This window comes from Pantherophis guttatus, chromosome 10 (assembly GCF_059756535.1).
Source record: "Pantherophis guttatus breed Tessera chromosome 10, ASM5975653v1, whole genome shotgun sequence".
Classification (NCBI taxonomy): domain Eukaryota; kingdom Metazoa; phylum Chordata; class Lepidosauria; order Squamata; family Colubridae; genus Pantherophis; species Pantherophis guttatus.
This window is the reverse complement of record NC_142072.1, coordinates 10,280,027-10,565,751: the sequence shown is the minus strand read 5'-3', so window position 1 is coordinate 10,565,751 and position 285,725 is coordinate 10,280,027. Positions and strand designations below refer to the sequence as shown.

The window sequence follows — 285,725 nt, the reverse complement described above, 5'->3', positions numbered from 1 at the left end:
CACCAGTCGGGGCACAAAGACCATATATGATCCAGGTACTGAAGTAAGAGAGAACCAAGAGAGAGGGATGCCTTTTCTGTCATAGTTGGAGCAGCATGGCAGCAGTCTGAATTCTGTTAGCTCTATAGCAGGGCTCCCCAACCCCCGGCCCGTGGACCGGCACTGGGCTGTGGCATGCCAGAAACTGGGCCGTGTGAACAAGCGAAGCCCCATCCATGGGATGCAGGTAGCACGTGAAATCACACCCCCTCTGTTCCACGGAAAAGCTCTCCATGGAACCGGTTCCTGGTGCCCAAAAGGTTGGGGACCACTGCTCTATAGCACGACAGGAGCAAATTCACTATCCTAAGTGACTTCCGTGATGTTTACATATTTATTTTCAAAAAGGAAAAACTTGTTTTTTTTAAAAAAATGAACAGACAGCTTAAAAGGAAGCTGAACAAAGTCAGGAAATCAAAAGAGAAACTTGGGATATAATCTGTACTTCAAAATAGGGAAGTTTGAAAAGATACCAAGTGTGATGAATAAGCTCATCAAGGAAGCAATAAAACTTCAGAAAACTTCCTTCAGAAAACAACAGTATTACTCAAATTGAGGGCATAGGAGGGAATAATCTGGTGCAAGAAATGTAATTTGGTGGCTAGGGAAATGGGGAAAAATCTCTGGGGAATACTGCCAGCATAAAGACTTAACAGGAAGTTGTGGTTCGAATCCTGGACTGAGCCAACCGTGGCTTGCTTTACTCTGGGTTAAAGGGTTTTGTGAACACACCTAGTGTCTTATGTTTTAAGTGCTCTTAAAAAATACAGCCAGAGACCCTTTCGGACTCCTAAATGGCAAGTTAGATAGACAGTTGAGAAACAAATTTCCTCAACTCTCTTCACTCTTCACCATTTCTTATCAGACCTTTTCAGGATGGAGTTTGGAAAAAAATGGTGGTGAATAAAGGGTGGAGATGTGTTAATATGTACTGATCTTTAACAAAACATTCAGCCCAAATATCCATGCTGCTTCTATCGGTTATTGTTTATTGCAGATGGAAATTGGAAAGTAACCAATGGTTACCAACGATCCCTTAAAAAAAGAAACGGCATGTTAAAATTAACACAGCAAGTTTTGCTAAAGAATGATAGTTGCTTCTGCAAAGACAACTTCTACCTTGCTCTTCTTTGCTTTTAAATGTTTTGACCGTATAAAATAAGCATGTGGTTCAGAAGATTGAAAGCTCCTGTGGAAATGCTGCTTGCTCATGGGACAACATGATTAAACCACCTAAGGTGCTTACAAGCAGCAGGCAGAAATAAACATAGGAAAGGGAAACCTGCAAATGTCACTATTAAGGTAACACGTTCTAATCTAAGCAAGTTTGAAATTGGAGGGATGAGGTAGCCATGCCAATTAAAAACTCCTGCCCTGCTATCTTTTCATACCAATGCATCGTTCCCAATACGTTATGTACAGGTAATCCTCAATTTACAACCATTCATTTAGTAACAGTTCAAAGTTACAACATTACTGAAAAAGGGGATTTAGGATTGGTCCTTGCACTTACAACCATCACAGCATCTCGTCATGTGACCAAAATTCAGTCACTTGGCAACCAGCATGTGTTTACGATGCTTGTAGCTTCCCGGGGGTGTGTGTCATGTGATCATTTGGGACCTTCCTAGCCAGCTTTTAACAAAGCAAAATCAATGCTGGAAGCCAGATTAGCTTAATGACCACGATTCACTTAATGTCTGCAGTCATTTTTTTCCCCTTCACTGTGGCAAAAATGGTTGTAAAATCAGGCATGCCTCACTTAATCACTTAGCCAACAGAAATTCAGGTCCCAACTGTAGCTGTAAGTCAACAACTACTTGCACACTGACTTGCAAGTTCACTTGTTGATTGTAACCCAAGATCTCTGCATTGTTGTGGGCATTTCAAATAAAAATGTCTTATTGATTGGGGAAGAAACTGAAAAAACTGCCAGAAATGACACACACATTTAAAGAATAAGTTAACGCCCCACAAAGTTCTGGTAGGCTGCTTTGTGTCTATACAAATCGGGTATCCCCGTTAGGAGGAGCAATGTTTTCATTCATGCCCTCCCAAGAAAAAACATCTCCCAATCCCAAACAAGCTAAATCCACACTACTATCACCAGAATAGGGGAAGGGGAAGAAATTAATTGGAAAAGAATTCTCCACCACTCCCCTGTTCGAAATGCATGGAAGTTAACAGAACCGTTAATTTGGTAGCAGGGGTTGATTGCTGCTAAAAACAGACCTGGGGAAGGAAAGTCAGATTTCCCCCACCAAGCAATGTGCATTGGCTTTCCCTCTGACTTGCAGAAGAAACTGGGTGATGATGGAATGTCCACTGGGAGGACAGCTTTCCAAACTGGCCTAGCTATGGCTAGGCTGTATTGAGCTCGATAAATTAATAGCTATTATTAGGCTGTGTTGAGACTATTACTCCAATTAGCTCAGTATTATCTAGGCAGATATTTTTCTGTGCTCTTTTAATAATGTATATAATCCATTTTTTCAACTCCCCAAATGCACTGGTGCAAAATATTATCAAAGATTACCGCATTTGAGCTGATTTGGCCCAGGAAGCAAGTTGTAGATTTCATGGCTTAGCTAAATAAACTTACTTAAAGGGAGGGAAAGGTGATAGAGGAATAAATACCCACATCTCAGGGTGTGAGCCTAAAAGGATACATGGCAGTTGTTCTTACGGCTCTATTGTCAAGACATTAGATTGAAGTAGAAAAAAGTAGCACACATTATATCATCCTAGGCTGTGTATTGCGCAGAAATTATTAACTGGAAGAGAACCTGGCGCTGTCAAAAACACGGGGATCAGAATTTTGTGTGTGTGTGTGAAGTTTCTGATTTTTTTTCCCATGAAAAACCTGCTTGTGATTAAACTAATCACATTTTCATGTAATATCCTCAGAATGAAAAGAACATTATATTAGCGACCACAGCAATACATCAAGAGTAACGATAGCGGAGTCCAACATGTGGAATTCTGTATTTTCACTGTATATAATCAGACAAGACTAGAAGTTGGAAAGAGAAAATCAAGCTAACCCAATCAAAACAGTAATTATCTCAAACACACACCCTGAAACACCGGGGATGTCACCCATTAGTCAAAATGGTGAATTAAAAATGAAGGGACTTGAGCAGATTAGACATTAATATCCTCAGCAACCCTATATATAGGCTATGATTTGTACAAGCTAGGCAAATTGCAAATTTCCATTTTCTTCCCTATTTGTCACTTTGAGGTACAAGATGGTAAAATAGCTCTCCTCAAGAACCAAAAATACGCTATTATTTTTGTTACCTATTCACCAAAGCAAAATACAGGTCTCATGGCATAAACCCAGTGGGGATCTACAGTGAAAGACTGACAAGGTAGATGGTGTGTGACTGGTTAACCCAACATGCTACCCTTAATCCAAATCTAAACAAATCATATTATGACTTAGTACAATGTATGAACCTCTTCTATGCTTTTAGCAATTCCTTGCCTTTAACCATATCAGCCCAGGGGAAGTAACAGCCCTATTATCACTTTTTAAATCCAAATGGTTTTTAAAAACCCGTGTCAAGTTTATGCTACAAGTCGTCCTGCTTACCTGAATTAACTTTATAGTGTTAGGGATTGTATTTACAGCAGCTTTTATCCCCCACCACTCTAATTTGATCTTGCTTAAAACCAATCTCCATTGTCATTTTTAAAATCCCCCAATTAAAAATCGGGCATGAACCCTCGGGCCTAATCCAGGTAATTTGCAATTAAACCACTGAAACAGGAAAGTCCACATTTCCTTTGGTTTCCATTACTTTTTCTTAGATTTATATCTAACTGGAATGAACAGACTTTTTTTTTGCAATGACAACCTTTCCTTGGGTGGGGTAAGTTAAAATTCAAGAAAATTAAAAATCTACAGAACCGAGAAATCGTTTCCTTCCGTTGTGCACCTGCACGCACTACATACTGTTGCGGTTCCTCGTTTCAGCTTGTGAAATATTTGTTAAAACACAGCACAAGAACTGTATTTGCAGTTACAGCTACCCTGTGGCAACTAGCATTTCAGGTAATCGGTACCAAGATAATCACATAAGAGGCAAGTTGCAGAAGATGAAAACTACTTCCTTCCTTTGTAAATTGTGTGCATCTCGAAGAATATAGATGGATGGATGACAAAGGTGTGAAAATGTGAACTCCATGGTGGGGAGGGAGAGACAACAGGTAGGCAAGCAAGAACACAGAATCCTTTGATGCTCATTTCTAAACATTTATCATTTAAGGAGGGCTTGCTAGCTAACAATACATTCCCAAGTTTAGCTTAAATTCTAACTAACGTCAGCTCAGAATCAGCATCCAAAACTGCAGGGGGTGTGCAACTTTTGTGATGCTTGTTGCTGAGTGGCAGTGCCTGAGGGTTCCGTTTCCAGCAGAAAGTTCTTCGCACAAGTATCAATGAACGCCAATTTAATATATTTTTTTAATCCACTGTGAAATTGTTCTCGAGTACGGCTGTGACTTTTCTTCCCAGTTAAGACTTGCCTATAGCTATCGATGTCTCCATAGCCCTCCTCCCTAACTGGCTATCTATGCCACTCCACCTCTGCAGTAATACGTCTTTCCAATTTCTTTTAAGTAGCAGCAACCTGTGCAAGGTTATGTACCTTGTTGTAAATAACACAACAAAGCCTTGCAGCCTTGAGAAAACTGAAATACCGTAAACCTGTGTTGATGGCGAAGTATGCTTTGTTCCAGCTTTCTCTAGGTGGCAATGGACACTTGCAGGAAACACTGCAGCGCCCTTGCTCCAACCGATCCGAAACCTAATGAGCTGCCTCCTTACTTCAACCAGGCCTGTTTGCACTTTTAAAGCTAGCCTTTATGGCAGATTTTCAGGAAACTGGATCCTAATATCAAATGTCAAGCTACAACGTACCTGTGTGTTATGTGTAATGACAGCTAAGCGCAAGGCTAATATAAACACAGAGTGTGAAACCTGTAGCTCTCCGGATATTGCTAAATTAGAACTGTCATTAATCTCTGGACATAATGGCTGAAAGCCCATGGGATGGGAACGTCACAAGTTTCTTAACCCTGATCCACTGGAATGAGTTTCTAGACTAAAAAAGGCTGTGCGCCATAGACAAAAGCCACATTCAACCACTTGGTATTTCCACTGAGGCATCACCTTTGGTCTGACTTTAGCCAGGCCTGGAACTATGTGTCCTGCACTAGAGAACAAAGAGGCGAACACCTCGTTCCAGAGCAATCTGCTGGTGCTACAATACTAACACAAAACATCTCTAACTCTGGTCAGACACTAGCACTTTTCTTGACTGCATAGTATGATAGCACTAAGCACCTGGTGAGTAACAAGAAGCAAGTGGAAAGTGGAGATCTGTTCTCCAGGAGACCTTTGGCCTTGGTGCATCGGTTTCTTGCCTATCCAACAGGGAAAGGGAGGGAATGGGAGGGGGAGGGGGAGGGGGGAATACCCATATGAAGTTAATATATTGGTGCATGCTTGGGTGCTAAGGTTAAGGACCAATCTCAAGTGACAATGAATAGTGATATCGGGTCACATCCCTCATTCTCTGCACAGCTTCCAAACTTCCTATTCAAGAAAGCAGAATCAGACGACTGTGCAAAGATGCAAGAGCTCAAGTAAGGCAGAGTTAACAGTTCACAGCCATGGTCCAGCTCAGGTCCCACTTTGCCACCTTTCCTAAGGTAGCCTGGCACGTGTGGTTCCACCCAAGGATGTCAGAGCACAGACCTAGGCACTATCCCCTGGCATACACATAACAAGAGGCAGGTCCAAGATGGCTGCGCATGAGTCAGCATAAACATTCGCTGGTTGGGGCAACCCTTTATTTCCAAGCAGGGAGGGAGTTTTAGCAGCAATTCCCACGGGACCACACAGGCCACCAAGCCCATCAGTCCATGTAGTGCACAGGAGTCTGTCTGTCCGTCCAAGCACAGGATGTTGAAATCTCTCGCACCAGGGAAGGGAATGGCTGGCAGGCCACATGTCGCTGAGTGAATCAAGAGGGGCTGTGGCCAGGAAGGACCGCATGTCAGAGAAAGCACTGACTGAAAAGGGGAAGGCAGCATCCAGTTTGCAAGGGCGGCAGGATGCTGGCTCCACATGCTTCCCCCTCTCAAATCCCCCCTCCCTCCCGCGTTCCCACCCCATAATGCTTACCACTGGCAGCAGGGTCCTGGGTAGTAGCAGGACCTGGTCTCCAGACTGGCCATAGCCAGGCAACCTGACCCATCCCACCCCAAGTCCTGGCCCACTCAGATTCTCGCATGTGGAGAAGCGCTCTATGGGCACTAGTTCCCTGCCCTACAGTTAGTCCCGGCCCGTCCAGGCTCTGGTGCAACAAAGGAGTGCTCTCGCTGGGCACCGGCTCCTAGCCTGCCGGGCCAGTCCATCATCAGGAGCTGGCAGCTGTGCCCTGGGGCACACAGACGCCCATCAGTGCAGTCTCGTCAGTGTCTCGGTGCCCACGGCCACGAAGTGGATAGTTGAGGCCAAGTCCCTCAGGGCGTGAGCCGCCAGCAGTCCTAGTCCGGAAGGCCGAGGCGCCCAAGTGCAAGCCGGAGGAGCCCAGCCCAGTGGGGTTGCAGTCCAGATGGCGAGGGCCCAGAGACACCTCCATGGCCTCCGGGAGTGGAGGAGATAGCGGGAGTGGAGGGCGCTGGTACGGAGGGTGCCCGCTCGGGGGGAAACATGGCATGGCCTGACTAGGTGTGGGCTTATGAGGTAAGATGTGAGGAATACCCTCGTTGTCACCGCTGGCCCAGAGACGCATCTGCTGCTGAGGAAGCGCCTACAGGAAAACAAGAGAAAAGAGGGATCATTACAGAATGGTTGGACACAGGAAGGGGGTAGCGTTGTTACTTTTAGGACTAGGGTTTCAGAGAAGACCTGCAGCCTTAAATGGCTGGGGCTTGGCATCCAACATACCTGGGGACTCTGCATCTCACAGTCAGCATGCACTGTGCCCATGTTGCTGTAGTAACGATTGCTGTAGCGGTAACCACGGTTGTCATTGGAAGAACCACTGGAACCACCTGTGCGAAAACAGGACAATGGAGAACGGAATACTCACCAGATGGGCTAGTATGAACTCCCCGAGCTGAAGATGGAAAGGAGTGCTGGGGACATAAGGGGAGGAGGAGAGCTAGAAAGAAGGGGAGGGGAGGGGAAGGGAATGAGAGATACATACCCGAACTGGACACAGAACTGGTGGTGCTGGTGGAGTGGCTATGCTCTGTTCCCAGGCTTGGAGAGGTGCTGGCACTCGTATTGGTGCCCTCATCAGCAGTTTTCTTGAAAAAGTTATGCTGCAGGGCATAGAAGGGAGTGATGCGGCTACGGGGTTCATAGTCCAGCATGCGCAGCACTAAATCCTTGAACTTCAGGTAATCAGAAGGCGAATGGCCCTGCTCTCCTGAACGGCGTCCGCCTGGGCCCCCACTCTCTACCCCTAATACTTCATGCAGCCGCCGTGTCCCTGGAACCTTGTAGTCCTAAAAGAGATCAAGCAGCAGGAAAATTAATGGAAAGTTGGAGAGAATATGCAATATTCATTACTGTACAGAATCAAAATGTTTTCTTTTAACCTAAGTTCCAACAGAAATAATGTCCTTGTCTCCTTCAAGCAAAAGGCTTAACATGACCCTAAAAGCCAACCCAAAGAACAGCATGATGGCTATTCCTCAGCTTAGCATTTCTGAAGTTGTTTCCCATACCCCCTTTTGCATGCAAGAAGTCCGAAGGAAAAAAAGACTAGAATGTGAGCAGAAAGAGAGCAGAGAAAAGATTTAATCAGCACAGTCCGTGTATTTTCTTCCCCTTACTTTAGATAGTGCTCTACAGGAAACCCATTTCTTCAGTGTTCACCTTTAATAAGGTATATTAGAGCGGACTTACAAATATTATTATCATCCTCACTTGAGGTGCACTGATCTAATATAGCAGGTAGACCTTTACTGCAGTTGTCTACATTTTCTTGAAAGGCAGCAGAACCCCCCCCAAGACCCAAGAGTTGCGCAGAGTTATTACCTTCCTGCCATCTTTGCCCCGCCGGAGGACCCAGCCCCCCTCGGGCAGCTTCTCAAAGTATTTCCGAGCCTTGGGAGCCTGCTCCAACATGTGAGGTGGTGGCAGTCCCAGCACCTCCACAATCCGGCTCATTTGATCCGCCTGCAAGAGAAAAGGGATCACAGGATCAGGGGCAGCAGGTGACAGCCACAACTTAACATTTTAACAGTAACAGAGTTGGAAGGGACCTTGAAGGTCATCTAGTCCAATCTCCCTGCTCACCCAGGAGACCTGAACTACGGATTCGAACCGCCAACCTTTCTGATCGACAAGCTCAGTGTCTTAGCCCCCGATATGAATTTCTGATCTCCTTATTTCTTCAATGACCTCTGGGATCCACCTATAGGCTTACTGACTTAGAAAACTGGTCATGGTGCTCAGACACATCCAGTATTTTCAACTCAAAATAACAGAGATTTTCGCTAAGCTCCCTGACGAGGGACTGGTGGCCCTCCCAACACAGTTCCAATTCCAGTTGCTGTTGAGTTGTTTTTTTGATCTGTCAAGACCACTTTACCTCATTGGCACCACTAAAGAGGGGCTCTCCTGTATGCATCTCCACCAGAATACAGCCTAAGGACCACATGTCGATTGCCAGGTCATAAGGCATGCCTAGCAGCACTTCGGGCGAGCGGTAAAATCGGCTCTGGATATACTGATAGATCTGCAAGGTCAAAGATAAAGAGATGATCAAACATCTGTACTGAGAGTATTGAAAAGTCAAAGCAGATGCAATTCTTCTCTGTGGTTCTCTTGTCAAATGGTTACCGAATCAAACGAACTCCCAACTAGGCAAGGTCAAAATGCTGAAGATCTGAGAATGAGGAGACCTCTTCAAGCTCAAAATGTGCCAAGGTGAGCCAACGGAAAGGCGTGGGATCAAGCCCCGGGAGACAGTTTCATGGGGCAGGTTAGAGCTAGAGCAGGGGTCACCAGCCTTTCGGACCTCAGGGACCCCTAAATTCATAATTTTAAATCCCACAGACCACTAATATGATCTGCCTAATGACCAGCTGGGTAGGTGTGGCTAGGTGGTAATGTGACTGGGTGGGTGTAGCCAACTTGATGTCACTCAGGTCGAGGGGCACCTCGCCAGCCTCTACTCACCCCTCCCCTCTCAGCCACTCCTCGCCTCCCTGCCCAGGCTCCTTAGGGCCCCAACAGGAAGCAGTTGTTGGAGCTAAGCAGCCACCACGAGAAAGGGTTGGCAAAACAGTTCAGTTCAAATTGGATCTGACCAAGAAGGAGGCTCAGTAGAAGAACCTCACCGAGGACTACGAGCATAGGCTTTCCAAGCAGAGGGAAGATCTGTGGGAGTGCAAGGCCAGGTACTGGTGCCTGGAGGCTCAGTGGACTGAGATAGTCAGCCAGTTCCAGGCTTCCAGCTTCTTGCCACCAGCGGCACTTCCCTCCAGCCTTCGCCCAAAGCCCGGCACCAGGAGGCCAAAGCAGACCCCAAGTTGGAATTTCTGTCCTCCTCCTACCCACACAAAAAGACCCCGAAAGGGGAGACTCTCTACAGCAACACAAACGTTCATCACACGTATCTGTCTCAGGGGCCGTAGTTTGAGTACCCCTGATTTAGTGCAATATAAAAATTGCATATAATTTTTCTGCAGACCACCAAAATTTTCTCGCGGACTACCAGTTGTCCACAGACCACCAGTTAGTAACTGCTGAGCTAGAGAGTCACTTACACGCTGGCCCAACTGGCAGGAGCTGCCGAAGTCCACGATTTTAATGGCACTGCGTTTGGGGTTGCAGAGCAGGATGTTTTCAGGCTTGAGATCACAGTGGATGATGCTGAGTTCAGGTGTTGCCAGGAAGAGCAGCGCAGTGCACAGCTGCTGAGCAAACTTGCGAGTGAGATTGAGAGAGACGCCACGGAAGTTGGTGTTACGAAGCAGGTCATAGAGGTTGTAGGACAGCAACTCAAACACCAGGCACAAATGGCTCCGGAACATGAAATGACGCTTCAAGTGCACTGAGGACGTAAAGAGAGCAAAGTGGTATGACAATACTGGTCAGCCTGCTACAACTCTGTTATTGTTTTGACAGTATCCCACTGAAAGAACCTGGTTTATAAAGTACTTGTGTTCAGTACATAAATAAATACCATCTCACTGACAAATTTGTCTCTAGAGTATGAGGTCCCCAAATCCCAGAACACACACTGGTACTTGTCCGTGGCCTGTTAGGAACCAGGTCACACAGATGGAGGTGAACGGTAGGCGAGCAGACAAAGCTTCATCTGTATTTGCAGCTGCTTCCCAGCGCTACCATCACAGCCTCAGCTCTATCTCATAGGAGTGCGAACCATACTGTAAATTGTGCATGCAAGGGATCTAAGTTGCACGCTCCTCCTCCCTCCACCCCCATCAGTGGAAAAATTATCTTTCACGAAACCAGTCCACAGTGGCAAAAGATTGGGCACTGCTGCTCTAGAGTATCATGCCAGTGAAATCCTGTTTTATCAAAAAGTATGCTGTTGGCCACTTCTCTCCATCCTGTCTTTAATTAACTCCTCCAATGCATGAAAACTTCTCATCAATCTCCAGTCCCGGCTACATCTTATTTAATGTTTCTCAACCAATTCCAGAATCTCTCCCTCCTGTTAAGAGAGTCCACTCCCACAAACTCTCACCAATGTAGTATTTCATCTCAGTGTCATGCTGGTTCATGAGCTCCAGCAGCCGCAGTTCAATCTGAGCCTGACTCAGAAATGCTTTCTTGTTCTTGATAATCTTGATGGCTACCCATTCCTGAGCCTGTTGATCGTAGGCCTTCACTACCTACAGGGGCAGAAAAAACATAATAAAATTACCTTGTATTCAGCAGCTTATTATTTATTACTTTGGTATATGCCACCATTTCTGAAGACCCCAAGTACAGCATAAAATTAAAGCACAATCAGTCAGTATCAGAACGAAAAAGGCCTTGGTGTGTCACCATTTGGACAGCAGAATCTTCAGGGATCCCCCAAAGCGACTCCTAGAGCAGTATTTCTCAACCTCAGCAACTTTAATAGGGGGGGACTTCAACTCCCAGAATTCTCCAACCAGCATGAGTGCACATGCTGTTAATCTTCCTAGGATTCAATGGCACAAACCTAACTCATATAACTCATATAACTGTGCAAAATGAGGCCTTATCAACTCAGATGATCCTGCCTAGATTGTATCTAACTGAGTGAAGTAGGCTGATTTGATCCTTTAGATGCTACATGAAGCCCAACAGACAATCCAGCTTGGTTTTCCCTAATAGGGTGCCAAAGAATTGAGGTCTTTGGTGGTGGAGAAGACTCCTGCGAGTCCCTTGGACTGCAAGGCAATCAAAACGGTCAGTCCTAAAGGAGATCAACCCTGACTGCTCTTTAGAAGGCCAGATCCTGAAGGTGAAACTCAAATACTTTGGCCACCTAATGAGAAGGAAGGACTCCCTGGAGAAGAGCCTAATTCTGGGAACGATGGAGGGCAAAAGAAGAAGGGGACGGCAGAGAATAAGTGGCTGGATGGAGTCACTGAAGCAGTCGGCGTGAGCTTAAATGGACTTCAGAGGATGGTAGAGGACAGGAAGGCCTGGAGGAACATTGTCCATGGGGTTGCAATCGGTTGGACACAACTTTGCAACTAACAACAACAAATAGGGCTACTGCTGGATAGTTGTCCACAGATTCAGTAACAGTGGAGAATATCTTTCACTGCTTTTACGGTCCCAACGTAGGCACGAACTTGAGGCTTTCCCTATGTTCAGTCACATATATTTTTTTTCCCACACCACAGTTGCTCTACTTGACTCTTAAATCATATAATCTCCCAGAGCTTCTCAGAGTTCTAATATGCTCTCTTAAGCTGAGGGCCAGAGATGGGTCACTCAGAAGCAATTCTGTCAACCCCGTTTTCCCCCGAGTTTAGCAAATACTCAGTAATACTGTCCATTGGAAACCAACAAGAATCATTAGGCACTTGAGGTGGACCAATCAAACAAGTCCTTCCTCAAATAGGTGCGGGGAGCCAATCAATTCCACAGTAACCAGAGAGTGATCCTACCCCTAAGACTGTGTCTTAGTGCTCCAAAACAAAAGCCAAATAAAAAAAGTTGAACATGTAGACACCCATTTGTATTGGGGCCACAATCCTGAACAAGTCCATGAATGTCATGGTGGTCATGAATTCAGAAGCTGTATCCCCATCTCCCAATTAAAGGAAAACTGAAATTCCAGTACCAACAAGCTTAGGTGGGAATAAAGCTGCTGATAAGGAGTCCAAGACAGTGTCAATATCCCTAGTTTGTCACTAAGGTCTAAAACCACAATTCCACCATGGTACAAGTGGTAACAAGTGGAAGTAATTGCTCAATAGAGGAAAACAGTCAAATTTGCCAACAACAGTACTCTTTGAGAATTGGAAAAGGAAACTTAGCTTAGAATGAGGTGGAAATACAATTCCTAGTTACTTACAGGAGACAGGATTTACAGCCTTACAGGGACAAATGACCAGTCCACATAATATAGTACTGTTTCCTGACAGGCGAAAAGTCTGTGGGATTTCAAGCAGAACGCTCATACACCCTCCTTTGGAATGCAAAATGGCTTTATGTAGCCTTCAAATCATGTGCTCTACCACTGGCCAGTGACTCATTCTTTCTGAAGATTGAAGATAATTTGCTGCTATGTCTACACTGTCTTCCATCTGATGAAAGACACTATCTGCAGCAAAGGAGGGTTTCCAGCCCATATTCACAATGGAAATGAGTACAGCCCCAAATATGGTTACAGATCAGATACAAAATTATTTTCTTTGCTGCCCCCCATCCTCTGACCTGTCCAAAGGATCCTTTGCCAATGAGGGAGTCTATCTCATAACGTTCTAGCCAGCGCTCGCCATTGCGGACAATGTAATCATAGTTGTCATCATCATAGCCTTCGTTGTGCACTTTCCGTTCCTTTTTGGTACTTGTGTCCTCAGGTGCCACCTGCAAAGCTCGGCGTTTCTTCTTAGCATAATAGACCTGTCAATTATAGCAAAGATCAGGGTGTAACTAAAAGCCAACCAACCACCCAAGCAAAAAGAAAATTCTGTGCTCCTTTAAAAAATGAAAGTTACTTTTTTTCAGGGCAACAACTAAAGTCTCAGATTGACTACTGCGAGAACATGGAATGGTACTATCAACATATAAAATGAAGGAAAAATGAGGCTGGCATTTATGACGTTACTCTCCTCCTCCTTTCATATTTTAATCAAAGCTGCCCTCAAAAGAACTTACCTCATTGATATGCTTGTATGTTTTGATGAGGTCCACAGAGAGCTTGCGCAGTGGGGCTGTAGCAGAGTCCCGAAATGTAAGTGGGATCCTTCTCTGCAGAATGGCCAGGTCTGGCATGATCTATGGAAGAGGAATAACGAAAACACAACAATTAGATATACTGTAGGCATAATTCCCATGGAACTAGGGGAAAAAAGATTCACAAAGAAAAGAGCGTGCAGTAGTGATGTTAAGATGACTGTATTTTGATTTTGGAATATAGAGCCTGTCACCAAATTTGAGCTTCCTTTAGGGGCTTGACCAATAGTTTGCTATCACTTGGAGGTTGTGGCCGATACTATAGAAGCCATTTACCTCCTCTGAAATTTCTATCCATGTTCCATGGTTAACAGACTGAACCTAAAGTCTGGATTCTAATAGCAGGTGCTAAAAACGAGGGCTTCAAAACTGCAAGATATGCATGCAGATTTTGGGTGGAATAGCTACCTTTGAAAGCGGGAAAACAGCTTAACAGTTTAACTGCATAGTTTTTGAAGATGAGCTGAATGGGAGATCTCTAAGGAAGGCAGAGTCAGGATTTTCCAGGGAACTACCTGCTGATGCTCAGCCATGGTCTGGATGCTGGAGAAGGGAGCATGGCTGTGCTGGCTCGACATGATTGTCTCAGTAGGAAGAGAGCGGCCCAGAGAGGCAACCTGGCTGCAGGGAGGCAGCTGGCATTGTGGGGTGCTGCTGCCACCTAGAGGACAAAAAAAGAGCCTAGATGAAAAATATTGCAAAACATGGTTGTACTGCCCCAAAATAACATTATATGCCTTGACCGCAAAATGAACTCCAGTTTAAGAACAGTCTCAGGTATCTCCATTGCAATTTAGAGTGAAGATGTGGCCCAGAAATTTGGTTCTATTCCTAGCTTGTCTGTAGGAAAGTAGGAGAGCTGACAATGGATTTAATTTCCTAAAATAGCCCAGAATGACAACAGAAGTACATCAAATTGTTGTCTGTATTTCCCTCTTAAGTATATTTCTTTAGTAATACCGTAAACCACAAAGTGAGGGTCAAACAAATACAATTCACTATTTTAATGCTCATATTTCCTAGCATTTACTTTATTTACCTAGACTTCTCTTTATATTTGCCAAATAAGAAGTCCACTGAATTTATTTGTGCAGCTACAAGGTATTGCATTAAGAAATAAATGGCATGCATTTCATAATATTTTTCAGACTTAGTGCTTGTGGAAGTATCTACTGAACAACACCAAATGGAAAACTGAGGGTCAAATACGAGATGAATGAAATGTTGGCACTGAGATTTAAAACCACAGAAAAAGGAAAAGAGAAAGAAAACTATGGGCACCTCCCAAAACACTTTTAGTCCCTCATTCAGTACATGTAAACTCTCAAGGGTGGCTTTCAACTGTCGAGCAATGCAGCACGGCAGGTCTGGTGTTAAGACGCTTGTCCACTAAGATTTGGGTTCAAACTCCATGCTAGTCCTGAAGGTTATTGGGTGACCTTCAGAACAATAACTATCATTCAGTTAATCCACCTAGAGCAGAATGGGGAACTATGGCCCCTTTATGACTTGTGGACTTCAACTCCCAGAATTCCTGAGCCAGCCATGCTGGCTTTAAGTTAAAGTCCACAAGTCATAAAAGGGCCATCGTTCCCCTGCCCTGTCCCAGAGGTTTGTTAAGAAGATCAAACAAAGCCCTCTGCTTCTTAGAGGACGGACACGATAGAAATGTAATCAATTCTAGGTCGGGAAAATTAGTTTCTCTTTACCTTTTAGAACCAAGGATGCATTCCTGAGCATGTCCTATCACTACTCTAATGGGATTTTGGAAAGGGAGGATGAGAGCATCATAGGTGCAGGCAAGAGAAGCAAGAGGAGAAACAAAGGTGGGGCCAAGCTTGAAAGCCATAAAGGAGGGGCAACAAGTAGAAAACGAGAAGAAGGCGTTTGCATTAATTTTTGGTGAATACCTCTCCTTGGATACATTTTCTGGTAGGCTGGGACCACAAGGATTGAAACAGATGATTAGGTGGGGCCTAGGCAAGAAGCAAAATTTTGTCATGCAGCCAAACCAAATTGCTTAGGGCTGTGCAAAATGTTGAAGTGGTGACTTATTCCAAATGAGATTCAATTGAATACCCTTTCAAATCAAGCCTATGATTTGAGGTATCTTCAAATAGCTTTGGAGTGAACTGATGGCGAGTCAAAGATTCCTTGTAGCTTCTGGCTTTCGGAGTTTTAAATGTTATTATAATTTTCCTTCCATAAAATGACAAAGCTGAGGAGCAAAGTAGTAGAAAGGGACTGAATTCCCTGATGGTGACATGAACAGCTGGACAATGAACTAGGCCAAGACACGTCCCAGCAAAAACAGGTGGTCTGACAGTGGTGAACCCATTGATCTTTAATAATAACATGTTTAAAAACAGGTTTTTGATGTTTTTATTTCTAAATTGATTCAGGCAAATTCTTTATAGTCTGTTTTTTCATCCCTTCTAGCCTGCTTTAAAAGAAGTGAAGGGGGAATAGTTCAAAAATATATTGCAATTAAATCCTCTAGGATAGCCAGACAAAATTTTGCAGGGTTGGTGTCTTCTAAAACAGGGGTCTCCAACCTGTTTTAGACCAAAGTTTTTCTCCAACCAAAGCTGGCTGAGGAATTCTGGGAGTTGAAGTCCACAAGTCTTAAAATTGCCAAGGTTGGAGACCCCTGCTCTAAAAGTTCTATCACCACAGCTATTTACATCCCACTCTGCAAATAAAGTAGTTGAAAAGTTTTAATTCCTCTCCATTAGAGCCCTTCCCTTTTTTAAGAAAAAAAAAGCACCTATCAAAACTTTGAATAGGTTCAAATCTAATCTTGTTGCTTCTAAATCCTGAATCTTACATGAAAATCAAATCCTGCCATCTTCAAATACTAAATCTTGAGTTTGTATTATATTTTGGTTGTTTTATGCATCCCTACACATTTTAACATCAGTTTTATTTATTAAAACAATGAAATACAAAAGAAGAATCAGCACTGTGTAGTGATTACACAGTGAACAAAAAAGTAAATAAAATATTTAAAATGATCTATATGTAACCATAAATAATAACAGAAAGATCCGTAAAGTATAAATACCTATATAAAATTAATAGACATTAAGCTTATCATTAAATCTAAACTATATAGCAATATAACCCTTACAAATAAGATAACTTTTTGAACATGGTTAGGTAAAAGAGTTCCCAAGAGTATATGGGGTAATCAATTTTTTAACTGTTCCTGGCACTGCCTTGAGATTCCAAACTATCATTTATTGTTCTTCTCCCACAAGAAATAACTTTTTACTGTCAGTGCAAGAACTTATCAATGTAAATGTGTGGATTTCACTTTTCCCAACGCACAATTATTACAAAGAACTCCAGACAAGGTCCTGATAAGACACCATGGTGAGCTAGAATTTTACTATAAGTTTTATTAGAAAAGTAATGAACAAGAATTCACAGAATAATCTGGAAATTGACCATTTGTTTTCTCTAAATCAGTCAGAAAGATCTGAACATCTTCACATGGTTCAAGCCTCAAAGGCAATAAGGTGCAAAATCATTGTATGTTACAACTAACACTAAGAATTTATACAATGTTTGGACTAAAAATACAGCACAGCTATAGGCAAATATTTTGTTCTGAACTAGCTACCTGCTCCACATGACATTGTAGATGATTTCACTCAACTAGTTCTTGGTCAGCCCATGTGATCCAGCAAGAATTCTAGCACCTGCATGTTTGACTGAGGAAGGCCAGCTCTGATTTCTTTTCCAGCAATTGTAATTTTGCACTGGAGACTTGAGCAGCACTCTTCTTAAACCCTGAAGGTATCATCAGATCGTCACTTTTATTCTACTACTTTCCAGGATATGCATTTCTATTTTTGTGGACTCTTTTGCTGAGATTCACGTGTCTTATCACAGCACTTTTTTCAAAGTATTCAAACAACCCCAAAACTTGAAATAACCTAAATGTTGCTCAAATAACTTATTCACTTGCATGTTATATTAATAAGGAAGTAATGTTTTTTCTAATTATCTGTAAGTATACATAAATTGTCTTCGATAAAAACTTCTGCAGAACCAGACCAGATTACTATGGCATTACCATTTTTTTTTCAAAGAAGAAAAGTCCTACAGGATACTTTTTTTCCTCCCAGCATTACTAATTATGAAAAAAAATAAACATGAAATATTTACTAATGTAAGATATTAATCTAATTATATGCCAAGAGAAGAATTTTGTTTGTGCATACACGTTCTCTCTCACACACAAATTCTCTGCTAGTCATGAGAAGTGGTAGTGCAGGTCACAGAGTTCTAGTTTTATATGTACTGGAAATCTGATTTTGACTTCATTTTCTTCATGTTATTTCCTTCGTTACAATGGAGATATATATATAATAGTTGGTAAAAATAGTTTTATCTGTCATATTTACCGTTTATATTATCAGATTTCAAAAATTCCCAAAAATATAACCTAACATGACCTTAGGAGGTATTACAGTATACTAGTTCTCCTTTATAATAAGACCTGACCACTTCACAAGAAACATTTCTAGACTAAAACTGTAAATCTAGGTTCAAATTTTATTCTTAATGATTCATGGTATATTCCAAAGGGCCATTGGAAGAAGACGTGGGACATAGCTGAGAGGGAAATTAGCTCAAGCAGGGACATATCAGGGGCAGGAAGCAATTTAGCTACCATGTGAACAATGTTTCTTTGGAAGCTGAGCTAGATTTGTAACACTTTTAAGCCAACATTGTCTACACTGACTCAATGGCAATTCTCTTAGGCTTTCAGGAGATGTTTTCTTCAGACCTATCACCAAAGACCTTATAATGGCAATGCTGGGGACTGAACTCAGGACACTCTGCAAATGATATATAGTGTTAAAAAATAATGGCTGTGGTTAATTTCTGCTACTTTGAAGTGAGGATAAAACTAGCCCAAGAATGGGTTCCACAGAACAATGCTGCACAAGGATCTCAATGAACATTTTTAGACTCTCTGTCAAGTACCATCCTTCCAATGCCTTGATGTCACATAAGGTATGAAGGATTTTTAACCTATTACATATATTTGGCCCGGTGGTCTCCCATCCATGGATTTGAGCCGATACCAACTTGACCTCAACATGAAAAATGTGCAGCTAGACCATCTGCTGCATTGCAAGGAGGCAAGGCTGTTTGTTTACTTTAAAATGCAGCCTTGCCTTAAGAGTTATTTGCTCACAAATAACAAAAGCCAGTGACATGTCATATTAGTCAGTAGTCAAAACAGTGGGCTTGGAGCTGGCTACATCTGCACAGCATGTAAGTTCTACATTGTGGGGGAATTAATTATAACGCAATTAATTACATTGCATTTAAATGTATAGTTGTTTAAATAAATTGGACAAGGATTTGAATCAAATGCTCCCATGTCTCTCAAGATGCCATATTAACATAAATGGTTGATACCAAGGGAACAGCAGAACCCACTCAGCACTAAACTAATATTGAGATTTGGGGAGCCTTCAAAATTGGCACTGAAGTTATAGGCTATTTCTTAGTTATGTTTGTGATTTCTCTCCATTGAAGAAATTCTGCTTTCCCTCAAAACAGAGATACTTCAGGTCTACATCACTGTTCACTTTTGCACATAAAGTACAATTTTATATGGTTCGATCTTGCGATGGCTCTGTTACTGGTCAAATCTCTTGTGTGTGCTATTCTAAAAACTTTTAAAACACGACTGTGTTTGTCGTGTTTATTGTTTTATACTTTTTTGCTGTTCGGCACCCAGAATCACTCCTTGTAAGATCAGTGGCCATATAAATTTGATAAATAAATAATAAACAGAATTTATTATTACTAAGGATGGTGCCCCAGCAACACTCGAAGTACTAAGTGCTATTCTTAGATGTGCAAGGGATGTTTTAAGAGTGGCTGGAAAGGGATACAGTAGCGAACATGTTAGAGAGCTAGCCGTTTCTATTCCTAGCTCTGCTCCACTGAAGCACAAAATCCAGTACTGTCTTGGCAAGTTCAGCCCAGCTACATGCAATTCTTAGCAGACCAGCATCTCTATAATGTTGTGCTAGCTATAGCTGCATACTTAGCAGCAGGGCTGTGGTGCTGTGCTTTTGCGCTGTGCAGACAACTTGAGCTCACAATTCTGGTCAGGCAGAGCAAGCCGCATCAATTCTAACTCAGAAGAGTTTGCTTAACTAAGACAGCCAACTTCTTTTCTCAACTAAAAGTACAGGTAAGTATGTGACCACAGTCTTTCCTAAGCATAATGCAGAAACGATCTATAATTCAGTCCAATCCTAGGGTTAATTGCATATCTTTCTCAAAAATAAGCTAAAACTTAAACCATCTTTTGATCCTCCAGGATGAATATATCTTAATAAAGTCATTTCTTTATTAGTCGCTATAAATGGTCCATCCATGACTATCCCTGATTGACTTTATTATGTACTATGAAATATGGCATTGCAAACAGTACAGATTCTATGACTTAAATAACTGATGATCAAAACCTTTAAAGCTATGGAGGCATTGTCTCTCCACCGGTCATGAGATGCACCACCCCCGTGGATTGTACTCCCCAATGATACCTCATTCCCTTCATCTTTCACACTTTAATTTTACTTAATTTTTTTTAAAAAAAGGATACACACAAATAAATTCTCAGAAACACAATTCTGGATGCACCAGTACTGTTTATTAAGACTTTTCTATCTAGCAAACCAGGGGTTGGACATGAAATTAATAAATGTAAGAATAATTTAGACCTGGAGGTATTTTATTGTTAGGTCCAGCTCAACCAATGTTCTGCTATTAAATGCAACTGCAAGTGGTTTCTTGAGTTTCATATTCAACATGCGTCGTCTTGCATTTTGAAGCCCATGCCTTATAGCCCTATAACGGTTTAAGGGCTTTTTGTGTTGGTAAAATAAAAGTTACTCAAGGCGTTTCCCTTCTTTTCCTTTAGTAAAACAAGTATCTTTCCATATCTTGAAAGGAGGATGCAAGCTCATGCATTTAAACAAAGATTTTGTTTCTTTACAGCACTTTTCTTCTCACAAGAAATGATTTATACAATAGCATTTTAAAGATAACACTGCAACCACCTTAACTCAGCAGATCACCTTAACTAAGCAGATCGAAAAGTGTTTCCATCAGATAAGTGACAAAGATAACCAGCAATATGCAACTCCCACAAAATTCACTGCTCATTCAGTCTAAATAAAATTCTGTAACCATGATAAGATTCAAAAACTTCCATATATGGAATGCTCCTCTGTTATAGCAGTAATTATAAGCATGGTCTTTATGATGCATCAGTATACAATTCATCATGTTGAGTCTTAGAAATTCATTCAAACTCAGCCATGTTACTTTTAACTCAGGCATGTAACTTATTAAACCCTAAAGATGTACTGCTGTGGTTTCATTCTCATTACACTGAAGACAATCTATTCCTTGCATTTCAAGAAACTAGGTCACTTCATCTTCAAGAATAAAAAGGCACCCTAACCTAGATTTTAACTGTTAAATAATTTTTAATATCAATTTTACTGTTAATTTTAATCTATGTATTTACCTTCCTCTCTCTATTTTTAACTTTTCTCAACTATCTCGAGTACTTGTCAGAGTAGAATGGCAGGATATAAACCAAATAAATAAATAAACTAACACTTCAGCTAGACTTTCTTCCTCAGAATGCTTCCAGTTTCTGACACTGCTCTTTTATATGGCTTGAAAAATATTCTCACATTACAACTTCCTTTCCCATCTACTACAAATGTAAAACAAAATGCCTTTTCCTTCTCTAAATAATCCAATGTCCTTTTGCCCGATGTTCATAGACATCGGGCAAAAGGACAATTGTATACTTCATCCGCCATCTCCATATTGACCGCTTAGGAGGAGGAGATTATTAAATGGCTTTGCAGAATCCTTCTGCTAACCACAAACTGATCTTACCTGTGACCATTTTTCTGTTATAGCAAGTGGAAGGCAGAAAACAGGAAGGCTCTTGCCGGGCCCAATGGGTCTGCAATGTCAGCAGCATTGTACAAGATAGGTCTTGGCGATGGAGAAGATCACCATAGGTGAAAGACCACCCCTATTCAACCAATACAATCCACAGAGTTGACAGCCAGGCTTCTTGGACGGTACTCTCCCAGGTTGTGCCTGAGTGAGTCTTAAAGCCACAGTGAGCTAACCCAGAAAGCAGTGCTACACAGCTGTCATTGCAAAGGCTATGGAAGGTCAGTGGGCTTGGAATGCTCTTTTGCCTGGATCAAAGCAAACAGCTGGTTGCATGCCATGGCCAAGTGGAAACTGATCAGAGGAACAGCTGACAAAAGATTTCTAAATGCAGCCCAGAGAAGCCACTAAGGAAAGGGCTGAAATGTGCCAATTCTCAACTCCACTAACAAATGTTTCCTCTAGGCTACCGCTTGCCTCCGTGAGTTTTCCCAATGGTATTCATTTGTTGGTAAAGGCCTGGGCCACAAGCCTTTAGAAGATGTATATAAATATGATCACCCACTTTTTTCTGCCAAAATACAGCATGCTGTTTCCATGTATTTTGACAATGTATTGAGCAAGTTTAGCTTATGTTTTACTCAACAAACCATGGTTAAGCAAGACAAACCATAGTTTGGAATTGTATAAATGAACATTTGCGGCACTCATTTTTGCAGTATTAATTTACAGCAAACTGCTGCATCCAAATGCACAAACCTTGCAACTTTGAATAAAGCCCAAAAAGTTTTCCAGCAACTTCGAATTTAATCTGATTGGTAGCATCAGATCTTTTGCCTCCCGGGAAAACAGGGTTGGTAGTTTTACTATCCATGAAAAGACAAATGCTGCTCTTAAGCAACTGTTCTACTTCTCCAGTTCTAAATTTAATGATTGATTTGTCAGTAAAAACATTATTCAAACAATTAGTGTAAAATGTCTGGAGAGACTTAAGGCCTTAAGATATATCTTTTGGTATAGACATACTATTATTACCAATTTATGTATATCCTAACTTCTGAAGAATAGTCTGGCACATAGAAATGACTGAGGCTGTGTCTTGAAATTTTCCAAAATGAAGTTTGCTGGCCACAGCATTGATGAAACAATGGGAGATAAAACTGTAAAAAAAAACCTTTGTAAATAAGCAAAAAGAAAAAAGTGGATAGGCCAAATTATACTTTCTTCCTGGAACTGTCTCATCTCTCTTTTTTCTACTCTTCAATAAATTGGCCCCATCCTGTTTTTGGCCCAACACTGTCACCATTCCCAAGAAATAAGACATACAAGAAAGACCAAGCTCCTGGGAATTCTCCAGGACAGAGCTGATTGGGAGAAGGCAAATGTGCCCTTATCTTTATATTTTGGTATCACAAGGGAGGCACATCTTAGAATGTGAAATTTAGTTCAGATCTAACACTGATGATAATAAAACATTCAATTCTAAACTTGCAAGGGATAATAAAATTATATCATTATTAAATGGCTATTAAAGATGGGATGATGTTGATGTTGTTTTAACCCTGTGAAACCAAATACAATGTATTTTCTATTCAACCATCAGTGCACGGGGTAAATTGTTTCCCCCACCACCACCTTCCTGGCATCTGCATATTGAGAGAAGTTCCTGCAGCCTTTCCTTCCCCAATGACACCTGATTATCCCTCATATCACTAGTCTTTCTATTCTCTTATTAATTCCTTCTAGTATATTAACACATTATTTTTAAAAATCTAGCATGCAGAATCTTAAATAAGATTTTACCAATGCTAAGCAAATTACAGTATATGTTGATATATTCTCTGAAGAAACAAAAGAAAAATGAAATAATTTCTGTAGTTAATACTCAATGTTACTCTAAGTATCTCAAGCACCTTCGCCTATTGGGAAAAGAGCAGTCTAGAGAACGTCCAATGAAAAAAGTCTGAGTTACATTCCTGGAAGGCATGAAGACATTTTGGTTCTGTTTTTTTTCTGTGGGGGGAGGGGAGGTTTGCAGTATTTTTTCCTTAACTTCTGGGTCCCTTAAACCACTTCTGTAAGTCTTGAGGTGCTGTGTTGTTACTAACAGCTTTCAAAATTGTGTCGTCCATACTTTTGCTGTGCCCAAGTACTTGCCACTTCTTCTGCTAGTGACTGGAGGAAGCAACTACTATCTGGAATCACTGAGATAATATATATACTGCACTGTAAAAGCTCCACCTGAATAGTAAGGAATAGCTTTTAGGAAAGATACTGATACAGAACCTCATGTTTATTTGACATTAACATTATTTTGCCATCTTAATGGTGTCAGAGATGCTTTCAAGATCAAACTTGCATGTTATACAATTTGAGCTGGCAATAAGATGAAATCAACTAAGAACTTGAAGTTGAATGAAAAGACCACACAATTTATCCAGCTGCCTATTGAATTCCAAACACATAATCAAAATGAGTAAGGTTGTCATTTCTGGAGGTCTCTATTTGCTTTCTACCAGCTTATATGTCGATCTCTACCAAGTTTTGAAGCATTGGGGACAAAAACTTGGAGAGCCAATCATACAACTTGTACAAGTAGTTCAAAGCTTGAGAAAAACATGAAATCTAGTAGAGGACACATGTTGGCTTGATCCTACAGTTTTGAGTTACATTTTAATTGATTTTAAATTGGGTTGTTTTAAATTACGGCCAAAAAATATTTAATCATTTAAAACTGCTTTTAAATTTTGTATGTTCTGTTTTTATTTCGGCTGTTCACCGCCCTGAGTCCTATTGGAGAAGGGCGGTATATAAATGGAAACAAATAAATAAATAAATAAATGTTCATCAAAAAATATATTTTTAAATTTTTCTTATTTTTGTATATTTTCTCAATGTAATCTGGTTAATTACTGGGACAAGAAAAAAATGGAAAAGAAACCCCCTTCTTTTAAGCTGGAAGATAACATAACTTTTCTTGCAAAAAGTACGGTTACTACATCACAGCTACATCCAAATGATTACTGGATAGCAGCAGAAGAATGATACAGAAAAGCCTCTGTTGCCATCTAATGGTCATTTGGATTTTTGCCCAGATAATATAAGGTACCGTCAGCTGCAAACAGAAACACAAAATTTTCCATCTTTCTTCTTCAGTCCTCTATTTTCTATAAGCTGCTTATCATTTGAGTTCCTTGTACATGAATCTATGCAGTACCTGAAGCTATGCAGTTTATCAGAGCAATTCTATTGAGGATCCTGACTCCTAAGACTTGTTCTATAACCCAACACTAACTAGTGGTAATTAAAAATTACACCTATGCTAGGGCCACCATATAATCCCAGAAGGAAGTGGATGCAAGCAATCTGATATTTAGCAAATTAGATTTACGAAAGGGGACTCTTCTGATGCAATTTTGGAATGTGTTCTATTTGTCAATAAACAAAGATACACTAATGTAAAAAAGTGATTGGTTTAAAAACAGCTGCATTAAACAGATCACATCTAAAGAGATAAGAATTTGATGCCAGCACAAGCTGAAAAATTGTACTGCATACCAGTAAAAATTCAAAATTTCAGACTTTCATGGCTGCCGGTGAGTTCTATACATATCAACATTGCCAGCTCTGCTGCTGCAATGGCTTCTGATGGAACTGTGTAGCTAGCACAAGCCCCTACACAAGGAGAATGCACAACAAGCTTTTTGAGGCTGCATATGTCTCTTGTCAGAACACTCTTGCTGTTCAGAGTAGATGGGGAGGGGGGAGAGAGAGAGGGAGGGAGGGAGGGAGAGGGAGAGGAAGCTTACACGAAAAGGAGACAGAGGAGGGGTAGGGAAAGAGAAGCATGTTACAGGCACTTTGCAGCAGAGGAAATATTAGCCAAGGAGCCGTACTGCCATGTATGCAGGGTTACCTAGGGGAGTTTCAGTCTGTCAGCCCACCCTGGCATTGTACGTCACTGGCACTGGGCCAAGCCTGCACTCTGCTTCCAGGCCACAGGCTACGCATTAACCCTCTGCCTGGTCCCTATTCTGCCCTGCAGATTTCCACCAGGCAGCAAATTCAATCCCCGCCTCTTCATTTGCTTCTGTGCAATGGTATCTCTGCCATGGCAACAAGCTTCTCATTGGAGAATGAGCACTGCTGAGGAGCCAATGAGAAGCCAGGCGGTGTTGCTAGGTTCTCCGGGATGCAATGGGCTGATTATGCCCAAACAAAGCAAGAAAGAGAAGGCGAGAGTCTCCAAAAATACCTCGGTGAAGAACTGGCTCTCCTTCCAGGAACAGGGGCTAGAAATAACCTGCAAAGGGAGACCCAGCAACAACAGGGTTCACAGTGCTGGCAGAATGCCATAGCCACTCACTGCAGCCGTGATCTCTCTTGCGTGGTGACTCTTACAGCCAGCTGGGTCAAAAGCCCTCCCCCCCCCCAAATCCCAAGTGGTGCTTGAATCACATTTCCTATCTTTCTCCATCTTCAGTGTAACAAGCAACTCTATCATAAAGGGCTTCTTGGTTTGGCCACAATGCCCTAGCAGGTCCTGCGTTCTTTTGTGCCAACCACAAGGCATCCAGTATCTTTCTCAGAAGAGGCTCAGTGCCAGATCAGAAGCTTACGAGAGTTTCATATAGTTAAGGAAAATACGTGGTCAAAATGAATGGCCCTACGAACAGGAAACAGCTGTGCTATAAAACTGGGCAGTTAAAAGCATTACTATATATTCTACAGGCTTGAGACTGTAGCCAAAGGCCACTGGAATAAACTGTGAACCTTTCCTTTAGATAAATCAAGGTCTGGATCAAGCCAAGTCTTTCTACTCTAGGATTGCCCTAATTAGCCAGAAAGAGCAGTTTTTCCCCCCTGACATACTGTAGTTATTTCCTGGCAAGAGAATTGTGCACCTGGGAACCTACTGCAACCCACTGGAGGTGAGGAAAAGCCCCCAAAGGTCATGCAATTGCAGTCCTAAATGTGCCTCTCAGAAACACCTTGAAAAATTGAAACAAGCAAAATCCTTGCAGAACACTTTAAGGGCGTATGATCTCATGAGGAAGGATGCCAAACAGTCTTCTGGGTTTTTTTTTTAAAGTTATGGATTATAATGTATGTCATAAAAACTACATAGACTATTCCCAGCTTGAAAGCTTTCAAATACTGTATCTTTTACTTTAAACAATAAATGATTTCAAATATATTACAACCTGTCAATAATAGGTAGAATATAAATAGTTTGCATTATATAATATAGTTTGTAAACTGCTTTGAGATGCTTTTATACAGGAACCTGTATAAAAATTCATTAAAAGTATATGTAATTATTACTTTACAATATGTAAACCAAGTTTATATGTCACAGTATTTTTTTGTAAGCTCATCTTCTAAATTTCTCATCTTCAATTAAATCAACAACAATAAAGCACACATATCTGCCTCATTTACAAATTATTGGGGGAAATCAAAATTAATCGCACGATTATTAAATTACATGGCACCCACATATAAGAAAATCATTCCTAAACCCTCTCTCATCAGAAACTCAAAAACAGTATCATAAAACATAAAACAAAATAGGAAAGAGTAGGTAGAAGAAAATGGTTTTTTAAAAAAAGATGTTTCTAAATCTAAGTTCACCTCTTGGATTTTAACAGAAGTTACTTCCAAATGTATTTAAGAGAGCAGCCTGTTTTGAAACACTAAGCACACTTACTGGGAAGTCTTATGAGCCACACTTCTGAGTAAAAGGTAGACTGTACAGAGATGACTCAGGGCACTGTGACACACATCAGAAGCTTCAAGATCTACAGAAGCCCCCAAAAATATTTTCAATGCATCACAAAAAAAGGTATGAAGATATCATACAGCAGAAAACAAACTACAAATGAAAATTCAGTACCTAGAATTTCTGCCAGCTTTCCTACTGAATAAGGTACATGGAAAACTCAAATAACAAGTGAATGGAGTTTAGTTATAGCAGGAAAAGTGTGTGCAGCAGACTTGGCAGTAACATAGATGACATGATTAACCTACAAGCCATGTTTGGGTGTGAAAGATCCTGCCTGGGCGCAGAAACCTTGAGCAGACAAGCCATTCTGGGATAAACTGAAGGTTTATCAGCCAAGTAACTCATTGCCAACAGTAATTACATTTGAGTGTTAACAAGACAACATTCAGATGGCATAATAAATCACAAGCCAGCTTCATTATCTCAAATGTTGAAGATGAATTGTTTAAATTGAATCATAGTTAAAATTAAGTAGTATATTGAGTTCTGACAAAACTCAACCTCTAATGTTCTAAAATGGAATAAAAACACTTCTGATAACTTCATAGGAAGGAGGGAGGATATGTATATTGGAGATACACATAAGTTGGACTTAGTGTGCTAAAGATAATACACACTGATGATGGGCAAAAGTAGCCAAAATATTTTAATAGCTCAAGATGCTAGAAGAACAGACCCTTTCTTACTGTTACACTTCCATACATTTATAGATGAAACTTTTAAAATCATCTTTGCATTTCATGTAACTGAATTCAGTGGATCAAAACTGAACTTTCCTGAAAGTTTTATCTTGTGAATGAACAAAATTCATTCCAAATTTGCCTTTTTAATCAAGTTGTTAGTACTTTCAGAGGATTCTAACATTTTTAGTACATTGAAATGGATAAAACTGATCACATTTTTAGATGTAAGTGAGCCAAGATTTTCACAGCAAAATATGTGGATACATACATGAGTCATGTTCAAGTCTATTTTTAGGGATTCTTTTCTACCTAAGCTTAAAGTTGAAAACTTTATTTTCCCTCATCCATCTGATATAGGATGTCTCAAGGTGACATTTATAGGAATGACTTTCAGGATCTTCCTAACTATATTCCGAATAACTAAAGCCAAGCACCTGAATTTACCTGCTCCTTTCAGAATACCAGAAATTACCTGCTCTTGGAATCTTAATTGTAAAATAAATCATAATGTACTTGGAGTTAAAGTCATACATACTTCTTACTTCTATTCTACATCTGAAATATTACAAAATTAATCTTAAATTACAAGAATTTCAATAATTACTATATAATAAAAGTTCTTTTGGGCTCATAAGACTTAAAAAATCTACATTTTAAATCCTTTTTTTCATTAAAAAAAAATCTGTTTTTCCTATCTAATGAAACTGCAAGTTTTGTTCACAATGTTGATAGATGCTGGAGTAGCCAGAAGTTAAGTCCAAAAAGATAATTGCCAAGTTTTAGTCTAATCCTCCTCTTGAACCAAAACAAGTTTCCCACATTAAATGTACTATTATTAATAAACTGTAAAAGACATCAAATATAAAAAAAATATCAGCAAATAGACATTAGAAGGCATCAGAAAAGCAGGTAGAAAATCTGAATCTATGTCACCGATTTGGAGCTAACGACACCTCCAAAACATCCATATGCAGAAATTGTCATGAAGGTGATGTAGGCTAGGAACCAGTTTTAGTAGTTTAAATTGCTGGAGAAATTATTCAGAATAGAATTTAGCCAAATAATAACGAAACACAAATGACCTATTCGACTGAATCTGAAATGTCTAAGATTGTAAATGACCAATGTTTATTGGAGTTATATGTGTTACTAACTCCTTATTCTCATGTTGCTCTATGTACCCTGTAAATTGTTGGTTCAGAAGAACCTGTATAGTGTTTCCAAGTTATATACTTTTTCTAAGTTTAATAGGATTGTAGTTTTTCTCTATCAAAGACAAAGATTGATCCTAATATATGCAATGTTATACTATGGCTAGTAAAATAAGATTTATCATACTATCCAACCTCTTGCCTGAAATATGAATAAAGAATAGGTTATCAACAATTATATGCAAACCTTATACATTTTCCCAATTCTGAAACTCCTATAATTCCTTATTAAATTAACATACAATGTTGAGCCAAGTCTTAAAACTATACAGTATTAGAATAATCAAGCAGTTAAGAGTTTTGTGTTTTCATAGTATCCAGGAAAATTAAAGCAGCCTGCCACTGAAACTGAAACTACTTTTTGAAAGTCATGGATTCAATTATAACAGTTCTGACTTCAGATTATAACATTCTTGCCCATGCTTACATTTAATAGAAAATAATAATTTCTCAAGAAGATAAAAGTATAGCTTAATATTAGTTTGTATGTTACATGTCCTATGGCATTTTAGTTTCTCTTTAGAAATGAAAACAGTTGGCTAATACTGTGTTTCCCCAAAAATAAGACCCTGTCTTATATTTTTTTGAAATATAAGCGCTTGTTTGCCTTATTGCCATGCGCTCAAAAGCCCGATTGGGCTTATTATCAGGGGATGTCTTATTTTGGGGGAAACAGGGCATGACTCCATGTTCCATCCAAGTTTAAGACCTCATCCAAGCTATTTCTACATAACACAGAGATACTCTAGATTAGTCATACAGGTGACTGCAATTCAGCCACACTCCATAAATGTCATTGCAAGACACTTGTATTTTAGTGTCTACAGCAATTTACCCTGGTTGCTTATGGGAAATTATAGTTTGGCCTCCTCCATGAACTGGTTTCTAGACAACCAGTGCAAAAGTGATCACACTTTGGGGGGAAAACATCTAGTGAATTAGATTCTCGAATGTGAACCATGGCACAAAATATTTCACTTTAAAGGAAAATGTAATCATTATGAATTTGCAGTATATATCTTGACTTATTAAATTACCAAATTAGATGTTCTTATAGGACCTTTTAAATTCTTGGTTTATGGTACACTGTGGATTCAAGGATTAACTTTAAATTGACATGTGAATTAACCCTTTCTAACAGAGTAATTAAGTTTTCTGTTGTTTCTTCAGCTCAGTGATTGTCAAAAATGATGTCTCCTATACACTAGAGATATTTTTCATTAATAACATGTAAAAGTATTAACTTTTCCATCTTATCCATACCCACTGAAAAATCCAAATTACTTTTTTTTGGGCAATGAAACAATGGCTTGGTATTCATAATCATTTATGGGTATGTTGGGCTAGAGAGTCTCAAGTATGTTACCTTTCATTATATACAGAGTTTATGAAATCATTCAACTCTGTCAAAGAAATAACTGTAACTTATCTTTATTATGCTTATCAACATATCAGCAAATGTCATAGTATCAGTTTGCAACAACAGGAAATGCCTCTAATGTGGTAACCTTTACATGCTCCCTGGGGCAATTTCATTTCTTTCAGTGCAAAAAGTACCCTGAACTTTTACCCAAATATGAAAGGTTCCAGAACTACAAAAAATAAGTAAAGCATACCTGAACAGCACAGTAAGCTAGAGAAATTGTCTACTTGGTTTTTCAAGATGAAGTATCCGGCCCATTTTCAGAAGTAACTTCCAAGGCTGTTTTTCTCTCCTAACAAATTTCAACTCCCTATTCTACCTGCTAGAGTTCATGGACTGGGTAACGTATCATCCCATGGTCCTTTGCCAATGATTTCCATTGCCTCACATCAATTAACTTGTTCTAAGTTTTCCTGGTTTACATTCACTTTTGCATAACAGAATTCACTTATCAGTGATGCTTTTTTTGTTGCCTCTGAGCAGATAATTATATTACTTGTTTCCACTACCCAATACCACTACTATAATTATATAGGGTATTATGATTTTAGAAATTTAATTCACAAGAAATTTAAAATTGGGATGGATACACACACACACACACACACACCACTCAAGGTTGATTCTTTGTGACCAAAAGCTCCTCCAATTTTTTTGGGATGAGCTTTTGGTCACAAAGGCTTCCAGGTTTTCAATGATCCAGGCCAAAATGTGATCAAGAATAGGGTTCTACAAAAATCAAACTAAATCTTCACAAATAAACCACACAAGTTAGACTAAACAAGAAGCACAACAACAATTTAGTCTGAAACCATAATTATTTATGCTTTTCAAAGAGTTTCATGATATGTTATTGCACAAATTGGATACTAGCAGAGAATTGTGAAGGCTGTATATAACACCACATAAGCCAATCCCAACCTCAATGAATAACATCAGATTCAACCCAGGAACAGCTGAGAATTCCAGGAATCCAATTTACCATCAACATCCACAATATTTCCAAACAAACAAAATCACTCAGTGCTACTACAGTTCGACAAACCAATACAGCATTTTTTTGCACTCAGCAGCCGAATTACTTGCTAAACATTTTTTTTATAATAGTCAAAAACCATATTGATTGACACACTACTTTTTAGTAACATTTTTGTCATAAAAGCAGGGTTTATATATGCTAGTACCTATCCAGATTAGAGAATTAAGTAAATTCTATTACTTACTGCTGTCAGATATGTAGTGAAATTTATTTCCCTAGCATTATTGTGAATTATCTACATTGCATAATTTTATTAATGTTTAGTCAAAAGTAAGTCCCACTGTATTTTTTATTATTTATATCAGGCAAAAATGGATTGCAGCTTTGCATTGCCTAACCAAACATAATGGCATTTATTTCTGAGAAGCACTAATAGATTCACCATGAATTTCTCCTCAAAGTTATTGGCATCAAGGAGCTTTTCCATTCTCTGCTCTTACAATTCATAACTATTCTGAATTATATCATTACAGCTGCTAGCATTATTTATGGTGGCATTTATATTTAACATAAGAAACTCAGACAAAAGATAAGAAACAGGTCACACTAGAATTAGTAATACTGAGGCAAAGATGGCAATTATGAGTTTTTTAAAAATTTCGTTTGGTTGGGGGCAATGGAGAAAATATAATATATATTAGGACAAGGAAAGCATTTGAAGATCATATATTTCAAGAAGGGACGGAAACAGAAACAAATGTACTTACATGCCACAATATTTAAATGATTATGTGGGGGAAACGTAATTTTGCTTCCCTGAAGATAAATCCTAAAGGAATCAATTCACCCCATTAAGATCAATAATGACACTTTAAGGTTCAGGCTTGTCCAATTTAAATCTTCAACCAGCAGTCTCCTAAAAATAATGGGGCACACTGAGGCACAATTTACAGTTTTGGAAAAACAAGGGCCTTTGGATCCTAACTTGTCCAAAGTTAGGAGAGCTAACTATCTTCTTCATGTATCCTGAATACCAAACATTGAAATAATGGTTGAAGGATTGCAAATGGATTTTATTGGTGATACAGGATTATCAAATGCACACATACCAGAGACACAACCTGTGCTAGTGTTTTTTAAGTACAGTACAGAGCAAAAGTCAGCTCACCCAGAGATATTTTTTTTACCCATCACAAATTCTGGAAGAAGAAGAAGAAGAAGAAGAAGAAAAAAAGGGGGGGTAGGGAAGCACTACCAAATCCAGTGATATCTTAAAAGGCCACCGAATTGCCTGGAACCTCAATTTTACTAGTACATCGCTGATCTTGAGCAGCAATGACTTCTCTACCAACTGTAACAGCATCAGCAATCATAATGGCATTTAACAAAAAAAAAAAAAAAAAAAAAGCAAGCAAGCAAGCTCCGAAAGAGAAATAAATGGACGAATGCCAGAACGGATCTCATTCCTTTTGGAAAAGGTACTAAAAGGGAGAGGGGGGGGGAAGGGGGGGAGAGGGGGGGTCGCGAGAAGGGAAGGGAGGAAAGGGGGAAAAAAAAAAAAAGAAAAAAGAGAGACCCGGTGGAAACTGACTATCACGAAGGCAAGGAAAAGAGGGAGAAGAGAGATGGGCCGTCCATGCACCACCAGCAGCAGCAGCAGCGCGCAAAGGGAAGGAAGGGAGAGGAAAAAAAAAAAAAAAAAGGAGGCGGCGGCGGCGGCGAATCCGATCCAGCGGACCGGGCCTATTCTGAAGCCAGCAGCCGGGAGAGGTTGCGGCGGGCAGAAGTTTGGGGCTCCGAAACGGGGAGAAAAAAAAAAGGGCGACGGCGGTGGGGGGGGGATCAGGGTGGGGTCGGGCGGCGGGGAGGGGACGAGGGCGGGGCGGGACGGACGGGAGGCCGAGCGGGGTTCCGCCCGAGGCGAAGCCGGAGAGCCGGACAGGGGCGGGGCCTGACGAGGCAACCCGGCTCGTTGGGCGAAGCTGCCCGCCGCAGCCCCCCGGCTGTTGAGGTTGAAGGGAAAAGCGGGCGGGAAGAGGCTGAGGCAGCCCCGGAGGCTCTCCCGCCTGCCCCGCTCCCGCTCCCTTCTTCGCGCTGGGAAGGGCCCTAAGGTGAACGGGAGGGCGGGAGGCGAGGGAGAGACAGCCGGGCGGGTCTCTTACCTGAGGAGGCGGCTGCGGCCCGCGGCGTGTTTCAAAGCTGGGGCTGAGGAGAAGCGCGCTGGGGGCGGGGCGCGGCAGGCGGGCGTCTTGCGCCCCCACCCCCAGCGCAAGGGGCGTTCTCCGGCGGCTGCTCCGGCGCCGGGATTTCCCAGTAATGCAACAAAAAATGGCGACCACAACAAACCGCCTCCGCTGTCGCCGCTAAGCGCATGCGCCCCGCCGGCGTAGCCACGTGAGGCAGCGGGCCGGGAGAAGCAAGAGAAACGACGGGGGGATGGGGAGAGAAAGGATGGGGTGGAGGGGGGGGGGAAAGAGAGGAAAAAAAAAAAAGGAAAAGAAATGGACGCCCGCCCGCTATGAAGGTGCGTGTTCCCTGCCGAGGGTGCGCATGCGCCGGAGTCTGCAGCCCGTGCAGCTGGGCGTATATGCATCTCTGCACCCCCCCGCCCCATTTGCAGAATGGCATCGACGAAGCCTAGAACATTTTCTACGTGACATAGAAGGAAAGGGTAGCAGGATGGGCTGCACCATTGAAGAGCGGGAGGGGGGGGAGGAGAGAGAGAGAAAAAAAGAAAAACTCCCTTTAGGTTTTTTTTTTTTCCAATGGTCTTCCAGGTGTGGGTGGAAATACGGAAAAAGCGATCTATTGCCGCGTTGGGAAGGGGGGGGGGAAAGAAAAGATTTTCCTTGAGCTAATTTTTCAAGGTTTGGTGGGGAGGAGGAAGGGGGGGGCTGGAATTAACAACGCGCTCTGCAATGCCCTAACGGTATTGGCAAATCGATGGGGTAGGATTAGCACATTTCAGTTTTCGCAGGCACCGGATCCCTCTCCTTGGTATCACCCCTGAAAAGGAGCAGCGCAGGGGAGTCTTTTTCCCACCCCCACCCCCCCAACTCCCACCCCCATCAGTTTGCTGCCGAAAATTAAGCCGTTTTTTTAAAAAAAAAAAAATAGTAAAAAAAAAAAAAAACCCCTTACACGTCCGGGTTTCGTAACACGAACATGAAATAATGCACAGGATCCCAACCCTTTCTGGACAACATTTAATAAAAGCATTTCTTTAAAAAAAAGAAAAAAAAAACCCTTCAATATCCCTACTGCTGAACAACTTTGAGGAATTGAATGCTATGAGAAAGCTAAGAGAACACCTAGCCTGAAATCTTGGGATTGACATTACCTTAATGGCATAAAGATGCTGTAGCATGGAAGCTGGTGGCGTTACCTATGGATGGTGCCATTGCAACATGCAGTGGTTGTGTGTCAGGGAAGCTTTTGGAAATAACTAGTGCATCTGGACCAGAGGACTTATATATATATATATATTTAAAAAAGGCAAAAAAAAAAAAAGCTATTCTTTTTTTACAATTCTTTGGCTACTTACAAAACTGGGGATGCTACTTCTGAGGTTTTGTTCACTTTGCTAGTTTATTACAGAAACCCTAGAATTTACAGCTCTCCCTCTTCACACTGTTCTTCATTCCTGAAATTAAACTGCATGTCCAGGTTTCTTTCCTCTTTTAAGATAGTAAATGTTTTGAATTATAAATGGTCAAGCAGCTATCACATGCAGTACAGTATCGACCTCATCAACTCTGAAAATCTGTTAAGGGTTAACAATAATCAGCAAGGACCAACAGATATGATTTGTAATTCCCATAAATCTGGGATTTGTTTTCCAGAAAAATTCTATATGTCACTTTTTTTAAAAAAGGAGCTACTTTTTGTAAGGCTTTTATAGTATTAACAGTTCCTCCTACATTCCAATTTGGCTTTCTTCCCCACCTTATTATCAATTTGAATGTTAATCTGAACTGTTCCTGAATCCAAGGCACTGGGATTTTATTTTTATTTTTTTTGGCAAGGCTTTAATTGGAGATGAGAGTCAGCTTGGCGTTTAAAGGCATCTATCTAGAAACCAAGAGATCATGAATTCTTCTGCCTCAGACATGAAGCAGCTCGGGTGATTTTGGGCCAGTCAGTCTTCTCTCTGCCTCAGAAAGAAGACAATGGCAAGCCATTTCTAAACAACGTTGCCAAGAACACTGCAGAGATCTGCCCATGTAGCTGCCAAGAAAAATAAACAAATCTGAAAATGGTCAACCAAAAATCAAAATGGAAATAAATCACCTTAACATCTAATGGGCAACACTTGTATACACATTTCACTAATCTACTTTAACATCATTTTATGATGGGAGGTGTTTTAATACTTCACATACACAGTATTTTAAAATGGTGGATGCAGATACTGGGCAGGATGTAAGCATAGTTAATGAAAGAGTAGGGCTAGAGTTCCTTGAATCAGTCTGATTTGTTAATTTTTGCAAGTGAGTCTTGCCTCACCCTCAAAACTACAAACAATCTAGCAGGTCTCTATATTACTGATTTTAATAAAAAATGTACACATTTCAGAATGCCACGGAACATAGATGCAGTACAGCATCTTAAGACTGTTGAGTCCCAGGCAGTAGCAAGAATCCTGACATAAAAAGAAGTAAGAAAAGTCCTTTTGCCCCTATAGCAACAGGCATCAATTATTTATGTGTTTTGCTTCTTCGGTTTAGGTGGTGGCCTGTAAGAGAAGGAAGATTAGATTAATTTTTTTTAACGTTTATTAGCAAAATAGAAAGGAGAGCATGTTACCTGAATTGGAAATATACAGGGACACCTCAATCCTTTGTATGTGGCAAAACTATCCAATGTACAATTCAATATTTTCAGGCTTTGCCTACAGAACTTTTAATAAAAGTCTTCATTCATAAAAGTCTATTTGAATTCCAAAGTTTTATACAGATTCAGAGGTAATCTTTGAACAACTATCCCAGCATCAGACTTTGCTGTAGCTGCAAAGAAAGACTCGGAGATATGACAGTAATAGTAGACCAGGAGGCAGGAGATAGTCCAACAGGGAGCCAGAAAAAAAAATGCCCAAGCTTATCTCAACTTTGAATGAATAAATGGCCTTAGGCCAGGACATGCCTTTGATTCACCCAATGTCGCATTGTCAAGAATAACAGCATGCACTATATGCCAAGTCTCAGATTATGCCTTTCTTGACATCATTCAATGAAAGGGATTAACAAAAAAGGCACTTGGAGAGATATTTCTCTTCAATCCATACAATACTAGATTAGATGGAGAAGAAATGCTATTATTCGGAACAAGGTTGACATAGGGATTACAGGTTTGAAGGTTAGATGAGTTAATGGATATTCTGAATGTCTATGGAGATTCTCAATCATCCAGGTCATGGTTGTCCCAAAGGCAATTTTTCAAGAGGCAACTGGACTTTCTGGTTTTTCTTTGAAGACGTTTTGCTTCTCATCCAAAAAGCTTCTTCAGCTCTTTTGGATGAAAAGCAAAATGTCTTCAAAGAAAAACTAAAAAGTCCAGTTGCCTCTTGAAAAAGCACCCTTGGGACGATACTTTGAATGATTCTGGGTAAGCAAGGGCATTGTAGCTGCTGTTGTTGGAGGGTGGGTAAGATGGACGAACAGATCATATTTTACTGGCAATCTAAATACTACCTTCCCAAGTCCCGGGAAGCAATCAGAATTCCACCAGAGGCCTCTGGTTTCCCCATACCTGTATATGCCAACCACCACCGCATGATCTCGCTCATATGGCTCCAAAGTCAGTTGTTCCTGGGGTTTCATGTTTTCCTGCTGCATTTTCTTTACTTCTGATGCAAAAACTGCTTCAGGGGCTGCTGTTGAATCAATACAGTTGGCCTGGAAGACAGGGGAACGGATAAGCACACCAAATCCTCAACTAGATTAGGGGACACCTTACCATTCCCATCAAATATAGGAATACAAAGCAGGGATCACTATCAACGATCATACCGTAAGATGTTTCCCTATTGGCCCAAGATTCTACAGCCAGAAAAAATAAAACTTAAATCACGATTAAAGCCTTACTTTGATGGAGATAACAAAATGACCACCGTTCTTCAAAAAGTTGTGTGCATTTAAGGCAACAATACGTGACTGATCAGGCTGAGCCACATCTGCGAAAATAACATCCACCATGCCTGCAAAGAGAACATGTATATCAGAATATCTACAGGCTATATGCAAAGCCTTTAATGTATAACTTATGTTACAATTAATATGTAATCATATACCTTATTATTACTCTTAGTATTTCTCAACCGTGGCAACTTTACAATGGGTGAACTTCAACTGTCAGAATTCAGTTCTGGTATGGTACCAGAACTGAATTCAAATTTGAATTTCAAATTCAAAGCAGAATGGTACTGAGGATTAGAAGAACTGACTTTATTACAACACCCACCCAGATTGAGGAAGTTGTAGGTCAACCTTGAAAAGTGTAGGCAGTTAAGCTAAGTGGATGCCAACAATGAAGATACAAAATTTTACGTATCCGCAAAACACAGCTTAGGCACTGAACATCCTGGAACATTTTGTTCTGAGAAAAACAGGTCTTGAAGATTCCTACTGCTTTCTTATATTCTTAAAATTCTGCTATTCCTTTGGTTTAAGGCGTAGGATAGAGCACAGGTGGGCAACTAAGGCAATTTTATGACCTGTGGACTTCAACTCCCAGAATGATGGCTCAGGAATTCTGGGAGTTGAAATCCACAGGTCATAGAGTTTCCATAGTTGCTCCACCCCTATCTCCACCCCAAAACCCGGAATAGAAGGAGAAAGTAATACAGGGATTCCCCTCCAAGAAACTCTTAAATTAGCACAAATTGGGCAGGAATCATAATTTTACATCTCTTACCAATCAGCATGCGATATTTGTGTGGGTGTCGTGCATCCTCAATGACAGGAATGATGTTGGTCCGTTTTTTTGCTACATTGATGAGGTCACGACCTGAGCGATGGGAGAACTCCACAGCATACACAAGCCCTTCCTGTTTAACCAGAAACAGGAAGGAAGGAGAATCGGTGCCTTGCTTGGCTACATATATACATATATAGAGGCTAGCAGACAAAGAAAGTATTCATATGTTTGGGAGTGCTATTAAATGAAACTATTTAAAAGTTAATTATTTGGAAGAGTAATGATCAATCCTGTGCAAGTAAGTCTTCTCTGTGTGGCTTCCCTTGATCTTTTTCTTTAGCTAAGTATTATTTTAATAGAGATGTATGCCTCATCCTCACTATTATATTTATTTGATTCAGTATTACGGTAGATTTTTATCCCACCTTTACAGCATTATTTTATAAGTAACTCAAGGCAGAAAACTTACCTAATACTCCCCCTCTATTATTCCCCACAACAACCCTGTGAGGTGAATTGGACTGAGAGAGGAGGGACTGGCCCAGTCACCCAGCCGGCTTTTATGGTTTCCAGATCAGTACATTAAGCACTACACCAACCTGGCCCTCCATGGTGGATCCCCAACTGGGAACCATTTCTCCTCATCCCACATCTCGCTTCTGATATACAATTGAGGAAGAGATTGTCTCCACTCATGCCAAAAATCTAAAAATGAGGTCCAGTGCAATTTTTTGACTGAGGCCAGTCATTTCTATTTCAACATTTCTATTCCAACAAGCTGGTCTGGCCTAACTCTCCCTTTTTAATTGGCTTTTAAACTGGCTTTTAAATTGGGTTTTAAACCTCTTTACATAAATTTGGATGTTTTTAATCTTTGAGCCTAAATTACTTAATCTGTTTCTTAATAGTTTTTAACTTCTATATGTATTTGTATTTATTATGGCTGTTCACCGCCCTGAGTCCTTTGGGAGTAGGGCGGTATACAAATATGAAAAATAAAATAAAATAAATAAAATAAAATCCATGGAAATGCATTAAGGCTTAGGAAAATTGTTTTGCCTAACGATTCAATAGGAATTAACTGCGATACAATTGCAGAAGCAGCAGCAGCAGCCTATGATAAGGATAAGGCACATTTAACTCAAGTTATAGTCACTATTTTGGCTTCTGAGCAGTTTCTTACCGATCCCACTATGTCAGAGACGTGAGACACCGTTGTTCCTGATGCTGCTCCCAAGTATAAAACTTTTGCTCCTGGTTTGATATGAATCTGATCAATGCCTCCAAGGATGGCAGCAGCCAACTTAGAACGAAAGGGGTTCCAGGCACGGTATTCCACTTTTGTTTCACCCTCCTGGAGTTGAAAAGCAAAGCATCCTGGATTTAGAAAGCCTTTATAAAATGAAAGAATCCTTTGGGAAATGCTTGTAACTTGACTATTGGTAGTTGTCAACTTATGGACGCAACCGAGACCGGCATTTCCATTACTAGGCAAGGTGACTAAGGAGTTGTGCCTGATTTTACGTCCTTTTTTGCCAGTTAACCAAATCACTACAGTTGTTGAGTGAATTGTGCAGCTGTTAAACAAATCCAGCTTCCATCATTGATTTTGCTTCTTGGGAGCTGGCTGGGAAGGTCACAAATGGTGATCACATGACCACTGAGATGCTGCAACTGTCGTGTGAAAATTGGTTGTAAATCACTTTTTTTCAGTGCCACTATAACTTATAACTGTCTCTAAACAAATGGTTGTAAGTCGAGGACTACTGTATTCCCAACGGCACTTACAATCCTATGGTTAATCTAGTGAAAAGAAGGACTAGGGGAGACATGATAGCAGAATTTCAATATTTGAGGGGCTGCCACAAAGAAGAGGGGGTCAACCTATTCTCTAAAGCACCAGAAGGCAAGGAAAAAAATGGATGGAAACCCAACAAGGAGAGAAGCAACCTACAACTAAGGAGAAAATTCGTTAACAGTGAAAACTACCATTTCCCCCAAAATAAGACATCCTCTGATAATAAGACCAATCGAGCTTTTGAGCGCATGTGTTAAAATAAACCTCCCACTGAAAATAAGCCCTCCCCAAAAATATTTAAACGCAGAGCTGGAAATCAGGTCAAGAGGAGCCCCGTCTTGCTCAATGCATTCCAAAATAGTAAGATGTCCCCGAAAATAAGGCCAAGTGCTTATTTTGGGGTTCAAAAAAATATAAGACAAGGTCTTATTTTCGGAAAAACACGGTACCAATGGAGCAGTTTGCCTTCAGAAATAGTGTGCTCCATATCTCTGGAGGCTTTTAAGGAGACAGAACAGCCACTTGTTTGGTAAGGTTTAGGGTCTCCTACTTGAGCAGTGGGTTGGACTGGGACAGGAGTCCCGGCCCACTATCAGGCTTGGCCTATTTGCAAGTGGGGCTGCGGACTCGTGTGCACACGTGCGACTCGACACAGTAGGCCAGCAGGCACACATGCACAGTTCCGCTTGCAGTCAAGCTGCGTATGCGTGTCTGCCCACCACTCACGAGAGTTGAGCTGCACGCATATGGCCTGATTCCCCGGTTGAGGACCGGTGGTGTAGAAGACCTCCAAGGACCCTTCCAACATTCTTATTCTATGTTTCCTCTTTGTAGGTGTTCCATTGTCTCGTAATTTTCCAAAGCATTCCCTGATACTCACCTCTACAGATATCCTCTTCTCTCCATACACAGATTCTCCAGGTACCAGATTTAGTGTGACTAATGCATCTTCTTTTCCTCTGCAGATGAAGATGCCTAAGTATACAAAAGATTAATTAATATAGTAGTGATAGAGATTTAAAGATTTAAATGCCTTGGATTCTAGTCAACATTCTAAGAGCAGAGTTTATAGAATATGACACAGAGGGAGGAAATATCGTTGCTGTTTCCCCATCCTTCAGTTATTCCCAGGCAATCGCGGATCCACAATTTAGACCCCATGGCTGGCTATTTAAAAACAACCTTATGTTGTTCAACTAGGTTTATTCTCAGAAAAGCAAGCACAAGACTACAGTCATCATCTCAGACAACAGCAAGGGGACCTTGTGCCTATTTTGTCCTGCTGCTGCTACTTTCTAAGTTTGTTAAGAAGCCAAATGGAAATTTCAAATAACATAATAGGAAAAACAACCATCTCTTTAAAACATGTCTATGTCAACAGCTCGTGAACTCTCTTTCCAAGAATTTGTAATATACATACTATACAGCTTGTGTTTATTTGTATTCCGAGTAACACATTAAGCTTATTATAGCTCGGAATTTAAACACTCATGCAGTAGCCATTGGTAACAAGGGATTACAGAGAGACACATGCATGGAATTTTATACAGGCAAACGAGCCGGCTGGCAGAGGCGAAATGGGGGAGCTTTCTCCCTCTCCCCTCAAAACTTGGCATGAAAATTAAACTGGATGAAACCCTGCCTCTCGTGCTCAACACTGAGAGGGACAGAGCAAATAACTTTAAAGGGCTTATTTACAACAGTGACAACTAGAATATTTCCAGATTTAGCAGCTTCTTTTCAAGATCTTGTTAGATATATTGCTTTCCAGTGGGGAAAGAAAGGCATTATATTTCTTTTACACTATTAAAATGAACATTCCAAGTTCTGCACTTGCTTGGCTTAACAATGGCTTCCTATGATATTACTACCTGTCTTTGAAATTTAAAGAAACACCTCTCTTTTTTTTATTAAAACACCACTATGAAGACAATATTAGAGACAGATTGGGCTATATCTGGGCAGAAATATGTAAGTGATTTATTTTCAGACAAATAGTCCAATCCAGTTGGAGCAGTTTCAAGCAATCAATGCACGATGAGATGCTAGAATTAGGCCTTAGCATTTGAAAAACACATTTAACACATATGTTAAATATAATCCTCGATTTACAACAGTTCACTTAGTCACCATTCAAATTACACCAGCACTGAAAAAAGTGACGTATTGACGGTTTTTCACTTATGATTGTTACAAGCATCCCCATGGTCATGTGATCAAAAGTCAGACGCTTGGCAACGGACTCATGTTTATGATGTTTATGTCCTGGGATCATGTGTCACCTTTCACAACTTTCTGACAAGCAAAGTCAACGGGGAAGCCAGATTCACTTAAGTGTTAATAATTTAAACAACTGCAGTGATTCACTTAACAACTGTGGCAAGAAAGTTTGCTAAACGGGACAAAATCCACTTAACAAATGGCTCAGTTAGAAACAGAAATTTTGGGCTCAATTATGGTCATAGGTCAAGGACTTACCTGTACAATAAAAATCCAGTACTTTCTAGTACTCTACAAAATCATGTACTTGTGAAGATTCTAAGCATTTATTAGGGAAAGAACGAGATTAAGGCTTTTCCCTCCTTGGAAACAAATTACTGTTCAGAAGATGGTCTTAAAAAAAATGGGTCAAAGGTCAGAGGTATAGTGGAGGCAGCCTTGCTCACCATCAGCATATTCTTAGCAAGCTATTGTGAGGAAATGGCCTTTGGGTTCAAAACAAAACAGCTTTCCCTAAACCAATATTCTACAATGAACAGAGCCTTGCAGGGTGGATTTGATTTAAATCGAGTTGATTTAAATCACAATTTAAATCATGATTTAAATCACTAGTAAAAAGGCTTGATTTAAATCAACTTGATTTAAATCATAATTTTTAAAGAGCAACTGTCATCTCTGCTACTCCTTTGACCCGCTGTTGACCCACCGATAGTCCCAGTGTTGCAGAATATACAGCCTTGTGCTACATAACTAAGCTCCATTTCATGCTGAATAAACTAAATTATTTATGTATCTTAAATAGAAAACTATCTTACGATAGATTTTTACCCCAAAAGTTTTTTATTAAAATAAATTCAATAAAAATCAAAAAAATCCAATTTAAATCAAAAAAATCTGATTTTTTTTTATTTTTTTTAAAAAATCATTGATTTTTATCCACCCTGGAGCCTTGTTAATCCTCAACTAGATAAGCCTCTATTCCGTCCATAATTTTGGTCCCACCTAACAAGATATTATTGGAGAAGAGCCATGTTAAAGTCTATGGCGACCAAAAAAAAAAAAAAATTCCAGAATCTGAATCTGGTATAGTAGTGCCTTTTCTGATTAACACATTTTATCCAAAGATACAGGTAGTCCTCGACTTACAAAAGTTCATTTAGTGACCGTTCAAAGTTACAACAGCACTGAAAAATGTGAGTTATGACTGTTTTTCAAAGTTACGACCTTTGTAGTATCCCCGTGTTCATGTGATCAAAATTGACCTCTTGTCCCAGGGTCATGTGATGCCCTTTTGTGACCTCCACACAAGCAAAGCCAATGGGGAAGCCAGATTCATTTAACAACCAGGTTACTAACTTATCAACTGCAACGATTCACTTAACAACTGTGGCAAGAAAGGTTATAATATGGGGCAAAGGTCACTTAACTAATGTCTCACTTAACAGAAACTTTGGGCTTAATTGTAGTTGTAAGTCGAGGACTACCTGTATAAGCTTTCATGAGCTGCAGCTCATTTCATCAGATGCAGAGTTCTCTATTAAGAGGTATAATCTAACATGAGTATTTTTATTTATTTTGGGGAAGCTTTGAGTTGGTCTTGACACCTGGTGACTGCCTAGACAATTCCCTGCAGCTTTCTTGGCAAGATATTTCAGAAATGTTTTGCCATTGCCTCCTTCTTAGGGTTAAAAGTTGAGTGCCTGGCTCAAGGTCACCCAGCTGCCTAAGGTTACACCCAACTGGCTTTCCATTGGGAATATAAGGCAGTATAATTTGCTGTGTGTGTGTGTGTGTGTGTGTGTGTGTGTGTGTGTTCAAAAATGTATGTTGCCCTTTAAAACAGGGCTAAAGAGTGGTTTATAGTACTTTTAAAACTACGAATGTGAATATTTTGGACATAACACTGTTACTATGTCCTGAATGAGAGTAATAGAAAATTACTCAAACACAGGCAATATTTTGATGGTTAAGGGCACATCTAATGTTATTTGAGGTAGTAGAGTTTTAAAGAAAAGAATGATGCAAAATGGTGGTACCAGAATTTTTGAAGGAAATAATTCGTAGATTTGAGGAAGGAAATTTCTTTCTTTTAAAAACACTACTAAGTCTAGTTTACGATTTATTTAGGTTTTTTCCTACTTGTATACTGCCAAATCAATACAGACCTGCGGTGGTTTACAAAATAGTCAATAGAAAACATCCATAAACTGTTAAAATGTCCACAGTAAGTGCCAAATTAAAAATAACCAATTACTAATCAAGTTTGCAATAAATACAATAATAATGAAAAGTAATCAAAATTAACAGAACCAAGTATTAAAATGAAATAGCAAACCATTTGATCACTATAAATGCAATCAAAGAAAAGGAAATATAAATTATACATGTTTTTCAGCAGAGTTCCATCATATGTAACTCCCACTCTGTTAGAAAGAATGTGGAGGAATTCTAAGGGAAGTGTATTACATAAACTATAATGCCAATCTGACTAAAATAGATTTTAATCAACTATTTTGGAAGCTTGGAGGTGCCACTGAGCAATAGTACCTTCTGGCTATCATTTCCCTTATTTTGAGAAAGTTAAATTTAACACTAGCCTTCTTCCAGGAAAATCAGGGCCAATTCAAATGGAAGAGACGGTCCTGCAGATAGATTCCAAGCCACAAAGTGTTTTAGGTCAAAACCAAACTTCAAATTGCCCATAGAAACCTATTGGTAACTCATGTAGAGCTCAAGTAATAATGTAATATGATCTTGGCTGCTAACATCTGTTAACACCAATCTTTTTTTGCACCAATCTTTTTTTCCCCTGATGATCTGCAAAGGCAGTCTTATGAAACTACATTGCAATACTCTGTAATCAAGAAGCATCAAGGATATAAAGCCAACATTGTGAAAATTTACAGGCGAGTTTTAGGCTTGCCTCACTTGTATCAAGAATTTTCAACAGGTATTGGAGCTGCAAAAAAAAGAGCTTCTGGGATTGCATTGTGTGTGGAGCTCCAGGCTTCCTGTGCCTTTTCTAGACCAATGGCATTATTCCTCCATCAACCTTTTAGCAGAGAAAGCTAAAAAATAAAATTATATCCTTACAACTGAGCCAATATATGACATACTGGGCAAGTCTTACCTTCATGCCTGTGGGGTTCTATAGTCACCCTTTTGCCTCCTTTGAAGCCACCCCGTCCTCCTCGTCCACCTCCTCCTCGTCCACCTCCTCCTCGTCCACCTCGGAAGCCGCCACCACCACCTCCTCTTCCACCTCGGAAACCTCCTCCTCCACCACCTCCTCGGAAACCTCCAGGAGATTTAAATCCACCTCCTATGAACAATGGGGGAAACAGATGGGATAGACAGCACCTGATCAGTATTAAACGACATCCCAAAAATTGACCTCGATAAAACTTGTGCAGCCAAAGCTTGAGACTGATATTAGCTCAACGCTTATGCCCAATGTGTTGCTCTCAAAACACAAGTTCTGTGAAAAGGAGACAACCTTTTTAACATTGTACTTCCAACCTAGCTTCTCTCCTTAAAAAAAAAAATCAAGATTACATGACCGACAAATTCTTATCACTTCTCTTGAAAACAAACCCATGAGAACAGAAAAGATTCAAACCTAGTATAACCGAGTAAGTTATACTAGGTTTGGACCTTTATTTGTTTCACTGACAAATACACATTTGAACCTGGGCCTGCAGGACCAAAGATTTAAAAAAAAAGACATTTCCAGAGAAATATCTTTTAAGTTTTGCTGTTTTCTTGCAGATGTTTCATTGGCCAACCAGGTAACATCAGAAGTAAACTAATCTGGAAGCAAATAAACAAGCTCAGAGAGCACCAAGAACAGTTCAACCCCAAGCCACAGATACTCTTTTCTATTAATGCCTTTAAAGCAAATTTAAGTAAGAACCATAAATCTATACTCATTTTGACAAGCAACAGAATAGGTAAAAGAAAAAGCGTACAGGTAATCCTCACTTAATGCCCTGTTTAGCAACTATTTGAAGTTACAATAGTGCTGAAAACATAACTTTACAAACTGGTCCTTGCATTTACGCCCTTTGCAGTGTCCTATTGTTATATGACCATCATTTGTACGTTTCACAGCTGTCTTCTGACAAGTAGATCCAGTGGAGAAACTCGCAGTAAAATCTCAAGTCTTAGTTACACAATGTTTCACATAACCGTACTGCTTAGCAATGGAGTTGCTGGTCCCAATTATGATTGTTAAGCAAGGACTATCTGTATACAATTATTGTTACAACTATGTACTTGCAAAAGATAATCAGTAATCAGTGTCATTAAATAACCCATTAGTTCTTCAGCAAATTGCTCCATTACTGCCAACTAGAGTTTAGAAAGCAACATTAGATTCAAATATATAGAGCAGACAAAGCATGCTCTAAGCAACAGAAATTCCTACCATAATTATATTTGTTGATGTGGTAATGGCATCACAACATCATCTCACGGTTGTGCTTCAGTTACCACACTAGCAAGGCCCATGTAATCTCAGGGGAAAATGTTAACACATCAGATGTACACCAGTTGCATACTGACCAAACTATTAACGGAAAATGCAATTAAGCGTAACTTTCAGATAAACAATGATTTTGACTCCAGCTCACCAAAATGATAATGAGGAAACCATGAAGTGGTTGCACTGAATGTGAGATTTTGGCAGGTTCTTCTACGAACTTACTTATATTTTATTAACTGTTTCGAGGGTCGTTTTCGATTCATTCTAATTGTTCGCTTTATTGAGACTCTTACTAACAGAGTCATGTTAGTAAGTTGGAGGGGTGGGTTTATATACTCTTGATAAATAAAATCTACCAGTACCTTTTGGTCTCACCTACTTTAATGATTATGTGGGAATAGCTTTGGGAGACAGGAGAGATCTGCAGCCTAGACAGAGGAAACTTGAGGCCGAAAGAGGAGGAATGGAGGAAGCACCCTAGAAAAGACCTTCCCTTAGTTTGCAAGAAGAGTAAAATGAGGGGTACTTTCAAACTTGCAAGAATGACGTTAGCTTTGCGCGATAGTCCACACTAGAAGCACAAGCAGAATTTTAGATGTTCTTACTGGAAACTTCCATTAACAAAACCTTGTTATATATATAAAACAAGGTTTTGTTAATGGAAGTTTCCAGTAAGAACATCTAAAATTCTGGGGGGTGGGTGGGGGGTGGTGGAAATGTTCCGAAGCAAAAAGAAACCTATATATATATTATACCATGGTGTATATATATATATATATATATATATACACACCATATACCCAACCCACTCCCTCAACCGGTACCGGTGGAATAGCAGGCCGCCATTCCAAGCCCCTATCGAGATGCGGAGAAAGAGAGAGAGGAAAAGAGAAGAAACTCGTAAGAGTAACAGACCTCGTCCTCCTCGGAAGCCTCCGCGTCCTCCACGGTCCCCGCGTCCTCCGCGAGGGGTAAAACCTGCAGGCGAGAGAAGGCAGAGAAATCCCCGTCAGAAACGGTCACAGCAAGCCCTGTGGCCGAATCCCTCCGTTCCCAAACCAGCTGGGCCGTGTTAGTCGCCACACGCGGCCGCCGGAAATCAACTCGGTCGCGCCGAAGAGGTTTCCTCACACGCGCCTTACCGGGCCGCATGTTTGGAGAGAGAGAGAGCACGCCGGGCACCTCCTACCCCACGCGCCTAAAATTCCAGGACAGGAAACGGCAAGCGCGCAGGTCTTCCTACGTCACATGCCGCGGGTCGCACAGGAACTACGCAAGGCTCGGCGCGCATGCGCGACCGCACGCCCCCGGGCTTTCTGGGGAATGCAGTTTGCTGCAGTGATTTTGACACCCCCCCTTTTTTTTTTGGCTTCTTCTTTCCTTTCACGTTCAAAACGATTCACTCCCCCCTTGTTGTCCCGTCCCCCCCCCCCCAACAGCGGAGGCTGGATTAGGAGAGGACTCCCTGATCCCTGTGGATCTACTTTAGATGCCGCTGAAAGGCATTTTGTTGCGGGAGGAGGAATAGCAAATGGCGACCTTTTTAAGTACCTGGCGCATGAAACCCAGGGCTGGCTAGGAAAAGCCTCCTCCTCCTCTCCGTTGAAATGCAGAACGAGACAACACAAAATATAATTTATGGCCTTTCCAGGCACGTGAGATCACCGTTAGGATTTTTCACCCGATTCAATAAAATTTTAGTCGATCGTTTCGGATCTTAAAACCAAGAATTTGTGTAAGATTTTTTTTTGGGGGGGGAGGGTGTGGGGGGGTGGAAAAAAGGGTTCTATGTTGCCGCAGGGTTTGCTTTTAGAGATGGATTTTTCTTTCCGTAGCACGGAATGAATGGGGGATTGTCAACTGCGGTTTGTAATAATCTTTTGCTTTAAACTAAGGGAGCTGTTACAGAGTGCTTCTCAATTCAACCAGAAACATTTTTAGCAATCAAAATGTCCTACATGTAATCTGTGTATACCTGTATATATGTGTGTATACACACACATATACACACATATATAAATACATATACATATACACAAACTAAACATACACACACACATATGGTGGCACAGTGGCTAAAATGCTGAGATTGTCAATCGAAAGGTTGGCAGTGGTTCGAATCCCTAGCACCGCATAACGGGGTGAGCTCCCGTTACTTGTCCCAGCTTCTGCCAACCTAGCAGTTCGAAAGCACGTAAAAAATGCAAGTAGAAAAATAGGGACCACCTTTGGTGGGAAGGGAACAACGTTCCGTGCTCTTTTGGCGTTTGGTCATGTTGGCCACATGACCACGGAGACATCTTTGGACAGCACTGGCTCTTTGGCTTTGAAACGGAGATGAGCACTGCCCCCTAGAGTCAGGAACGACTAGCACATAGAAGCTTTACCTTTATCTTTTTATATACCTGCAAATTTAATACAGTATTTATTGTTCTTAAAAATGTAATTCTAGGTTACAAATGTTTGCATGGTTACCTAGAAATAATCTTTAACATTTGTAATGGAATAAAGATGAACAGACTATCAATTCAATATTATGGTTATGGTATGGTACGCTGGCTTGACAGCCGCTGACAGAAAGGCATTACAGAGGGTGATGAGCACAGCACAAAAAATCATGGGCTGCCCCCTGACCTCACTGGACGAAATCGCCAGGACCCTCTGCCTTAGCAGAGTGAGGAAAATCCTCAGGGATGATTCACACCCTGATCAGCACTTCTTTACTCTCCTACCATCGGGCAGGAGATATAGAAGCATAGCCAGCCAAACGAATAGGCTGAAAAATAGCTTTTATCTGTGGGCCATGAGACTTCTGAACGCAACGTAACACCACTATTAGGTTTAATATGATAAGACTTGTAGGGCCAGTGCAACATGTTCATACCGGTGTAACATAATATAATGTTATATACATATATGTATATGGGAATGTGTGCCAGTTATTACTTATTTGGGTTTAGGGGTTTTCTTGTTTTATTTATTGAGTTATTGAGATGTATTCTGTGTTGGGGGGGTGTCTGCACCACTCAATCTCATTGTACACATGTTGTGCATTGACAATAAAGATTTGATTTGATTTGATGTCTGAAACATTTTATCCTTGAGCAAAATGCCTTTGCTTCATTACGGAATAAACACACGTAGCTTCATTCCTTCCTCTAGCTCTCCTTTGAATATACCTGCATTTCTGCAATTTTGGATGTGAATTGTACATGTTTGAGGTCTACGCATGTAAAATAATTAGAGATTCGCCTTAGTGAGCTTCACTGAATTATTATTTTTTTTCACACCAGGAAGGAAAAAATTATTAGGAAGAATTTTAACAACTGAATCAAAGATTTTCCAGAAAGTATTTTTGATCATTAGCACTGAGGCTTTTAACAGAAAATAACTCTTTTGAGTATTGAGATATTGAAGTTTTCTGATTTCAGACATATAAAGGTGTGACAATACCACTTCAGTTTTTGTGTATTTCCTTTTATTTAATTCAGCAAGACTCTCTTCCTGGTAATGGAATTAAAGCCAACATTATAAAGTTAGTCCTCAACTTATGACCATTTGTTTAATTACCATTTGAAGCTACAGCAGTACTAAAAAGCAGGGATGAAATGCTCCCGGTTCGGACCACTTCAGCTGAACTGGTAGCGATGGCGGCCAGTGGTTCGGAGAACCGGTAGCAGTGGTCGCGTGAAGCTCTCTCTACCCGCCCAGTTGTTACTTCCTGGTTTTAACCCTCTGCACATGCGCAGAAGGGCTTGCGCATGCACAGAGGGTCTGCGCGCGAATGAAGTGAGCACGTGGGCGTGGCGCGTATACTTCTGAACCGGTTGGGAAGGTAAATAGATTTCATCCCTGATAAAAAGTCAGCACACAACCACTGCACCATCCCTGTGGTCACATGATCAAAATTTGGGCACATATTTATGAAAATTGTAGCATCCCAGAATAATGTGATTGCCATTTGTTACCTTCCTAGCCATTTCCAACAAGTCAAGTCAATGGGGAAAGTCAGATTTCCCCATTAATGACTGCATTAAAAAAAAGACAAACTTGAATGCAGCTTGTTTAACTACTGCCTTGTTTAGTGACAGAAGTGCCAACTGATTATAAGCTGAGGACTATCTATGCATTGTTTTTGCCTATCTATGCATCCTTTTTATCTGAAACAGATATACTGAATTATACAGAATTACAGTATAAAGAAGGAACAATTCTGTCAAATTTATGTTACCATTACACAAGTTGCCATAAATCCATTGTAAATAACAAATGATTACTTATGTATTATTTTGTATATATTTAAATCAGGTCTAACGTTCAAATCATGAATCATAAATCACATTCTGATTCTGTTCTATTATTGCATACCATTGGTATTGAAGCAGGCAATGTTCACAGCAATTCTAACATTTTCATTTTCTTAAACGACAGATTTAACTGCCTTAAGGTTGAAAGAAAAATCTGATTGATGGGAAAAAAAGATCAGCTACAATTTCTAACTGTCCCCCTTCAACCTTCCATGAAACTACTGTTAACAGGTTGCCTTTGATTTTTAATAGATGAAGATTGTTGTTTAATAGCTGTATGACAGACCAAGATTTTCCTGGTGCAGTTTTTTCCTGCCTGCAGAATCGGTGGCACAAAATGCTGGGCTGATTAAGATTCTGCCTTTTGTGCACTTGTTAAAGGTACAGGCAGACATATAAGGGAAAAATTTACCAAATCGAAAAGGATCTTGGACATCACTATACAATCTAGAGTTTGCTCTTTTGCTAGAGTTGTTGAATATTATGCATAATATTCTTAGCACCTCATGCTAAGGCATAAGCTTCCTATAAGTCACAACTCCTGGATTTTCATAATGCAATAAACTGAAAACTAAACAAATCACATCATGGCTTAGTGTGAAATGTGAATCAAGCCACTCAACTTATGTGAATTTGCCAGAGGTTGGTTCCCCTCCCAGCCCCATAGTCATAATTTTACATTATCGGATATCTTCCCATACATTTGTTTTCAGCCATAGCAAATCTTAGGAATGATCAGGCTGTAAATACAGATACACAGCGAGATATGTTGCTGTTGTATGGCTGATATAAGAAATATACAAAGGTTTACACCCATCTTAAACCTCCAAGTATGTGAACTGAACTTAAAATTCACAGCTACAGCCACAAAGTAAATAAAAGCTCAGCTCCGTATTTTAACTACGCGTTTAAGCATTTCAGTGCTTGCATGTTAAAAAGCACAAGAAAAAAAAAAATCATTTAAAATCTCACCCGGGAATAGAAAGCATCCAAACTTTGAATTCCAGTTCTGCAGTAAGCATTTCAGCTTGTGGAAAACAGCCATGTTTTGCTCAGATTTGGCAGTTGGAAATAAGACAGCTATCTAGGACCCTCGGAAAGGAGAAAAAAAAAAAAATACTCCAAAATACAGCCGGCAAGCCAGCTATGAGTTAATGAATTTTGTACTTGATTCTAGAATTCGCATGAAAAAGAGGACCTTATCTGATTTGCAGTCATGTGGAATGACAGTATATAGTCAGAGTAGGCCATAAAGTCTAGGAATCAGTGGTGGGTTGCCCCCGGTTCAGACCAGTTCGCAAGAACTGGTAGTAAAACCGGCAGAAGGCTCCGCCCACTGACCTGGACATCATCAAAGTAGATCTGCGCAGAAGAGCACGGGCAGGATGCGAACCAGTAGTAAAGGTAAGTAGGACCCACCCCTGCTAGGAATGGTTATGATTGAGCCTTTCTTTGAACAATTGATTGAATGATCCACTAAATCTCAACCCAAATTTCTGAGTTTCTGGTTCTCACTGATTGTCTTTCCGTAATAGTGGAAATATAGTGGCATCTAGATCACCATTGCTTTCTGAAGACATGAGAGCCTTCACAAAAGGGTTGTAATAAATAATCCTCAAAAAGAGCCATTTCATGCAACTTGCTTTCTTTTAGAGGAATATACTGTACAACTAAGACAGAATACCTCCTGGTATTTTTCTCTGTTCCTCCTGGCTTGCAAGCATGAATTAGAAAACAGACTTGGACTTGTACCTCTTTCCAATATTACCTTTCTAAGGAACCAGAGGAATGGGATTGGCTCAAGATCCTTACATCCCAATTAAACAGACGGTCATTCAGTAAGTGGCTGTAAAGATGGTCTGTTTGCAACCCACAACCTGTCTACACTTCTCTGTCAAGTTAAGGATGAAGAAATCCAGGTTGCTGGAACCTCTCCCTGATATCAATATGTATTTTGGTTCCCATCTTTGTGCAATTGGTCCTTCTCAGTAGAAACCTTGTGATGTGCCTGAAGAGGGGTCAAGAAGGAGAGCAAGACTGCTAATCTCAGTTTGCTGTTAGTGTCTTTAAGGTGATATTAAAGAGTTTCATGGATCCAAAAATGAAGCAAAATCTCTTCGGAAGGCAACACTTGCACTGATTCATCACACTTCTCAATCTCTTCTCCCTTCTCCTTTAGTATCTTAGCAGGTGATGCTGTTAGCTTCTAGAAGGGAAAAAAAAGGTAAGCTAAGTAGAGAATACCCAGAAACATCCTTTCTACTGCAGAAATCAATTCACCCACAGAGATGATGGACCTAACATTCTAATACAAATACTGTAAGAAGTTAGCACCCATCCCTCTCCTAGAAAAATGAAATATTTTAGAAAATATTAAAAGGGCAGAATATTTCCCCTAAAAGAGAAGTAGAAACTCAGCCCCCCACCTTTATCAATGGACCATTAAGGCCTAAGCCAGTCCATTCTACATAACAAAGATAGGATTAGCCCTCTACCCATCTAGCAACAGGACTCACCACATGGCACCTGGGAGACAGACAACCTACAAAGTTAGCTAAGACCCCCGCCCCCTAGGAGTCTAACAGCCAATGGGATACATTTCTTGTACAGGAACAGGAAACTCTAAGGTGGGGCCCAACAGAGGGCATGAAACTAGGGCGCTCCCAGCATCTCTGTCCTTTTTCTTCTTCACCCAACATCATCAAGGCATGTGATCCTGCCCACCAATAAAACCATCTTTTCAAGCAGCCACCATGTTTCCAGTGTCTTTTTCCCTACTTGGAACTGAACCCAGAAGGATATTTCTTCCAACAATAAAATGCAACCTCTAAGCATCAACAGCCTGGACTGGACTGATACCACAGCTTTTCCCAAGATGTCGTCCTTGAGATATATCGCATTATGTTTTCCAGAATTCTTAGCTCAGAAGCTGAGAATTCTGTCAATCTTTGTCCAAAGGATTTGGAGAAAGCCAATTTGGGTAAAACTAAATAAATATGAAACTATACAAGTTCTGTCCCAAGTGTCTTTTGTTATTTTGCACTCTAAATTTCTGTAACTTATCTTCTGATGCTTAGCATCAAATGCTCTGTTAATCTAACCACTCAGTTTATACCAATCTAAATCCTGCGTTGGCCAAACTAGGTTACAAACTGATCTAAAGAGATCCCTCAATACTTAATCATCTTGGGAATCCTTTCAGAAGGTGAAACCTCTGAGCATCAACAGCCTGGATTGGAATGATACAAGTTTGGGTGCCCGTTAAATGAGATTTCAGATACATTCTCAGGAAAACAGGACAATACAAAATCTTCGTAGAAAAATAGTGGTCTATAAATGCTAATTAAAAACTTGGTTGTTTTCTTGCAGACATTTCATTACTCAAATTAGGTAACATCATCAGGACTGGGTAATGAAATATCTGCAAGAAAACAACCAAGCTCAGAGAACCAAGGATCCCTCAAACTCCTATTACACAGAAGAACCTACACTGATAAAAATGTGCCTTCTCCAGCATAACACTATTAAGTACATAGCCAGTTTAACAAGTCTTCCTCCAGTCTGTGAGATGACATAATTTGCCCTTTCTTGCCAGCTGACTTCTATTACACCTCCTTAAAAAGGTGGCAAGTAATGCTGTCCTGACAATTTTAATGCGGAGATAAGTTGAAGGAAATCGTTGGTGGAATTCCTGCTTGCAGGAAAGATCTCACTCATTGCTCTTCCTAATGAGGGGTGAGGCTGGGCTCAGAACTTAATTGATGGGGGTGGGGGATTTCCTGCTTTACTGGGAAACCCCCACTCACCACACAGATCAAGCAATGCTGTCCCCACTCAACCCATGAATGATTCATAGATTACCTCTTTATTCAACATTGGTGCCTGATCACACCTGCTGCTCAAGATAAAATGGATAATCAGAGAAGTTGCCAAAGGGGATTAGAAGAGAGGGCGGAAGAGATGGAGAGAGGGGCGGAAGAGAGGGAGGGAGGGAAAAAGAGAGAGAGAGGGAGGGAATACACATATCACAGGAGCCAAAAGCAAGAAAGAGGAACTGGTCATATTCCATCAACCGGTTGCTACTGAACTGCTGCCAATCATGCATCCTGCATAGCAAGGTCTGAGTTGGGGGATAGATGACTACATTTCAATACTGAATGGGAGACATATGAAATGGAACCGTCTCCGCTTTGTGCTGGGAAGCAGATGTCTTAAAGCCATGTCCTTAAAGAATAACAGCAAAGTATCTTGGACCTCAGGTAGATGGGCTCAGAACCACAAATGAAAACACCGAGCAGAGCTTCTTACCAAAGTATCTGGAAGGACCTCGTCTGGGCAGAAGGAATACTGGCAGATCCGACAGGTTTTCCAAGCAAGAAAAGAAAGGACCAGAACAGCCACAAAAAAAATAATCAGGAAGAGTGGGGCAAAGGTCAACAGTATGACTTTGGCATCTGGAGGCAGAAGGAGACATCAATATCTCAGTGAAGGCTTTGCATTGAAAATTTTTAGGTACAAGAGAGGTGGGCAGCATAAAAATTTAATATAAATAAACAAATGGAATAAGTGCATTTTGCAATCAGCGTTCTCAATAGCTTTTAAGCATTCTCCAAATTGCTTTTCACCTGAGCAAGTTCCTTCTGCAGGTATCTCTTGGACATGTATTATTAGCAAACCTTTCCCAGATCAATTTATCCAAAAAGGAATTTCTATTCACTCCAGAAATAGTCTGGGGCAGAGGGTCTCCAACCTTGGCAACTTTAAGACTTGTGGACTTCAACTCCCAGAATTCTTCAGCCAGCTTTGCTGGGAGTTGAAGTCCACAAGTCTTAAAGTTGCCAAGGTTGGAGACCCCTCGTCTGGAGAACCTCAGAGAAAATTTTTTTAGATCACACAAGAAATAACAAAATCAGTCACTGGGTTAGCAGGGTTATTATAGAAGTCTTCAGGCAGGAGCTGGACAACTGTTTGCTGAATGGACTCCTTAAGGTCTTATGGGGCTTAATACTACAATAATAATTTTACCCCTTTGAATCCCACCCCCCTTCCAATCCTCCCGCAGTAGTTTAGATCATTTGGATTTGCTCCCTCTGGGGCAGCGTTTCTTAGCCTTGGCAACTTTAAGAAGTGTGGACTTCAACTCCCAGAATTCCCTAGCACACATCTTAAAGTTGCCACGGTTGAGAAACACTGCTCTAGAGCAGGGGTGTCAAACTCGATTTCATTGAGGGCTGCATCAGGGTTGTGTTTAACCTCAGAGCCAGGCTGGGCGTGGCCAGTTCAACATCACTCATGTCAGGGGCGCCTGTGGTGGCCCAAGTGCTCTGCCAGCAAAAACAGGCTCCTGCGCTCCATTTTTGCTGGCAGAGGCACCACAGACTGGTCCTTTGCTGTTTCCAGGGTGGTCCCGCAAGCCAGATCTAAGCGCCCCATGGGCCGGATCCGGCCCCCGGGCCTTGAGTTTCACACCCCTGCTCTACAGAGTCCATGCAGTCAACAGCTTCGTCAAATCTGTAAGCCCATCCCACTCCTTTTATCCCCCTTGTTCTCACCTTCTGATTTCACGCACTGCACCTCGCTGAAATTGCTGCTCCTGTTGATCGCTTGCACATAGGTCTGAGCTTTGACACAGTATTCAGCTCCAGCTTCCATCGTTTCCAGGTGCACAGTGGTGGAGCTTTCCCTCACCATTTTGCGGTAAACCTAGGCGTGTAAAACACGGAATGAAAAACAAATATAGGCTGAAGGAAATTTCCACGTGTTAGGTGAAATAGTCTCCTTAACTAGACTGGTTTGCCCTTCCCCGGACCCCTGTTGCTAAACAGGAAAAACAATCGCAGTGGGGTTTTTTTTTTTTTTTTTTGCAGGATGCCTCCAAAATCCAAAGGAAAGCAAATGGTTTTGAATTTCGGGTTTTAACCAGTGGTGAAATGTAAAATTTGTTACTACCGGTTCTGTGGGCGTGGCTTGGTGGTGGTGGGGTAATGTGACTGGATGGCCTGGCCAACTTTTTTTTTTTTATTTTTAAAACCATATTTTCTACAGCCTCTTCAGCTGAAGAGGTTATAGAAAAAATGCTTTTAAAAATAAAAAAAAAAGCCTCTGATGATTGCACAGCTGAGCAATCGGTTCTCTGAACCACCCACTGCCATCGCTACCGGATTGGGCGATCTGGTCAGAACTGGGAGCATTTCACCCCTGGTTTTTACACATTGAAATGTTGTTATACACAAGTGGTCCTCAAGTTATAACCATGCATTTAGTGACTGGTCCAACTTACAATGGCATTGATAAAAGTGATTGCTGACCGTTTTTCACACTTACGACCATTGCAGCATCCCCATGGTCACATGATCAAAATTTGGATGCTTGGCATGTATTTATGATGGCTGCAGTGTCCCAGAGTCATGTGATCATTATTTTTTTTTGCAACCTTCTGTCCAGCAAAGTCAATGGGGGAAGCCAGATTCACTTAACAACTATATTACTGACTTAACAACTGCAGTGATTCGCTTAACAACTGTGGCTAGAAAGGTCTAAAACGGGGCAAAACTCACTTAACAAACTGTCTTGCTTAGCCACAGAAATTTTGGGCTCAATTATGGTCCTAAGTCAAGGATTACCTGTATTTTGAGTATGAGATTCAACCTCAAGGTTTAGAACAGTAAGAAGGAGTGAGGAAAAGTACACACTGGAATGTTTGTAGGCAAATTCAGGTTATCCAATTGCTACATGTATCTTGGGTCTGATAGCCATTTAAGCAGCTCCGGGAAGTTAAATCATTCCGTACTGCAATATACTGCTTTATTGATTAGCAATTTGCAATCAGTAAACCAGTTAAAAGAAAGAACGGGTGTAGAGGAAAACCCGAGCATCACAAAGGAACGACAAAAACACAAAAAGAACAAGAACAAGGAGCCTGGTGGCGCAGCAGACTAAAGCACTGTTATTAACATCAAGCTGTCTGCAATTACTGTAAGTTCAAATCTCACCAGGCTCAAGGTTGACTCAGCCTTCCATCCTTTCTAAGGTACGTAAAATGAGGACCCAGATTGTGGGGGCAATAAGCTGACTTTGTATAAATATACAAAAGTATGAAGGCTATTGCTTAATGCATTGTAAGCCACCTTGAGTCTCCGGAGAATCAAATTCAAATTTCAATCAAATTTAAAAAAAAAAAAAAACAAGCCTGAACCATGCACGAAAAATGCGGCCTATCAAAAAATGTTTTAGCACCACACTAAAATATCAACAAAGATGGGATCCAACTGGGTTTCCTAAATTACAACTTGGGTGTTTGGCAAGGACCCCCGCCTGTAATTTTGATGACTCTCCCGCCCATCAAACCATTTCTTCCAACATTACAAGCAGCACCAAGTAAGCTGGTTCTAGTATCTCTCCAAATCTCTTAAATTTCTCAAGACTTAGGATTCTTTGGGGCATTGTGAGACATTAAAATCACAACCGGACCTTCTCCTGAGAACTTCATGGCAAATATGGTCACCTGGCCCCAATGGGAAGAAAGCTATGCATCAGAGGCTTTGACCAGGCACCCAGGTGACTTTGGGCTCTCCAAGTATAGAATAGAATAGAATAGAATAGAATAGAATAGAATAGAATAGAATAGAATAGAATAGAATAGAATAGAATAGAATAACAGAGTTGGAAGGGACTTTGGAGGTCTTCTAGTCCAACCCCCTTCCCAGGCAGGAAACCCTACACCACTTCAGACAAATGGTTATCCAACATCTTCTTAAAAACTTCCAGTGTCAGAGCATTCACAACTTCTGGAGGGAAGTTGTTCCACTGATTAATTGTTCTCACTGTCAGGAAATTTCTCCTTAGTTCTAGGTTGCTTCTCTCCTTGATTAGTTTCCACCCATCGCTTCTTGTCCTGCCCTCAGGTGCTTTGGAGAAGAGCTTGACTCCCTCTTCTTTGGGGCAGCCCCTGAGATATTGGAAGACTGCTATCATGTCTCCCCTAGTCCTTCTTTTCATTAAACTAGACATACCCAGTTCCTGCAACCGTTCTTCATGTTTTAGCCTCCAGTCCCCTAATCATCTTTGTTGCTCTTCTCTGCACTCTTTCTAGAGTCTCAACATCTTTTTTACTTCGTGACGACCAAAACTGAATGCAGGTAAAAAAAGCCTTTTCTTGCATTTCAACTAATAACAACTCCTATTACATAACGTGTTTCCCCGAAAATAAGACACTGCTTTATATTTTTTTGTACCCTGAAATAAGCACTTGGCCTTATTGCCAATGCTCAAAAGCCCGATTCGGCTTATTATCAGGGGATGTCTTATTTTGGGAAAAACAGGGTAGTATTATTTACATTTATCCATTGTTGTTTTTGTTTGATGGTTCAGTGGCTTCTAACTCCTTGTGACCTGATGGAAGTCAGTTTGTCAGGATGGTGTATCTGTGCCTGTTTCTCAGAGTTCCTATAACCTCCTATTTGTATCATTGGTGCTATTATCTAATTTTCTATTGTCTATTTTTATTGCCTTTGATTTTTCCAAACATCAAGCTTTTTGCTAATGACTCTTGCCTTTGCATCTTACGTCCCAAATATTTTACATTCAACTTCCTTCTTAATGCTTCCCAGGAGCTGCAATGGTTTCACTTTATCTGATGATTAATTATTTGTTCTTCTCGTAGTTCTAAGATACTCGTAACAATTTTCTTCAGTCCCAAATTCAAAGGTGTACATTTTTCTTCAGCCTTTTTGACGATCCAGTTTTCAGAGCTATTATGTTACAACTGGGAAAACCATGGTTGACTGTCGGGGTGAGTTTGCTTATTATTATTTTTATTCCCATATACAATAAATGGGGAAAAAAATAATAGCAATAGCACTTAGCCTTGTATACCGCTTCACAATGCTTTTACAGCCCTGTCTAAGCAATTTACAAGAGTCAGCCTATAGCCCCCAACAATCTGCGTCCTCAGTTTACCAACCTCGGAAGGATGGAAGACTGAGTCAACCTTGAGCTGGTCAAGATCGAACTGCTGGCAGTCAGCCGTCAGCAGAATTAGCCTGCAATACTGCATTCTCACCACTGCGCCACCACGGCTCTCTAATGGCAGCAGTGGGATTCAAAAGCAAGTTTTGATAATGGTTGCAGAGAGGTGTAATGATATGGGCGAATAACCTTGGGAGACGGGGGTCAGGGGAGAGATCCTGTCTAGGGAATGGTCAAATAAGAGAGCACATAACCTGCAGCTGTGTACAGGCAGTAGTCCTTGACTTACGACCGCAATTGAGCCCAAAATTTATGTTGCTGAGACATTTGTTAGTGAGCTTTGCCCCATTTCACGACATTTCTTGCCACATTTGTTAAGTGAATCATTGCAGTTGTTAAATCAGTAACCTGGTCGTTAAGTGAATCTGACTTCCCCATTGACTTTGCTTGTCAGAAGGTCGCAAAAGATAATCACATGATCCTGGGATACTGCAACCATCATAATATATATCACAAATATGAACCAGTTGCCAAGCATCTGAATTTTGATCACATGACCATGGGGATGCTGCAACGGTCGTTAAGTGTGAAAAATAGTTTTAAGTAATATTTTTCAGTATTGTTGTAAGTTTAAACAGTCACTAAATGACCTGTCGTAAGTTGAGGACTACCTACCATATAATGGGCAGAGAAAGAAGCTCAAAAGAGATTTCCTTCACCAACACTGCTGTAAAGGAGATGGTGAGAAATTCAAACTTTCAAGCTTCTGTTAATGTAGCCTTACAATGAAATCGAATTAATTCACCTGGTTGTTTTTCCTGTCTGGTCTACCTAGGAAGGCTGGCAATAGGTGAATGCGCTCATATTCCCAAACAAGATAGCTGAATTGCCACATGCAGGAACCAAAATGATCCCATGTCTGTGCAGGCAGCATTATATGACAGGAAATTTCAAAGAAAGGCAGATGAGTCACAGCAGTGCATTCAGAGTTTCAGTCAAAGCTCAGGGTGACTTAATGATTCAACCTTGCCCAGTAAAGAAACATTCCTGCCTTTCAATCCATCTAAATCAGGGGTTTCAAACTCATATCGTCATGGCGGTGTCATGTAACATATCAGGACTTTTTCCCCCTTCACTAAACTGGGCGTGCCCAGCACGTGACACATCTGGCCCGTGGGCCGGGAGTTTGACAGTCCCGATCTAAACAAACAATTGCAGATCAGAAGTAAGATCAGAACTTACTTTAGATTCTGGGCCTTTCTTCCAGTAAAATATCCAGAATTCAAAGGCAGGTCCCAGGTGTTCCAATTCTACTAGCAAGTGATATCCATCAGTGGTGACGGTCAATGTTGGTGGAATGAGGGATGCTATAAAAGAAAGAAAGAAAAGGGATTCACATATTCAGTAGGTGGAAAAAGGGAAGGTTGGAGGCGGGACAAGAACCGCTCAGAACTGTTGGGTCCAAGAATGGATTCTTGAGGAAGGGCTGTACCACTGTCTCCTTCAAGGGAGGCGTGACTTTGCCACCACGTGGACCTGACCATGTGGCTGTGACCAACCAGGAAGGACCTAAATAGGTGGTTGGGTCTTATGTTCATACACTTTATAGCAGGTATCATCAACTCAACATTGTGACTATCAGGGCATCCCCTGGTTTCAGAAAAGATACCCTATTGAATGAATATTTAGAAATGCTTCAAAATTACGGACATCTTGCAAGTTGTCCAAATCTAATGAGGTGGTTTTATCTGGGAAGTTATTTAGGATTTATTTTTATTTTTTTTTTATACGAGGCTATTGGACATCTGATGAGATGTATGACCCCCAAAAAAGTCATCACCCTGTCTTAAAATAAGAAAGGAAGGAAGGAAGGAAGGAAGGAAGGAAGGAAGGAAGGAAGGAAGGAAGGAAGGAAGGAAGGAAGGAAGGAAGGAAGGAAAGAAAGAAGGATAGAAGGAAGCCAAAGACAAGAATCTATCAGGAGTAAATCCAGCCCTTCATCAGAGGACACCTCCCAATTTAATGACAGTGTGCTGAATTTTTTAAAGCAAGATCCCCTAATTATATTCCTGAGACAAGCATCTTTTGTTTATCCTCTATTTCTCCTGACCTATTCCTGATTTTTTTGTTAGAAAACCCTTAGGGCTAAAGTGGGGGTAGAAGCTGAGTTCTATCATTAAAGCCAGCAATCTTGCTCGGACTTGAAATGTTTCCTGGGTTGTTTGAATGTCGTATTTGCCCCCAGGTGCCTTCTGTAGTAATAAATACGTAATCTGTTACTTGTGCTCTGGTTCTAACTAGACAAGATAACTGCAATGGCACTTTATGCTGAATGGATGTAGCAACCTGTTGCAGCCCAATTCCTTCCCATATGGTCAATATTAGTCTTTTCCTCTTTCCATTGAGTAAATGGACTCTTAAAACGCATTATTTCAGCTGCCTTTTCTTTAAAATGGAGTCCTTACTCTGTTTATGCTGACTTAACTTCTCTGATTGATTGCTCCCAAGCACTCTCCTGAATGTGAATGGTGGCTTAAAAAGCTTACTTACTTACTTATTTATTTACTTATTTATTTACTTACTTATTTACTTACTTACTTACTTACTTACTTACTTACTTACTTACTTACTTAACTTATTTATTTATTTATTTATTTATTTATTCATTCATTCCCACTGAGGAAGGCTGAATCACAATCTCAGTAGAAGTTTAAGGCCCCATTTCCAGTCAGAAAAAGCTGTCACAAAATCCTGCCCCACCCAACGCAGCTGCTTTAAATAGTTGCTAGGCCCGATATCAACAAAACAAGGTTCAAGACTGGGCTCATTCAGACAGGTGCTGGGGTTGTGAGATTTCCTAACAGGGGACACAGACTTACTTGTGACACGATTGAAGAAGCCGTTGAGTGTGGCCCAGAGGGAGGCCTGTGTCCCCGTAGATGCTCTAACACGTAGATTATATGGCACAGTAGCTGATATGTCTTCGGTGATATCACACTGAGTAAGACTAACACCTGTGCATTCTGCAATGGGAATCCAGCTGTCGTTGGCATAGTCTCTCTCATATTCCCTAGATATAGTTAGGAAGAAAACAAAAACAATGCCAGCTTCTATACAGAGAACATCAGACCTTCCTCACATTGCCTCAGGAAAAAAAAGAAAAGAACCTGAGTCATTTGAATTCAATGACATACAAATATAATAAATAAAATAGCAAGGGCCAGCTCATAAGCAATATGATTTCCTTGGTACCCTATTTGTAACTGTAATTGCAGCTCTGAGATTAGGTATCCCTGGATGTATGTACATAAGTTCAAAAATGGACAGATCGACTAATGAGTGGCTCATGTGCAGCCAACCAATGAGATCTGATTCCAAATCGTTAACCTTTTAACAATCTTTAGGCCGTTAGGATATCTAATCCCTAGTAGACAAAGATAGCTCAGAGTATGTTGGAAGTAAGTATAGTAACTCGTTTCCTGAGCCTAAGGATAGAGCAGATGTCTCAAACTCAAGGCCTGTGGGCTGGATTGGGACTGAGGGGTGCTTAGATCTGGCCTGCAGGGCTACCCTGGAAACAGCAAAGGACTGGCCTGTGGTGCCTCTGCCAGCTATAATTGAGCTCAGGAAACCTGCATAAGGCCCCCTGAACTCTGTTTTTGCTGGCAGGGGGCTAGCAAAACAAACTAAAAACAAAACAAAAGGAGAAATGTTTCCCCTTTTACATGTGAGCATGCAAGAAGGGATAGGAAAGGAGAAAGGGAAAGAGGAAAGACAAAGAAAAAGAAAAAGAAAGGAAGATGGGAAGGGAGCAAGGAAGGAAAAATAAGAGGGGAAGGAAGGGGGAAGGAAAAAGAAGGGAAGGAAGGAAGGAAGGAAGGAAGGAAGGAAGGAAGGAAGGAAGGAAGGAAGGAAGGAAGGAAGGTTATGAGAGTGAGGGAGGGCCTGAGGGAAGTCCTGCCTTAGCACTTGGCCACCACAGGTGCCCCCGACATGAGTAATGTCAAGCTGGCCATGCCCACCCTGGCTACCCCACTCTCCGAGGTAAAACACAACCCTGATGCGGCCCTCAATGAAATTGAGTTTGACACCCCTTGGATAGAGCTTTCAGCCTCTCTCTCGTAACTGGCTCCCGTTGGTGGATCTAATGGAAGAAAAAGGAAGTTGTGGCTTTCCAGATGTTAGTTTTTTAAAATACGTTTTTACTTGTGAACCACCCATAGTTGTTGAGTCAGGCAGCGCACAAATTTAACAAATGAATAAATTTAGCTGAATTACAATTCCAAATTTCTCACTATTGGTTAATACTGCCTAGAGCTATTGGAAACACTCATTTTATACATCTGGAAGACCACAAGGTTTGTACCCTTCAGCTAAAAGTTATTTTATTACTATTTCTGTTGTTATTGTTTTATAAAAATGCCTAAAGTTTAATTCATAGATATATTATTTATTATTATTTTATTAGTTTGATTTATATGCTGCCCTTCTCCGGAGACTCAGGGCGGCTTACAATGCTTTTAAGCAATAGCCTTCATACTTTTGTATATACCTGCATAGTAGGGCTTTCGGGGGGCCCCTAAGCGTTCTATTTTATACAAAGTCAGCTTATTGCCCCCACAAACTGGGTCCTCATTTTACCTACCTTGGAAGGATGGAAGGCTGAGTCAACCTTGAGCCTGGTGAGATTTGAACTCGCAGTAATTGCAGGGAGCTGGCAGCTAAATACTACTTTAACAGTAGTTTAGTCCACTGCACCACCAGGCTCTGTGACCATACTCAAGTCTACCCAAGTTCTAAGTCATAGATCATGGTTTATAATTTTCAAAACCCAGATTCTCACACAGTTTAGTCTTGTGGTTAAGGTACCAGGTGAGAAAGTGGGAGACTCTGAGTTCTAGTCCTGCCTTAGCCATCAAAGCCAGCTGAGTGACTTTGGGCCAATCACTCTCAGCCAACTCACCTCGCAGAGTTATTGTTGTAGGAAAAATAGGAGGAAGGTGTGTTGGATATGTTCACCACCCTGAGTTACTTGTAAAAATTAACAGCGGGATATAGATGAATAAATAGATGAAGTATCATTTTAGCATAATGTGTGTTTATACATAACAATGTGTGTTCATACCACATTGAATGAACACACATTGTTCATTCAATGTGTGAATTGAATGAATTTACACATTAAATTTGCCTCTTTTTCCAAATTTGCTTCTCATCCTCTTCCTTCTGTCCTTCAATGTATTTTCCCATGTTTCTGGCTGAGATTTATTTATTTATTTGTAAAATTTACCGGCGGCCCTTCTTACCACTGAGTACCTCTGGGCAGCTTAAAAAGATAAAAACTATACAAAACCTAAAAGGCATAAATAAAATACCTGAGGCCCAAATTAAAAGACAGGGAGGGACTGAGTAGGAGGTGGGATCCATTAATCTATCAAAACAGCTCCAATGTGAAATATTTCCATTAGAGTCCCAAGCTAACTGGGAGAGCCAGATCTTTAGCCTCTTATGGAAGATCAGGAGGGTTACAGCTGACCTGGGGGATGGGGAGAGGTTCCAAAGGGCAGGTGCAACAGCAGAGAAGGTTCTTCTCCTGGATCCTGCCAGCTGGAATACTTTGACTGATGGGGCCCGCGGCATGCCTCCTCTGCCAACACAGGTGGGATGGGCCAATCCAATGGGATGAGATAGTCCCTCAAGTAATTTGGACCCATGCCATGAAGGGCTTAGATGCCTGAGACGTTAAATTCAAAGAGAATTCATTTTGCCCTAAAGATATTATTGACAAAAATCTCATCCATCCACCCTCCTTGCCCTGGAGCAAAGAAGGGCTGTTTACTGTTGAGGACATAGCAACAAGCCTTCAAGAATGAGAAGAAAGCACATTGCTGTGGATGGCCCAAAGTACCTCCTGGAGATGATGATCTACCTGTGCTTTCACCTGCCCCTTGGTCGCTGTGCTTGTTCATGTCACAGAGAAAGGAGAACGTAAAGATTGTAACTGAATCTCCCTTCTGGATAAAAGCATTTCTTCCACCCCGACTGCAACCGCACATCTGCATTACAATGTGATGAAGCCCAAAGGCATGTAAGCCTGGCAGGGGATACCAATCCAACCACACATGGGTGTTAATTTGTTGCAATACTATTGCATGCCTAGCTTGCCTATACATGCAACAGAATGCCATGGCAAAGTTTTAAGGCGGGAAAAGAGATTTCGTCACTCCCAACAGCAGATAGAACATTCGAAATGCTATTCTTAAATTCCTTGGGAGTAGAAAACAAGGTTAGTAGACGGGGATTGGGTTTAGAATTTTCTCCCAATATGGATGGAAACTAATCAAGGAGTGAAGCAACCTAGAACCAAGGAAAAATTTCTGGGCAAGTGAGAACAATTAATCAGTGGAACGATTTGTGGGAAGTTGTGGGTGCTCCATTACTGGAAGCTTTTAAGAAGACAGGACAACCATTTGTCTGAAATGGTATAGGGTTTCCTGCTTGAGCAGGGGGTTGGACTAGAAGACCTCCAAGATCCCTTCCAACTCTTGTTATTCTGTAGAATTTTCTCCCAATGTTTTTCTAATTGCAGTTTGGTTTCTTAAGGAGAGTAGAGTAGAGTAGAGTAGAGTAGAGTAGGGTAGGGTAGGGTAGGGTAGGGTAGGGTAGGGAAGGATAGGATAGGATAGGATAGAATAGGATAGAATAGAATAACAGAGTTTATTTATTTATTTATTTATTATTTATTGGTTTGATTTATATGCCACCCTTCTCCGGAGACTCAGGAGTCTCCGGAGTTGGAAGGGACCTTAGAGGTCTTCTAGTCCAACCCCCTGCTCAAGCAGGAAATCTATACCATTTCAGACAAATGGTTATCCAATCTCTTCTTAAAAGCTTCCAACGTTGGAGAATTTACAACTTCTGGAGACAAGTTGTTCCACTGATTAATTGTTCTAAAAGAAAGGAAAAGAAAAAGATATCACTCTCTAATAGTCTAAAGTGATACAGTCTACTGTTTTGGGAGATCTGTCCATCTTATATTCCTGCATTTGTATCCCGATTAGGAGGAATTTTGGAGCTCAACTTTTGGAACAAGTAAACCCATCCTCCACGCACACACTAAGATGCTTCGAATCTTATCTAAAATTGGTCTTGCAGTTTCTAAGAAGCTTTTTTTTTCTACCTAATTGTCGGAGTGCTTGAGAATTTCTTTTAGATTTCCCTCAATGGACTTTTCTGAGCTTACCGCATGGGTGGAAGTGACAAAGGATGCGACTGCTGATTTTGTAGTGTTGTGTTAACACATTTTCCCATCTTTCCTAGCTGCCTATCCTTCCTCCACCATAAATGCTTAACAGACAAAGTTGTCTCACCCCGGCAGCCTTTCTAGTAACAGGACGTGCTGAATCAGATGAAAGGCTTAACCAGTCAACTTTTTTTCCCCAAACAATGGTCAGTTCAATAACTATGGGAAAGTAAATGTGGTACATAAAAACTAAGACTTCTTAAAAATACAGATAGAAGACAAAATTAAAGTCAGCATTATGTGATCAAGGGGCAAAATGGGATTAGCAAATCATTTGGATACTGTAACTGTCAACCAAGAAAGGGCCTTAGTCTATCTTCCTTTTTTTTTAAAAAAAAAAATGGTGGCCCTCAACCATATTTCAGGGAACCAAATTTCATTGATCAACTTGGCACCATGTGAGGCATTTCTTTTTATTTCTTTTGAATGCCCTACTAGGCAACCATCTGCTATGAGTACAAGACAAAATGGAGAACAATTCACCCTGTTCATGTTCTTCATAGCATAAATAACTTCATAAACCTCTGTGGTGCCTCCTCATTATTAGTTAACTATTGTATTGAGTATAGCAGAAAATTGTAGCTTTCCTTCCTCTTGTAATCTCGATTTGTGGGACTGTAACTTCTACTACTTGCAGCTGGTATGATCAGGTGTATCTTAGTCCAACATATTTGGTTGGTATAAGTTGCAGTTGTCTAGGAGCACATATTTAGTTATCAGTCATGCTGAGTTGTCTTTAGGCTACTCAAGATGAAAGAAGAACTTACCCTTGAAATTCGACCGAGTATTTTACAATCTCGCCAGGCACAATCTCCGCAACTGGGCTCCAAATGAGAAAGTGCTTCATATTCGTGGACAGAATTGTAATATTCTGAGGGGGTGCTAGTAACGCAGCTTTATGTAGGGATCATCAAAATGACATATAAAGAGAGAAAAACAACAATTACCTCACAAATTAGAGACACTGAAGTTGTTATTAGGAAATCACATCAGATTTAATAGTTTATTGTCATTGTATGTAAATACACAGTATACCCATATTACGAAATTCACATAACACCCAGAAACCAAGCCCAACACACATGACAATCCCGACACACCCCCACCCACCAAAAATTCCCCACCCCTCAACCACCCAAGCATCCACACAGCAGACCAAGTAATACTGTCCAACAGCTCACTGATGGTGGCCCTTTAGATCCTTTATTACTGAATAATCAATTACCAGATGTAGGTGTACGGGTAGTCCTTGACTTACGATCACAATTGAGCCCAAAATCTATGTTGCTAAGTAAAACAGTTAAGTGAATTTTGCCGTTTTACAACTTTCCTTGCCACAGTTCAATCACTGCAGTTGTTAATCCCATGGTTTTTAAGTGAATCTGGCTTCCCCATTAACTTTGCTCATCAGAAGGTCGCAAAAGCATGACCCTTGGACATTGCAATCGTTGTAAATATGAATCAGTTGCCAAGCATCTGGATTTTGATCCTGTCACCATTGGGATGCTCCAATGGTCGTAAGTGTAAAAAAATGGTCGTCGGTCATTTTTTTCAGTGCCATTGTAAACTTAAACAGTCACTAACTGCTCTGAAGAGCTTAGTTAAGCTTAAAGACTATGTTGACTTAGCTAGAGGTAAGGACCATGGGACTCAGTGGAATTTACTTAACAGAGATGCCCCAAATTGTGCTTTTAATAGAACTCAAACTAAATAGTATGCAATTTAGTATTTGTTTTACAAGATACAAGTTAGAAAAAAAAGAGTTTTATCAGACATTTAGTATTTGTTTTACAAGATGCAAGTTAGAAAAAGTGTCTTATCAGATCTTGTACATTACTTAAGAATGAGGAAGACTTTGCGTCAGTTCATTTTTGTTTAAACTTATAAATATCTGTTTGCCGATAGTTCAAATATTTTCCTTCAAGTTGTATTCCTGCTGTGAGAATTTTACATTTTCTCAGCACACATTTTATGTGCTCCTGTCTTTAGAGATGCATCCCTTTTATATTCACTTAAGATCAGTGGTGGGTTTCTACTGGTTCGCCCCGGGTCAAGTGGCGGGGGCGGGAGGCTCTGCCCACCTGCCTGGTCATCATCACGGATGCTCTGTGCATGCGCAGAAGTGCCACACGCTCGCTTCGCTTGTGCGCGTGCAAGTCTCAAACCAGTAACGAAGGTAAGTGAAAACCACTATGCTTAAGATGGCAGTTCTGTAGTGTATGAGTGTATTATTCTGAAGACAATAATATTCTAGCTATATTCAAAAGGAGGGAAACAGTTCTCACTTCCAATGGTAGAGTGTTCCACAGAAATGGGGCCATAACGAATGCTGCAACCATTGTAAATACATACCAGTTGCCAAGCACTCAAATTCTGATCATGTGACTGTGGGGATGCCACAATAGCCAGTAGTGCAAGGACTAGTTGTAAGTTGTAATTTTTCTCAAGGTTTTTGTAACTTTGAACAGACGATTCTAAATCAGGTACCCAGAGTTGCATGACAATGAGATGAGCAGCATATAAATGTAATAAATAAAATAAGTCAAAAACGAGCTACCTTTCCTATCCCATTTACTGGAATAACATGGCTGGAATTGCATATTAGGAAAAGCAGTCTTGTTTATTATTTATTTATTAACTAAGGTCACCTAGCTCTAAAATAACTCTGGATAGCCTTTGCCTGATACTTCCGGACTGAATTGAACATCAAACACTACACACAAACTGAAAGATAATTTTCCCTAATCCCATTGCATCCTCTGTTTCCTGCCTCAAAATTACGATCGACCCATCGTTCTAAGGTATTCCATTTCTTCCCACAACAGATATTATAGGAAATGACATTACAATACAAACATTATTCTTAGTCACCGTTACGGTATACCTGAAGGATACCCCATTTCCCCCAAAATAAGACATCAGCTGATAATAAGCCCAATCGGGCTTTTGAGTGCATGGCAATAAGGCCAAGCGCTTATTTCAGGGTTCAAAAAAATATAAGACAGTGTCTTATTTTCAGGGAAACACGGTAGGTCTTATGATTTTCTCCTTAGCTGTTGGCAGCGTAGTCTAAATTTAAACATAACACCTAGCATAAATCTGCTGAAATTAATACAGTGCGTATTCATCACTCTATCAATTTATCAGATTATTCTGTTCTTTTTTTTTAACCAATGTCCAACTGTCAATTCTATTTAAGTGACGTTCTAGAAATACCTGTTTTTAAATATTACAGAAATTCACAGTTTTACACATTAACGTTGTCCAAGAGTTTCATATTACAAACAAAACAATTTTCCTCTTTCCTAAATCCAGTGGCTGGGAAAAAACACATTTTATTAAGGAAGCTGGATCGACATTGTCTGTTCTTTATATCCGGTTGAGCTATAAAGGATCTGTTGAACTTTTGCAACTCTGGTCAAAAATAACTCTACCTTCTTTGGCTCTAAATCCATAGAAATATTACTTTATTTTTTCACTTTGCTTTAAAGGCCTGCCTGAATTGTGGGTATCACCACCTACCTGAAACGACAAATGGCATCCAAATAAAGCAGATCATCAAGAGGAAGCATATGGCCATTTCCCTGCGGTTTAGGAACCTTGCCAAGGTATAAGCAGATCCGGCATTTTCCGCTCCTGCCTCAGGAGCAACTCCATACTCAAAATACACGGCACCCTTTGTCGACCCCACGGGGTATCAACTGCTACTGTCGGTGTCTAGGCAGTGTCGGCAGCGTCTCCTTTTCCATGTTCATCTGCATTGCTTGGAAAGGTGTGGCTAGAGCTAATTTGGGTTCAATAATAGGTTTGGGCAACTCCATTCTGGTATTTTCCTACAGGTTATGCAACTGACCTCGTGAGAAGAGAGGGAGGGAAGAGAAGACTTGGCAGTTGAGGCCTGTTGATGGTGCAATCGACAACCTGGGGGGGAAACTGACTTTAAGAGTGACTTGAGTTTCTCCAGATTCTGGAGTCGAAGTTTTATTTCCAAGGGTGTTGGGAAACGCCATCCCTGTCATATGTTTTTGTTCCGCTTCACCCACCGACAATCTCAGTCACGTCTATGGCAAGTGCCCAACACGTGGCCAACGCCCTTTCCTGAATTTTACACACATTTCTGCCAAATTTCATAATCTTTCCCCAGGCACCCTAATGGCAGGTTTAGGGGCTGAATTGCAAACAGGAGGCCAGAGTTACCACCTATGGATCTGTTCACCCCATCTATGGCGGCCATTTATGAATTTGATTTTTACCCTGACTTTATTTATTTATTTTACTTTATTACTTAAGGCTAAGACACTGAGCTCAGCGGCTAAGACACCGATCTTGTCGACCAGAAAGGTCAGCGGTTCGAATCCCGAGTACAGGTCTCCTGCGTGAGCAAGGGGGCTGGACTAGATGACCTCCAAGGTCCCTTCCAACTCTGTTACTGCCATTTTATAAGTAACTCAGGACAGCAAACGTACATCCTGTTTTCCCCACAACAACCCTTGTGAGGCGGATTGGATTGGGCTTTTGAGAGAAAGAGAGAGAGGAGCCAAGCCACCTCCTAAAACCAGCTTTCATTTCTAAAATGGGACTAGAATTTTAAGTGTCTCCTAGTTTCTACTAAGCCTTCACCACTAACACCAAACTGGCTCGCCTATAACAACATGCACATCGTTAGGAAAAGGAAAGGCGCCCTAAAAAAAAAAATGCTATTCAAAGTTCGGGGCTTGTTTCTAAAAGCGAATTTTCCACGGGTTAGACGGGACGGGACGGCGGCAGCGACTTTAGGGAGTTTCCGCTGCGCGCTGCTCTCGTGTATCTTTCGTTTCAAGGCCATTTTTGCAGAAGAAGCCATCCGAAAAAAAAATAAGTTCTGAGGCAGGAAGGAGGAAAGCAAAAGGGGGGAAAAAAAGAAAAGGAGCCTCCCTCCCGCTCTAAAAAACAGCCCCTCGCCCGTTTGCAAGGCAGCCAAGCCGCGCAACCCCGGCTCGCCTTCCGCGGGCGCATGAGCAACAATGCCCAAGAAGCGGCGGTTGGTTCCGGCCTCGTCCCCGAAAGCGAAGGCGGGCGCCTGCGTGAGAGAAAGAGAGAGGCCGGCCCGACGAAAGCGCGCATGTCCCGTCCGGGAAGATGAAGGTGGCGGTGGCCGGTTGCTGTCATGGCGCGCTGGAGAAGCTGTACGAGACTCTGCAGCTGCTGGAGCAGCGCCACGGCGACGCCAGGCCGGATTTGTTGCTCTGCGCCGGGGATTTCCAAGCCGTGCGCAACGCGGCCGACCTGCGCTGCATGGCGGTGCCGTCCAAGTACCGCCAGTTGGGAGGCTTTGCCAAGTGAGTGGGGGGCACCGGAATGGGGGGGACCGGAGTGTGTGTGTGTGTGTAGGGGGGGAGTAAGATCCGTTGCAGGCGGAGAGCCGAGAGCAGCGTGGTGAGTTTTGGGTCACCACGATTGTAAAAAATAAAATTAAAAAATAACAGACGTGGAGACTCTAGAAAGAGTGCAGAGAAGAGCAACCAAGATGATTTGGGGACTGGAGGCTAAAACATACGAAGAACGGAACTGACTTCCTTCAGGTCACAAGGAGTTAGAAGCCACTGAACCATCAAACAAAAACAACAATGCATAAATGTAAATACTACTACCCTGTTTTCCCCAAAATAAGACATCCCCTGATAATAAGCCCAATCGGGCTTTTGAGCATCGGCAATAAGACCAAGCGCTTATTTCACGGTACAAAAAAATATAAAACAGTGTTTTAGTTTCGGGGAAACACGTTATGTAATAGGAGTTGTTATTAGTTGAAATGCAAGAAAAGGCTTTTTTTTACCTGCATTCAGTTTTGGTCGCCACGAAGTAAAAAAGATGTTGAGACTCTAAAAAGAGTGCAGAGAAGAGCAACAAAGATGATTAGGGGACTGGAGGCTAAAACATATGAAGGACGGTTGCAGGAACTGGGTATGGATAGTTCAATGAAAAGAAGGACCGGGGAGACATGAGAGCAGTCTTCCAATATCTCAATGGTTGCCACAAAGAGAGAGTCAAACTATTTTCCAAAGCACCTGAGGGCAGGACAAGAAGCAATGGGTGGAAACTAATCAAGGAGAGAAGCAGCTTAGAACTAAGGAGAAATTTCCTGACAGTGAGAACAATTAATCCGTGGAACAATTTGCCTCCAGAAGTTGTGAATGCTCCAACACTGGAAGTTTTTAAGAAGAGAGTGGACAATCATTTGTCTGAAATGGCATAGGACAGTGTTGGCGAACCTTTTCGGCACTGAGTGCCAAGATGGGAGCGTGTGTGTGCAGGGAAACGGCAGTAACCGGAAGAGTAGCTCCCCAGCACGCACATGTGGGAGCGCCAGAAACCGGAAGAGCAGTTCCCTGGTGTGCATGCATGAACCGGGAAGCTGAGCTTCTGGTTTCCGGCGAGCTGCTCTTCCAGGTTTCCGGCGCTCCCGCATGCGTGCAGACCAGCTGGCTGGTGCGCATGTGCGCGCCGGAACCCGGAAGAGCAACGGGCGACAGCTGGTGTGCCCAGAGAGATGGCTCTGTGTGCCACTTCCGGCACTCGTGCCATAGGTTTGCCACACGGGCATAAGGTTTCCTTGCCTGAGCTGAGGGTTGGAGTAGAAGACCACCAAGGTCCCTCCCCTCTCTGTTATTCTAGTCTATGAGAGCGGGCTCAGCAGCTCAGCGGGCCCGCAGAGCTGCTGAGCCTGGCCAGCACTCTAGGGATGTGCCGTCTGGTGGGGAAGGGGCTGGATGGGGAAGGGAAGAGTCCGCTTTAATCCCCCATTTACCATGGGGTTTTCCTGAGTGGCAATTAAGGGCATCTGTTTTGGGACAGAAATGTTGGGCCAACGTAAACATACATACCCATCGATCGCCTGGAGATAAATGGTTGTGTGAGGGATGCTTGGTGCTCTCTGAGCTTGGTTGTTTTCTTGCAGACATTTCATTCCCCATAGTAGGTAACATCATCAGTGGTTGTCTTGTGTGCTTTTGATTTGACTCCTGGCAACTGCCTGGGCTAGTATTCCCCGCCGTTTTCTTGGCAGGGTTTTGCCAGAGGTGGTTTGCCATTGCCTCCTTGCTAGGGCTGAGAGAAAGTGACTGGCCCAAGGCCAACTAGTTGCTTGTGCCCAAGAACCAGTGTCCTAGCCCTGTGTTTTAATCACTTCACCAAACTGACTCTACGCCTCTGAGTCAGTTTTTGGCTTCTGGCAACTGTCTGGACAGGACTGTGGTTTTCTTGGCAACATTTTGGGAGTGATTTGCCACTGCCGCCTTCTTAGGGCAAAGAGGGAGGGACTGACCCAAGGTCTCCCATCTAGAACTCATGGTCTCCTGCTTTCTAGCGTGGTGTCTTAAACCACTACATCAAGGGTGGGCAATTAATTTTCCCAACGTGAGAAACTGGGACTGTTATGGAAGGCCAAAGCAATAGGCCTGTGAAGGTGCGTAGGCATGGAGGCATGTGCATATGTAAATTAAAATATATATATAGCCGTCACCTTCAAAATAAAAGGAATCCATGCAAGCCACACAGAGACAGCCAAAGGACCGGATGGGGCCCGGGGGCCATAAAATACCCAGATCTGCATTACCCCAAACTGGCTGTACAATATGGGAAAAGGAACTTCTCATTTCCTTTATTTTATTTTATTTTATTTATTAAATTTATATGGCCACCCATCTCATTTGCATGTGATTCTGGTGGTGTGCACAGTTAAAACACAACTACAACTAATCTCAGCCTTCCACAGCCTTTCATTTTTAAAAATTGCAACTGACGACCAATTAATGGTTTAAAAAAACAAAGAAATGTACCATGTTTTATTTGACTAGCACAGCTATAATTTTATACCTACCAGTCATACCTTCTTGGCAAATCCCTTCCATTCAGTTCCTATTGAAAGGGTTAATTAATGGTGTTCCTGTGACTTCTCCTAAGTAGAGGATATCGAAATAGAAAAACCTGGACCTTTAACAGCTCAAACTTCCAACTGTCTTTTTTCCTAGATATTATTCTGGAGAGAAGAAAGCGCCTATCCTGACTATCTTCATTGGTGGCAACCACGAGGCCTCAAACCACTTGCAAGAGTTACCATACGGTGGATGGGTGGCCCCCAACATCTATTATCTTGGTATTGTTCTTTTTGCTTTCTAGCTTGATAGTATCACATGCTTGATGTAGAAAGGGAGAAGGGGTGGAAACCTACATGGATGAGACAATGTGGTCCTTCTATCAGTATTTTATTTATTTATCCATCATATTTATACAGCTGCCCATTTCGCAGAACATCATAAAAACACATCATTTTAACTGCAGCAACTTTGCTTCCGGATGTTGAAGCAGGTGGTTTTTCCCTCCAGCGTTTTATATCTTTATTTTTTTTTTCCATGCTACATTTTTTAATTGTTGTGCAACTTTTTAAGATGTTTTGGGCCTTGAGAATTAGGGAGGAACCTTCCTGAAAAGTGTTCAATTGTTATCTGGACGTTCTGGATTTAAAATTGTTGCCTTTTGCCTAGGTAATGTTTCCTGCATCTCTTTTGTCAAGGTTATTTTCTTATTCTCTACAGGTTTTGCTGGAGTTGTCAGGTACCGAGGGCTGAGAATTGGTGGCCTTTCTGGTATTTTCAAAGGCCATGATTACAGAAAAGGTATGTGTGAGTCATTCTTCAAGCTCTTGTTTTAAGCAAATGGGCCGTTGAAATGTGTGTGGCTTGGTTCTATGCTTTTTACTGCTTTTATTGTTAGGTAAAGTTAAAGGTTCCCCTCACACATATGTGCTAGTTGTTCCCGACTGTAGGGGGTGTTGCTCATCTCCGTTTCAAAGCCAAAGAGCCAGCGCTGTCCGAAGACGTCTCCATGTCATATGGCCGGCATGACTAAATGCCTAAGGCGCACGGAACGCTGTTACCTTCCCACCGAAGTGGTCCCTATTTTTTCTACTTTTCTACTTTTTTATGTGCTTTCGAATTGCTAGTTTGGCAGAAGCTGGGACAAGTAACAGGAGCTCACCCCGTTATGCCGCACTAGGGATTCGAACAGCTGAACTGCCGTGCCGACCTTTCGATCGACAAGCTCAGCATCTTAGCCACTGAGCCACCGCATCCCTTTTTGCTTTTATTGTTATTGATATATAAATTTAGGATTGATTAACTGTAATGGGAAGCTGTAATGTAAGCCGCCTGGGAAAGCCAAGGGAAATCATCAAAACCATAAAAAAGCGAAAGTTAGAATATTTTGGACACGTGATGTGACAGCCAGAAAAATACGACATACTTCACTTAATCCTCCAAGGAAAGATTGAAGGCAAACGAGGTCCAGGCAGAAGAAGAACATCACGGCTTCAAAACCTAAGGGACCGGTTTGGACAAAACTCAGCAGCACTTTTTCATATGGCTGTTGATAAAAATAGGATCATCAACATGCTCGCCAACGTCCAATGATGGATATGGCACAAGGGAAGCTGGGTTGTCAAAATAGGATCTGAAATTATAGTTTGATCTTGGGTTATTTGACTAACACATTCTCAAAAATCCCTCTCCAGGCTACTGCTGAAGTTAGATTGGAACTAATAAAACAAACACCACAAGAATGGAATGATTTCTGATCAGGTAGAAAAGCTAAGGAGACATTATGAAAGAATTCTAGTGATTGCCATGAATCAAAGGCCAGTTCCCTGGATGAGTGGCCCTGTTGTATGTGTCCCATATTTTGGTAACAGTCAAATCTGCTATCAGGTGGTTTTCCTTTGACTGCACAGGAGCCAACTCTCACCCTCTTTTCAATTTTCGTTGAAACCAGAGGGATAAGTCCAAGCGTAGCATGATTTTCGGTCTAGCAGCTCTTTCTGTTAAATTCGTGTCTCCTTTGACTTTGAACTCAAGTTTATCAAACTTAGATTAATCTATGCAATTTGTTTGGCCTGATATGGAGGGGGCTTACCATTATCGCTTTCTGGGATATTTTATTTTTAAGTTGATACTTTAGCCTACAGTCCTGGACTTCCCGGGGCCTGTCTTTCAAAGTGAACTCAAGACATTTCCTGATGTTTCAAGCTGATGTTTCTCAACTTGTTTCAGGTCACTTTGAATATCCTCCTTACAACCAGGAAACAGTACGAAGCATCTATCATGTAAGAAATATTGAAGTTTTCAAGCTGAAGCAGGTAAATCTAAATGTCATCTTGTCATATATTGGGCTCTTCTTTATACAGGTAGTCCTTGAGTTACAACCACAATTGAGCCCAAAATTTGTGTTGCTAAATGAAACATTTGTTACGTGGGTTTTGCCCCAGTTTACGACTTTTCTTGCCACCGTGGTTAAATGAATCATTGCATTTGTTAAGTTAGTAACACGGTTGTTAAGTGAATCTGGCTTCCCCATTGACTTTGCTTGTCAGAAGGTCGCAAAAGCGGATCACATGATCCCAGGACACTGCAACGTCCATAAATATGAACCGCTTGCCAAGCATCTGAATTTTGATCATGTGACCATGGGGATGCTGCAAAGGTCGTAACTCTGAAAAACAGTCGTAAGTCACTTTTTTCAGTGCCGTTGTAACTTTGAACGGTCGTTAAATGAACCGTTGTAAGTCGAGGACTACCTGTATTCATTCCCACCATCTAAAATGATGCAGGAGGTGCTATAAAGGAGGGCCATTGCCCAGAACAATTATGGAGCGGAAAGGGACCCCAAGGATCATTTAGTCCAACCCCTGTAGGAGTGGTGGTTGTCCGACCTCTTTGTAAAAATCTCCAGAGATGAATAACCCACAACCTCCAGAGATAGATTGTTCTTGTGGTCGTGGAAAATAGATCATGACTATTGTCTCTAGGTTCCTTTTATACAGCCGACAATGGTGACCATGTCTTCCCTAAGTCTTCTTTTCTCTATAGCAGGGGTGCTTAGATCTGGCCTGCAGGGCCACCCTGGAAACAGCGAAGGACCGGCCCACGATGCGTCTGCCAGTGAAAACGGAGCTTGGGGACGCCTGCGCCTGGCACTAGGCCGCGGCATGTTAGAAAACGAGTTGCACAAACAAGCAAAGCCCCACCTGCAGGATGTAGGCAGCACACAAAACCACGCCCCTTCTGGTCCACGGAAAAAATCCTTCCACGGACCGGTCCCTGGTGCCCAAACAGTTGGGGGCCACTGCTCTAGATAATGCACCCATAAAACTTTGTTAGGATTCAGTCTGGTGAAATAAAACTGTCTTTAAAAATCTAAACACCACAAGGGAGGGAGATTTATGAACGGATCTTTCACTTCACTTCTGTTGTTGGTTTCAGCTCAAGCAGCCCATGGACGTATTTTTGTCCCACGATTGGCCCAGAAGCATCTACCACTACGGAAACAAGAAGTTGCTGCTTAAGAAGAAATCCTTCTTCCGCTCAGAAGTGGAGAACAACACTTTAGGGAGCCCGGCGGCATCAGAACTCCTGCAGCACTTGAAACCCAGTTACTGGTTTTCAGCTCATTTGCATGTCAAGTTTGCAGCAATAATGCAGCATCAGGTAAAACACAGGTCTCCAATCATGGCAACTTTTAAGACTTGTGGACTTCAACTCCCAGTATTCTGGGAGATGGAGTCCACAAGTTTTAAATTCGAAATGTATTTGAATATAAGTAGCTTGGGTTGGCAGTTGGGCTGTTGGGCCGAGCTCGGCAATTTGGTTGCAAACATTTCGTCACCATTCAAGGAGACATCGTCAGTGCGCGAGCACAATTCAGAGCGCACTGACAATGTCTCCTCGAATGGTGACGAAACGTTTGCAACCAAATTGCCGAGCTTGGAACACAGGCCAACAGCCCAGTTTTAAATTTGCCAAGGTTGGAGACCCCCAGAGATAAGAAATGTACAGAATGGGGGTGGGGTGGGGGGATTGCTTTCTGTAAACTGAGTACATTGTAATGAAAACTGGAGAACTTTTAACGGTGGACATAATCTCCCAATTTTGTAAAATGTTTCACAGGAATAATGTTAGTACTCAAAGACAGTCTGTTTCAAATTATAATAGTTAAGATTCCAGCTTCTTAAAGGAATACCAAGATTGTTACTTACTTATTCATTTAGTACTTCATTGCTTAAGGTTACCCACTCGCCATTGACTTGGGACAGGTTTGTTGTTGTTAGTTGCGAAGTCGTGTCCGACCCATCGCGACCCTATGGACAACGTTCCTCCAGGCCTTCCTGAGCTCTATCATCCTCTGGAGTCCATTTAAGCTCACGCCTACTGCTTCAATGACTCCATCCAGCCATCTCATTCTCTGCCATCCCATTCTTCTTTTGCCCTCAATCTTTCCCAGCATTAGGCTCTTCTCCAGACAGGTTACAGTAGATTAAAACAAGTTATAAAATCAATAGAGCCTTGGTAGTACAGTATAGAGCCTTGGTAGTACAGTGGTCTAAAGCACCCTGTTATTAAGACCAGCTGCCTGCAATTACTGCAGGTTCGAATCTCGCCAGGCTCAAGGTTGACTCAGCCTTCCATCCTTTCTAAGGTAGGTAAATTGAGGACCCAGTTGTGGGGGCAGTAAGCTGACTTTGTATAAATATACAAAAAGGTTGAAGGCTATTGCTTAGCACATTGTAAACCGCCCTGAGTCTCCGGAGAAGGGCGGCATATAAATCAAATTTAAAAAAAAATAAAAATTAAAACAACAGTAAAAACGGCCAAATTGTGGGGAAAGGGAAATCCACAATAGTAAAATAATATCAACTCAAATGATGAGATTCATACCACTTCCTGGCCTGTTGTCTCAAAAGGACAAGATCTGGGAATTAAAGTCCACATATCTTAAACGCGCCAAGGTTGAGGAAAACACTATAGAATACAAATGACACTGAGTACAGTGGTATTTAGGCAATAGAAGCTAAAAATCATATAATGTTATCATGAACTTTAAAAATTGAACCTTAAAAAAGGTGGCACGGGGAGGCCTTTCACAATATGATTGTCCCTGTTCTTGCTTTTTAGGCTGATAATAGCGAAGAGCAACCCAAAACTACCAAGTTTCTGGCTCTGGATAAATGCCTGCCCCACAGGGATTTCCTTCAGGTAAAAAAAACTTCAGTTTTTCTGCTTGGACGCATTAGGATATATCAGTAAGATACAACAAACTTCAGAGTCTTCTGTGGGAGGAGAGCAAAATGATTAGCTAACCGCTTTGTGGATGTGCTTTCAATTTTTTTATTTTTTTTATTTTTAACCTCATCCGAATTTGCATTTACATCTGATCTTAATCTCATCAGTCAACGGTTGAAGGCTGCCCTTCACTTGATTGACCCAGTCTGGGAGAAGGATTTTAACTGTAAGCATGACATACTTGCAGAACTTTTACCTCATCAATTTACATATGAGACTCTTACTCAATAGACAGTAACAAGAGCAAAGGGGATTTCCACTCGTAGGTCTTCCCTCCCCAATTTATGCCTTTCCAGCTTTACACTTTAACACAAATCTGGGAGAAGCGAATAGTATCAATAACCTGGAGTGAAACCCTTTAGGTTCACAGGTCCAGATTGAAACCCACTAAAGTCCTTTTTGACCCCTAGGTAAAGATTCTGCATACCTGCTTTATAGTTAGGCTTCTGATGTTGCAGGTAATCCTCGACATATGACCACAACTGAGCCCAAAATTTCTGGTGCTAAGGTGAGACAGTTGTTTAGCAAATGTTGCCCCATTTTATGACCTTTCTTGACATCATTGTTAAGTGAGTCACTGCAGCTGTTAAATGAGTAACATGACTGTTCAGTTAATAGCATGGTTGTTAAGTGAATCTGGCTTCCCCACCGACTTTGCTTGTCAAGAAGGTCACAAAAAGACATCACACGACCCCGGCACACTGCAACCCTCGTCAATGTGAGTCAGTTGCCGAGCGTCTCAGTTTTGATCACATGACCATGGGGAGGCTGCCACGGTCGTTAAGTGTGAGAAACGGACGCAAGTCACTTTTTTCAATGCCGTTGTAACTTTGAACGGCTGCTAAATGAACTGTTGAAAGCCGAGGACTTGTATTGTTTAGGTACCCCCACCTGAAGTTTGTGACTGTCTTTTCTCTGTGGTGAGAGCCAAGGGGCCTCTCTGGATTTCTCATTCTTCTCTTAAGATTGTAGAGATCGAACACAATCCCACGGCATCCGACCGTCTGGAATATGACCCCGAATGGATTGCTGTTCTGAAGGCTACTAATGATCTCGTTAATGTCTCTCCTTGCTACTGGAACATGCCTGAAAATAATGGACTGCATGAAAAGTAGGTGTACCGTACGTAATCTTGTGGGCTGGTAAATTCAGTCTGAAGTTCTAGAGCAGGGGTCTGCAACCTTAAACACTCAAAGAGCCATTTGGACCCGTTTCCCACAGAAAAGAAAACATCGGGAGCCACAAAACCTGGGTGGGCGTGGCCAACTCGATGTCACTCCCTCCCACCCAGTCACATGACACACACACACCCAGCCATGCCTACCCATGTTTTGTGGCTTCCAGTGTTTTCTGTGGGAAACGGGTATCTCTCTGTGTGTGTCTCTGCCTGTGTGGCTGATGGTCGGATTCCGAAAGATCTCCTGTATGGAGAACTAGTGCAGGGAAAGCACCTCAGAGGGAGACCACAGCTGCGATATAAGGATATCTGCAAGAGGGACCTAAAGGCCCTGGGAATGGACATTAACAACTGGGAAACCTTGACCTCCGATCGTTCAGCTTGGAGGCTAAAGACGCAGCATGGCCTTCTCCAATTCGAAGAGACACTTGTTCGGCAGGCTGAGGCAAAGAGGCAGTCCCGGAACCAGCAAAATCTGGGGGCTGGGCAGGGGACAGAATGTATCTGCCCTCAGTGTGGAAGGGATTGCCACTCTCGGATTGGCCTTTTTAGTCACACTAGATGCTGTTTTAGGACCTCTTTCCAGAGCACGATACCATAGTCTCTGTCTCTCTCTCTGTCTCTCATCTCTCTCAGGCCAGGCGAGGAGTGACTGGAAGGGGAGGGCAAGGGGTGGGGCCAGCCAGTGGAGGATTCAGCCGATAGGGAGCCACAGCAGGGGGACGAAAGAGCCGCATGAGGCTCCAGAGCCGCAGGTTGCAGACACACGTTCTAGAGGAAGGGTCCCCAACCTGTGGCCACCGGGCCGCATGACTGGCTAGCCAGCCGGCACATTCGTGCTAGCGTTGCCACAAGTGCTGTGTTGGAATAAAAAGGAAAAATATAGTTCAGCACCAAATGCAGTTGCTTTTACAAGAAGATTCAACCATGTAAGCTGTTGGGTAGTTAGAAAGATTCTTCATGCCCAGACATTAAAAATAAGAGCTGAAGTTCTAAGCCACGATAGAAAAAAATGCTAAGAAACTTTATGAACTTTATTACAACTTTAGGTACCTGTAGGAAGTATGGCCAGTAGTAAGGGATGCAACCGAACGGAGTTCCATAATTTCCTTGCTCCTGATTAAAACATGTAGAGGGTTTCAGAAGAAGAAGGGCTCATTTCACTGAAACTCTGAGCTTTTCCCTTTTTGCAGATGGGACTACAGTGTTACGGAAGAAGATATCAAGAAGGTTTTGGAAGAGATCAACAGTGACCTTGCCATTCCCCAGAACTTCAGCATTACAGAGGCTTGTTACAATTCAAACAAGACTCAGCAAAAGACTGACTTGATTCATAGAATCAGCCCCCAGACTACCGAGTTCTGTGCCCGGTTCGGCCTTGTGGACATCAATGCTAAAATTCAACAGCGGAAGGAAGAACACAGAGGTGATGTGCCTCAGGGTGAAGAGGAGGAGGAAGAGGAGGAGGAGGAAAAGGAAGAAGAAGAAATAGACACTACCGGATCGATGATGGAGTCTAGTACCGATGTCTCTAGTTTAATTTCTTTGAACCCTGATGAAATATTACTGGACGATGATAGCTGCGATGATGACTTGGAGACTTCAGAAGGACCATCCTCTGATCTTTCCTGCAATACTTCAGAAATCTTTTCTGATATCAGAATCCTGCCTGATTCTATGGCAGTGTCCCCCAATGACACTCTGGATGTTATAGAAGATGAACTGGAGAAATCCAGCAATGGAAATCAGGCCGAGGAACAAAGCCCCGATGGGAAGCCTTTGAAGCGCCTAAGTGATGAGAACAAAGAAGGGACAGTTGGCCCCAAGAAAATCAAAAGGCGGAACCAGGCTATCTATGCTTCCAAAGATGAAGATGAGACAGGAGATGACAATCCGTTTTCTTGATTGAACTGAGTGATGGGATCATAATTCCTGGCGTACCTGCGGCAGCTTCAGAAGTTATGGAGCTCTGTATACTTTTGATATTGCAGTTGTAATAAAAGCCTTATTTTTAAAATAGTACTTTTTTATAGTAGATCAAATATTTTATTGACATCTGCAGATTGATTAGGAAGAAAGAAATTATAGGCTTTTGACAACCAAAAGCTAATGTAAAACTTTAGAATTTTTGCTACGGATTTCCCTACAATTTGGATTTGTTTTAATGAATCAAAAAAAAAGAAATATTGTTTACATCTAATTGAATCGATTCAAAGTCTTTTAATTTTTATTAAAACATGTTTTTGTCTTTTATCATTCAATTTACTTTTATGTCCATCCATATTGGGTGTATTTTGCAGCAATAACAAGTGGTTTCTCTCCTTTGTTCAAGTCAGTTATCTTTATAATGGGTCTGAGACCAGATAAGTCCCAGAATTGAAACAAGGATAGATAGTCTGGTATCCTTCAGATGTTTTGGACTTCATAAGTATTCATAAGGCCTTATGAACAAATGTTGAGCATTGTGGAAGATCCGTGTGTCTACTTCTGGAATAATCTGTGATATTGTTATCTCTAGGATAACAGGCAAAATAATAATTTGTGAAATTGGAAAAGCAGAATTGTGCATTGGGCCAGAAGTGAAAGTTTATTCTCCTTAATATCATAACATTCTAGGCTCGTATGTGTGTATAAATGTTGTTTTATAAAACAACAACACTTGTTTCCGACACTGTTTTCCAGTTTGTGAAAGGAAGATCCATCTGTATTTCTGTTTTTGTCCCAGCGTGTCTTTATTCTTCTTTATTCTTTATTCTTCTGGATTGGAGTTCGTGCCAAGGCATAATTTAAGACGACAAGGATGAACTTCAGCACTTATTTGTAAAAAAAAGTTTCTCCTCCAAATCGTTATGCTAACTATGGGCTGGCTGAATAAAGGGATCTTTGAACCATGGGTTACAAAACTCTTTATTTTTACAAAACCTAGTTAATATTGGCTGCAGTTTAGGATTGGATTACACCTTGAAATGCAGCTGGTGCAATTCAGAGGATGAAGTGGTCTACGCAAACTAAATCTAGGTTACTTACTCTGTCTGTTTGCAACCCCAGCTACTACTTCACCCCATAAAGGTTGAACTGTTGCAAACTCAGTATTTTAATTATAAAAAAGTAATTTGGATCAATTCTGGCAATGCAGATTATACCATTTTATTGATGTTGCACAGCAGTTAATACTAAAAAATTATTTTCTCCCTATATACACCAATTGGAATTGCCTTCTCAGGATACTTATATTTTTATTTTTTATTATTTATTTAGCATTATACAGAAGCAGCAATATCTTTTGCCATAGTAAGGAACGCCTGACTTTGTTTCATGTTTTGTGGGCACATGTATACAACACGTTAATGTGCCCATGTACATCTATCTCTCTTAAGTTCACTGTTCCACTTGCATCTGTGAAGTCCCTTTTTCTGAAGGACAAGAAAAAAGCATATTGACAAGATGCAATGAGTGAAAGGGCGAGGAAAGATTTCTTACTTGTGGAAATAATGCTTAGTCCTTGAAATAACAACCAGTCAATAAATGACCCATTCAAAGTTATGATGAACTTTCCCAGAGCTCTTTACGACCCGTTTTCAGAGTTATGATGGTCACACGCCCTCTTGCAAATCATGTGATTGCATTTTGGACAACTAGCTCATCTTTACAACTATTTACAGGATCCCACAGTCACATAACCATGGTTTGCAATTTTTTTTAATTTTTTTTTTGGTATTCCAGTTTCCAGCAAAAAATACTCATTGGGGAAAATGGATTTGCTTAACAACCGGGACATTCACTTAATGACTGCTAATGAAGTAACTTCACATCCTGTCATGGGATGTCTCGAGTTAAAACTGAAATTCTGGGCTCAATTGTGGTCATACTTCGAGAACAAGCTGTATAAAACCCAGCTTGGAGAGCAATTCAACTGAAACGCTGCTGCTGGGGAGACCAGGTGCCAGAAGAGGGCATCCTGTACCCAGCAATGCAACCACTAGCTAATTCTAGTTCTGCCAATTAAATGGTCTCTTGACTTTCACGTGGCAGCCGTGCCCATTTGTGGAGTCAAAAATCCTAAGTGATGCCACAGTATTCATGGGGTGAAATTGACTTTTTGACCATATCCTGCATTCATCCCTATAAAAATCTTTTTTGGAAACAACTCAGTGTCTTGCCCACTGCTGTGAGCGCAGGGTGAGATCATAAAACAATGGAGGCTTTTTTAAAAATATGGTTTGGTAATATACGTGCTTTTTGAATATAAAAGGAAGCGATTTATTATTTCCAAATTTTCAGTTATAAGGTTATAGTAGTATACAATGCTGCTACTTTCACCACCAAATTTTGGAGGATGTGTAAATGCATAGAAAAAGGGACGTAATGAAAGCTGGCGAAATGCACAGGGAGAAAGCTAATATTTAATTTCCTAGAGCATTTATTCTGACATCGGGATCCCTCCCAATACAGTGAAGTCTTCCTTATTGTGCTAGCGGGAGTACGCAGCTTGGTTGCCTGAATTTCTCTGCATGGTTCCGCGAATCCACTTGGCGAATTGACAGACGTTCGTATAAACTCCAGGCTTCCCAGGTTGGGCACAGATTTGCGTCCCCCAGGAGATGACCCCTTGGAGTCTGTTGTTGCAAACTAGGGGTCCCCCGGAATCGCCCTGCAGGGCAAAGAACAGAACTATTCATTTGTTGCAATAAAATTATTTCTATCCCAATTTCACACCTCTGCAGAAACCCGGCCAAAACATGGAACAATAAAATACTGGTAGGTGTACCATTCAAATACATGCAGCATGGAGGTCTTGCAAGAAAGTTCCGGGAAATAAAACAATGGTAGAAAATCAATAAGCAAAAAGCTGTTAGAAGGAAGCTGATTAAGAAAGGAATTCAGAAATCCCCTTTGAAAAGGCCCTCTGTTATTATGCAGCAGCTTAATCAGGCTAATAATTAAATACTGTAGTGAACTATTTACTAATAGTTAAATTGTAATTAAAGACTGCAAGAGTTCTGAAGCTCTGAATTCTGTGAAGCTTACTCTCAATTATGCATAGAATTATAATCATGTCCTACATAGGCGATCTGTTTGTTTTAGATGTCTTCATTTTATGATTGGCAAAAAGAGCCTTGGTAACGTCGGAGAAATCCAGGTTTTTCATCGGAACGGTGTGACATGCTAAAATGACACACAGTGCAGGGATTGTGCTAACATCCCATCTCAAAATCTTTGCCAGATTAAAAAAAAAATTAAAAACGTGCATAAGAATTTGCAAACAAAAATGGAAATTATTATTTATAATAATTATACTACTATATATTTATACAGTAATTATTAAATTCCCAAATTATTAGGGAAAAATAAAAAAGTGCAATACTTGATATATGCACACAAACACACACCCAAACCCCTCATGATCCTGTTATCCCTTGTTTCAGGGTGGGTTTGGGGCAACTGAATGGCACTGAGTGTTTACTGGGCAGATGCCCTTCCTGATGCCTATGCAAAGTTCACAGCAAATATTTTCTCTTTGTGCCCTGATGGAGAAACATCTGTCACTGCCTAGGATTGAACGCTCAGCCTTTTGAGTGGGAGGTGAGCAACTTCATCTCTAGGCCACTGCAACATTATATAAAAGATATACTAGTTGGGTATGGACCCAATTTTCATGGAGAAAATCTATGTGGTCACAAAGTCAACACTGATGTCTTGGCACATAATATAAGTATGTGAACAAAGACACACTGAAAAGCATTGACATCTTGCATATAGAATAGGATAGAATAACAGAGTAGGAAGGGACCTTCTAGTCCAACCCCCTGCTTAGGCAGGAAACTCTACACCACTTCAGACAAATGGTTATCCAACATCTTAAGAACATCCAGTTTTGGAGCATTCACAACTTCTGGAGGCAAATTGTTCCATTGATTAATTGTTCTAACATCTACTGATGATAGATCATCTTTACATTACTTATTGGTATAATAGAAAAAAAACAGCCTGGGGAGATGTTTATGGATTTTTTTCTCCAGAGGAACCTTCCAAATTTACCAATATTGGTGGACATAAAAATACCACAGGAGAATCACACCAACCAACAGAATTGTACTTTTAAAAAGCAGCAGATCTGGTGGTCTGGACCATTAATAATAATAATAATAACCTTTATTGTCACTGCACAACATAGGTACAATGAGATTGGTGGAGCTCCCTCAGTGTGGGAGTGGCTAATGGCAGCCTCAGGCTACACCTCAAGACCACACCCGATCTTTAGGAGGCTGAAGGCCACAGGTGGTGGGTCCATACAGATAGCCATCCATGTGGAAGGAGAGTTGAGGTTACACCCCCCATGCCCTGTTTTGGGCCTAGTAAGCCTCCCTGCAGCCTCCTGGGAAAAAAAACAAGCCACGGGGGGGGGGGGGGCGCACCGTACCCCACCGCACCCTGTTTTGGGCCTAGTAGGCCTCCCTGCGCTTATCTGGGAGCCAAAATAGGGCGTGTGGGGACTCTGGAAGGAGAGGGGCGGGGAGGGCCTGGACCAGCCACCAATTTAACAACCGGTTTGTCTGAACCGGCCCGAACCGGCTGAATCCCACCACTGCCTGGGAGGGTGGAGGGAAAAAAAGGGAGGGCGGGAGAGAGAGAGACAGAGAGACAGAGAGATTGCACCTTCTATTGTGACAAATGTTGGGCTTTGCAAATCCCCTCACCTGACAAGAGTCCACGCCTCCTCCTCTCACACCAGCACATAGCATGTTTTCCGTGATAGAGCTTGAGTATGCCTGTTTGCAGTCTTCATGGGATATTGTGTAGACCTGTGCACACTGTAGGAGGTCAGGGTATTCAACTACCAACAACAACAAAAAACCCAACAGTTTTTGATATTATAATCCAGTAAGAGAAATTTATTGGGACTTAGATCTGCTCAAGGACTCTTTGATGTTTTAGTAATGTCTTTCTTCACCCACCTCCTGTTTATGTGAAATGTAGGCCTTCCTCACCCCCCCAAAGATTGATTTATGAGAAGATTTCAAGAATCCTGCGAGTTGAACTCCACATCACTTAAAAGTTGCCCGAATTGAGAAATTACGCAATCTGACAACTGTACCTTGTGGTGACTTGATGGTGCCCCAGCCTGATACCTCACAATGAGTGTTAGGCTGAGCGCATTCGGTAGCCAGTTCAATGGGTCAGACGTACTGGTTGATAATAGCAGAATTGCGCAACTTTAGCAGCATGAGGTCACTGTTGTGTGTGGTGGGATTGAAGGCTGGATGTCGGAATTTCTGCTCAGAGGTGATGCATTGCTCAGAGCCCTCGTTGTCTCGAAGGCTCTGATCACCCATCCGGGTATGAATATCCCTGCATGGTTAGAAGAAAAAGAATTGCTGTCAGGAAGTCTCCTCAAAAGAACCCTGTTGGGCCAATCTATTGAATCCTCCACTTCACTTCCCACATTGGCCACCAGCAGTGAGTGACTTCCCAAACTTGCATTTCAGGTCCATGATTTGCAACCTTTGATGCCACCTCTACCTTACACTGCTTTTAGGCTAGTTTAATTCTCATACTCCATCCCAAAGAATCCTGGGAATTGTAGTTTAGTGAGGATATTGATACAGTAATTCCTCAACACAGTATTGTCAAGCATCTTCATACCAACATTCAGAGTTATTAGGCTATTGAATTGTCTTGGCTTATTAAAGCTATACTGCTATTTATTTTTACCTTGATAGTCTCACTGAACTCAGGAGGACTTACCTGTGAATAATCAGTCAGATATTCCAATTCCATTTCCCTCCTTGACATTACTAGCTGCTGAAGAGTCTATCTATCCTTCTGCATTTGTTTATGTTAACCTCTTCTGCTTCAAGGTAAACATTGTTATTTCTTTGGGGTATGGCTATCTCTGAAAAACACAATTGTCTTCTATCTCAGTGTTTCAGAATGAATACCATTCTGTTCAAGGGCAGCCTAAAAGAGCATCGTATTAAACATTCCTATGATACAACTGGGATGTATTCCGAAATTAACCCTGGGTATTCAAAATATGCTAAAACTATTTCAGAGTGAGTGATTTTCATAGCCCATTGATTCTCTTGCTGGAAATCTAGAAATTGGTGATTCAGAGACAACACTTCTGGACTTTCCTTCCTTGCCGCAACTCGAGGTTTTCTTACCCCTGCTGGTCACAATGAGCTGCAGTAAGTACCCAATCTTTGTCTATCAAGACACCACCGCACTGGACATCGGGTTCATTTTTCTTCCTGTTGGAGAGGATGACCTGGAAAGGTTGAGCGTGCTTGGGACACTCTTGACCTCCAATGATCCGAGACTCATCCTGGGCTGTCCCTGGAAAGAAAGATCCCTCAGCAATTAGCAAAGTCCTACTGCTAAATCAGCAAAGAGACAGGGCCAACATCAACTTCACCTTTCCTGATCTAAATGTCTTCTAAATACTTTGGGATGTATTCCTTTCATAGATCTGGAGAACATCAGACTAAGTACGAGCCCGCAAACTCAGTTTCCCACAAATAGTAGCATTAAAATATTAAAATAATGACATGCGCACAATGACATTGTCATGCAAAAATCACTATTACATATTTGCATCATGGAAATATATAAATTGTGCTATTTGCCTGATGACATTATCATGAAGTTGTTGTTTTAATCTAGTCTATTTTAGCATAAAGGGATGTGGTGGCTCAATGGCTAAGATGCTGAGCTTGTCCATCGAAAGGTCGGCAGTTCAGCGGTTCGAATCTCCTTAGTGCTGCGTAACAGAGTGAGCTCCTGTTACTTGTCCCAGCTTCTGCCAAGCTAGCAGTTCGAAAGCACGCAAAAAATGCAAGTAGAAAAATAGGGACCACTTTGGTAGGAAGGTAACAGCGTTCCATGGGCCTTTGGCGTTTAGTCATGCTGGCCACATGACCACGGAGATGACTTCGGACAGTCCTGGCTCTTCGGCTTTGAAACGGAGATGAGCACTGCCCCCTAGAGTCGGGAACAGCTAGCACATATGTGCAAGGGGCACCTTTACCTTATTTTAGCAGACTGTGAAGATTCAGCCATTCAATTTTTTAATGTCTCATTCATAATTCAGACCAAAATTCCGAACCACACTTCCAGATCTAACATAGCAATGTTATTGCTATGTTGCTTGCAGGAGTCATCATTTTCCTGCTTGCATCTACTCACAACATTGCTCTTGTTCCAAAGGCAATGGCATGTCGGTAGATGCTCTGAGTGGGTCAGCATGTACCTAACACACTGTGTTATCCCAACATAGTTAAGCAAATTAGCCAAAATCTAGCAGCTGCATTTCCAGACAGTATTAAACTTGGTGGGTCTATCTCTTGATTCTCTTTTGTGGTTTTGGACACAAGTCTCAACTACCTGGTTAATTTGTAGTACATTGTTGAATGCGAATCCCAAAAGCAGGTTTAATTCAGTAATCCAGGTTAAAAACATGGCATGAATACAACTCTTGTTTCCTGACAAATCTTGAAAAAAAGAGGTGTGGGTTTATTTCAGCACATATTGAGCTATTTACAATATTGACTCAGACATGGATAGATAGATAGATGATAGATTTATTGAACAATTTGTGTAACTGCCCATCTATCAAAAGAAACTCTGGACTGATTACTGTAGATAGTGCCACCCGGCTACATAATTCGGTGAAAATAAATTGACATGACCAACAGTTGAATCTGGCTACCTGAGGATCATGAGGAGCCAATGGTCTTCCAATATTGTGGCCCCATCTCCAACCTGGGATTCACTGGCATGACAGCTGCTTCTGTTGGATTAATGGTAGGACCAGATTTCTAACAAATCTCACAGTGTAATTCAGAAGACCAAGACCAAGATGGAAGAAGAGGGAGGAGGAGGAGGAGGAGGAGGAGGAGGAGGAGGAGGAGGAGGAGGAGGAGAAGAAGAAGAAGAAGAAGAAGAAGAAGAAGAAGAAGAAGAAGAAGAAGAAGAAGAACCCTACTTGTCCATGCTTCATATTCTGCTTCCTGATGTTAAAATGTAAAAAAACTATCTTAGACATCAGATTACAAATAAACATAGATATTATAGAAGCATATAGATGCTGACCTGTTCCTGTTTCCATCGTTCATTTCATTATTATTCCCAGGTTTCCTTTCCTTACCTGTAAGTATCAGTAGAAGTAGAAATAACTTGAAAAGCTGCACATCCTTGCAGGGAATAGGTGTCATCTGGCTGAGTTTTCCTGGTTGCTGGTGGTGCTATTAGATGAAGAGGAATTTATTTCCACAGAGTTTACCACCCTTAAATCTCCACTGGCCCCACCTTCCTTGCCTTTGTCTAGAAACAGAAGGATCCAGTTATGGGACTCCTCTTTTCTCCCTCCCACACAGCCGGTATCCTATCAATCAATCTATCCCTTGAGGCACACGTGGCCATACAAAAGAAAATGAAGCAAATCCTGTAGAGAGGACTTGATCTCACCCTTTGGCAGAAGAACCTTCAGCAGAGATCGAGAATAAAGCAATAGCCTTGTTTGCTTTGAGAGAACCTCTTGAGCAGCTTCTGAAGAAAAATAAGGATCAGGGGTGGGCTTCAAAAATTTTAGCAAGGGGTTCTCTGCCCGGTTGCTGGGTGGGCGTGGCCATGGTGGGCGTGGGCTAGTCGGCCTCCTGCACCACGGCAGGGGGATCTGCCCTCCCTGGGCTCCGGAGGCTTTTCTTGAGCCTCCAGGAGGGCGAAAACAGCTTCCCCAGGCTCTGGAGGCCCTCCCGAACTTCTGGTAGGCCCGTTTTTCACCCTCCCCGAGTCTCCATGGGCACCCTGCCCTTACCTTCATCCAAAAAGGGCCATGTGGGGACTCCTGGGAGGGGTGGGAGAGATGGGGCCAGCCAGGAGTGGGATTTGGGGGTTCTCTGAACTGCACAGAATCTTAGCTAGAGGTTCTCCTGAGCCGCTGGGAACCCCCAGCAGCCCACCCCTGATAAAGATGGATAGGACAATTCAGAGAGTCTCAGTCACTCAGGTCATGGTTGTCCCAAAGGTGCTTTTTCCTTTGAAAAGTTTCTCTTCTCATCCAAGAAGCATCTTCAGTTCTTAGTAGAATTTAAGAAGCTTCTTTGATGAGAAGCGAGATATTTTGAAAGAAAGAAAAAAAACCCAAGGAAGTCCAGTTGACTTTTGGAAAAAGCACCTTTGGGACTTAGATGAAGTTCACCTTGTTATCTTCACAACAATGACAGTGTGAGGTAGGCTTAGCTGAGTGAAGGAAGTTGGACCAAAGTTGTCTAATGAATTCCATGACTGTGAGTGGACTTGAACCTGGGGTTCCTGTTACCTCTGTGGAGTTTCAGAAGCAAGCTTGCCCTCACTAGCTTGAAGTGGCAAGCTAGTGCCAGAGGGCGGGTGTGGGGGCACCCGCCCTCTGGAATGAGCTACCCCAGGGATACGACTGATCCCGGACCTCCGAACCTTTCGCCGGGCTCTGAAAACGTTCCTATTTCGGCAAGCCGGGCTGGCTTAAATTTTTTTATTGGTGAATTTTATGGGTAAGGGGTTTTAAATTGGGTAAAGCCATTATGGATTTAATTTTGTTTTAAATGTATTTTAATGTTTATATTGTATGTTTTTTAATCTTGGAAGTTCACCGCCCCGAGTCCTTCGGGAGAGGGGGCGGTATAAAAATTTAATAAATAAATAAATAAATAAATAAATAAATAAATAAATAAATAAATAAATGTCAAAAAGGAGAAATGCAACTGAGTGGTGTATATGTGATGTTTAAAATATAATTACATTCTTTTATAGAGAATGAATTAAATATATTTCCTGCATGTAAAAATCAGCAGGACTTCAATCACATACCTGTCACTACCATTTGATTTTCTTGATCCTTACCCCCATGCCACAAATACCTCTCTTCCCTGTTTTTTGGCCATGCCAGTGGGACTTTTGAATGCATCATATTTATTTTATTTATTTATTTTATTCAATTTGTATACCGCCCTTCTCTTAGTGGACTCAGGGCGGTGCACAACCAGAACTAAAACACATACCAATACAAAATTTAAATTTTTTAAAAGAATTACATGACTTTGGCCCAAAATTTAAAACATTCAAACTAAAACCCATTGACAATTTAAAAAGCTAAAAAAAGGGGGGGGGGTTCACGCCAGCCCTGCTTGATGGAAAAGAAAAGTTTTTAGGGCACGGCAAAAGGCCCAGAGATCCGATATCCTTCGTATCTCCGGGGGCAAATCGTTCCAGAGGGCAGGAGCTGCCACAGAGAAGGCCCTCCCCCTGGGGGTCGCCAGCCAACATTGCCTGGCTGACGGCACCCTAAGGAATCCCTCTCTGTGGGAGCGTACTGGTCGGTGGGAGGCTATCGGCGGCAGAAGGCAGTCCCGCAAATACCGCAAATATTTATTCCTTCCAGGTTGGTTTTATGGAACCCCATGACCAGGGTTTCTAACCCTTGGCCTTTTTAAAATAGGTAGACTTCAATTGCCAGAATTCCACAGCTGTCTGCTGAATTCTGGCAATTGAAGTCCACCTATCTTAAAGGTTGCCATGGTTAAGAAATCTTGCCCATAACAATTGAATGGGACACGTCAAATTCTGGGGTGTGTGCAGCTGATAGGTGGATGATAGTCTTTGTTCCTCCTCATTCTGTTTTTTAGGAATCCAAATGAAGGTTAGTAACCATGGTAGAAGTGTTATGGTGTGTCAATCACACTTCATTCCAATGGGATGCTTGATTCAGCGCAGAGGTGGCTCTTGAAGTTTATTATGACACTGATTTATTGCATCCTGATCAGGTCATTGAATCCACTCCAGTTTATGCATTGTTCTGGTTTTGAGTCACTTAGAGGAACTTCTAATGGGCAGGGTGGATATGAAAGAATATGTACCCCTTCCTGATGGCATAATCCTTGACTATTGTGGATAAGGGTGGCGCTGAAGGGTACATTCACAGACAAGAACCTCCTCCAGATGCAGAAATCAGGGTTCATAGCTGATGAGTGGATGCAATGTTGCAAGTCAGCCACATGTTGAAAGGCTTGCTTTGAGATTCTGTAATGATAGGGTATAGGGACACGGTGGCTCACTGTCTAAGAGGCTGAGCTTGTCAATCGAAAGGTCAGCAGTTCAGCGGTTCGAATCCCTAGCGTTGCGTAACGGAGTGAGCTCCTGTTACTTGTCCCAGCTTCTGCCAACCTAGCAGTTCGAAAGCACATAAACCCGTTGCTAAAATTTTTGAAGCTCACCCTTGCCTCTCAGATATACTGTAATGGTATGTGGGAGTAACCTTGGGAGGGAGGAGGATGAGCTGCAGACTAGGCAACTGCCATGCAAAAGGTATCTCAGTCCCGAGAAGTAGAAGAAACATGGGAAGCACTTCAGAAGGAACCTCACTAGTTTTCTGGGCAGTACAAGGAAATTAGGTTTGGGACACTTTCAGAATAGCAAGATTCTTTTAAAATAACTATAGGAGATGAGTCAAACACATCATCAGTCTCGAATCCCTTCACACCCACAAGAGATCTAAGTTCAGCCCACCTTGAATTCCTTTGATTCTCACCTACCATCAATTTGCTTTGACCGTTAGTAGTTCAGATTCTTGTAGAGAGCTTACACTTGCAGTACATCTTTATATTCATTTGAACTGCCTGGATTTCCTGATTTCCCTGGGGCCTGACATTAGCCTTACAATAAAAATAGAACTGGTGCTCATTATTGTGCTTTTCTCTGGACTACCTCAAAGGGCTAACATCTGATAGAGTAGCAATAAATGTGGGAGATTTCAGAGAAAACGTATCACTAGTATTTGAAGAAAGATTCCATGTACAAACCAAGGAGAAGTAACAAGATCACCCATCTGTTGCCCTCTGATTTATTACCAGTTTTAATCAATATATATAAATGAAGGTTTGAGATTGTAATTCAAGAATACCAATAAAAAGAATTTTTTGTTGCAGCTGTTCCATGTCATTTTCTTGATTTCTCTTCTGTATTTCCATCTTGGTAACCTCTTTATTGTTATCTTCCATGCTTCAAACTCTATGTTAGGTGAAAGTTTTCAATTTTTTTTCTCGTCATCTTTTAAAAGTTTATCCATTAAAATCTGATCCTTTATGAGATATTACTTATTAATATTTTAGGTCATGTAAAAAAAACTTTAAGATGAGAAAAAGTTATTGCTGGGTTGGCCATTTTAACTCTTTTCTGCTTGATCTTTTGATTTCCACTGGCATCCATTGGCAACCTTCATTTTTAAAATTAAATTTATATGCCACTCATCTCACAATCAAATGACTCTGGACAGCTTTATCAACTTTTATTAAAACTCAGTTCCAAATATGGTTTTCATTTCAGTCATTTCCCACAAATACATTATTTCATTACATACTTGCCTTTCAAATCTTACAGAAAAAATAATAACCAATATTACAAATCTCCCTGGTTTCCCAATCCATTTTTCCCTGTTTTTTGTCAATTGTATATTATTGTAAATTTTCAAGACACTAATTAAAATATCTTAAATCCAAAGAAGTTAAAACTCTCCAGGTGTCCAATTGAGTTTTCTGTTTCGAAAGTCTCTAATATCCATAAACTAGTTAAATTGAACCTTTCCAAAAGTAATTAGAAAGTGAGTTCAGTTGTCTTAATGGCCTTATGAAAAGCCATGCCCCTACTGAGAACAAAGACATCAACTTGGCTCCTGGTGCTCAAACCCCTGGGAGATGGTTGTTTTATGCTCTCCTCATGAGAAGCTGAAATTCAGAGCACCTCTGGGTGACTTCCCAATCTCTCCTTCTTTGGAGAAATGCGAAGGATTCATCAGTCTTTTGCACGGTGGTCATTGTCTCCACTTCTTCACAGAGGCATTCTTAGTGAGCCATGACTCACACCGGAAGCCAGGGGTGAAAGCTATCACTGAGGATCTCCATTTTAATGTAATCCATGAATCTGAAGCTTGGCCCAACCGTGCCATGCTTTAAGAGGTGCCCATAGAATAAAAAGAAAAGTCAAGATGGCAGCCATGATGGTACAATTGAATTGCAGCCCAGGCAAACCTAAATTTTTGACCACACCCTACAGACCTCCCTGCACACTTAGCATGCTGCAAGAGCCAGATTTCAGAGTTTACTGAAATCTAGATAATCACAAACTGCTCTGACCAGTGGTGGTATTCAGCCAATTCAGACCGGTTCAGGTGAACCGGTAGTGGCAACCTGCGGGTGGACCTGCCCACCTGCCCCGGCACTATGCCGTCCTATTTAGCCACGTTTTCTAAGCCACGTGCATGTGCGCAAGCCACGTGCGTGAGCAAAGCACATGCGTGAAAGGTGCAAACCGCGCGCTCGCTCACATTTTCAAAGCGCGGTGGTAAAATTATGTGAAACCCACCTCTGGCTCTGACATTGAAACGGGAACCATACAGCCCAATGTGTTTCTTCTGGCCAACCATTATAATAAACCAGGGGTGTCAAACTCCATTTCATTGAGAGCCGCATCAGGGTTGTGTTTGACCTCAGGAAGGCCGGGGGGGGCGTGGCCAGCTCAACGTCACTTGTGTCGTGGGTGCCTGTGGTGGCCTGAGTGTTCTGCCAGCGAAAATGGACTCCCGGGCTCCGTTTTCAACTGCGACGGCGTCCTGCAACGCGCAAAAATGAAGCTCGGGAGGGGGCTGCCTGCGGCCCCCCTGAACTCCATTTTTGCTAGCAGAGGAATCATGGGCCGGTCATTCGCTGTTTCCAGGGCAACCCCATGGGCCAGATCTAAGCACCCCATGGCCAGATCTGGCCTGTGGGCCTTGAGTTTGACACCCCTGTAATAGACCCTCCTGCTCCAATGCCCAAACAGAGAGAAGAGATGAGCAAGTGGTAGATGCAATGTGGTTATTGGTCTTACCAAGTGGGAAATGAAGCCTGAAAATGGGGTACTGATAAAAAAAGAAGATATTTCTGAGTTAAATTGTTGAGGAGCCTTCAAAACCTGGTTTTGATATTGGAACCAGGGCATTATTACTTTTTTTCCTTCCCGTTCTCTTTTCCCCCACTCCTTTGCTCTTTCAATCCCTCAGAATAAGACAGCCAAGAATGAAGATGTCTGTGGCCCTAATCACCTGCCCCCACCAATTTCTCATACAACGGTTCAGTGCTCCCCCATCACTTGTTTATACATTGACTTACCACCACAATTTCTCTTGTTAAGCAAGACAGTTGTTAAGCGAACTTTGCCCCATTTTACAATTTTTCTTGCCACAGTTCTTAAGTGAATTGTTCATTAAGTTAATAATATGGTTGTTAAGTGAATCTGGCTGTCCCATTGACTTTGTTCGTCAGTAGGTCACAAAAAGCGATCACATGACCCCAGGACACTGCACCTGTCAAAAATATCAGCCAGTTGCCACATGTCTGAATTTTGATCACATGATCATAGGGATGCTACAACTGTTGAATGAAACACGGTCATAAGTTAATTCTTCAAGTGCTGTTGTAACTTTGAATGGTCACTAAACGAATGATTGCAAGCTGAGGGCTACCTGTACAAGACACGATTGTTCTCATCGCTTTTCACAATACAGAATGATAGGGTGGGGGGGGGGCAAGAAAGGAATGGATAGCATAACAAATTTGCATTAAATCAACCAAATAACTTGACCCAGCTATACAGAGCCCTTGGCCAGATACCATAATACGTAAAACGTCCCTCATAGTTGCAGATTCTAACCCTAAACCCATCCAGGAAATGTGGGGAGATAAAATGATATGCCAGGGAGCCAATTCATTCCCAACGTCTTCTCAGAAATGACTGTCTTCCTTCTATTCAAATCCTTCATAGAGAGAGCGTATCCACTTCTTAATTGTGTTCTGAATCCATGGCACAACACAGCACACTTTGGCATAGACTCCTGGGTTCCCTCTTGAAGCACACACAAACTTCCCCCAGGAAACCACACCTTCAAGTAGCCCGTTGCAGACGAGTGGGCCCCCAGAGTCACCCTACAAGAAAAAAAAAAAAACGGCAGAAATTGTCACTTAACACTCCCATATTGATCTTATCCTAGTTTAACTTCAAGAAAAAAATCTAATTCATTTTGATCTTATTATGCCAGCCCAACCACGAACTGCAGACCCCAGCATCAGCGCATTTGCCCACCCTTGGCAGAGTGAAATGCATGCCACCAGCCAGTATGGAACCGTATATAGGTAGTCCTTGACTTACAACCATTCATTTAGTGACTTTTCAAAGTTACAACTGCACTGAAAAAGGTGACTTACTACCAGCACTTACAATGACCAAAATTGGAGTGCTTGGCAGGGGTGGGCTGCTGGGGGTTTGCAGAGGTTCGGGAGAACCTCTAGCTAAGATTCTGTGCAGTTCGGAGAACCCCCAAATCCCACTCCTGGCTGGCCCCGCCTGCCCCGCCCTGCCCCTCCCAGGAGTCCCCACGTGGCCTGTTTCAGATGCAGGTAAGTGCAGGGTGTGCACGGAGGCTCGGGGAGGGCGAAAAATGGGCCTACTGGAAGTTCATAAAGGCTGGAAATGGGCCTGTTTCCGGCCTTCAGAGGGCCTCCAGAGCCTGGGGAGGCTGTTTTCGCCCTCCTGGAGGTTCGAATAAAGCCTCCGGAGCCTGGGGAGGGCAACTCCCCCGCCGTGGCGCAGGAGGCTGACTAGGCCACACCCACCATGGCCACGCCCACCCAGCAACTGGGCAGAGAACCTCTTGCTAAATTTTTTGAAGCCCACCCCTGGTGCTTGGCAATCGGCATGTATTTATGATAGTTGCAGCATTCTGGAGTTACCATTGTGATTATCGTTTGTGACCTTCCCATCTGGCTTTCAACAAGCAAAGACAATGGATGAAGCCAGATTTGCATTAAGAATTGCACAATTCACTTAACAACTAGAACGATTTGCTTAAAACCGTGGCACAAAAGGCACGACTGACTTAACTGCCTTGCTTAGCAATGGAAATTCTAATCCCAATTATGGTCATAAATCAAGGACTATCTGTACATGCCTCTAGTCATTATGTAACCACTATAACTCTCACATAAAGTGTTTTTTTTATCTGGGCAACCTGGTCTACCCAAATGTGGAATGGAGCATACTGCTTCCACTTTCGGCTTTCAGTCCCAATCTAGGAGCCTGTTGCTTTGGAACAAATTACTTTTGTGTTGACTTTTTTTAAAAAATTTTTTTATTAATTTTACAACAACACAACATACAAAACACAAACACACAATATGTGTTTCTTTTTACGTATCCAGTTTCGTTACTTACTTTCTATTTTCTACATTTCCCATTTTTCTCATCCTTTATTATCTTTATCTTTATCGTCCCTTTGTTTCCAGTTTTATTCATTTACAGTATTTTACATATTTGTCACATCATTTATTCACTTTTACTTTCCCCAATCTCGAGCCAATCGTACCACTTAGTCCATACTTGATAATATTCTGTGTCTTCCTTTTCTTTTATTACTTTTGTGTTGACTTTTTATTTTACCCTTTATTTATTTGTCAATAAAATAAAAAGATAACTCTCACATGTTCTTAAAAACCTGTACATCACAGGCTGAAACCGGCATCAGATCTCATCTTACCTGGCAAGAGTCAATGCCTCCTTGAGGTACTCCAGCACACAACATGTGTGAAGTGATCTTACCATTATACGCTTTATTGCATTGACTAGATGGAACAATGTTGACATTTGCACACTGCATCTTGGCCGGAAGTTTGTCTGCAAGACATACCAATTGGACAATAGTAACAAAAACCAAAAGCAAGTTAGTGATGCATGAACATAAGGCATATCTGTGGCTTTTTAGATGTTCCTGGGAGAGACGTTCATTCAAAGTTCACCTTTGGTCCTTCTAATTGGAACAGATTGCCAGATTTCACCCAACAAACAGAACTTGAGCCAATTATGGTATGTTATAAGAAACCAAGAATGTCTGAACAGACATCAGAAATCAGAAATTTGGGAGGCTCTGGAGAACATGAATTTGGGGAATGTTGACTGAATTGTCTAATGGTTTGGTTGAGCCAGTTCTTAGGTTTCCATTCATATATAACAGGGGTGAAATCCAGCAGGTTCTGACAGGTTCTGGAGAACCGGTAGCGGAAATTTTGAGTAGTTCGGAGAACCAGCAAATACCACCTCTGGCTGGCCTCAGAGCAGGGTGGGAATGGAGATTTTGCAATATCCTTCCCCCAGGAGTGGGGAGGAAATGGGGAGTTTGCAGTATCCTTCCCCTGGAGTGGAGTGGGAATGGAGATTTTGCAGTATCCTTTCCCTGCCACGCCCACCAAGCCACACCACACCCACAGAACCGGTAGTAAAAAAAATGTGTATTTCACCACTGATATACAAAGCTGGAAACTAAAAGTTGAGATTCCAAGCTTAATTTATATGCGTTCTTACATATGGCTCCAATGTTACACTTCTACTTCAAGTTACACCAGACCCCTTGAGTGTTTCTAGTTTTTATGAATTGAAGGGCCTTCTAAGACCAATCCAAACCTCAACCCTAACCCTAGCCCTAGCCTTAACTTCAAGCCCCAAGCCCCAAGCCCATCCCTAACTCTAGGTTTCTCATTTCTTTTAAGCTCATCTTTTTTAGAAGTACACAGGCCATTTCACAAATGTCTGTCTCAGCGCTTATCGTACAATAAGACAAACTGAATTTAGGAGTGGGAGATTAAACAGCAATAGCAATAGCACTTAGACTTATATACCGCTTCACAATGCTTTGCAACCCTCTCTAAGCGGTTTACAGAGTCAGCCTATTGCCCCCAACAATCTGGGTCCTCATTTTACCCACTTCGGAAGGGTGGAAGGCTGAGTCAAGCTTGAGCCTAGTGAGATTTGAACTGCCAAATTTCAGGCAGCCGGCAGTCAGCAGAAGTAGCCTGCAGTACTGCACTCTAACCACTGCGCTACCGCGGTAAGAAATTGCCATGGTCATATTTGCATGAATGATGACATGAGGAAAACAACATTTGCCCATCTCTTTTTGTCCCCTTACTTTGAGGTGATTTGATCGTGCCCCAGCCTGAAACAGTACATCGTTTCCCATCATTTGGGCAACTGGTAGGCAGTCGTGTGACATTAACTGCTTTGGTTATTTTGGCACAGGGTTTAAGCCGAATAAGCATGTAGTCCTTGTCCATTTTCTTTTTATTGTAACCTGGGTGTGGGACAGCTTCAGCGATATCCATGCACTGCTCTGTTGACTCAACCTTTTTCAGATTGTATTTTCCTAAACACACCTTCACTCTATACGAAATGAAACAAAATAGAACGAGTCATGAACAAGGCTGAGAAACACCACCCTATAGAAACTAGAAATTATTACATTAGATTTTTATCCTATCTTTATTACTTTATGGGTAATTTAAGATAGTGAGCATACATAATACTCCTTCCTCGTATCTATTTTCCCCACAGCAACTATTTTGGATCTGAGTTGGGCTGAAAAAGAGTGATTGGCCTGAATTCATCCAGTTTGCTTTCAGGCCTAAGGTGGAACCTGAACGCCTCATCTTCTATTTCTAGTTTATGGGTCCTCATTTTACCGACCTCAGAAGGATGGAAGACTGAGTCAATCCGGAGCCTGGTCAGGATCGAACTGCCAAATTGCAGTCAACGGGCAGTCGGCAGAAGTAGCCTGCAGTACTGCATTCTAACCACTGCGCCACTATGGCTCTTGTTATACTGATATTTTAGGTTGAATAGATCATAACAGACAGTAGAAATGCTTATACTCTGCCAGGTAGCAGAGTCAATCTGTTTTTGCACTGGTTCACACAACAAAACCATCCATGGATTATATGATGAGAGGTGTTTTTGTTTTTCAGTCAGTGTCAAGCATGAACAATGTGAAGTGTTTAATTAGCTACTTCATTGCCCAATGCCTATTTCACAGGAATCTTCCCAGACTGGCAGTTTGCACCTGGGCCAGACTAGACAAGGTCCAATGGCATTCAAAGAGGCTAGGCCTCTTATTCCTAAGGATTACAGACTAATTTCCCACTTGACTCCTCCCTCAGCTCAGCCAGTCTCTCTCCTATAGTCACGTTGATGCTGATTTGGACTGAGAAAGCAGGACTGTCTGTCTCATAATTTCCCTCTGGCTTCCATGCCTAAGGGAAAATGTCACCCCCTGGTTCTCCCCATTCTTAGCACCTTAACCACTATATCAGCTTGCTCTCAAGGCAAGGCTCTTATCCTATGATAAATATCCTTACCATTCTCCCTGCTGCTTCATGCTAATTTCTTCTTTGACTTACTTTTGTCTGGCTCTACAATGGGCTGCTGTCAGCACCCAACACCGGTGCACCAAGCTTCCTCCACAATAAATCCTCCAGTTGCCTTTAGTTCCAGTTACAATGGCTGCCTGGAAGGGACGGGAATTTGGTTTGCAGTCATATCCGCCTATGATTCGTTCACCAGTACTTTCCTGTGCCAAGACTTGAGATAAAAGCACACCAAAGAAAAAAATGGTCATCAGAGCATCATTTGCTAAAACCTAGCCCACTGCTTGGACATCTCCACTTGATATTTTCTAAAACCAACCTGAGCATGAAGTCCATTTATATTCCACTGCATTGTTTGCTATTGTTCTTCTAAGAGGACTTAGAAGGACTTTCTCCAGCAAAACTGTTTCTTTGCTCCAAAATGAGACCAGATAATTTCAAATAGAATGGAATGGAATGGAATGGAATGGAATGGAAACCCTACAGCATTTCAGACAAATTATCCAATTTCTTCTTAAAAACTTCCAGTGTTGGAGCATTTACAACTTCTGGAAGCAAGTTGTTCCACTGATTTATTGTTCTAACTGTCAGGAAATTTCTCCTTAGTCCTAGGTTGCTTCTCTCCTTGATTAGTTTCTACCCATTGCTTCTTGTTTCTACCCTCCCCAGCTTCCTCACTGTCCGACTCTGCTGCCAGCTCCGCAGGCTGCTGGTGGACCACAACACTTGTCCTGACTTCAGATGCTTTGGAGAATGGATCTGTCAGTCCCATCTTCTTTGTGGCAGCCCCTGAGATATTGGAAGACTGCTGTCATGTCTCCCCTAGTCCTTCTTTTCATTAAACTAGACATACCCAGTTCCAGCAACCGTTCTTTATATGCTTTAGCCTCAAGTCCCCTCATCATCTTTGTTGTTCTTCTCTGCACTTTTTCTAGAGTCTCCACATCTTTTTTACATTGCTTTCTTTCTTTTTTTACTTTCTCTCTGGAGAGCTACAAGAGCAGGATTGTTTGCATTGGAAAGGTGAGACCAGTCTGGAGAGAGCAAACCATAAGAAGAAGAATGGGAGAAGCTTCAAACTTACCTCCTTTCAGTTAGCACCTGGAGAGCAGAGCAGGCTAAGAATGTAAACGGCTCTTCCATACTCTGATGACAGCAAATCTATTGGCATTATTATAATGGCCATTTCTAAATTACCATAGTATGTATCTATACAAACCAGAATGTACACACTTGATAGAAATGTGTGCTTTTTGTCTTCTTTCTTAAGAGGGGAGGAGCAAGGTCTACTCTGATGGAAGAGAATATTTGTAGCTCAGGTTTGAACTGTGGCAAAATAAAACCTCGAAATACGCTGGTGGAATTAGGCTATGAGTTAGATTGGTGGACATACAATCAGATCCAATCCAGGACACCTCAGGACAAAAACAAGGGAGGAATCTATAATTCCCTACAAGAACTTGACAAGATCTTGTTGGGGAAAGATGAGAAGATATTATCCAAACTGTATCAATTCCTCTTAATAGATGGGATTGGAGAGGAGGTTATCAAGGATTCAATGATTGCCTGGGGGAGAAACTTGGGATATTCGATTGAGCTTGAAAAATGGGAAGAAATTTGGGGGAAAACCCTAAAACTAACAATGTCAGTTTCCTATAAGGAAAATACATATAAAATGCTCTATAGATGGCACCTTCCTCCGGCTAGATTATCAAAAATGTTCCCAGGAACCTCCCCGGTCTGTTGGAAATGCAACGCCGCTATGGGAACTTATTTTCATATCTGGTGGACCTGTCCCTGAGCAAGAGAGTATTGGGCCAGAATTCAAAAATGGATTTTAGAAATCATAGGATGTAGGATAAAATTGAATCCGGAAATGTTTTTACTAGGCATGAAACCAGAGAACTTAAACAAATCTAATTGGTATCTCGCTCTCCACATCATCATTGCCGCCAGGATCTCGTTTGCGCAAGAATGGAAATCCAAAAATACCCCATCGGAGGCTACATTAACTGCAAAGATCATGGACTGTGCAGAGGCAGACAAGTTTACAGGACTCTTGTGAGATAGACAAGAATCGGGGCTATATATGAGTTGGGATCGGTGGTATGCTTGGCTGCAAAAAAGAAATCTTAAGAAGAATGTAAAATAATAATCTTAGTGTGACTGTGGATAAATATTTATAGGAATATTGCATGGCAGTTGAGAATCCCTCCTTCTGGATAATCTTTTTTTTTTTTTGATGATTTGGTTTAATGGAGAACATGAATTTGGGGAATGTTGACTGAATTGTTTAATGGTTTGATTGAGCCAGTTCTTAGGTTTCCATTCATATATAACAGGGATGAAATTCAGCAGGTTCTGACAGGTTCTGGAGAACCGGTAAACAGAAATTTTGAGTAGTTCGAAGAACCGGCAAATACCACCTCTGGCTGACCCCAGAGTGGGGTGGGAATGGAGATTTTGCAGTATCCTTCCCCTGCGATGCCCACCAAGCCACATCACACTCACCAAGCCACACCCACAGAACCGTTAGTAAAAAAATTTGAATTCCACCACTGTTGCCATCCTCTTTTTTTCCTGTCATGTCCCTATAATGCTGCCTTCATCAGAATCCGAGCTCACAGGACAGACAGGCTTAAATTATTCTTTGCTCTCTCCATTTTAAAGAATGGCGAAATCTCAGTTTAACTGCCTATTCAGGAGAGGCAGTTATCCTGAATGTTGTTACATTGCAAATCTCTCTCTCTCTTTTTTTTTTTTGCAGCAGTTCATGACATCATGGTGTCATGATGCAAATGATATAAATTGGTGTGAATTAAATAATTTGTGTCATAACAAATGTCACAAATTACTGCTAAAAAAAGGTAAAGGCTCCCCCACACATGCGTGCTAGTCATTCCCAACTCTAGGGGGCGGTGCTCATCTCTGTTTCAAAGCTGAAGAGCCAGCGCTGTCCGAAGATGTCACCGTGGTTATGTGGCAGGCATGACTAAATGTCAAAGGTGCACGGAGCGTTCTTACCTTCCCACCAAAGTGGTCCCTATTTTTCTACTTGCATTTTTTACGTGCTTTCAAACTGCTAGGTTGGCAGAAGCTGAGACAAGTAACGGGAGTTCACCCTGTTACGTGGCACTAGGGATTCGAACCACTGAACTGCCAACCATCTGATCAACAAGCTCAGAGTCTTAGCCACTGAGCCACCGTGTCCCACTTAAATTAAAGTATAATTAAAGTAAAAACAACAAATGTAATTGTCCGGTCTAGAATATTTCAGGCACAAAGCACTTGTCTGCTATTTCCAGAAGAAATTCGGGCTGTTACATCCAGAGTCTGCTAAATAGGGTCATTTAATTGAGGTTTCTCTTTAGGATTGGAAGATCAAGTATATAGCTGTTTGACCTTTAAATCTTTCTATTTCATTTATTCCATCTGTCAGCCTCCATTTTTATATTGCTTGCTTGCTACGGCTGCCATTGAAACGGGAGGAGGGGGGAGCTGTCTTCTGGATAGTTGGGAGGGGGGAAGTGAGCTGGTGGAGTAAATTGGAGAAAGTTTTCCTCAGCGTTTCTCTGCAGCTGGGAGGCGCGCTGATAACCAGTCAAAGTCAACTGTCCTGGCATACCAGAAGGATGGAGCCATCGGAAGCTGCACCCCACATGACATCTTGGGGGGGGATGTGGATTGGATAATCCTGACTGCACTCTTGGGGGGAGGGTTTTAGGGATGTTTTCTATATGTGATTTTTGCACCCATTGCCTCAGACCTTGCTTTTCTTTGGTTGCATTCAGTTCATACTCAGTAAAAGTACCTTTCTCTATGAAAATGGAGTCGGTGTTTTTCTTTCTTGAGTACCGAAAGGAGGCATACCTGACACCATCATACATTTATAACTCTCATTTTGTTTGTCACTACATATCACATAGGTCTTTATTACTGTCCAGAATAGGAAATGAGAGATTATACTTCAAATTTACAAGGAGTTCCATTTTAGGTTTCCAGATTTATACACAACATTCTTGCTTCACACTGGGTCAGCCTGATTATTTATTTATTTATGAAATATATCGGCTGCCTATCTTACTGTAGAGTAACTCTGTGACAATTGTGCATCCATGAATGAGAAGGAGGGGGGGAAATGATAAATTTGTACATCTGAATGTGCAATATTGCATTATGTCGCCTCCTCCTCTATTTACCTCCTGGTATTGATAGCAAAGATCCTAATAAAGCTTACAAATAAGAAAAGGTTGATTACCTGGAGTTAATTTCCTTACCTGTTGAGCTCACCAGAAGTAACCCCCAAAATAATTGTTTCATCCTTGGTTTTGTGAGGTCAATTGGAACCCAAAAGTCTTGGGACAATTGGCTGCAGGGCAAGAGATCTGCAAAGAACAAATGCATGGATATCTACAAGATTAAATCACAGTTACTGGCCTTCTCTGTGGCAGTAATGAGGCCAAGCAGCATTAACACCGCTAACTGTGTATGTAAACAGTTCTCCTATAATTATTATTCATAATGCATTATTATTAATGCATTTTGTTCTGCTGTGAAATATTGGTAAACACTTCCTGTGGGTGAGACATAGATGGGTTTAATCAGGCAAGGAAGTTTGGAAATTTTACTCAGATTATTTATTTATTTATTTATTTATTTAAATTATTTATATGGCCACCTCTCTCATAGCACTGACAGTGAATTTTCATTGTCTGTGGTCATAATAAAATAATAGAAATGAGGAGAAAATGGAGGAGGAGGAGGAGGAGGAGGAGGAGGAGGAGGAGGCTTATATTTTGATTCTTAGTCACTTTTGATCATGAGGTATATAAAAGAAAGCATAACAATAGTACAACATTTAACATTCAAAGCATTGAAAGACAGACACATCATGGGATTGGTACTAGAACAATATTCCATAATTTGGAAGGGAAAAAAAAGTAGTTAGTCTACCACTGTGTTTTAGCTGTTTCTCTTCCCAACTTTTCTTTTGAGACACATTATTACTGGAGAACCAAATAATGTGAGATGAGCGGGGATATAAATTGATGAAATAAATAGGTATGTGAAAATCTGTGTACTAACTAAAACAAATTTCACTTCCAACAAAATATAAATATTTTTTTCCTGTTGGAAGAGAAAACCCTATTGAAAGATGCATAATTATTTTTTTTTAACATTTCAGTATTTGATATGTTGAAGTTTGTATTCTTGCACAGTGCAATACTTCTCTGATATATATTTAGTTAATATAGGGGGAAGGAAAAAGAAGAACCCACACAACTGAATGTTTGGCTATCGTATCTATTAATCTCAACACTGCCGCACATTTTTTGACTCTGAACGAATTATACAAATACACACACACACACAAATATGTTTGTGCAGTTTCTCACTCACCTCTACCTCCAACTTTTAGATGCAATCTGGTAGGAAGTATATTTGAGAGAAGATTCCTGTAGCAAAGTAAAAAAAGTCCTTAAACGTATAAGTTCTCTTATAATTATTATCCATAATGCATAATGCACGGTTGATAAGAAACCCTGTTCCAATAAGAATCAGAGAGAGAGAGAGAGAGAGAGAGAGAGAGAGAGAGAGAGAGAGAGAGAGAGAGAGAGAGAGAGAGACAGTTTTCAAGACATGAGTGTTTTGCACATAAAGAATTCAATAACCAGTCATAAATAATCCCAATAAAAATTCTAGGAAGTCCCTTTATTGCTGGTCTGAGCAAAGGATTAGACTCAATTACCTAAATAACTCTTTCCAGTAATAGGATTCCACACTGCCTTCTTCTTCTTTAGACAATGGATTTATAGCTTCCTTTTCAGCCACTTAAGTAAGACATACATTTCAGCTGGTGTTTGTACACCCAGTTAAAATATATCTTTGTAATCTAGTCTGCATGTTATCGAGAGCCAGAAATATAGTACATTGGATGATGCCCAAATCTCAAAGATACTTTTTTTTTCATTTTGTGTTCCATATCATTTATGTTTCATGAGATGATTAAAATCTGGCATGATCTAAAAAGGTAGGGGGAGAAGGGAAAAAGGGGTGGCTCTCACATGTTTATCCAAAGGGCACCAAAGTTTTGAAATCATGTTATAACTTCTCTTCCTCTTTCTTCTGCGTGCTTCCGATCCATGATCCGGCCATAGATCCCAGAAATGTAAAAAAAAAACCCTCCAAAAAAAACCTTTTACAAAAACAATTTAGTTTAAATCTCTAGCACTTTTGACCAAAAAGCTTCTTTAGCAACCTTTCTTTTCTCCCATGAAGACAATTTATCAGGAAAGGAAGTTACAAATTTTACACCATTCTTTAAAAAAAAATAAAAAAATTGATAAACTTTCCACGAAGGGGTACCATATCCCTATGCATTGTAATGCCATCCAAATTTGCCCATTCCAAAAGATTAAATACAGCAGCATAGACTCTTGTCCAAAATTAAGACTTATAGTCAAATATCCGAAATTGTGAATTAAATCTCACTCACCTGCGGTTCTTGACAAAGCTTCAGAGGGAAGACACTCCTGAGACTGTTGTCTAAAAGTGAGTAACTAATGGAGAAGTTAACATTTAAATGCTGGAGAAGAAGGATGTCCTGGATGTGAGTCCTTACATGATGCATCACAGGTTTGGAGCATGCGCTGTGACTCAAAGTAGTGGTTGCATATCATCCAATCTCTTTTCTAGCAAGAAACCCACATTAAAATCTGAATGGGCCAGCCTACCAGCTCCTGGGTCCACCCTCCGCCTCTTCATATTATGTCTCTTGAAGAAACATCAGGATCTTCCTAGAATATAATGGAGAAAATGTAATAAGTTTCCCCCCACCCCCCATCGCAGAGTGTACTTTTCTCTGATAATGTAAACTTGCGGTTTGAATATCGGTGGTAGAGAAATGGGGAAACTAGATGGCCAATATTTGAATTTAAAGAAAGTGCAGCTCCTGGCTTTGCATATACTAACCGCAACTAGAGTTGTATTTGCACAGCAATGGAAAAATGATGAGATTCCATAAGAGGGGAATGTAATTAAGAAACTACTAGAACGCGCAGAAATGGATAGATGAACGCTCACTATAAAGGATAAGGAAGAAACTGAATATTTTTTGATATGGGATGCATTTTATCAATGGCTAGACAATAGGAACAGAAGTTAGAAAGGAGGAGATATATAAAAAGAGGAAATGTTAATGTGGAAAAGAAGATGATGTTATGTATTATTATTATTATATTATTAATATTATTGTGATGAATACTACAACAAATATGTGGATTATGACTGCTTAAAAATACCTGTGCCCAGATCACACACTGTTTAATGGAAATTGAATGTTATATAAATAAAACAAATAAAACATGAAAAAAAGAAAAGAAAAGAAAAGAAAAGAAAGCACAACTCCTGGAGAACCTGAAAAGCCAGCTGTTAAGCTCCAAGGATAAACAAAGGTTTATTCCTTATCAGAAAGCAAGATCCAAAGCCTCTATTTCATGTTGGACACAAGTATCATTCTTTACTTGTCTTGATTCAGGGACTAAATTCAAAACACAAGTAGAATTATTAGCTTTGAATGGGAGTCTATACTCTCTTTATACTGGCCTTTTAAACAGCAATATGTTCAAATTGACGGGGAATAGGACTTAGCTCCATGTATGACAAGCATTGCAAGCTTTGCATTGTTGCAATAGAGGTGGATTCTTTTTTTAAAAAAACAAGCAATTTTGTTTTATGCTATTTCTAGACCACAGAAGAATGCCACTCTCTGAGCATAGTGAGCATGGCTCGTGCCTGAAGTTGGAATATAAGAACATCTGGATGATGATGGCTTTTCTTCCCCGTACAAAGAGTAAAAGATTACTAGTGGAGATGTATTCTTCAAGGATCTTATAATTCATAATATTGACTAATTCATATCATATATCATAATATATGATTGACTAATCTAAGAAATTAGCAGCATTAGGACAGAGGTGTCAAACTCAAGGCCCAGGGGCCAGATTTGGACCACAAGGTGCTTAGAACTGGCCCACGGGGTGGCCCTGGAAACAGTGAAGGACTGGCCTGTAATGCCTCTGCCAGCGAAAAATGGAGTTTGGGAGGCCTCCCAAGCTCCATTTTCGCTGATTGAGGGTGGCAGGAGGCTTTTGCAGCCGAAAACGGAGCTTGGGAACCTGTTATCGCTGGCAGAGCACTGGGGCTACCACAGGCTCCCCGACACGAGTGATGTTGAGCTGGCCATGCCTACCCTGGCCACGCCCACCCAACCCCCTGAGGTCAAACACAACCCTGATGCGGCCCTCAATGAAATCGAGTTTGACACCCCTACATTAGGAAATATGAGAATGTGAATTTATAGAATAGAATAGAATAGAATAGAATAGAATAGAATAGAATAGAATAGAATAGAATAGAATAGAATAGAATAGAATTCTTGATTGGCCAAGTGTGATTGGACACATAAGGAATTTGACTTTGGTGCATATGCGCTCAGTGTACATAAAGAAAACATAAAATATATTCATCAAGGATCATAAGACATAACACTTAGTGATAGTCATAGGATACTAATAAGCAATTAAATCATTCTAGGAAACAATAAAACAATATAAATTGTAAAGATACAAGCAACATGGTTATAGCCATAAGTGAGAAGAGATAGATACTAGGAAGGATGAGAATAATAATAATAGTCATACAGTAAATTATTTGACAGTATTGTGGGAATTAGTTGTTTAGCAGAGTGATGGCATTCGGGAAAAAACTGTCCTTGTGTCTAGTTGTTCTGATGTGCAGAGCCCTATAGCGTCATTTTGAGGTTAGGAATTGAAACAATTTATGTCCCGGATGTGAGGGGCCTGTAGATATTTTCACAGCCCTTTTTTTGACTCATGCAGTATTTCTGCAAATAATAGGACCGGGAAGGAAAAATGAACAGTTGGAGCTGTTGGGTATGGCTAGCCTGGAGGGAAGGAAATTATTCCTACCCAGGTTGTCTAATTATCCATTGTTTAAAAACCTCCAACACTGAGCTTTTCATTTCATTTTCTTACAATGAAATCTGTGCCTTTTATGGAGAAATAAACTCCATGAAATTCAATGGGATTTAGGTGGCAATTTTGCCTACTTTTCTTTCATTGTACTTCTGAGTAGCACAAGTAACGCAAAATAGGAAATAATTTCCTGCCCTAAAACCATTATAGTGACTCATTACCTGTTAACAGATAACAGCCTTGGTGGTGCAGCAGACTAAAGTGCTGTTAAATAGCACCAGCTGCCTGCAATTACTGCAAGTTCAAATCTCACCAGGCTCAAGGTTGACTCAGCCTTCCATCCTTCCGAGGTAGGTAAAATGAGGACTCGGATTGTGGGGGCAATAAGATGACTTTGTATAAAAAAGACAACCGCTTGGGGGCCCCGAAAGCCCTGCTAAGCAGGTATATACAAAAGTATGAAGGCTATTGCTTAACGCATTGTAAGCCGCCCTGAGTCTCTAGAGAAGGGCGGCATACAAATTGAACCAATAAATAAACATTAGCCAAGATGGTTTCATAGGAAAATCATTAGGAGTATCCCATAACACATCTGTGCATGCACTTGTGTGCCTATGCTAACCATATATAAATATATGCTGTAGACTACATAGGAAGCACACGTATTCCACTTCGCACATTTAGATAAGATTTATGCAAGTGTTAAATAACTCTAATATATAAGTGTGCTCCTTTACCATTCATCAGTACAGTATGTGCTACAGAACTGAATGCAACATGTGATAATATTTTGCCAATCATTTCCAAGACTGTTGCCAAAAAAAAAGGCACTACAGCCCAGAACATAACAGTATAATCTTCATCTGGGTTAGGTGCTAGATTACATATTTTATTTTAGGAGGTTTTGAAATCCTCTGTCACTTGGTTGGGACTCAAATATGTTTTTTCAAAAGGCCATCGGACTGGTTTTGTTTCGGTTTGTTTTGTTTTGAGGAAGAAGTCAGTTGTGATTGAATGGTGGGTGGGATGGAAGGATTGTATTTCTTTGCAGCCATCTGGTCATTAGTACTCTCTCTGAGAGCCGTTGAGGCCACTTGAGGGTTTATCTGTGCCCATTCCCCCCACCCACCACCACCATCTGGTTGTTGGAAGAAATATCCATCTGGTTCAGTTCCAAGCTGGGAAAAAGACACTGGAAACATGGAGGCTGATTGGAAAGATGGTTTAATGATGAAGCAGAACGACATGGATTCTGGTGAAGCTGACCACATGGAGTGAGAGTGGGATGGTGGTTTATACCTTTTCTTGGCCTTTGCACTTGAGCTCCCTGTTCCTGTGCAAGAACATCTATCCTATTGGTTGTTGTAGGGGTTATATAGGGGTCATAGATTGTCTGAGCTAAGTTTGGTTGAAGTTTGGTCTGCTCTGAGATGATGTAATGAAGGAGCTTGTGTTCTGAAAAGGTGTTGAGCAATTCCTATTATGGCTTAACGGCTTTGTCCTGGTTTGGATCTTGAGTGAGGGCTAATCCTATCACTCTGCCTTTGTTCAGACTTTGCTGCAGGGAGTAATGGATTACCAAATCTGCATTTCTAAAAGCTGCCCCAGCTCAGTATCTGCTTCACTAGGGAGCTGGGGCTCTGAGTTTCTGTCTCCCTTAAAAAAAATTTATTTCTCTTTTAAGGGAAATATTTTATCTTACCTTTATAAAATTATTCTTCAAAATATTTCATTCTTCTGGGGGGGGGTGGCTTCCCACACGATCATAACTGTCAGAAACTATCCTTCCACCCACCCACCCAATCGCTACCAATGAAGATTCTTGGCTGAGAAGCTAAAAGTCTTCTTCTTCCTCCAAGAAAAAAACAGTCCAGTTGCCTTTTGAAGAAGTACCTTTGAGACAATTATGACCTGGATGACCGAGACTCTCCATAGACACTTGGTTGGGACTTTTAATTTTTTGTAATCCTTCATGGAAATGAAAATGCCATCCTAAACTTGGCTCAGAATGGTCAAACTTTCTCAAATCTGGAGTTCTGGAGAGGAGTGGTGTAAAACAGTTGGAAAAGAACACATACATCCCACTTTTGTTTTGGTTTTTTGGCTTTTTATTATAACACAATATGACAAACACAAAACACACACACACATATATATATTCTCTTTTTACAGCTATCGGGCCAAGGTGGCACAGTGGTTAGGGTGCAGTACTGCAGCTACTTCAGCTGACTGCTAGTTCAACAGACCAGAGGATCAAATCGCACTGGCTCAAGGTTGACTCAGCCTTCCATCCTTCCGAGGTGGGTAAAATGAGGACCCAGATTGTTAGGGGGCAATATGCTATTTAGTATACTTTCTTTGGTGGAAGCCGCCCAGAGTCCTCGGAGAGTGGGCGGCATAGAAATATGACTAATAAAATAATAATAAAATAAATAAATAATCTTCTAATATTTACATTCTCCCCTGATTCCCTTTATACTGTTTCATTTTTTTCTTGTCCCTTTCTCTTTTAGTTACCTTGTACTTCTTAACAATCATATTGATTTTATACATTCTATACATTATCATATTCATTCTTTCCATTTTCAAATTCACCCCTATTTTTATTATCCATTATTTCTAGTCTCTAGCCACTTATGCCATTTGTTCCAGATTATATAATATTCTGTATCTTCCTTTTCTTTGAGCTCTGTTGTTAATTTGTCCATCTTGGCACATTCTAGGATTTTTTTAAATCAATTCTTCTTCTGTTGGTATGTTTCCCCTTTACCAATTTTGTGCATATGATATGCATGTTATAATATGTAAAATCAAATATTTTATTTCTTTGGTGTATTTTTCTGTAAATATTTTCAGAAAAATACACACATCCCATTTGGATTCCCCACGGATGCATATTTATATTTACATTTCAACTTTGCCCTTGCTTTTTCCCTCCAAAATCCTCATGTCTTGATTTCCAAACTCTGTTGTGCCCACCCCCAGCCACCCCCAGAAACTATGTAGTTGTACTCACATCATCTCAATCAAGCACTTGCAATATTTATTACTTTTCTCTCTGCTCAGCTCATGTGAGAATACGTCTGCAAGATGACAGTGTTGCAATGGCATCTTTTTCCTATATCATCTGACTTTTCAGACTGGTATAAAGCATCTCCATCTCTCTTCTCCATTCTTGAATTATTCTTGAACTCTGGCTCGCCTTCCTCCTCCCTCCCTTCCGAGTCTTTATTATATAATACATCAAAAAGGCCAATTTTGTTGATCTTGAACAAAAACTAAACAGTTTTTGTTATTGTTATTGTTATTTTTGGATGGAACATCACCAGGAATTTCTGTGGCCCTAGGCTAGACTAAGAAGTTGAAAAAATGTAATCCTAGAAGAAAACAACAAACTATATCCACAATGTTGCTAAGAAAAGTATAGGCACTCATATCAGCTTGGTTGTTTTTTTGCAGACATTTCATTACCCAACTAGATAACATTATCAGTGCTACACTCATTAAATTCAATTTAAGAATTGGAAAATCTTTATAAAATGTTCTACCGATGGCATTTGCCATCAGCGAGATTGGCCAGGATGTTCTTGAATAGGTCTCTGAATTGTTGGAGGTGTGGACACAAACGAGGGACATTCTACCACATGTGGTGGACCTGTCCTAAGATTAGGAAATTTTGGGGCAAGATTAAAAAATGAAATAACAGGGCAGAAGATATTAAGAAAGCCGGAATTGTTTCTCCTGGGTATTCTGGAAGGGAAAATGCAGAAAAGTATACAATATATCATATTACACATACTAACGGCAAGTAGAATTGTGATAGCACAAAATTGGAAACAATCAGACACCCCTCCAGATCAAATCATAATAAAAACAAACAAACGAATGTGCAGAGATGGACAAATTATCTATGGAAATGAAGGAGTGGGAGGACACCGAGTACTATTTAATATGGAATAAATGGTATTCCTGGGTGGAGAGTAAACATAAAACTTAAGGGATGTTTTTGTTATGAGATCGAATTGTAAATAGAAGTCAAGATAAATTAAATAAAGATATAAGTTTAAGATACAGATATTTAGAAATAGAATTTGTGTAAAGAGGTTAAATAGGCTAGAGATACCAATGAAGAAAAGTTGTTATTAGTATTAAAATTTTGATATGTTTGTTTTTGGTTGTTTATATTTTTTGTATTTTTGTGTATGTGGGGGGGTGTTTTTCTTGCTTTTTTTGTGTATTATGTTTCTTTTTGTACTGTGTATTTTAATCTTTGGAAATTTAATAATTAAAAAAAAAGAATTGGCTGTCGTATCAACTGAGGGCTTTCATTGTAGAAAACATGTTTTTAAAATCTATTTCTTCATTTAATTGATCACTAATTTTCACAACCCTGGAGGTGCTTCTCATTTCAGTGCTGCTTGATAGAGTGTTGAACCTAAAGCAAGCAATCTTTTTCTGCATTGTTCTCCAGAAGTTGAGCATGGGTCCCAGTTAGGTCAAAAGTTTTGTGTGGCATTTAGGATTGCAAACTGGGGCATTGTTGACAAGAGATCAGCAATGTGTAGGTGTGTAACATTCCCTTGTTACTAGTATTATTGTGGTTCCACTTCCTTCCTCCAACTAAGATTGAATAGATCAGGAGTATAAAAGAGGCAAAATGAAATGGCAGCAGAAGACTGTTGTTGATGATGGAACGGCATCATTTCTAGTAGGCAACTGCTATCCTATTGCTTGATTTCACAAAATCCCTATTGATAACAGACTATTACCAACACATGCTTGGGTGGGGGGTTGGACTAGATGACCTACAAGGTCCCTTCCAACTCTGTTAATCTGTAATAGCATTACTATAGTACACAAATGAATTTAAGCCCTCTAAAACCATCTTAAGTAAACAAAAATACCCAGTAGTTTAAGAAGAAACAATAGGAGTCATCTACAACATTACAATAGTATAAGGACTGTAACAATCACTGTGTAGGACAGATAAGCAGAAGGCTAGCAGAACACATCCATGAGCACCAACCATCAGTCAGAAAACACTATGAAAATTCTTAATTTCTCACCACACAGACAGACTTAACCATGGTTTCAACAGGGAAACTGTGAACATCTTAGACCAAGCTAAATCCAAGAACACTGGGAAATTCCTGGAAGTTTGACACTCAGACAACTCAGCCATCAATTGGCACATAGAAATAAATCATGTTTACACAATTCAGAAGAGGTTATAAAAAAGCCAAGAGAACACATCCTTTCATCCAGCAGTCAACACCCAGATAAATAGGAATTAACATCAGGCAAACAATCAAGCAGAAAACAATACCCTGATTGAAGAACTACCAAGGAGAAAACCAAACACCCCACCAACGCTGGCAGGGCAAGCTATTGTATATAAACAGGGAGCAAACACCATATCACTAGCACTGATGATGTTACCCAGTTGGGTAATGAAATGCTTAACCAAACAACCAAGCTTAGAGAGACCCAAGGCATCCACAAAAGAGATTTGCTTTTAGTCCTTGATTTTGAATGAGCAGAAGAAATAGAATACTATTCTTTATAAATAGGGTTGCATTACTAGAATTCTTTCATAATAGCTTCATAGCTTTGCTCCAGTTAATCTGCTTAATTGGAGTCTTTGTGTCCTGGGGAATATATTTAACAATATTTTGCCTTATTTGCTGAGAAAGACCAGTTTCACTGAGGGGTTGTAGAAGTAATCCAAGGTTGATTTGCTACATGTATACACAGGACAAACAAGGATACTCCGTTAAATAGGCAAAATCTAACTTATTTGTAAGGACGCCAATTCAGAAATAATGGCAGCTAACTGCAGTTGGCCTCTGCTGTTCTGCCTCCTTAGGTTTTGCTATTTTCAGACTAGATTTAACTTAATTGAAAACACCTTCAAACTGGGAAATCCTTAAAAGCTTGAAATAGAGGACTCCTATCTGAAAAGTACAATTTATGGCAACAATACCTACATCATCATCATCATCATTCAGTGGTGTTACTGCCACTAAGGTAAGAAATCGTTTTACTCAGTTGGGAACTTTTGCATCCAGCTCTATGTATGTAGCATTGAATAAGACCCTGGTTAGTATCTTGCAGTGTTTCTCAACCTTAGCAACTTGAAGATGCGTGGATTTCAACTTCCAAAATTTCGCAGATAGGTATGCTGGCTGGGGAATTGTGGTAGCTGAAGCCCACATATCTTCAGGTTGCCAAAGCTGAAAAACACTTGTATATCGTAACTTCATCACTCCATGCAAGGGAACTGACACTACATATCATGTCTAGGGGTGACATGATAGCAGTGTTCCAATATCTCAAAGGCTGCCACAAAGAAGAGGGAGTCAAACCCTTCTCCAAAGCACCTGAGTGTAGGACAAGAAGCAATGGATGGAAACTGATCAAGGAGAGAAACAACTTAGAACTAAGGAGAAATTTCCTGACAGTTAGAACAATTAACCAGTGGAACAACTTGCCTCCAGAAGTTGTGAATGTTCCAACACTGGAAGTTTTTAAGAAGAGTTTGGATAACCATTTGTCTGAAATGGTATAGGGCTGGGATGGTGAACCTATGGCATGCGTGCCAGAGGTGGCACACAGAGCCCTCTCTGTGGACATGCACGCCGTCGTCCCAGCTCAGCCAGCTGGTTGTCAGGTTTCCAACATGCGCATGTGTGCCAGCCAGCTGGTTGTTGAGGTGCACATGTGTGCGCCTTCCAGTTTGGACACTCTGTACCTAAAAGATTCACCATCAGTGGTATATGGTTCCTGCCTGAGCAGGGGTTGGACTAGAAGAGTCCCCCCAAGGTCACTTCATCCTGTCCTGTCCTGTCCTGTCCTGTCCTGTCCTGTCCTGTCCTATCCAAACATAGGAATCAAAGCATGTGCAGGCCTATGCATACATTGCAAAATAATACAACACAATATCAATTAGAATAATGCAAATAACTCTGTTTCTTTGCAGAAGCTGGAAGTCCAGGTGTTGTGTAACAATGCATAGGTGTAGTATTCACTCGAATTCCCCTGTGCCTTCACCTGAAATGGCTCCATCAATTTTGCATGCATGCCTACGCTTTATAGTTGAACGGCATGTGCCAAAGTGGCTGAAATTAATTCTGATGCCATCTTGCCCATGCATATGCTAAATACAATTAATCTACCCATCCTCTGCTGTTTTGAAGCACTGAATCATTCAGGTGTCCTCTGAGATTGATACAAAAGATTTCTGTCTGTCCACAAATCTCTGATACCATCATTTAAATGCTAAAATGGATTCCTTTGATCCTTAAACAATGGAAACTTCTGGAGATACACAAGCTGATGGCGTTATTATCATCATCAGGGTGTGTGAATACGGGAGAGATAAATAAAATTATTTGATTGGGTGTTTCAGAAAACACACACATATATATCTAAGCTAGCAATTTCAGGCTGAGCTTGTCATTGTGATCCTACTTATGTAGATTTTTATCAGAGTTTTTTTATAACAGGCTTGTGTGTCATGAACACCATAGAAAATGGGAGGACTCTCCACCAAACACTTCAGCTTTATTACTTTTAATGTTATAAGATGCCCAGAGTTGTCTTTAAGCGAGATGGGCGACAAATAAATATAATACACAAACAAACAAACAAACAAATACACCACTTGATAGATAACTCTCTATCTTAATGTCTAGAATTATCTGCTAGGAATGGTGGGACCTTGAAGCAGCCATTTTAAATTTCCCACAGTGCTCGTCACTACATATCAAGGAAATTGAGGGAAATTTAAAACAAGCACTTTAAGGAGTCTGTCACTGGCACAAGGCTATAAAAAATATCTACCCTGGGAATAGATCTAAGAGCAAAACAGTTTTTGCTATGGCCTGGGCTGCAGGACTAAGTAAAGTTTTCTAAATTATCTCTCCAGTTAAAATGTATGCAGGTAGACCTTGAGTAACAACTACAATTGAACCCAAAATTTCTGTTGTTCAGAGATACATTTGTTAAGTGAGTTTTGCCCCATTTTGCCATTTTTCTTGCCAGAGTTGTTAAGTGAATCCCTGCAGTTGTTAGGTTTGCAACAAGATTGTTAAGTGAATTTGGCTTCCCCCATTGGCTTGGCTTGCCAGACGTTCACACGAGGCGATTGATTACATAATCGATTACATTCAAATTTTGATCATATGACCATGGAGATGCTGCAATGGTCACACATAAGTCTGAAAAATGATCAAGTCATTTTTTTCAGTGCCGTTCAGAGATGGTATTCAGCCGGTTCGTGCCAGTTTGGGCAAACTGGTAGCAGTGATTGTAGGTGGGCCCGCCCCCCCGCCCTGGCTCCAAGTCATGCTATTTAGGCATGTTTTTGAGGCTGGGCGCATGCATGGAAGGCTCATGAGCAAGCAAAATGCATGCGTGGAACGCCGGGCGCATGCACGGACAATGGGTGCACAAGGCGAATTGGTGATAAAGATAAGTGAAACTCACCCTGGTATTGTAATTTTGAACAGTCACTAAACAAACTGTTGTAAGTCAAGAACTACCTGTGTGAAACATTTAAATGGTGAGGGGAGGGGGGGAAGTAAGAAGATATCTAAGTAAGAGAAGTGAAAAGCTCCTGGTGAAAAACGTGGCACCATAGGAAATCAAACATCTATTTGACTAATGTGGACACAGGTAACCTGTGCACTGGATCCAAGAGTGTGTAGCTAACATGATATCATTCCTGTCTGTAGATTGCTTTAATTGCAATCCTCAGCTTTTCAATTCATTTAAAATGCTTCAGGCTATGTTCTCCAATAGTCATATAGATGCTGAAAACAAGGAGAAAAAATATACCATGTTTCCCCGAAAATAAGACCCTGTTTTATATTTTTTTGAACCCCAAAATACGCATTTGGCCTTATTTTGGGGGAGGTTTTATTATTTTGGGGTGCATGGAGGAAGATGGGGTTCCTCTTGCCATCTTACCTAATTTCTAGCTCTGCGTTTAAATATTTTTAGGGAGGGCTTATTTTCGGGGGAGGGGGTGAAGGCTTATTTTAGCACATGCGCTCAAAAGCCCGATTGGGTTTATTATCAGGGGATGTCTTATTTTCAGGGAAACAGGGTATATAAAGGAGTTAAATAAGGGGTATCTATCCTGGACTGCCATTGACTAGTCAGTCACAAGATGGCAGCAAAGAATCAGAGGAAACTCCACTGCCACTTAGTGGTGAGTCAGAGTTTAGCAGCCCATGTCTGGTAACTATTAAGCACACTCAGTGATGTAGTCATAAATCTTGATTAACTTTACAATCTTCTCCAAGTGTCACAGCCATAACACCCAAACAAAATTTACAGATATGCCAAGAGGAATTTAAAGCCAAAATTCATCCCCCCAAGCAGAAATTTCCATTACCAGATCTCCTCAAAAAGAATCCTTAGACATACACCTTAAAAGGAAACACATAAGTTGCCCCAACATATTTTCACACGAAATTCTGTTGACTTCAGCTAATAGCCATATTCTCCCAAAGTTTTCTTTGAGAAGATTTATTGAAGGAAATGGAATAAATTTCAGAAATCTCAGCAGCCAAATTGCTTACATTTTGAGATTCAATTTCTCTGTTTATTGAGGCAGATTTTTTTTTAATTAACTGCCTCTTTGTGAACCAACTAATTGCCTACTGGTTTTTCAGATAACCAAGTTATTACTAGTAGCCTATGTTCTCCCAGTCAGTTTCCGAACCCTCTCAGGTTCTGAATATACTATGACTTAGCTGTCATATTGTTGTTTATCTGCAACACTGTTTACCTTTTGGTTTAGGGCTTAATTAAGAAACAGAAATACATATGCCACCCTCTTATACAAAAAGTACTCATAAAAACTTCTAATTAAATTTATGGGGCATGATTGCCATCCCATAATTATTTCAAATACTTCCTTCTGATGGCAGAGGTTCAGCTTCAAAAAATGCATGGAGGTTCAACAAAAGATTGTAACTGATGTAACCGGTGGCTTTTAATTAGAATTGTGTAGGAGAAGAGCAGGAAGACTTGGAGGGCAGAGTAAAACATGTCATCAATTTAGAATCCTTTCGTTGCCACAAGAGATCCAGGCCAGGCCCCCTTGAATTTGGTTGGCCCTTATCTAATGCCTATTTAGTGCTGACTGTTAGTTGACCAGGGTCTTGTCTATAGATTTCAATAAATCAATTTATGCTGCAACTTACACGAAGGGTCTTGATTCTTTCCGCCTGACAAAATGCTATTTATCTTGCCAGGAAATATTATAAGTAAACAGTAGATTGAAGTAAGGAACCCCAGGAAAAAAAAAAGTAGAGACATATTCAAAGTTTTGCTTAATTATTTCTCAGATTTTCACACTTCCTGTAATCTGATCTGTTGCAAAGAATAGTCAAACTTGAAAGCCTTGTTCTTATCTCATTTGGGTGTCAACAGTAGGCCAAGAAAGACATCCCTAGAGTTTCAGATGGGGAAAGATTACTCTACACTTCAATCAGGGTGAAATCCAGCAGGTTCTGACCAGTTCTGGAGAACCGGTAGCGGACATTTTGAGTAGTTCGGAGAACCAGTAAATACCACCTCTGGCTGGCCCCAAAGTGGGGTGGGAATGGGGATTTTGCAATATCTTTCCCCCAGGAGTGGGGAGGGGGGGAATGGAGATTTTGCAGTATCCTTCCCCTGCCATGCCCACCAAGCCATACCATGCCCATCAAACCACACCCACAAGAACCAGTAGTAAAAAAATGTGGATTCCACCACTGACTTCAATGTGCTCATGGAAAACATGCGACACTTCTTACATAGCCGCCTTCTCTGAGTTTACTAGTGATCGTAAATTTCAGACAGATGCCTTGGTTGAATCTCTCTGATTTGGCTTAATTCTCTTGAATCCTTGTGATAATTCCTTTGGAAGAGGCCTCACGTTTATCCTAAGTAGATACTGTTTCTGCAGTCTAGAGATGCACTTACTAACCTGTGTAGCACTGGGGCAGCAGTGGTCAGCCATTCTCCATGGAGGAGAGTCTCTTCGTACAGTTTTCTTCAATGACCTGTGCCTCTACGTGATGTGTCAAAAATATTTAAATGTTAGCTTCATTATGGTGCTACCATGAACAGGAGTAAATCTGGTCTTCATCCAATATTGAATGATATTCAATTTTTTAAAAAAAAACCAGGATTTTTTTTAAAAATTCAGGTTTCTTAACCATTTTCTCCAGCATCACAATTCAGAAGCTCAATTCTTTTCACTCAGTCTTTCTGATGGTCCAGCTTTTGTATGTTGTAACTGGGAAAACCATAGATATAGAATAGAATAGAATAGAATAGAATAGAATAGAATAGAATAGAATAGAATAGAAGAACAGAGTTGGAAGGGACCTTGGAGGTCTTCTAGTCCAACCTCCTGCTTAGGCAGGAAATCCTACACCACATCAGAGAAATGGTTATCCAACATCTTCTTAAAATCTTCCCGTGTTGGAGCATTCACAACTTCTGGAAGCAAGTTGTTCCACTGATCAATTGTTCCAACTGTCAGGAAATTTCTCCTTAGTTCTAAATTGCTTCTTTCCTTGATTAGTTTCCACCCATTGCTTCTTGTCCTGCCTTCAGGTGCTTTGGAGAAGAGCTTGACTCCCTCTTCTTTATGGCAGCCCCTGAGATATTGGAAGACTGCTCTCATGTCTCCCCTAGCCCTTCTTTTCATCAAACTAGACCTACCCAATTCGACAATACATGCCATTATCACATATTGGCATTGTGATATCATTGCACTTCAATGCTTTGTCTAGATGCATCATGGCCCTTCTGCCAAGTAACAGAAACATTTAGTCTTTCCCAGTTCTCCCTAACCAACATCTCAGTTTTGGCTGGCGTTCATGCCAACAGTTGAAAGGCAAGCAGTTGGAGAAGGCCAATCTAATCTGATGTTGACAACCATGGAAAGCACCTATCTGTGCTGGATTTATCCTGAAGCTTGTTAAACCAACACGGGTGCTAAAGTTCACATCCCCTGGTGCTGGAACATTGGATACGATCTCTGTGTGCCTGTTGAAGCCCCATGAGTCACACCTTGTTCCTTCATAGCAAAGTGGGGAGTTGTTAGTCACCTACAACAATAGATTATCTTGTCCACAGAAGCTATAATTTGGAGTGTTGACACTTAACAGTATGGCAGGAGGTTATTAATGCATATATTTAATGATTTAATATTCTAGGCAAAGAGCTCAACTGCATGAGATTCCCCAGGATTTAAGTCAAAAGTATTGTGAGAAGTTTAGCAGGACTTTTTGCTCCTGCAAGAAGTGAGAGATGACAAGGAAGAGACTTATACAAAAAATATTTCCTTTAAAGCAAGGTCTTCAAACTTGGCAGCTTTAAGACTTGTGGACCTCAACTCCCAGCATAGCTGGCTGGAGAATTCTGGGAGTTGAAGTCCATAAGTCTTAAAGCTGCCAAGTTTGAAGACCTCTGCTTTAAAGCCTTAGAGAAGGTGCTTGAGAGACCAGCTCTTCCCATTTGTCCCTTTAAAGGGACATTGCTTCAAGTGGACCTTTGCCTAATCAAATGGGAACTGTGGACAATGGACCTTTTGGTTGGGATTCTTACAGAATAGTTTAGCTTATGTCATTGGGAGAGCAACTCTTCATCCGATAGCATTAAGTGGCGCAGTGGTTAGAATGCAGTACTGCAGGCTACTTCTGCTGCCAGCTGGCTGCCTGCAATTTGGCAGTTCGAATCCCACCAGGCTCAAGGTTGACTCAGCCTTCCATCCTTCCGAGGTGGTTTAAATGAGGATCCAGATTGTTGGGGGCAATAGGCTGACTCTAAACCGCTTAGAGAGGGCTGCAAAGCACTGTAAAGCAGTATATAAGTCTAAGTGCTATTGCCATTGCTATTCCTGGCTCCTGTTCTTGTTCTCCAACTGATGTGAGTTGCATCCCCCTGGGTTAAATCATAGTATGAATGTAACCATTGTGATTACAATAGCAAAGGATGATGAAAGTTGTGTGCCAACTACCTATAGAAAGGTGCACAAGAGGGCAACCAAAGAAGTCTGCTTCATTTTTGACATGACTGAATCATATAATTATCAGATGGAAAGGGGCACTGATTTTACCAGAAACACAAAAGAGAATTGCAATATTTGGTTATGAATGTGTTAACAGCAGCTAGAATTGTATTTGCTAAAAATTGGAAAAAGGAGGAAATACCTACGGAAGATGAAGTTATTAAGAAAATTATGGAATGTGCTGAAATGAGTAAACTGACATTTGAAATTAGAGAACAGGAAGATAAACAATATTACATGATATGGCATTTATTTTATCAATGGTTAGATAATAAAGCATGGAAATAATATATGAAATATGAAATAAATGTAATATATATGAAAAGGTTTTTTTTAAGATGGGATGAAAATGTTATTGTTAAATAAATAAGAAATGAGAAATGAGAATAATAATATAAAGAGACATAACAAATTGATAAATATAATATACTAGATAATTTGTGAATTATGAATATGGGATTAAGCACAAAAGATTTGTAACCGATCGACACACTTTCTGTAATTGTAATAGTTGATTTGTTTAATAAAAATTAAAAAAAATTCAAACAAATATATATATATATATATATATATATATATATATATATATATATATATATATATATATATAAAACACAATGCCAATTTAACCAAAAAGAGAAGCAAAGTTCCTTCTCCCTTTGGCGTTTGTTCAGAATTGTCCTGTGATCCTCAGTTATTTTGGATAGTCTCCTGGATCCAGTCAGTATATCTGCAGACGTTAACATAAACTCCTGGCTTATTTGGCTGTGCACATATGTAGGGGCCCCAGGATACAATGCCTTGCAGCTTCCCATTGCAGACCAAGGGTCCACCTGAATCACCCTGTCCAGAAAAGAAAACAAAATATAACATGAGTCCTTCCTTCTCCCCACCCCAGGAATACAAGGCAGCATGGGTGACTTTTGCTTCTCCTTTATGTTTTCACAGCAACTCTTAAGGTGTATGAGGCTACAAGAAAGTCAAACCTATCCAGTAAGCTTCATGGCTGAATGAAGAACTGAGCCAATGGAACCTCTACTGTCCCCAATATAGAACCATGGTACCTCTCCTTAAGCTATGGCTACCTATTTCCTGGTGTTTATTGTTAGGAACATGAGGGAACAAGAAGACGGATGTGCCACCTCATCTTCACTTGCCCATCTTCGCCATGTTGGTTGTGTTGCTGCATTGAGAGAGGAGGAGAAAGGAGAAGCGTCCCCATGAGTAAGCTATAGATGAGAATGTTGGTACAGTGACTTGCTTGTCAACCCTGCATAGATGTCTCCACAAGCAGGTTACTCTGCAGCAATAGTGCCCTTGAGAAGGCAAAGTTAAGAGCTGCGGTGGCGCAGTGGTTAGAGTGCAGTACTGCAGGCTACTTCTGCTGATCACTGGCTGCCAGCAGTTCGGCAGATCGAATCTCAGCAGGCTCAAGGTCGACTCTGTCTTCCATTCTTCCAAGGTCGGTAAAATGAGGACCCAGATCGTTGAGGACAATAGGCTGACTCTGTAAACCGCTTAGAGAGGGCTGTAAAGCACTGTGAAGCGGTATATAAATCTAAGTGCTATTTCTTGGGAGGGAGGGAGGGAGGGAGGGAGGGAGGGAGGGAAGGAAGGAAGGAAGGAAGGAAGGAAGGAAGGAAGGAAGGAAGGAAGGAAAGAAGCAAGATGAGAAGAAGGGAATGGAAATGGGAAGAAGGAAGAGAGGAAGCCATAATGGAACAGTGGTTAGAAAGTAGTATTGCAGGCTAATTCTGCCATCTGCTATTGCTATTGCTAAAATGGGGAGAGTAAATTATGAAAATAGCACTTGTCACAGTGCGAGCTGGGCATGCATCATGATGTTGCAAAGCCATAGCATGAATTGCAAAGGTGCCATGATACTTTCATCACTTGATAAAAGCAGAAACCACTGCTTTGCAAGAATTGCAATTCCCTGCAGAATGATCTTCAAGTCAGGCATGAGTTTCCCAACAAGACTGACAAGCCGATCACATGAAGATGGGAACAGCACATATTTTATTGTAAGGATTTTGACAGATGGCTAAACTAGTTGCTCCAGCCATCAGTCAAAACTTACCTCCTTCCCAAAGCTAGCTCGTTTTAGGGGTGGGAGAAGCTTTTTTTCCTACCCCTGGAAAATCAATCAAACTCTAGAGTATAACCTGTACATTGTTAGAATTATACCAGTCATTGGCCTTTTCATCAAGGCAGAGTAGAGAAAAGCTACTGAGATTGACGTTATTATCTGGCACACTTTGGTCTCCTCCTCCTGGACTAGAGAAAATCCCATTAAGCTGGTTGCCTAAATAGACCCCAACTCAAATGCGGCCGCGCGGGTAGTTATGGGAGCAGCATGGCGCTCCCATGTGGCTCCCCTCCTGCGCGAGCTGCACTGGCTCCTTGTGGTCTTCCGGGTGCGCTTCAAGGTCTTAGTTACCACCTTTAGAGCGCTCCATGGCTTAGGACCGGGGTACTTACGAGACTGCCTTCTGCCACCAATAGCCTCTCACTGCCCAGTACGCTCCCATAGAGAGGGGCTTCTCAGGATGCCATCAGCCAAACAACGTCGACTGGCGGCCCCCAGGGGGAGAGCCTTTTCTGTGAGGGCACCCACCATCTGGAACGAGCTCCCCCCAGAGATACAGAAGATTCCGGATCTGCGCACTTTCCGCCGTGCCCTCAAAACATTCCTGTTTCAGCAGGCCGGCCTGGCCTAACTTTCCCTTTATATTGCTTTTTGATTTTATTTTAAACTGGGATGTCTTGAATTATCTAGGACCAGAATGTTTAGTATATTTTAATTGGTTTTTTATTATTAACGTTTGTATTACATGTATTTTTATCGTTCGCTGTTCACCGCCCTGAGTCCCTTAGGAATAGGGCGGTATATAAATTTAATAAATAAATAAATAAACTCCTTTTACCTGGCAAGAATCTGTTCCTCCCTCCATCTTGCCAGCACAGATCATATTTTCACTGATATAATTGAGATAAATTGATCGGCAAACATTGTGATCGATGATGGTGATGTTGGCACAGTGTAGAACATCTGGATATCTGGCTGTAAAAGAAGACAGGATTCAATAAAGGAGAAGGTAGATAGGCAAAAGTGGCATTCTTCTCCTTCCTCTTAGGCCTAGGTCTAAGGTTGTCTTTGGAATGGACCAGTCAGAGATTTAAGACTAGGCAAAAGGGAAGCATCTTACCTTGTTTAACTTGTAGAATTCAGGGCCATATGATAGCCATTAATTTTGATGGTTTAAAAGAGGAGTAGACAAAAATGTAAAGTTGGGTTCTAGTTCAGCTTTAAAATATATATATATTTTTGTGATTGGACCGTCCCATTAAACTATCCCAAAGTGGCAAAATCTGCAAGCAATCGTTGTCTCTTTTGTGACTTTCAATGCCATAAGCCCAGCAGGACAGGGGTCAACATCAGAGCCTTTTATTTAGGGGCAACGGGGGTGCCTTAAGCATTGCAGATGCCTAAAGTATCTCTCTAAACATCTCAGCATCTCATAATACTTAGGACTGCCTCCCAGAACCGACAATATTCCTCCACCGTTTCATTCAACTTGCTCTATGAAATACAATGTAGCCCTAAGCTTACATCGGAAATCATACCCATTAAACCACAGTATTTCTATTTTGGTTCAGCATGTTGCACCAATGTAACCTCTCAGATTTATTCCGTAAACGATCACTAGGCCAACCGGCATGTAGAATGATATGAGAACTCAGTTTATCTGTCAACCTACGTTGTGGGCTGCTTGTTGTACCCCATCCTGAAATGAGGCATTTGGTCCCAATCTCCGGGCAGCTGGTAGACAAATTCAGAACGTTGACTTTGTCACTTAAGGTAACCGGAGTCAGCAGTTTAATCAGCATAATATCATTGTTCAAGTTCTGCCGATTGTATTCAGGATGCACAATGGCTTTTGATGAGAGCTTGAGCTGTTCGGACCAATCTAGGCGCCTGAGATGGTGTTCTCCGAGTCGCACAGGGAAAATGCTGGAAGAACAAGACAAGATTAGCTTCTGTTGCTGGAAAATTGCCCTGTGGCAAAACTGTCATTTTTTCCCCCGTCTCTCTTGATGGATCTGCCCTTGCGTCTTTAAAGGCATCTGAGCAGGCAAGAGACTGAGGTTTTTCTGACAAGAACTTCCATTTATTTTGCTTGCTGATTTCCTTAAAGAAAATAAACCGAAGCTTTCATTTGTTCACACTGGGCTGTTGTGAAAATGAAGGAGCCACAAAATCAGTTAGTGACTCTAATTCTTGGCAAGAGTAGTTACATGCCAGCTCTCATTTATTGTATTTTTTATTTGAATACATCAGCGTAGGTGAAACAAAATCCCATTGCTTTTTAAATAAATTTCATATAAAGCGTCTCTAAAAATACTATAAAACTATAATACAACAACACCTCCCATCATTGCAACAGCCTCCAAGACAATGATGAAATGTAAAATTTGTTACTACCGGTTCTGTGGACGTGGCTTGGTGTGTGTGTGGGGTAATATGACTGAGTGGGCGTGGCCAACTTTTTTTTTTTTAACTTTTAAAACCATTTTTTCTACAACCTCTTCGGCTGAAGAGGTTGTAAAAAAAATGCTTTTAAAGCCTCTGACGATCCCAGCTGACTTGCCTGATCGGCAGAGGCTTTCTTTTTTTTAAAAAAAAAAGCCTCTGATGATCCCAGCTGAACCGCGCGATCATTAGAGGCTTTTTAAATATACTTTTAAAAGCATTTTTTTGGCCAAAGAGCCAAAACAACCATAGCAAAAAAAAAAAAAGGTCATAAAATTGAGCACAAGTCACTTAACTGCTTGGGTTAGTGACAGAAATTCTGGTCCCAATTGTGGTTGTAAGTCAAAAACTACCACTATGTCGCTGCAGGAGGAAAAGTGAGACAGCACAATCTACTTCATTCATGTAAAAGAGGCAATTATGTGACGTCTCCTGTCTCAGAGTAACCTTCCAATCTGAAGTCCTCCAGAAGGGTTTTACTGCTCATTCCAGCAACATTACTTGGAACTGTAATCCAGATATTTTTGGAGAGGACCAGGGGGAAGATGTATAAGTAAATCAGGATGCACTCTTAGTCAGTGAGCGTTCTTGAACTTAGTCTACATTTATCATATCATCACTGAATCATACAGCTGATTCTTGGGTTATTTCATCCAACCTTCTATTTCATTCAGAAAATCAAAATTTTATATTTTATATACATTTCGTGAATGTGTGTATATATGCACACACATGAGAGCAAAAGAAGAAGGGGATGACAGAGAATGAGGTGGCTGGATGGAGTCACTGAAGCAGCTGGTGTGAGTTTAAATGGACTCCAGAGGATGGTAGAGGACAGGAAGGCCTGGAGGAATGTTGTCCATGGGGTCACGATGGGTCAGACACGACTTCGCAACTAACAACAACATATTTTGTGTATGTATGTATATATGTATACATACATAATGTATGTCTGTATATATGTATACATATATCTTGCCAAGACACCTCCAATTTTACGCGGGAGAAAACCCGAATAACCAAAGACCTACGTATATATGTATGTGTATACTTTTGTACACATATATATTTATGTATGCATATATTTGTGTGCGTGTGTATCTATCTCTATCTCTGTATATCTATCTATATCTATATCTATATATCTTCATCAATGACTTGGACGAGGGGATAGATGGGGAACTCATCAAATTTGCAGATGACACCAAGTTGGCAGGAATAGCCAACACTCCAGAAGATAGGCTCAAGATACAGAAGGATCTTGACAGACTTGAACATTGGGTGCTATCTAACAAAATGAAATTCAACAGTGAAAAAAGTAAGGTTCTACATTTAGGCAAGAAAAACAAAATGCACAGGTACAGTATATGTGATACCTTGCTCAATAGTAGTAACTATGAGAGGGATCTTGGAGTCCTAGTGGACAACATTTTAAATATGAGCCAGCAGTGTGCAGCAGCTGCCAAAAAAGCCAACACAGTTTTGGGCTGCATAAACAGAGGGATAGAATCAAGATCACGTGAAGTGTTAATACCATTTTATAATGCCTGGGTAAGGCCACACTTGGAATACTGCATTCAGTTTTGGTTGCCATGATGTAAAAAAGATGTTGAGACTCTAGAAAGAGTGCAGAGAAGAGCAACCAAGATGATTAGGGGACTGGAAGCTAAAACATATGAAGAACAGTTGCAGGAACTGGGTATGTCTAGTTTGATGAAAAGAAGGACTAGGGGAGACATGATAGCAGTCTTCCAATATCTCAGGGGCTGCCACAAAGAAGAGGGAATCAAGCTATTCACCAAAGCACCTGAGGGTAGAACAAGAAGCAAAGGGTGAAAACTAATCAAGGAGAGAAGCAACCTAGAACTAAGGAGAAATTTCCTGACAGTTAGAACAATTAATCAGTGGAACAACTCGCTTCCAGAAGTTGTAAATGCTCCAACACTGGGAGTTTTTAAGAAGATGTTGGATAACCATTTGTCTGAAGTAGTATAGGGTTTCCTGCCTAAGCAGGGGGTTGGACTACAAGACCTCCAAGGTCCCTTCCAATTCTGTTATACTATTCTATTATATAGATGATAGATAGATATAGATATAGATATAGATATAGATATAGATATAGATAGATATAGGTATAGATATAGGTATAGATATAGATATAGATATAGATATAGATATAGATATAGATATAGATATAGAGCAGATAGCTAGTAACTAGCTTCTACTTGAAGACCTTTATTGACAGAGAGTCATCTATCCCCCTATATACAATTAATTTCATTGATGAAACTCTCTTATTGGCACTAGAGCATTCCTCAACAATTTAACCCTCAATCTGTCCTTGCCATGTATACCTATTAAATCCAAGTCCTTCCCTCTTAGACAAGACAAAATAAATATTTGCGTCTTTCCATGTGGCCAAGTGCTAGCGTATCCTTACTCTTCTACACCCAGGGCTAAACAGATTCCCTCCCTTCAACCTTTCTTGCCTTTATGATCTCTTCATAAAGGCAAGAAATGGTGTCTTGTTAAAATGAACAACACACCCAACATCTTTTACCCTGTTTGCACTTACGATGATCTTCTGCAGTGAGCAGCACTGACCACCCAAGATGGGTGAATGAGGGTCCCTCCACAGATCAGCCTGCATCCTGAGAATAGGGCAGCCTGCCACGGCTGGGAATTGGGTAGACATGGTTTCCCCCCCAGAACCCTTTCTCCTTCCGCTGCAGTGGCTGGAAAAAAAAAAAGAGAGAATAAACTACAAATCAAGGAAGAAAGAACCTCAGAAGAACTGAAAGATGCGTTAAACTCAGAAATCAAGGAAGGATGAGATTTCCTTTTGATCTCAAGAAGATATATTACAGATCTCGTCTCTTAAGGAGATCCATCTGGTGGGACCAAGAAGAAGGGCCTTCTCCACAGTGGCTCCCTCCCTGTGGAATATCATCCCTGCAGACATAGGAATGGCCTCCACTTTTACACTCTTTTGAAAGGCCCTGAAGACATAGTTTTGTGAAAGGGGAACTCCAGGATTATATGGAGCCCATCAAATGGTTGGCTTGATTGTTGTTGCCAAGGTTGATTTCTGTATTAGAGTCTTATTTCTGTAAGCCACTCGGCGTCACCGTGAGTGAGTTGGGAGGCCATATAAATCTTCCTAATAAATAAATAAATCTCCATGGAGCATTCATGTGAAGGACCACCTGTGCGAGGGTGAACTTTTCCTACATAAAAATCTCATCTAGTTGCTATTTACTGTGATGAAGAGAAAATGCCAGCCTCTTTTGAGATTCAGCTTCATTAGCAGGGAATCAGCAGGGAATTCAGACTCACGGCTTGCTGAGTTGAAAGAGTGCATTAATGAGGGAGGAAGAGTGGTGCGGTGGCCTAGAGGTGGAGCTCTCGCCTCACAATCAGGCCGTGAGTTCAAGCCTAGGTAGAGGCAGATATTTCTCTCTCTAGGCACAATGAGAATATATCTGCTGCGAACTCCACATTGGCGACAGGAAGGGCATCCAGCCAGTAAACAACCAGCTCCATTCAGTTGCCCTGACTCCACCCCACAAGGGATCCCGGGGTCATTAAAAGGCAAGTTGCCCAACTCCACCTCGCAAGGGATCAAGTGATCATTAAAAGACAGGGAAAAAATGAATGAGGGAGGAAGAGTGTGTGTGTTTGCATGTGTGTCTGTGTGTGTTGTGTCCGTGTGTGTTGTGACAAGAGAGTGGAAACACAAAAGACAGCAAAGTAAAGGGAACTACTGCCTGATGTCTCCATTCAGCCTTGAAAAAGTCCTCTCAGCTTTCAGTGTAAGTCATAAACCAGCTCACCTCAGTTTTCCAAAGTGGGTATGCAGGAAGCTTCCTGATTCCTCAGTTCTGGAAGCAGCTCATCTTTTTTATTTTTTTAATTTGCAGAAAAGGGAGCCCTTCCCTCCAACAGGAATGCCAGGTATGATTAAAAGGACTTCAATTGCTACTCAGCTCCCCACCTGTCTGCCTAAAGGGGTCACCACCACAATTATATTTTTATGATGTTTCCATTTATGAAATATGGGAGAAAGGCATTTGCGGGAGGCTATAACAATTTGCCTAGCCCTGCATATGGTGCAATGCAAGAGATTTATAGTGTGTGTGTGTGTGTGTGTGTGTGTGTGTCTCCTTGGATTGATCCTGGATTCACCTCACCCTTGTCACCCACAAAAGGTAAAAGGTAAAGGTTCCCCTCACACATATGTGCTAGTCATTCCTAATTCTAGGAGGCGGTGCTCATCTCCGTTTCGAAGCTGAAGAGCCAGCACTGTCCGAAGATGTCTCCATGGTCATGTGGCCGGCATGACTAAATGCCAAAGGCGCATGGAACGCTGTTACCTTCCCACCAAAGGTGATCCCTGTTTTTCTACTTGCATTTTTTACATGCTTTCGAACTGCTAGGTTGGTAGAAGCTGGGACAAGGAGCGGGAGCTCACCCTGTTACGCGGCACTAGGGATTCGAACCGCTGAACTGCCGACCTTTTCGATCGACAAGCTCAGCGTCTTAGCCACTGAGTCACCCACAACTCACATTCAAACATATTCACTGTATCTAAAGAAAAAGCATGTATGTTTCCATGATCTTTACCTGAAGATGCGATGAGCAAAATGGCAGCCAGTAGCTTGAAGAAAAGATGTAACATGGTTCTTAACAACAATAATAGTTCCTGGGAATAAGATCTGTTGGAAACAAGAATATTCAGAAATTTAAGAGGGCAACATTCCGCCATTTTGGTTTACCAAACCATTCAGCCTAATGGTCAGCATGAATCTCTCAGGAAATAAGACACACAGAATCTTAGCTTTTACAGGAAAAGTCAAGAACCATAGATTTCTAAATGGCTTTTCAAAAAGTGGGCAACCTGAAGTTGGAAGGCTGGAGTCAGCCCCTTCAGCTCCTTTATGTTGCAATCCTCAGAGCCCCCTCACCAGGGGTGGGTTCTACTTACCTTTACTACCAGTTTGCAACGGGGCCGCGTGCGCACACTTGCTTCGCTCACGCGCGTGCTCTTCTGCGCAGAAGCATTTTCATGACGTCAGGTCAGTGGGCAGAGCCTCCCGCCGGTTTTACTACTGGTTCTATAGAACCAGTGCAAACAGGGGCAACCCACCACTGCCCCCCCCCCATCCATTATTATCCAAAGCCACAATGTTTAATTCTAGCCATTTTGAGGTGCCGAACAAATAGACTCAGTTTGCTCTAGTAGTGAAGGCACCCAGCTAGAAATCAGGAGACCATGAGTTCTAGTCTCACTTTAGGCATGAAAACTGACCGGGTGACTTGGAGCCAGTCCTCCTCTCTCAGCCCAATTCACCTCACAAAGTTATTGTTGTGGTGCAGAAAATAGGAGGAGGAAGCAAGGAGTATGTTCACTGCCTTGAATTGCTTATAAAAATAAAAAAGGACGGGATATAAATAGAAATAAATAAATCCATACGCTCGGTAAATAAATCTTGCAGATAAATGGCACTCATGCATACCTTCACCCGATGCTACAAATCACAAAAAAGCAAGTTTAAAAGTCAGAGCATGCTGACTTACAATCACAGGGAGTTTTCCAGCATCTCAATACAGGTGTATGTAACCAAGATGCAGTATAAAGGCTGCAATGCAATACAGGAATACAAGAACCACAAAAGTGACAAAGAACTCCACAGAGAAGGAGAATTCTCCCCAAGAAAGGAGCCTTGATAGTACAGTGGTCTAAGCACCCTGTTATTAACACAGCTGCCTGCAATTACTGCTGGTTCGAATCTCTCCAAGGCTCAAGGTTGACTCAGCCTTCCATCCTTTCTAAGGTAGGTGAAATGAGGACCCAGTTTGTGGGGGCAATAAGCTGACTTTGTATAAATATACAAAAGTATGAAGGCTATTGCTTAACACATTGTAAGCCGCCCTGAGTCTCCGGAGAAGGACGGCATATAAATCAAATTAAAAAAAAAAAAAAACTACTGGTAGATGGATGAGGCCTAAGTGTTGTTGCATTTCATTCCAAGGTTTTAGATAATAACAAAAAATAGAAATCTCTAATCAAACCTAGCCTAGCCTAGCCTAATTGCATAACCCTCAAATACGGTATTATAGCAGCATTACTTAGCAAGAACAAAGATTCCCCCCAAATCTAGGATGGAAAAAGAAAATCCAAGCTCTGCTGCATAATCCCCCTGTATTCCTTCAGTTCCTCCCCCAAAGTAATTGGCAGCCATCAATCCTAGAAGACTGCCCAACTCTTATGCTCCAGAAACCAACTCCTTGGCTAGAGGTGGCAATTTACATCTGTCCCACATCTGTCAAGTTCCATAAATCAAGGCTGCAAATATCCCTGTTCGTTTACTGGAATAAAATGATCGAATTAGCAGCTGTCAACTGTTGAGATCTCCCGACAGCCAATGTCCTCTGCCTTCATGATGCTCCTGGAAAACACATACATTTCTACAGGCTTTGAAATCAATTAGAGAGACAGCAAGGAAGTATAGGCAGTTCTTACCCCCAAGATGTGGGAATTCAATGATTTGCTTCCCAGTTCCCCTTCTAGCTTTTATTTGGAATCCTGGCTTGGATTAGCCAATCTTGGGTTAATCAGGAAGTGCTTCTTAACACCCCGCCTTTATCTCTCTTAGCGAGTGACTAGGACCAAATCCACCGTTCAGATTGAATAACTTCCTGATGATATAACAGGTGACTGTGAAAGAAGGAGGAAGAGGCCCCTCAAAATTTGCCATATTGAAAGTTGAATCACACAAATCTCGCCATTTATTACTGGACACTTCTTCTCCCTTGCACAAGCTGTTTGAATCATTTGCTCCAGTGACAGGTTAACTTTGCCGCAAATCGTTCCAATGTGGTTTGGAAACGCAGCTGGCCTTTTTATGAGCTAAGGTGAATTGGTTGCCTCTGGCAGCATATTACAGGTACCATTTTTTATTGCTGCGTTCATCCCTTTACTCAATTATCTCTGGCATTTATTAACTACTGTCTCTGCCCAAATTGGCACCTGTAGCGATACTTAATTATGGTCCATAAATAAAGATGAGAAGGGGACAGAAGTTCATTCAGTTCGCATTTGAATCGGAACTTAATTTATGTCTCATTTCCTGAAACAACATCCACATTGGAAAAACATTTGTACTTTTGTGGCTATCTTTCTCTAACCGTTGCAATATAACTCTCCAACCTGAGTGTGCCAAAATATGAATACTAGATGGAAGAAGCACCCAAAAGCACACTTGCATTAGCTTGCAAATGCTTGCATTAGCACACTTATTTACAAAATGTAAATAATAAAAAACACATTCATACATGTTATTTGTTCTGTGAGATGGATGACTATATAAGTTGAATGAATGAATGAATGAATAAATAAATAAATAAATAAATAAATAAACACCCCCAAATTAAAAGAATTCAGCATAAACATGTAATCTAATCTAATCGAGGGGAGAACTAACCTAGATCTAAGGATACATTTCCTGACAGAACAATTAATCTTTGGAATAACTTCCCTCCAGAAGTTGTGGGTGCTTCAACACTGGAAGTTTTAAGAAGAGATCGGACAACCATTTGTCTGAAATGGTATAAAGTTTCTTGCAGGGGGTTAGATTAGAAGACCTTCCAACTCTGTTATTCTCTTAATTTTCTGTTATAGAGATTAAAAGAACAAAAAAGCTGAACAGAAAGTGCACTTGGGAGATTTGTCTGTCCCTGTAAAAATCAATCACAACAAAAATGGCAAATGCAAATTAACTTAATCTTAGCAAAAGATGAGAAACCAGAGTAACTTTAAAACAATGCTAAAATGTATTAGCAACCAAACACATTTTAAATAGAGGAAAAATAAATACAAACTTTCAGAATGATGCAAAAATTATAAGAATGAAAATTCTGAATGAGAGTTTTAAAGAATGGAGTCAGAAATTAATAGCCACTATATCAATAATGTCAGTAAACATGTTTTCTTCTATATATTCCCTTCTATACTTCCACCTCTCACAATACTAGACAACCCAGTATCAACAGTAGAGACCTTCAAATTTCTAGGTTCTGCCATATCACAAGATCTAAAATGGAAACATCAAAAACATCATCAAAAAAGCACAACAAAGAACGTTCTTTCTGCACCAACTCAGAAAGCTCAAACTGCCCAAGGAGCTGCTGATCCAGTTCTACAGAGGAATTATTGAGTCTGTCATCTGCACCTCTATAACTGTCTGGTTCAGCTCTGCAACCCAACAAGACAGATACAGACTTCAGAGGATAATTAGAACTGCAGAAAAAACAATGGCTACCAACCTGCCTTCCATTGAGGACCTGTATACTACACAAGTCAAAAAGAGTGCTGTGAAAATATTTACATATTTACATCGCATCCTGGACATAAACGTTTTCAACTCCTACCCTCAAAACGATGCTATAGAGCACTGCACACCAGAACAACTAGACACAAGAACAGTTTTTTCCCGAACGCCATCACTCTGCTAAACAAATAATTCCCTCAACACTGTCAAACTATTCACTAAGTCTGCACTACTATTAATCTTCTCATCGTTCCTATCACTCATCTCCTCCCACTTATGACTGTATGACTGTAATTTTGTTGCTTGTATCCTTACTATTTATATTGATATTGTTTCTTGATTGCTTATTTGTATCCTATGACTATCATTAAGTGTTGTACCTTATGATTCTTGATGAACTTATCTTTTCTTTTATGTACACTGAGGGCATATGCATCAAGACAAATTCCTTGTGTGTCCAATCACACTTGGCCAATAAAAAATTCTATTCTATTCTATTCTATTCTATTCTATTCTATTCTATTCTATTCTATTCTATTCTATTCTATTCTATTCTATATAGCATCTATAAAAGTATTGCAGGAAAGGAGGAAATATAAACTTAATACACATACCTACATCCAATGTCTGTTTAGGATTGGATACTGCAGTAGGAATTATATGTGTAAATATCAATATATAGTATATGCGTACAAATTAGCATATTATGTACATATACATATGCTGTTTTCTCTGGACTCACTAGCCCTCAACACTGATCAAAGATGCTCCCCAACCATACTTTCATTTTTCTTGACCTCACTTTTGTGATGCATGGCAGACCAAACTTGAATATTTTTCAAAGACAGTGTCCTAGAGTCCTTTTTACAACAGTCATAAAAAAATCATTGACAGAGACTCGATCCTCAAGAATATTAGAGGCACTGTACTGTTTTTCTTTTTCTTTTTAAAAAAAAGTTTTTCATTTTTACTTTTAAGCAGGTGGTACATCGTTATTCAAGCAGTGTGTCATCTGAGTACAAAATTTTGTGTCATCATATTCAACATTTACCACCATTCTCTTGATACATATACATCTTTGCTTTTACATTTTAATATGGTTTATTACAACATATTCTTTCTTAATTTTTTAAATTTTATTCTGCTTCTAGTCCATATTCAATTTCTATCCATCGATAAAATTGCTCTGTTTTTCTTAAAAAAGAGTTTATTTATTATAACACAGTCAAACAATACAAGACATACAACACTTATATACAAAACTCTTTTTACGGCTCTTTCAGAGTGGTCCTTCCTTATTATTTACTATTTCCACGAATTTTACTTTATCTTATTCCAAATTACTATCTGTCCCCATGATTTCATTTACAATATAATTCTCTTTTTCATTTCAATCGCTAAATTGTATGCTTTCTTTTTCTTTTTGGAACATCTATCCTTTGACTCATCAGGGTTGAAGGGAGAAACTGCAGGCAAAATGGAGTTTTTGAACTTCTGGGAAAATCTCTAACTTCCTCATGTGCCTTTGGCAGATGCATATTTTTTTTTTTTTGAAGTGTAAACTCAGTATCAGCATTCCAAAATATAATTAAAGAAAAACTGGAAGCAGGTTTCGGGAACTGGTAAGGTAACCTTGTCAGTTTTTGGTGGTGCAGTCAGTGACACAATCCAAAAGTGGCTTGGCCTGAAGACATTTTAATCCTCTGCAAACAAAGCAGTAACAGGGGAGTGTAGACTTGTGCATTAGGCATAAAGTATGGTTAGAATTTTTTCACAATCAGCCAAGACAAACCAACCTTGGTATAATGTTGGGAAATCAACTGCATAGCAATGCAGATATGGGTTGCCCACAAACAGAGTCTTGTTCTTTAGTATACCTTTAAATGTAAGGGACGTGGTAGCTCAGGGGCTAAGACGCTGAGCTTGTCGATCGAAAAGGTCGGCAGTTCAGCAGTTCGAATCCCTAGAGCCACGTAACGGGATGAGCTTCCATTACTTGTCACAGCTTCTGCCAACCTAGCAGCTTGAAAGTACATTAAAAAAAAAGCAAGTAGAAAAAATAGGGGCCACCTTTGGTGGGAAGGTAACAGTGTTCCGTGCGCCTTTGGTGTTTAGTCATGCCGGCCACATGACCACGGAGATGTCATCGGACAGCGCTGGCTCTTCGGCTTTGAAACGGAGATGAGCACCGCCCCCTAGAGTCAGGAACGACTAGCACATATGTGCGAGGGGAACCTTTTCCTTATACCTTTAAATAGAGAACTCTCTGCTATTAAATAAGAATACATGGTCACCCTAAATATAAATAACATGAGGCACATCTGGTTGGAAACATTTGTCTTACGTATTGCCTCCTCTCCAGGGGTGAAATCCAGCAGGTTCTGACAGGTTCTGGAGAACCGGTAGTGGAAATTTTGAGCAGTTCGGAGAACCGGCAGAGGAAATTTTGAGTAGTTGAGTTAGAGAACTGGAAAATACTACCTCTGGCTGGCCCCAGTGTGGGGTGGGAATGGAGATTTTGCAGTATCCTTCCCCTGCCGTGCCCACCAAGCCACGCCCACAGAACCAGTAGTTTAAAAAAATTGGATTTCACCACTGCTCCTCTCCTCCTCCTCTTCTTCCTTCACCCTCAAATGTCAGTCTTGATCCTAGTGACTGCTTGAATTACTTCCTGCAATTTTCTTGGCAACATTTTTGGAAATGGTTTGCCATTACCTTCTTCCTAGGGTTGACAGAGAGTGACTGGCCCAAGTCACCCAGGTGGTTTTTTGCTTAAGGCGGGAGTAAAACTCAGTTTCCCAAGTCCTAGCTTGATGCCTTAACCTCTACACCAAACTCATGTTCCTTCTGACTCCCTCTCTGCCTTGTTTACCAGCATAAAGTAAACAACGCAAGTATGACATGCGAATTCAGACAATGGCACTTTGTGCCTTTCATTCATGAATTCATTGCACAAAAGAAGAAACTGGGGCCCTGCCTGTATGACTAGACGCCCCTTTGTCAAACAGGGTTTCCTTTTGCAGACATTCCCTTCATGCAATCAATCTGTGATGGGATCAGGAAGGACTGTCTTGACACCTTCTCTGCAATTAGCGTACCCCAAAAGGGGACCAGCAAAGAAGCCCATAGGCCAGGTGTGTCAAACTCAATTTCATTGTGGGTCGCATCAGGACTGTGATTGACCTTGGGGGCGGGCTGACTAGATGAATGTGGTCAACTGGGTGGGCATGGCCAGCTTGATGCCACTCCCCAAACTGCTGGCATATTTCCTCTTCGCATTGAGTAGACTGGGCTGAAGCCACCTTGGCCCAATATTTCCTCTTAGCATTGAGTAGACCCGGCAGAAGTGACGTGGGCCAGCCCCTTACTTTTTCCAGGACAGTCCTGTGGGCCGGATCTGACCACATCACAGGCCAGATCCAGCCCGTGGGCCTTGTGTTTGACACCCCTGCCATAGGCAGTTTGTGACAGTCACATCCTGATTTCTGAGACAAGAATGCAAATCGTGTCATTTATATAAAGTTATCTGCACACGCCTTCTTGCCCCTCCTCCCTCTGTAGAGGATTAAAGAGGAAGAAGGTTAAAAGGAAATCTGGATTTTTTTTCCAAGGATGTTCCTGGGTGAAGGTTGGAGCCAAATCCAGGAAATCCTTTGTCTTACAGGATCAGCTTGTCAGGTTTCAGTGTTGTCTCAAAATAAATTGCATTTCCAAACAAATAAGTCTTTGATGAAATCTTTCATTTATTAAGCACGACAATCTGTCCCTGATTATATCGTAGCCAACACTGACTTCCTGACCCCAAACCTTCCCTTTCCGTTCCCCAATTCTCTGCGTCCCATTGGCCATCTTCCAAATCACTCTCCCCATATCTACTACTTCAGCTCCCAGGAATGTCCCCCCTCCCATCTCATCTCCTAGGGGATATTATCTTCAGGGAAAATAAGTAGGTGAAAAGTCAAGCGTCCTCTTGCCAGCTGCCCCCCTCTTCTCCTCCTTATGTTAGCACTGGAACGAATGTAGTTTGGAGTGCTGACATAGCTATTGCACCTGTGGGAAGAGAGTTTTCCAGAATTAAAAAAAGCCACTATGCATGTTGTAGTTGCAACCTTCCTTCCATTTTTTGCTGTACTGGAGGAAGTGGAAGAAGAAAAGCACAACTGCATTTCTGCCTGATCACCCAACTAGCCTCGAAGGAACAAAGCAGGCATTCTGCATTTTTGCTCAGATACTCTTAGATATCCTGCTATTTGCTCCAAGCAGTATTAGCACATGGTAATTCTTTCCTGGACATGAAAACAGGAGATACCATAATTCCTAGGAAATATGCCTCCAGCGACAGGCTCATTCTGGGAACCTGGTTTCACCCAACAATCAAGACATGCCTGACCGTGTCAACTGTAGCACCCCATGCTGAATGCAGAGACTGCGTTGGCTGCGACTTCTCCTCTGCTTCCAGTATCAGCAGGTGTCATGGATTGTAAGAATGACCTTGGGAGACAGAAGGAAGAGCTGCAGCCTAACCCAACAGCCTGATAAACAAAAACTTGAGTCCGAAGGAGGAGGAGTGAAGGGATATCTCCATCTCCCTGAGAAGGCATCTCAGATGGGACATCCCTCCCTGGTTTTCAGGAGCATAAAAATAAGGGGCAGGACAGGAGGGTATTTTCAGACTTGCAAGAGTTTGGATAGTCTGGTAGGCAGGAAGAAGGAAATACAGACCCACCCTAGCAGTTCACAGATAATAGATCCGTGATGGCGAACTTATGGCACACGTGCCACAGGTGGCACACGGAGCCATTTCTGCAGGCAAGCAAGCCGTTGCCCTAAGTCAGCTCAAACTTGCACGCATGTGTGCCTCCCACTGGCCAACTGATTTTCAGGTCTCTGCCATGCATATGGGAGACATGCACACATGCCAATGCTGCCCTGCCCCTCCCAGTGGCCAAGCGGCCCATTTTGGATGCCGGGTAAGTACAGGGCTTGCGCGGAAGCCCTGGGAGGGTGAAAAACGGCCTACCGGAAGTCCGGAAACAGGCTGTTTCTGGCCTCCGGAGGCTTCAGGGAGGCCTGCTAGGTGCAAAATGGGGCATGGGGGAAGGGTCGTACGCACATGCATGGGGGAGTGGGGGAGCTCAGGGGGTCGCATGCACCTATGCAGGGGAGCAGGGCAGCATGGGGGGTTGCATGCACATGCACAGGGGGCGTCATATATGGGGGAGCATTGCATTATGGGTGTGAGCTTTTGGCACCCAAGAAAAAAAAAGGTTAGCCATCACTGTTATAGATTCATTGTCATGCTTCTGGTCTGAACTATTTCAAAGGGCTAACATGACCAGTGACTTTTGGGGGGGGAAGGTGTCAGGATTTCTAATGAAATCCAAATGAATTTGTTTGATTACTAAATGCTTGGAAAACCAGCAGTTAAGGGAAGAAATGATTTCCACCCCTTTTTTCATGCATTACTGTCTTTGGTTTGGTTTTGTGCTCAACATTCTCCTAGTCTTTCCCGCAGGGTGCTCTCCAAAGTACTGAAAAACTTTTCTGATCCAAACTTCATCTACCTGTTGTAACAATACTGGGTGTGTGTGATATGTGCACAAGTACATGAACTTTCCTCCCATAATTTTGCCTTACAGTCACTATTGGGCCTCACCAAGAAGTACCTTAAGGATTAGGTACTAACCCTAACCTTAACGCTAAACCCTAACCCTAACCTGTTGTGACCCAGGCCCAAGTAAGTAGTAGGAAAATCAGTCAGTGAAAAAACAAACTATTCGAACAGCTGAGAATTACTTCATTCCCAGCGTCGTTCAACTAAATTAAAGCAAATTCCTCCCAACACAAATTCCTCAGTCCTATCGCAAATCTTGGTCCAGTTAGGCAATACAAAAATAAATACAAGACATAGACGAAGAAGAAGATGAAGATGAAGCTACCAATGTTGTTTTCCGGCAAAGCCCAAACGCCGTTGCTGATCTGTTTTAAGCCTTATGGGAGGGGCCAATCATCTCTTGGCCCTACTTCCGAGTTGTCCTCTTTGCTTGAGCTGCTCTTGCCTTCTGGCAGCTCTTCTCATGCGTGCATTAGGAACAGGCTCCTCCTGTTCCTCTGCCTCACTCCTATCAGTCTCTGGAGGCTCTGGAGTCCGTACCTCACTCCCCAATGGCCCTGGCCCCATCTCTGCCTCTGACGCAGAGCCCCCATCCTGGCCTTCCCCAGCCTCCAGGACTGGCCCATGTTCTTCCTCAGCCTCATTGCTGTCCTGCCAGCTCTGCAGGCTGCTGGGGAACCACAACATAACCCTAAACCCTCACCCTAACCCTTTTTTTTTCAAAAAAGTTTTTATTTTTATTTCTCATAAACATATTTACATGTACAGTCATTTATCCACCATTTTTCATTCATCTTATCTTTTAACCTTCATTTTTAATTTTTACTTATTCGGGGCTGCTCTTTTACCATTTACCCTTCTTTATTTTGCCACAACCTTTCTTCTTCTCCTCCCCTTCTCTTCCTTCCCCTAGTTCCTCCTACTTCCTTCGTTCTTCCTCTCATTCTCTTTCCTACTTCCCCTTCCCTTCCCCCACTCCTCTCTTCTTCTCCTCTTCTAACCTTCTCTCCTACTCCTCTTTCCCCTCTTTTCTTCCTCTCCTTTTCCCTTTCTTCTTTCTCTTCCTCTCCTCTCCTCTCCTCTCCTCTCTTCTCCCTTCCTCTCTCTCTATTCCTTCCCCTCTCTCTTGTTGTTTCCCTTTTCAGTTCAATCTAGAATGTTATTCGAGAAGCCCCAATTTTCTATCTACCTCTATTCTCATTTCAATTTCTTATTTGATTAATATTTGTATCTGTTTCATCATTTGTGTACATTTTTATAATAATCTCATTTTTTCCCTTTTACTCCCCCCTCCCCTTTCTCCTTTTACCTAGGCATCATCTGGGTTTCTATTTTTCTGATTATTTTCTCCCATCTTTTCTCTATCTATTTTATCTCTATACCCTTATTCATATTTCCTTTCTAACCAATCGTAAAATTTATCCCATGTCCTGAAATACATCGACTCCTCTTTATCTTTTATTCTCAATGTTAATCTATTCATTTCTGCACATTCTAAAATTTTCTTTATAATTTCTCCTTCCAACAGGATTTTATCTGCTTTCCAATTTTGTCCAAATACAATTCTAGCTACTGTTATTATATGAATAATCAAATAAGTATCTTCTTTACTATAATTCTCCAGTAAAATTCCCAATAAGAATATCTCTGGTTTTAACTCTATATGTTGCTGCAACATTCCCTCTAACCATGCATTTCCAACCCTTAGTTGATTTTCTTTAAATATCTTAGCTAATCTTTCTGGTGGCATATGCCATCTATAAAACATCTTATACAAATTTTCTGTATAAGCTGGTGCCATTGTTAATTTATAGTTTCTTTCCCAAAGTTGTTGCCATTTCTCCAGTTCTATAGTATATCCAAAATTCTTTGCCCATGCTATCATTGTTTCTTTTACTTCTTCATCTTCTAGTCTAATCCGCAATAGATAATTATATAATTTCATTATCTTGTTTGATAATGTGAATTGGCAATTTATGACAAAACAGTGGAAAATGATGGATTTTGGGGACAGATTCATAAATATGATCCAAACTATATATATAGATCAAGCGGCAAAGGTGATGGTGAAATGGTGAAATGACAGGGAAAAGAATATCAGAAAAGAGACAAGACAAGGATGTCCTTTGTCTCCATTACTATTTATATTGACATTAAAGGTTCTATATAGAAAAGTGAGACAGGAAAAGGAAATAAAAGGAATGAAAATCAAAAAAGAAGAATACAAACTGCAAGCATTTGCAAATGATTTGGTGTTTATCATGGAAGATCCAATAGAGACAGTGCCAAAACTATGACAGCAAATAGAAGAATATGGGAAAGTAGCAGGACTGAAAATTAATAAAGATAAGACAAAAATATTAGTTAAAAATATGAGAGTAAATAAAAAAGGGAGATAATGCAGAAACTGGACATCCAAAATGTGAAGAAAGTGAAATATGTGGGCATTCATTTGACATCAAGATGTGTAACGCTCAAGAAAGATAATTATTATAAACTGAAAAGACAAATTGAAATAGACCTGGAGAAATGGAGAAACTTGCAACTATCATTAATGGGAAGAATAGCATTAATAAAAATGAATGTATTACCAAAACTATTTCAAACAATACCAATAAAACTGGAGGAAAAAATACTTTGAAGAGCTCCAGCCATCACAGCTGCTAGAAAAATCAGTTATAAGATAGGCAAATATTGCCATCTTATGGACAAATATTATATTATGTTTTAAATAGAGAACGTTAACTTTAAATAAAGAACATTAACAAGGACGGTCACTGGAGAACCTCTGGCTTGGCATAAGCATTTTATAATTATAAAAACGAGCATTAAAAAAAAATATATGTTGTCCTTCAGTTTGCTATTTTCCCTCCATTTTGTGTGGAAAAAGCATTAATTCTGGGAAAGAAGCCTGAGAGGCAGAGCCATTAATTTCAACAGAGCCCGTTGGGGTTATGGCTGCTGACTTCATTTCCTTGCAGAGGTCTTAGATCAGTGTTTCTCAACCTTGGAAGCTTGAAGATGGGTGGACTTCAACTCCCAGAAACCCCCAGCCAGCGCTGCTGGCTGGGGGATTCTGGGAGTTGAAGTCCACCCATCTTCAAGCTACCAAGGTTGAGAAATACTGTCTTAGATGAATAATGTACATCATGTGAACTCCTTTCTTCGAAAGGCACAAATTTGCCTATGATTCTTTAGGCAATATGCATGAAACAGGTATGCAATATGACTGTTGTGGCCCACCAGTGACCAGTGGAGCTGGTAGCAGATTCGGACAGTGAGGCGGTTGGGGAGGAACGTGGGCCAGTCCTGGAGTCTGGGGAAGGTTCTGATGAGGGCTCTGCGCCGGAGGCAGAGAGAGGGCCAGGGCCGTATGCCAGTTATCAGCTGCCTTTGGAGTCAGGCATCAATGAGGCAGACGAACAGCTGGAGCCTGTTCCCAGGGTGCGCATGCGCAGAGTTGCCAGACGAAGGGAACAGCTAAAGAACAAGGGTCGACTTGAAAGTAAGGCCACAGGTGGACAATGAATGGCCCCTCCCAGAGGGAATAAAAGAGGAGCGAAAGGGGAGTGGAGTTTGCAGGAGGCAATTAGTTCGCTTAATTTTTTTTTTTTTAATTTGATTTATATGCCGCCCTTCTCCGAAGACTCAGGGTGGCTTACAATGTGCTCAGCAATAGCCTTCATCCTTTTGTATATTTATACAAAGTCAGCTTATTGCCCCCACAAACTGGGTCCTCATTTCACCTACCTTAGAAAGGATGGAAGGCTGAGTCAACCTTGAGCCTTGGCGAGATTCGAACCCTGCAGTAATTGCAGGCAGCTGGTCTTAATAAGCTTAATAACAGGGTGCCTTAAACCCCTGTACTACCAAGGCTCTATTCCTGTTGGTTCGTGACTCTCCGAGACTCCTTGCCAAGTTTTGAAGATATCAGCCTGCCAGCTTTCCAAGCCAGATAAGGTCTGTGACTATAAATTCACCCTTGAAAGATTTTGCTGAATGTGAATGAGAGGAATTCACAGTAACTTAATAAAAGGGGTTTTTTGTCGGGATAAAGAGTCTGCTTCGTGGTTTGGAGAAGAACAATGCTTACCCACTGCTTCATTTAACAACCGTTCAAAGTCATGATCGTTTTTTAGCCAATCAATCCTTGCATTTATGACCCTCGCAACATCCTGCCATCACCGGATCAAAAGTTATGCGCTTTACTTCCAACAGATAGCGTTGATGGAGAATGAAGAACTAAAGTCACAAGTCATGGTCACATATTGTATTGCTTAATGACCGAATGAGAAGTGAGGTCATAAGCCACTCTGGTATCATACTTAGCAACAGGGTTGCTGGTCCCAATGTAGTCGCTAACCAAACAACCTTTGCTTTAACAAAACAATAAAAGCTGTATCAGCAATTGCTGGATTTAATCACCCCCAATTTCCATGACTTTGTTTAAAAGTTCGTTGCAGTTGATTTGCAACACTCCAGGGCAATGACGTGTTAGGTGTCATTTTAGATGCTACCACAAGAAGGAGCAGCACACATGTAGGTTTGCCATATATGGAGCATCCTGGTTAGAAAAGCAGGCAAGAAAAATGTCTCTAAGTGTCCACAGTGAAATAGACACACAAATCTTAGATAGCAGCACATCTGGTTGTTTTCTTCAACTCTGCAACTTTTCTACTTTTCTTTTTTTATCAGCAAGACTTTGAACAAATTTCCTTTTTAAATTTCAAATCAAAAGCAGGCTGCTGCTTAGAGGTATTTTTTGCTTATTGGAAGCATGAAAATCCCATTGGATCAGTCCAGGGATGGTGTTTGCATGGTTAAGCAATAGGCCTTTCGTTAGGAAGAGGTTCAGCAGTGGTGGGATTCAGCCAGTTCGCACCACTTCAGGAGAACCAGTTGTTAACTTTCTGAGCAGTTTGGCACACTGGTTGTTGGAAGAAATCATTAGGGCAGAGAACCGATTGTTAAATTACCTGAATCCCACCACTGAGGTTCAGGCCAGAGGTGGGTTTCAGCAGGTTCTGACCAGTTCTGGAGAACCGGTTGCAGAAATTATGAGTAGTTCGGAGAACCGGTAGTAAAAATTCTGACTAGCCCCGCCCCCATCTATTCTCTGCCTCCCAAGTCCCAGCTGATTGGGAGGAAATGGAGATTTTACAGTATCCTTCCCCTGCCACACCCACTAGGCCACGCCCACCAAGCTACACCCACAGAACCGAGAGTAAAAAATTTTGAAACCCACCACTGGTTCAGGCACTATTTTAAAGCATAAGCCATGAGCTATATGCTACTTAAGCTAAGTTTAGGCCCCACCTGCTAGCTTTTGCATACTGTGTGGGTCCCACATGGACTGGATTCTTCAATAAGGAACTTTCCTGTCCTTCCTAGATCTACCTTGCACTGAATCTGGGATTCTGCATGACACATTGAATGACAAATTAACCACATATGCTAGAGGAAGATCAGCAGTGGGTTTCACATTTTGTTGCTACCGGTTCGCCACGTGTGCACACGCTCGCTTTGCACACGCACCTTCCGATCTCCCACACATGTGTTTTGCTTGCCCGCGCATCTTTCGCACATGCACCCAGCCTCAAAACCGTGCCTAAATAGGACGGCATAGATCCGGGGCAGGTGGGCGGGCCCACTTGCGATTTCCGCTACCAGTTCGCCAAAACTGGTACAAACCGGCTGAATACCACCTCTGGGGAAGATGCAGTTGGCTAGGAAGGACTAACACGTTGCATGGCAGCTTCACATCTGTCAAAACTCTCTTGCAGCTATAGCCAAATTGTAAGGCTGTACCTTCCTCCTGTGCTTACTCCTGTATTCCTTGTAGCAAGGAAACAATTTTTCCTCTTCTCTGCCGTCATTTCTCTCCCACGCAAAAGCTGGGCAGTCCTTATAACCTGAAAGACCAGTCAGACAACTCGCTTGTACTTTTAGAGTTTAAAGAAAAGCAGAGTGCATGCGTCAGAAAGGAAGAGTCGTTAGGATCTGATAGAAAATGCGACCCAAAATTCTTCAAGGCTCGGGACTTAAGAGAGGATGGAAGTTGCAGTCCCACACTTCTGGTGAATACCAGGTCAAGTGAAGTTTCTCCAAGGCAACATGCCTTCCTCCATGCAAGGTTATTGGCTCTTCCAATGTCCAAGGGCGTGAGGGATTCCCAAGGGCATGTTCCAAACGAAATCACTTTAGCTTCAGGCGCATCTGGCTCAAGCATCACTTTCACTTTCCGAATGTGCCATTGAACATAGAATAATAAGAGTTGGAAGGGACCTCGGAGGTCTTCTAGTCCAACCCCCTGCTCAAGCAGGAGATTTTAAATCATTTCAGACAAACAGCTGTCCATCCTCTCTCTCTCTCTCTCTTTTTTAAATTAGATTTATATGCTGCCCTTCTCCGGAGACTCAGGGCGGCTTACAATGCGTTAAGCAATAGCCTTCATACTTTTGTATATTTTATACAAAGTCAGCTTATTGCCCCCACAAACCGGGTCCTCATTTTACCTACCTTAGAAAGGATGGAAGGCTGAGTCAACCTTGAGCCTTGGCGAGATTCGAACATGCAATAATTGCAGACAGCTGAATGTTAATAACAGGCTTTTAGTCTGTTGAGCTATCCATCCTCTCTTTTTTTGAAAGCCTTCAGTGATGGAGCACCCATCACTTCTGAAGGCAAGCGATTCCATTGGTTAATGGCTCTCACTGTTGGGAAATTTCTCCTTAGTTCTAGGTTGCTTCTCTCCTTGGCGAGTTTGCAACCATTGTGTCTTGTGTTTGTGTTGCTTTGGAAAATACGTTTGACCCCATTGTTACCACCATCATCTTCCTAATTTTGGTAGACGGAGGGGTGGGCAGCCTGTCTCTTTTGCTCGGGGAAAAAAGGGCCAGTAGCTGAGCTATACACAGACTGCTTTTGCATACCACAGCCACAGGATTTGCAGCTGACATTTAACATAGCAGATGGTGCAGGAAGTGTGGGATCAACATCCTACCAACACAGCTGATTTTTCTCCAGCAGTTGGCAGAGTGATTGTCGTGGCTCAGGACTCAGCTCTGATTCTGAAGAAGCTGCTCCAGCTGAACGTGTGGAATGTCAGCTTCCGGACGCCTGAAGCCAGGAATCACCTCGATCCAGGCACCATCAAACAGCTAGAGCCATCAGATGGTGTAAGGACTCCTCAGTGAGTGGCGAGCGGAGCCAAGACATTGAGTGAGGCTCCTTGTCAAGCAAGGGAGAAACTCTCTTGGGTAAAGGAAGAAGGGAGAGTAGAATATAGTCAAGAGATGACAGAATTAATTAAAGACTGCTTATACATGGAGCGCGAGGGATGCGGTGGCTTAGTGGCTAAGATGCCGAGCTTGTCGATCGAAAGATCGGCGGTTCGAATCCCTAGTGCTGCGTAATGGGGTGAGCTCCCGTCCCTTGTCCCAGCTTCTGCCAACCTAGCAGTTCGAAAGCACGTAAAAAATGCAAGTAGAAAAATAAGGACCACCTTTGGTAGGAAGGTAGCAGCTTTCTGTGCACCTTTGGCATTTAGTCATGCTGGTCACATGATCACGGAGACGTCTTTGGATAGCGCTGGCTCTTCAGCTTTGAAACGGAGATGAGCACCACCCCCTAGAGTCGGGAACGACTAGCACATATGTGCAAGGGGAACCTTTACCTTTACCTTTATACATGGAGCTCAGCCCAGGTAGCAAGAAAACTGGGAAGCAGCATTTGAAATCATTTCAAATTTACCTTAATGAATTCTCACCTTTTACACGCTGGCTGGGGGATTCTGGGAGTTGAAGTCCACACATCTTAAAATTGCCAAGTTTGAAAAACACTGCTTTAGGTTGCTGTTTTTCAGCTAAGCCTATCTGTAGTGAAATTAAATGGGGAAGCAGCCCAGATGTCACTCTCAGTTCTTCTTACCAGAAGTTTACTTCTCACCCATGGACCGCCTTTTCCCCCAAAGGGTTCAGCATGTCTGAAAAGGACTTGCCTGCCATGTTAGATCTCTGCAACTTCAGTTACACCAGTGGGTCTCAGTGCCAGGACTGTCTGGAGTAAAAGTGCAGACTCAATGCTAGGACTGTAGCAGAGGTGGGTTTTAGCAGGTTCTGACCAGTTCTGGAGAACCGGTAGCGGAAATTTTGAATAGTTCAGAGAACCGGTAGTAAAAATTCTGACTGGCCCCGGCCCCATCTATTCTCTGCCTCCCAAGTCCCAGCTGATCAGGAGGAAATGGATCCTTCTCCTGGAGTGGGGTGGGAATGGAGATTTTACAGTATCCTTCCCCTACCACGCCCACCAAGCCATGCCCACAGAACCTGTAGTAAAAACAACTGAAACCCATCACTGGACTGTAGTATAACATCCCCTTGTCTTGGTCAAGGAGCAAATGATTTTGGGGAACTGGGGGCAGAGCGGGAAAAATTAAGCAGGAATACAAGTGGTCCTTGACTTACAACAGTTCCTTTAGGGACCGTTCAAAGTTACAACCGCACTGAAAAAAGGACTCATGTGCAATGGCCCCATGATCCATGTGATCAAAATTCAGACGCTTGGCAACTGAGTCACATTTATGACGGTTGCAGTGTCCCGGGGTCATGCGAAGCTCTCTTGTGACCTTCTGACAAACAAAATCCATGGGGGATCCAGATTCACTGAACAACTGGGTTATGCACTGAGTGAGGAAGCTCTATGGTCCAGATCATTCTTAACTTTGATAGTACAGTGGTTTAGTGCACCCTGTTATTAACACAGCTGCCTGCAATTTCTGCTGGTTTGAATCTCTCCAAGGCTCAAGGTTGACTCAGCCTTCCATCCTTTCTAAGGTAGGTGAAATGAGGACCCAGTTTGTGGGGGCAATAAGCTGACTTTGTATAAAATATACAAAAGAATGAAGGCTATTGTTTAATGCATTGTAAGCTGCCCTAAGTCTCCGGAGAAGGGCGGCATATAAATCAAATTAAAAAAAAAAAAAACACAACTTGGGGGTTACTTTGGCCCCTGTTCAGTTCTCTCTTCTAGGCAAGCCAACTAAAGATAATTATAGAAATGTTCACATATATTTCCCCGTCTCTGCTATTCATAGACCTACACATGAATCAAATCCTTCCCCCCCCCTTCTACCCTCTTTGGCTTCAGGTTTACATTTAAACCTTGCCTACACGCTATCAAACATATCACCATTCCCCCCCCCCATTTTTCTTTAATGCATTTTTTGTGTTCAGATACTTTAGCAACAAGCACTTCCTTATCTGCTTTCAAACAAAATCAGATAACTGGCAGATGAAAAAAGGGCACAGAAGTGCGATGAAAGAGAAATGTTAAAACCAAATTGTGCCAATTCTTTGAACTAGAAAGCAAGAGCAACTGAAGACGTTTGATCAGTGAGCAAAGTATGTTTATTAAACCAGTTGTGCACAGACACACATACATTTTCCAAATAATTTGGATGAGACGGCGGGAAACTCTCAAGGTGTACATGAACTTCTTTAATATATATATATATATATATATATATATATATATATATATATATATATATATATATATATATGTAACAAAGCATTTGGCCTCTGTCTCCAATATAACAAGATGCAAAAGGCATATATTGGCACATCAACTGCAATTCCAAATGTGTTCAAGCTGATCAGGAATATAAGGCCATAGTTGCAAAACATGGAATTCCCTGCAAATGAATGAATAGGGCAGACAGCTTTATATACAGGGAAGGGAAAACATATACAGTAGTGGCCAAAATTGTGGAAACCTTTTGGGAAAAATGTATTTTTGAGGTTTGATGGTTAATAACACTTTTTTTTTTTTTTTGGAGTTTTAAGATAATCCTATTCCACTGCTGGAATGGCCTGGGAATAGCCCAGACCTTAACCTAATTGAAAATCTATGGAACCGACTAAAGAAACTTGTTAGTCAGAAGCGACCCAGCAATAAAACCCAGTTAATAGAAGCCATCATTCCATCTTGGTTTTACATTATAACAGCTGCAGAACTCAAAAGACTTGGTTCACTCCATGGGAAGATGTTGTAAGGCCGTAATTCATGCTAAAGGTTACCCAACTAAGTATTAACTGATGTGATAATTTTTGTATACCTCGTTTTTTCTACGTGTTTCACTTTTCTTCTTTATACTGTAACTGCTATTCTAATAGCAAATCCTTCATAAAAGTTATTGCATTACATTCTTGATTAAATTATCTTTCCATTGATATATAATTTTATGCTATTACTCTCTCTCTCCCTCTTTCTCTCTCTCTACATATATGCATTATTAGCTAGTTTTAGAAAATACACTTTTTCCAAAAAGTTTCCACAATTTTGGCCAATACCGTAAAATGAGCTTTTATTTGTGTTACTTACAGGGATTTTGGAGAGGGCTCTGCTTATCAAGTGATTAAAATATACAGTAGAGAAAGCTCTATTTTATTGAAGCATTATTTTCCTTCCAAATATTCTTGCTTTCAGCATTTCAAAGGAAAGCAGCAGCAAATCTGCACAGCTAAATGGGATTTTAATTGCATCCAGTGTCTGAACTGCCTGTACAAGACCTGAATCTAGATGGTCTTTCTCGTGGTTAGCTTTTGCTCTATACACTGAGTTGTAACTAGCACTTTTTTTTTTGTTTTTGTCATTTCCGTTTGGTGGTAGAAAAACTGCAAGGTATTTTAACAAATAGAGCAGAAAATGGAATTAGCTGAAAAAGAGGACAAGCCAGTTATAATTTTGACATTCCCATAATCCTGCCCCTGAAAAGTGCTGCACCGGGATGACTCCTAGGGGAATTATGGAAAGGAAAGTCAACCCGACATCCTAAATCAGTGATTCTCTCAACCTTAGCAACTTTTTATGATGTGTGGACTTCAGTTCCCTGAATTCCTCAGCTAGGAGTTGAAGTCCATTCATCTTGAAGTTGCCAAGGTTGAGAGACATTGTCCTAGAGTAGACCAAGATTCTAAACGTCCCCTCACGTCTGCAATGTAATAGGAGATGCAATTTCACCCACCCGTTGGTATTTGCCTTCCAAATTTAGGCCAAAGGGTCTCTTTCAGAGGTGGTATTCAGCCGGTTCAGACCGGTTCACCCGAACCAGCAGCAGAGATCACGGGTGGCCACGCCCACCTGCCCCTGTTTCTATGTCATCCTATTTAGCCACGTTTTCGAGGCTGGGCGCATGTGCAGAAGTTGCGTGTGTGAGCGAACTGGTGGTAACAATATCTGAAACCCACCTCTGGTCTCTTTGGGATACTTTCACCCAACCCTCAAGAAGTTTCATTCAATGTTGGTCAGGGATTTGTGTGCGAAGAGGTCAGTTTTCACAGCTAGGATGGTCACGACCAACAATGTTGTCAACGTCCACTTCCTTTAACACCACCAACTGGCCAAAGAAAGAATTGCAGATATCCAGGAAAACATAGGATGGGTCAGGGAAGATTACTTACATGTATATCTTACTTAATGACTGTCCTGTTTAGAGACCTTTTGAAGATTACTTACAGGCAGATCTCACTTAATGACTGTCCTGTTTAGAGGCCTTTTGAAGTTTCAGCGGCACTGAAAAAGTCACTTTACACCAGTCCTTGAATCTACAACTGCTGCAATGTCCCACAGTCACATGCGCACTTCACTGCCGGCTTCCAATAAGCAGAAGCCAGCGGTAAAATTGCAAGTTGTTCATCATATCATGTTTCACTTAACCACTGAACAGAAAGCGACACTGTAAGCCCATTGCAGTCACATGATGTTTCGCTTAGCAAATGTAATGGCAAGTGGGAATGACTTTGGAGAGGGGATGGGCTGGAGAGAGATGCAGCCTTGAGAACCACCAGATAAAAGAGGGTACAGCCCTCAGCTGCACAACGGGCAGAGAAAGAAACTCAGAAAGGATCCTTCTTAACTTCCCAAGCTGTAAAAGAGATGGCAGGCGAGTTGTCCTTTCAGACTTGCAAGAATCTGTTAACGGAGCCTTATAATAAAGTAGAATTTGCTCTCCTGGTTATGTTTCCTTGTCTGTTTTACCAGGAAGGCTGGCAATGACCTCCATTGTGGTCACTAAGTGAGGACTACTTGTAATAAGGTCTGACTTCTAAAAGAGGTCCAGAACTCTAGGGCCTGGTGGCTCAGCAGACTGATAGCATTGTGATTAACACCAGCTGTCTGCAATTACTGTTAAGTTCGAATCTCGCCAAGGCTCAAGGTTGACTCAGCCTTCCATCCTTTCTAAGGTAGGTAAATTGAGGACCCAGTTTGTGGGGGCAATAAGCTGACTTTGTATAAATATACAAAAGGATGAAGGCTATTGCTAAGCACATTGTAAGCCGCCCTGAGTCTCCGGAGAAGGGCGGCATATAAATCAAATTAAAAAAAACAAAACAACAGGGGGGCAATTTGATTTTTAATGGGAGGCAATTTGAACCTTGTTTAAACCAAATTAATGGCCTTTTAGGCTTCCTCCGTGTGAGTAGAGTTCATTTTTTGAGTAAAGTAAGAATTATATGTCACGGGGGGAGGGGGCATCGGGATGTTAGAGATGCTTAGGTGGGACATGGCCCCAAAAAACGTTGGGAACCACTGGTATAGACTGTTGGGGGGTGGGGAGATTAGGTGCTGTTCCTAACAAAATATAAAAATTGAAGGTTTAATTGCAACATCTTACTATGAAAACAACTGTAAATCCAATAAAGGCCATGAAGGAAGTAAATGCAAATTATATTAAAAGGGGAAAACTCATACAAGCACCCTAAGATCTAGGCATGAATAGGAATCAAGAGGAAAAATTGATACGTGGCTGATCGCATTGTCCATTACTTTAAGAATCAATCCAAAGAACACATACGTGTCCTTTACGTAAGTTTGCAATTGGAAACTTTTGTGGATTTCCACAACCACATACCTTGCAAAAGCAAGTTGTTAGTAAAGACAACAACCAAGGCAACAGAAGAGCAGTGAATGGGGCAAATTCCTACACAGCAATGATAAAAGTTAGCATAAATGCATTGATAAGATTACCTAGTGTGGCAATGAAACGTTTACAAGAACAACATCATGCTGAGAGAGCACCAAGACTCTTACAATTCAACCTTGAACTACAAATATTCTCTCCTATCGATAGTTAGAATAAAAAATAAAAACCATGCAAGATACATTTTCACTTCCAGAGATCCTGCCTTCTCTGTTTCTGGTATTTGACATCGTGACAAACAGAACCTCAACTTCTAGCCAATTTTAAAAGGAAAATTAAGACCAAATATTTGGATGAGAGTTTTGAAACCAAGATCTCTGGAAAATTATGTCAGAAAAACCACCAGCCCCAAACCCAACACCAAATTCTGCAATCACAAAATGTACATTTACCCAGAAAATGTAGGAGATGGCCAGGCTGAGCCTGAGGGAGGGGTCAAACACGTCATCAGTCTCGAGTCCTTTCGTGCCCACAAGAGATCTAAGTCCAGCCCAACTTGAATTCCTTCTATTCTTATCTCCCGCTAATTTCCCTTGGTCCTTAGTAGTTCAGATTCTTGTAATGAGCTCAAGCTTACAGTAAAACTTTATACCCATTTGAACTGTCTGGATCTCCTGAATTTCCTGGCGCTTGACAGAAAATAAGCAATTGCAAACTCCTTTGTGGTATGATATTTTTTTTTCATGCTTCTGTACAGTTTACATAAAGCCCTGAATTCTTTGGCATACAGATTTTGCTTTGGGTTGGATCGAACATATTTTAAGAGGAAGAAGCATAAATTCACAGCCTTGAGTGATGCTGATCCCTATTCTACAGGATGTCTTGACTGCCAGAAGGACTAGAAATTAAACTCTTTGTTTAGGGTTCCTTTCAACAAATTGGGAGCCGGGTCCAGATATCACCTTTCCTGCAGGTTCCCTGAATTCATCAGCAGAATTAACTGCCTTCCTGCGTTAAGGTTGCACCGTTATTTTCGAATCACGCTAAGCCAGTGAGTGACATTTGAGGAGACCCCCTTCCAGCTTGTGAAAAGAAGCAGAGAAGTCCAGGCCAAGCTAAAACCTAATCTGAATTCAAGTGTCATTAAAAAGCTAATTAAATACAATCTGGAAGATTACTGCCCGTGGGTCTCACAATATTCAACAACATTCAGGATTACAATTTAAGTGGCCTCTTTTAGAACTGTTGCACCAAGGGAGGGAGGGAGGGGATGCAGGTGGCTGTGGAGCTTCAAGTTGTGCCATGTTAGCCAAGTCTTTGCAGGTGAGACTGGGGGGGGAGGGAGGGGGGCAGGGAAACCAACTACTAGCATTCTACCTTTTCTAGTTTTAAAAGAATTTTCAAGAGAGACAAATGTGAAGGTTAAGAGTTATTTGGAGTTCCACGTAAACTGACTGCAAAGCCCAGGCATTTTATGCATTCTGGACAGCAGTCACAGAAAGGCAAGATCTGTATAAAACTGGACAGTTTAAATGCAACTCCCTTCTGGGGGAATCCAGAGGGGAGATCCTAAGCATGCTTACTTGACAGTCAGCCCCACTGAATTCAGGGGGGACGTCCTTCTAAGGAAGCATACACTGATAAAGAGGTGGCACTTCATAACCCGAGTGGGACAACTCAACTCTAATCACACACAAGACAAGCTGCCTTCAATCAATTGAAATGCTGCTTGCTCAACTTTTTATTATTAACATGGGGGTGGGGGAGCCTTCGAACCTGAGACACGAAACCCTCTTTTTTCCAATGCAGAGAACAAGCTTTTGTGCAGCGTAATGGTTCTCTCGTGTATGGTGTCACTTTTGGTTCTGGCCCCGGCGTGGGAGCGAAAACATGAAACCCATCGATTTTTCACACATCAATTACACAATGGAGGAGGGGAGGGGAGGGGACAGCCGTGAGGATCATCCTGAGGTGAGAGGTGCTTTTCCATATCCAAGGCCTTTTCAGGCCCTTCACATCCCTGAAGGAGACTGGGAACTGGTTGCGTTCGGAGAAGCGCTGGAGGGAGGACTATGTAGGTGGGTTTCCTTGTAGACAAACCAAGCGCTGCCGGCCCACAGAATCAGGTTGAGGAAGCCAACGACCTAAGAGGAAACAGAAAGCAGGAAAGGTAAAAGATTTTTAGGCCTAAGCAGCCCAGTTCATTTCAAATGGAAGCACAAAAAGTTTTAATGATGGCCAAGTTTTGTTTCTCTCAACAAAATATTGCCGGAGATAGATAGATAGATAGATAGATAGATAGATAGATAGATAGATAGATAGATAGATAGATAGACAGACAGACAGACAGACAGACAGACAGACAGACAGACAGATAGATAGATAGATAATTTATTGGTTCAATTTATATGTGCCCTTTTCCGGAGACTCAGGGCGGCTTACAATGCGTTAAGCAGTAGCCTTCATACTTTTGTATATACCTGCTTAGTAGGACTTTCGGGGGGCCCCAAGCGGTGTTCTTTTTTATACAAAGTCAGCTTATTGCCCCCACAATCCGGGTCCTCATTTTACCTACCTCGAAAGGATGGAAGGCTGAGTCAACCTTGAGCCTGGTGAGATTTGAACTTGTAGTAATTGCAGGCAGCTGGTGTTACTTAACAGTGCTTTAGTCTGCTGCGCCACCAAGGCTTTGAGATATTATGTCTCAAAATTGCTGGAACCTCAGAGTCCTACTGTAGAAGGCTGCAGTATGGGAAATAACTATATCTCCGCAAGTACTGCATTGGCACACGTAACACTTTACCAATGTTCATTGGGGGATGTGTGTGCATGTTCACACCAAATTTCATCGAAATCCATGATGATCAAGCAGGGAACCCCCAGACCACTTGACATGGAATGACCCACTTTCTGTAATAACTGCCCGTGTATTTCCAGGGGGTGAGCAAATCATAGTTTGCACAAGGTCCCAGAAGCACCCCAATGAGGCATCTTAATTCCCCCAGAACTGCATGACCGACATTTGAGTAATAGATGGTTAAAAACACGTGGCATGTTTGCCAGCTGTTTTCACATCAGGAAATGAAAGTAAGATACGCCCTCACCTTGCCACAGGCTCAACCCATGGAAAGCAGCTAGCAATCAAAATGGAAAGGCTCAGAATATGCTCTTCCTAAAAATAAAATTGGCTCCCTTTATTTGCATGACATTTTGACAGCATGGCCCTCCTGGGTCTTTGCAGGAGCTGCTGGCATCCGTGCCAAAGAAAATGTGTCTCCAGTTACAAAACGTTGTGATGAATGTTATCTGCTTCAGCATTTCGGCATTTCATCATGGCCACCTTCCTGAGAAATTGGCCTACCATTTTCCCCCTGAAATATTCCTGATTTTAACAAATAAACACATCCTAGATTTCTTTTCCAACTCCAAAGGGCTCTATGTCGAGCCCGAATTTGACATTTGTGTAGCCAATTTATTTAGCTCTCTAGTATACTCATTCATTCCTTTTCTTTCTCTTTACTATGTAGTGGGGGGGTGGGGGGGGTTTCCGGGCTCGCCACATTCTTAAGGTGGGGGGAAGGAGCAAATAGATAGTGAGGATTGTTTTGGCTAGGTGACTTTCTTTCCCGTGGGAACAGAGGCTGCTCCTGGTGAGAATGGAAGGTGGAATTTAACGACCAGGTCATTTGCTAACGACCATGGTAAAAAGCTCATAAAATTGTGACTCGACCCACATTACTTAGCGACAAAAGCTAAGTAAGTCAAAAGAACTACCTGTATATTTTTAAAGTTGTACTTCTTGGGACCACAATAGATACTGCATCGATGTTCTAAAACAATATTTTTCAAATTTGGCAATATTAAGATGCAAGGACTTCAACTCCCAGAATCCTCCAGCACTCACACCTTTAAAATTGCCAAGTCTGAAAAACACCAATATAAAAATACCGGTAGTCCTCCACTTACAACAGTTTGTTTAGTTGACTGTTCAAAGTTACAACAACTGAAACAAGTGATACCAAACATTAATGAACACTATGGGTGTTAAGTTAAACCCAATGTTCGCCGTGGGGCGTTTTTGCCAGAAACTGGAAGTAAATGCCAGTTTTCAGTAAAAATGTCACCAACTGCAGTCACGTGACTCAAGGACTGCAAATAGCCATAAATGGGAAGCCAGTTTGCCGAGTGCCTGAAATGCAATTACTGGCCTGCAGGGGGCAGAGCAGCCATTGGAACTTCAAAACTGGGGAATAAGTACCTTTTTGGGGAGGGGGTGTCAATCATAATTTTTCAATGGTTACTAAGTGACCGATCACAAGTTGAAGACTGCTTGTAGAGTGCTTCCTACAAAACTCACGCCACCTTTCCAAAACCATAAACTTCTAAAACTTTCAGAACCCAAAAGTTTTCCAAGTTGCGCCTATGGAACCCATCCAATTTTCATATTCCACACCATGTCCTAAAGAGTTGTGTATGAATTCAAATTTCAAGCATGCCCAAACACGCTCTAGTACGAAACACACCTCAGAGAGGCATGTTCCTAAATAAATACAGAGAACTCTTATTTCTGATGTTTTAGCTAGAGCCGCCTGGGCAACCTGAATAACCTGGTACCTGGAAGCGCCCTTTGCCCACTTCCCAAGCCCCCTCACCCTTTCAAAGAACACCCCCCCCTGCCCTTTCTGAATTCAGAATTCTGCTCTCTGTTCCTTTCCCAGCAGCTGCTGCTTAGAAGATATATGTGATGGTCAAGAAAGTGAAAAACATGAAAAACAGGAGGTCAGAATTAAGGAAAAGTCAAAATAAGATAAGGTTCCTAAATTCGTGTTTAACTTCAACCCTACTGCTAGTTTCAGCTAGGGTTAGGGTCAGGGGTGGGCTTCAAAAATTTTAGCAAGGGGTTCTCTGCCCGGTTGCTGTGTTGGCGTGGCCATGTCGGCTTCCTGCACCATAGTGGGGGGGGGCGCGTGTTTTTGCCCTCCCCGGGCTCTGGAGACTTTCTTCAAGCCCGTGAGGGTGAAAATGGCCTCCCCAGGCTCCGGAGGCCCTTTGGAGGCCGGAAACGGGCCCGTTTCTGACCTTCCTGAACTTCCGGTAGGCCTGTTTTTTGCCTTCCCCGAGGCTCTGCGCGCACTCTGCACTTACCTGCATCCAAAACGGGCCACGTGGGGACTCCTGGAAGGGGAGGGGGCGGGGCCAGCCAGGAGTGGGATTTGGGGGTTCTCCGAACTGCACAGAAACTTAGCTAGAGGTTCTCCCGAACCCCTGCGAACCCCCAGCAGCCCACCTCTGGTTAGGGTTAGGGTTTCAGCTGCATTATTAGCCTAGTATTCTATCTCCAACAGAGACTGACCAAGAATCTTTGGCAACCTCATATCAATGGCAGCCCTGCCCATTCCCCGTTCCTTCCCCCCTGTACCCCATTGCCTACGTACCACAGACACATTCAAGGATCCCATCCTCCTGATTTCATTGAAATGGCAAAGCCCAGGCTGTGAAGTACAATACTCATTTCCCGTAACTATGCTGGGGCCGGTGGATGCTTTGATATCGACAAGTGCCTTCGCCCAGGCCGATGTGCTGACCAACCACAGGAAAGCAATGATGACTGTAAAGATGAAGTCCTGGAGAAGGAGGAAAGATAAGAGGCTTCAGGAAAAAAAAAAAGATCAAGTAGATCGATTCTACCATTTCAAGGACTAACATTTACCATGTCATAACTCTGGGATCCATCAAAAACTTATTGACCAAAGAATGGCCCAAACTTTCTGAATGCAAAATTTGAGCGGTTGGGCGTGCTAGCAAACATCTATCGCAGGCGCTGCCTTGTTGATCAGGATGCATTTTTGATCTACAGAAAAAAATGCCACTCACCACAGTTCCTGGAATCCGGCGGCAAGAGAAAGAGGAAGAAAGATTTACTATTATGGTTAGATATTTCTCTGAAGGATGCAGGATCTGTTCTTAGCATCAGAGTTAACTGTTCCATTGCACCCAGCTGCCTGGGCATAGAGCCTAGGCACACTCACAAAAGGCATAGAGCAAGGGACAGAGATAAGAGGAAAGCTAGGTTTTTACAAAATTCACCAAGAGTGAGCAAGTGAATCTTAGGGCTTAAAAAAAATATCTTTTATTGGGGAATTGCCAGTTATGCTGGAAGGAGGGGTAAAGCAAGGCCCTAGCTTGGAGTCCTTGCACAGCAATAAGCAGCGTAAGTTTGACCTGCTCCAAGATCCATGAAGCCTTACCTGCTCATTCCCAGTGGAAGGCAAGCAGTCTGGTGAGATTCTTGTAACATAGGCAACAGGCAATAAAGTTGCTGACTTTAGCTATTTACAAGTGGCTCTGGTTGCTTGTACCTGACACTCTTCTTGCTTTTATTCAAAATAACTGTGTTCCCTATAACATTTATCTTCTAATAGAGGGAAATATACTGCTCAAAAAAATAAAGGGAACACAAGCAGAAGACATCCGAGATCTGAATGAATGAAATAGCCTTATTAAATACTTTGTTCTTTACATACAGTAGTTTATACACTGCTCAAACAACTAAAGGGAACACAAAACTACTGTATGTAACGAACAAAGTATTTAATAAGGCTATTTCATTCATTCAGATCTCGGATGTCTTCTGCTTGTGTTCCCTTTATTTTTTTGAGCAGTGTATATTCGCACTGGAGAAATATCATTAGAATAATGGCTTTTAAAATGTACTTTTAAAAACAGGCTTTTAAAAAGAGACATGCGATTCAGTGGGGGGTAAATGAATGACGAAAGCCCCAGTTATGATAAATCCTTGGACTGCTCAAGATTAATAAAGCAGCCTCAGTTAAATAACCATATGTTCACTTTAATTACCCCACCTTTCCAGCAACAAAGGGCAGAAGCGGGGTGAAATCCGGCAGGTTCTGGAGAACCGGTAGTGGAAATTTTTATTAGTTCGGAGAACCGGCAAATACCACCTGTGGCTGTGTCCCAGAGTGGGGTGGAAATGGAGATTTTGCAATATCCTTCCCCCAGGAGTGTGGGGGGGGGGGAATGGAGATTTGCAGTATCCTTTCCCCAGAAGTAGGGAGGGAATGGAGATTTTGCAGTATCCTTCCCCTGCCACGCCCACCAAACCACACCACGCCCACCAAACCATGCCCACAGAACCAGCAGTAAAAAAAATGTGGATTTCACCACTGGGCAGAAGCCTTGTTCGCTTTTGAAAGCTTGTTGACAAAAAGAAGGGAGACTAATCCCGCCTTAAGCAAGAAAGCCAGCTGGGTGACTTTGGGCCAGTCCCTCTGTCTCAGTCCAATAAACCTCACAGGATTCTTGTGGGGAAAAATAGGAGAAGGGAGTATTATGTATGCCTTGACTGTTCATAAAAATAAATAATTTGGGATATAAATTAAAAATAAATAAATAAAAATAAAACAGTTACCTAGTTTGGGTAATGAAACCTCTGCAAGAAAACAAGCAAACTCAGAGGTCACCAAGGATCCTGACCCTTATGTCAACCCTGAGCTACAAATATTCTCCTTTATTAGTAAAAACAAAACAAAACTATACGCTCAATAAATTAATCTTAGGGATAAACGAGTCATGGGGTTTTTTTCCATCCATGAAATATGCACACCAGAGCCACAGTGGTGCAGTGGTTAGAGGGCAGTACTGCAGGCTACTTCTGCTAACTGCCGGCTGCCTGTAATTTGACAGTTCGAATCTCACCAGGCTCAAGGTTGACTCAGCCTTCCATCCTTCCGAGGTGGGTCAAATGAGGACCCAGATTGTTGGGGGCCATAGGCTGACTCTGTAAACCGCTTAGAGAGGGCTGTAAAAGCACTGTAAAGTGGTATATAAGTCTAAGTGCTATTGCTATACCCCCCCAGCCAATGCTATAAATAACAGAAAAACAATGTAAAAAGCCAAATCATGTTGACTTACAATCATGGGGAGTTTTCCAGCACCTCGATACAAGTGCATGTAACCGAGGTACAGAATTAAGGCTGCAATGCAGTACAGGAACACCAGAACTGCAAAAGTGACAAAGAACTCCGCTGAGGAGGAGAAATCTCCCACCAAGTAGCTGGGCTTGGGCCAAGTATTGTTGCAATTTACTCCTGAGCCCAGAGGTCCAAAGGAAATTTTGTTCAACCTGGTGACAAGAAGAAAAAGCTGACACTTACATGTCTTTGCCCATGCAAAAATATTGCAATTTATTTCAAACATTTTTTTTAATTAAGTATTATAAAATACAAAATACAAAAGTAAATAAAAGAACAATGAGGAGGGAAGGGAAAGGGGGAAGAGAAGCAAGGAAAGGTAGGGAAAAGAAAAGAAAAAGAAGCACTGACCTCCGACTCCCCCTGTTGCAGTAAAATAAGGCATTAGCATCAAATCACAGCTTTTTGTTTTTCCATAATAACATGAACAAGCCATTTCTATAAAGATCTATCAATCTAATCTATAAAACCCAAAGTCAAAAGTACATTCTTTTCCACATCAAGCACGAAATTTCAGAAATGGTTTCCATGTGGAAACAAAAGTACTTAATCAAAGTGGTCAGTTTAGCCATTCCACCAACTCCACCAACTTCTGCAATCATTCGTCCATGGTAGGTATCAAAGTGTCCTCCCATTTTTGTGCATACAATAGGTCTTACTGCTGTCAACATATATAGTAACAAAGCTCCAATTTTTTTCTCCAGTTCTTTTTCCATTAGTCCCAAAAGGAAAAATTCTGGTTGCAACTTACATACCGGTACTTACCTCAGAGATACAAAAGTGAGTATACAAGAGCAGGACTTGCAAAGTAATGGGTGTGTCATAATTTCAACATAATTTTGATTCGCTGGGAATGTCCACCTTTTTCTACCAGAATATATTCCCACAAAGAGGGAAGCTTCTTTGTCTCCAGCAATTTTTTGTACTGATCCAAGTTTCTTTAAGTGTTTTCAGATCAGGTGTGTTTTTATGCAGAAGATTTTATATTTAAATCTGAAAATACTTGGGCAGGACACAGATAGTCCTCAGGTTACAACAGCAGTTGGGACCAGGATTGCCGTCACTAAGAAATGCTGTCAGAAAGCACCACATCATGTGAATGCATCGCTTAGCCATGACAATCCTGGTTGCCATCGTAATCCCAAGATATGCAGCTCATTAAGCAGGAAATGATGGGAGTCCCAGGTAAGGAGCATCCACCGGCCGTTGGGGAGGGGGTGCTACAGGGGTGGGTGGGAGGCTTGCACAGGCCACTTGCAAACTGGAGGAGGCCAGGGGAAAGGATGGTGCTACAATACCGTTTGACCACAGTGAGGCCAGGGAAATAAATGGCATCATGCCATGTGAGTGCAGGGAGCCCAGGGAAATGGATGGCATAACACTACACAAATGCAGCAAAGTTTGGGGTCTTATCAAAGTGGCTTGTGACTTCCTGGCTTCCCAGGAAGCTTCCTGGCTGCTTATGGGAAGATGGCAGGGAAGGGATTAAAGGCGATCCTGTGATTGTAATGTACCGCAACCGTTGTTTAAGTGCCCAAATAATGGGGATGGTGTGACGGCCAAAACTTTGAAGACCGGTTGTTAAGGCCCTCTTGTTCAGCACTGTCACAACTTTGAGTGATCGCTGAACAAGTAGTTGGTAAGTGAGGACTCTCTGCATAGTACTCAGCCACTTGGGATCAAAAAGATTGGAAGCAATTCCCCCCCCCCCGATACCAAATGCTTTCCATATGCCAAATGCCACGAGGAAAAAGTGGCATTTGCTAAAAAGTGTTTGAAAATGGATGATGAAAGTTACACTTATTTTTGGGGGGGTTGTGCAACTGATTTTGAGAATTATTTCCAAGTATTCAGCTGCCACAGGATATTGTAACCATGTGTCTCCTGATTACTGTAACCTCTCCAACAAAAATATTTATGCGCTCATTTATCTGATTCAGATCCTGTCTTTCCACCAGGAACTCCAGATGGCTTAACCAAACCTCCAATTTTTCCCGAACAGCAACCACAGAAGGCAGATTGTGGGAAAGGGCAGGACTGGCCGAAGACCAGCTCTATCTCCATGTTGTTATCTTTAAAACTAACTGTCATCTTCCACAATCATTTTTCTTGATCACAGGCAGATACACCGAAGAACAAGCAACTGGATTTTAAAAAGCGGCATGCTCTCACCTGAAAGGATAGAAGAAATCCTGGCTCCAGGTGACATTTTCCTTACTTTTACAGGTGAGCAGTATAGATGTCTTCCCACTGTATCCACCACAGGTAGCGAAGGCAAAAATGGAGAATATCTATGAGAAATTGAGGGGGGGGGGAAAGTGACATGTTAATGATGTTTTCCAGAGACAGAGGCAAACTTCAGTTCTTTTGAAAGCTTGGTTAGAGACTCAACCCTTGAATCACACTTCAGAAGAGATATCTTAAGAATTTCAAGAGAGCAGCGAGTGGGTTCATACCTTGTATAGTTTGGCAAACTGATGAGGTTTGCACATGGTTAAGATATAAGCTCCAATGGCTGGATTCACCCCATCATTTATGCCTCCCCCCCAAAATAATATACAGTGGTACTTTGGTACTTATTGTTATTGGTTCTGGGAAGTATGATGAATACCCAAAACGATGAGCACCGAATAATTTTTTCTCATAAGGAATAATGTAATGAGTCACAAGGAGGCTGACACCGACAAGTTGTAGCTTGTGCGTTGAGTACCAAACAAACGATCAGTACTGAGACAAAAAATTTGGGTCAAAATGCATTAAGTACTAAATTTGATGTGTTTCAAAGCAGTGGAGTACCAAGGTGCCACTGTCTTGAAGTTTGAGGCAAAATATTAATGTTTGCAGCATGATGAGGAAGAAAGTAATGCTCAAATTGCGGAAGATGTTATCAAAAGCCCTTATCAAACCCAATACAATTGTAGTTCTATTTATGTTATCTATACCCCACCTGTATGATTTTTATAAACAACTCAAATGTGATAAATATATTCCTCCTCCTATTTTCCCCATAACGACAACCGTGTGAAATGCGTTGGGTTTGTAAGACACAGAGCATGGAGTCCCTATTACTGCTAAAAGAGACTTATCTTTTAGTCCAATTTATCTCCTAGGTCCGTGAAGGCGAACCTATGGCACACCCTCTCTGCCGCCACGCAAGCCGTCGCCCAGCTCAGCTCCACCCTGCAGGCGTGTGCGCCTCCTGCTGTCCAGCTGATTTTCAGGTCTCTGCCTCACATGTGCGAGGGCATGTGGGAGACATGCGCACATGGCGAGACCTGCATGCGCATGCGTGGAAACAGAGCGTGGTGGTCGCCCCCCCCCATGCAGCCCGTTTTGGGCCTGGCAGGCCTCCCTGCAGCCTCCTGGGACCAAAAACGGGCCACGGGGAGGGGTTGCCACACACACCCCCCACGGCCCGTTTTGGGCCTAGCAGGCCTCCCTGCAGCCTCCTGGGACCAAAAACGGGCCACGGGGAGGGGTTGCCACACACACACCCCACGGCCCATTTTGGGCCTGGCAGGCCTCCCTGCAGCCTCCTGGGACCCAAAAGGCTGCAAGGAGGCCTGCTAGGCTGAAAACAGGGCGAGGGGGATGTCACGTGCGCATGTGTGGGAGGTTGTGTGGGGGGGGGGGTCATACACGCATTGCATTGTGGGTGCAGGCACAAGTGCGTGCTGTCACGTGCACACACTTTCGGCACACAATGACAAAAAGGTTAGCCATCACCGTGCTAGGTTATGCGTCAGATGCGTCACGCCCATGCCCGCTTTAGCGAAAGGGGGAAAAAAGTCCTGATACGTCACGTGACAACACTATGACATCACGAGTTTGACACCCCTGTCCTAGGTTTTTCAGTGCTCTTAAGGACAGAGTCAAAACTACATGCCAGTTAAGGCAGGCCAAGCTACTCAGATTGACTGCAAACTATGTCATCTCTTCCACTATAAAGAGTAACACCCAGAAAATAGTCTCCTGTTGACGAAGGCTGTGCAAGTCCAAAAGAGGTCTTTGAAACACTTTTCATAGCAATTCTCTTCAAATGGCTAAAGCAGCCGTGTTTTCTTCCGGTGAGCTTGGGAGACGACATGGCTGCTTTAAATGACCAAAATGGCTTCATTGCACTTTTCCTTGGGTTCCAAATATAGTACGTTTATCCAAATATAAATTAGCCCTCGAGGCTAATTTAAAGCAGGCCGTTTTCCTTTTAAATTCGTGAGATTAGATCCAGAAGTTCCTGAAACACACATTTCATTCCTATAAAGAAAAGCCAAGGTTGCTATTTCAAGATCTTAGCCTGCCCCTTCCCTAAGTTATGATCGTGCTTAAAAGCCAGGAAACCTGTTGTGCAACATTTTACAACTTGCTTCAGCTATTGCTTTAGCGCAAAATCTTCCCTCCCCAAAAGGTTGCAGTTTGGAATTAAAACTGTGAAGGGCAACCAAAGAACAATGGAAAGTTGAATGAGTCAACCCAGGAACGGCTCATGATCTTGTATCTCCACTCGGGATGTGCTACGGATTAAAGGGAGAAGGTAAAGAGAAGGATTTTCCCCGCTGGCTCTGTTGATTTCCTTACAAGCTTCCTCTCTCCACCACAGGCTTGCACAATTATTACCCAATGTGAATAGAAGCACTGAAATCGAATACAACTAGCCACACCTTGGGCTGCAAAACTAGTGGAAAGACAAAAGGTCCATTTGGATGATCACACGTCAGAATAGCAAACCTAGAAATCTCCACGTACGGAGGCCTAAGGACCCACCCACGTTTTCTGTGAATAGCCCTGAAGTAAAGTAGAGTAGAGTAGAGTACGGTAGGGTAGGGTAGGGTAGAGTAGAGTAGAATAGAATTCTTTATTGGCCAAGTGTGATTGGAGACACAAGGAATTTGTCTTTGGTGCATAGGCTCTCAGTGTACATAAAGAAAAAATAAAATATATTCGCCAAGAATCATACGATACAACACTTAGTGATAGTCATAGGATACTAATAAGCAATCAGATCATACTAGCAAACAATAAAAACAATATAAGTCATAAAGATACAAGCAACATAGATATAGCCATAAGTGGGAAGAGATAGGTACTAGTAAGGATGAGAAGAATAGTAATATGGCCTTAGTAGTTAATTTGACAGTGTTGAAGGAATTATTTTTTTAGCAGAGTTGATGGCGTTTGGGAAAAAACTGTCCTTGTATCTTGTTGTTCTGGTGTGCAGAGCTCTATAGTGTCGTTTTGAGGGTAGAAGTCAAAACAATTTATGTCCAGGATGTGAGGGGTCTGTAGATATTTTCACAGTCCTCTTTTTGACTCGTGCAGTATACAAGTCCTCAATGGAAGGCAGGTTGGTACAATGGTTTTTTCTTCAGTTCTGCAGTTCTAAATAACATTAGAGGGACTTCTAAATCTACAGTTTCTAAAGGGAGTCCTCGACTTACAATTCATTTAGTGTCCGTTCAACGTTACAAACGGCATTGAAAAAAAGTGACGTTTTTCACTTACGACCATTGACCCACCCCCATGGTCACGTGATCCAAATTCAGAGTCTTGGTCACTGACTCGTATTTATGACGGTTGCAGTGTGCCAGGGTTATGCAATCCCTTTTTTGCGACCTTCCTACAAGAAAAGTCAATAGGGTAGCCCGATTCACTTAACAACCATGTTCCTAACTTAGCAGCTGCAGGGATTCACTTAACAACTGTGGCAAGAACGGGCGTAAAGCAGGACAAAATTCACTTAACCAATGTTTCGCTTAGCAAAAGAGATTTTGGGTTCAATTGTGGTTGCAGGTCAAGGATTACCTGTATATAAGAACTCACCTAAGCAAATATCTCCTGGTTTCATTCTTTCTGAAATCTTTCTCTTGAGAACAAAAGGCTTCAGAGCACAGGAGAAAATACAGAACTGATCTGCATCCCTGTTGCATCTGCCCCAGATCTATTTTAAAAATTTATTCTGGCATCCAATCAAAGACACTGTCATAAACTATTTTATGCTATTATTATTATTTTCATTTTTTAAATGTTATTCTCTCCTTGGAGTCATCCAGTGTAGCATACAAAAAGAAAATCATGTTTCTATAAATACTGTTTCCCCCCAAAATAAGACATCCCCTGATAATAAGCCCAATCGGGCTTTTGAGTGCATGCAATAAAATAAACCCTCCCTGAAAATAAGCCCTCCCTGCATGCACAGCCAGTCCCCGCCATTTCCTCTGGTTAGCGTTAGGGAGACAGAGCTGGAAATCAGGTAAGATGGCAAGAGGAGCCCCATCTTGCTCCACGCACCCCAAAATAATAAGACCTCCCTGAAAATAAGGCCAAGCGCTTATTTCGGGGTTCAAAATAATATAAGACAGGGTCTTATTTTCGGGAAAACATGGTAAATAAAATAAACAAAATGATGTATTATTTTTTTAAAAAGCCCAAGAATTAAAAGAAAAACAAAGTTCATTTTTAGAACAAGTCACAAGGGAGTCTGGTCCCCTAGTGTTCGGTGAATGTCTTTAGCTTCTGTTTAAAAGAAAACACAACCTTTGAAGAGGATAATTAATATTCCTTTCTTCCTCTATACTGCTCTCTGGGTTTATTTTCTTTGTCATCATTGTTCCTTTGTCTTGTGATATTTTGGGGGGGGGGTTGTCTCTGTTTTTAAAAAGGTTTTAACCATTGTAAACCACCCAGAGTCACTAAGAGTTGGGCAGCCTATCCATTTGACAAATTATTATTGACCTATATTTTGCTGGAACAAATCAACGACATGTACAGGTGTACCTCAAAAATGTTGTGGGTTTGGTTCCAGACCACTGCAATAAAGCAATATCACTATAAGGCGAGTCACATAAATGTTTTGGTTTCCCATTGGCCAAACAAGTTATATTTATATTATACTGTAGTCTATTAAGCGTGCAATAGCATTATGACTAAGCATAATGTACATACCTTAATTAAAATGCTTTATTGCTAAAAAATGCTAACCATCCAGAAGTCGTAATCTTTTTACTGGTGAAGGATCTTGTAAAAAAAACCCCAACCCACAATATTGATGAAGCGGCAATAAAGCAAGATATGTGAGTACCTGTCATAAGCTATGATTTACAAATCAAAATACTTGGGTTCAAAGAACCTGTTAAGGTTGCACTGGAGATTTATGCAATGTGTGAGTCCACCTTTATATAGCTGAAAATGTAAAGGAGTATAGGAATAACAGCTGCATCCATATCCATTCCTTTCTTTGGTATGCTTGGAATGCCAGATGTCAACTTCTATTTTATTGAAATCCTGAAGAATTTGGTTGTTTACCTTTGAGCTGTTCACCATGATGTATAGATCATGGTGGATATTCCTGCCAAATGTTTAGACAACATCAAACCACAGGTAGGCCTTGACTTACAACCATTCATTTAGGGACTATCCGAAGTTATAACAGCACTACAAGCAGTCCTCATACTTATGACCATTGCAGTATTCCCCATGGTCATGTGATCAAAATTTGGACGCTTGGCAACCAGCATGTATTTACAATTATTGCAAGGACACTGTCAAGAGCGGGAAATCAGGAAATCCAAGTAGTTCAAATGAATGTAAAGGTTTATTGCAAGCTTAAGTTTTCTACAAGAATCTGAGCTACTAACGGTCCAAGCAAATTGGTGATAGATAAGAGTCAAAGGAATTTAAGGTGGGCCGGACTTGTTGTGAATGCAAAGGGACTCGAGACTGATGACGCATTTGACTCCTCCTTCGGGCTCAGCCTGGCCATGTCCTACAGACCCATGGTCATGTCATCGCTATTTCTAACCTACCCAGCCAAGCAAAGCAATGGGGGAAGCCAGATTCACTTAACAGTTAAAGTGATTCACTTAACAATTATGGCCAAAAAAAAAAAAAGGTTGTAAAATTGGACATGACTTACTTCACAACCTCCTTGCTTAGCAATGGAAATTCTGGTCCCAATTGTGGTTATAAGTTGAGGACTACCTGTATTCAGAGTGGGGAAGTCAACTGTGATTGTGAAGAGCCAGAGAGGATCACCCAACAGCAAATTTCAGTTTAAGTGTAAAGCCAATGACGTTCAGGTGAGAACAAGGGATTGTGGGGTCTAACAAGCTAGGAAAATGATACTGGGGTCACAGTGGGCAGCTCAGTTAAGAAATCAGCTCAATGCAGTAGTTGTTAGAAGAAGCAAATTCCATATTAGGTATCATTAGGGAAGGGATTAAGAATAAAAATGCCAAGATAATGCTCTTACATTGTAGGATACACCCACAAATCTACAGTGCATACATAATCCTGAATAGCTTTCTTTGCCAAACCCTAAAAAACGAAGGAGGATAAAATACAACTGGGAAAAAGGGCAGCGGAGAGCAACCCAAATCACGCAAAACTCGAGCGCTTTCCGTTTCAGAAACGGTTAAAAATATTTTGTGACACTCAATCCATGTTGAGGTCTGCAAGGCTTCCAAATATCGGTTACCAAGCGAAGAATAACAACAGAGGGATTTGTTTCTCTCTCTCTCTCTCTCTCCATTGCCAGCAGCCAGAGGCCTCTGGCTGGTCAATTTGAGAGAAACGAAATGCTTGCCTGGAGGCCTCATCTAGCAAAATTATTCTTACATTACATTCTTGGAAACATCTTGCCCAACATTATCATGTGGGAGATGTTGTCATCTCAGAATCACCGATTTCCTTGGGTTTTCTTCTCCCAGGCATTTCTACGCTATGGGCTCTGCACACCAGAACAACCAGACACAAGGACAGTTTTTTCCCCGAATGCCATCACTCTGCTTAACAACTAATTCCCACAACACTGTCAAATTAACTACTAAGGCTGCATTACTATTCTTCTCATACTTACTAGTACCTATCTCTTCCCACTATATACTGTATCCATTTTGCTTGTATCTTTACAACTTATATTGTTTTTATTGTTTCCTAGTATGATTTGATTGCTTATTAGTATCCTATGACTATCACTAAGTGTTGTATCTTACGATTCTTGACGAATGTATTTTATTTTTATTTTTATGCACACTGAGAGCTTATGCACCAAAAAGAAATTCCATGTGTCTCCAATCACACTTGGCCAATAAAGAATTCAATTCTATTCTATTCTATTCTATTCTATTCTATTCTATTCTATTCTATTCTATTCTATTCTATTCTATTCTATTCTATTCTATTCTATTCTATTCTACCGAAGCAACGTCTTTTGAGCTTGCTCCTCAAACTTCCAAGTGCAGGTACAGAATCTGTGCGAGCTATCTATCTATCTGCCCAATTTATATGGCTGCCCGTCTGACCAAGAGATTCTGGGCCTGTGAGGTTGTGCCATCTGGTGCCCGGTGCAAGAAGTGGGTGTAGAGACATGGGTGTAGAGACTCTGAAATGATCCAGACCATCCAAGGAGGTAACTTGGAGGTGGCCAATATAACATTCTATTATTCTGTTCTGTTCTGTAAGTCTGAGTCAAGCTTGAGCTGGCCAGAATCGAAGGAATCGAACTCCTGGCAATGTGAGCAGTTAGCCTGCAATACTACAGTCTAACCACTGCACCATCGCAAATACATGACAAGACTCAGAAATAAAACGAATCCCACAATAAGTGCATTTTTGCCTGGTACTATCAACTGTTGATGCCAGGGTGGATAAAAATCAATGATTTTTTTTAAAAAATCAAAAAAATCAGATTTTTTTTATTTTTATCAAATTTATTTTAATAAAAAACTTTTGGGGTAAAAATCTATCGTAAGATAATTTTCTATTTAAGATACATAAATAATTTAGTTTATTCAGCATGAAATGGAGCTTAGTTATGTAGCACAAGGCTGTATATTCTGCAACACTGGGACTATCGGTGAGTCAAAGGTCAAAGGAGTAGCAGAGATGACAGTTGCTCTTAGAAATTATGATTTAAATCAAGTTGATTTAAATCAAATCCACCCTGGTTGATGCAGTTTATAATTTCAAGAGCAGAAGACCTGAAGTGTGAAAAAAAAATTGTGCTTTTCACCCGTGGAGCCCCAAATAACTGGGGGTCACCACCCATATCTAATCAGTTACACTGCAGGAGTGAAACAATACAAGCCCAGCTCAAACAAGCTTCCTGCTATGGAGTGACTTGTTTTTATGCACAGGATATTTGATGAAGAACAAAAACTCATAGAAATCAGAGTAAAAATGTGATCAAACCACTCTGTCTTCCATTTCCTGTTCAGTGTTTTTAATCCCCCCCCTACACTTAATAATAAACCAAAGGTCAGAACACTAACCCAATGTAAATCAATATTCATTAATTCATTCAATATCATGATTTAGAGCCGGTTTACTCTTGTGTTGGGCTCTAAATCGTGATACCGATTTAATGGACCGTGTATTCATCTAAAAATGTTTTAAGATCTTTCCCTGCCAAGATGCCAACCCTCCCTGGACAGGAAACATCTCCCACTTCTAATGTGCTTCTAATTAGGCGTCTCCCATTTCCACCCTTTGGCAAAAATACAGGCAAACTCTCACTTAGAAAGAAAAACTGAAAGCAACTTTCTCTAGCCAAGCTGTAGTTTAAATTCTCCTCATTATATATTATTATTATTAGTTCAATTTATATGCCGCCCTTCTCCGGAGACTCAGGGCGGCTTACAATGCACTTATAGCAATAGCTTTCATTCTTTTGTATATACCTGCTTATTAGGGCTTTTGCCCCCCCATAAGCAGTGTTTCTACAAAGTCAGCTTATTGCCCCCACAATCCGGGTCCTCAATTTACCTACCTCGGAGGGATGGAAGGCTGAGTCAACGTTGAGCCTGGTGAGATTTGAACTCGCACTAATTGCAGGCAACTGGCAGCTAAGTGCTACATAACAGCACTTAGTCCGCTGCACCACCAAGGCTCTTAATAGTTCTTCTTTACAACACAAGACAAAGCCTTGGATGCAAGCATCTGCCCCACATCTCTAGCCAGAACAATCCCTGATTCAACAATAACATCTGATTCACAGCCTACCTCTATACCAGGGGTGTCAAACTCAATTTCATTGAGGGCCACATCAGGGTTGTGTTTGAACTTGGGGGGCCGGGGTGGGTGTGGCCAGCTCAATGTCACTTGTGTCGGGGGTACCTATGGTGGTCTGAGTGCTCTGCCAGCGAAAATAGGCTCCCGAGCTCCATTTTTGACTGTGATGGCCTCTTGCAACCCTCTGCCAGCGAAAACAGAGCTTGGGAAGGCCACATGCAGACTTCCCAAACTCCGTTTTCGCTGGCTGGTCCTTCGCTGTTTCCAGGGCAGCCCCACGGGACAGATCTAAACACCCTGTGGGCCAGATCCAGCCTCCAGGTCTTCCGAGTTTGACACCACTGCTCTATACCTTTTCTAACCACGTACCCTCCAATTTATTGAAAAAGGCCATCCCCAGCATGACTTGGCCGTGGGAAATAAAGAAGGACCCTCATCATCCATGGTGAACTTCAGTTCTGATTATTATTCTCAGCCAGTTGAAAGTCGGCACCCACCAAAGGGGTTAGACTGCAATTCCCATTAACCCAGGGGTGGGTTCTAAATTTTTTTACTACCAGTTCTGTGGGCGTGGCTTATTTTGTGGGTGTGGATTGATGGTCATGTGACAATTCTTTAGGATATAGCAGAGGTACTGGTCTACCAGGCTTTTAACTGCTTGCAGAACTGAACCGGTCTACCCATTTGTTCTTGGAGCGTTCCGGTCTACCCATTTGTTCTTGGAGGCACCGGTCTACTCACTTGTTTTTGGAGGCACCGGTCTACTCATTTGTTTTTGGAGGCACCGGTCTACCCATTTGTTTTTCGAGCACACTGGTCTACCACCACACTGCCTTTTAACACTGATCAGCTGTAGGGCGGCCCTTTGAAGCCCCCGACAAGAGTTTAAACAGTTTTTTTCCTTCTAGCCGATCAGCTGGGACTCAGGAGGCAGCGAATAGACTGGGGGCGGGGCCAAATAAAAGGTAAGAATAACAGGGGGGCAGGAGAGCCCAGCTCCCGAACAAAGAGAACCGGTTCGGTGACGTCATATCATCACCGCTACCGGCTCGGCCGAACCGGGAGGAACCCACCACTGCATTTTTTTAAAAAATTTTGATTTATATGCCGCTCTTCTCCGGAGACTCAGGGCGGCTTACAATGCGTTAAGCATTAACCCCATTAACCCTATGAGATGGACCTGAAAGCGACCTGAATTCACATCACGGAGGACCGTGCTCAACATAAATCTAGGCATCTCAGGCTTCCCTAAGATAGCACTTAACGAATCACCGCTTACAATCCCTACCCTGCTCTGTTTGAAAGGCTTGTGAAATTAATATAATATTAAAAACAGAATCCCATCAAAGCCACGATCAACAATCAGATACTGTACTCAGGTATTTGGGCGTATGATGCTCTTACTCATGCTCAAATGCTTCTCTTGCAAACCTTATTTGTACAGCTTTCCAAAGATGCTGCAAGGACATGTTAGGTTTTGCTGCATCTGTTTGTTGTTTTTACCCAGCATTCGAACACGTTACTCCATCTACTTTTGTCTGAAGTGGTGTAGAGTTTCCTGCCTAAACAGGGGGTTGGACTAGAAGACCTCCAAGGTCCCTTCCAACTCTTGTTATTCTAAATTCTAAATACTTTTCTGGAAGACTCCAGGCAGAATTGATCATTTTGAGAGTTCTTTCTCATTAAAACAGCTTATCTGTAGGTAATCCTCGATTTACAACCACAATTAGGAATAGAATTTCTGTTGCTAAGCAAGGCGGTTATTAAGTGAGCCAACCCTGATTCTGCAACCTTTTTTTTTTGCCAGTTAAATGAATCAAGCAGTCATTAAGTGAATCTGGCACGGCATTGACTTTGCTTGTCGGAAGCCAGCTGGGAAAATCAGGAATAGCGATCACGACTCTGGTACCTTGCAGTCGTTCTAAATAAATGCCAATTGTCAAGCGCCTGAATTTTGATCATGTGACCGATCAGTCATAAATCCCTTTTTTTTCAGTGATTTCGAATAGTCGCTAAACGAACAGTTGTAAGACGAGGACTAACTGTACTACGAACGAAAATGCAGTGGAATGTTAAAGAACCTGATGATGTGAATTGTGCTCCATGAGAGATAACAATCCATTTTGCATTTAAGGTACTCCCAAATTCCCGACAAAGTAAACTCTGGGGATTTCATTAATATTCAAATGCTTTCTTTCCCAGAAATCAGACACTGGAAATGATTAAAAACAAACAAACATTAAACCAATCATCTTACCCCACAAATATCATCATCATCATCATCATCATTTCAGCCATTTTGTATCCACTGCAGGACGAAGGCCTCTTCTGCATGTTTCCAACCAATATGGTCCTGAGCTTTCTTTTGGCCAATTGGGCCCACAATATTTGCTGACCCCACAATATATTCTAAACCAGGGGTCTGCAACCTTAAACACTCAAAGAGCCATTTGGACCTGTTTCCCACAGAAAAGAAAACACCGGGAGCCACAAAACCCTTCCCATGCCTGACTATTTCTTGAGCGGCCACAAAACTAGCATATGTAGTTGAATTAAACGTTCTATTTCTTCTGAAACTTTTATTTTCTTGGATTTATCCATGGTTGGCCTACCAAGGGTTGAAAAGCTCAATAAATTGTGATGTTGTATCACATATTGGTGGCATATTTTGAGTGACAGGGAGCCGCAGGAGAGGGGCTCCAGAGCCACAGATTGCTGACCCCTGTTCTAAACCAATGGTTTTTTAAAAAAACTTGGCAACTTTAAGATGTCTGGATTTCAACTGCTTATTGGGGAATTCTGGGAGTTAAACTCCACACGTCTTAAAGTTTGCCAAGTTTGAAAAATCCTAGTCTAAACTGCTGCATGGAGTCCTTGGTACTCTATGAATCTAGATGTTTTCTAACAGACTTTTCATTACCCAGCTAGGCAACATCTCTAACCAGCTGTTACCTACAGTTTGTAATGAAACGTCATCAACACCCAAGCTCAGAGAGTTCAGGTAGTCTTCGACTTACAACAGTTCACTTAGTGACCTTTCAAAGTTACAACGGCACTGAAAAAAGTGACTTAGGACCATTTTTCACACTTATGACCGTTGCAGCGTCCTCTGTCCCCCCCCATGGGTCACGGGATTTACATTGGGATGCTTGACAACTGACTCACATTTATGACAGTTGCAGTGTCCTGGTATGTATGTGTGTGTGTGTGTTCACATGATCCCCTTTTGCGACCTTCCCACGAGCCAAGTCAGTGGGGAAGCCGGATTCACTTAACAACCCGTGTTCCTAATTTAAGAACCACAGCCATTCGCTTAAACCAGGGGTCAGCAATCTGCGGTTCTGGAGCCTCATGTGGCTCTTTCACCCCTCTGCTGCGGCTCCCTGTCACTCAAAACATGCATCACAACCGCCAATATGTTGTACCTGCCAGCACGCAATTTATTGAGCTTTTCAACCCCATAGGCCAAGCACGGATAAATCCAAGAAAATAAAAGTTTCAGAAGAAATAGAACATTTAATTCAATTACATATGCTAGTTTTGTGGCCGCTCAAGCAATAGTCAGGCATGGGAAGGGTTTTGTTGGCTCCCGGTGTTTTCTTTTCTGTGGGAAACCGGATCAAATGGCTCTTTGAGTGTTTAAGGTTGCAGATCCCTGGCTTAAACCAATGTGGTGAGAAACGTCGTCGAACAGGTCAAACTCACTTAAGAAATGGCTCACTTAAGACATTTTGGACTCCATTGCAGTTGTATGTTGAGGAGTGGCCTGTAGCAAGGACTCCACAATTCAGGCCCGAACTACAAATACTCTCTTTTCCGTTGTCTTAACTTGTTGCACCCTGCAGCCGAACCCGCCGGTCTTTTATCAATAAATCAGACTACGGTACAGAGGAAATACAAACAGCAGCCAGCATTCCCTTGAAAAGGGACACCATCTGGAAGCTGTAGAAACAGAGGTGCCATTTTGCTACTCTTCCCCAAGAATAAACTTACACAACAACTTCTTAGGGAAAGGCGCCCATTTCACTCCTCCACAACCCAGGGATCAGACACACAAACACACACCACACACACACACAGAGTCCTTTTTCCCCTTGCAAAAAAAACCCAACACAACCCTCTTCCCTAAAGATCCCATGTTAAGCTATTAACCCCAGATCGCTTATAAAACCCTCTCTGGATTCGATCAGACACACACACACACACACACGGTCCTTTTTTCCCTTGCAAAAAACCCAAACCAAAACACAACCCTCTTCGCTAAAGATCCCATGTTAAAGCTATTAACCCCCCCAGATCGCTTAGAAGCCTCTCTGGATTCCCTTCAAGCAACGTATCGGGCGCTTTGGATCCGGTATGGGATTCGAAGGGAATCCCTGGGAAAGAGGCCAGTCGTTGAAAGGGTAGGGGGGGGGAAAGGGGGGTGGTGGAAAAACCCAACCCCAACCGATTCAGGTAGCGGATCTGAAAGCGATCCTTTCGAATCGCGGGGGCAGATTCCACGGCTAGGCACGCGGGGGGAACACAGCGCAACTGTGCGACGGAGGGAAGGGGGGGGGAGAGAGAGAGAGGGAGAGGGAAAACTCCCAAAAATAGACCGCCGGAGGATTTTTAGGGTGTGGAAAAAGCCATAAGTTTCCTAGAAGGAATCCAAGCATTCAACTTTTGCAGCCCGGAGGCCACGCCTGTGTTTATAAATCCGGCGGGCGAATGGCGGAGTGTGTGTGTGTGTGTGAGGTGGGGAGAGAACAAGGGGAAGGAAAGGGTGGGAGATAAGGGGGGAAAAAATGCAGGCGGAGGCCCTGGACTGTGCAAGCAGGGCGGGAGAGAGGGAGGAAAAGTTCACCCGATCCTGGCTCGGGACAAGGGGTTGTTTGGGGGGGGGGCAAAGGAACCGGCTGCAACCCCCAAAAAACACCCTCAGGCAGCCGCGCGGTGAGGGGGGGGGGCGGGAAAGAAAGCAGTGGGGAAATCGCAGAGCCCGGATTGCACCGCGCGCGCTCGCTCGTGCCTTGCAATCGCGCGTGGCGTCGTCCCCCCCCCCGCAACCAGGTTTCCTCCTTTTCGCGTTCCGTTGTCGTTGCCTTCGGGTGGGAAGGGAGCGACGGGCCCTGCGCGGCATCCTGGCTCTGCGGTCCGCAGCCGCCCCCACACACCCCGGGGCTCTGCCGCCTGGGGCAGCGGGGGGCGGGGGAAGCGCCTCCCCGTCGCCCACCGCTCAACTTACCCATTGCAGGAATTTGATGAAGCCGAGCGGCTCCTTGGCGGGCCCCAGATCCAAACTAAACCCGGACATTTCCAAGCGGGGAGCGAGCGGAGCGCAAGGGAGGGCGTCTCTTTCGGTTTCTCGCTCCGGGAAGGCGGAGCGGGGCAGGGCGGGGGAGAAAGGGGGCGGTTACGGCCCTAAGGGGCCGCCGGCCTCCTACCTGATTCACCCGCTCCGGGCTGGCGGGATGTCGTGGCTGCTGGCGCTCCGCCCCGCGGCTGCAAGGCGTCGGCCGGCCCCGCCGCTGGTGACAGTCGCCCTTGGAACCGCGGGGGTGAAGCGCGCTCTGGCTGGCCCGACAGGCTCCGTCAGGCCAAGTCCTCCCTTCCTTCAGGGCCCGATGGATTTTCTGAGCGCTCCGCTGGCCCCTGTTTTGGTGGGTCGGCCCTCTCAGCCTCTGAGGGCGGAAAAACAACCTTTTCCTTGGCTTGGTGGGCTGGCTGTGATCCCTTCATTTGCCTAACCCAGAGGTCAGCAATCTGCAGCTCTGGAGCCGCATGTGGCTCTTTTACCCCTCTGCTGCGGCTCCCTGTCACTCAAAATATGCCGCCAATATGTGATTTTTTTTTTTAATTTGATTTATATGCCGCCCTTCTCCGGAGACTCAGGGCGGCTTACAATGCGTTAAGCAATAGCCTTCATCCTTTTGTATATTTATACAAAGTCAGTTTATTGCCCCCACAAACTGGGTCCTCAATTTACCTAACTTAGAAAGGATGGAAGGCTGAGTCAACCTTGAGCCTTGGAGAGATTCGAACCAGCAGAAATTGCAGGCAGCTGTGTTAATTACAGGGTGCACTAAACCCCTGTACTATCAAGGCTCTTATTATTTATTTATTTATTTTTTATTATGTGATACCCGGAGGCGCGCTATTTATTGAGCTTTTCGACCCTGATAGGCCAACCACGAATAAATCCAAGAAAAGAAAAGTTTCGGAAGAAAACAGAACGTTTAATTCAACTACATATGCTAGTTTTGTGGCTGCTCAAGAAATAGTCAGGCACTGGAAGGGTTTTGTGGCTCCCGGTGTTTTTTCTGTGGGAAACGGGTCCAAATAGCTCTTTGAGTGTTTAAGGTTGCAGAGCCCTGGCCTAACCTAACATTTTTCTTATTTGGGCCTTGTCAATTTGAGGGAATTCACTGGAGAAAGCAATTATATTTGAAAGCTGTCAAAGGAAACTAGGCCGTCAAAGAACTGGATGGGTGGACACCATCAAAGCTGACACCAGCCGGATTACTATGTTTAATATTACGATTGTATTCTTATTAGAACTTATGTTAAAAGGGAGAAGTGAATATATTTATCACATTCAATCTTAGTATGGTACAATCAGAGAATTAATGTTATGAACAGTAATGAATACTGTTGTAAATTTTGATTATCACTGCACAAAGATATTTGTATCCAGATGACACACTGTTTAATGGAAGATGGAATTATTATACTAAAAAAATATTTAAAAGTTATATATATATATATATATTAAAAAAAGCTGATACCAGTCAGAGCATAGAAAAACTCATAGAAGTAGGGCCAGATTGGAAGATGTGCTGACCCCAGTAGAATTGCCAAAGGTCGGACAAGACTAAACGGATAACATCAATATTGGCGGCTTTATAGAAGAGATTGGACAACTATTTGTCTGAAATGGTGTAGTAGAGTTTCCTGCTTGGGGGGGTTGGACTAGAAGACCTCCAAGGTCCCCTCCAACTCTGTTATTGTTATCATCATCTTCTATCGATGGCTTAATGGTCTTACCAACTTTCCATAGTCAATGAGGTGTTGGTGCTGTATACCAAGCAGGTTCAACCACTTGAGTGGGTAGGAGCTATCTCAACAACAAATAGCTGACTTATGTTTTAGCTTAGGAAATGTTCCTCAAACTCAAAACATTGAGGAAATGAATGGGATGCAGCTCCCAGAATTCCCTAGCCAGTACTATATACTTCCTGAGGAATCGTGGGAATTGAAATCCACACTTCTTAAAGTTGGTGAGGTGGAGAAAACATGGTTTGAGACAACCACAAGTCTGGTAATAACCAGATAATGTTCCAGGCTGTTCTCCATGTTCAATAACAGATCAACTGCATGAGCCGTGTTTCTATATTTACTGTAGTTTGAAGCTCTTGAAAATACAGTTCCTGTGGCAGTAAGAGAATCGCTTACTAATCACTAAGTAATTCTGGTGAAATACAAAAATGCAAACTTGTAGCGTGAGTGCTTGTGGTTGCTGCAGGGTGACTGTTTTTTCCCCTCCCTCTTCTCTGGCACTAATCCTTATTAAAGGAGTGAAGTTTCTAATCCCAAATGTCTCAAACCCAACATTACAGCCACTTCTTAAATTCACATGGAATTGAGGCTCCTTAATAGATTGGGTGTTTCAGTAAGGCGGTTGCTGCTGAAAACAAATTGCCAGTATGTTCATTCCTTGTGGAAAATTGTACGTGTTACAGAGGGATTTTGAGATTGTTTAGTCCAGCCTCCTGCCAAATTAGTCCTTCAGAGCTCATTCATTCCTAGTCAATATCCTCCTCCTATTTTCTTAAACTAATGATAAGAAATGTTCAGTCTAGGCCAGGGGTCTGCAACCTTAAACACATAGAGCCATTTGGACCCATTTCCCACAGAAAAGACTGGGAGCCACAAAACTTGGGTGGGCATGGCCAACTCAATGTCACTCACTCCCACCCAGTCACATGACACCCCCCCCAGCCATACCCTATCCAGGTTTTGTGGCTCCCAGTGTTTTCTGTGGGAAATGGGTATCTCTCTCTGTGTCTCTCTCTGTCTCTCTGGCTAGGGAGTTCTGGGAACTGAAGTCCACACATCTTAAAGTTGCTAAGGTTGAGAAACATGGATTAAGGGGAAAAAAGGCTACTTCTGGGCTATATGCTCTTATCCCAACCCAAAAAAATGGTATTGGAATACTTCCCTATGCAAAGAATATGATTGCATTTAGTATATTCAACTCAATATCTTGCACATGTATTTTGGTTACATCAAAATAACTCAATTTTTTAAAGTAATCACCGGAACCAACAAACATCACACAATTTTGAAAGTGTCAGATGTCTGATGTGGAAAGTTTTTGACGCTGGAAAATTTCTTTCACTGAAAGTTTTCCAAACTTGATCTCAAAAATACTTCATTTTTTATTTTTGATCTCAAAAATACTTCCAATATTAATTTTGTTAAGTAAACCTGTATTTCCCCAGGGCAAGTTGCTTAACGTTTATTATTTCTTCTATGTAATGCTCTCTTTAAAAAATCAAATATCAACTTTTTAATAAAATGAAATATAAATGTCAACTGTTTCACTCCTTTGGGGGATTTTCTTTGAAATGCTGTAGTCATTATAGTTTTACTCTTACTGTACACAATTGCATGTGTGCAGATGTGCGCAAATTATTTGGATTAGTTTTAATGAACAGTAACTGATTAGGAACAAGAAACGATTTACCTTCATAACAAGCCAAATAAGAGGGCAGGATTGAACCAGGCCAGTGCTGGGATTCAGCCAGTTCACACCATTTCGGGAGAACCGGTTGTTAACCTTCTGACCAGTTTGGTGAACTGGTTGTTGGAAGAAATCATTAGGGCAGAGAACCGGTTGTTAAATTATTTGAATCCCACCACTGAACCAGGCCTGTATTTATGTGCATAGACTGTGGGTAACATTGTGATTCTTGATAAAAAGGACAACAATGTAACTGCGTTGAGTAGCAATCCCAGGCCAAAAGGTTGACAGAAGTTGAAAATAAGGTGGCAGGAAACAGTCTCCTTTAACCTAATGACAGCCAGTTTGGATTATAAAACTTTCATCTTGAACTCTATGTGGCTCATAACGATGCTTTCCTCTTGCTCTCAAAACTATTTGGGGCATTTGTTGATATTTGTTAATATGATAGAAATATGAATAATAATAAATAATATTTGATTTTGTCCGACCTGGCTCTTTTTATGTGCAGGATAATTCTGGCTATTTTGGCCTTGAGCTCTGTAATGGGAAACTCCCTTCAAAACTGCCCCTATGGGCTAGGAAGTCAGACGTATCCACCCTCTCTCTTTTCTTGGGAGCAAACAACATAGAATGCCCCAATTCAGAATTTGCCTCTAGTTAGGATATGATCATATTTTATACCAGATGGACGCCTGCCTGGTCTTCATTCATTCTTCTTCAACTTTTGACAAGTTTGGAGCGAATAAGCAGGTTGGGACTTGTAGGCACGCTCTGTCTCAAACTGACCCTGTCAAACAGAGACTTGACCACCCGTCACTACCACGACCCCAGACACGTGGGACCCTTTGCACGGTTGACTTGCAAACTCATTCGTGCACGCAGCTTGTCAAGGGGAAAAACCCCTTTTGCAGCTTCTTCCGGGATTACATAGATCGCACGGCCGAGCAGAGCCGCGCCGCAGACTGCAATTCCCAGCATTCAACGGAAGCGGGAATCCGGCCTCGCACTGCATCCTGGGACCTGTAGTCTCGTGGCTGCCCCTCAGGCTGAGCGCAAAGGAGACCCTCACTTCCTATTAGCTGTTTTAAAAGACTTCTCTTGCCACAGTTCATGGAGAAGAGCAATAACACTCCGCGTCGTAAAGCACAGGCGAAATCCGAATTTTATTCTTTGTACAGACATTCAAAGCAGACTCCTCCAACCTCCCTGCCCTCCCCCCTCCCCCCCTCTCTCTCTCTCGCCTAGGCGAGCGACCATTACGCCCGTCTCAATCGTTCACCATGCCTAAGGGCCGTTCGGGCTCGATTGCGGCCGCGGTGCCCGACGGGAAACTTAGTTTTCCCTCTTTCACCGCCTCAGCCGGACTGCAGAGGGCCAAGCCAAAGCCGGGACTCTTTTTCCCACAATTCGCATCCACGTCGGAAGGGCGTTTCCGGCCCGCGGCGCCCGACGGGAACAGCGGTCCCGGAGTCTCGCCCCCTCCTCTTTCTCTCAGGGCACAACAGCCCGACGCGGGACTCGGACTCCCAGGCTGCCTCGCGCCGCGAGCTGTGGAGGCGCTGGTGGAGGATTGTTATTGTGGTGGCCCGGCCCCCTCAGACTCCTCTCAGTGTTTAAAGATGGCGGCGGCGGCTGCTGCTGCGGCGGGAGGAGGCGGCGGCGGCAGCGGTGGCGGCGGCGGCGGCGGCTCCTCCTCCTCCTCGTCGTGGGCCTCGGTGCCGCGGGGCCGCTTTCCGGGACGGCCCGGCGGGTGCCGCGCGCGGGGAGCCGGGGCCGGCAGCCGCGCGCGGATCTCGCTGCTGGCGCCGCAGCTGCTGCTCTGGGCCGCCTCCGGAGAGGGCGAGCGGGCCGTGGCGGGAGCGGGAGCGGCGGCGGCGGCGGCGGCGGGGGACACCACCCTGGGGAGCCTGCTGGGCCTCAGCCGGAGCTGGCGCCGCCTGCAGAGTCTGCTGGGGGACAGCAGCGGCAGCGAGGAAGAGCCGGTGAGATTCCCGCGGCGGCTTCGCGGCCCTTTTTTTGACAAGGAGGGGCGGCCCTTGGCGCCACCGAGCCCCGCTCCTTTCCCGGCCGGGCGGAGCGGCCCGTGCAAGCCACGGGTTGACCTTTCCGTCTCTCTCTCTAACCTGCCCCCCCCCCCACACAAGTCTTTCTCTTCTCTTCCCCCCCCCCCCATGAAAAAAAACCGGGCGTCTCCTCCTGGGAGACTGGCAGCAACTGGGCTGCGGTGCTCGGGCGGGGGAGGTTCCCGCGGGGCCGGCGACCGCTCGACATCCAGGCAGGGAGTGTCGTGGCAGCGTTTCCCTTCCTGGATCTCGGGGGGAGGGGGAACCGACGGACGGAGCCGGTTCTGAGCCGGGCCCGCGTCTCTCCTGCACGTGGATTGCGGCGCCTTTTCGCTCAGGGGCGGCCTTGGGGAGGAGGAGGAAGAAGAGGAGGAGGAGGAGGGAGGGAGGGAGGGAGGGAGGGAGTGTGGGTGGGTTTCCAGCTGACTGGCGCTGCTTGCCTCGCCCCGCGGGCTCCAGAAGTGACTTCTGCTGGCTGCTTTGACTGCTTCCGAGGGGGGGCTCCTCCTCCTGGGTTTTGATAGCCCCCCCCCCCATAGCCCCATCCCCAGGGGAGCTTCCCAAGGAAAAATCCCCAGCTCTTTGGGGATTTGCACAGCTGAGCTGGCAAGGGAGCAAATTCCTGGAACTTGGTGGCCCCGGTTGCTTCTCCAAGCCGGCTCCTCCCTTTGTGCCGCTTTGGCATGGTGGCAGTGTGCAACTAGTTCAGGTGTGATGGGGTAGCCATGGTGAACAGATGCTGTCCTCCTTGGGGGGTGAAAAGCGAGGAGGAGGAGGGGTTTGCTTCCAGCCCTTGTTTGTTTGCAGAGGCAGCTGTTCTCCCTTTTTTTTTTTTTTTTTTTTTTTTGCTCCTAGGTGCTCTTTTAATAGGGAAGGTGGCTCTTTGGGAGAGAGGGAGGAGGGCCTGTTCCTGGTTAGTTGGTGGGGTGTGTGGGTGTGGTGCCTTCAGACATATGCTGGCCTTTGTTTCTTCCTGGATCCTCCAGAGTTAACTCTTTGAACAGTCACCTGCCGCACAGGCTTTCTCCTCCTCCATCCTCCTGTATGTATCCTGATCCTTGGAGGAACCAGCTTAACCGGAGAGGTCCTTTCATACAGCTGCTCACAAAGCAGCTTGGCAGATCCTTGTAGGATTCTGAGGAAATCCCTTGATTCCTGAAAGAGCTGGAGATTTCTTTGAAGAAAGATTGTTGCTTGCTTGCTTCCAGGAACTTCAAAAAGTTACTTTGGGAACATCCAGGAAACTGGAAATGTCTAGGAAGTGCCAGAAACAGGCTAGATGGCACCTTGGCTTTCATATATTTGTGGCAGCTCCTTGAGTATGAATTGCATTTCCATAATCTTATTCTAGAATGATAATGGAGAAAAAACATTCAGCCGAAGCTGAGGTTGCACTAGATCAGTGGTTCTAAACCTGTGGGTCGCAACCCCTTTGGGGGTCGAACAATCCTTTCACAGGGGTCGCCTAAGACCATCGGAAAACACATATTTTCAATGGTTTTAGGAATAATTTTAGGGTTGGGGGTCACCACATCATGAGGAACTGTATTAAAGGGTCGCGGCATTAGGAAGGTTGAGAACCACTGCACTAGATGAAGGGATACCCCCTCCTCTGGCAGAGGTTATTGATATGAAAGAGCTTTCTGTCATGAGACCCACTTACAGACATCCAGTCAATATACAGTATAAATTTCCCCTACTTCGGCTTGATTGGCATCTGAACATTTACAACTTATCTTCCCCCCCCCCCCCCCCGGAAGCACCACATCAAATAGGCCTTTGCCAGCTATTTTTGTATTTGGAGCAGTTTGCGGTTGCTGATTGCAAAATGATGGATTATGGCTCCCTGACAGGTTTCAGAAGCCGGGTGACATCAAGCACCTAGTCTTCTAGAAGAAGCTAAGGGAATCCAATCCTAACATAAAGTCTATGTGGCCTTTGAAAACAAGGCCACCATTAAAAGGTTTGAGAATTGTTTGGCATGGGTCACTGCTTCCTACGGTGGAATGCTTTACGTTTTAGGATAGACAGGCCTAACATGGCAAAGCAAAGCAGATGCCTAGTTAGTACTTCAAGTGGAGTTTTTTTTTTCAATCACCTGTTGCAGTAACTATGGTCTCTGTGGTCCCAAATGAAAAATGGCAAGCATGACACTCCCCCCCCCAAGTTATCTCACACCTTTCACAAAAGATGTGCCCTGTTTGTATTTCTGAAGCCACACTTGTGGGAGTTCTGCTAGAGCTCTTGTGCGGATGATTTTGTCATCAAGGTTTTTCTTCCTCCTCTGATTTTGTCACTTGGGTGTAACTTGATGGTTGGCCTGGTCATTAGTGACATCACTTTGCTTGCATGAGAAAGACTGTGAGGGTTGGGCCCTTAAGCCCTAGTCTTATTCCTTCTCCCATAGCACTTGACATCTTGTTGACAGCACAAGAAGAGAACAACGGGGCCTTCGGATTTGTAAAGTGACATTTTAGGTTGATCATGCTAGGTAGGCAGAAGGCACTAGGAGGCTTTGTACTCCCCATCAAAACTGATGAAAATTAATCTCAGTTGTGGTGAGTTTGAACGTAAGTCTCTGCCTCTTAAAAGAAAGGGCTATAAGATTTATCTGGTTTACTGCTGGGCATAATACAGCAGCCAACCCAATGAGTATGAAAAGCTTGCAAACAGGATACAAGGGTGACAGTTTTCTTTTAAGAATGGCATGATCTTTGATTTTAGAGATTAATATACACCTATCAGAATTAGTGATAATTTGCAGCCCAATCTTCTATTAGTGCCATAGTCCCCTTTATGCTTAAATTGATAGCTATTCGCCACATCTAGTGTTCAGTAGTACATTCCATAGCTATAATTGTGCAAACAAGTATATTTTTCTGAATAGTCACGAATCTTGTGTGTAGCTTCATTAAATTCACTATTTCAATAGGAAGAAAAGTGTTTCTCTACTTTTTCCTTTTCTGTAATTTCTCCCTTGCTTTTTTTTTTTTTTATAGTTTGTCCTTTCCTTGCCGATGGCTCTTACATGATCCTTGCTTAGTGTAAACAAGTACTGTATGTAGAAGTTGGGAACTGAAAGATTCAATTGTTCTTTGTCTCGGTTCATCTATGCAGTTTTTGCGCTACAGACCAAGCAGCCCTCTATTAGAGTTCCATTAATAATGGTATATACATTTTTCTTACAAGTTACATTTTCCATTACAACCAATTGCCTGACAATTACACATTTCATGCCACCTGATTCAGTACATTCCAGGATAAAATTCTAGTCCCTGGGAAATATATATTTACTATATGTCCCCAAACTACAGCATTTTCATAGCTCCAGAGCTGCCTGTGGGCCTTGTGATATAGGAACTGCACCGACACTGCATATCCTTAAGTAGGCCTAACAAGTTTAAAACCAGGAAAGGAAAAAAAAATCTATATCAACTTGAAAAAAAGAAACCCCCAAAGCATCTTAGCTCTGACCTTGTACTTTATAGTCCCTCCACCCATTGCATTTTTTAAAAAAAATCCTGATTATAGTTTCCAACTATCAAAATGTGATCCCCTCCAGAGTTAAAACCCTCAAAATGTGGTTTGAAGGCATCCTGTGTGAATGACAGGGATCACAGAATACATCTCAGAATTCATTTCAATGGACAGATTAAACAGAAAACTTGCAGAGCTAGTAAGGAATGGTCATAGTATTTGGACTACAGTAATACAGGTAGGAATATTAGGAGCCTGGATAGCTCAACAGACAGAGCTCTGTAATTTAACACCAGCTGTCTGCAATTAAAGTAAGATCGAATCTCGCCAGGCTCAAGGTTGACTCAGCCTTCCATCCTTTCTAAGGTAGGTAAATTGAGGACCCAGTTTGTGGGGGCCATAAGCTGACTTTGTATAAATATATAAAAAGTATGAAGGCTATTGCTTAACGCATTGTAAGCCGCCCTGAGTCTCTGGAGAAGGGCGGCATATAAATCAAATTAAAAAAAAAAAAAGGTAGTCCTCAACATACAACAGTTCATTTAGTGACTGTTCAAAGTTACAACGGCACTGAGAAAAGTGAGTTACAACCGTTTTTCACCCTTATGACCATTGTATCCTCCCCATGATCAAAATTCAGACCCTTGGTAACTTGACTTACGTTTATGACGGTTGCAGTGTCCCAGGGTCACGTGTTCCCCTTTTGTGACCTTCTGACAAGCAAAGTCAATGGGGAAGCCAGATTCGCTTAACAACCGTGTTACTAATTTAGCAACTGAAGTGACTCACTTAACAACTTGGCAGGAAAGGTTGTAAAATGGGGCAAAATTCACTTAACAACTGTCTCACTTAGCAGAAATTTTGGGCTCAATTGTGGTCGTTAAGTCGAGGACTTAACGACCACAATTATAGAGAACCTATAGAATTTCTAATAACAAGTTCCCAGATCATCACTGTCAAGGTGACAGGTATTGCAGAGAAAAGCAGAATCCTTCAATGTATTTATGAGCCTTGGTGGTGCAGCAGACTAAATGTATTTAATGAGCCTTGGTGGCACAGCAGACTAAAGTGCTATTAAGTAGCACCAGCTGCCTGCAATTACTGCGGTTCAATTCTCACCAGGCTCAAGGTTGACTCAGCCTTCCATCCTTCCGAGGTAGGTAAAATGAAGACCCGGATTGTGGGGGCAATAAGATGACTTTGTATAAAAAAGAACACCGCTTAGGGGGGGCCCAAAAGCCCTACCAAGCAGGTATATACAAAAGTATGGAGGCTATTGCTTCTCCGGAGAAGGGTGGCATATAAATCGAACCAATAAATAAATAAATAAGTATAAATAATCCTTAAAATAAAACTATTAAGATCTTTATTTCCTTCCCCATGCCCCCTCAAACGTAACCTCCTAGCTCTTTATGAAATACGCTGCTGGTGATATGGTACTACTGGTAGCAGCCACTGAATCTCCATATTTGTTTGTACCATCCAGGGGTGGGTTCTACTTACCTTTACTATCGGTTCGCATCGCGCCCACATGCGCAGATCACTTATGATGACGTCCGGGTCAGTGGGCGGAGCCTCCCACCAGTTTTACTACCAGTTCTTGCGAACCGGATGCAACCCACCAATGGTACCATTCCTCTTCTATTGGAAATGCATGAGCATCTGTCCTACTGCGGAATATGTCAGGACCCATAGGCAATCCATCCGCATCTTCTATTTCCTCCGGGCAGTTATATATGGGTGGCAATGGGTATCTCATAAAAATCTTCCCTTATTTTGCAGCTCACGGGAACAGTTCTAGGATGTGCTAGTGACGGTTGATCAAGACTCAAACCAAATAAACTTTTGAGGCAATAATTTTAATTCATCCAGAGGTTAGCATGGATGAGTTTCTCTTATCTCTCATTGCTTGGACTCACCTGTTCTCTTTTATATACATTTCACTCCATGCTTCTTTGCCTCTTAGAAACTTTCGCCTTTGCTGTAACTGTAGAACTTTTGCAGGATGAAATATGTATAATACCCACACCCATAAGTAAATCGTTGGAAACATCATAAATTATGCTTGGTGTGTGTATGTATCTACAGTTACAGCAAAGGCAAAATGTGTGTGTACACACACACACACACACACACTTTACTGCTGCATCTCATCTTTGCATGCTTACGGGAAAAAATCCCAAGCAAAGGTATCCCAACTCACATTTGTTTCAGTTAATAACGTTTTATGTGCTGGTTGCTTGAGGAGAATCATTTACTGTCCTCAGCTAAATGGCTACCTCAGCCTAGCAAACTTTGATTGAAATAAAATTTGCCTAACATTTTTAGCACACTTGTAATTCTCAAAATTACAACCGTTGCTCAAAGTTTACAACGGCAGTGAAAAAAGTGACTTATGATTGTTTTTCTCACAACCGTTGCAACATCCCCATGGTCATGTGATCGAAATTCAGGCTCTTGGCAACTGGCGTGTACTTATGACGGTTGCAGTGTCCTGGGACCATGTGCTCACCTTTTGTGACCTGGCAAGCAGAGTCAATGGAGAAATCAGATTGACTTCAAGCGTGTTGCTAGTTTAACACCGGTAGCGATTCACTTAACAACTGTGGCAAGAAATGTCGTAAAATGAGTCAAAACAATTGTCTTGGTTAGCAATGGAAATTTTGGGCTCAGTTGTGGTAAGTCGAAGCCGACCTGTACTGTCAACTGTGGCAACTTGAAAATGGGTGGACTTCAACTCTCAGAATTGATATTATCCAGTATGTGTAATATTAATATTTCAGGAAGAGAATGTGCTTGGTGTCAGTTCTTATTATGACTGGTTTCAGAAACATTTGCGCATATGAGTTTGAAGATTGTTTCAGTAATATTCTTCCTTTGAGTATTGAATATCCTGTGGTTTACAGCTAGGTCCTTCGATTACTAGACAGAAGTTAAGGAACGGAAAAGAAACGTTTCCCTCTTAATTTTTTGTGCCAAAGAACTGATGGTCTGAAATCCATTCATTAGCCTATGCTAGTGGTGGTGAACCTTTTACTCACCGAGTATCGAACAGGTACGCGCTTCATACGCTTCGCACAGGCGTGTGCCGTCCGCACTAATGCACGGCTCCTCCCCTGTGCACTGCACCATCTGTGAATGCGCACGGCTTTTGTGTCCCCCCCGTGCGCTGCGTGTGCAACCACACCATCTGCACATGCGCGCAGGTTTCGTGCAGCTCCCCATGTGCTACGTGTACAATCACACCATCTGTGCATGTGTGTGGGTTTCACGCAAGTACTCGTGCGCATGTGCAAATGTGCGTGCATGCGCAGGAGAGCTCCGATGACCAGCTGGGTCCCCTGAATTGCACGCATGTGCACCGGAGGCCACCAGCTGGGGCATGCATATGTGCAGCTGCAGTTGAGTTGGGCGACAGCTCACGTGCCTGGAAAGATGGCTCTGCGTGCCACCTCGGACACGCGTGCCATAGGTTCGCCATCACTGGCCTATACAGTAGCATTAATTGTGGCCAGCATGGATGAACTCTGTTTGCCTTGGTATTTTCTTGAGCTTATTTTTTTCCCCATTTCCAAGGTGCATAAAAGTACAGGATCATGAATGGGTTGAGACATTCAGCAGCCTTGGCCAGCTCAGGCCTATATGCAACAGTGAATGAATAACATTCTTTTTTTTTTTTTAATTTGATTTATATTTATTCTTGCACTATATCCCTGTTTGTGCTGTATCAGGGTTGGAAGATGGAATAGTTGGAAGCTGGGGTGTCAGCCATGCATTGATGCAATTAATTGGTGCACTGAAATATGTAATACCACCAGAGCCTTGGTGGCGCAGTGGACTAAGTGCTGTTAAAGTAGCACTTAGTTGCCAGCTGCCTGCAATTACTGCAAATTCAAATCTCACCAAGCTCAAGGTTGACTCAGCCTTCCATCCTTCCGAGGTAGGTTAAATGAGGACCCGGATTGTGGGGGCAATAAGCTGACTTTGTATAAAAAAGAACACCGCTTAGGGGGGCCCGAAAGCCCTACTAAGCAGGTATATACAAAAGTATGAAGGCTATTGTTTAATGCATTGTAAGCCGCCCTGAGTCTCCGGAGAAGGGCGGCATATAAATCGAACTAATAAATAAATAAAATAAATAATAAATAATATCTATGAATATTCTGGTAGAACTGGGTTTCTTTCTGTTCCAGGGACTCCTTTGAGAGCCTGGTGGAAATTGCAAGTTCCTGCAAATCCTTCTCAGAAGAGTGAATATAGATATATAAAATGAAATAAAGTTATATTCTCCCCCCCATCCATAATCATCTGATTATAGAGAAGTTGGTTGATTCCTCTTAAGGAGTTTTCTGTCAGCTAAAATTCCTCCAAGAACTGAGCCAACCAGGGTGAATTATCAAAAAATTGATAATTTTTTTTAAAAAAAATTAAAAAATGATTTTTTAAATTTAAATCAGATAATTTTTGATTTTTATCAAATTTATTTTAATAAAATGCTTTTGGAGTAAAAATCTATCCAAAGATAGTTTTTTATTTAAGATACATTAATAATTTCGTTTATTCAGCATGAAATGGAGCTTAGTTATGACGCATGAGGCTGTAAATTCTGCAATATTGGGACTGTCGGTGAGTCAACAGCAGGTCAGAGGTGGAGCCGCTGCGGGACAGAGATGACAGTTGCCCTTTTAAAATTATGGTTTAAATCAAGTTGATTTAAATCAAGCCTTTTTACTAGTGATTTAAATTGTGATTTAAATCAACTTGATTTAAATCAAATCCACCCTGGAGCCATCCGACCTATCTTGCTGATATTTAATAAGAATACCTGCAAATTAGTTGCACCTTCCCTTGAATTTCAATAGGGAAGGAAGATAGGATATAAATATAATAAAATCATTTCACATGCATGCCCCCAAACAAAACAATAAACCAGGAGTTCTGCTTTATTAAATGGTATTGTGCCCCATAGCCTATTCATTTATTTCCTCTCCATGAGTTGGTGAACATCCTGCACAGCTGAATGTTAACAAGAACCTGGGATTATGGTTAAATATGTCTAAAAAGCCAGATTTTGTAACAGTGATCCCTGGTTTATAAATCTGCTGCTTTGTAATCCCTGGTTTAGAGACAATATTGTGCTAAATGTATATGATTACTTTATCCATTTACTGTCCATGCCGCTTGCCCAAGGATACACGGTGCAGTTTGCAGCTTAATAAGCCAGAATTCCTAACTTGTTCTGTACGATAGCGCATAATTCTGTATTGATTGATCGATTAGAATACAGAAGACAATAAAAAAAACTGTCTGTAACATAATAGAGCAAGTAAGAAAGAAAATACAGTTCCTATTTCTGTATCATCTCTACAGTTTTACTTCAATAAGATCCATATATCCAGTTCTCAATTGTGCTGTTTTATTCACAATTCCCCACAATGCTGATTAGGGAATTCTGGGAATTGAAGTCCACAAGTCGTAAAGTTGCCAAAGTTGGACATTCCTGGCCTAAACCCACTTGCCTTTCTTTCTTTCCCCAAATCCTGCCATTCAGGGGTTGTAAGTGCTTCCAAATTGTTTCAGAAAGGAGCCTGGCATCATCATCATCATCGTCGTCAGGCTAGAGACTTTCATTTCTTGACCTCTGCTTTCAACTGCAGAAACAGTTTCTCCGTTTCTTGTGTTTGTTTTTCAAGTGATCCGCATGCCCCTCGCCAGAAGAAAATGCTGACAGCTCTTTCTGTCCCCGTGCTGAATAATAAGCTCCATTCGGCACTCTGATCGGATGAGCCGGAGGGAGAGAAAAGTTGGAAGCATTTGTTAGCCAGGCAGGGCTCAGTTTTATGCGTATTTGTTTTCAGATCACTCCTGAATGACTTTACTGGAGTGTCCCCATTACCAGTGGTCACCAGCTCTAGAGGGCTACTGTTCAGTGGTGAAATCCATTTTTTTTTACTACTGGTTCTATGGGTGTGGCTTGGTGGGCGTAGCAGGGGAAGGATACTGTAAAATCTCCATTCCCACCCCACTTCTGGGGGAAGGATGTTGCAAAATCACCATTCCCTCCCCACTTCTGGGGGAAGGATGTTGCAAAATCTCCATTCCCACCCCACTCCAGGGGAAGGATACTGCAAAATCACCATTCCCTCCCAACTTCTGGGGGAAGGATGTTGCAAAATCTCCATTCCCACCCCACTCCAGGGGAAGGATACTGCAAAATCCCCATTCCCTCCCCACTTCTGGGGCCAGCCAGAGGTGGTATTTATCGGTTCTCCAGACGACTCAAAATTTCCACTACTGGTTCTCCGAACTGCTCAAAATTTCCGCTACCGGTTATCCAGAACCTCTCAGAACCTGCTGGATTTCACCCCTGCTACTGTTGATTAATGCATCTGTTTTGGAGATGAAGATCTGGTGTAACTCGCAGCAACTGGCCATTGCCATATTATTTGCCATGCACTTTTAAGGGTAGCATCTTGGGAGAATGGAAAGACGACAGGTAGTCCTTGACTTACGACAGTTCATTTAGTGATCATTTGAAATCACCAAAGCAGTGGGGGGAAAAAAGTGACTTGTGACCATTTTTCAACCTTTTGACCAGCGGTAGGTTCTACATATGCTTACCACTGGTTCGCCACGCACACGCTCGCTTCATGTGTGCGCGCCTTCCATGCATGTGCCCGGCCTTCCACAAATGTGCATTGTTTGCGCGCGCACACCATCCACACATGTGTGCGGCCTTCCACAAATGTGCTTTGCTCGTCTGCGTGCCTTCCGCGCATGCACCCAGCCTCAAAAACGTGGCTAAATAGGATGGCATTACGTCCGGGCAGGTGGGCGCAGTCTCTGCTACCGGTTCGCCTGAACCGGTACGAACCGGCTAAATACCACTCTGCTTATGACCATTGCAGCTTCCCCAAGCTGATCAAAATGATCAAAATTCAGAGGTCACGGGATCCCCTTTTGCGACATTCTGCCAAGCAAAGCAAATGGGGAGGGGGAGCCAGATTTGCTGAACAACCCCGTGGCCCATTTAACAGCCACAGTGACTCGCTGAACAACGGTGGCAAGGAAGATCGTAAAATGGGGCAAAATTCACTTGGCAAAAATGTTTCACGTTTGGGCTCAAAAGAGATGCCTGCTTTTTTCTCTGACCCTGCAAACAGCTGCGTTTATCTGCTTTGCCATGTGATCTTTAATCTTTAGAGAATATGGCCTCAAAACAGAAGGAAGAAAAAGGCTGCTCACTTCGGCTCTGCTTTTTCTTTCTTGATTTTCCCCAGAAGCCCTGCCAGCTTTCACTGAATCTGTACCTGATCTCAGCATACTTTTTTTTTAAAAAAAAATTGCCATCTGTTTCCCAGGTGCTGCTACCTTGACTACGTCTTGATAGTTGGGTCTGAAATCTAGCGATTTATCATGGATCACCTGTCAAAAGAAAAAAAGAGTTTTCGGTCTCTTTGTAGAATTATTTTCTTCTCTTTGCTGTTGAGGCCCAGGATTGTTTCGCCCTCCGTTTTCAAAACTTAACACCTGCGAGTCTTCCTTTCTGAAACTGAGGACTAATCCACAGGCATTCAAATCTTATTAAAAGCTGCTGCATTGTGTGTGTGTGTGGTGGTGGTGGGGGCAGCAGACAGTTGCTATGATTTGGTCGACCTTTCAAATCTAAATTATAAATAATAAAGGCAATGCAGATCTAATAAAGTTCCATGCAGAATTGTCAACTTGATCCTTTCTTTAGAATATATTCAATCTGCCACGTGTGTGTGTGTGTGTGTGAGATCCATGTGTTAAAATGGCCAACCTTTTCTGCTGTATGTACACCTGGGCCTGGGGTATTTCCCAAAGATAATGGGAAAGGTATCCCATTAAGAGCCGTGGTGGCGTAGTGGTTAGAATGCAGTACTGCAGGCTACTTCTGCTGACTGCCAGCAGTTCGATTCTCACTGGCTCAAAGTTGACTCAGACTTCCATCCTTCCGAGGTTGGTAAAATGACCCAAATTGTTGGGGGCAAGATGCTGACTCTGTAAACCTCTTAGACAGGGCTGTGAAGCAGTATATACTGTTTTCCCCCGAAAATAAGACCCTGTCTTATATTTTTTTGAATCCTGAAATAAGCGCTTGGCCTTATTTTCCGGGAGGTCTTATTATTTTGGGGCGTGTGGAGCAAGATGGGGCTCCTCTTACCGTCTTACCTGATTTCCAGCTCTGCATTTAAATATTTTTGGGGATGACTTATTTTCGGGGAAACAGGGTAAGTCTTAAGTGCTATTGCTATTGCTATCCAGAAATTGTTCCTGTTTCAGTAAATGTTGGGGGAGCTTCACAATCATCCAGATCATGGTTGTCCCAAAGGTGCTTTTTCAAGAGGCAACTGAACTTTTTCTTTTTTCCTTGAAGACGTTTCGCTTCTCGTCCAAGAAGCTTCTTCAGTTCTGACTGAATTGTGACTGACCATTCTGAATGAGAACTGAAGAAGCTTCTTGGACGAGAAGCGAAACATCTTCAAGGAAAAACAAAGGAATCCAGTCGCCTTTTGAAAAAGCACCTATGGGAAATCCCAGTAATGCTGGGTTGGGGGAGGGGTATGACTGACCGCATTCTGCAATGTTGCCTGTGATAAGTATGGCATCCTCTCTTTCTGTTGGAATGACCACGGTTACTTTTCTTTCTCCTGGCAGGAAGAGTTCCTGGGCTTCCATTCAGAGGACGACGCTTTTCAAAGCTCACTGCGTGCTGCTCTAAGATCTAAAAGAGGTAAGGAATTTCTGGAGGCATCGATGGGTGGTTTGGGTCCTACCTTGGCATGGGCCAAACTCAGAAGATTCTCGTGAGAGTTTGGCCTTCCATCTTAACATCTTGTTGGGGAGTTTTAGCGTTCTCGCCTAAAACTTCACGGGGTATCAGTTGAGAGCAGAGCAATAGTTGTCAATCTTGCAAAGTGATAATTCCAAGTGTTATTTGACATTTATGTTTTTTAATTAATTTTGAGTGTCCCACAGATTTCCCCCCCTGCTAATGGAATCATATATGGAAGTTGTGGTTTAGTATGTTGTAGGAACTAGCCCATCACACTCACAATAAGATAGTTTCTCTATAATATATTGTGTTTTGTCAATTTGAGTTTTGGGTCAAAAGGTCTGGACTGAGCCAAACTATAGTTTCTGTATGTATCGTAACGTTCAAAGGCAGATTCCCAAACAGAATGTGATCCCATTTTTTTAGTCTTCATGTGAAAGTCTTCAATTCCAATGCTATTAGTCTGAGTTAAAGAAATAATATTTAATCATTTTAAAAGACAAGTTGCTGTCCCATACTTATATGGCACCTGGCTTCCTTGAAATTGGATATATTGTATTGCAATATAGGAAGGACGTTGTTTAGAACAGGTCCAAAAATCCTTCCATTTTCCAGCAGTTGTATCCATGCATAATAATCACATTAGTTATGACACTATACTTGAAGCAGTAGCTTTTCTAGTGGGTCTAATACTAGGATCTGTTTTGTGTGTGTGTGTGTATGAATGAATGAATGTGGAATGAATAATTCCAAGGACTCTGATACTGCCATTTTTTAAAAACTCACTTCTAATACCATTTATTGATTCTTCTGAGACTTCTGAGGCTCTTCAGTTTTATAGGATTCCCAGTATTTTAACACCTTTTGTGACATTTGGCGCAGCTTGGTTTGGCTTGTATGATCCCTCGCCAGATGTGAAGTTTTTTGCCACTGTTGTTAAGTGAATGATGGGTCGGATAGATGGGACCGGCAAGAGACGGTCCCTCAGATAACCTGGTCCCAAGCCACGAATGGTCGCTAAACCAGTGGTTGCAAGTTGAGGACTACCTGTATGAACAGAATAGGGCAGGGGTGTCAAACCCAAGGCCCGTGGGCTGGATCCAGCCTGCAATGTGGTCAGATCTGGCCCGCGGGGCTGTCCTGGAAAATATAAGGAGCCGGCCCGCATCACTTCAGCCCAGTCTACCCAATGCAAAGAGGAAACATCGGGCCCAGTGTGGCTTCGGCCCAGTCTACCCAGTGCAAAGAGGAAACGTGCCAGCAGTTTGGGGAGTAGTGTCAAGCTGGCCACGCCCACCCAGTCAGCCACGCCCACCCCAAGGTCAACCAGTGCCCTGATGCAGGCCCTCAATGAAATTGAGTTTGACACCCCTGGAATAGGGCAATCTTCAACTGGTAATGGACTTCTTTTGGTAGCCTGGGGGTAGGAAATTGCAGTTGACCAGCAGTTTTTGTGAGTGAACCCCTGTAGCTGAGTCATTTTTTTTTTATAGCTAAGATTACTCTTTCTTTGCACAGGTACCTCTCTGCTTCCGCATGGCAGGAGGAAGAGGACATTTGCTGAGGACTCCGTTTCCAAAAGGTTGGCCAAACAAAAGGCTGTGGAATCCCAGCGGGAGCGTATGGTGAAAGCTTTGGCTGAGCTGCTTCAGAGGACCAAAGGGACCCCAGCAAGGATAGGCCGGCCAGCAACATCTGGTCCAAAAGTGCTCAGGATGCTTCCTAAGCAGACTCAAGCTGACCCAGAACCTGCTGACCCATTAAAATCCACCGCTCCTCCCCTTCTTCCACCACCACCGACAGAGAAGACTCTCAATTCCACTGCCTCACCCAGGCCACGAGGCCGGCCACGTGGCTCCTTCACAAAGAAACCAGTTAGAAGACCTCCTCACGAGAGCACCAACACTTCAACTTCCATCCCGGAGCCTAACAATAATATACAGCTTCCCTCATCGTGCGCAGAAGAAATCAGCGCGTCTTCTGAGCCGGCCGAAGCTTTGAAGAAACCACCGCTCATCCTCAAGTTCTTCTCCAAAGCCAGGCGGCATAAATCTGGCCAGTTGGTGGTGACTCACGTCCGGCTAAAGACCCATGGTCACCGGAGGGGCCGGAAGAGGAAGTGGAGCGTGGTGCCAGAAAAAAAGCTCTCCCCGCTTCCTTCGGAGGCCGTGTCCGAATCGGAAGCAGTTTTGTCAGAGCCGGATACCTCTGACCCAGAACCCAAACCGAACGAACCCCCTACTCCTCATTTGCTTTCAGAGAATCCTGCCCCCAACTCCTCCTCTCCTCAGCCCAAATCCCCAGTCTCGAAACCAGAGCCACAACTGGAGGCAGTCGTCCAGGAACTGCAGCCAGCCCCGGAGGCACCTATCCCAGAACCGGAGGCCTCTGTCCCAGAACCAAAGTCTTCTGTACCCGAAGGCGAAGTTCTTCCTTCTCCCAACCAGGGATCTCGGAAACAGGAGCCACAGCAGCCCTCTCCGCCAAGCGATGGAGCTGCCCTCCTTTCCCAGAAGGGGCCTTCTAGGGTTGCCCTTTCTATCAGGGCACAGCGTTTGAAACGGGGTCGTGGGCGGCGCATGGCAACTCAGCCGTTGCCAGGCAAGATGAGGGAGGAGGCTGGGGGAACAGCTCAGCAGTCAGGCATCGCTGGCTCCGAAGAGGTCCCGGCTCTCAAGACCACCTTCCTCAAAAATATCCGTCAGTTCATCATGCCGGTGGTGAGCGCCCGGTCATCTCGTCTCATTCGGACCCCCCGTCGCTTCATGGATGAGATCCCGCAGAAGGCAACCAAGCTTTTGGAAAGCCCTGTCCCTGACGGGCCTTTAGACAAGCAGGAAGCTTCTTTGTTGCCGTTGCAGGGGGGCCCCCAGCAGCTGAACCCCTCGGTCCCCGGTTCTCCAGAAAAAGATACCTCCGGGGCCCCTTCCTCCCCATCTTCCCCTAGCGTGCTCCACATAACTTCCACAGCACCGGCCCTGCCTGAGAAACGGCGATCCATCCTTCGGGAACCCACATTCCGATGGACCTCACTCAGCCCCACTTTGTCCCCCAAAGATATGGGAAAGGCTCTCTTTCAGGTGCCTAGTGAAGATGCGTCTCTTGTGCCCAGTGCGCCGGCCCCCGTCCCTTCCACCCCAACCAAGCGCACTCCCTTGCTACGGGCTCCCCAGTTTACACCTAGCGAGGCGCACCTTAAGATCTACGAATCCCTCTCGGTGTCTCCCGAAGAGTCTGACTTGGTGCCGGCTTCCCCCGAGGTCAGAAGGGACCCCCCGGTGCCGCTACAAGAAGCTACCTTGCTCTCCAATGAGCCCGTGGTGACCCGCAGTGGCAAAAAGCTGGTGGGAAGGACCAACCACCTTGCTTTGCCCCTCTTCACGGAGGTTCCCAAACCCCTCGAAGCTCAGAGCAAAGAGCTCATCACCATGGAGGACGTCAATTCTCCCGGCGTGGTTCACAAGCTGGCCATCCGGAGAGTCGTGCCTCCCTCCACCCAAGTGGAGGAGCAAGAAGAGAAAGCGGCGGACAGTTCGGAGAGCGAAGCAGAACCCGCAAGCCTCTCTATGGAGGAAGCGAAGCCCCCCGTGCAGCAGCCCAAGCCCATCGTCACGTCGCTCTCCAGCATGGATAAAGTTTACAGCCTGCTGACTCGCGCCAAGGTGCAGCTGTACAAGATTGACCAACAGAAGCAATTCAAATTCATCCCGGTAAGAGAAACCCTCCAAGTTGAACGATGCAGATTTTGGAATCGAGGCAAGGGTAGGCCAGGTCCATCGGGGTAGGGGTGACAGGTGCAAGAAGTCAGGATCCAGGATAGAGGTCAAAAAGTCCCTGACTTACGACCACCATTGAGCCCCAAATTTCTGTTGCTAAGCGAGGTATTTGTAAAGTGAGTTTTGCCCCCCCTTTTATGACTTTTCTGCAGTTGTTAAGTGAGTCGCTGCAGTTGTTAACTTAGTGACAAGGTTGTTCTGTGAATCTGGCTTCCCCATTGACTTTGCTTGTCAGGAAGTCGCAAAAGGGGATCGCATGACCCTGGGACACTGCAACGGTCATAAATATGAGTCAGTTGCCAAGCATGTGAATTTTGATCATGTGTCCAGGGGAATGCTGCAATAGTCATAAGTTGAAAAACAATCATAAGCCACTTTTTTCAGTGCCGTTGTAACTTTGGTCACTAAATGAACTGTTGTAAGTTGAGGACTACCCGTGCAAGTTTATTTCATGCTACCTTTGCATAAGAATCTAAACTACTAACGATCCAGGCACATTGGCACCAGATAAGAGTCAACAGACTTCAAGTAGGGCTGGATTTAGGTGTTTTAAGGGGGTGTAGAGACTCCAGACTGATGATGCATTTGACCCCGCCCTCAGGCTCAGCCTGGTTGTTTCACGCAGGGGATAGAGAGTTATGGTTTTCAGGTTGTTGGTGGTATTTGAGCACAGCACAGAGTTCCATTTTGATACCGAACAGATGAATTACTCTATGAATGCACCCCAGGTTAGAAATCTTGATATTTCCATCCTCTGTTTTGGAGAATTATCAAGGGAACATTTTGCAGATCTAGCACTCAAAATGGTATAAAAGTGGTGCAGAATCCGAAGAATTGGGTTTATTGTCCCTATCTTTATTTAAGTTCTGCCCCTAGGAAAGAAATCAAAAGGTTCTGAGATATTCTGAGCAGTAAATGAGAAGAATGGGGATTGGGACAAGCTACCACCTATGGTTCGAAGGTGATAGCTACTTTGAGGCTGGGCTTATATTTTGCTCTAAAACTTTAAGACTTGTGGACTTCAAGTCCCAGAATTCCCCAGCCAGCCTCAGAACATGGCTGACTAACTTGGAAGTCCACAAGTCTTAAAGTTGGCAATGTTGGACACCCCTGCTCTACATCAGTGGTGGGTTGGCCGGATCGGGCGAACTGGTAGCGGCGGGAGGCTCCGCCCACCCGCCTGGACGTCTCTGCACATGCGCAGAAGCGTTGAACGTGTGCGCATCCACGAGCGAACCGGTAGCGACGGGATTTGAACCCCTCTACTGCTCTACACCATAGTAGCTTGCCTTTATCAAACATGCTTAAGGTGACCAGTGCCAAAGCTAGCGGTTGCATGCACACAAATATGCCATGTATGACAACTGTCAAATCTTTTTTTAGTGGGTTTTTGTGATACCGTTTTTTTGTGACATAGCCTGAACTCTGGCCATTTGGTAAACTTATGGTTCGGTGTGTTTTGAAAATCCTGCAATTGGATTCCTACAGTTACCAGGTTGAGTGTGCTACATGACGGAGACATGTTTTGTTTGGTTTTGGCTTGACGTTGTTGTGTGAACACAGCCCATCTGTTGTTTATTCAATTAGCCACAGCGAAGCATCGGATGGTTTAGCGTGATTTGAGCGTGCCCTTGGGACTCTGCGCGCCTGGCCATAGCTGTGCGCACCATGGGAAATGATTGGTGTATTGAGAGATTTCTGGAATGAAAGCTGCCATTGTGTTGGAAAATGGGCAGAATTGTTTGGGGAATTAAGTATCAAAGGGGAGGGGGGGTCCCAAACCATGTGGGTTATAATGCTTGCATCCTTTTCTCCTAGGGGTGTCAAAGTATCAAGGCCGAGGCCTTTGAGACTCCAAAAATCCCAGCTGAGCAAGAGACGACCGAAGACCTCAACACGACCGAAGACAAAAAAGAGGTTAGAAAACAGGTAATTTTGCAGCCATGTGGCCGTGTTCCAAATACAAAAGCATGGGAAATCTGGGCGCTGTGCTCGATAACCTAGTTATCGTGGCGCACTTCACGGTTTGTGGCTTAATACTATGCGTGAGCTCAGCCACTCACAGGCCTGCCAGCGCGACGTGGCTCAGCACGATGCATGGACCATGGCCAAACCATCAGAACGGTTTCGAAGAACCAGCTCTGCTGCTTGTCACTCATGATAACGGGTGTTCTTCCTGCACGTTCTTGACAGGGCCAGGAGTCCCCCGTGCAGGGCCCACGGATCAAGCACGTTTGTCGGCATGCCTCGGTGGCCTTAGGGCAGTCTCGTGCGATGGTGCCAGAGGATGTGCCACGCCTCAGTGCCCTGCCTTTGCGGGAGAGGGAAGAGATTGCTGGATCGCCCACCATAGAGGGTGAGTATTTGTGGAAGGGATTGGCTAACAACTCTACTTGTGCCTTCTGGACTCGCTTTGTCCCGCTGGGTAAACCTGTTTCTTGGGTAAATTGTCTATCTTAATATGTAATGCCTGCTAATGACATCATGAGGCAAAGCTTTTATTCAACCTTGGGTGGAATAAACATAGAAAAAGACTGGAACACCTACATAGGCTTTATTTAGACTGGATATACCGTATTTTTCAGAGTATAAGACGTACTGGATTATAAGACGCACCTACCTTTTTTGGTGAGGAAAACAAGAAAAAGAAATCTGCCTCTGCCTCCCAGCAATTTTGCCTCCTTGCAGCAAACAGCAAACAGCCTGCTTTACTTTCATTTTCATTTTCAGCATAGCTTGATTAGCACAAGGAAAAAAAAAATCTGGTCCAGCAATTTATCTCCTTGCAGCAAGCAGCAGAGGCCCACGCAAAACAGCTGAGAGTAAAATAGCTGAGAGTCGGGAGGCAGATCCAATCAACTTGCGCTAATTAGGCTGTGCTGAAGCTGAAAGGAACTGTTTCTTCTTGCACATTCGGTGTATAAAATGCACCTAAATTTTCGCCGCCTTTTGTGGGGGGGGGGAAGGTGCATCTTTCGGTATCTGTTTGCTTGTTTGTCCGGAGAAGAGGAATCCTGGCTTAGTTTGAGTGGGGTGGGGGTGGATGTGGCAACAAGGGAGGAAGGAGCACTATTGAAATACATAGCTTTGGATTCCTCCATAGGCTTACAAATCAGTGAGATGATCCCTGCAGGTAGAGGTAATGCTGATCATGTTCCAGGGCCATTTTGTTAACTTCTTAGCAACTCCCTTTTGAAGATTGAAGCGTATGCATGACAGTTTTTTTTTTGTTGAAAGTGCAATTTGAGCCTGTATTAGGAACACCTTGCAAGCATATCTGAACCATTTTTTTTTTTTAAAAAAAGCCAGGCTCTAAGTCTCATGGTCTTGGCTCTTAGGCCAAGCTAGTTACCTGTTATATAGGGTTCAGATGGGTGTGTGTGTGTGAGAATCTAAATGTGTGTTGCCGTGGTTTATACATGCTTCAAAGAATTTGCTTAAGCTGCACCGTCCCTGCACCTGAATGTGCAATTTCTACACTTTTGCTTTACAAGCAAAACTCTATAATATGTAAATGCAAAAAGTCCTTTTATGGGTGTCTTATAATTTGAGTTGGACTGAAGCTTCTTCAGCCTGTTCCATCCACCGTTCCATCGTGGCACTTTTTCCTCTAAGGAAATCAGACTTCTGCTACTCCCCAGATAAGATAGAAATAACAGAGGTAGAAAGTTTTGTCTAACTCACGGGCTCCCAAATTCCTCAGCTCATTAACCCCTTCATGAAGTTTCAGATTGTTCGACTCCCAAACATTTATTATATGAAAATAATTCAATAAATACAATTTTAACTAACACTGCTAGTACTGCTACTAGTAATAAGGACTATTCAAGACCAGTCTTGCTGGCAGCTGACTGTGCATCTGTGGGTAATATCTCTCACTGCTGGCTACTTCATCTTCAGGACTAGCGTGTTTGCCCAAAAATACAACCTATTCAGAAAATAAGTTCTAGCTTGATTTTTACATGTGCACCCAATATAAGCCCTACCCCCAAAATAAGCCCTAATTAAGACCCCGCCCACTCCAGGGTGCAGGGGAAAAAATTAAGCTAGGGTAGGGATGGGGGGTGGTGGAGCTGCCTTACCAGGGGTGAAATGCTCCTGGTTCAGACCAGATCGCCCAATCCAATAGCGATGGTGGTGGGTGGTTCGGAGAACCGGTAGCAAAAGTCCCCCCTTCCCCCCCCACAATACCCAGCTGAGCCACACAATCATCAGAGGTTTTTTTTTTTTTACTTTTAAAAGCATTTTTTCTACAACCTCTTCCGACGAAAAAATGCTTTTAAAAGTAAAAAAAAAAAGCCTCTGATGATCGCGCGGCTCAGCTGGGATCGTCAGAGGCTTTTCAAAAAGCATTTTTTTCTGCAACCTCTTGGCTACAGTGGTAAAAAAATGCTTCGAAAAGTCTCTGACGATCCCAGCTGAATTGCCTGATTGTCAGAGAAGCTTTTCAAAGCATTTTTTAAAAAAGCCTTTCTGACAATCCCAACTGAGTTGCCTGATCGGCAGAGGCTTTTCAAAGCATTAGAAAAAATGCTTTGAAAAATTTTTTTTTTAAAAAAAAAGTTGGCCACGCCCACCCAGTCACATTACACCTCCCCCCCTCCCACCAAGCCATGCCCACAGAACCGGTAGTAACAAATTTTACATTTCACCCCTGTGCCTTACTACTTACTTTTGGACAATTGCAGCCAGCAAGGCTTTCCTGAAGGCCTCTGTAGCCGATAACAGAGCTCCAGATCGATCTGGAGCTCTGTTATCGGCTACAGAGGCCTTCAGGAAAGCCTTGCCGACCGAAGAAGTTCCTGAAGGCCTCTGACAGCGAAAAGAAGGCCGGGGGCGAGGCGCACAAGTGAAGTGAGTCAGTGGATGACATCCCCCCCCCCCCGAAAATAAGACCTGGTAACTTTTTTGGTGGCCAAAAAAAAAAAAAAAAGTAGAAGACAGGGTCTTATTTTCAGGGAAACATGGTAGTGTGGAGATCTACAGAGACTCCAGAAGATTAATTGACCCCAATTGGCCTTCCATCATTTATCAGTTACCTCTTGACCCCAAGCCATTTATTAACCCCTTGGGTGGTCCCATTGACCCTTGAAGGCCAATCTTGAACACCTTGGGGAACCCTGATCTAACCTGTCAAGTCAGAATCGTACGTCAGCTAATCATCGTGGGTTCATTTTAGCTGCAGTCTGGAATGAAGTTCAAAGAGGCTTAAAGGATTAGGGAATTGCAGCATCGGGCGTACAGTCAGGTTAATGTTTGGACTGTTCCACAGAGACCTCGTCAGCGTCTGAGAACGAGTGTGGCCAGCAGAAACAAGTGAAGCCGGATTCCGCCGTCAAGGCTACGCCGCCCCCTGTGCGTCGCCACGTCTCTCACCATCACGGCAAAAAGAACCGAATGACTCGCTGTGGGAAGTGCAAAGGATGCCTGAGGCTCCAGGACTGCGGCGAATGCATCAACTGCCTAGACAAACCAAAATTTGGCGGGCCAAACACTAAGAAGCAATGCTGCGTGTGAGTGTGTCTGAGAAGTCCCCCAACTCCAGCTCCTTCCGTGCTTGCTGAGCATTAGAAAACAGGGCTTCAGGGTTTGATCCATAGCCGAGAAGAAAGGCTAAAATCTGTAGCTACTTGCTGGGCTTCTTCGGAGGAGAATCATAAGTCAGGGAGTCAGCAGAGAGGGGACCACAGGCATTGACATAGTAACATCTTTGCTTATTGGCTTGATTTATATCCTGCTTTTCCTCTAAAAGCTCAAAGTGGCTTATATAGTCCTCGTGCTATCAGTTTCATTCCAGCATGGACTGAGTGATGGCGACTGGCCAGAGTCACTCAGTGAGCTTCCATTAAGTGTGGGTTTTATTAGGAGATTCCCTTAACAGAGTTAATACCTAAACCAAGAGTCTCCAACCTTGGCAACTTTAAGACTTGTGCACTTCAACTCCCAGAATTCTGCTGGCTGAGGAATTCTGGGAGCTGAAGTCCGCAGGTCTTAACGTTGCCAAGGTTGGATTCCCCTGCCCTAAACTTGACGGTATATTACACTTACACATTCTGAGACCCCGGTTTAAATGCCCTCTAAAGGTGCACTTAAGGTTGAGTCAGAATACTGAAATATAAGCATGGCGTGTTATATTCTCTCTAAATCTGTATCACAATTAATGTGCAAGTTAAATACAAGTAGTCCTCAACTTACAACCACAATTGAGCCGAAAATTTATATTGCCAAGTGAGAAATTTTTAAAGTTAATTTGCCCCATTTTACGACTTTTCTCGCCACGTTTGTTAAGTGAATCACTGCAGTTCTTAAATTAGTAACACGGTTGTTAAGTGAACCTGGTTTCCCCATTGACTTTGCTTGTCAGAAGGTCGCAAAAAAGGGGTGACATAACTCCAGGACACTGCAACCGTCATAAATATGAGTCAGTTGTCAAGCATCCGAATGTAAGTCATGTGACCGTGGAGATGCTGCAACGGTCGTGTGAAAAATGGTCACAAGTCAATTTTTTTCAGGGCCGTTGTAACTTTGAACGGTCACTAAATGAACTGTTGTAAGTCAAGGACTATCTGTAAATGCAAACCTCACCATGCCACACAGATTGTGATAAAGATCCCAAACTCTCAGGTTGAGTTGACTAAGTGATGGGATTCAGCCGGTTCGGGCAGGTTTGAGCGAACCGGTTGTTAAATTCCCCTCCCCTTCCAGGAGTCCTCACGCACCCCATTTTGACTCCCCAGGTAAGCGCAGGGAGGCCTACTAGGCCCAAAACGAGGCCCGGGGGGGTACAACGCCCTCCCCCCTGCAGCCCGTTTTTGTTCCCAGGAGGCTTCAGGGAGGCCTACTAGGCCCAAAATGGGGCACAGCGGGTTCCCCCCCCTCCCGGCAGCCCATTTTTGCTCTCGGGGGTGCCAGAGGCCAAGTGCTGCCTGTCACACCCCCTGGCCACGCCCACCCAGCTGATCATTAGGGCAGAGAACCAGTTGTTAAATTATTTGAATCCCACCACTGGGATAGCCCGTTTCCTTTTGTTATCTTGCATTTTTTCTACTCTCATAATTTGGCTCCGAGTAGGTAGTGTGTCACTTCTGAGTGCTCTGAAGCTGAACAGATGCCACCCTACCAGCATCTAACTCACTGCTGGAATTCCTTTCTCTCCTTCCAGGACTGTCTTACAATTTTCTACAACTGGATATTGCCTGCTGTGAGTCTTTGGACTCTTATTATTAATATGTGCGATAGGGCAGGAAGGAGAAGGTGATTAGGCAAACTCGGTAGCCTTGTTTTCTTTTTCTAGTCTCAGGAGGCTAGCCCTGATGATGTTACCGAGTTGGATAATGAAACGTCTGCAAGAAAACAACCAAGCTCAGAGAGCACCAAGGACCCCTTTGTTTTCTTATACGCACTCACACAGTCCTTAGAGTTTAGAAATATCCTGTTTTGGGGCATGATCTTCCTGGAACAGAAAAACAATAAGATTTCAATGAAAACGGCAGAAGTGTAGGACGGAGAAAATAATCCCTGAAGAAAACTCTTGGAACTCTATAGAATTAGAACCGCTCTTTTTCAATCTAGGTAACTTTAAGATGTGTGGACTTCAACTCCCAGAATTCTTCAGTCAACCTGTCTTAAGGAATTCTGGGAGCTGAAGCCAACACATCTTACAGTGGCCAAGACTGAAAACACTGCAATAGAATCTCAAGTCTTTTCCCTCATGGGACAATGCATACTTGTCAAGGAGGATGAAAATTCTTTTTCTTTTTCATAGGTGTAGTGGGGGGGAGAATAGAAATTTACAAATTGTGCAGGCAGGACATTGCATTTCTCCCAGCAGAGGTTTCATTTTAAGCATAAACCATCCTTCCCCCAACCTGGTCCTGCCAAGAGGTTGATTTTCAACTTCTACATCCAGCCAGCCAGTGGGAGGATTCAGATACCCAATACATTTGGAAAGCTTCATGTGTCCAATGTCAGGGTTCCGATGGATGCCCTAATTAAATCATGAGCGTCGAGCCAAGTTTCAAAAGAAACCCAGTTATTTATTAGGAGCTTCATGTTGGCACATTCCAAGTGAAGCCAACTCTGACCCCACATAATTTACAGCGCAGACTTGACCCTGTTTCCCCCCTCCCCCCAGGGTGTGTCATCAGTCACATTCTCCAACGGAGCAATTTTGCGGATTGTAGAGATCACTCCCCTCTGGCCGCTGTAGGTAGCCCTGGGAGACAGCCTTGAGAGAGATATGTCTGGAATGTGCTTTTGTTTTTGGCTGCCATGCTGCTTTGCCATTTTCCCATCTCCCTTGCCTATGGCAACTCGAGAGCAGGCCAGGGATGCTTTATCCAAATTATTGTGTGACACGTGGATTTCCTAATTTTAATCGGAGTCATTGTTTTCCTGTCTTAGGACACGTATCTCTCTTGCTTCTAGCAGAGTGATGTGATAGAAAGACCAATTTTCTACTTAATTTCTCCAATGAACTCACCTTGTCCTGAGGAAGGCCTAGGGCTCTGCTGCTGGCTTTGCTTAAGGCTTGCGTCTAACCTATTACAGAATAACAGAGTTGGAAGGGACCTTGGAGGTCTTTTAGTCCAACTTCCTGCAGGAGACGCTATATCATTCCAGACAAGTTGGCTGTCCAGTCTCTTCTTAAAAGGCTTATAAAAAGCCTCTGGTCTGTATGACTTACGTTTCAATGGCTGTCAAATGTGAATTCAGTTAGGGTGAGAAAAAAGGGGCTTCAGGCATCATGAGGCATCCAGAGCCCACCCACTCCGCCTGCCGTTTAAAAACATCTTTTAAAATAATTACAGGAAGTTGGCATTGCTGCCAAACAAAAAGTCAGACTCTGGCACATTTTCAGGAAGGATCCTGGTTCCCCACAAAAGGCTTACCGTGACACTAGAGAATTCAACATTTAATCAATTGGTATTTCTACTTAATAGTCCACTGTGGCAGCCATGTTACCCTTTGAGCCGTGGTTGCATAGTGGTTAGAGGGCAGTACTGCAGGCTACTTCTGCTGACTGCCGGCTGCCTGCAATTTGGCAGTTCGAATCTCACCAGGCTCAAGGTTGGACTCAGCCTTCCATCCTTCCGAGGTGGGTAAAATGAGGACCCAGATTGTTGGGGGCAATAGGCTGGCTCTGTAAACTGCTTAGAGAGGGCTATAAAGCACTGTAAAGCAGTATATAACCTAAGTCCTATTTCTATTGCTATTGTGCTCTCCTAAAGTCCAGATGTGTCCCCCTCCCAAGCTTGTGTCCTTGCTTATTTCTAAATCCCTGGGCTGAAGAGTCTGTTGGAGGTAGTTTTTCTTTTTTCCTCTACTCTGACAATGTATGTCTGGCTGACAGGTATCGGAAGTGCGACAAGATTGAAGCACGGCGAGTGGAACGGCTGTCTAAGAAAGGTAACAGTTGAGTGATTGAACATGGCTGGACTAATGTGCTCCTGTGACTTGGTTGCGTGATCATGTGTGGTCCCTTCTCTGTGTGTGTCTTTGGTTTTCCTGTTAGATATTCTATGACCACCTAGTCAGGGGCATATATATATTTTTTTTTTTTTGGGAATATTTGTATACCTTTGTATAACCATACTAGCTAAAGTCCAGCCCATACCAAAGGGCTGGAATTCTGCACTGAATGTCCAAACTTGGATGGCGAGCACTGATTTCTCCATTATGCCGGAATGAATAATAACGTTTGATGCTTCACATCCCAAGTGCCTGTGTTTAGACAGGCTTTTTAATGTTCTAGTAGTTTTGCCTTTGAAAAGTTTTGTATAAGTCCAAAGCTAATGTTTCTACTGTCTTTAATTGTAGCTTTTTGCAATTGTGTGTTTTTGATACACTTTCATTGTTTCCTCGATTCGGCTTTGTTTGTTTTATCTACCTTCCTGTTAAACCACACGGGGCGTAAATGTTTGTGGGAAAGGCGGGTTTACCAATGGAAATGACCATTGCTAATAACTCACTTTGTATATTGGAGGGTTTCTATTTTACAACCTGTGCAGATTGAACATATTAAATTGTAACACGGCACGATTTTGTGAAGAAGTTGAAATGTGGTATGTAAACCGTCAGGGATGGGGAAGAAGCATTAAGTCCTATGAGACAAATAAAGGAAGGGTCCAAGTTGGGGGGGGGGAGCATGTAGTATTCTTTGGAAGAAATGGTACCTCCCTTAAGAAAAGCTCATTTCCTTGGACCACAGAATCCTTCCCTTTTGGGGCTGTGGGAGGAACACATTCCTCTTTATGGTACGTTTCTGTGCTGCAGTTCCCTACATATTTGTTGAAAATACATGCTTGTTGTAGAATATTATCAACAAGCCCCCAAAGGTGACTAGCCCGCTCTTAAGGTTGAGGGCTTTCAAGGTGTTTTGTACTGGTCACAGAAGAGGTGAAACTAATATGAAAACCAAGCAAAGTCGGCAGAGAAGGAACTCAAAGTCATGTCCTCTCCTGCCAGCCCAGTCAGTCACCTTGGATGACCAAGGCAGTTATTAAATATCAAGGTCATCAAGTGAAGGTGAGCTCCTGAGGATCTGTGTACAGAATTTATGCCAGAAACCAAATCATGCATTATGTGGCTTGATGATAAACATACAGAACATCAGATGTCCCACTTGGGAGGATCCAAACTCATCTTCTGCCCTCCCCCCCCTCCCCCCCCCCAGGATACTGCTGTGCTGCTATTGAACAATGTCTGCTCACTCACACTCCCCCGGGCCTTTTTCATGTTTCTTGGAGCAAAGTCTGTTTCATGAAGAGTAGTTTCCAGAGAATCTTTAAATAAATAAATTTCTATTGCAGTTTGCTTCAAGAATATTGAGGTGGGGGGGGGGCAGAGGCCCTATCGAGTTAGGATGATTTAATATTGGGCTCCTTTGTGCAGTTAGGCCTCAACACTTTAGAAACAACTCATTACTGTTGTGACTTGGCCTCTAATTTTGCTTTTTATTTCTCGATGAACATTGCAGTCGGTTTAGCTTTGTAGGCTGTCCAGATCCAAAGATCTGAGGCCAGAGAGCTGACCTGTTCTTGGCTCAAAGGTGGGGTTTTTTTTCCAAGTGGCAACTGAACTTCCTTTATTTTTCCTTGAAGGCGTTTCGCTTCTCATCCAAGAAGCTTCTTCAGCTCTGAACTGAAGAAGCTTCTTGGATGAGAAGCAAAATGCCCTCAAGGAAAAACCAAAGTCAAGTCCAGCTGCCCCTTGAAAAAGCACCTTTGGGACAGACATGACCTGGATGACTAAGAACCTTCATAGACGTAGACCTATTTCTTAAGATTTTTGCTTTCTGAAAAAAAACGTGCTTGATTGCACACAAGCTTTATATTAAAATGAAAATAAATTCCAAAGACCTGCTCTACCTCCACAGTCACAGTTGATCTTTTCACCAAGGAAACACTTTCATATCAGGTCAGACTTTTTGACCCTCATGTCTTTGGGCTGTCAGCAGCTCTCCGATGGCCAGCCTAGCTTTTCCCCTCTCCTGCTGTTTCCCTCTGGAGCTGCCAAAAATTATATTAGGAACTTTCTACAAAGCATGACCTCTTTATCACTGAGTAGTTGCCCACTCTTGAGTGGATGCTAACTGGTCCATTGACCTGGTTGAACGTATTCCCAGCTCTGTATCTTGTTTCTTCTTAATGTGTATTGTCCGTAGCCATTACACTGAATTGTGCTTGTTTCCCCCTAGAATGTGCTGTTCCTTTCACTCCCCTTGTTTCATGCTGTGACAAATACACCTAAGCCCTGAATCATGAACTATTGGTACCTGTTTGCAATTTGAAATACTGTTCCATCTAGTTGAAAATCTTGGGCAGGCTGTCTTTCACTAATTCCATGAAACCTGAGATTGGTGCCCCAAGGTTTCCCATCCGGTCCTTCTTCCAAATGCTAACCAGGGTCGGTCCCGCTTAGCTTAAGGAAGATGGCTCCATCACACAACCTCCAGGCCACGTCTTCGATCCTGGGGACAGAAGCTCCTTACCGTTTTCTCTGGAGATACATATTTGGTTTCACGGAAATATAGCCATGAAAGGGAATGTAATTTAAAGAGATACCCTGTTTAGGTCATTGTCTCCTGCCCCAAAGCTATTTAAAACAGGCCCTTTGGCCTCAGATTTTTTTTCCTCCTAGCACCATTTCTCCAGTCACCTGTGTCCCCAACGAAAGAAATATGATACTCATCTTGGTCTTTTGTTTCCTCAAGCGAGGGATTCCAAAAACAAAAATATTTGGCAAACCCCCGGGCTGTTCTTCTGCTGCCCTTCCAATGGGAACGTGGAAATCTGATCTGCTGCAATTTTAAGTTTTCATTATTGGTGAGGATATAAGCGCTTCTATGATATTGCCAAACGGTGCAGATTTTCTACCGCTGACATTAGCCGTGCGTCCATCTTGACCCTCTCTTGCCCTTCAGAGTTCAGTTTTTTGTAGGCTCCTGTCATATGGAAACATTTACCCTCTTAAAGCGACTATTAAAATGCTATCTAACCTTTATATCCTGCTTTCCAGTGTTCTAATTGCTCTTAAGATGCCTCACGCTCTACTAATCCTTAAAAACGGCCTTGGGAAATGGGATATGTGGTGCTCTCTGTCCTGCACATGCGTGTTGGGGTTGCTGAGGCTCGCAGCGGGAAAACTTCCCTAAAGTCACCTTGAAAGTAAGACCATCCTGAGTCATAGCCTAGAATAGGCGGTCTAAATATAAGAGCTCGGTTTAAACCCAAGTTCCTTGATTTGGGGTGGACGTGAAAGAAAAAAAGTCACGCCAATCGGTGGGCTGAATTGGTCCCTTAGTCCTGATATTCCCACTTCCTGTGATCCACTGCAGTTTTCCCCCTAACCTGTGGCCGCCTCAGATGTCTCGATCCTGGCTTCCATCACAGTTGAACAGGCTTGGGACCTGCAGAGGTTGATGCATTGATTACTGGAACGAAGCGTGTGGGAGTGGCTTAGTTCTATGAACATGCGCGAAGTCCGAGTTTACAGCACACCTTTGACCTTCGTACCAAATTAACCCATTTCCTTGGCTCATACAATACGTCGAAGCCTATGCTAAGGACAAATGGAGCTAGGTTTGCACAAAATGCTAACCAACAACAACAACAATAACAAAAAGTACCAAATGGGAAAACTAAATAAACTTTGCTTACTGGGCCAGTGAAACTACTAACTGGCCTGAATAAGCAGGTTGTTCGGACATAGGTTGCCTCTGAGCCCAGGAATTGGGGACGGCTCTCAAACCAAGCTCACACCACTCTCCGCTTTCACAATAAAACATCCGGAAGGTTAGAAGCAACCAAGTTTTTGTGATGCAGTTCTTGGAACAACATAAGTAGGAAACTTTTGCTGTTCAACGAGCAGATACCTAGTCCTCCTGCTTATCCTTAATTAACGCTATAACCCAGCCTAGCTGAAATTACCCATGCTTGCTGCTTGCTTATAAACCCATGTCTTCCTTCTCCCTCTGTTGTTTCCCCCTGGTGCTTAAGCTTTAGATCAGACGTCTTCAAATTTGGCAGCTTTTAAGACTTGTGGGCTTCAACTCCCATTCAATTCTGGGAGTTGAAGTCCACAAGTCTTAAAAGCTGCCAAGTTTGGGGACCCCTGTTTTAGATGCTTCTCAACCTTGGCGGCTTGAAAGGTTTGAGGACTTCAACTCCCAGAATTCTCAGAACCCTGGTAGTTGGAAGTCCACACAACCAGGCTGAGAATCCTAGCTTAAAACTTCGACCATCTGTAAGTACCGCTTTAAATGCTCTTTTGGAAGGAGTCTCAGGCAGCAATTTGCCTCATTCTCTCTCCTCTCCTCCCCTCCCACCCACCCCCACACTTTTCAATGCTCTGGAAGAAACCCCGCCTTTAAAAGTAGACTGTAGCCTTCTCCAATTTGGCATCATCCAGAGACTGCCTGGGGAATTCTGGGAATTGCAGCCTTAAGTACCTCTGGAGGCCCCCAAGTGGAAAAAGGCCCTTGTTAGGCGGAGGGGAATGCTGTAGGTTTGTTAAAGACTGGGATGGGTGGAGCCATGGATACCATAGATAATGCTGGAACCATGGGAGGGGGTGGAGGTCCTCTCTTTCTTTTTTCGGATTATGGGGAGGAAATGGGCAGGTACTAGGAAGGGGCTGGGCTGGGGAGGCCATTGTGATCTGAGGGGGCATGACCAGAGGAGAGCCTGCATGCCTATGAGAATGCCCTCCCTTGCTGTGCAGACTGAAGAAACCTTGCTTATGTGAGCAGAGAAATCTGGGAAAGGAGGCTGAAGGTGGGGAGGTGGCACAAGGAGTGGGGTGGGGGGGAGAGGACCTCTTGCTTGTTCTGCTCTTGGGGTGGGGAGAGAATTGGGGCTCAGATTCCTGACTTCTTCCGCTCAGTTCTGAGGGTGGCTTGGGAGAAATGCTATAGAAGGTGCAGCCTCATTTTGGGGAATTTCTTTGGAGCTGCTGAATCTTTTTTTTTTTTCAGCTTCCACAAAGGGAGCAGAGGCAGGAAGCTTTGGCCTTCCGCCTCCCCCCCACCTTCCTTTGAGTTTCCAATTCATTTGTACTTCTGAACCAATTAATTAACAATGGGAGAAGCACACACACAAAAAACCCTCTTAATGGTACCTTCAAGGGGGGGGAGGGGTTGGGATCAGAGCCTTCATTTCGCTTCATCTGCATATGAGAAAGTAGACAATGAACTGCTAGAAAGGAAGAACATTGCTCCTTGGGTTTGCTGTAGCAAAGGAGAATTACAATCCATTGCAGGTTTTATTTTTTTACCTCTTGAGTAAAATCCATAGTGCCTGACTAAAGTTGGATCTACATAGGAGCTGAGAGCCTTGAGCCAAGGTCCTCAGTGTGATAGGAACAATGACCTAGGTAGTAATCTGGGCTTCTGAAATCCCATCTACTTTTTCTCCCTCTTATCTCTCTGCTCCTGGCTGTAGAATGCTTAAATCTCTTTTGTATTGGAAATGAGAAAGTAAAGAGGAGGAACCTTTATCAGCCTTTTAGATAGGAAGACTGGGGGGTGGCGGGGAGGAGTTGCCTTAAACAGCATTTCCCTCAGGGATGGGTAGTGATTGTAAACCTAGATTGCTGACAGGAGAGAGGGGGAGATTAAAGCATTGCCATCATAGATGGAAGATGAGCTGTAGCTAAGGTAAGTGAGCTCATGAAGACTTGGTCATGGGAAGGGGAGACCCTTAGATGGGTCAGTGGCTAAGCAAAGAGCCACAGCCAACACAAAATGTTTTGGGTTGAGGCTTCTTCCACAAGGCAGGTCAGAGTTACCATCTCTCACCAGTACTAAATCTGGGCTGCTAAAACCCAAATGCCCTTCTGGTCGCAGCAAAGAGATACAGAAATATTCTTTTGGCAACTCGAGATCCTTTCTTGGCCCTTGTCAGTCCTCCAGCGCTGAGCAGTAGGTTGAGCTTGAAAGTGGATGCTGCTGGTAGAACCACCTAACTTGAGCAGGAGAAGCTTTTGAATTTTGGGTCTGGTCAAGACGTTCAGAGCGTGTTGGGACTGCAGTCAACTGCACTAAGTAACATGCCTAATAAGTTCAAGGGCTTGCATTCATTTTTTCTCTCCCACCTCCCCACCCCTCATGATGCATTTATAACAAGTCTTGGGGAGAGTGCAACGGGGGCTGGAGGAAAGGGGAGGAAATGGTCCTTCTGCCCAACATCCATTTGCCGTTAGAGTTGGGCTGCCGGGCTCCGCTCACCCATGCCTTTGTCTTCAGGCCGTACAGTAGTGAAGCCCATCGTCCCCTGGGATTCAGAGGATTCTCAAGAGGAGTTTCCAGCCCCCTGGGAAGTCATGCTGGGGGCCACAGAGACTGCTGAGCAAGACTCTCTGTTGCAGCGTAAGTCAGCCCGGCGCTGCGTCAAGCAGAGGCCCTCATATGACATCTTTGAATCCTCTGACTCAGACACAGAGCCGGCCTCTGGCTCAGCCACTCATCGCCGGAAATCTTCCCGAGACTCAGGTGAGCTGTGAGCTTTCGGGTTGCTTGGTCCATGATTTCCACACACAGAGATTGTGCCCCCTGCCATGCCTATCCGTACCTTCCATCTACGCCAGTTGCACAAAGCAATAAGATCTCGCATATACTGTATCTGAAGCTGTGGCTGTGGTTATTGGTGTGCCCATCATGGTCACAATTTTCTTTTTAAGAGGAAGCTCTTGATGGGATGACCAAAAAAAAATACACATGGGACCTGAGAGGTGGTCTCATTTTGGTCTGATGTGATGTTACAGCAAGCCAGAAATTTTTGATGCTCAATGATAAAATAATCCAGTAAATTCTGATATATTGTTGATTTATAGCTTCTCTGAGGTAAAAATTAGCAGATTTACCATGCTTTGTGCTTTCAAGGTGAAGAATAAAGTAGCTTCTCTATCCTGTTTGAGTCTGATGCAAAGAAAATATGCTTTTAAGATGCTCGTGTGTTTCCAGATTTGCTTCCCGTGGACTCCGAGGAGCAAAGTCGGCCCCGTAAAAGTTCTTTGCAGCCTGTGGTGCAGCTGAAAGCCAGGAAGAAACCAGAGAAGGTGAGCCATCAAGAAAAGGTGAGAGAGGCAAAGATGCACATCTGGGCAAGGTTTTATTGTTGTTTGTATCGTAACTCAGGAGGATGCACAGTGCCCATCAGGGACTTCAAGGAATCCACTGTGCATTGTGTTCTTTAAGTAGGATATGAGCCAAACGGCAAGTTCACCAAGATTCATTTCCCTTGTAGCAAAATATGCCGATTTTTCCTTCATCCTTCCTTACCCTCCCCCATATTTATTTCTTCTCTCATCATATTCTAATACCAGCATTGTGTATCCCACAGGCAACCGCAGTAAACGTCTCGGAATATTCTGTTAATCTGCCGTTATCTTTCCTTCTTTTCTCTGTCCTTCGCAGGACATCCTTCCTTCTGCCTCACTCCCCTCCATCTCCAATGGCTGGAATGGGAAACAGAAATCCACGGATGGAGTCCACCGTCTCAGGGTTGATTTCAAGGTGAGGCAGGAACATCTGTCTCACAGACACCCAGTTGAAAGAATGCCATATGCAGCGAAGTCATGTTAGCAATTGCTAGACTCCAAAGCGTATTCCCTGGTGGAACAAAATCTCAGTTGGCACTTGTTCCTAAATCTGTTATTTACAGCTTCATGCCTATTAAACCCAAGTGGCTCTATAGATGTTATTGAACCAGACCCAAACAATTTTGGTCTAGGCTCCTGCAGCATGCTATGCACAGGGCTACCCTAAAAGATGGTTCTGCAGCTTCAGCAGGTACAAGGTTTGGATGCTGATCTATGTACCAGTGCACAGTTTTGTAAGCTTGTTTGTCCAACATGAAAGGATATGTGATGGTTCTTACTTCTTTTTATGACTCGGTATAAGATGTTCATTTTAGCTTTAATTTTTTGAATAGATTCTGATCTCTAAATCTAAGTTCCTAATTAGTCTTTGTTAAGTGCACAGGAGGATTTTTCTTGTGTCGTTCCCAAACTGCAGTACAATTCATGCTGATTGGTCCCCTCCCTCTCACCCCCTCTCTTTCTCCTTCCCTCCCTCCCTCCTTCCAAGTTGTGAATGCTCCAATATTGGAAGTTTTTAAGAAGATGATGGATAACCATTTGTCTGAAGTGGTGTGGGGTTTCCTGCCTAAGCAGGGGGTTGGACTAGAAGACCTCCAAGGTCCCTTCCAACTCTGTTATTCTACTCTATTCCTTCCCTCCTTCCTTCTCTCCCTCCCTCCCACACTTCCTTCCTTCCTTCCTAATTTCTTTCTTAATTTCTTTCTTTCTCTCTCCTCTTCTTCCGTCTGTCTGTCTGTCTGTCTCTCTCTGTCATTGTCATCAGAAGAAGGTATACCTTACCTAGTACAAAGTTACCTTTGTAAATTTTGTAAGATTTGTAAATTCCCTTTCAGTTCACTGATTTAGTGCGTGTGGCTCTGTAGCTTTTAGAGCAAACTGTTTCCCTCACTTGTGTGCCCTATAGGAAGACTGTGACTTGGAGAACGTCTGGCTGATGGGCGGTCTCAGCATCCTCACTTCAGTACCAGTCACCACGCAGGTGGTATGCCTGCTCTGCGCAAGCAAAGGTTTCCATCAGGTGGGTCCGAGGAGCTGAGAAGTACCGAAAGGTGGGGGCGTGAGTTCCCCTAGGCAGGAATTTGAGGAAGGGGTTTACTTCCCATTTGGAATCGGTAAGGTGGAAGTTGCATAGCGGGGTCCTTTTACCCTCAGAATTGGGTGGGATTTGGGGATTCAAAAAGGACTCCTGTGGCCTGTTTTCATGGAGGTAGGATGGCTAACATGACTGCTGCCTGTTCTTCAGCTTGTGTACTGCCAGGTATGTTGTGATCCTTTCCATGTCTTCTGCCTGGAGGAGGATGAACAGCCACTGCCCGAGCAGGAGGACAGCTGGTGTTGTCGCCGTTGCAAGTTCTGTTATGTCTGTGACCGCAAAAACAAAGCATCCAAGGTAAGGAAGTGTGTGTGTGTGTGTGTGTGTGTGTGTGTGTGTGTGTAATATCTTGGCCTGTATGCCCCTTCTGCTAACAGCAAAATAGCTATCCATCATTGCATCACCCAACAGCTCTTTTCTAAGTGGGGCATGAGGAGTCAGCATTCTGGAAACGGCAGTGCTCTTCGCTTTTTTCAAGCTCATGGAAAGAGGATTTGAAGGGTCAGGAAGGTGACATTTAATCAATTGCTCCTTGGTCTTTATTTCCAGTTTCAGGATTAATGGGGAGAGAGTTTGCAGGGCATCATTCCCCTTCTTTAAGCCCAGACTCGGGAAACGTAACCAAAAACGGGCATATGTAGCAATAGCAGAAGTGGCAATAAACTGAGGTTTCAAGAACACCATAATCCCATCCTCCTTTGGCTTCCTCTTTTGCACCCAAAACCCTTCCTTCCTTCCTTTCTTCCTTTTTTACGAATGTGCGCTCTCTCTCTCTCTTCTTTTTCTAGAGCCATCGTCCTATTATTTTCTTAACTCTTGATTTCCTTAACATGAGTAGTCCATGTCCCAAATGGCTTCACTGGTTCCCTTTTAGCTGATTTGAATCTTGATTTGTCTCCCTGGTGCTCTCCTCTGCCCCCTTCTCTCTCACTCATAAAAAAAGTAACTTCTTTAGTATTTATATTCCATTTCTCTGGCTTGGTTCTGACCTAGGCTCCCTTAAAAAGCAGGAAGCAGGAATTGGTCCCGGCAAAACCTTTTTTATTTACACGACTGTGAATTACTTTCATTCACAGTCAGCAACGCTTGTCCAAACTGTTTTTCAAAGGAATATTTATCAACATACCTTATCTCGTTTGGCAAGCTGCCACTTAACTTGTTTCCAAATGCAGAGTAAGGCAAAACTTGGCACAGTGTCTTAGAGTCACGAACAGAACTTTCCACTCTTGAAACTACCGAACAAATGAATTGCTTCCTGCAAAAGCCTCCTCCCTGTTCGCTCCTCTTTTGTTTCCTATGGGAGGGGCCAATCATCTCCAAAGTGTGGCTTTACTCCCAAGTTGACCTTGCTCTTGTCTTCTGGCAGCTCTGCGCATGCGCACATTGTGAACGGGCTCCAGCTGTTCCTCTGCCTCACTGCTGTCTATCTCCCTCTCTGCTTCCAACGCAGAGCCCTCATCCGAGCTTTCCCCAGCCTCCAGGACTGGCCCAAGTTCCTCCCCAACCTCCTCACTGTCTGACTCTGCTGCCAGCTCAGCTGGCTGCCTGCGGGCTACAATGGACTTTTGTGTGCTTAGGACAGCGAACAGTTGATCAAATGCTGTATTTCAGATCGCTCCCTCACTGTGTCTCAAGACTTTATGGGTTTTTTGTTGCCCTATCCCAGTGTTTCTCAACCTTTGGCTTCTTTAAGATGATGGCTGGAGGATTCTGGGAGTTGAAGTCTACCTACTTTAAAATGGCCAACATTGGAAAAACGTCGTCTGTGCCTTTGATTCCTACCATCTCGGGTCCTTTCAGCGTCCGCCAAATTGTAATTTCAGTCAGGCTGGCAATGATCCCATCTCATCTCCCTGCACATGTTTGCGGCATGTTCTCGGCTGCCACCGTTGTCATCCAATAACCCATTCAGAGTTTGTAGCAACATAGAAGCCCAGTAAATAAACAAAGCACATTGGAGGTTGATTTGCAGCGCCAGAAGCACAATCACTGATGTTACAGTTAGTCCTTGACTTACAACCTTTCGTTTAGTGATCTTTCAAAGTTAACAGCGGCATTGAAAAAAAAAAGATTTATGACCATTTTCCCACACTTAACAGCCGAGGCAGCATCCCCATGGTCACATGATCAAAATCCAGACACTTGGCAATCAACATGTATGTATGATGGTTGCAGTGTCCTGTTGTCATGTGATCCCCTTTTGCAACCTTCTGACAAGCAGTCGATGGGGAAGCCACATTCACTTAAGAACTTGGTAGTACAGTGGTCTAAAGCACCCTGTTATTAACACAGCTGCCTGCAATTACTGCAGGTTCGAATCTCACCAGGCTCAAGGTTGACTCAGCCTTCCATCCTTTCAGAAGTAGGTAAATTGAGGACCCAGTTTGTGGGGGCAATAAGCTGACTTTGTATAAATATACAAAAGGATGAAGGCTATTGCTTAACGCATTGCAAGCCGCCCTGAGTCTCCGGAGAAGGGCGGCATGTAAATCAAATTTTAAAAAAAACAAAACTGTGTTATTTACTTAACAACCGTGGCAAGAAAGGCCGTGAAATGAGGCAAAACTCACTTAACAAATGTGTCGCTTAGCGACAGAAATTTGGGGATCCATTGTGGCTGTAAGTCAAGGACTACCAGTAAACAGCCAAAGGATTCTCAACTGGAGAGAGATATTTCTGCAAGTTTCTTTTTTAATCAAAACATACAGGAAAGACAATCAGAAGTAAGGGAAGGGTGTAAAACGAGCAAAAAACCAGCAGTATTACAGCTGTGCATGAAGTAGGGGAATGAAGGTGCCAATTTGAACAAAAGGCAGGTGGATTCAATAATGCCCACAGCATGGCAGGTCGGATAGGCATTTGAGTAGAAGATGGAGAAACATCCTTATAAATATGAGCCAGCAGTTTACTGCGGCTGCCAAAAAAGCCAACACAGTTCTAGGCTGCATAAACAGAGGGATGGAATCAAGATCACGTGAAGTGTTAATACCACTTTATAATGCCTTGGTAAGGCCACACTTGGAATCCTGCATTTAGTTTTGGTCGCCACGATGTAAAAAAGATGTTGAGACTCTAGAAAGAGTGCAGAGAAGAGCAACAAAGATGATTAGGGGACTGGAGGCTAAAACATATAAAGAACGGTTGCTGGAACTGGGTATGTCTAGTTTGATGAAAAGAAGGACTAGGGGAGACACGATAGCAGTCTTCCAATATCTCAGGGGCTGCCACAAAGAAGAGGGAGTCAAGCTATTCTCCAAAGCACGTAGGACAAGAAGCAATGGGTGGAAACTAATCAAGGAGAGAAGCAACTTAGAACTAAGGAGAAATTTCCTGACAGAACAATTAATCAGTGGAACAACTTGCCTCCAGAAGCTGTAAATGCTCCAACACTGGAAGTTTTTAAGAAGAGATTGGATAACCATTTGTCTGAAGTGGTGTAGGGTTTCCTGCCTAAGCAGGGGGTTGGACTAGAAGATCTCCGAGGTCCCTTCCAACTCTGTTATTCTATTCTGTAAACTAAGATTTAACATTTTTTAAAGAAGAATTCTAAGGATCTGGTTTTCTTAACATAGTTTGTATGTTTAGCTCCCTGCTTTTGTTTTCCTCTGTGCATTTTTGCATTTCTGATCAGAGTTCTCCTTTAGGAGATGTGAAGGGTTCCAAATACAGGGGTAGCAGCTCGACTTTTCACGCCCCCTTACTCCCTTTCTCTCTTTCTTCTATAACCCGTGACAGCAACTGCTGGAGTGTGAGCGCTGCAGGAACTGTTATCACTTGGCCTGTCTTGGCCCCAACTATCCCACCAAACCATTCCGTAAGAGGAAGGGCTGGGTAAGTAGAAAATGTAGGGCGGTGTTTCTCAACCTCTGCCACTTTTAAGGTTTGTGGACTTTCAACTCCCAGAATTCCCCAGCCCGCTATGCTGGCTGACTTTCAGTTCTGGGAGTTGAACTCCACGTACCTTAAAATTAAGTTGCCAAGGTTGAGAAACACTAGAGTAGAGGATGAGAGTGAGTCAACTCTACAACCTTTATTCTGCATGCTTAACTGTCCCTATATTGCAACTGTGGAATCCTTTACTTTCTACTTCTTTTCAGATCTGTTCTGCCTGCATCCGCTGCAAAAGCTGTGGGACAGCGCCAGGGAAGAACTGGGACACGGAATGGTCCAGCGATTACAGTCTCTGCTCTGCCTGCTCTGTGCTGTACAATAAAGGTGAGCTCAGTAAAAATCCTCTGAAAAGTTTCCAAAATTTCCATTATAGCCACAGCACTTAGACTTATATACCGCTTCACAATACTTTGTACAGCCCTCTCTAAAAGCAGTTTACAGAGTCAGCCTATTGCCCCCAACAATCATTTTATCGATCTCGGAAGGATGGAAGGCTGAGTCTACCTTGAGCCGGTCAGGATCGAACTCTTGGCAGTGGGCAGAGTTAGCTTGCAATACTGCACTTTAACCACTGCGCCACTATGGCTCATAATCGTTATCAATCGAACGCTTAGCAAATGGTTCAATACAAGGACATATGTTTAATCAATGTATGGACCATTAGTCTCTGGTGCCAGCCCATCCTTTTAACCATTACCCCATACTCACTGTCCAAGGTAGTTCTTGCCTATGCATTACCTGTATTTTTACAGAGGTATAGATCACTCCTACCAGTTTTTCCCCATAGGAACAGCCTTGTAAGGTAGGTTGGGCTGAGAGTGAAAGGCTGCGCCGTAGACTTGAACGATGTAACTTCAGAGAAATTAAAATATATCTGTGCTTATAACTGCTGTGAAGAATATTGGAAGCCGCTTTTTATATCTTTTTTTTGTTGTTGTTTTTCTTCACCTTTTTTTCTAGCAGTTTTTGCTTTTTTTTTCTTTCCTTGATTTATTCCTTTTTCTTTTTTTCCTTACTTTATATTACTTTGTATTAGTTTTTAATCTGCTGGTTTAAACGTTTCAATGACCAATATATGTATAAAAAAAAGAATAGACTTCGAGCTCGGTCTCCTCAGTTCTAGCCCACATTTTCTCCATTCCACCAGACTAGCTATTTAAAAAATGGTTTAATTTTTCAACCTTTTAGGCATCTTAGTTTTGTTCTCTTCCTACACTGAGGCACAGTTATAATTCTGCTTTACGGCCAACAGCTTCTGTTCTGTTTTTATAGGTGCTTCAGTTTTTTGTTAACTGAATATTATTTGGATACTGAAGTACAGGGCATCAGTGGAGCAAACACTAAAACCTTAACATTTGTTTCAAAAACTGGAGGGATTTCATCGTATCTCTTCATGTGGTCTCTCTTCCTCCTGCAGGGAACTACTGCCCAATCTGCTTGCACTGTTATGAAGACAATGACTACGAGAGCAAGATGATGCAGTGTGCCAAGTGTGACCACTGGGTTCATGCCAAGTGCGAGGGACTTTCAGGTTTGTTTTTCTGGAGCAACATGGTTTAGTTCATGAGGCTGATTAGGGACAAGCATTTTTGTTGTCCATCCACATTTTGAAGGTAACTAGAGCTAGGCCTAAGAAGATGGATCTCATTGTTGTTACATCAAAATCTCTTCCAGACTGGCTTCACGCATTACATATTACAGGGGTGTCAAACTCAAGGCCTGTGGGCCGGATCCAGCCTGCGATATGGTTGGATCCGGCCGGGGGTGAAATGTAAAATTTGTTACTACCGGTTCTGTGGGCTTGGCTTGGTGGTGGTGGGGGTAATGTGACTGGGTGGGCGTGGCCAACTTTTTTTTTTTTTAACTTTTCAAAGCATTTTTTCTAATGCTTTGAAAAGCCTCTGCCAATCAGGCAACTCAGCTGGGATCGTCAGAGATGTTTCAAAGCATTTTTTAAATCACCTCTTCGGCCAAGAGGTTGCAGAAAAAAATGCTTTGAAAAGCCTCTGACGATCCCAGCTGAGCTGCGTGATCATCAGAGGCTTTTTTTTTTTTACTTTTAAAAGCATTTTTTCGTCGGAAGAGGTTATAGAAAAAATGCTTTTAAAAGTAAAAAAAAAAAAGCCGCATGATCTAATGATCATGCGGCTCAGTTGGGCATGGGGGAGGGCGCAGGGATTTTTGCTACCGGTTCTCCGAACTACCTGCCGCCATCGCTACTGGATCGGGCGATCCGGTCTGAACTGGGAGCATTTCACCTCTGGATCCGGCCCACGGGGCCATCTTGGTCTACCCATTGCGAAGAGGAAAGATCGGGCCAGCATGGCTTCAGCCCGGGCTATCCAATGGGAAGAGGAAACATGCCAGCAGTTTGGGGAGTGGCCTCAAGCTGGCCACGCCCACCCAGTCGCTGTGCCACACACTCCCTCCCCTTTAAGGTCAACCACAGCCCTGATGCGGCCCTCAATGAAATTGAGTTTGATACCCCTGCACTATTATTTCAACCAGGGTATTCAACAAGTAGGTTAGATCAGGCAGCATAAATGATCGTTTTCAAAGTCACCATTAATTTTAGACATTGCACGAAACTTAGCATAAAATCTGAATCCAGATATTGTAGGTAGTCCTCAACCTACGACCACAATTGAGCCCAAAATTTCTGTTGTTAAGCGGGACATTTGTTAAGCGAGTCTTTACGACCTTTCTTGCCATACTTGTTAAGTGAATCACTGCAGTGGATAAGTTAGTAACATAGTTGTTAAGTGAAGCTGGCTTCCCCATTGACTTTGCTTGTCAGAAGGTCGCAAAAAGGAAATCGCATGACTTTGGGACACTGCAAGAGCCATAAATATGAAGCTGTCGCCAAGCATCTGAATTTTGATCACATGGGGATGCTGCAATGATCTTAACTGAAAAACGGTCATAAGTCACGTTTTTTGGTGCCGTTGCAACTTTGAACGGTCACTAAATGAAATGTTGTAAGTCGAGGACTACCCGTATGTGTACGGAAAACCATCAGTGGTATCAGAAGAGTTGCAGCAGGGGTTATTTTGTTTTCTTTTAGAATTGCGTGTCCTGTGCGGTGTTTTCCCCTTTCTTTGTGTGGGGGTTTCCCCAGCTGGATTTCGTATTGCATAAATGCAGCTTAGTAAGGCAAGCCATTGCAAGAAGACAATGGGGAAAAAAATGGGAGTGTCAATCAGCCTAGGAATGAGCATGAGAGATGTCCTCCTTTCCTGTCTCTTCCAGACGAGGGCTATGAGATCTTGTCTAACTTGCCGGAGAGCGTGGTATATGCATGCCGACCCTGCTGTGGCAGCGATAAGACCAAGTGGCGAGAGGTCCTTAACTCAGAGCTGCGCAAGGGACTGCGGCAAGTGTTGCAAGGGTTGCTAAGCTCCAAGTGCGTGGCGCCACTGATGCAGTGTGCACAGGTATGGTTTCTGGGGCATCCGTGTGGGAGCACCTCTTCTCTCTTTTCCTCGCTTTCTTTCCCCAACAAAATTTCTTTTGGTGACCCAATGCACTGTCTGCCAATTAGTTAGGCAGACGTTCTCCCAGGGATTGGGCTAGGGAAGTTAGAGCCCTTGTGAGTGTACCGGGGTGGGCTGCTGGGGGTTCGCAGGGGTTCGGGAGAACCTCTAGCTAAGATTCTGTGCAGTTCAGAGAACCCCCAAATCCCACTCCTGGCTGGACTCTGCAGCTAGCTCTGCTGGCAGCTGATGGGCCATAACACTTGTCCTAGGACAGTGATGGCGAACCTTTTCGGCACCAAGTGCTGAAAAGGGAGCACGCACGGGCTTGTCTGAGCCACAACCCGGAAGAGGAGCTGCCCAGAGCGCATGCGTGTGCCCGAAAATGAACTTCCGGTTTCCAGCGTGCGCACCAGCCAGCTACTCTTCCGGGTTTCTGGTGCGAGTGCGCGCACGACAATCAGCTGGCCAGCGCACATGCTCACACAGGAAAACGCAAGACCAGCCTTTCCAGTTTCCGGCACTGCCGCATGCAAAAAGGCCAGCTGATCATCGTGTGCGCATACGCGCCAGAAACCCGGAAGAGGAACGGGTGACGCCACACGTGCCAGGCAACATGGCTCCGCGTGCCTAAGGTTCACCATCACAGTCCTGTTCTGTCCCCGTACCATGCACACACCCAACCAGCCAGCCGAGGGTTAAATAAACTCTTCAAACACACAATGTCAGTGATAAGGAACTTGGCAGCAACTCCGTGGCTGCCTGCCAAGAGTTTTTACTCCGATAACACAGACAAAAATACAGTTTGAATAGTCCAGTTTGTAATTAATTCCACGGCAAATAGATGTTGTGTCCGAAGGTGCAAGTGCCTTGCCAGAGATTAGCTTTGTCCGTCACAGAATCTGAATGGCCACCACACTCCCTTTTATAGCCTGTGGGGTGTGGTCCAGTGACTCAGCTTAATCTCTGGCACGCCTCCTTTTCTGCTGCTCACGCTTGTCTCTCCGACGCTGGCGTGGGTCCTACCACAATGTTTCTTCGTCACTATCCGAAACACCTGGCTCCTGGCCAATCTCTTCTCCTTCGGGAGACACCTGAGGCATTGCCAGAGAGGAGGGTCCTGGAGAGGGAGGCCTGTCCGTCTCCTCTCCTTCATGTTCGGAGCCTTCTAAGATAGGCTCAGAGGACGGAGCCACAACAAGTCCTAGGAGAACGTGGCTTATGGGCAGCAGGTAGAAATGGTAAGCCACATGACAGCAGCAGCACCTTTTCCTCACCTGTTTGCTCTCTGCAGTGCTGTCCGGATGATGGCGTGAAGGTTCACCTCCGGCCCTGTGACCTACGCACCGTCAACAAGCTCTTTGAACAGGGACATTACGCATCCGTGGTGAGTGGAGAAAAGCATTGCATGCTAGAACTGGAGAGCGGCAGCTACTCGTGACCTCCATTGAGCTTTTCCTCTCTCTGCAGCACAGCTTCAATGAGGACATAGTGGGAGTCCTATTGGGACAAACAGAGGAAGAACAGGTCGCCTCTGCAAGGGAACTCTATGTTGAGGTACTCATCTCTCCTCACCTGTTGGGGGCGGAAGATGCTCTCTTGAAGTTGACATAAGGGTTGAAGTGTGCATGTATGCATAGAGCATCCGTTCCATCTTAGCCTCACCTACTTTCTCTCCTGCAGTTACGTATAACCTCTGTCAGGCTTAGGCAAACTGTTCCAAGTTAGAACAGCTGCCTGGACTGCATTTCAGGTTTGGAAGTCAGTGTATCCGGGTTTTGCAAGTTTTTGTCCTGAGATTGGAGTACAGTTCTTGGTTTTGTTTTGCTTCATGGGAACTGCTGCCTGTCTGCATAGCCTTCTGAACAGCTCTGTCTTTGTCTTTCCAGCTGATGGGAAAGTATTTCAGTTGGTTTGATGCTCTGGACGCAAAGCACTGGACTCGCAACAGCTCCCTTCCCAAGTGAGTGCTCGGAACCAAAAAAATACAGAAGTCTTTTTCCAAAGTCATATTGGGTGATGTGGAATCTATCAAACTGGGGCTGTTGGAAGCAGAGATTCCCTTAGTTCAGTGTTTCTCAACCTTGGCCCCTGGACGATGTGTGGACTTCAACTCCCAGAATTCTGCTGGTTGGGGAATTCTGGGAGTTGAAGTCCCAGAATCGTCCAGCGGCCAAGGTTGAGAAACACTGCCTTAGTTACACCATGAGATGAATTCTGTGCACCACATTAATTGCGGTCCCCAACCTTTCTGACTCTGTAGACTGGCAGAGGGGAAGGGCATGGTTTTGCACACGGGCATGCGGTTTGCGCAAATGGCACCTGCTACCTGCGTGACCCAGTTGCCAGTGGGCCATGGCCTGGTAGTGGTGCATGGACCAGACGTTGGGGACCTGTGATCTATAGTATAGAAGTTCCTCCACAGAGTTTAAGAAAAAACCAAGGCTTCAGAGGAACTTTTTAAAAAAAATTCCCACCAATAGAGTTGTCTTTGTCTTCAAAAGTCCCAGCTAATACAAAGAAATTGAGCAGAGCTTGGATACAACAAAGAATTAAGTATAGACATGTAATCTTTCCAGTTAAAGTCATGTTTAATCAGCCACCTTCTTGTAACTGTATCCTAATGCAAGATGCCAGTCCCATTTTATGGATCTGGAACTGAGGCCAGCAGATGATTGCTAGTGAAGCCATAGCATTAAAGGATAGTTACTGTGCAATGGACCTCTTAAGAAGGGAGTGAAGTCCACAGTAAACAGTTCTTCTGTTCCCTTTCATTTCATATGTTTACACTTGTTTCCCCAACTTGTCTTTTCATAAAAAGTGTAAGTAGAGATGGGGGTGGGGTGGGGTGGAGAGCAAAGCCCAGATGCAAGAAAAACGTGTTTTATTTTCAGTGCTGAATCTTACATTTTTCAGACTACAGTTAGCAACTCCCCTTGAGCGAGATTCCTGAAACCTTTTCCCCTCTTGCTCACCTGTAACTCTCCTCAATTCCAACAAGCTTGATCCACAGTGAGGGATACGAAGGACAACGGTTGGGTGGCCTAGTGCAGCCCTTACCTGTTTGAAGAAATCTTGTTGGATAGCCTCTGCAGCTTCTGATGGCTTCCTGTTTTCTCCCTCCCTTCTTCTGATAGTGGCATGCTTCCCAATGCAGTCCTGCCTCCTTCCTCTGACCACATCTATGCTCAGTGGAGGCAGCCACAAGAGGTCACCTTAGTTGCCAACAGCCATCTGACTCCTGCTGGCCCTGAAAACATAGGTAAGGCTTGGATGGAAAGGCCTCAAGGCTCAGGCCTTTCCCCTTTGCTTCCAGACACGGTCAGGCCAACAGTTGCTAAAGGGGGCTTTCTTACAGGGGTGAAATCCAGCAGGTTCTGACAGGTTCTGGAGAACCGGAAGCGGAAATTTTGAGTAGCATGGAGAACCGGCAAATACCACCTCTGGCTGGTCCCAGAGTGGGATGGGAATGAAGATTTTGCAATATCCTTCCCCCCAGGAGTGGGGAGGGAATGGGGATTTTGCAGTATCTTTCACCTGCCATGCCCACCAAGCCACACCACGCCCACCAAGCCATGCCCACAGAACCGGTAGTAAAAAAAAAAATGAATTCCACCACTGCTTTCTTCTCACCCCATATCTCCCCAATACATAGACACTTCCTTCTTTTGAGCCAGATTTCTGTTCCAATGCTGTCTATAGCAGCTTTCTGTCATCCAGCCCTCTCCAAATATTTATTGCTTATTTGTTAAATTGATTTGCTGCCTGTCTCTATCCATGGGGCTACTTTAGACGAGTCAAAATAATTAAAAAGAAGAAAACGAAAGGGGTGTAAACAGGAGTAAAAGAATAGAACCATGAAATAAATAATGAAAAAGGACAAAAAGAGTACACCAAGATGATGATAAAAAAGACGGTCGGGTGGAAAGCATTGCACAAGGGGGGGTAGGGTGGGGAGGTGGAGTCTGCCATCAGATTTACATATTAAGAGTTGGAAAGGACCTTGTAGGTCATCTAGTCCAACCCCCTGCCCAAGCAGGAGACCGTACGCCACAAATACCGTACAAATGGCAGTCCAGTCTCTTCTTGAAAGCCTCCAGTGATGAAGCTCCCACAACTTCCGAAGGCAACTTCTGTTCTATGGGTTGATTGTTTTCAGTCCATCGATTGTTCTCAATCAATCAATCGAGCAGCCAATCACCTCCAGCATGGAACTGTCCCATTTGGTCATCAGGCCAACCAGCAGATAAACGCTGGATTACAAACTCCCATCTTTCCACCCAGCACCACGCAATCGGAAGAGTAGAAGAGCTATCCGTCTAGCCTGTTAGAAGGTCTTTCTGATTCTGCTTGAAGATACTCTGGAGTTTCTTCTGTGGAATGAAGATCCTGTCTCCTTTTGAGGATCTCCTGTGCTCTGAGGAAATAATGGAGATCAAAAGCCCATGTTTTTCCTTTCTCTCCATGCAGTTGGGAAAGATGCAGAACATGTCTCTCCGCAGCAGCCGTTGACGGACCCTGAGGATAAAAGACAGTGTGCTCTCTGTCTTCAGTTTGGAGATGCTCCTTCCAAGGTAAGAGTTCATCCCGAAGTCCTTGGCTCTTTGAATGGCCAACCTCAAGAAATCCTACAAGGAAGACCTGAACTGTAGAGCAGTGATTCATAATGTCTATGGAGATTCTCAATCCTTCAAGTCATGGTTGCCCCATAGGTGCTTTTCTTCAAGAGGCAACTGGACTTTCTTTGTTTTTCTTTGAAGACATTTCGCTTCTCATCCAAGAAGCTTCTTGGATGAGAAGCAAAACATCTTCAAAACCAGAAAGTCCAGTTGCCTCTTGGAAAAAAGCACCTTTGGGACAGCGTGTCAGGCTCCAAATAATGCATCCCTCATAAATCAAACTCCCAAGGCATAACTATTCCTCAAAGATCAAATTTATTTAGATACATCATATTGGCGCTACTGGTGAAAAGCCAGTACTAATGTTCCTGGGCTTTTCACTTCAATATAAGTTTTTAGTTTTTCCAGTTTCCAAAACATTGGTCACATTGTCCAACCAAGATGGGAGCTGGTTGCTCAGCGACATCTCTCCTCCTTCTCCGGTCAGCCAGACGGAGGAATGTGGTTGACTCATCAGCTAGGAATGATGTTTTGACTGAAGGCTCCATCCCCCTCCAGCTCCAAGCTGTGTCAAGCTGAATTCACGCTAGGATGTCCAAGGAAACAGACAATCCCACACCCCAATCAAATTCAGGCTTGACACAGTGATTCTCATCTATTCTTCACCTTTTCTGGCCACGTATCCCCAAGACTTAACTCAAGATTTAAAACAGAACATTTCTTCAGATCTTCATGCACCCCCCCTCCTGTGATGACATTGTGCCCCCCCCCCCCCCAGGGGTCCACAGACCACAGGTTGAGAATCTAGTGTAGATATACTGTACTGTCTCAAATCACTGCTCCCACCACTGATAATATTCCATAGCATGACAGCTCTGAACCTGAAGATACCGTGTTTCCCCGAAAATAAGACCCTGTCTTATATTTTGTTTGAACCCCGAAATAAGCGCTTGGCCTTATTTTCGGGGAGGTCTTATTATTTTGGGCCCCATGGAGCAAGATGGGGCTCCTTTTGCCATCTTACCTGATTTCCTCTGCGTTTAAATATTTTCGGGCAGGGCTTATTTTCAGGGGAGGCTTATTTTAGCGCATGCGCTCAAAAGCCCGATTGGGCTTATTATCAGGGGATGTCTTATTTTCGAGGAAACAGGGTAGTCATTGTTGGAAGGAGCCACTGCATGTTAGTATCCCTTGGCTGTCCCTTGAACTCCATAAATAGTATTTGGAATTTTTTTTAAAAAAGGTGATTGGGTACCATTTGGTTTGCTGCTACCGCATGGTCTGTTGAACAAGCCATAATGTCCAGGTTTACACATACAGGTAGACCTTGACTAACCATCACAGTGGAGCCTAACATTTGTTTCTAAGCACGACAGTTTTAAAGTGAATTTTTGCCCCATTCTGCAACCTTTCTTGCCACGGTTGCTAAATGAATCACTGTAGTTGTTAAGTTAGCAACACGGTTGTTAAGTGAATCTGGTTTCCCAGTTGACTTTGCTTGTCCGAAAAAAGGGATTGCATGACCCCAGGATACTGCAACCACCATAAATATGAATTTTGATCATGTGACCATAGGTAGGCTGCAATGGTCCTTAAGTATGAAAAATGGTCATAAGTCATTTTTCTCGGTGTGGTTGTAACTTTGAACGGATGTTGTAAATTGAGGGCTAACAGTAATGCTAGGCCAGGGGTCTGCAACCTTAAGCACTCAAAGAGCCATTTGGACCCATTTCCCACAGAAAAGAAAACACCGGGAGCCACAAAACCTGGGTGGGTGTGGCCAACTCGATGTCACTCACTTCCACCAGTCACATGAACCCCCCCTAGCCACGCCTACCCAGCCGGTCATTAGGACAGAGAACCAGTTGTTAAAAACCACTGGGAACCACAAAACCCTTTTGACATATCTCCCTCTCCCTCCCTTCCCCCTCTCTCCCCCCTCTCTCTGTATCTCTCTGTCTCTGCCATGGCTGCTTCTCCATCCCCCATCGTCGCCCTTACGTTCTCAGGCCAGGCGAGGAATGACTGGGAGGGGAGGGCGAGGGGCAGGGACAGCCAGTGGTGGGATCATCCGAAGGGGCGCCACAGCAGAGGGCCCAAAGAGCCGCATGTGGCTCCGGAGCCGCAGGTTGCTGACCCCTGTGCTAGGCAGTTGACTGATGGGATTCACAAACCATATCAAATCAAAACCAAACACGCATCCCTTCTCCTCCAAATCCTTTCTCTCTAGGATGCAGGGAGGCTGCTGTACATTGGCCAAAACGAATGGACTCATGTCAACTGTGCCATCTGGTCAGCGGAGGTCTTTGAGGAGAACGATGGCTCCTTGAAGAACGTACATGCCGCTGTGGCTCGTGGCCGGCAGATGGTGAGTTTGGGTCATTCCTGCTCTCCCCTCTCTGCTCTCCCCTCTTATTTGAAAGGGGAGCAAGAATGGGCCCTCTCCAGAGGAAGCACACCTTGAAATCCTTTTTGGCTTTATTACAGATCACTTTATCAGTGCATCCTGGTACATTTTGTACAGGATGTCAGTGTTATAATGTGGATTCTTGCGCCAGAGATGGGAGTGGCGGCCTCAAAACCAGCATTGTTATGTTAGATCTGTTGTTCAGACTAGATTTTCCAAGTCGGGTAACAGAGTAGTATCCCAGCCGCTGGAAGATCTGCTCTGGGTTCCAACAGGAATGCTGGTGTAAATTCTGCCTGAGCCCCAAAGACTCAAAAGTGGATCAGAACAAAGGTGTAGTTCTGGGATGAAATGCTCCCGGTTTGGACCGGATCACCTGATCCGGTAGTGATGGCGGTGGGTGGTTCGGAGAACAGGTAGCAAAAATCCCTGCGCCCCCCACCCTCCAGCATGCTCAGCTGAGCCGCACAATCATCAGAGGCTTTTTTTTTTAACTTTTAAAAGCATTTTTTCTACAACCTCTTCCGACGAAAAAATGCTTTTAAAAGTTAAAAAAAAAAAAGCCTCTGATGATCGCCCAGCTGAGCTGGGATCGTCAGAGTGGCTTTTCAAAGCATTTTTTAAAAAGCCTCTCTGACGATCCCAGCTGAGTTGCCTGATCTGCAGAGAGGCTTTTCAAAGCATTAGAAAAAATGCTTTGAAAAGTTTTTTTTTTTAAAGTTAGCCACACCCACCCAGTCACATTATCCCTCCCCACCAAGCCACGCCCACAGAACCGGTAGTAAAAAAAATTACATTCCACCCCTGGTGTAGTTGTATCCAAAAGGCAGCATTTCAGTCTGAACAAAAGCAAAACTTGCACCCTCTGGGTGGGAGACCATTTTGAATCCTTCTATTTTCAGAGTCTCGACCTGGCACTATTAATCTTAAGAAGTTGAGTAGACCAGTGCTTCCCCCCAACCTCCAGTTCCGTGGAGAGAAATGTTTTCCTACGGACCAGAGGGGCCGTGATTTCATGTGTTGCCTGCATCTGCGGATGGGGCTTCACTTGTTTGCGTGGCCCGATTTCTGGCATGCTGCAAACTGGGAGTTGGGGACCCCTGGAGTATACTACAACAAGGTTCCCCCAACCTGTGGACCGCAGCCTACTACCGGGCCGTGGGCTATTTGCAACCGGAGCGTGTTTGCAGCAGGCGGTTGCACGCTTGTGAGCTGGCACGGGTGCTCGCAGCGGGTGCCAGCACTCAGCCCCACTTGTACTCGCAGTACCCATGCACGCCTGCCGCTCACACAAATGAAGCTGTGTGCGCGCATTTGCCCCTCACACAAAACCATTCCCTCTTTTCCTCTATCCCTTCCCCGCGTTAGGCCACCAACCCAGAAAAGTTGGGGAATGCTGGACTACGAGAGTGCCAATGCCATACCTACTTTTGTAGCTGACTGGGCTTGCTTAACGATGTGGGAGAGATTGTGGGGAAAGAAGAGCGTGGCAAGCACAAGACGTTTGTGATTAGATGTCTCCCTTGTTTGCACACACTACAAAAAAATAATTAGATGAGAGCAAACTGCTGGGCCTTTTACGTAGTTTTGGCCTGCTGTACTGACCTGGCTACCTTGTCCTTGACCTCTCTCTCTCTCTCTCTCTCTCTCTCTCTCTCTCTCTCTCTCTCTCTCTCTCGCCTTCTCTTTTCCTGCTCCAGCGCTGTGAACACTGTCAACGCACTGGGGCCACAGTTGGCTGCTGCCTCTCTGCCTGTCTCAGTAATTACCACTTCATGTGTGCTCGCCTCTGCCATTGTACTTTCCAGGAGGACAAAAAAGTTTTCTGCCAGAAGCACGTTGACCTCCTGGATGGAACGGTAAAAGGGGGAGTGGGGGAGGGGCAGGAGAATTGCCAGGGGGAGGAGTGGACAATGCAGGAATTTCCATTAATGCTGGGTTTAAAAGGTCACGGCTGGGAGAGTTTCATCGCTTCTGTCTGGCCTTTGAAAGCTGGAGGAGTGAGCTGGGTTTTCTAGAAGGTGTGCAATCTGCAAAGAGTGTGGCATTTGTGTGTGTGTGTGTGTGTATGTATGTATGTATACCGGTGACACAATTATGAGTAAGCGGTGTGTGAAGCTGTCATTCTGCCTTTCTTCTAGGAGATCGTCGCTGAAGATGGGTTTGATGTCCTACGGCGGGTCTATGTCGACTTTGAGGGAATCAGCTTCAAGAGGAAATTTATGGTGGGCTTGGAGCCGGATACCATCCACATGATGATAGGTACTTGAGGGGAGACGAATGAGCAGCGGGTGGGCTAAGGAAGCATTGGGATCCAGAGTTAGATGAGCTTTTACTTCTCCCATAAGGTGGAGGTTCTCGTGATAGATGTGGGAATGAATTTAAAGGCTCAGAGGTAAAGAAGGCCTGATCTGAAAATGTCTCTGCAGCCCTCGTGTTCATGCCTCCTGTTCTGGCAGTGCTCATCCTCAGATTGCGTAGAAGCAAAACGGGGCCATACCTGAGAACATTGCATGCTGGAGGAGGTGCAATTGTTTCCGAAAAAAACAGGTTCCACTCCCTAGTAGTCCTTTTTTTTTTCCACATGGAAATGAATGGGAGCAATTTATGGACACTAGTTGACATCGCTGGAATTAGAATTAAACCTGGTCTTGGTGGCTTCCATGGCTTTATATGTATAGGAACAGGTGGATGAGAATATGAAAGGAAACGTTTTCTCCAAGGGCTGCACTGAGAGCCAGGCTGGTGTCTTTAAGTGAGCCCTGGTGGGCACAGTGGTTAGAATGCAGTATTTCAGGCCTACTCTGCTCACTGCCAGGAGTTCCATCTTGACTGGCTCAAGGTTGACTCAGCCTTCCAGTCTTCCGAGGTTGGTAAAATGTGGACCCAGATTGTTGGGGGCAGTAGGCTGACCCTGTAAACCACTTAGAGCGTGTTGTAAAACACTGTGAAGCAGTATGTAAATTGATAAGTGGTATTACTCCCTAGTGCCGCATAACGGGGTGAGCTCCCGTCACTTGTCCCAGCTTTTGCCAACCTAGCTGTTTGAAAGCACGTAAAAAATGCAAGTAGAAAAATAGGGACCACCTTTGGTGGGAAGATAACAGCATTCCATGTGCCTTTGGCGTTTAGTCATGCCGGCCACATGACCACGGAGACGTCTTCGGACAGTGCTGGCTCTTCGACTTTGAAACGGAGATGAGCACCGCCCTCTAGAGTCAGGAACGACTAGCACATATGTGCTAGGGGAACCTTTACCTTTACCTTATTACTAGTAATATCTAGAGGAGAACAGAAAAGAAGTTCTTCTCTGGAGAAGTTCCTCAATTATGGAATGGCATTCTGAAAGATGCACCATATTGTTTCAGGATAAAATATTTTCATTTGGGCTTTTCAAACTACTCTATTTATGGCAAGGGGCATGCTTGAGTCCCTCTTGATTTTATTGTATGTGGCTTGGCCCTTTAATATTTTAACGATTTTTAAATTTGTGTGTCATCTATTCCTGAAGTCTCTTTTTAGACCACAATAGTCTCACAAATAGAACAGTTCCCAAATATTGTAAGTAAACGGATAGATCCCTTTAAATACCTGCCTGGGATTATACCCCTTCACCCCTGCTTTCAGTTCTCCGCTATCCAGAATTATTTTTCAGGTGGCTTTTGTTTAATTTTGTGGGTGGGGGGCATTAAATTCATGTTGCAAAATGAACAAAATTCATTTTGTGGGAAGGCGAGGCGGGGGAGGGATTGGGGTCTCCATTGCATATGGGGAGAGGCTAACTCAACATCCGTCTTGGCATCTTTGGATAAAGCTGGGATGCTGGCTGGCCTTCCCCCCCCCCCCACCCCTTCCGAGAGTCTCTCCCAACAAGTGCAGGCAGTGTTGAGTAGCGTGACAGAGGGCTCCGACTCTGTTGAAGACTGCTTCCTATGTTCTTTTTGCAGGAAGGGCTGTAGCTCAGTGGTAGAGCAGCTGATTTGCATGCAGAAAGTCCCAAGTTCAGTCCCATCAAATCTCCAGGTAGGGCTGGGAAAGTCCCCTGCCTGACACCTTGGAGAGCGTCTGCCAGTCAGAATAGACAATACGTAGCTCGATGAACGAGCGGCCTGGCTCTCCACCAGGCAGCTGCTTTCTCTCTCTGTATTTGCCCTGCAGCATTTACCATCATGACTAGTCTGAGGTAGAAAGCTCTCGCTCATCCTTCTCATCCTGTCCACCCACCCCGTTTATTTCCATGGGCCACCACCCTCCGGGACTTCCTTGGGGGCGAGCCCCATGGAAAACCAGAAACTCCCACAGCAAGAATTTCACAGGGACTTTTTGCCCAATTGGTGAAGCGTGTTGGATTCTTCTCCTGCTCGGCGAGCCTTGACGGCTTCTCAAATCTTATCTCTGCTGTCAGGCTCCATGAAGATCGATAGCTTGGGGATGCTGACGGACTTGTCTGAATGCGAGGGACAGCTTTTACCTGTCGGCTACCAGTGAGTATCTACTTCCGAGTTGCTGTTTGCAGTGACACGTTCCATTCTTTAGTGGGATCCTAAGAGAGCCAGAGTTTTGACATCGGGGTTGTATGCGCATGCATATGCTGTGGTCACGTGTCTGTGTTTTATGACACTTTTGCCAAAAAAAACCCTAGCATTTACTTGGCTTGCTTAATGACTGCCGCAACAAAAGGTCCTAAAATCAGGTCAGTCACCTTTTATGACTGCAATGGGTATGCTCCATTATGGTCATAACTCGAGGACTACCTGTATAGCAAATGTGTTAGCTAAAGAGGCTTCTTCACCCAGCCTCTAAAAAGCTCCCTGAATGGCCACATTAGCTAGAATGCTGTGAGGTGGAACCATAGAGAGCCACGGTGGCGCAGTGGTTAGAATGCAGTACTGCAGGCTGCTTCTGCTGACTACCGGCTGCCTGCAATTTGGCAGTTTGAATCTCACCAGGCTCAAGGTTGACTCAGTCTTCCGTCCTTCCGAGATGGGTAAAATGAGGATCCAGATTGTTGGGAGCCATAGGCTGACTCTGTAAACCACTTAGAGAGGGCTTTGAAGCATTGTAAAGCGGTATATAAGTCTAAGTGCCATTGCTATTGCTATACACCTCCAGAGGGTACCAGGTTGGAAAAGGGTGAATGTCCTTTTAGACATGGAAAGGCATACCTCTGGTAGCATTTGATGGGATATTTTTTTTTTCCTAATGGAAACAGACCAAGATTTTATTTTATTTTTTTAATTCTGCCCCTTCCAATTTTGTGGCATGTTGGAGATCCTTATTTTTTTTAAGCACTTTAAGCTTGTCTTAGAACAGTGGTGGCGAACCTATGGCACACATGACAGAGGTAGCACTCAGAACCCTCTCTGTGGGCACACGCGCCATCGCCCCAGCCCAGCTCCATCATGTTTCTCCCACAGGGGGCAGAGAGGGAGGGAGGGAAAGAGAGAGAGGGAGGGAGAGATAGGAGGAGGGGAAGAGCGAGAGGGAGAGAGGGAGGGAAAGAGAGAGGGAGGGGAAGAGAGAGAGGGAGGGAGAGATAGGGGGAGGGGAAGAGCGAGAGGGAGAGAGGGAGGGGAAGAGAGAAATGATATTACAAAAGTTTGTCTGTTTTATTGTCGCTAAATGCAATATTTCAAAAGCAGAAAAAAAATGAAGGGGCATAAAAGTGCATTTATCACATTTTACTTAGAACAATTAGCTGAACTCTGCTGAGTTTATCATTATTTTAGGTAGTAAAACCTCAGTATTCAGGTTAAATTGCCGTGTTGGCACTTTGCAATAAATAAGTGGATTTTGGGTTGCAGTTTGGGCACTCGGTCTCTAAAAGGTTCGCCATCACTGTCTTAAGAGCGAGCTTAAGGCTCGATTATCACATTGAATCATTTTGCAGGATCTTTTAAGAATTATTTTCTTTCTCTCCTGACGGCAAGGAAACCTTGCTACAAAATTTCAGCGATAGTATTTATGGGCTTGTTAGGGATTTGCAGGTTGCCCACCTCTTCTCTAAGCAGGAAGGTGCCTGACTCCTAGGCCTCCTGCCGCTTAGACCGAGAAGGTACAGAGATCTTTTGCTTCCTTCTGAACATATCCCCATCAGATGTTCCAGATTATATTGGAGCACAGTGGATGCCCGTAAGCGGTGCGGATATACATGCCGGGTCCTGGAGTATCGGCCAAAGCTGAGCCAAGAAGAGCCAGATGCCTCAGGAATGCAGGAAGAGAACCACACTATTGTGCACAGCCCTGCTGCCCCTGTAGGTAAGTCTGGTCTGGGCCTTCCCCCCCCCCCCCCCGAGACTTCTTTTGCATTTTACTTTTCCATCTCAATGCAGCAATGCAACAGAGGATTTTCTGCATCGCTTAATGAGGGGAGACAGAGGATTGGAGTCAGCTCAACAAACTCATTGGATAGTTCTGCAGTCCTTCTACCTCCTAGATTTCTCAACCCTGGGAACTTCTAAGATGTCTTATTGGACTGTCCCTTCTCCTCCTCCTCCTCCTCCTCCTCCTTATACTCCAGTGAATTAGGGAAGCGTCTGCCTGACTCCCTTCCAGATATCTTCTTGTACGGATAGAAGATAATATTAGTACCGTGCAGGGTGGATAAAAATCAATGATTTTTTTTAAAAAAATCAAAAAAATCGGATTTTTTTTATTTAAATTGGATTTTTTTGATTTAAATCAGATTTTTTTTATTTTTATTGAATTTATTTTAATAAAAAACTTTAGGGGTAAAAATCTATCGTAAGATAGTTTTCTATTTAAGATACATAAATAATTTAGTTTATTCAGCATGAAATGGAGTTTAGTTATGTAGCACAAGGCTGTATATTCTGCAACACTGGGACTAGCGGTGAGTCAACAGCGGGTCAAAGGAGTAGCAGAGATGATAGTTGCTCTTTAAAAATTATGATTTAAATCGAGTTGATTTAAATCAAGCCTTTTTATAGTGATTTAAATCGTGATTTAAATCGACTCGATTTAAATCAAATCCACCCTGGTACCGTGTTTCCTTGAAAAATAAGACTGAGTTTTATTTTCTTTTGGGTCCCAAAATAGGCACTGGGGCTTATTTTCAGGGGGTGTCTCATCCCTTCCTCCCTCCCCCCATGTACAGGAGGCCCACTTCTTCTGCTTGCTCACGGTGGGGCAGGAGGCTGGCTGTGCAGACTCTTAAGTAGGGCTTATTTTGGGGGTAGGACTTAACATTAGGCACATACATAAACCCCGGCTAGGGCTTATTTTCAGAGAAACAGGGTAGCTGAGGGTTGAACTGTGGAGTCCGTGGTGCTCTCGGAGTTTGGTGGTTTTCTGACAGAGGTTACATTACCAAACTATTTTTTTTAAATCTTTTTATTATTTTTTTTTAATTCATAAACATTTTGAATACAGTGTATCGTCAGGGTATATCATTTCCAAAAGAAAAACAAAGGAAAGGCATTAAAAAGTATTGACATATATCAGAGCTCTTCAAACGTGGCAGCTTTAAGACTTGTGGACTTCAACTCCCAGAATTCTCCAGCCAGCTATGCTATGCTGGCTGGAGAATTCTGGGAGTTGAAGTCCACAAGTCTTAAAGCTGCCACGTTTGAAGAGCTCTGACATATATATTGGTAACAGTAGTAATAATGTAACAGAGTAATTTACCTACTTCTCTTTATATTGGCGTATTTATAATTCTATTAAATATATTGACACATGTATAGTTATAAACCATCTTTAATTCAATAATAAGATAATAACATATTATAAGATAAGATGATAAGATAATAACAATAATCTTCCTTCATCTAACCTAGTTTCATTACCAAACTTGATAACGTCATCAGTGCCTTAACATTCTCTTGTTGTTCTGGACTTGGCTTCAGCCCATTTTGGCTAAGCTTCTTGCACATTTCTGCCAAAGATACCTTCATTACTCTCTACACTCCCATCAGCCAGATTTGGAGTGGCATCATAAACCTGGAGGTTGTATCATCCTGAATTTACAAGTAACACGTCGCTAATAAAAGTCTGGTTAAGGCCCTCACCCCTTAGCCATTTCAGGTCCCTGGGTTCTACTGCTTCTGGTTTCTACTTCTGACATGTTTTCTGTTTTCAGACCCTAACCTCAGAGACAAGCCACTTCAGGAGGCACCTTCTCCTGTGCCACCACTGGAGCGCCACTCTCCAGCACAGAACCCAGGACCTCTGCCACCTCCAGAGCCTGCTGTCTCCAAGCCTAAACCTCTCACCGGAGCTCGCATCAAAGTGCCCAACTACTCCCCTACCCGCCGGCCCCTAAGCGGGGTGTCGTCCCGCCCGTTGCCTTCTCCCGGTGGGTACTTGGCAGTCCACATCCATAGGGTGTGGATCACGCAATTACAAAATCAAGGGTTGGCTCTTGAACCAACTCCTGGGAAAAAACAATTCACAGAGAGGTAGCACAGAAGTGGTGGGGGTCTTTTTCAGGGGTGAAATGTAAAATTTGTTACTACTGGTTCTGTGGGCGTGGCTTGGTGGGGAGGGGTAATGTGACTGGGTGGGCGTGGCCAACTTTTTTTAAAAAAAACTTTTCAAAGCATTTTTTCTAATGCTTTGAAAAGCCTCTGCCGATCAGGCAACTCAGCTGAGATCATCAGAGAGGCTTTTTAAAAAATGCCTCTCTGCCAATCAGGCAATTCAGCTGGGATCGTCAGAGACTTTTCAAAGCATTTTTTTTAACCACCTCTTCAGCCAAGAGGTTGCAGAAAAAAATGCTTTGAAAAGCCTCTGACGATCCCAGCTGAGCTGCGCCATCATCAGAGGCTTTTTTTTTCCTTTTAAAAGCATTTTTTCGTCGGAAGAGGTTGTAGAAGAAATGCTTTTAAAAGTTTAAAAAAAAGCCTCTGATGATTGTGCGGCTCAGCTGGGCATGGTGGGGGGGTGGTGCAGGGATTTTTGTTACCGGTTCTCCGAACCACCCGTTGCCATCACTACCGGATCAGGCAATCCAGTCCTAACCGGGAGCATTTCACCCCTGCTCTTTTTCCTTTTTAGTTTTCCGATTGACTTGGATTCATTAATCGCGTTAGACCACAATCCAGGGTTGGTTGCATGTGAAACACAACGCTAGGCTCAACCCATCCCAAATGTAGGAGACGGGATGGCAGAACCTGGAGGTGGAACGAAAAGGGGGATCAGCCTAGAATCCCTACATAGCTGTAAGAGAACTAAATCCAGCCCTTTGCTGTTGACCCTTATCTAACTCTTAACAGTGTCAAGCAGGCGTAAATACTACTATAAATGTCCCCACTGAAGTGGGGGGAAGAGTTGAAAACTGGGGTGATAGGTTGGGGGTTTGTGTCCACAGCACATTCTTGACCAGGGGAGATCCCAGCAGCCAATGCACCTTCACTCTTCTTAACACCTCCTTTTTTTCCCCTCTTTTCCTCCCCTGTTTTGCAGGAAGCGCATCATCCATGTCCCATCATATCTTGACTGTGGGTGACCCCGACTTCCCTCCTCCGCGCCGCACACAACGCCTCAGCCCCATGTCACCTAGCAGCAACTCTCGTCCCCGCCGGTCCCCTCTCCCACCCCAAGCCCCTGCTAGCAGGACTAGCCCCCCCAGCACCTCTCTCAGGGCAATGCCACCTCTCCCAGACTACCCCACAGCTGGGAACGGCTTCAGGCATCCTTCTACCTCAGCCGGGTGTGATGAGCAGCGGCCCGTAGCTACCTCACCCCCTCCCTCGTCCCCCCCTGTGCCGCCAGAGCTGGCCTTTGAGCTCAATGTCTCCGACTTGGAATTTGACGACAGCCTTCTGGATGAGCCTTTCCAGGAAGAAGAGTTGGGAGGGCCACGGACATGTCCCCCTTCACCCAGCCTGGGCCTGCCCCAGTTAGATGGGCTGGGCGACGGCGAGAGTGAGGAGGAAGGAGAGGCCGGCCGCTACTTCCGCTTCCCGCGTACGGTGGTAACCCGAGACCCACCTCTGCCGCCTTACCCGCTGGACCTCCCTCTGCCCCATATCCACCAGCTGGATGGCATAGACGATGGCACTGACAGTGAGGCGGACGCAACGGGGGGACACCCTTCCACCAAGGGCAAGCAGCCCGAGCCGAGGGTCGAGCGAGAGCTGGCTGGCCCCACTCCAGCTCCAGAGGACTTGCCCTCGGACATTGTGGACTTTGTGCTGAAGAACATGGATGCCCCCGAGAGCAAGGCCAGCCCACCTTCTTGCCTCAGCCCGATGCCACTGCCACTGGCACCTCCTACCTCTGCCAGCCTCAACGGCACTGAGTCAGCCCATCCCAGCCCTGCTCCGGATCCAGTTCCAACCTTAACCCTCAGTTGTGCCCAAGTGCCCTCCACCCCTGAAGTAACGACAGTGCTGGGACCAGAGGCACAAAAGTCCAATTCCAGAATCATTCTGGTGAACAAGCTGGCCCAGGTGTGCATGAAAGTTCAAGGCGAGGAAAGCCCATTGGCCACTCAAGACGGGGAGCAGGCTTCCAAACCAAACCCCACACCGATGTCCGCTGCTCCCAACCTTGGCACAGTCATTCTGCGGGCACCTCTGGGCCTGACTCCTAACCCCTTGCCCACTTGGACGATCCGGGGCCCGGTACTTAGCATGGTACCCATGATGAACGTGATGGGCACCACATCTCAGGCTGTTGGTGGTGGGCAGCTGGCACTGAGTACCCCAGCTCTGGTGACACCTTCCCTGGGACTCCAGCAGACTTGTCTTCTTCAGCCTGTCGCCATGAATTCTGGCGTGCTTAGTATCCCTGGCTTGGTGTCTTTGCCCAGCCCTCGCCCAGCCATCCGGGTCAAGAGAGTTTCCACCTTTGTCGGAAATGTGCCCGTCAAGAAGATGAAAGTGGACGGAGTTAATGAGGAGGAGCTCCCTCCTGTATCCCCAACAGTTACTCCTGATCACTTGGCAAATAATTGCATTTCTGGCAGTACAATGGGTTCTGGGTAAGTATAGGCATCTTAGCTATCCCTTTTCTGTTTCTCCCATGTTAATTACATAGAAGTTGTGTTGAAATCCAAAACCACACATGGTTTTGTAACCAAGACCCAGAAGATCAAGGAGAGCATGCTACAATAGCAGTGAAATTTTTTACTACCGGTTCTGTGGGCATGGTTTGGTGGGCGTGGCTTGGGTGTGGCAGGAGAAGGATACTGTAAAATCTCCATTTCCACCCTACTCCAGGGGCAGGTTACTGCAAAATCCCCATTTCCTCCTGATCAGCTGAGACTCGAAAGGCAGAGAACAGATGGAGGCGGGGCCAGTCAGAGGTGGTATTTACCAGTTCTCCGAACTACTCAAAATTTCCGCTACTGGTTCTCCAGAACTAGTCAGAACCTGCTGAATACCACCTCTGTACAATAGCGGTGAGAGCCATGTTTCCAGATGTCCATCTTCTCTGAGCTCAATGCTAGCACAGTGTTAAATCTAGCATCTAGCTTAGTGTCCAAGCTTGGCAAATATTAAGATCTGTGGACTTCAACTCCCAGCTGGCTGGGGAATTCTGGGAGTTGAAGTCCCCAAATCTTAAACTTGCCTGTGAACACCCCTGGTCTAGACACTATCATTTTATAGTGTTGACTATAAAGGTTGACTCAGCCTTCCATCCGTCCAAGGTGGGTAAAATGAGGACCCAGATTGTTGGGGGAGCAATATGTTGGCTCTGTAAACCACTTAGAGAGGGCTGTTAAGCACTGTGAAGCAGTATATAAGTGCCAAGTGCTATTTTAATATAGATACAACATGGGTTGGTTTTTTTCTTTTTTGCAGTTCCATCTAAAGTTATCGCCATGTCTAACACCAGATTTCCTTACCATATGGTTTTTCTTTAAGATATTAAGTATTCTGCCACCATCCCAAAATAACACCAGACAAAGCCATTCTACACATAATAATCTTGAGTTTTGATGGTCCTCAAGGTGGAGATGCATGGAGAAAACTAGGATTCAGAAATAGGTACCAGTGAATAATGCCCATCCTACCAGCTTGGACTATTTTCCATATATCTGGTTTCTTCCTTGTTTTGTAGCTCCAGTTCGCTATTTAACGGGAATAAAGCAGTAGCTTTCTAGGATTAAAAACAATCCTAGTGTGAGAAATCTGGTGATTGGGTGGCAGATTCCACCAGAGCCATGGTGGCGCAGTGGTTAGAATGCAGTATTGCAGGCTAACTGTGCCCACTGCCAGGAGTTCAATCCTGACCAGCTCAAGATTGACTCAGCCTTCCATCTTTCCAAGATGGGTAAAATGGGTAAAATGAGGACTCAGATTGTAAACCGCTTAGAGAGGGCTGTGAAGCACTGTGAAGCGGTATATAAGTCTTAAGTGCTATTGCTATTAGCTTTTGCACTCAGCTTGTTTGCGGGCACAGTTTATCTCAAATCCAAAAGGCAGCTAACTGCACAAATAACATTAAAAGATAGGAACAGGATAAAAATACAAAGAATAGCTTAGACTCTATGCTTTCTTGATGATTGGGGATCTAGAACAAGGCTCTCCAACCTTGGCAACTTTAAGGCTTGTGGACTTCAACTCCCAGAGTTCCTCAGCCAGCAAAGCTTCAGTGTTTGAAGGAAGCTCAGCTAGAGTTGCAAGGATTTTCTAGATGCTTTTATTTGATTTTGATCTCATCAAGAGCCTGTTACCTTCCTTTCATTTTTCCCTCTGTTCATTTTTGTTTTTGATGCCGTGATGGTGGCATCAAGGTGGCACGGAGCGCCCTCTCTGATGGCATGCAAGCCGTCGCCCCAGCTCTGCTGTGCATGCGCGCACACCTCCCACTGGCCGGCTGGTCTTTGGGTCTCTGCCGCACATGCACATGGGGAGAGGCGCATGCACATTGCATTTTGGGGGTTCGGGCACGCACACGCTTTGGGCATTGGGTTTGGAACAGGTTAGCCATCACTGCTCTAAAAGAATCAGGAGTTGGGTACCCCCCCCTCAAATATTCAGTTTATAAATAAAAATCCCTCTCTTCATGGTGGAGGAACAAGTGATAACTAAATGGAGACACTTTTATTACGTGGCTTTACAGCTTTCTTTTCTCTCTCTCTCTCTCTCTCTTTTAAATCATAAATGGTCTTGGAACCAATTTTCGGGAAGAGAACCTATATATGTTTTATGTTAGTAAAGAGAATGCGTCGGGAAGGTTTTCCATTCCAGTGGCATATACAAATTTCTTCTATCATAATATAAACCAATTTTTAAACCTTCGGGGGGGGGGAGGGAGGGCGGAATGCAGGAAACCCCAATTCCCAGTCACCTTGATCTCTCTGAGTCAGCTACTGGGTGTTGGGAGCCTTAGTTGCTCGCAGCTGCATGATTGGCTGAAGACAGCTACACCATCAATCAGCATCAGTATCAGCAGCCTTGCAGAAATACCTAAATCGCATTGGTTTCCCTCGCACAAGTGTCTACAGGTAGTCCTCGACTTACGACCACCATTGAGCCCAGAATTTACGTTGCTAAGTGAGAAATTTGTTAAGCGAGTTTTGGCCACGTTGAACGCCTTTTTTTGCCACTTTTATTATAAGCGAATCACCGCAGTTGTTCACTTAGTAACGGGATTATGAAGTGAATTCTGGCTTCCCTGTTGACTTTTGCTTGTCGCGAAAGGGGAATCACATGACCCCAGGACACCGCGACCATCATAAAGATGAACCAGTTGCCAAGCGTCTATAAATTTTGATCACGTGACTATGGGGATGCTCCGATGGTCGTAAGTCACTTTTTTCAGTGCCGTTGCGGTCCCTAAATGAACTGTTGTAAATCGAGGACTACCTGTATTTATGCAAGCGTGTGTGCATGCGTATGTTATGTATTGAAATGGCCCCTTTGCCCTACAGCATTGGGAGGGTACGGATGAAGACGCCCACAACAAAGGGCGTCCTAAACCTGGATGCATTCAAAGAGGAGACGAGCATCGTCAGCGAAAACGAGCTGTAAGTGTATTGGCTTCAAGCTATAGGAACTCTGGCGTTTGCTTGCTTGCTTGTTTGTCGACCCTTAATCGTTCATTTCCGATGTCTCTGCAGGTCTCCGATGGAACATTCTCCTTCCTTGGCAGCGTTGCATTCCCATCCTGGATCCCCGGAGCAGATCCAGAAGTCTGTGCTGGAACACGTCTGGCATAGATACGCAGGTAGAGCCCTCTGGCTTACTTACATCCGGTTTAGTGAAAGGGCTCAAGAAATTGTTGGGAGGCTCTTGATTCATTCTTGATAAATATATCCAAGGACACTCGCATCAGTCTTCGTTATGGTCCTACGCCAGCATAAATTCAAAAATAAAATGGCAATTTTTACCTAACCCCTGGGGATAACCAGCCTAATGTGGAAATTATCGTATTTTTCGGACTATAAGACGCGCTGGAGAATAAGACGCACCAAGATTTGAAAGAGGAAAACAAGGGGAAAAAAAGTTTTTGGCTCCCGCGCATCTGGTTTTTGCCCTCCCCAGCCTCTAGGAGCACTCTGCAGGCCTCCCAAACCCTCTGCGCATCCCGTTTTTGGGACAAACTGGCCTTTTTTTGGTGAAAATGGGGCGTGTGGGGCGGGGTTTCAGGAGGCCAAAAACGGCTGTATTCGGTGTATAACCAACATTTCCATCCTCTTTTAGGGAGGAAAAAGTGTGTCTTATACTCTGAAAAGTATGGTACATGGAGGTCTGAGAATTGAAATCCTTATTTGCTCGTAAAATTTAATGGGTAGTCCTGAAACTGCCATTCAGCCTAACCAGTGTGTATTCTCTTGGACCCACCCTGTGCCTCCTTCACACACCCCATTCACCCTCCCCAATCCTCACTATGCCTCTGTGACCCTCACCGTGCCTCCTTCCACTTCCTTTGCATCCCCCTGCACCCCGGCCTCACCAGACTTCCCTCACCCAGAATCAGCCACTCACCTCCCTGCCATCCTGCTTGCAAGCCATCTGGGACCTTCAATTTCCTGCCTGCTTCCCCAATGATTTGCCTGTGGGGAAGCCAGCAGGAAGTTGCCTTGCCTAGCAATTGTGGGATTCAGTTAACGACAGCAATGGGACTGCAGGGATTTCTGACGCTAAGCAACGCAGTCGTGCTTTGCGATCACATCACTTAGCAATGGAAGGGATGCTCTGCAAGTTGACCTAATGCTTTGTGAGATGACAGTTCTTGGCAAGCCACTTTTTTTTTTATCAAAAGATCCTTGAGTTTTCTTATTTTTCCCTCTGCTCTCATATATAAGTAGTCCCAGTTCATTCACCTTTTGCAATTTTCTGACAAGCAGAGTCATGGGCTGGCTTGATCCCACAGTTTTTGGTTAATTTTAATTGATTTTAATTGGGTTTGTTTTAAATTGCGGCCAAAAATATTTAATTATTTTTAAACTGTTTTTAAATTTTGTATGTTCTGTTTTATTCTGGCTGTTCACCGCCCTGAGTCCTGCTGGAGAAGGGCGGTATACAAATTAAAACAAACAAATAAATAAATAAATAAATGGGGAAGCCAGATTCACTTAACAACGGTGTTGCTAATTTATCCATTGCAGTGACTTACTTAACAACCGTGGCAAGAAAGGTTGCAAAATGGGGCAAAACTCCACAATGACAGAAATGTTGGGCTCAATTGTGGTCGTAAGTCGAGGACTACCTGTATTTTTTGGCCCTTCCGTGTCCCATTCCATTATCCAAGATCTTGACACAGGAAATCTCCACAGAGTATACCAAAAAAAAAAAAAAACACCTCAATTTGGGCCTCTCTTTTGCCTCTAGGAGATCTGTCCAGCTCAGACGAAGACAATCTGAAACAGGAGGACAAAGAAAATGAGATGCCCCGGAAAACGCAGCCCCACTTGTGCTTTGAGATCACAAGCGAAGATGGCTTTAAAGTGCAGGCTGACAGCATTGATGGTGAGGAGGAAACCAACCTTGGCAGAATTCCTTTTAACCGTTCTCTTGGGTCCTCTGTACCGCCTGCAAAGCTCCCTCAATAATGGTGGATTACTACGGATGGGTTGAATTTTCTTGGGGTGCTGGTGGAAGTCAAGGGAGGCTTGCTTGAGAATCCTTTGGAGTTCCTAGAAGTGTTCTGACCTAGGCTTCCCCAGCAGCACGAAGCCTAGTCCTTGTCCCGATAAACCCCTTTTATTTAATTTACAGTGAATTCCTCTCCAGCAAAGTCTTCCCTCTCCCACAGTCTTTCAAGATAGTTCACAAATACCGACCTTTATCAGGCTTGGAGAGTGGCCAGGCCGATATCTTTCAGACTCCACTCTGTAACCGACAATACTTGGCAAGAATGCAGGAACAGATCTTCACCCAAATGAACTAATTGTCTTCTGCAAACTCCCCTCCCCTTCACTCTTTATTCCCTATAGGAGTGGCGTTACTCCTGAGTCGACCCTTGTTCCTTAGCTATTCCCTTTTGGCGGTTCTGCGCATGCGCACAATGGGAACAGACTCCAGCTGTTCTTCTGCCTCACTGATGTCCGATTCTGAAAGCACCTGACAACTGTCAGACGGCCCTGGCCCCATCTCTGCCTCCAACACAAAGCCGTCGTCAGAGCCCTCCCCAGACTCCAGGACTGGTCCATGTTTCTCCCCAACCTCCTCACTGTTCGAATCTGCTGTCAGATCCACTGGCCACTAGTGGGCCACAACAAGAAGTACCCCGTCACCCTCTGCCAATCCCCTTACATTGATAGGCGATTACATTTGCATTGAATTGTCTCTCCTAATATAATAATTCATTTGTTGTTGTTGTGCTTAATGACCCCGTAATCCCTTGTGGGGTGGAGTCGGGGCAACTGAATGGAGCTGAGTGTTTACTGGCCAGATGCCCTTCCTGTCACCAATGCGGAGTTTTTGCAGCAATTAAATTCTCATTGTGCCCAGAGAGAGAAATATCAGCCTCTACCTAGAATCGAACTCAAAGCCTCCTGATTGTGAGGCAAGAACTCCACCTCTAGGCCAGCGCACCACTCAATATAATAATTCATTTGTGTTCTGTCTATATTCAGGTGCCTGGAAAGCAGTGATTGAGAAGGTCCAGGAAGCTCGCACCAATGCTCGGCTCAAACACCTGTCCTTTGCAGGTAATAAAAGTTCTATACCGGTTGGGATTTTTCAGCGTTTTCCGTTTGAAGGGAATAAGCTAGAGGAGGGAAAGGTAGATTAGCATAGCTTCAGGCTTTTTTCCTGTGCAAGCAGAACTTCTTGGGATCAGACCCAGGTGCTGAATTGCACGCACCTATTTTTCCTTACAGGAATGAATGGAGTGAGAATGTTGGGGATGCATCACGATGCTGTCATCTTCCTGGTGGAGCAGCTGTACGGTGCCAAGGCCTGCCACAAATATAAATTCCGATACCACCAGCATGAAGGCGAGGAAGAGGAGCTGCCTCTCAATCCTCACGGTTGTGTCCGGGCTGAAGTTTATGTCAGGTGGGCGAATAACTTTCCTTTTTATTTGGTACAGGGTAATAGCCAATACAGGTGCTCCTTGACTTAGGACCATAATTGGGGCTGGAAAATTCAACGTTAACTGGACTGCATTTTGCTGCAGCCGTTAAGCGAGACATCACATAATTAGGATTTGTGACCTTCCCGGCCAGCTTCTCCATTGTCGTAAACCAGCGGAGAAAGTTGCAAATTATGATCGTGTAAACCTGGGACAGTGCCGTTATCATAAATACGTGTTGTGTCCCGCCAGCAGCCAGCGGATCTGGCAGCATATTCGGACAGTGAGGAGGTTGGGGAGGAACATGGGCCAGTCCTGGAGTCTGGGGAGGGCTCTGATGAGGGCTCTGCATCGGAGGCAGAGAGGGGGCCAGGGCTGTATGCCAGCTATCAGCTGCCTTCGGAGTCAGACATCAGTGAGGCAGACAAACAGCTGGAGGCTGTTCCCAGTGTGTGCATGCTCAGAGTTGCCAGATGAAGGGAACAGCTAAAGAACAAGGGTCGACTTGGGAGTAAGGCCACAGGTGGACGATGAATGGGTCCTCCCAGAGGGAATAAAAGAGGAGCAAAAGGGGAGTGAGCTTTTGCAGGAAACAGTTTGTTCGGTTGGTCAAGGAGTGTGAAGATCAGTCCGTGAATCTCAGAGACTCTGTGCCAAGTCTTTCCTTGCACAGCACTGCACTTTGGAAAATATTTACATGGCAGCTTTCCAAGCCAGATAAGGTCTGTAGTCATAAATTCACCTTTGAAAGACTGTTTGCCAGGCCTTTGCTGAAGGTGAATGAGAGGAATCCACTGTTTGTTTAATAAAAGGGGTTTTGTCGCGACCAGGAATCTGCTTCGTGTTTTTTGGGGAAGTCTAGGTCAGAACAATACGAGCCAGTTGCCATGCACCCAGATTGTGAACACTGGCCACCGGAATGCTGCGACAGTTATAAGCGCAAGCACTGGTCATAAGTCACCTTTTTCATGTGGTTGTAACTTCAAGTGATTGCTAAGTGAATAGTCATAAGTCGAGGACTATCTGTACTTGAAGCCTGTGCAGCGATAGAAAGGGGTTCCTGATCCAGTCGATTTGGAAAGCAGGCTGTGAGAAAAAACGATCGAAAGGACAGAGAATCCATTTGGGTTCTGAACAATCCTCTATTTCTTCTCCTTCAGGAAATGCACCTTTGACATGTTCAACTTCTTAGCATCTCAGCATCGTGTGCTTCCTGAGGGTGGCCCTTACGATGAAGAAGAAGATGAAGTGCAGCTGAAATCCACCAGGTAAAGAGGCCCCCTCGGTTTCATTGTCCTGGAGCTGTAGTAGACATCATATCAACTGTTCCGATTCTTGTTTTGGGTAATGTCATGTCCAGCAGTTGTGTACAATCAAGACAGCTCGATTCACACCATCAGGCTTATAGAAAGGAGAAAAAGGAGGTTATGTTACAGAAAACTTGGCAACTGGGTTTTAAATATTCCATTTGTCTTAAATTTGTTAGGATGAAAATCCCTTGATCTTCTTACTAACCACTTGTTAGCAAGTTAATTATTAGTACGGAGTTTCCTAATAAAGAAGGAATGTGTTAATGTTTCAGATTTGACAATTTTGCAATCTCCCCCTCCCCCCCACCCCAGATTTTATGGCATTCATTATAGACACAGATTTATTCATGAGAGAACAACTATTGAAATCAGGTTAATTAACTCTTAGATTTCTGATTTCAATAGAGCTGCATGATAGCTTATAATTAGACCTGGATTGAGCCCAATATCTATTACTATAAAGATAAAGGTTCCCCTCGCACATATGTGCTAGTCATTCCCAACTTTAGGGGGCGGTGCTCATCTCTGTTTCAAAGCTGAAGAGCCAGCACTGTCCGAAGACATCTCCGTGGTCATGTGGCCGGCATGACTCAATGTCAAAAGTGCATGGAACACTGTTACCTTCCCACCAAAAGTGATCCCTATTTTTCTACTTGCATTTTTTATGTGCTTTCAAACTGTTAGGTTGGCAGAAGCTGGGACAAGTAACGGGAGCTCACCCCGTTATGCGACACTAGGAATTTGAACCGCCAAACAGCCGACCTTTCGATTGATAAGCTCAGCGTCTTAGCCACTGAGACACCGTGTCCCTTTCTATTACTATAGAACCTGAAAAATCCCAATTACTGATGAGATATGAAACATGTAAAGTGTTTTTTCTTCTTTAGCCAATAAAACTAAAAGCCTGAATATCCTGTATCCCTAAGAACAATCTTTCGTCACATCTGTACAAAAGTATTGCTCTAAAAAGGGGGGATATTTCCTGCCCAAAATCTTATTATTTATTTATTTATTAGTTTGATTTACATGCTGCCCTTCTCCGGAGACTCAGGGCGGCTTACAATGCATTAAGCAATAGCCTTCATACTTTTGTATATACCTGCTTAGTAAGGCTTTTGCCCGCCCCCCTGCCCCCCCCCGCCCCAGCGGTGTTCTATTTTATGCCTGTTCATAATAGCTTTGAAAGAGCCAATCATATGCTGTCTGGTTTAAGGCCTGATCTGATTTATTATATCTTAGGCGAGCCACCAGCTTGGAGCTACCCATGGCCATGAGGTTTCGGCACCTGAAGAAAACTTCCAAAGAGGCTGTGGGAGTGTACAGGTAATTCTTCAAAGGGATCACAGAATATAGAGTTGGAAGGGACCTTGGAGATCTTCTAGTCTAGCCCACAGCCCCCCCAAGCAAGATACCTATACCATTTGAGGCAAATAGTTGTCCATTCTCTTCTTAAAAACCTATAAAATTGTTATAGGACCCACAATTTCTGGAAGCAAACTGTTCCACTGATTAAATTGTTCTAACTATCAGGAAATTTCTCCTTAGTTCTAGGTTGGCTCTTCCCTTGATTAGCTCCCATCCATTCCTTCTTGCCCTGCCTTCAGGCGCTTTGGAGAATAGGTTGGCCCCGTCTTCTTTGTGGCAGCCCCTGAGATAGTGGAAGACTGCTATCGTATCACCCCTAGCCCTTCTTTCCATTAAACTAGACCTATCCAGTTCCTGTTCTTCATATATTTTAGCCTCCGAATCATCACTTGTTTAAGTCTTCCAGACAAAGTGCAGGCAAAGCTGTGTCCTGTCATTTTGTTCCAGGATCTCAGAGAGCAAAAGTCCTACCAACTCCCTGGGTTCATTCGTATCCCCTCCGTTAGTTTTCACCTGTCCAATGTTCTCTCCATTTTAGGTCAGCCATCCATGGGCGGGGCCTGTTCTGCAAGCGCAACATTGACGCGGGCGAGATGGTGATTGAGTACTCCGGCATTGTCATCCGTTCGGTGCTCACCGATAAGCGTGAAAAGTACTACGACAGCAAGGTACGCTGATGAAGAAAGGGTAAAGGAAAAAGGGATGCATGCTGGGAAGGAAGTATCATGGTTGCCAGCTTGTCCCAAAAATGCTTTTTCAAAAGGCAACTGGACTGTGTTTCTTCCTTGAAGACGTTTTGCTTCTCATCCAAGAAGCTTCTTCAGTTCTGACCTCATGAACTTCCTTTATTTGTTCCTTGTTTTGCTTCTCACCCAAGAAGCTTCTTCAGTTCTGACCTCATGGACTTCCTTTATTTGTTCCTTGAAGATGTTTTGCTTCTCATCCAAGAAGCTTCTTCAGTTCTGACCTCATGGACTTCCTTTATTTGTTCCTTGAAGATGTTTTGCTTCTCATCCAAGAAGCTTCTTCAGTTCTGACCTCATGGACTTCCTTTATTTGTTCCTTGAAGATGTTTTGCTTCTCACCCAAGAAGCTTCTTGGATGAGAAGCAAAACATCTTCAAGGAACAAAGAAAGTCCAGTTGCCTCTTGAAAAAGCACCTTTGGGACAACCACGATCTGGATGACTGAGAATCTCCATAGACGTGATGCCAACTTGTTCTCTGAGCACGCTTCTCTTCCTGCAGGCATTTATTATCAAATTAGGTAACCTTATCATCGCAAGCTTGTGGTTCCCCATTCAAACTTTCTGTCCCTTGGGCTGAATTCATTTCCAATTCTTCTCCACCTTCACGAGGACTAGGGCCCCAAATTCTCCCCAACCAAGAATCTAACAACTCAACCCTGAGCTCCGTGGATTCTTCAATTCGAAGCCCCTCTTAACTCTCCTTTCCTTCCTTGCAGGGCATTGGATGCTACATGTTCCGCATTGATGACTTTGATGTGGTGGATGCCACGATGCATGGCAACGCCGCCCGTTTCATCAACCACTCCTGCGAGCCCAACTGCTACTCGCGCGTCATCCACGTCGAAGGCCAGAAGCATATTGTCATTTTTGCCCTGCGCCGGATCTTCCGGGGCGAAGAACTCACCTACGACTACAAGTTCCCCTTCGAAGATGCCGGCAGCAAACTCCCTTGCAATTGTGGAGCCAAACGCTGCCGTCGTTTCCTCAATTAAAGAGTGGTCCCTTACCTGGCTTTCCAGATCCATACGCTTGCCCAGTCTTTTCCCAGTGTCCGCGGGTGTCCGGGCCAAGTGGATGGAAGGGGAGCTTAATCATGGCATAACTTTTTGGCGGGCTGCCGCATTGCTGACTCATCCCTTTAATTCCTTGAAGCGTGTGACTCCAAGGGCCTCAATCATCTCCAAAGAGCATCAGGGATGCCTGTGTTGTGGGTGATGAGGGAAAGCTCTTAGCGGCAGCTCGGTCCTTTTTCTTTTCTTTTCTTTTTCTTCTTGTGGCTTGAAATTATGAGATGCAGAGATCCAGGGCAAAAATGTGGGAAGAATCACCTCTTATTTGTGCCCCCCTTCTGCTTCATAGACCTCTTTCCCTTCCTCCTCTTCTTCCCCCCAGCACCTCCCCAATCCTGTGGGGCGAGAACAATCTTTTATTTTGTACTTTTAAATTTTTGTGGTTTTTTTTTCCTCCTTCCTCCAAGATGATCCTCTGTTTTAAAGAAGAAGAAAAAAAAAATACATCAAACCCAGGAGGATGTAAATAGTTGTACAAATTTCTAAACCTGTTTATTTTCTATGCACTTTTTTTATTTAAGATGCTCAGTCAACTCAGACGGAAAAGGGTTGGATTCTTGTTGGTATAATTTTAAATAAAAAGCAATTTTGACACAAGATTGTGTCCTCCGTGGCTTCGGTTGCTTTAAATTTCAGGATGAAGGAGATTGTGTATCCTCCAACTGTGAATGTAGAACAAAACCTCTCTGCAGAGGGACAATGACAGTTCTGTGATTTAAGGAACTTTCCTTGGTTATAACAAAATTGAGAATGCAGGTAGTTCCCAACTTGCGACTATAATTGAACCTGCTGTTTACAGTGACTGTTGTGAATTAAGTTAGTGTGTGAACATGCACAATCTTACAACCTTTTTTGCTGTGGTTGTTAACGGGTGGTATTCACTTACTTTCCCTATCGGTTCACAAATGTGAGCGTGTGTGCGATCTCGCTTTGCTTGCATGCGCCCCATCCACGCATGCACCCAGCCTTCTGTGCATGTGCTTTGCTGGCGCGCCTGTCTTCCGTGCATGCATCCAGCCTCAAAAACATGCCTAAATAGGGTGGCATAGAGCCGGGGGAGGGGTCCACCCACAATTTCTGCTACCGGTTCAGGCGAACCGGTCCAAACCGGCTGAATTCCACCTCTGGTTGTTAAGTGAACCCATTGTTCACTATGGGGTGTTTTTCCCCAGAAACCAGAAGTAAACACCAGTTTCTGGCAAAAAGATTATAAACTACGGTCATGTAACTGCGGGACACTGCAAAAGCTGTGCTGTAAATGCGGACTGATTGCTGAGCGCCCAAAATGCAGCCAGAAGAAGAGCATAGATATTGGATCTTCAAATCCAGATCAAAAGAAGCTTTTTCTGGGTCTGGTGTAGCTTTGTACAGTTGATAAGCAATCAGTTGTAAATCGAGGATTACCTACTGAATTTTCTCAAGTAAGCCTCAATATAATTGCTGCCTGAAAGTACTTACTGTCCTCCTTCCACTAAATGCAGCTGACCAGACAAGCCTTGTTTGAACTGGCTTCTCTAGGTTGTTTCCCCTAAAAAGAAAACCCTCGGAGCAATGAGCCAGGATTTTAAAGAATTCAGACATTACGAGCCACACAAACTCAAGTGACATACAGTTGTACTTCCAAACATTTTTGTACAACCGGGCTGGCATTTCCACATTACTTGGGAACATAGGTACATATCCTCTCTAGTACTAGCTGGCTAGGGAATTCTGTGAGTTGAAGTCCACAAGTCTTAAGAGTTGCCAAGGTTGGTCAGGCCTGATGTACTCCCACCTTTCCCAAGTTCTGAATGTATTGCAACGTTCATCACAACTGGCAAACTAGCATTGCTTTGATCACATTTGGAGGCAAAGGTTAAGGCATACTATTGAGAAGCAGCAGAGGCAAGGCACAGGCAGGGAGGTTGAAAAAAAAAGAACACAACGCAAAACAACAGCTTCCACAACCACGCCAAGTGCAATGACCACATGCACACTCAGCAACATCACACAAGCAGTAGTACCCAGGTTGTAGCACTGATGCGACTGATACTGCTCCTGAAAGACACTATGGCAGCCTTTGCGAGGTGTCATTGCAAAGGTCAGCATTTGGACTCTGCAGACGCTCATGTGACAAACTCCTTCCACAGGGAATCATAAAAACTGCAGGGTTATAAAAAGTGGAGATTTTACCTTCATTTTTAGATGAGCCTTGGTAGCACAGTGGACTAATGCACTGTTATTAACATCTGCTGCTTGCAATTACTGCAAGTTCAAATCCCACCAGGCTCAAGGTTGACTCAGCCTTCCATCCTTTCTAAGGTAGGTAAAATGAGGACCCAGATTGTGGGGGCAATAAGCTGACTGTATAAATACACGAAAGGATGAAGGCTATTGCTTAACGCATTGTAAGCCGCCCTCCGTCTCCGGAAAAGGGCGGCATATAAATTAAAGCAAAAAAAAAAAAAAAAAGTCACATATACACATTGTTTTTGCAATTTGGAGCTGAAACAGAATAACAATAAGTTGGTCAAACTCCCTGCTCCAAAAAAAAAAAAAAAGACTTATGATCTGTTCTCGCACTTAGGACCATCATAGTATCCCCAGGGTCACATGATCAAAATTTGGGCACTTGGCAACTGGCATGTATTTAGGATGGTTCTCATTTCCCAGGGTTATGTATATAGCATTCATTCAAAATAGAGTTGGAAGGGAACTCGGAGGTCTTCTAATCCAGCCCCCCTATACCTGGGGTCAGTAACCTGCATGTGGCTCTTTCACCCCTCTGCTGCGGCTCCCTGTCACTCAAAATATGCATCAGAACCACCAATGTGCGACACCCGCCGGCATGTGATTCATTAAGCTTTTAAACCCCTGGTAGGCCAACCATGGATAAATCCAAGAAAAGAAAAGTTTAAGAAAAAAACAGAACGCTTAATTCAACTCATATTTTAGTTTTGTGGCCGCTCAAGAAATAGGCATGGGATGGGTTTTGTGGCTCCCGGTGTTTTCTGTGGGAAACTGGTCCAAATGGCTCTTTGAGTGTTTAAGGTTGCAGACCCCTGCCCGATACCATTTCAGGCAAGTGCAGTCTCTTCTTAAAAATCTACAGTGATGAAGCACCCATAACTTCTGGAGGCAAGTTGTTCCACTGGTTAATTGTTCTTTTTTTTTTTTTTCCCCTCAAAAGAAACAATTTATTTAGAATGAAACAAAATCAGCTCGACTGTGAGTGCATGTTTTGAGTGACAGCTATTTTAAGCTGTGTGAGGCATAAAATTAATTAATTGGTTAATTAATTGTTCTAACTGTCAGGAAATTTCTCCTTAATTCTAAGTTGCTTCTCTCCTTGATGAGTTTCCACCCATTGCTTCTTGCCCTGCCCTCAGGTGCTTTGGAGAATAGCTTGACTCCCTCTTCTTTGGGGCAGCCCCTGAGATATTGGAAGACTGCTCTCATGTCTCCCCTAGTCCTTCTTTTTCATCAAACTAGACATACCCAATTCCAGCAACTGTTCTTTATATGTTTTAGCCTCCAGTCCCCTAGGTATACCACTTTTTCTTTCTTTCTTTCTTTTTTAAATGATTTTTATTGAGTATTTTACATTTTAAAACCAAACACACAATAGCAAAAGAAATCAAGAGACAAAAACAAAAAACAAAAACACACGTACACCAGACGTTACAATACAACACTAACAACAGATACATCCAATTTTACAACTTTCTGCATCGACTTTTGTCTTGACTCTTAGCTTTTATCCTCCCGCTCCACTTTTTCAAATTAGGCAACTTTTTAAGATGTGCGGACTTCAATTCCCCAGAGTCCTGCTGGCTGAGGAATCATTGAAGTTCACGCATCATTAAAAAAAAAATGCCTCTTTTGATAAATATTACTTTAAAACACCGATGCGGGCCTCACTCGGAGAAAAGAGCGGGGGAAGGGAGGAGACACAGTTCCGCACGACTTCCTTTTTTTAAAAAAAGAACTACAACTACCAGCATCCTCTTCTACCACGAGAAATAAAATCCCAGCATGCGGCGGGGTGGGCGTGATTTCGCCCTGTTGGATTTCAACAACTAGACCTTGCAAAGTTGTAGAACCGCCGAGGACTTGAGCTGGATCCGGAATAATAATAATAATAATAATAATAATAATAATAATAATAATAATAATAATAATAATAATAATAATAATAATAATAATAATAATAATAATAATAATAATAATAATAATAATAATAAAAAAAAATCCAGGACATTCCAATTACAGCCTTCTTGATTTTTATTTGTTGGGTTTGCTTTTGCCTAATTGTGACCTAGAGCAATTTGTTGGTAGTTTTATTTTTGTCGGGGTGAGCTTGCAAGATTGCTACGCCTTGTCTATCGTTCGGATTGGCTTCCTTGCTTTCTGGGAGCCAGAGAAGACAACCGGGTGCGGCATCTCCTCGTGGACTTTGCACTACAAGTCCTATAAACCAGGGGTGGGCAACTGTGGCCCTTTTACAACCTGTGGACATTAACTCCCAGAATTCCTGAGCCAGCTCGGCTGTCTCAGGAATTCTGGGAGTTGAAGTCCACAGGTTGTAAAAGGGCCACAGTTGCCCACCCCTGCTATAAACCACAACTTGTGTGTGTGTGTATATAGATATATATGGCTTCAGAAAGCAAGGAAATATATATATCTGCAGCCATATATATCTATAGCCACCACACAGACACATAGACACACACAAACACACACACACACATACACACATAAATATATTTTAAAAACTCAGCAGCGGACTTGTAGTCCAAAGCGACCTGCGAGATCACTTTAGGCCATTTAAGATAGTAGAGTGTGTGTGCCTCTATTTACGTCTAGGGCCTCTTGAAAAAGCACCTTTGCAAAAAAAAAGCACCTCTTATTTGCAAAACACGCATCCGCTGCTCCATTCCTAACAACTGCTTTGTCCGTTTTAACCTGGTTTTTTTTTTTAACCCGGGTTGGGGCTTCTGCAACGGGCGGCGTAGATTGCGCCTCGTGGCTCCCCTCTGCCTGCTCCCACGTGTGGTGCCCACCCAACCAGGGGTGAAATCCAGCAGGTTCTGACAGATTCTGGAGAACCGGTAGCAGAAATTTTGAGAAGTTCGGAGAACCGGCAAATATCAGCTCTGGCTGGCCCCAGAGTGGGGTGGGAATGGGGATTTTGCAGTATCCTTCCCCTGGAGTAGGGGGTGGGAATGGAGAATTTGCAGTATCCTTCCCCTGCCACACCCTCCAAGCCATGCCCACAGAACCGATAGTAAAAAAAATTGGATTTCACCACTGCACCCAACCCCAGAAAACGCCCATTCCCAACAGCCGCGTTCAGAAATTGGGGGGGGGGGGGGAACGAAACGTTTTGCCACCGAATGGCCAAAAAGCTCTGGCTACCAACCCGAGCTACGACTTATTCAAAGACGTTTCAATTATATAAATTTGAATATGGAAATCCAAAAAATAATGGTATAATCAAAACACATAGATTTCTAAAGGGGGAAACCCAAGGGGAAAATAAAAAAAATAGGAGGGAGGGAAAAAGGGGAAAAAAATTGACTAGGCTAAGAAAAAAGGGAAGAAATATAACAGTATTAGTTGGAAAACCACTATGAAACAATGCTTTAAAACAGTCTTTCTCAACCTTGGAAGCTTGAAGATGGGTGGACTTCAACTCCCAGAATCCCCCAGCCAGCAGCGCTGGCTGGGGGATTCTGGGAGTTGAAGTCCACCCATCTTCAAGCTTCCAAGGTTGAGAAAGACTGCTTTAAAAGAACAATTAATTTTTATGTCGTATGTTGTGTAAATGTTTTATTTGTGTCTTAATAAAGTTTATAAATTCTGACAAAAAAAAAAAAAAAGACGTTTCAATCAGAAGAGCCTGACTGACTGACTGACACACACAGACGCGTCTGAGGCGCCTTCCTGTGGCCTCCCCTCTCCCCTTTGGCGTTTCCCAGCAGCTTGCGGGACTACAACTCCCAGAGTTCCTGGCTGCTGGGGGGAGGGAGGTGGAGGGAAGGGAGGGGTGCGGTGGGGCGGGGCTCTCGGCCAGGAAGCAGCTGCGCCGGGAGGGCGAGGGAAAGAAAGGGAGGGGGGGAGGCTCTTTCGGGCGGGCGTCGTAAGAGCGAGGAGGGTCGGGTCAGGTTCCCCTTCTGGAGCCCCGCTGCGTCCAGCCTTCAGCGCGGGGCTTCCTTTCTTTTCTGCGGCGGGGCCGGGAGGGGCCGCCAGCCGTGGGCACCATGAACCTGGAGCGCGTCTCCAACGAAGAGAAGCTGAACCTCTGCCGGAAATACTACCTGGGTGAGCCGCGGCTGGAGGGTCCAGCGCAGCCGGGGTGGGGAGGGGTGGGGGCTGGAGGAGCGGCCTCGGGGGATTCCCCCCCCCCTTACAATCCCCTAAATGCAGCCCTCGGTCTCTGCAGGGCGCCATGGGGTGGGGGTGGGAGGGGGTGGAATAAGACCTGGGTCCTTTTTAAAAAGAAGGGGCCAATAGGCAGGGTGCTCAGCGGAAGTGGGTCAGTGGGTCTGAAGAGGCTGGCTGGGGGATTCTGGGAGTTGAAGTCCAGGTGGCATTAAGTGATTTGGGTTTGAAAAACACTGGGCTACCTCAAGGGAAATAGATTCACCGTGGCTGGCTGGGGGATTCTGGGAGTTGAAGTCCAGGCAGCTTTAAGTGATTTGAGTTTGAAAAACATTGGGCTAGCTCAGTGTTTCTCAACCTTGGAAACTTGAAGATGGGTGGACTTCAACTCCTAGAATCCCCCAGCCAGCAGCGTTGGCTGGTGAATTCTGGGAGTTGAAGTCCACCCATCTTCAAGCTACCAAGGTTGAGAAACACTGGGCTAGCTCAAGGAAAATAGATTCACCGTGGCTGGCTGGGGGATTCTGGGAGTTGAAGTCCAGGCGGCTTTAAGTGGTTGAGTTTGAAAAACATTGGGCTAGCTCAAGGAAAATAGATTCAGGGTAGCTGGCTGGGGGATTCTGGGAGTTGAAGTCCAGGCGGCTTTAAGTGGTTGAGTTTGAAAAACATTGGGCTAGCTCAAGGAAAATAGATTCAGGGTAGCTGGCTGGGGGATTCTGGGAGTTGAAGTCCAGGCGGCATTAAGTGATTTGGGTTTGAAAAACATTGGGCTAGTTCAAGGAAAATGGATTCAGAGTAGCTGGCTGGGGGATTCTGGGAGTTGAAGTCCAGGCGGCTTTAAGTGGCCGAGTTTGAAAAACATTGGGCTAGCTCAAGGAAAATAGATTCAGGGTAGCTGGCTGGGGGATTCTGGGAGTTGAAGTCCAGGCGGCATTAAGTGATTTGGGTTTGAAAAACATTGGGCTAGTTCAAGGAAAATGGATTCAGAGTAGCTGGCTGGGGGATTCTGGGAGTTGAAGTCCAGGCCACTTTTAAGTGGCCGAGTTTGGAAAACACTGGGCTAGCTCAAGGGAAATATAGAATTCTTTATTGGCCAAGTGTGATTGGACACACAAGGAATTTGTCTTAGGTGTATATGCTCTCAGTGTACATAAGGAGAATAAAATACATTCATCGAGAATAAAAAGACACAGCACTTAGTGATAGTCAAGGTTACTAATAAGCTATCAAATCGTACTACGAAACAAATAAAAACAATATAATTGAAAGATACAAGCAACATGATTACAGTCATAAGTGGGAAGCGATAGAGACTAGTAAGGAAGAGAAGAATAGTAATACGGTCTTAGTAAATTATTTGACAGTGTTGAGGGAATTAGTTGTTAAGCAGAGTGATGGCATTCGGGGGGAAAACTGTCCTTGTGTCTAGTTGTTTTGGTGTGCAGTGCCCTATAGCGGCGGATAGAAGTTGATATAGTCACCATGGCTGGCTGGGGGATTCTGGGAGTTGAAGTCCACACATCTTAAAGATGCCCAGCTTGATAAAAATCGTTCTAAAATATAATTTACTATTTGACTGCAGGGATTTAACAGGTTAGCTTTATTTATTTATTTAACGTATGGCATATCATACGTGGACTAGCAATGTAAAATAATATTTCTATTAGATTAGTGGAACCCAGTAAAATAAAAAGGTCTATGTTCAGATATCAATGTCTAGGGCTATCTAACCATTGAAGTGTAGCATTGTTTATATTAAAAAAAAATCAGATACTGGACCCATATACGTTCTCAGTTTACAGCTGGTCTCGATGTGATGTACACATAGCTTCCAGGTAGAGAAACAAACCTGTTAAATTTTGACTGGTTGCTTATGAGATTGTTATCCTGCTCTTCATATCTTATCAACCCCAGATAGGTTACGTTCTTAATACTCCTGCCTCCTATTTTTCCGGTAACAACAATTCTGTGAGGTAGGATGGGCTGAGAGAAATTGGCTCAAAGCAGGGTGGATTTGATTTAAATCGAGTTGATTTAAATCACAATTTAAATCATGATTTAAATCACTAGTAAAAAGGCTTGATTTAAATCAACTCAATTTAAATCATAATTTTTAAAGAGCAACTGTCATCTCTGCTACTCCTTTGACCCACTGTTGACTCACTGATAGTCCCAGTGTTGCAGAATATACAGCCTCATGCTACATAACTAAGCTCCATTTCATGCTGAATAAACTAAATTATTTATGTATCTTAAATAGAAAACTATCTTACGATAGATTTTTACCCCAAAAGTTTTTTATTAAAATAAATTCGATAAAAATAAAAAAAATCCGATTTAAATCAAAAAAATCAATTTAAATAAAAAAAATCTGATTTTTAAAAATTTATTTTAAAAAAATCATTGATTTTTATCCACCCTGGCTCAAAGCCTCTCTACGGGCACTCATTCCTAAATAAGGACTGGATCTTAGGAGTTCCTGTTTTCTAGCTCAGTGCCTTAGCCCCTTTACCAAACTTGCAAGAATTATTTTAGATTTCCTCATTCACTCTCAATTTTGGGGAAGTGGACAAAAGCACATTAAAATAGTGCACAGTGGGAAGAAAGTTGCAATCAATTTCATCCTTAAGTGCCCAGGAATCTTAAAAAGGCTTATGCCATGGAGATCTGTGTGCAGATCCCCCACAGCTTGTCGCAACTTGGTCACTCATTCTGGCTCTGTTGCTCTTCTTTTATCCTCATCTACCTCTAAGCATTGTAGTGGTGAAAATGTGGAATGGGCAGGGACATGGTTGGGGAGAAAAAATCTAGACTTTGCGGGGTAAGGAGCGCAGGCAAAATATAAGTCACGGAAAAAAAATGGACTGTCATTCAGACAGTCTTTACTTTCTTTCTGAAATGGAGTTCATGAAGAAACCCAGTTTTGGTCACCACGATGTAAAAAAGATGTTGAGACTCTAGAAAGAGTGCATAGAAGATCAACAAAGAGGATTAGGGGACTGGAGGCTAAAACATATGAAGAACGGTTGCAGGAACTGGGTACGTCTAGCTTAATGAAAAGAAGGAGTAGGGGAGACATGAGAGCAGTGGTCCAATATCTCAGGGGCTGCCACAAAGACGAGGGAGACAAGCTATTCTCCAAAGCACCTGAGGGCAGGACAAAAAGCAATGGGTGGAAACTAAGAACCTAGAACTAAGGAGAAATTTCCTGACAATTAACAACTTGCCTCCAGAAGTTGTGAATGCTCCAACACTGGAAATTTTTAAGAAGATGTTGGATAACCATTTGTCTGAAGTGGTGTAGGGTTTCCTGCCTAAGCAGGGGGTTGGACTAGAAGACCTCCAAGGTCCCTTCCAACTCTGTTATTCTATCTTTGTAAGAGGAAAACCAATTTGCGCTTTTCCGTTCATGAAGCCCTTGTGTAATATCTCATTTTTCCCTGTACCATCCCTTGAAGAAAATAGGGTGGTAGATCAGTAGTGGGTTGCTACCGGTTCTCCCCGGTTCTTGCGAACCAGTAGTGGAAATTTTGAGTAGTTCAGAGAACCAGTAAATACCACCTCTGCCTGGCCCCGCCCCCAATCTATTTGCTGTCTCCCGAGTCCCAGCTGATCGGCTAGAAGGAAAAAATCAGGGCTCACTTGACAAAGAAGAGGAAAAAAACCCCCAAGACACCTTAGCTTTAAATTGAGAAGCCAAGAAGCCTCCCAACTGATCGGCTAGAACCGATCCGCTCCTTGTAAACCACTCGGTGGTGTCAGAGTGGCAAAAAACTGTTTAAACTCTTGCCGCGGCGCTTCAAAGGGCCGCCCTATGGCTGATCAGCGGTAAAAGGCAGTGTGATGGTAGACCAGTGCGCTCCAAAAACAAATGGGTAGACCAGTACAGCTCTGCAAGCAGTTAAAAGCCTGGTAGACCAGTACCTCTGCTAAATCCTAAAGAATTGCTTGTCACATGAACATCAAACCACACCCACAAAATAAGCCACGCCCACAGAACCAGTAGTAAAAAAATTTAGATCCCATGGTAGATAATGTCTTTCTCCCATCTCTTTAGGTGGCTTTGCTCTGCTCCCTTTCCTGTGGCTGGTGAACGTCATCTGGTTTTTCCGAGAGGCCTTTTTTGCACCAGCATACACTGAGCAGCTTCAGATCAAGCGCTGTGAGTTTCCCGTTTTGGGGGGGGCGGGGGGGCGTAGGTGGGAGGGTATTCTAGCGTGTCCAGCAGTGGTTCCCAACCTTTTTTTTGGTCGTGCCCCAAAATTAAGGAATGCTTAATTATTTTCTGGTCATTTCTTTCCACTTCTTCACAGATGTCCAGCGGTCAGCCTTAGGTCTCCTTTTCTGGGTGATTGTGCTCACAACGTGGACCTGTATCTTCCAGGCACGCCGCGCCGAGTGGGGTGAACTTGGCGATTACCTTTCCTTCACCATTCCGTTGGGCATCCCCTGATACACCTTCTTCCTTAAGGTCCTCAAGATGGACTTTTTGCATTTTACTGTCGGACTCCTTGAATAGCCTCCCTGGCTAATTTTTTCCTAATATCTCCTTTTCATGGAATCCAGGTTGGGATTCTACTGTGGTAAACTATGGCGGGGGCCACCTCTTCTCTGTGGTCCTCTGGATCATCGTCTCCGGCTCTCCTTGACTGCAAGAGATGATCAATAAAGATAGGATGATCTCTTCCTGTTGGCCTCCAGCGTGATGGTGTTGAGAGAGAGCGATGAGTGGGGTGGGGTGAAACCTCTCGTTCAAAACAGGTGTCTGAGTTAATGCGTGAACCTTGTTTCTTCTTGTTTCTTCTTGACCTTGGCCATTCTTTATCACAGAGTTGCATGTGATGTGAATGTGGATCGAAAGGGCTCTGCCCAATCCAGTGTTAAAGTGTTAATACCACTTTATAAGGCCTTGGTAAGGCCACACTTGGAATATTGCATCCAGTTTTGGTCGCCACGATGTAAAAAAGATGTGGAGACTCTAGAAAGAGTGCAGAGAAGAGCAACAAAGATGATTAGGGGACTGGAGGCTAAAACATATGAAGAACGGTTGCAGGAACTGGGTATGTCTAGTTTAATGAAGAGACGGACTAGGGGAGACATGATAGCAGTCTTCCAATATCTCAGGGGCTGCCACAAAGAAGAGGGAGTCAAGCTCTTCTCCAAAGCACCTGAGGGCAGGACAAGAAGCAATGGGTGGAAACTAATCAAGGAGAGAAGCAACTTAGAATTAAGGAGAAATTTCCTGAGAGTTAGAACAATTAATTAGTGGAACAACTTGCCTCCAGAAGTTGCAAGTGCTCCAACAATGGAAGTTTTAAAGAAGATGTTGGATAACCATTTGTCTGAAGTGGTGTAGGGTTTCCTGCCTAAGCAGGGGGTTGGACTAGAAGACCTCCAAGGTCCCTTCCAACTCTGTTATTCTATTCTCTTCTATTGTCTCCAAAGCTGGTTTTCATGCTCTAAGTCAGGCCCAGAACTCCACAGTCTCTTGGTTTCTAGGACAACACCTTCAGCACTACACCAACTGCTCCCTTTGATTGTAGTTGTATGTAAGAGAAGGACAAGAGTTACAGGGCAGATAATATCTTTATAAAAAATTACATTGAGCCTGTTTTACCACTTTTCACTATACTTTTCATGTCTTTCCTGCCTCAGGGTGGTAGAGAATTGTGCTCCTGATCCCTTACCATTCTGATGGGAAGGGACCGGAAAATCCACAGCTAATTACCTCAGAGAGCCTTACGTAGGTTTGTGGCTTTCGCTTGCTCACACTTGCTTAAGGGATCAAAAATTGGAAGTTGTGTTGGCAAAGGATAATACTTTTTTGTCCTAGATGGCAGCCTTCGGATATGTGCATGTTCGGTGCTTTTAAGTAAAGCCAAATGACACAAGAAGATAGAAAGGAAGATAGTTCTGATTTTGGCAGACGAGTAGAGTTATGGGAGCTTCAAAACAAAATTCCCATTCTTGTCTCACCACAAATCTCCCTGGTGTGTCCTTTTTAAACACGTAACGTCTGTCGGCAAGCCAAAAGCACACAGAGCTGGAGTGATTTTCACTCCCTTTCTTCCAATCTACCCAATGAAAGTGGTTCATTAAAAAATGACCAAAAGCAGCTTCTGCCAATGCAAAATTAGGGCCAGGATGGCTGCAACCTGAGTTTTAACTTTTGGCGCTGAAAACAACTTGTGTGGGAAGAAGCAGAATGAGTCACAAGTTTAGACACGGTATAATTTTCTCATTTACTAGATAAGTGTGTGTGTTTGTTTTTGTGTGAAAGCTGTGCGGGGATTGTATTACAGCCTTTTTGTTTTTCCTGCGCACAGAGATAAGAACTCGGGGAGAGGGATTTTGCTGGCTTCAAAAATGGCACCCTTTTTAGCACAATGTGGCCATCTTGATGGTGGGCACAAGGCATCCTTTGTTAATTCAACGATGATCATATCTGCTTCAGGCAATAGCAAAGCAACATGCCTGGACTCTGTCCCACATCTGTCCGGGCAAACAGACTGTTAACAGGGATCACAAGGATCATCGGAGACCAAGTTAATATAGAAAGAGTAACCCTTGAGGCAAAGCTGAGATCATTAAGACATTAGATTTCCCTGACATCTTGGGTGCCCTTGCATTTTTCTACTCTGTCATTTAAGACGACTATTTCCTCACAATTGCTCCTCAGCCAGGGGTTATTCAGCAGGTTCCGACAGGTTCTGGAGAACCGGTAGCGGAAATTTTGAGTAGTTTGGAGAACCGGCAAATACCACCTCTGGCTGGCCCCAGTGGGGTGGGAATGGAGATTTTGCAATATCCTTCCCCCAGGAGTGGGGAGGGTGAATGGGGATTTTGCAGTAGCTTTCCCCCAGGAGTGGAGAGGGAATGGAGATTTTGCAACACCCTTTCCCTAGAAGTGGGGAGGGTGAATGGGGATTTTGCAGTAGCCTTCCCTCAGGAGTAGGGAGGGAATGGAGATTTTGCAACACCCTTTCCCCAGGAGTGGGGAGGGAATGGGGATTTTGCAGTATCCTTCCCCTGGAGTGGGATGGGAATGGAGATTTTGCAGCATCCTTCCCCTGGAATGGGGTGGGAATGAAGATTTTGCAGTATCCTTTCCCCAGGAGTGGGGGAAGGGGATTTTGCAGTATCCTTCCCCTACCAAGCCACACCACGTCCACAGAACCAGTAGTAAAAAAAATTGAATTCCACCACTGTCTTCAGCAAATCAGCTCTATCCAAAATGGAGTCGTCTTTAATCCTGTCAGGAGTTCGTAGAGCTCAGAAGCTTCCCTGGTATTTTGAACCTGCTTGATTTTTTTTTATTTTTTTTTGCAAATGCTAGAACCGGGTATGAGCATTTATGCTGATGCCGAGATTTTCAGGAATCTATAGCCGGTGCAAAAAATTCTGGAGCTTTTTGTGCTATGTTTCAGGAGTGAAACGGGGGAAATTTTTGATTGCTAGGCAAAGAGCTTAATGCTTTATCCTCTTCCCTCCCACCCCTGTGTGAGGAAAAGAGTTGTGAGCGGGGCATTGCCTAGATGCGCTGGTATTTCTGATGTAGGCCATTAGTCTGAGACTACTATTTGGCAGTATTCTCACTGTGAAGACTAGAGAGACTCAGCACTGATTTTGCCATAACCTCCCTAGAATGGAGGCTTTGCACACGACTCATCCAATATAATATTATCCACTGGCGATGCTAATTGGGCAATATAGCGTGTGCCTCAGTGGCGGGATTCAAATTTTTTTTACTACCAGTTCTGTGGGCGTGGCTTGGTGGGTGTGGCATGGCATGGCTTGGTCATGGCAGGGGAAGGATACTGCAAAATCTCCATTCCCTCCCCACTCCAGGGGAAGGATACTGCAAAATATCCATTCCTACTCCACTCCAGGGGAAGGATACTGCAAAATATCCATTCCTACTCCACTCCAGGGGAAGGATACTGCAAAATATCCATTCCCTCCCCACTCACTGGGGAATTCTGGGAGTTGAAGTCCACCCATCTTTAAGTTGCTGAGGTTGAGAAACCTGTGATAGACTGAAGGCCCTGAGGAAAGACAGAAGAGGGAAGGACTAGATAAACCACTGGAGAAGGCTTACTACTTGCTTTGTAATTTGTTCTTAGCATGTTAGAACGGTAAATGCCCTGGCACAAAGAAAGCAAGTTTTTTTGCACGAAAGAGTAAATTAAAAAAATCCATCCAGGTGTGTTCCTCTTTCAGAGCTTTGAAAACCTGTACAAGGACTGTTTGCTCGGCAGTTTAAGAAAGCTGTTTGCTCCAGGGCTGGGCAGAACAGTATCGGCCCCATGTGGCTGGGCCTGTGAGAAATTGCTTCACGACATGCTCTAACAGATTTAGGATGAGAACATGACAAAATGGTGCAGTTTGAGAAAGAGTGAAATCAAAGAGCTTCCCCCCCCCATGATATCAATATTATATTATTTTATAGGCATGTGGCTGCTCTAGATTTAGACCAAGCTTTTCCCTAACCTGGAAAATCAATGGGGATACTGTACGGATAGTCCTCAACTTACCACCAATCATTTAGTGACTATTAGTAACCCAGAGCCGTGGTGGCACAGTGGTTAGAATGCAGTACTGCAGGCTACTTCTGCTGACTGCCGGCTACCAGCAATTTGAATCTCACCAGGCTCAAGGTTGACTCAGCCTTCCATCCTTCCGAGGTGGGTAAAATGAGGATTGTTGTTGGGGGCAATATGCTGACTCTGTAAACCGCTTAGAGTGTAAAAGCACTGTGAAGCGGTATATAAGTCTAAGCTATTTTGCTATTCGAAGTTACAATGGCACTGAACAAAGTGACTGATGACTGGTCCTTGAACATAGTATGACTGCCACAACATCTGCATAGTCACGTGATCAAAATTTGGGCGCTTAGCAGCTGGCATGTATTTGCAATGGTTACAGCACTGTCATAACTTTGAAGAGTTGTTCAATATGGTAAATAGTCATAAATTGAGGACTACATGTAGTAGAAAGATGACTTTAGAGTCTCTCCTTGTATCCCCTGGCATTTCTGCTGTTATTAATGACCACTGATCTCACTGTTGGGAGAGAAAACACAGAAAGCAGAGGTAGGCAAAATTGTATAGTAAATTAATTTTTTTAAAAAAACCTAAACATCCATGAAACTCACAGTACGATCATGATCATCATCATCTTTTAATGACCCCATAATCCCTTGCGGGGTAGAGTCCAGGCAACTGAGTGGAACGGAGTGTTTACTGGCTGGATGCCCTTCCTGTTGCCAATGCGGAGTTATATTCAGCAGATATATTCTCATCATGCCCAGAGAGAGAAATATCTGCCTCTACTTAGGATCGAAGTCACAGCCTCCCGATGGTGAGGTGAGAACTCCCAACTCTAGGCCACCACACTACTCAAACCCGCAATATCATCATCTTATCCAAACTCATGTTAGCCTGATTTAAGGGGGCTACACCGCTCTAGCCACTGAGTTTGCAAAACACATTTATTCAGTTAACAATGGTTTACACAGTATTGAATTAATCAATTGCTTGGCTTTGCCATATACACAGCAATGTAAACTGAGCAATTATGTGGTTGCTAAGAGTCAACACCGATTTGATGGTATATAATGTTGAGTGAACCCAACCATCCAGTCTCAGGGCTGGCTTTATGTATCCTTGAGCTGAGTTACAGTCCTTTGGAAAGAAAAGAAAAGAAAAAAAAGAAAAGGAAAGGAAAGGAAAAGAAGAAAAGAAGAAAAGAAAAGAAAAAGAAAGAAAGGAAAGAAAAGAAAAGAGAAGGAAAGAAGGAAAGGAAAGGAAAGGAAAGGAAAGGGAAAAAAAAGAAAAGAAAAGAAAAGAAAGAATTACATTTCTCAGGAGGAGTTTGGATGGGGCTTGGCATGATTCAGAACCTCAAAATATAAATTGCCCTCATTCAGCCTGCTAAAGTTAGCTGCTGAGTATAATTTACTAATACAGTGCACCAAAGTACTAAATTAACCCATTGGGTCAGGCCAACAACATGCTAAGCTATCAACAAAATAAAATAACATCATTTCAAACTGACATGTAATGTTAATGCTTCTAGGTCTGTTTTCGAACTGATTAATAGTTGTATGAAGATAGATGGTAAATTAACATGTATGAGCCAGCTCTGTAGAATGCAAGGTTCCATGAAAAACAATATGGCAAACACGTCCCAAAGGTGCTTTCTCAAGAGGCAACTGGACTTTCTGGGGTTTTTTTTGAAGACATTTCACTTCTCATCCAAGAAGCTTGAGAAGCGAAAAGTCTTCAAAGAAAACCAAGGAAGTCCAGTTGCCTCTTGAGAAAGCACCTTTGGGACAACCATGACCTGGATGACTAAGAATCTCCATAGCAGGGGTGAAATCCAGCAGGTTCTGACAGGTTCTGGAGAACCGGTAGCGGAAATTTTGAGCAGTTCGGAGAACCGGCAAATACCACTGTAGGAGGTTAGCACACACCCCTTTCTAGGAGAATGAAATCTTTTGGGAAATATCAATAAGGCAGAATATTATGTTTCCCTGGATGAGAAATGGAGACACATATTTTAAAGCAGCTCCCATCTTCCTGCCCCCACCCTTTGTCAATGGGCCATTAAGGCCTGGGCCAGTCTATTCTACATAACAAAGATCTACCTCCTTCAGGCAGAGCCATAGTAGGAATTGCCAAAGATCCAACAAAGATAGGATTAGCCCTCTACCCATCTAGCAACAGAAACTCACCACATGGCACCTGGGAAGATTATATCAGCCAGCAAGGCTAGCTAAAACCCCCACCCCTGGGAGTCTGAGAACCAATCAGGATACTCTTTCGGGGCCCCAGGAAATGCAAAGCCAGAGAGCATAAAAACCCGAGGATTTACTGTATCTGCCCTTTTCTGTTCAGGAACTTAAGCCATGTGATCCTGTCCAACATTAAACCATCTTTCCAAGCAGTCTCCATGTTTCCAGTGTCTGTTTCCCCACTTGGAGCAGAACCCAGAAGGATGTTTCTTCCAACACCACCTCTGGCTGGCCCCCGAGTGGGGTGGGAATGAAGATTTTGCAGTATCCTTCCCTTGCCACGCCCACCAAACCACACCCACAGATCTAGTAGTAAAAAAATGTGGATTTCTCCATTGCTCCATAGACATATGGCAAACACGCTTACATGTTTCCAGCAAGCCTTCCCAGATTCATCTCCCAGGTGGCCCCTGGCCCAGCCTGTTTTCTGATTCTACCTCCAAGGGAGTCTGTATCACCACCCTCCACACAGAAACTGCTGAAGTTGCTAATCACACTGGGTGTGAAATTGCTTTGATCAAGCAAAAGATTCTAAGCAAGTATCTTACTTTGCTAGTGAAACACACTTTGTGTAGTTTAGGCTTCATCTTAACCGAGAACAACAATTATTCTTATTTTGGCCCTCCAGTCCTACCATCCAGAATCACTGGTCATTCTGACTCCGGCAAGGGGATAACACATCTGGAAAACATCACAGTTTGGGAGTGAGTGTACTCCCTGAGAGCCATCTGGCTCTTGTATTTTTGATGGAGAAGGTAGGTTTTGGGAAAATGTGATCTTATCATCATTAAAAAAAAATAGCACTGTGTTTCGTAAAATAAATGCAAAATCTTGTGTTTTAACGTGGTGACCTTGTTTCTTTAAATGATTGTCAGAGTGGGTCAAGGTGTTACTCGGGTGTAGGAAGCCCAATTTTTTTTTTTTGGAACAGAATAACAGTTGGAAGGGACCTTGGAGGTCTTCTAGTCCAACCCTCTGCTCAAGCAAGTCTTGAACATGTTCCTGTTTTATTCCCTTTTGTGGTTTGGTTGTTATACAAAGCTTAAAGCTGGCTGGGGAATTCTGGGAGTTGAAGTCCACAAGTCTTAAAGCTGCCAAGTTTGGATACCCCTGCTGTTAAATGTTTCATCAATAAAAATTTAAGGATGAAAACACATCCCATACCAAAATAATCCACTACACAACGGTGACCTTTCTGCATTACAGATGTTGGTTGGATACCAGAGGTGGGTTTCAGCAGGTTCTGACCAGTTCTGGAGAACCGGTAGCAGAAATTTTGAGTAGTTCAGAGAACCGGTAGTAAAAATTCTGACTGGCCCCACCCCCATCTATTCTCTGCCTCCCAAGTCCCAAGCTGATTGGGAGGAAATGGGGATTTTGCAGTAACCTTCCCCTAGAGTGGGATGGGAATGGAGATTTTACAGTATCCTTCTCCTGCCAAGCCCACCAAGCCACACCCACAGAACCGGTAGTAAAAAAAAATTGAAACCCACCGTTGGGTACACATAATACGCTTAACCTAGTCCTGTTCCAGAATTCCCCACTATATTAGGACACGCTAAACCTGGCCAATGTTAACCTTGATTAGTTTGGGTGTGGTTGAGTATGCAAGCATGAACCAAGACTTCTGGGGCTAATTTGTTTAATTACAAAGTTTATAATTTAGATATGGGTCTAATTTAGATATGTGCATCTGGGGTGGTGCACACAGTTAATAACAAAAACCAAACCATCAAAACAATTGAAAAACAAAACCATAAAAGTGCAATTAGAAACTATAAATAGAAGGGGGGGAAAAAACCACAATTCACAAGAAAATGAATTCCAAAACTTAAGAACAATGGTTATCACTTGGCAGCCTCTACTGCACAGTCCATGAGATTCCTGGCTTGATGTCAAAAATAGATTTTAAGGACTTTGTGGAAAGTCAGTCAGATGGGGGCCAATGGGTGGGGGGGGGCGAGGAAAATGAAGTTCCACTGGGAAAGTGCCACAACATAAAAGCTTTCCTTTCCTGGAATTGCCAGGTGAGGCTCCTTAGCCCAGTTGTGCAAACCCCAGAAAGTGTTAGGCTGGGCATATTGTATATAATAATCACAGCTGGTCCATCTGCAGATGCTCTTCCTGCCTTCTGAGTTACCCTTTCAGCAGTGGTGGGATTCAGCTAATTTAACAACCAGTTCTCTGCCCTAATGATTTCTTCCAACAACCAGTGTGCCAAACTGTTCAGAAAGTTCTCCAGAAGTGGTGCAAACTGGCTGAATCCCACCACTGCCTTTCAAGAAAAGCTGTTTTAAAAAAACGATGAAATCACCACGCCAAAAAAAGAGAGAAAAGGCTGAGTCACTTGCCGAAGAGCAACAGAGTTACACGGCGGTTACGACTATTATCAGATTCGTGTTGCAGTACCCCGGATGGCCTCTAGAGGGCACCATAACTTCCCCCCCCCCGCCCTCTAGTGGCCGTCCCGTTTTCGCAATCCGGAACGTTTTAACAAGTCATCGCGCTTCCCTTTCGTATCCTAGCTAAAAGGTTCAAGGCTCGCTCTTTTTCGCGGGTGTTCATTATTTCCCTTTCCCGTGCATAAAGTAACGTCTGAAATCAGCTGGGGGAAAAAAAAACAAAACACGACCCCTTTTCCTAAATCCCAAACCCAGGCTTGCAAAACAGCCCCTCCCTTGGATCGACCAAACTTTCCCCCGGGACCGCTTGCGATTCCCCCCCACACCCCCGACCCAACTTTCGCACCGAGCCAGCGAAAGGCAAGAAAAACAGCTGGAACAGCTGCCTCCTCCCCCCCCCAAACTCTCCTTTTGCGCTCGGAGGGGCGTCCCAGGCAGCCCCCTGCCGCTTCCAAGACGAGCGGCGCTCTCTCCCGAGGCGGCGGCTGACCTCCAGGGACCGAAGCTACGCGAAGCTGGGTCGGGAAGAGCCGAAAGGCTTCTAGCGAGTTCCAGAGCGGGGTGGGCGGACCGGCGGCGGCGGCGGCTGCTCTGGCTATAAAACGGGGACCGCCCAGGCTCTCCGTCTGCGTCTCGCGGTGCAGTCGAAGCTTGCTGGATCGGTTGTTGCAGAGCCGCCGCTGCTGTTTTCCCTCCTGCTGCGCCATGGACATCGCCATCCAGCACCCCTGGCTCCGCCGCCCCATGGGCTTCCCTTCGCTCTTCCCGCCTCGCCTTTTCGACCAGAGGTTCGGCGAGGGGCTGATGGAGAGCGACCTGCTCTCGGCTTCCCTCTGCCCCTACTACATGCGCTTCCCCCCCATGCAGATGCCCAGCATGCCGGACACGGGGCTGTCGGAGGTAGGCGCAGCTTTAGGGGGTCTCGCCCTCTTCCCTTCCTCTCCCTCTCCCTCTCTCTCTCTTCCCTTCCTCTCCCTCTCCCTCTCTCTCTCTTCCCTTCCTCTCCCTTCCTCTCCCTCCCCCCTCTCTCTTCCCTTCCCTTCCTCTCCCTCTCTTTCTTCTCTTCTCTTCCTCTCCTGCTCTCCCTTCCTCTCCCTCTCTCCTCTCTCTCTCCTTCTGCCCCTTCCCTTCCTCTCCCTTCCCCTTCTTCCCTTCCTCTTCCTCTCTCTGTCTCCCTTCCTTCCTCTCTCTTTCTTCTCTTCTTTTCCTCTCCTGCCCTCCCTCCCTCTCCCTCTCTCCTCTCCCTCTCCTTCTGTCCCTTCCCTTCTTCTCCCTTCCTCTCCCTCCCCCCTCTTCCCTCCCCCCTCTCTGTCTCCCTTCCTTCTTCCCTCTCTCTCTTCCCTTCCCTTCCTCTCCTTCTATCCTTTCCTCTCCCTCTCTTTCTTCCCTTCCCTTCCCTTCCTCTCCTTCTCTCCCTTCCTCTCCCTCTCCCTCTTCCCTTCCTCTCCTTCCTTCCTTCCCTCCCTCTCTCCCTTCCCTTCCTCTTCCTCTTTCCTTTCCTTCCTCTTCCTCTTCCTCTTCCCCTCCTTCGCTCCCTTCCTCTCCCTCCCTCCCTCCCTTCCCTTCCTCTCCCTCTTTCCTTTCCTTCCTCTTCCTCTTCCTCTCTTCCCTTCCTCTCCCCCTCTCTCTCTTCCCTTCCCCCGCTCTCTCTTTTCGGGGCTGGGAGGGTCTTGGGGAATCGTCTAGATACCCTGGGGCAGGACTTGCGTCGGACTTTGGCCGATGGCGGGTGAGTTTGTTCTGGGCTCCCGCCCCCCTTCCCCACCTCGCCGGCCGTGGACTCGCGTGCCGAGGACGCCGTGGGGTGGGGGGGGACTGGGGCTGCGCTCATCTTAGCCGGCAAAAGGGCGAAAAGGGTCGGACCCGATGAGTGAAAGGAAGCGGGCCAAGGCACGGGAAAAGGGATGGGGGGGGGTGCCAAGCGGAATGACAGAGCCCGCTGCCTATTATGGTAACGTTCTGTTCCCCTGGCCCAGCCGAAAGGACAATGCCAACCCAATTGCCCTCCAGGCCGGCGGACTGGCATACGGCAGGCAGCCCTTAAAGGCGTAAAAGAAACCCAATCCTGTTGGATGGCTGCCTGCCCCTTGCCCTTGGCTGGCTCCCTTGACTAGAACCCCAGCGGGAACAGAGGAAGAAGCTGTTCCTTGGCCCCGATTGCAACTTGGCTTGGGAGGCCAACCAGGAGCCACTTTGGCTCGTGCTAAGGAAAACCCACCCATGGCGGCTTGTCAATCATTGGTTAAGATTGATGGATCGCAGGCACTTGGCCAGCTGCAGTTAATTCTGTAGATCGTGGCTTAATGCACTCTCCAAACTCACCTCTTAATTAACTTCACAATACTTTTCCCTGAAGCAGGATAGGTGATGTTCCTGTTAAACTATTCTTTTTTTTTCCCCAAAAAATCCTATCATGGGAAGCCTTTGGGGGTGCAAAGCACCTCCTCTTTCCCTGGAGTTTGACTTCTTGCCTTGTTTCCATTATTGAACATGAAGATTTGGAACAGTGAGGAGGCTGTTAGTTTAGTTTCAAGGTACCCCCTGCCAAACTTTTAAAGCCAGAAAGCAACCCGAGGAAGCCATTCAAGTAACATGGTTTCTTGTTTCTGCAGGAAACAATGTTTTTTTGCTTTAATTTATATGCCGCCCTTCTCCGGAGACTCAGGACGGCTTACAATGCGTTAAGCAATAGCCTTCATACTTTTGTATATTTATACAAAGTCAGCTTATTGCCCCCACAATCTGGGTCCTCATTTCACCTACCTTTGAAAGGATGGAAGGCTGAGTCAACCTTGAGCCTGATGAGATTTGAACTTGCAGTAATTGCAAGCAGCAGATGTTAATAACAGTGCTTTAGTCCATTGTACTATCAGGCTCAATTTGTATCAATTGAACCAATACAAATAATGTATGCAGATCTTTTGGTGACCAGAAACTCTTACAAAAACTTCATTTGTAAATCATTTTCTAACTACAAAGACTTGGGATTGAACATCTGAATTGTAGCAAGAGAGGCTGGGCATTGGACCAATAGTTTTTTGATGGGTGGCTGTTGCCTAGTAACATAAGCAATGGTCCCACCCTACATAACTTAGTGGGTGGTTTCTGATTGGTTGTTGTAGAAACACAGATGCCCTACAGCTATGGCACGCTTGTAATCTGTGCACCTATGAGATACTTGCACGCTCGTGTTTTCCAATCGGTTCGATTGCTGGATTTCCTTGAGTGATGGGGGAAAAAATCTTGCATTTTGCCTGCTGCCCAGGATAATAGCAATAGTACTTAGACTTATGCTTTAATCTTTACAGCCCTCTCTAAGTGGTTTAGAGAGTCAGCATATTGCCCCCAACAATTTGGGTCCTCCTTTTACACCTCCCTCCCCCCCTTGGAAGGATGGAAGTCTGAGTCAACTTTGAGCCTGGGGAGATTTGAACTGCCAAATTGCAGGCAGCTGGCAGTTAGCAGAAGTAGCCTGCAGTACTGCACTCTAACCGCTGTATCACCGTGGTTGGTTGAGATTAAATTATGGGTGGAATCTCTTTCCAGAGGAAATGGCTTAAACCAGGGGTATCCAGACTTGGCAACTTTAAGACCTGTGGACTTCAACTCCCAGAATTCCCCAGCCAGCCATGGGGAATTCTGGGAGTTGAAGTCCACATCAATGGTGGGTTGCTCCCGGTTTAGTCCGGTTCTTGCGAACCGGTAGTAATGGTGGCAGGAGGCTCCGCCCACCCACCCAACATCATCATGGATGTTATGCGCAGAAGTGCTCACACACGCATGCACACACAAGCAAAGCAAGCAAGTGCTCCCGTTGCGAACCGGTAGTAAAAGTAAGTGGAACCCACCCCTGGTCCACATGTCTTAAAGTTGCCAAGGTTGTACACCCTTGGCTTAAAAACCAATACAGTTTAACTGTGTATGTCTGTAGAACTACCCAAGACAGCAAATGTTCTCTGCTAGATTCAGAAAGGCTGGTAGTTTCTCACCCACTTTTTCTCCCCTTCCTTGATTCCAGATGAAACTGGACAAGGATAAGTTCTCTGTCTTGCTGGATGTCAAGCACTTTTCACCAGAAGAGATACATGTGAAGGTGGTAGGCGACTACATTGAAGTACACGCCAAACACGAGGAACGTCCGGTATGTAGCTTTTGTTACACCTTCTGCTGTTTTACCTTGTCAAAAACCAAGATTGGCGTGGGTGAAACTGTATTTTAAAGCCGCATTTTAAAACCTGTGTTTAACTTGGAACGCAAATTGAATTTGCATTCCTCAGCATTTTCACACACAGATGCATTCCGGGTCGGATATGAAAAGGTTGATCTTGCACAAAGTGCTTAATCCCACCCTTGGGTTAATAAACTACAATTTAGGTATATTCAAGCAGTCTTCAATGTACAACCACGATTGAGCCCAAACTTTCCCTTGCTAAGTGAGGCCCTGGGACACTGCAACTGAGTCAATTTATGAGTCAGTTGCCAAGTGTCTGAATTTTGATCACATGACCATGGGGATTTTGCAATGGTCGTAAATGTGAAAACCGTCATAAGTCACTTTTTTTCACTGCTGTTGTAATTTTGAAAGGTCGCTAAACAAACTGTTGTAAATCAAAGCGCTATCTGTATTCATATAATCTGGGTTCAAACATTTAAACCTTATGACTTAACATGATGCCTTGGTTTTTTCCAATATGCTGAACCACAGATTATCTTATTTTGCTCTAGCTTAGCGTGTGTTGGCCCTTAATGTACTAATAGCTTAAAATCATCCATGCAACACAACACAAAAAGGATTTTAAAATATTTCTGAGCTTTACCTGCTGAGAGTTCTAGCAATGGGAGATAGGATCATGGTCTAAATTACTTGAACGACCTCATATTTAAACTTTTTTTTTTTTTTGCTGCAGTTAGAGACAAAGCATCAGTGGTAGATTTCAAATTTTTTTTACTACCAGTTCTATGGGTGTAGCTTGGTAGGCATGGCAGGGGAAGGATACTATAAAATCTCCATTCCCACCCCACTCTAGGGGAAGGTTACTGTAAAATCCCCATTTCCTTCCCATCAGCTGGGAGGCAGAGAATAGATGGGGGCGGGGCAAGTCAGAATTTTTACTACCAGTTCTCCAAACTACTCGAAATTTCCGCTACCGGTTCTTCAGAACTGGTCAGAACCTGTTGAAACCCACCTCTGCAAAGCATGTATTACACCTGGGACACCACCCAGTTTTGGGTAAAAAATTTGTTGCTTTTGGCACCAGTGGAATATTTTAAATTTTGGGCAGCTCTTTTGGGATGTTTTCTTGAAATATCACCTACATATTGTTTGTAGATTTGCAGAATGGCTGCCTTCATGGCTTTCGCCTTTTACAAAATCCCCACTTCCCTCACTTAGCAACACAAATGTTTGGCTCAATTGTGATCGTAACCCGGGGACTACCTGTAGTATCAGCTCATCGCTTCCCTGTTTCGCCATTCATCCCTCTTGTCTCGCTCTGTTCTTCCAGGACGAACACGGCTACATCTCCCGGGAGTTCCACCGTCGCTACACGATCCCCAAGGGGGTCGATCCGGCAGCTATCGTCTCCGCCTTGTCTCCGGAGGGGGTGCTCTCCATCACTGCCCCCACTAAAACCCCCGCATTGGAACGGAGCATTCCCATCACTCGCCAAGAGAAGCCAGCTGTCACTGGAAAATGAGAGAGAAGCAGCCTGGCCCAGAATTTTTCATATTCCCCCCCACACCCCCATTAGATACCAGCATTGTGAGCTTGGACTCCCCTTGCTTGTTAGGTACAAGGTTGTTCACTCTTAAGCCTTTAAGGAAGCGACGTTCCTTTCCTACCCTGCTAATGGCTGCTGGGATGCTGACAGCAAAGACTCTGTTGTCGTCAAATTTCAGTCCATCTACTGGAGAAGAAGGTGCCATTTTCTTCCTCTGGCTAGAAACATCTCTCTTCTTTTGCAGGCTTACTCTGTACCACTCTTCATACTGAACTGACTTCCTTGTATAAATACCCATTTGCAATAAAGTGCTTTTTTGCTTAAGAGCCAAATGTTGCCCGAGGGATACTTGCCAATAAACCTGAAGTTATTATCCTTTCTTTAGGGAAATGGAATGGATGCAATTGCCGGTTTAGCGTGAAGGGAAGGAGCTGTGGGGTGTGAACCAGTGGTGGGATTCCAAAATTTTTACTACCGGTTCTGTGCGTGTGGCTTGGTGGGCATCGCAGGGGAAGGATACTGTAAAATCCCCATTCCCACCCCACTCCAGGGGAAGGGTCCTGTAAAATCCCCATTCCCTTCCCACTCCAGGGAAAGGTTACTGCAAAATCCCCATTGCCTCCAGATCAGCTGGGACTTGGGAGGCAGAGAATAGATGGGGGCGGGGCCAGTCAGAGGTGGTATTTACCAGTTATCTGAACTACTCAAAATTTCCACTACTGGTTCTCCAGAACTGGTCAGAACCTGCTGAATTCCACCTCTGGTGTGAACGTGGTTGGAAAGCTAAATGTGTGACATATTAGAGAGAAAGTAAACTTTTCGAAGGGCTGGGGACGATGGCTCCTTGTTGCTAGAATTTGAGCTGTGCAATGAGTTGCCCCTGCACTAAATTAGTTGTGCTTAGACTTCCAGTTGGTGTGAGAAATGAACCGTGTCACTATACAGTTTATTTGGATCGAACAAGAATTGCCAATAAAAGTCTCTTTGAGTTTAGTTCATTTCGGGGACATGTGCCTTCACACACACACACAAAAAAAAAACCGTTGTGAATTACAGCAGGGATCTCCAAACTTGGCAACTTTAAGACTTGTGGACTTAAATTGAAGTCCACAAGTCTTAAAGTTGCCAAGTTTGGAAACTTCTGGGTTACAATATGGAAGTGTCTTGGATTTTTTTTTTTCAACTTCCAGACATTTCTTTGTGTTCCGTCACCACAGCACTTTCCAAGCCTTGACCATGGCTTAGCTTTTGGAAAGTAGAAAAACTGATTTGGTTACCCTTTTTTTTTTTGTTGTTGTTGTTATGGTACCCATTCTATAGCAGAAACCCATTTTTAAATGCTACGTTGCATTGAAACTATTATTGACTGGGTGAAACGAGTGGATCTGTTAAAGCTAAATCACAATCAGCAGTTTTTTTAGCCTCTTTGCTATTCAAGTTTTTATTTATTCCTCGTTGCTATTCAAAGGTCTAACCTGAGACTATAATTGCAGAGTGAATTATCGTGCAGATTTCATTTCACCGTTTTCTCTGCTAAATAATGACGGCCTAATATCGGTGAAAGGATGTTGAATATAAGCAGCACATAGAAATAGAGGAACTGTGGTGTTTGACCTGCCCAGATTGATGGATTGTTGATATTCCATCAAGTTGCTGTTGACTCTTAGCAACTATATACATTTTTTTTCCAGGAAGCTCTATCCCTAATTGGGTCCTTCAGATCTTCCAGTGGAATTGAATTTGAATTGAATTCATCCACTGAACACCCTTTTCTTTTACCTTCCTCCTTTCCCAGTATTATAGCAATAGCACTTAGACTTATATACTGCTTCACAGTGTTTTATAGCCCTCTCTAAGCAGTTTACAGTGTCGACATACTGCCTTCAACAATCTGGGTCCTCATTTTACTGACCTCAGAAGGATGGAAGGCTGAGTCAGCCATATAGATTTCTACAATGAGCTAGGGGCATCACATGAAGTATCCAAAGTATAATTGAGCCTGGTCATCTCTCTTGAGCAAGATCTCTGGGTTGATCGATCATCCATTGTTTGTTTTCTTGGATGTCTGGTATTCTCAGGAGTTTTACAGCATCAGAATTTGAAATTGTCAATATTATTTCTATCTGACTTCTTCTAAGTCCAACTTTTGGTCCCATAAAATGCTACAGGGGAAACCATTGCTTGGATTATTCTGACCTTTGCATCATGGCATCTGAACACTTTTTCCAAGGCCTTGATTGCTACTCTAGACTAACAAGTGTCAGTCTGCCGTGTGTCTCCTGATTGATGGTTCCATTATTGTATTGTAGATCAGTGTTTCTCAAGCTTAGCTGAATTCTGGAAGTTGAACCCACACGTCTTAAGGTTGAGAAACACTGAAGTAAATAGTAGATCCTAAAAGTTGGGGGCTATCGGTTATTTCAATACCTAAAGCTGGTTGATGTATCTGTTGACATTAGCTTGGCCTTGATATTTAATCTCAGGCCAAGTTTTCCATGTGCTCCTTGATTTTTATTTTTACAATATCTTGCATATCATTTGCATTTTCGTCTATCGTGCCCATGTTGCAAAGTTGGGGAGGGTAAAATAAAATCTCTGCTTTGTAAAAACAAATTTCTAATTAATGGGTAAAACTACTCTGTTTCCCTGAAAATGAGACCTCCCCGGATAATAAGCCCAATTGGGCTTTTGAGTGCACATGCTAAAATAAGCCCTCCCTGAAAATATTTAAACACATGCGCAGCTGGTCCCCGCCATTTCCTCTGTTTAGGGCAGGGTCAGCAATCTATGGCTCTGGAGCTGTATGTGGCTCTTTCACCCCTCTGCTGCAGCTCCCTATCACTCAAAATATGCATCACAACCGCCAATGTGTGACACCCGTCGGCATGTGATTTATTGAGCTTTTCAACCCCTGGTAGGCCAATCATGTATAAATCCAAGAAAAGAAAAGTTTCAGAAGAAAACAGAACGTTTAATTCAACAACATATGCTAGTTTTGTGACCGCTCAAGAAATAGTCAGGCACGGGAAGGGTTTTGTGGCTCCCGGTGTTTTCTTTTCTGTGGGAAACGGGCCCAAATGGCTCTTTGAGTGTTTAAGGTTGCAGACCCCTACATTAGGGTTAGGGAGACAGAGCTGGAAATCAGGTAAGATGGCAAGAGGAGCCCCGTCTTGTTCCAAGCACTCCAAAATAATAAGACCTCCCTGAAAATAAGGCCAGGAGCTTATTTCGGAGTTCAAAAAATCTAAGACAGGGACTTATTTTCAGGGAAACACGGTAGTCCTGTGAATGATAAACTAGATCTTCACATAAAAGATTTCCCTGCTAATGAACTTAAGGAGAAGGAATATGTTATGGGTTCTTCTGCAGAAAGGGGGCAGGAGCAGGGAGTGGGATAGGCGTACACCAATAACCATCCTTTATAAATGATAATTCCTAGCTTCCATGTTGAAAGGAAAAGAAAATGCTTTTAGTTAACAAGGTAGAGAACAAAAGACTTTTGAAATGTGCCAAGGAGAATGTTGCA

The 285,725-nt window shown here is 43.2% G+C and overlaps 11 protein-coding genes across 20 annotated transcripts in view; 4 read left to right on the top strand and 7 right to left on the bottom strand.

Moving 5' to 3' along the window:
• The window catches only part of LOC117669302 (dual specificity tyrosine-phosphorylation-regulated kinase 1B), a 38,512-nt gene extending 4,377 nt beyond the window's left edge, over positions 1–34,135 (bottom strand). Inside the window, exons 1-11 of one of the 4 annotated variants that reach the window (XR_015729495.1) lie at positions 33,689–34,125; positions 14,002–14,147; positions 13,409–13,528; positions 12,965–13,153; positions 10,788–10,935; positions 9,841–10,127; positions 8,661–8,807; positions 8,105–8,245; positions 7,266–7,569; positions 7,004–7,110; positions 6,236–6,866 (exon numbers count right to left, since the gene is read on the bottom strand). Coding sequence is in view for 2 of the 4 variants with exons in the window: in XM_034423633.3 (XP_034279524.1) it covers positions 6,471–6,866; positions 7,004–7,110; positions 7,266–7,569; positions 8,105–8,245; positions 8,661–8,807; positions 9,841–10,127; positions 10,788–10,935; positions 12,965–13,153; positions 13,409–13,528; positions 14,002–14,147; positions 21,440–21,527 (2,073 nt within the window). In the remaining 2 variants the exon portion in view is untranslated. Of the gene's footprint in view, positions 1–5,884; positions 6,867–7,003; positions 7,111–7,265; positions 7,570–8,104; positions 8,246–8,660; positions 8,808–9,840; positions 10,128–10,787; positions 10,936–12,964; positions 13,154–13,408; positions 13,529–14,001; positions 14,148–21,439; positions 21,722–33,688 lie in introns of those variants that run through there. The other 3 variants (XR_004592405.3, XM_034423635.3, XM_034423633.3) reach the window with 3 other exon arrangements.
• Positions 34,136–34,718: 583 nt separating this feature from the next.
• On the bottom strand, positions 34,719–48,215 carry FBL (fibrillarin rRNA 2'-O-methyltransferase). The gene is made up of 9 exons (XM_034423637.3): positions 48,085–48,215; positions 47,858–47,920; positions 45,590–45,781; positions 41,120–41,214; positions 39,625–39,795; positions 38,439–38,571; positions 37,610–37,722; positions 37,275–37,420; positions 34,719–36,261 (listed from the first exon to the last, which is right to left on the bottom strand). Exons 1-9 carry the CDS (start codon positions 48,092–48,094, stop codon positions 36,228–36,230), a joined length of 957 nt encoding a protein of 318 aa, XP_034279528.1. The 5' UTR covers positions 48,095–48,215; the 3' UTR covers positions 34,719–36,227.
• Positions 48,216–50,403: 2,188 nt separating this feature from the next.
• Positions 50,404–72,808, bottom strand: IL20RB (interleukin 20 receptor subunit beta). The gene is made up of 7 exons (XM_034423638.3): positions 71,042–72,808; positions 68,287–68,413; positions 63,096–63,286; positions 61,459–61,583; positions 56,802–56,952; positions 55,558–55,703; positions 50,404–53,455 (listed from the first exon to the last, which is right to left on the bottom strand). Exons 1-7 carry the CDS (start codon positions 71,097–71,099, stop codon positions 53,327–53,329), a joined length of 927 nt encoding a protein of 308 aa, XP_034279529.2. The 5' UTR covers positions 71,100–72,808; the 3' UTR covers positions 50,404–53,326.
• DBR1 (debranching RNA lariats 1) lies at positions 72,527–84,737 on the top strand. The gene is made up of 8 exons (XM_034423639.3): positions 72,527–72,837; positions 75,529–75,653; positions 76,093–76,173; positions 77,602–77,687; positions 78,811–79,035; positions 80,500–80,580; positions 81,633–81,778; positions 83,038–84,737. The coding sequence occupies exons 1-8, from the start codon at positions 72,638–72,640 to the stop codon at positions 83,747–83,749; spliced, it is 1,656 nt and encodes a 551-aa protein (XP_034279530.2). The 5' UTR covers positions 72,527–72,637; the 3' UTR covers positions 83,750–84,737.
• A 1,490-nt stretch (positions 84,738–86,227) lies between these two features.
• Positions 86,228–92,086, bottom strand: LOC148112403 (trypsin-1-like). The gene is made up of 5 exons (XM_087876877.1): positions 91,992–92,086; positions 90,010–90,181; positions 88,941–89,194; positions 88,543–88,679; positions 86,228–86,495 (listed from the first exon to the last, which is right to left on the bottom strand). The coding sequence occupies exons 1-3, from the start codon at positions 92,056–92,058 to the stop codon at positions 89,023–89,025; spliced, it is 411 nt and encodes a 136-aa protein (XP_087733003.1). The 5' UTR covers positions 92,059–92,086; the 3' UTR covers positions 86,228–86,495; positions 88,543–88,679; positions 88,941–89,022.
• A 4,061-nt stretch (positions 92,087–96,147) lies between these two features.
• LOC117669231 (trypsin-3-like) lies at positions 96,148–109,710 on the bottom strand. The gene is made up of 7 exons (XM_034423523.3): positions 109,595–109,710; positions 108,499–108,554; positions 107,376–107,483; positions 103,132–103,312; positions 101,868–102,118; positions 100,443–100,579; positions 96,148–98,835 (listed from the first exon to the last, which is right to left on the bottom strand). The coding sequence occupies exons 3-7, from the start codon at positions 107,416–107,418 to the stop codon at positions 98,656–98,658; spliced, it is 792 nt and encodes a 263-aa protein (XP_034279414.2). The 5' UTR covers positions 107,419–107,483; positions 108,499–108,554; positions 109,595–109,710; the 3' UTR covers positions 96,148–98,655.
• Positions 109,711–125,793: 16,083 nt separating this feature from the next.
• LOC117669307 (trypsin) lies at positions 125,794–138,307 on the bottom strand. Of its 2 annotated transcripts, XM_034423641.3 has the most exons (7): positions 138,134–138,307; positions 136,227–136,421; positions 134,327–134,418; positions 132,279–132,438; positions 128,931–129,184; positions 128,097–128,233; positions 125,794–126,012 (listed from the first exon to the last, which is right to left on the bottom strand). In XM_034423641.3, exons 3-7 carry the CDS (start codon positions 134,379–134,381, stop codon positions 125,860–125,862), a joined length of 759 nt encoding a protein of 252 aa, XP_034279532.1. In that variant the 5' UTR covers positions 134,382–134,418; positions 136,227–136,421; positions 138,134–138,307; the 3' UTR covers positions 125,794–125,859. The 2 variants fall into 2 exon arrangements, with proteins under 2 accessions (XP_034279532.1, XP_034279531.1); XM_034423640.2 differs by lacking the exon at positions 138,134–138,307 and having other exon boundaries at positions 136,227–136,585.
• Positions 138,308–153,031: 14,724 nt separating this feature from the next.
• LOC117669308 (synaptophysin-like protein 1) lies at positions 153,032–181,268 on the bottom strand. The gene is made up of 5 exons (XM_034423644.3): positions 180,792–181,268; positions 166,733–166,851; positions 164,502–164,712; positions 162,005–162,193; positions 153,032–158,713 (listed from the first exon to the last, which is right to left on the bottom strand). The coding sequence occupies exons 1-5, from the start codon at positions 180,858–180,860 to the stop codon at positions 158,582–158,584; spliced, it is 720 nt and encodes a 239-aa protein (XP_034279535.1). The 5' UTR covers positions 180,861–181,268; the 3' UTR covers positions 153,032–158,581.
• Positions 181,269–185,790: 4,522 nt separating this feature from the next.
• Positions 185,791–257,516, top strand: KMT2B (lysine methyltransferase 2B). Of its 6 annotated transcripts, none has more exons than XM_060693995.2 (37): positions 185,791–186,274; positions 198,515–198,590; positions 200,151–202,342; positions 204,227–204,337; positions 204,602–204,764; positions 207,681–207,921; positions 211,761–211,816; positions 218,154–218,399; positions 218,871–218,983; positions 219,324–219,422; positions 220,413–220,526; positions 220,752–220,898; positions 224,337–224,432; positions 224,699–224,816; positions 225,910–226,023; positions 227,742–227,926; positions 229,260–229,352; positions 229,436–229,522; positions 229,855–229,928; positions 231,103–231,227; positions 232,436–232,539; positions 234,815–234,952; positions 236,692–236,850; positions 237,133–237,253; positions 239,397–239,475; positions 241,089–241,249; positions 243,093–243,308; positions 244,418–245,939; positions 248,838–248,933; positions 249,027–249,133; positions 250,741–250,878; positions 251,988–252,062; positions 252,234–252,411; positions 253,588–253,695; positions 254,977–255,060; positions 255,641–255,770; positions 256,566–257,516. In XM_060693995.2, the coding sequence occupies exons 1-37, from the start codon at positions 185,912–185,914 to the stop codon at positions 256,839–256,841; spliced, it is 8,505 nt and encodes a 2,834-aa protein (XP_060549978.2). In that variant the 5' UTR covers positions 185,791–185,911; the 3' UTR covers positions 256,842–257,516. The 6 variants fall into 6 exon arrangements, with proteins under 6 accessions (XP_060549978.2, XP_060549979.2, XP_087732706.1 ...); XM_060693996.2 differs by having other exon boundaries at positions 185,897–186,274; positions 218,871–218,965; XM_087876580.1 differs by lacking the exon at positions 224,337–224,432 and having other exon boundaries at positions 185,897–186,274; positions 218,871–218,965.
• Positions 257,517–262,821: 5,305 nt separating this feature from the next.
• PSENEN (presenilin enhancer, gamma-secretase subunit) lies at positions 262,822–267,968 on the top strand. Its single transcript, XM_060693994.2, has 3 exons — positions 262,822–263,222; positions 267,340–267,444; positions 267,596–267,968. The coding sequence occupies exons 1-3, from the start codon at positions 263,162–263,164 to the stop codon at positions 267,733–267,735; spliced, it is 306 nt and encodes a 101-aa protein (XP_060549977.1). The 5' UTR covers positions 262,822–263,161; the 3' UTR covers positions 267,736–267,968.
• Positions 267,969–276,600: 8,632 nt separating this feature from the next.
• Positions 276,601–282,531, top strand: HSPB6 (heat shock protein family B (small) member 6). The gene is made up of 3 exons (XM_034423649.3): positions 276,601–277,379; positions 280,498–280,620; positions 281,984–282,531. The coding sequence occupies exons 1-3, from the start codon at positions 277,185–277,187 to the stop codon at positions 282,173–282,175; spliced, it is 510 nt and encodes a 169-aa protein (XP_034279540.1). The 5' UTR covers positions 276,601–277,184; the 3' UTR covers positions 282,176–282,531.
• The last annotated feature ends 3,194 nt before the right edge of the window (positions 282,532–285,725 follow it).

What these genes read in the sequence shown, in the direction of transcription:
- FBL (XM_034423637.3), bottom strand. An exon ending in AGAACCCCACAGGCATGAAG is followed by an intron (nt 41,215 to 45,589) that starts GTAAGACTTGCC and finishes TTGTATACTTAG; the next exon opens with GCATCTTCATCTGCAGAGGA. An exon ending in ATTTTGTTATCTCCATCAAA is followed by an intron (nt 37,421 to 37,609) that starts GTAAGGCTTTAA and finishes CCTGTCTTCCAG; the next exon opens with GCCAACTGTATTGATTCAAC.
- IL20RB (XM_034423638.3), bottom strand. Translation starts at nt 71,099, where the DNA reads ATGGCCATATGCTTCCTCTTGATGATCTGCTTTATTTGGATGCCATTT. An exon ending in TACTCGGTCGAATTTCAAGG is followed by an intron (nt 63,287 to 68,286) that starts GTAAGTTCTTCT and finishes AACTATATCTAG; the next exon opens with GGAATATGAGAGAGACTATG. An exon ending in GCAGTGCGTGAAATCAGAAG is followed by an intron (nt 55,704 to 56,801) that starts GTGAGAACAAGG and finishes TTCTGCCTCCAG; the next exon opens with ATGCCAAAGTCATACTGTTG.
- DBR1 (XM_034423639.3), top strand. Translation starts at nt 72,638, where the DNA reads ATGAAGGTGGCGGTGGCCGGTTGCTGTCATGGCGCGCTGGAGAAGCTG. An exon ending in CCCCAACATCTATTATCTTG is followed by an intron (nt 75,654 to 76,092) that starts GTATTGTTCTTT and finishes TATTCTCTACAG; the next exon opens with GTTTTGCTGGAGTTGTCAGG. An exon ending in CAGCAATAATGCAGCATCAG is followed by an intron (nt 79,036 to 80,499) that starts GTAAAACACAGG and finishes CTTGCTTTTTAG; the next exon opens with GCTGATAATAGCGAAGAGCA.
- LOC148112403 (XM_087876877.1), bottom strand. Translation starts at nt 92,058, where the DNA reads ATGACACCTATTCCCTGCAAGGATGTGCAGCTTTTCAAGTTATTTCTA. An exon ending in ACTTCTACTGATACTTACAG is followed by an intron (nt 90,182 to 91,991) that starts GTAAGGAAAGGA and finishes CTTTCTTTCCAG; the next exon opens with GGACAGCCCAGGATGAGTCT. An exon ending in GCTCATTGTGACCAGCAGGG is followed by an intron (nt 89,195 to 90,009) that starts GTAAGAAAACCT and finishes CTAACCATGCAG; the next exon opens with GGATATTCATACCCGGATGG.
- LOC117669231 (XM_034423523.3), bottom strand. Translation starts at nt 107,418, where the DNA reads ATGAAACAATTATTTTGGGGGTTACTTCTGGTGAGCTCAACAG. An exon ending in CACGATCAAATCACCTCAAA is followed by an intron (nt 100,580 to 101,867) that starts GTAAGGGGACAA and finishes TATGTCTTGCAG; the next exon opens with ACAAACTTCCGGCCAAGATG. An exon ending in GAGGCATTGACTCTTGCCAG is followed by an intron (nt 98,836 to 100,442) that starts GTAAGATGAGAT and finishes TTTTTCTTGTAG; the next exon opens with GGTGACTCTGGGGGCCCACT.
- LOC117669307 (XM_034423641.3), bottom strand. Translation starts at nt 134,381, where the DNA reads ATGTTACATCTTTTCTTCAAGCTACTGGCTGCCATTTTGCTCATCGCA. An exon ending in TACAACAAGCAGCCCACAAC is followed by an intron (nt 128,234 to 128,930) that starts GTAGGTTGACAG and finishes CTTCTTTTACAG; the next exon opens with CCAGATATCCAGATGTTCTA. An exon ending in GAGGAACAGATTCTTGCCAG is followed by an intron (nt 126,013 to 128,096) that starts GTAAAAGGAGTT and finishes TTTTCTGGACAG; the next exon opens with GGTGATTCAGGTGGACCCTT.
- LOC117669308 (XM_034423644.3), bottom strand. Translation starts at nt 180,860, where the DNA reads ATGTCCGGGTTTAGTTTGGATCTGGGGCCCGCCAAGGAGCCGCTCGGC. An exon ending in TCATCAAATTCCTGCAATGG is followed by an intron (nt 166,852 to 180,791) that starts GTAAGTTGAGCG and finishes AATTTCTCATAG; the next exon opens with ATATTCTCCATTTTTGCCTT. An exon ending in GATTTCTTCTATCCTTTCAG is followed by an intron (nt 164,713 to 166,732) that starts GTGAGAGCATGC and finishes TCTTGTCACCAG; the next exon opens with GTTGAACAAAATTTCCTTTG.
- KMT2B (XM_060693995.2), top strand. Translation starts at nt 185,912, where the DNA reads ATGGCGGCGGCGGCTGCTGCTGCGGCGGGAGGAGGCGGCGGCGGCAGC. An exon ending in AGGGACATTACGCATCCGTG is followed by an intron (nt 229,353 to 229,435) that starts GTGAGTGGAGAA and finishes CTCTCTCTGCAG; the next exon opens with CACAGCTTCAATGAGGACAT. An exon ending in AAAAGTACTACGACAGCAAG is followed by an intron (nt 255,771 to 256,565) that starts GTACGCTGATGA and finishes CCTTCCTTGCAG; the next exon opens with GGCATTGGATGCTACATGTT.
- PSENEN (XM_060693994.2), top strand. Translation starts at nt 263,162, where the DNA reads ATGAACCTGGAGCGCGTCTCCAACGAAGAGAAGCTGAACCTCTGCCGG. An exon ending in CTGCCGGAAATACTACCTGG is followed by an intron (nt 263,223 to 267,339) that starts GTGAGCCGCGGC and finishes CCATCTCTTTAG; the next exon opens with GTGGCTTTGCTCTGCTCCCT. An exon ending in GCAGCTTCAGATCAAGCGCT is followed by an intron (nt 267,445 to 267,595) that starts GTGAGTTTCCCG and finishes ACTTCTTCACAG; the next exon opens with ATGTCCAGCGGTCAGCCTTA.
- HSPB6 (XM_034423649.3), top strand. Translation starts at nt 277,185, where the DNA reads ATGGACATCGCCATCCAGCACCCCTGGCTCCGCCGCCCCATGGGCTTC. An exon ending in CGGACACGGGGCTGTCGGAG is followed by an intron (nt 277,380 to 280,497) that starts GTAGGCGCAGCT and finishes CCTTGATTCCAG; the next exon opens with ATGAAACTGGACAAGGATAA. An exon ending in CCAAACACGAGGAACGTCCG is followed by an intron (nt 280,621 to 281,983) that starts GTATGTAGCTTT and finishes CTGTTCTTCCAG; the next exon opens with GACGAACACGGCTACATCTC.